This window comes from Dipodomys spectabilis, unplaced genomic scaffold (genome assembly GCF_019054845.1).
Source record: "Dipodomys spectabilis isolate Male_0828 unplaced genomic scaffold, ASM1905484v1 ptg000174l, whole genome shotgun sequence".
Taxonomy (NCBI): Eukaryota; Metazoa; Chordata; class Mammalia; order Rodentia; family Heteromyidae; genus Dipodomys; species Dipodomys spectabilis.
The window spans coordinates 3,962,435-4,204,805 of record NW_024870851.1 but is presented as its reverse complement, the minus strand read 5'-3'; the positions used below and the strand labels follow the sequence as shown (position 1 = coordinate 4,204,805).

At 42.6% G+C, this 242,371-nt stretch overlaps 3 protein-coding genes and 1 pseudogene across 5 annotated transcripts; 2 read left to right on the top strand and 2 right to left on the bottom strand.

The window, feature by feature from the left end:
- The first annotated feature begins 19,231 nt into the window (after positions 1-19,231).
- On the top strand, positions 19,232-118,435 carry Metap1d (methionyl aminopeptidase type 1D, mitochondrial). Of its 2 annotated transcripts, XM_042694168.1 has the most exons (11): positions 19,232-19,291; positions 82,327-82,484; positions 84,676-84,825; positions 86,318-86,466; positions 87,129-87,171; positions 91,387-91,550; positions 98,227-98,324; positions 99,716-99,763; positions 100,671-100,749; positions 100,863-100,958; positions 118,420-118,435. In XM_042694168.1, the coding sequence occupies exons 1-10, from the start codon at positions 19,252-19,254 to the stop codon at positions 100,939-100,941; spliced, it is 1,008 nt and encodes a 335-aa protein (XP_042550102.1). In that variant the 5' UTR covers positions 19,232-19,251; the 3' UTR covers positions 100,942-100,958; positions 118,420-118,435. The 2 variants fall into 2 exon arrangements, with proteins under 2 accessions (XP_042550102.1, XP_042550100.1); XM_042694166.1 differs by lacking the exon at positions 118,420-118,435 and having other exon boundaries at positions 100,863-101,278.
- Dlx1 (distal-less homeobox 1) lies at positions 105,673-108,958 on the top strand. Of its 2 annotated transcripts, XM_042694169.1 has the most exons (3): positions 105,673-106,533; positions 107,191-107,390; positions 108,581-108,958. In XM_042694169.1, the coding sequence occupies exons 1-3, from the start codon at positions 106,221-106,223 to the stop codon at positions 108,833-108,835; spliced, it is 768 nt and encodes a 255-aa protein (XP_042550103.1). In that variant the 5' UTR covers positions 105,673-106,220; the 3' UTR covers positions 108,836-108,958. The 2 variants fall into 2 exon arrangements, with proteins under 2 accessions (XP_042550103.1, XP_042550104.1); XM_042694170.1 differs by lacking the exon at positions 107,191-107,390 and having other exon boundaries at positions 106,221-106,533; positions 108,581-108,657.
- Positions 118,436-121,447: 3,012 nt separating the features above from the next.
- Dlx2 (distal-less homeobox 2) lies at positions 121,448-123,702 on the bottom strand. The gene is made up of 3 exons (XM_042694238.1): positions 123,297-123,702; positions 122,687-122,871; positions 121,448-121,852 (listed from the first exon to the last, which is right to left on the bottom strand). Exons 1-3 carry the CDS (start codon positions 123,700-123,702, stop codon positions 121,448-121,450), a joined length of 996 nt encoding a protein of 331 aa, XP_042550172.1.
- A 99,143-nt stretch (positions 123,703-222,845) lies between these two features.
- On the bottom strand, positions 222,846-223,648 carry LOC122120113 (annotated as a pseudogene).
- Between the last annotated feature and the right edge of the window lie 18,723 nt (positions 223,649-242,371).

Below are 242,371 nucleotides of genomic sequence, written 5' to 3'. Positions count from 1 at the left end.
CACACTGGCAGAATGCCTGCTTTGCAAGTGCAAAGCCTGAATTCAAACCCCAGTACTATTTCCTGTTTCCCCAACCACCTCAATAAAAAATGAGCCAGGTACCATGTCTATAATCCTACCTACACAGGAGGCTGAGATCTGAAAATTGAGGTTTGAAGCCAACCAGAACAAATAAATCTGAGAAACTATCTCCAGTTAACTGGCAAAAATCCAAGAGTGGAGTGGTAGAGTGCTAGCCATGAATAAAAAAAAAAAAACCTCTTCAAGTGGCCTGGAATTCAAGCTTTAGTACTTTTAAGAGGTTTTTTTTTGGGGGGGGGGGGGGTGAGATGGGGGTGGGTTTCACTTGCTAGGCAAACACTCTTTTTTTTTTTTTATAGTTTTTTTCTTTTTTTTTTATTGTAAAGATACTATACAGAGGGTTACAGTTACATGAGTGAGGTAATGAGTACACTTCCTCTTGAACATTGTTACCCCCTCCATTGTTTTCCCCCTACCATCCCCTCCCTCCCTACCTTCCCCGAGGTTCTTTTTTTTTTTTTTTTTTTGATTGTGATTAAGTGATTACATAATTTCCCGAATTTCACAGTATCGTGGAATAATGATGCTCATTTAAAGTCACAAGTTCATTCTAACTTTCCTGAAGCAAATTGTCTATCACAGTCTATAACATATAACGGTGTTCACATGTTATACACCATACATGTGATCAGCAGTATGGGGATATTTAGTAGTAGTTCGACCAGATGAGTGCGAGTTCTTTGTTTCTTACGTTAGTTTTGTCATATCACCTAACATTTTGGATTTAGCATCCACTTACCAGGGAGACCATGTACCGTTTGTCTCTTCGCTCTTGGCTTACCTCGCTCAACATGATTCCTTTTAGCTCCATCCATTTCCCTGCAAATGCCATTATTTTGTCATTTCTAATGGCTGCATAATATTCCATTGTGTATAGATACCACACTTTTTGGATCCATTCATCTGTGGTGGGGCATCTAGGTTGTTTCCATATCCTAGCTATTGTGAACAGTGCTGCAATAAACATGGAGGTGCACGTGTCCTTGTATATTGGTTCCTGTTGTTCAGGGTAGATGCCTAGAAGTGGTATGACTGGGTCGTAAGGGAGGTCAATCTTTAGCTTTCTAAGGACCCTCCAGACTGCTTTCCAAAGTGGTTGTATAAGTGTACATTCCCACCAGCAGTGTAATAGGGTTCCTCTTTCTCCACATCCCCTCCAGCATTTGTCGTTGGCTGATTTGTGGATGTGGGACATTCTGACTGGGGTGAGGTAGTATCTCAGGGTTGTCTTTATTTGCATTTCCTTCACCACCAAGGATGATGAACATTTCCTCATGTGTTTCTTTGCCATTTTTATTTCTTCATTTGAGAAGTCCCTCTTTAGTTCCCTTGCCCATTTAGTAATTGGTTTGTTAGGTTTGGGAGGGATTGGTTTCTTGAGTTCCCTGTATATACAGGATGTTAACCCCTTGTCTGATATATTGCTGGTAAATATTTTTTCCCAATTAGTTGGTTGTCTTTCTAGCTTGGTTGCGATAGATTTAGCTGTGCAGAAGCTTTTTATTTTAAGGTAGTCCCATTTGTCGAGTCTCTCTCCAACTTGTTGTGACCCTGGGACTCTGTTCAGGAAGTTCCTTCCTGTGCCTATTAGTTCAAGTGTTTCTCCTACTCTGTCCTGCAGTAGTTGCAGAGATTCCGGTTTAATGTTAAGGTCTTTAATCCATTTTGAGTTGATGTTGGTGAATGGTGATAGGCTGGGGTCCACTTTTAGTTTTCTGCATGTGGCCTAGGCAAGCACTCTTAACTCAGGCTATGCCTCCAGACCTTTTTGCTATAGGTAATTTTTCTAATTAGGTCTTTTTACCCAGGGCCTGCTTGGGACTGGGATAACTGCAGCCTGAAGGAAAAATGATAAAAGCCTTAAAATCTAGCCAGGCACAGTGGCCCTCCTGTGTAATTCCACCTCCTCACGAGGTAGAGATTTGGAGGATCTCAATTCAAGGCCAACCTGGGCAAAAAGGTAGAGCCCATCTTAAGGTGGGTATGGTGTACTTACATAGGATACTGAAGCACCTTTCAGAATTTATCACAAAACAAAAAATTTTTACACAGTATTATAAATATATATACCTGTCAATTTGCTAAGATGAAGTAACTAAGATGTTAAAGATCAAGAAGTCAAGTAATTGTTTAATATAAGAAAGAGTACAAATATATAAGAATCTTTATAAAAGTAAATGCTTGAGTTGGGCACCAGTGGCTCATGCTTGTAATTGTAGCTACTCAGGAGGCTAAGATCTGAGGATCACAGTTGGGAGCTGGCCCACGCAGAAAAGTCCCTGGGAGACTTTTATCTCCAAAACTGGAAAAAACTCAAAAACTGGAAGTGATGCTGGGGCTCAATTGGTAGATTGCTAGCCTTGAGCACAAAGAAGCTCAGGGACAGTTTCCTGGCTCTGTGTTTTAAGTCCCACAACCAACCACAACAACAAAAAAGTAAATATTTGAGATGTTATAATGTGTGCTGGTAAACCAGGTATTGGTAACATTTGAACAGGATCTGAGTTGCACTTTACTTGTTTGATGCTTGGGCCAAATATCAACCTGAACAAGCACTGTCTTGTCCGTGGATCAACTTCCCATGAGTAAAACCTCTCAAAGACTGGAGATGAAAAGGTAATCCATAGCCTTTGGACAAAATAGTTGTGGCCAACAGCACTTAAGCTGTCTCCTTAAAATTAAAGTGTAGGGCTGGGAAGGTGGCTCAGTGATAGAGTGCCTGCCTTGCATGCATGAGGCCCTGGGTTCTATTCCTCAGCACCACATAAGCAGAAAAAGGCGGAAGTGGCGCTGTGGCTCAAGTGCTAGAGCACTAGCCTTGAGCTGAAGAGCTGAGGGACAGTGCCCAGGCGTACAGTTCAAGCCCCACAACTGGCAAAAAAAAAAAAAGGTGTAAAACTTCAAATTACCTGATTTCAGAAGCCTGTCTGTAGATAAAACTTCTCTGAGGTTATTTGTATGTATACTGTTTTCTATACTTTAGCATGAATTAGTTCAGCTAAAGTCTTATCTAATATTGTGAAAGCAACTTGTCTTCCCGTCTGAATTGGCTAATAATTTTGAAATTTGTCATTAATAATTTATATTGATACTTTGAAGAGAAAAAAATGCAATCTAAAAGTTTTCTTTCAAGGTAATTTTTGGGTAAAAACCAATAGAACAATTTCCCTAGCCTATATGTATGTGTTTGTTGTGTGTGTAAACTTGTCAGTACTAGGGTTTGAACTTGGGTCCTGGGTGCTGTCCCTGAGCTTTTTGCTCTTACACTTGAGGTACACTTCCAGCTTTTTGGTAGTTAATTGGGCATAAGTTTCAATTTCCTGCCTGGGCTGGCTTTGAATCGAAATCCTCAGATCTCTGTCTCCAGAGTAGTTAGGATTCCAAGCATGAGCTACCTACCCATGCCTAGCAGCATAGCCTATTTTTTAAAAAGCAGTTATTGGATTTAAGACCTGGTTTAGCACCAATCTTCGGGACTCTAAAGGCTGGAGCTTCATTTGGAGTCAGAATGATAGTGAATTTGTTGTTGTTGGTGGTGGTGGTGGTGGTGGTGGTGGTGGTGGTGGTGGTGGTGGTGGTGTGTGTGTGTGTGTGTGTGTGTGTGTCCTGTGGTGGTGGTGGTGGTGGTGGTGGTGGTGGTGGTGGTGGTGGTGTGTGTGTGTGTGTGTGTGTGTGTCCTGCCCCTTACCTTTTGCTCAAGGCTAACACTTTGTCACTTGAGCCACAGTTATACTTCTGGCTTCTTTTGGGTATTTTATTGAGGATAAGAGTCTCAGACTTTTCTGCACAAGCTGTCTTTCCATCTGTGGCTCTCAGATCTCAGCCTTCTGAATAATTACAGGCATGAGCCACCAGTACCCAGCTTCTGTTTTGGTTTTGAAACTTGTTATATAGCCCAGGCTGACTTTGAACTCAGGATCTTTCTGCCTCCACCTCAGGAGTAGTGAGATTATAGGTGTGTAACATCACAACCAGTAAAAATCTGGTATTTAGATCTCTACCTTGAAGAGTAGTTAAATATCAGGATCCAAGTATAGAATGGTGTATGAACACTGAAATAACCAGTCACTGGTCACTTACAACCCCCTAGACTTAGTCTTCATACACAAACATACCGTATTTGTGTTCTTCCCTTCTGCCACTCTTAATTTACTTTTTCCATATCCTCTACAAGCCACATTTCCTTCCAAGTATCAGTTCTTATCTCTAAAAAAGATATTTTTCTAGAATGAGTTTTCACCTCCTTTGTTCTGAGATCTGTCTTATCCGTTTCAGATCTTTTCTTCTTACCTGGCTATATAATCAGATGTGATATATATCATGTGGTGTGGATGTGTGTGTACATGCATATATATACACATAAACTATAATATAGATAGAAATTATACTCAGATATGGTTTATTATACTCAGATGTGGTTTATCTAGAAAATAATTTTTTTTTGTCTAGGACTCAAACTCAGTACCTGATACTTTTGCTCACTGGCTGGTACTCTACCACCTGAGCCATGCCTCCAACCCCAATAAAGAATTTTTCTAAAGCCAAGCACCGGTGGCTCACACCTGTAATCCTAACTACTCAGGAGGCTGATATCTGAGGATCACGGTTCAAAGCCAGCCAGGGCAGGAAAGTCTGTGAGACTCTTACTTCAACCACCAGAAAACCGGAAGTGGTGCTGTAGCTCAAGTGGTAGAGTGCTAGCCTTGAGCTAAAGAGCTCAGGTCAGGGACAGTGACCAGGCCCAGAGTTTAAGCCCCACGCCTGACAAAAAAATTCTAAATTTCACATGAAAATCCATAGTTTATATATGACATAGTTTATGAAGAGAAAATACCGTATGTCCCCAGTTATCTCCAAATTTTAGGAGCCTTGGTTTTCTAGCCTAGTCTGAAGACTTTGTCTGGTCCTTTGATCCAACACTAGCCTTGCCTTGAGGTAGTGTTGCCTACAGTTATCCTTGTCAGAAAAGAACTATCAGCAGGGCTGGGAAGGTGGCTCAGTGGAAGAGCGCTTGCCTTGCATGCATGAGGCCCTGGGTTCGAATCATCAGCACCACGTAAGCAAAAAGAAAAAAAGCTGTAAGTGGCGCTGTGGCTCAAGTGGCAGCGCGCTAGCCTTAAGCGGAAGAGCTGAGGGACAGCACCCAGGCCCAGAGTTCAGGCCCCACGACCGGACCCCCCAAAAAAAAAAGAACTATCAGCAAAGCTCCCAAATCTACCTGAGAATGATTAGAACTAGAGATCTGTGATGTCACCTGACTTAATTGCTTATATGGATCCTTGCTGAATTTAATAGTTAACAATATTAATACTGATATTAGAAAATACCTGTAATTATTTTTGCATTTGTACAATATATACATGGAATGTAGAAATATTTTTTTTTTGCAATTTCTTTATTCTTTTTATTTTTTCTTTCTGGTGGGTCATGGGGCTTGAACTCTGGGTCTGGGTCCTGTTCCTCAGCTCTTCAGCTCAACGCTAGCGTTCTACCACTTGAGCCTTATAGGCATGAGGCCCTGGGTTCCATTCCTCAGCACCACATAAGCAGAAAAAAGCTGGAAGTGTCACTGTGGCTCACGTGCTAGAGTGCTAGCCTTGAGCTGAAGAGCTGAGGACACAACCCAGGCCCAGAGTTCAGGCCCCAAGACCAACAACAACAACAAAAAATAAGTTTATTTACTTTATTGTTGTTATAAAAGTGATGCACAGAGGGATTACAATTACATGAGTCAGGTAATGAGTACATTTCCTCATTCTTTACCAGTCCCTCCCTCGCATCTCTACCCATGAGTTATATAGTTCACTGTCATCATTGTCCAGTGAACTCCACTGCTGGACATTTTCACCCTTTTTCACTTTGAGTTCTTCTATGCCCTCCTCCCAACACTCCTGAAGATATACACTTAAATATAGCATACACAAAAAATACAGAATCATCAAAAAAAATTGAAAAAAAATCTCGTTTCCATGTCTTGGATATGCATATATATGTCTGTCTATCTATCTGTCTGTCTGTCTGTCTGTCTATCTATCTGAAGAGGCACATAGGCATTGTGCTTTTTGTGTTTCTCTCCTAAGAGTATCCTCTTAGTCTTACTGTGATACCTTTTTTTTTTTTTTTGGTCGATCATAGGGCTTGAACTCTAGGCTTGGGTACTATCCCTCAGCTCTTCAGCTCAAGGCAAATGCTCTACTACATGAGCCACAGTGCTGCTTCTGGTTTTCTGAGTGGTTTATTGGAGATAAGAGTCTCACGGAGTTTCTGCCCAGGATGGCTTTGAACTGTGATCCTCAGATCTCAGCCTTCTGAGTAGCTAGGATTACAGGCATGAGCCATGGATACCTGGCCTGTGATACCCCTTTTTTTTTGGGGGGGGGTACGGTCATGGGGCCTGAACTCTGGGCCTGGGCACTGTCCCTCGCTCTTCAGCTCAAGGCTAGCACTCTACCACTTAAGCCACAGTGCCACTTCCGGCTTTTTTCTTTTTGTTATGTGGTGCTGAGGAATTGAACCCAGGGCCTCAGGCATGCAAGGCAAGTGCTCTACCACTGAGCCACCTTCCTAGCCCTGTGATACCTTTTTGAAAAATGATTTTAGACAACACTCAGATCATCTTTTAATGTTCTCTTGTCTTTTTCACTATATATATATATATATATGATACATTTATATATATATATATATATATACATATATATATATATATATATATATATATATAAATGTATCATCCAAAATGTTAACTGACCATTTGTTTCCACTCAAAAGTAGATTATTAGGGACTGGGAATGTGAGTTAATGGTAGAGTGCTTGCCTAGCATGCATGAAGCCCTTGGGTTCCATTCCTCAGTATCACATAAACAGAAAAAGCCAGAAGTGGCACTGTGACTCAAGTGGTAGAGTGCTAGCCTTGAGTACAGAGAGCCTCAGGGACAGTGTCCAGGTCCTGAGTTCACGCCCCAGGACTGGCAAAAACAAAAAACAAACAAACAAAAAACGTAAAACAGCAAACAAAAGTAGGCTGTTAGTAGTTTCAGAGGAGTTAGAAGTTACATGTAGGGCTGGGACATGGCTCAAGTAGTAAAACACTTGCCTCAAGAACATGTTCTAAGTGCAAACCTTTGTACATACTAGTTAATGATAAAATAGACTCCATATACTTAATGCATTATTATTTTTATTTTTGTTTTTATTTTTTTTGCTGGTCCTGTGGCGTGAACTCAGGACCTGGACACAGTCCCTGAGGTAGAGCGCTTGCCTTGCATGCCTGAGGCCCTGGGTTCGATTCCTCAGCACCACATAAGCAAAAAAGAAAAAAGCCGGAAGTGGTGCTGTGGCTCAAGTGGTAGAGCGCTAGCCTTGAGCTGAAGAGCTGAGGGACAGCGCCCAGGCCCAGAGTTCAGGCCCTACAACCGGACCCAAAAAAAACAAAAAAAAAGTTCATCTATGAATAGATGCTCTAAATTCAGTCATATTCAAGGGTCAACTTTACACCCTTCTCATGTAACATTTTACTTACCAACTATACTGTAAAGATCGAAAAATCTCATTCAGATGCAAAGTTGTTTTGAGTCTAGAATCAAGTGTGAAGGTAAAATAGAGTTAATTTTTTTAGCAATATAAGAAAGCAGAGGGCTGGGAAGGTGGCTCAGTGGTAGAGCACCTGCCTTGCATGCCTGAGGCCCTGGGTTCGATTCCTCAGCACCACATAAGCAGAAAAAAAAAGCCGGAAATGACACTGTGGCTCAAGTGGTAGAGTTCTAGCCTTGAGCTGAAGAGCTGAGGGACAGCGCCCAGGCCCAGAGTTCAGGCCCCACGATCAGACCAAAAAAAAAGACCAGAAAACATTTTTTTAACTTACCAGTTTCTGTAGCAGAGCTGATATAAGATGAGCAGTAGAAGCAATATAAAGTGCGGTGTAAGGACGTAGGTAGCTAGTGGTAAAGCACCTCTATCATGCATATCACTCGGTTTACTGTTTAGCACTTAAAAAATAAAAGTAAAATCAGATTCTAATACAAAGAAATCTCAGTATGACAACTGAATAACATGTCTAAGAAAGCAATCGATCCAAATTGGAATAAGAAATAGTGAACTCCAGGGGAGAAAAGTCTACAAGATAGTCAGTGTCCAGCTATAATTAGGTGTAGTTGGCATAACTTTGAGCAGTAATTCAAAACAAAATAAAGTTGTTGAGTCTGGAGTCAGGCTGAGAGAAGCTTTAGGATGGGGGTGGCTACTGCTTTCCATTTTAAATCTTGTTATAGTTACACAGGTTTGAGAGTTTTCTCTAAACTACATATGATGCCTTAATATGAATTTTATGTAAATAATATTATAGCCAGGCACTGGTAGCTCACACCTGTAATCCTAGCTACTCAGGAGGCTAAGATCTGAGGATCAAGGTTCAGAGCCAGCCTGGGCAGCCAAGTCCGTGAGACTCTTACCTCCAATTACCCACCAGAAAACTGGAAGTGGAGCTATGGTTCAAAGTGATAAAGTATTAGCCTTGAGTGAAAGAGCCCAGGGACAGCACTCAGACCCTGAATTCAAGCCCTACAACCAACAAAAATTAATAATATTATTATTATAGTATTGTTGAGCAACTGATCTCCAAGATAGGAAGCCATAGAAAAAAAATTTGCAGTATTACAGTTTGAACTCAGGACCTTGTGCTTGATAGATCAGTTATTTTTATAGGATTTCACTAACTTTTTGCCCAGTCTGGCCTCAAACAATAATCCCCCCATCTCTGACTCCCTTGTAGCTTGGATTAGAGGTGTGCTCCACCACACCTGGCCTACTATTGAGATTTTTCAAATAAAACTTTTTTTCTGAAGAAAACAAGTGGAGACTTCCAATGAGATTGTGCCATATTGAGATTGTGTTTCATCTGCCTTTTACAAACAAGGTGGAATTTACCAAAACAGTGAAGTTTTTTTTAAAGGAAAAAAATATCTACTTCTTTTATTTGGAAACTGATTCGCAAAGGAATCCATTTACTATGCATTTTATTTTGCAAAGAACTAATGGAAAAACTGCTATCAAAAACTAATCATCTCCATCTTTGACACCCAGATACTATGAGTCAATAAACACTAGATATGAAAGTTAACATAATTTGTGGGCTTTCCATTAAGCTTGTGAAAAAATATGACCCAATAAAAGTATAGTTCTATCAGTTATGAATATCTGATATAATATGAGTATCTGATAAATATATTGTTTTGTAGTACTGAGATTTGAGCTCAGAGCCTTGCACTTGCAAGGCAGATATTCTACCACTTGAACCACACCTCAGCTTGATATTCCTTTAGGTTTTTTTTTTCTTTTTTCTTTAGTTGGTCGTGGGGCTTGAATTGGGGGTCTGGGAGCTGTCCCTGAGCTCTTCAGCTCAAGGTTAGCACTCTACCACTTGAGCCACAGCTCAAAAACTTGTAATTTTCTGGTTGTTAATTGAAGATAGAGTCTCAGGACTTTCCTGCCTGGGCTGGCTTTGAACCGAGATCCTCAGATTTCAGCCTCCTGAGTAGCTAGTATTACAGGTGTGAGCCACCAGCACCTGGCCTTTTTTATTTTTTATGTATTGTTTCAAGCTTTCGCCTAGATAGGCTTGGACCACAATCCTCCTACATATACCTCCCTTATAGCTAGGGTCACAGACATGGGCCACCACAGCTGGCTTATTTGTTGAGGTGGTGGTTTCACTAGCATTTTGCCCAACCTGGTCTTGAATTGAGATCCTCCCAATCTCTGCCTCACAAGCAGATGGGATTATAGACATGAACCACTATACCAGGCCATAGAAAGCATAAAAACAAACAAACAATCAAAAAAACACTCTAGTTTTTGGGCTGGGAATGTGGCTTAGTGGTAGAGTGCTTGCCTTGCATGCATGAGGCCCTGGGTTCAATTCCTCAGCACCACATAAGCAGAAAAAGCTGGAAGTGGGGCTGGGAAAGTGGCTCAGTGGTAGAGTGCTTGCCTTGCATGCATGAGGCCCTGGGTTCAATTCCTCAGCACCACATAAGCAGAAAAAGCTGGAAGTGGCGCTGTGGCTCAAAGTGGTAGAGCACTAGCCTTGAGCTGAAGAGCTGAGAGACAGCGCCCAGGCCAGAGTTCAGGCCCCACGATCGGCAAAAAAAAAAAAAAAGAAGAAAGAAAGAAAGAAAAAGAAAAGGCTGGAAGTGATGCTATGACTCAAGTAGTAGAGTACTAGTTTTGAGCAAAAGAAGGTCAGGGACAGTACTCAGGCCCTGAGTTCAAGCCCCAGGACTGGCAAGAAAAAGAAAAAAGAAAAATCTCTAGTTTTATTGTACTATACACAGGCATTAAAAAGGATCAGTCTTCTTTCCTAAAACCTTCCTGGAATTCAGTGTATTTATTTTAGGATTTGAAGAGTAGGGTTAAAGTTGAAATAGTCTTTTAGTTCTTGAACTAAATTATTTTTAATTATCTTTTAATTATTTTAATTTTAACTTTTTAAAATTTATTTATTTTTTTGGTCCTGGGGCTTGAATGCTAGGCTGGACACTGTCCCTGAGCTTTTGTGCTCAAGGCTAGTGCTCTACTACTTGAGCATAGCTCCACTTCTGGCTTTTTGGTGGTTTATTGGAGATAAGAATCTCATGGACTTTCCTTCCAGGGCTGACTTTGAACCTCGATCCTTAGATCTCAGCCTTCTGAGTAGTTAGGATTACAGGCATGAACCACCAGTGCCTGGCTATCTTTTTATTTTTGATTAAAATTTTTTTTGCCAGTATTAGGATTTGAACTCAAGGCCTCACACCAGTTCAGCTTTCTTGCTCAGTTGGTACTCTACTACTTGTGTCACACCTCCAGCCCAGTTTGTTGCTTGTTAGTTTGGAGATGGAGTCTCCAAACAGCTCCTTCGGAACTTAGTTTTCTGTGTTACTATGATTACAGGAGTGAACTGCTATCCCCTAGCTTCTCACTTCTATCTTAATAAAAGACTCATCAGAAATGTGCTTTGGTTAGATTCTCATGTCACCTAGAAGGGGAAAGGGGCTGGGGGGAGGAAAAAGGAGAGGAGATCATGTTTGTGTGTTACTGGTGTTTGAACTCAGGATCTTATGCATACTGGGCAGGAGCTTCACTGCTTAAGCCATGTTTCGCAGTATCACCTAGACAGTTCTATAAATGTTTTAATTAATCATTTTGGCAGGTGAATCTGTGTAGAAATCTTCAGCTGTGTTTATCCAGCTTTTTGAATCCCCCTTTATAGGGGCCTCACAGAAAGGCTTATCTGTTGTCAGCTCCAAGAGCAGCTGCTAAGTCTCCAGTCTCCTCCTTTATCCTTTATCATTTGAAAGAAAGTGCAATGATATTTGTGCATGCTTCAGATGTGGACAATGCACTGCAAAACAGGTTATTCTCTGGGCTAAAAGTGGAGGGGTGATCACACACAGAGACTCAGCTTAATAGGAAGAATGGTCATAACAACATCTGCCCTCTTTTTGTTTCAACAACTTTAGTCTTGAGTATACAATTTGTTGAGTGAGAAGTGAGTACCAGTTAACAAATGCACTATGCTTAGTTTCTTAGCCAGTTTGGGACACAGGGGAGCACAGCTAGTTTTGTCTTTCTGTTAATAATCTACTTTGAAGATACTTGCAGACTCTTGTTGGTGTTTTTGGCACCCCTGAGATCGGATCTCAAGTGGCCCATGCTGGCCTTTAATTTACGATCCTCCTACTCCAACCCCCTAAGTGCTGTTTACTTCTTTTTGCATAACTGCAAACTGACCAGAGAATAGTGTCATGGTTTTTAAGTAGGAAATATAAAAAAATCTCAAAAATGTTTCAACCTCTACTACATATGAAGTGACCTCCAACTGTCCTATAGAACTATATTTTTTATTTATTTGTTGGCTCATTGGCTGGTGTTTGTGTGTATGTGTGTATGCATGTGTGTGTGTGTGTGCACATGTGTGGTGCACATGTGTACCAGGGTTTGAATTCAGGGTTTGGTTGCTGTCCTTTAGTTTTTTCACTCAAGGTGCTCTACCACTTGAGCCACAGCTCCACTTCCAGCTTTTTTGGTAGCTAATTGGAGATAAGAGATTCACATACTTTCCTGCCCAGATCTCAGCTTCCTGAGTAGCTAGGATTACAGGTGTGAGACACAAGCACCTGGTTGTATATATTTTAAACACCCTAAAGATTTATCAGCATAAATCTAGCACACGAATAAGCCAAGATGGGGGAAAATGGGAGAACAATAACGGAAGAGCTATCTTAATTTTTTTTGTCAGTCATGGGGCTTGAACTCTGGGCTTGGGCGTGGTCCCTGTGCTCTTCAGCTCAAGGCGAGCACTCTACCGCTTGAGCCACAGCATCACTTCCAGTTTTTTAGTGGTTTATTGGAGATAAGAGTCTCATGGACTTTCCTGTCCGGGCTGGCTTTGAACCGCGATCCTCAGGTCTCAGCTTCCTGAGTAGCTAGGATTACAGGTGTGAGCAGCCAGCACCCAGCAGTAGAGCCATCTTATAGAGTGAAAATAATGAAAGAAAAAAAAAAAATGAAGGCAAAGGGAGAGAAGGTCCTAAGAGACTGCAATAAAGACCCAGGAAATATTGCATATTGAATATTGTACTTTTGAATGTGATTTGCCATGTCTGCCATCACTTATTCTATAAAGATGTGTGACTGATTATGATAAAAAAAAAAATGGGCACCTTACCAGCAAGTGATGTATAGGAAACTGTAAGAAAAGAAAAAGAGGGGTCTGGGAAGGTGGCTCAGTGGTAGAGTGCTTGCCTTGCATGTATGAGGCCCTGCATTCGATTCCTCAGCACCACATAAGCAGAAAAAACCAGAAGTAGCACTGTGGTTCAAGGGGTAGAGTGCTAGCCTTGAGCTAAGGGACAGCGCCCAGGCCCAGAGTTCAGGCCTCACGACTGACAAAAAAAAGAAAGAAAGAAAGAAAGAAAGAAAAAGAACAGAAAGGGTGAAACTCAAGAGACCATAGGCTTTATTCTGTCCAAAAGCCTGGAAAAAGAGTGATTAAGTCACCTTCAGCCCTACTGAAGGGGAAGTGGTGCCCCCCATTACAACTGGGGTCTCTTTAAATATTAGGCAGAAAGAGTGAAGCCAGGCAGAGCAGATGGAAGTACAGTGAGATGGAGGCCAGGTGAGTAAGCCATATACTTTTTTCTTTTTTTTTCTTTTGCCAGTCTGGGGCTTGAACTCAGGGCCTGGGTGCTGTCCCTGAGCTTACTTTTGCTCAAGACTAGCACTCTACCACTTGAGCCACAGCACCACTTTTGACTTTTTCTGAGTATGTGGTACTGAGGAATCAAACCCAGGGTTTCATACATGCTAAGTAAGCACTCTACCACTAAGCCGCATTCCCAGCCCAAGCCAGGTTATTTTTACTGAGGAATTTCAAGGTCTCAACAGCATCTGTGTCTGTCAGGGGTGTCAGCGACAGATATAACCTTGGTCTCATGCTCTCTTCTCCAAAACCACTGTGTTCATTTTTTCAGGGGAAAGGAGAGGAGAGATGATTCAGAGGGGGTGGCACCAGACAGTTCTAAGATAGGTCTATTGGGGAAAGGCGAATGCCTTCAGTTCAAGTCATTTTCCATCGATGTTAGTCTCAGATTTCCAATTAGGTTCTTAAGAACAAAGTATTTCCTTGTAGGCCAGAGTACCCACTTACATATTTATTGATCAGCTGTTTTTCCCTTTCTTCTATATTCTGAATGGAATTCTTTATTCTGCAGCAGGGTACAAGCTTATTTTGCTTTCATAGGGCAAATTCATAATTCTGCTTATCTACACCTTCCTCCCAAGAGAGGAGGTCAGGAAAGCTATGTGTTTTGTTGTCCCTGTTTAGTTTCAGCACCAACTATGACCCAAGCACCATGCTCAAGCTCTTCCCTGTAGCCTTCTTTCCATTTCTTCCCTCAACCCCTGACACCATTCTAAGCCAGCTACAGTTCCAGCATTGGATAAACTATTACACTGAAGCATTTTCACTGCTTGCTTGCAATCTCCCATACTAGTTTCTCAGAGTTGAATGACTCCCTAGGGCAGTGTTTCAGTCTTATTCCATAACTGAATTAGCCTTTTCTGGTTCTATTCTCCCTTTCCCCTGATAGACTACTGAAGAAGCAGCAGCAGGCTATTTGCTGACCTTGTGCCTATAAATGTACATAGATCATGGAAATGTCAGAATTACAGTATAGTAAAGGCTCAGGTAGGCCACTCTCATTTGAAGGAGATGTGATTTAAAAGAGCTGTTTGCTTAGGAATTACAGGACTGAGACAATATCAGAGAAATAAAAAGGAGCATGGACAGGAGGTTCACCTACAATTATAGTTCCCCTCTTGGCCTGGCCCCCTCCTGGCACTGCTCAAAAGGACAAGCACAAACAGCAAAGAGGAACTCATTGACCTTCACAACTGCTCACACATGGCTTTACTTTCTCTCATAAAACATTTCTCTGAGTACCCCTGGATTCCTCTATAACAACCATATCCATGATTATCTCAAATGGCTGATAAAGAAAACATGACATTCTTCCAGCAAGTTGGCTAAAACAGTATGCCCTAGAAATGATCTATCTGAACATATAATTATTCAAAGTTAGTCCCAAACTTTAGAGGGGTCTAACCAGCCTATTTAGACAGGTCTCTGTTATATGTACAGATTATGTTTATTCAGGTCTCCTGGTTTCTGGAAAGAATGTTCATTTGGCTTAAAATATGGAAATAAATAAAAGCACTTCTCATCCTAAAACTAGACAAATTAGAGGGAAGGGTTGGAAATATTCTTCTCAAGCCATCGAGTAAAATGCTAAGAAATCAAATCAGAAGGGTAATTTTTCCAATTCACATGGCAAAAAAGCATCAGGGTCAGAGATAGTGAAGGCATGTATAGGTGGAGATACCAAGCTTAGAGAAGCTGTGCAGGGCTCTGGTTATCAGTTCCTCAGCAGACCAATGGAACCTGCTTTGTACTCGTAAGTACCATATCAGTTCATTTAGTTACACAGTGTGTTAATATGTAATGTTTATAGCTATTTAAATACCTTTGTCCCTTTCTACCCTATGGTTTATCTTGCATTATAGGTCATCCCAGTAAGTATATAAAGTCTTGTGAGACAAGTTACAAGATGATATATTACAAAACAAAATTTTTGTTGAAAGAATTTGCTTTATGTCTCATAATCCCTTAGAGGATTTAAAGTTCAACATATGTACAGGAACTGAAATACTTTAAATTTGATCACAAACTATATACAACTTTGGGGTTTTTTTTTGCTTTTTCTGACATGTTTTATAAGCAATTTATTAAAAGATTCTCAAAAGTGCTAGTGATGCCTGATATTTTCAAAACCAAGTAAAAGACCTATAGAACAATAAAAATTAATCACAATAAAAGTATTTTAACATATAGGACACAGAAATTATCCTTTAGGTTTTTGAATCATAGTTCTGAAAAACTATTCAACTTTTTATTCAAGAATCTCAATTATAAAATCTGAATATGGGCATGGTAATGGATGCCTGTAAATCCCAGTACTCAGGAGTCAGGAAGATCTCGAGCTGAAGGCCAGCCTGGGACACATAAGGAATTCAAGGCCAACCACACTGCATAAAAGACTATCACAAAAAACTAAGGGCTTTTTTTGTAATATTTTCAGTAAATACCCAAGATCCAATGTATATCCTACAAAATTAAGAAGAGTGAGGGAAGGGTGGGAGGGGATGAGTGAGTGAGAATATTGAAAGAGGTGACACTGATCAAGGTATATTTTATTCATAAACTGCTTTGTTAAAGGGCAATACCTTTGTACAGCTACTTAAAGATAGCAATAATATTTTTTTAAAAAACTAAGGGCTGGAATGAGAAAAGGTATGGGAGGAAAAAACAGTCAAAAATTCAGTGTTCATATGTGATGAAGGAAGTGGAAACATGAAATGAATCTGGGGAAAGAGGTAGATAGGATGAGGAGAATGATGGCTAAGGTGCTTCTGATCAAGAAGCAGTAGGCATATAAATGGGCATGGTAAGTTGTAATTCCCACATACAACTATCTGAAATTAAACAAAAAGAATAACTAAGGGAAGTGGATATAGCTCAGTAGTAAAGACTTTCCCTAGCATATGCAAGGCCCTAGTCCTTCAGTTCACAGTAAGAACATATAGGCAGAAATGGAATGAGAAGAGGCGACTTACTTGTAGGGGCTGAGATCAAGGGGAATTGGGGGGTAGAGAATGGAGAGAGAAAGGATGGGCAAATGCAGTTATAATGGTCAATGTATATATTTGAAAATAGAACTAGGAAAATTGAGGAGATGGATAAGTGGGTTGAGAAAGATGGGAGAGAAGAAGTGGCGCTGTGGCTTAAGTGGTAGAGCGCTTGCCTTGAGCTTAAGAGCTGAGGAACAGAGTTCAAGCCCCACTACCAGAAAAAAAAAAAAATTCCGCCAAGTTTTTTGGGGCTGGGAAGGTGGCCCAGTGGTAGAGTGTGCCTTGCATGCATGAGGCCCTGGGTTCGATTCCTCAGCACCACATAAGCAAAAAGAAAGAAAAGCCAGAAGTGGCGCTGTGGCTCAAGTGGTAGAGAGCTAGCCTTGAGCTGAAGAGCTGAGGGACAGCGCCCAGGCCCAGAGTTCAGGCCCCACGACCAGACCCCTCCCCCCCCCCCAAAAAAAAGAAAGAAAGATGGGAGAGAGTTATGAAAGGGGTAACATGGATGAAGATGCATTATAGCCACGCACCGGTGGCCCATGCCTGTGATACTAGCTACTCAAGAAGCTGAAGATCATGGTTCACAGCCAGCCCAGTCAGGAAGGTCCATGAGACTGCAGCTCAAGTGGTAGAAGGCTAGCCTTGAGCAAAGAAGTCAAGGACAGAGCCCAGTCCCTGAGCTCAAGTTCTAGGAATGGCACTTGTGTGAATGTGCGCCGTCCCCCCCGCCAACACACATGATGCTACGAAGTTATTCATAAACTGGTATGTTGAATGGAAACCCCTTTGTAAAGATAATCTTTATAAAAAATTGTAAGTAAATACTCTGAATGTCCTGAATCATCAGAAGTTTAAATTGCAAGGGATCAGTGCTCTAACTCTCTATTTTGGTCATATGCATTCAGCATATATATGATGGGAGTGCATATACTAACTACTCTTAATGTTAGAAGGATGTGTCATGAGAAAAGCAAGATCAAGGATGAGTGAAAAAGCAAGTTCATTTAGGAAAGTTTACATCTGTTCCATTTCTAGCTAATCCTAGATGTCTACATTTTGTACTGAATTTATGAGGGATTTCCTCAATGGAATTCCATTATGCTGGTGCCACATGGTTCCTTCAAGTTGCAGAAGAGTAGATTGTGCATTTGTTCTCCCAGGTATGGATGAACTAAATAACAAGAATGTGTATTCTATTTCAGATGTGTGTGAAAGTGGATTTTGTGACTTTTGACATTTCACTAGCAGCTTCTACATATCTTTGTTCTGCACACTTCCTGAGACTCAGTACCCAGCTAAAACTCAGGCTCCTTTGCTGCTCTTATGTTTGCTGGCTTCTGTTATACAGAAGACAAATACACCACATTTAGTAACCTAGAACTGATCTGAGTCTGTAGAACTTAGTAACCTGTAGGAGTACATTGCCTCTCATCTTTGTACATCTTATTTACCTTACTGAAAAATGTTATTTCTTTTTATTGTTCAAGGTGATCTAGGTTTATAGGTTATTATGGTTATTGAGCTGAGTGCTAGTGGTTCATGCCTACAATCCTAGCTACTTAAGAGGCTGATATCTGGGGGATATAGGTTCAAAACCAGCCTGGGAAGAAATCTAGAGACTTTATTTCCAAAACAGCTATCAAAAAGCTGGTCCAGAGGCGTGGCTGCAATAGTAGAGTGCCAGCTGGGTAGGCAACCCCAGTAAGCATGAGGATCTGAGTCCAAACCCCAGTATTGGTAAAAATAGCAGTAATAATAACAATAACAATAATAGTAGATAAGTTTGAGTTAAGTATTCTAAGAATTGATGTTTATGATGAGTTGAAAAGGCAAGTCTTAATAAGAATATGTAAAGGGCCAAGGTTTGTAATCATGCACATGGTGGCAGGCTGGGCAATAAGATTGTGGTATGAAAACAGAGTGAAGAAGGGACTCTTTTTTTTAACTCATTTCTAAATTGTCAAGGTTTTGACTGATTATGGAAATAAATTCCGTCCTCTGCTTTTTTGAGACAACATTAAAAGACAATGTGCACATTCACAAAGAATTCTTATCACTTGCTTGCATATAAAGTCCAGAAACTGCTACAGTCTCAGTTTGGTCAGTTCCTTTACCAGACATTGCTTGGGTTCTCTGCTGAGCACAAAGTCTACCAAGATGAGTAATACCTGGTGCATGACAGGATGGGATCTACCCCAGAGCAATGGATTTGGCAAAAATGGGAACCATCATCAATAGGGATACCCAGCTCTCACTTGACTCTTAATTGGCCTTCTGTAGACTCCATTTTTTTTTTCTTGGCTAATGCAGTTTGACATGCATCATCCTTTTAAACATCAAATTTAGGGTTAAGACTCAAGTTACTATTGCCACCTTTACCCCCAATAAGTCCTTAGGAGGAAAAAGAAGTCCCCTGAACATACTTAGCTTTGGCAGTGGCAGTGGCACACAGATACTGTTTTATCTGGAGCCTCTGCAGAGGAATGTGGAGACTAGGACAGCAAACGGGGCAGCTGATGACTTCGAATCCAATTTTACTTTTTCAGCTGAACGCAGGGAAATAGTTTAAACAGAGTGGCAGAGACGCGAATGGCTATGTTGAACACTAGATTGTGCTTTATTTTTTTCCTTTCTGCTTAACTTCGGGTTTCCATGCACCAAAATGTTGATGCTATAAATATGGGAGGCCGCGCTTACCTGACAGGCTTCTTCCAACCCCCCTGGGCCCCAGGGGCTCAAAGGCAGCTTAGGAACTGCGGCTGCTGGCCCGGGTGCTGGAGCCACTGCCCTGTGCTGTTCTTCGCAGCTAGCCTCTCCGGGGCAAGCGCATGCGCTCTCACCTCCCGCGGCTCAGCGCCCTGGGTCTTCAGAAGGGCAGTGGCTGGACCGCTCCAGGGGGCGGAGCTTGCGAGGGGCGCCTGAGACCACGTGAGCGGCACCAAGATGGCGGCGCCCAGCGCTGTCCACCTGCTCGCCCGCCGAGGTAAGTACCTGCGGGAACAACCCCGCGAGGGTTCGAACCCGCGCTCGCCGCGCGCCCGGGCCCCAAGCGGCACTGGGTGCTTCTCACACCCGGTGACACGCCGTAGGAATGCGGACGCACACTTGTTCAACCTACTTTCTCCGGGTTCGCTTTACCTCAGGGTTACACAGCGGCCCACGGCGGACGTTTCCCGGGGCCGCGCCGGGTCTCGCTCGGGAGCTCGGCTTCCCGGGCGCGGCTCTGTGGGCGTGTCCTTTGAGGAACCGTCAGGTCCCGTTCCCTCCCGGCGACCGGAGAGAACGAGTGCCGCCCGCGGACTGGCCGACGGCCGTGGCTCGGAGGGAGGGCCGAGGTTTTAGTTAGGTCCGCCGGCGCGCCGGCGGCTGACCGGCGGAAAGGAGCTGGTTCCGAGTCTCTGTGGGAAGGAACTCGAAGGTTGTTCCGGGTCCGAGGGAGAAGAACCCGCCGTTTGAGAAGGAGCGGCTTGCTACTTAGAAGTCGGGCGCGTCGGCGGTGGGGTTGTTGTGAGGTAACTGTTGTTGTCGCAGCAGCGTCCGCCGTCTGCTCAGGGCCTTCGCGTACGTTGACTCCGTGGCACGCCCTTTACGTAGAACAGCGGTGATTCCTGTACCGTGCCGATGCGGGGGCCTCGGTGCCGTCCCCGAGTTCTGTGTTTTGGGGTCGTTTTGCTCGAGGCTAGCCAGCGCTCTACCACTTGAGCCGTAGAGTAGCATGCACTTTGCTGCTCCCACTTGAGAAACTTGACCCCCCAGATCTCAGCCCTTCCTCTCCCCCCCCCCCCCCCCCCCGCCCTTTCTTGGCAGTCGTGGGGCCTGAAGTCGGCCTGGGTTGCTGTCCCTGAGCTCTTTTGCTCAAGGCTAGCCCTCTACCACTTTGAACCACAGCTCTACTTCTGGTTAGTTGGATCTAAGAGTCTCACAGACTTTCTTGCCCAGGCTGGCTTTGAACTACAGTCCTCACATCTTAGCCTCCTGAGTAGCTGGTATTATAGGTGTGAGCCACTGGCTCCCAGCCCTCCCCCCCCCCCCCCCCCCCCCAGGCGCAGTCCTCTATACTGCATGCATTCCATTAAAACTAGTGTAGAAAGTTCAGGTGAGACTGGATAAGTATAAATGTATGTAAGAAGAAAAGCGGAAGGTACTTTCAGACAGGAACGAGGTTGCTGTGTGTATAGACCTCACTTATTTGTGTTAGTGGAGATGCGTAAGGACTCACTGGAAAATGTGGTGATGGATGCATAAGGACAAGCTGATGTAGGTACTTTGGACATGGAAGAATGGGGTCAACATGACAGTGCAGTCAGTTTACAGCTCTTAAAGTCTAGGCTCCAGTCTAAACAATATTTATAAATTTAATTACTCTTCCTTTTTTTTTTTATAAGAAGTAATGTTGAATAGTTTTCATTTTTGTGCACTGCAGATAATGGTAAGGAATCTGATGATATAATCAAGGCAGAGGAACCTCCAAGCCACACACACACACCACACACACACACACACACACACACACACACACATACACACACATAAACATATAGACATATAAATGTATGTAATTTACATGTGTCATAAATAAACTTTTTGTAGATTACAGAAATCATTTACTTTCCTTCCTTCTCTCTCTCCCTCCCTCCTCAGGCCTTCCCTCCCTTCCTCAGCTCTATTCTCTGTCACTTACATTCTGACAAATGGTGGTTTAGAAAACTCTGTGTGACAATTATTGTAGGGAAGTTAGAACAAGTTATTGGTTCCTATAACCCATTTCTCCATGTCCCACAGTGCTGCCACAACTGTGAGGGAGATCTTCTGACTATAAAATGGGGAGGTTTTAGTGAAGAAAGCATTCCTCTCTGTTCTGTCCAATAGTTTTAAATTATAGACGAATGTTTTTGCCACATATTCCCTGATCCCTCAGAGTAGAAAATGAAGAGTAAATTGATGAAGATTCTTCTCTATACTCTCTTCCCCTTTTTATCCATCTACTGTGTTGAAAATTCCTCCTAGGTCTTTACATACCCTGGTTAATCTCTTGGAGTCAAAGAGCCTTTTAGGCCATGACTGAAATGTTCCCAGGAACATTCTAGACTCAGTGCAGAGTTCTCATCCCCAGCCCTAGGAACTCTGTGCTCCTTAGTTTTTTTGTGCCCAACTCTCTCTTTACTAGATTTCTGTTGAGCTCCTGAAACTACTATGCAAGCTCTTTTGCTTAATGAGTCTGGGAAGTAATAGGGAAGGCAAGTAAGTGAACTATAGTTCTGTTGATAGCCAGAAAATGAAAGTAGAATTTTTCATTAGTTATATGTGTATAAATACTGAAAAAAGGTGTCGTTTTAATTAATTAATTATGTGTTAGCAATGGGGTTTAAACTCAAGACCAGGGCACTGTCCCTTAGCTTTTTGCTTCAAGGTTGTGTTGAACCACGTGAGTCATAGCTCCACTTTCAAAATTTTGGTAGTTAATTGGAGGTAAGGATGTTTCTGACTGTGATCTTCAGATCTCAGTCTCCAGAATAGCTAGGATTACAGGTGTAAGCCATCAGTACCCAGTTCCAGTATGGGCTGTCTTTCTCCCTTCCTTCTTTCTTTCCTTCCTTCCTTCCTTCCTTCCTTCCTTCCTTCCTTCCTTTTCCTTCCTTTGTTTTTTCTTCCATCCTTTCTCTCTCTTTCTTCTTTTCTTCCTTTCCTTCTTTCCCTTTTCTTTTTCTTTCTCTTCCTCCCTTCTTTCTTTCTTTCCTTTCCTTCTTTCTTTCCTCTTTTTCCTCTTCCCCCTCCCTCCCTCCTTTTCTTCCTCCATCCTTTTCTTTTCCTTTCTTTCCTTTCTTACCAATCCTGGGGTGTTAATTCAGGATAGTCATAGTCATTAACTATGGCTACTCTTATTTCTTCTATACCTCCACCCACTTTGTCTCCCCAAAGCTGGATTGTTTTGAAGAATATACCAGATATACAATTACATTTGTATATTATTTTTCACATTGTACAGCTAAAAGATGAGAAGTCTAAGATTGAGGGTGTGCCTCAGTAATAGAACACTTGCCTAGCATGTATGGGGCTCTGGGTTTGTTACCTAGCACTATAAGGAAGAAAAAAATAAAATCTTTTCCCCCTTCTTATATTGTGCTTATCATTTCCAGAATTTCCATTTGACTTCTTTATAAATTATAATTTCCATTTTGCTATTAAAATTTCCCAGCTGTTCAGTCATTATATCCTTCTTTTCCTTTAAGTTCTTGAACAGCTGTTGTAAAGTCCTTGTCCATTAATTCTGTAATCTGGATTATTTTGGGTTCTGCTTCTGTTTGGCTGCTTTATTTTTTTATTTTTTGGTTGTGGGGCTTGAACTCTGGGTCTGGGTGCTGTCCTTCAGCTCTTCAGCTCAAGGCAAGTGCTCTGCCACTTGAGCCACAGAACCACTCCTGGTTTTCTAGTGGTTTATTGGAGATAAGAGTCTCACAGGGGGCTGGGAAGGTGGCTCAGTGGTAGAGCGCTTGCCTTGCACGCCTGAGGCCCTGGGTTCGATTCCCAGCACCACATAAGCAAAAAGAAAAAAGCCGGAAGTGACGCTGTGGCTCAAGTGGTAGAGTGCTAGCCTTGAGCTGAAGAGCTGAGGGACAGCGCCCAGGCCCAGAGTTCAGGCCCTACGACCGGACCCAAAAAAAAAAAAAGAGTCTCACAGACTTTCCTGCCCGGGCTGGCTTTGAACTGTGATCCTCAGATCTCAGCCTCCTGAGTAGCTAGGATTACAAGAATGAGTCAGGGGTGCCCGGCTTTTTTTTTAATGATGGTTTACAATGTGATTGTAGGTTATAAAAATTTTCTGCTTCTTCACATGTAATATTTAATTATACATGTGACACAGTGAATAATATGGTGATTATGTTGTTTTTCTTTTTTTTTTTTTTTTTTGGGGGGGGGTGTCCAGTCGTGGGGCTGAACTCTGGGCCTGGGCGCTGTCCCTCAGCTCTTCAGCTCAAGGCTAGCGCTCTTATGTTGTTTTTCTTTAAGACACATTGACTATTGTTAAATTACTGGTAATGTTTGATTCTGTCAGGCTTGGCTTTATTCTTTGGTAGAGCAGATCTGTTTATGTTTGGTCTTTAATCCTGGTGATGCCTTATTCTATGTAGAAGTCAGCAGTTTTCTGTAAAGAACCAGATTGCAAATATCTTTGGCTTTGTAAATGGCACAGTCTCTGTTACAACTCTGCCAAAGTAGTGCAAAAGCAGTGTAGACATAACATAAATGAGCATAGCTATGTTCTAATAAAGTCTTATTTACAAAAGCAAATTGGTATTCAGACCTTGTTTTGAAGTGTAACCTGGATATATCATTTCAGTTTTCCCACTCTTGCTGTAAGGACATGATTTGTACTCTTCAGGTGTGGTCTTTCTAAAATCTAAGTTGAATACCTGAAGTATTCTGTGAGGTGTCCCAGTGTCTTGACTGAGCTGGGACTGGGATTCCCACTTCTTCCAGCACTGCAGCCTCTGGAATGTCTGTTCAGCTCTCAGGGTGCTGCACCTTAGTCTGACAGACCTTGTATGTCTTCCCACACTTTGATGCTGCTTTCCCAATATCTTTACCCACAAAGCCCAATTGCCAGACTTTTTTTTTTTTTTTTTTTGGTCAGTCTTGGGGCTTGAACTTGGCATGGGCACTGTCCCTGAGCTCTTTCTGCTCAAGACTAGCACACTACTCCTTTGAGCCACAGCACTACTTCCTGTTTGCTGGTGGTTAATTGGAGATGATTCATGGACTTTCCTGTCCAGGCTGGCTTTGAACCATGATCCTCAGATCTCTGCCTCCTGACTAGGATTGCAGGTATGAGCTGCCAACACCAGGCTGCAACTGCCAGACTCTTTAGCTATTTAACTAGGTAGCAAAGTGCTGTGCTCTGTTTGAGCATCTCAATACTACCCAATATCACAGCTGGGAAGTTTGCCAAAGCAGAACTCTATGGTCAAAGTGGGCTCACCTTGTGTGTTTTCTGTAAGGTTCGCTGTCCTGCATTGCCCAATATTCAATGCCAAAACTAGTTGTTGAACATATTTTATATAATTACTTAAGACACGAGAGAATTTCTGTAGCCCTGACCAATATGGATAGAAGAGGATGTAAATTTTTACTTTCCTTCTTTTTTTTCCTTCAGATTTACTTATTTAATCTGACAGAGGCCTAATATCCAAAATATACAAGGAGCTCTAGAAATTAACCCTCCTCTAAAAAACTAATAAGCCAATCAATAAATGAGCAAAAGAGCTAAAGAGAGACTTCTAAAAAGAAGAAGAATGGAAAATAAACATATGAGGAAATGCTCAACATTCCTGGCCATAGATGCAAATCAAAACAACATTGAGATTTCACCTCATCCCAGTTAGATTAGCCAACATCAAGAATTTGAACAATTCCAATGCTGGTGGGGATGTGGGGAAAAAATAAACCTTTTTGCACTGTTGGTGGGAATGTAAACTAGTACAACTCTGGATGGTGATTTGGAGGTTTCTCAAAAAACTAAACATAAGGCTGGGAAGGTGGCTCAGTGGTAGAGCACTTGCCTTACATGCATAAGGCCCTGGGTTCGATTCCTCAGCACCACATAAGCAAAAAGAAAAAAGTCGGAAGTGGCACTGTGTGGCTCAAGTGGTAGAGTGCTAGCTTTGAGCTGAAGAGCTGAGGGACAGTGCCTAGACCCAGAGTTCAGGCCCCACCACTGGATCCAAAAAAAAAAAAACAAACCTAAACGTAGATCTTCCCTATGATCCAGTCATACCACTCTTGGACATCTACCCAGAACATTAAAAGCCAGGATACTCTAAAGAAACATGTACATCCATGTTTGTTGATGCACTATTCACAATAGCCAAGTTATTGAAACAGCCCAGAGGCCCTATAATAAATGAACGGATCAAAAAAAATGTGGTACCTATACATAATAGAATTTTACTCATCCCTTAGAAAGAATAAGATTATGTTATTTGAAGGGAAATGGATGGACCTATAACAAATCATGTTAAGTGAGGTAAGCCAAGCTCAGAGAGACAAATGACATTTTTTCTCTCATATATGGAAACTAGATCTAAAGCACAACTGGACATGGCAATTTATGCAGGGCAATATGCATTTACACACAAAAGAGACTAAAGGAGGATACATTTAGGAGAGGAACTCAAAGGTGTTAACTTTGCAAGGTTCTGGTGGCTTACATCTGTAATCCTAATTAATCAAAAGGCTGAGGTCTGAGAGTCATGATTCAAAGCCAGTCCAGGCAGAAAAGTCCTTGAGACTTACCTCCAATTAACCACCAGAAAAATGGAAATAGCACTGTGGTTAAAAATGGTAGAGCATTAGCCTTGAGTGAAAAAGCTCAGGGACAGTGCCCAGATCCTGAGGTCAAGCCCCACAACTGATGAAAGAGAGTGGGAGGGGAGGAGGGAGAGATGGAAGGAAGGAAGGAAGAAAGGAAGGCAGGCAGGCAGGCAAAGAACAGGTATAATACTCCTCTGAACATCTAAAATACCACTTACTGAAACAAATTTCAGGAAATGGAAACATAGTTTGGAGGTGTGATGGTGGTTTGGTGGTGGTGTTTTATTTTTCTTTTTCTTTTTTATCTATTTTGGGGTGGCAAGGGGAAGGCACAGTAATGGAGGGAGAATGAGTGAACAAATGCATGGTATTCAATATACACTATATGAAAAATTAACTATGCGACTTCGGGCAGGGATGGAAGTGGGGAATTGGGGAAAGTGAAGGAAGAGGTGCCATTGTCCAAGAAGCATTGTACTGAATTGTTCTTGGAATTATAATCCCTTTGTACAACTCCTTAATACTAACAATAAAAAAAATTATTTGTTGAACCAACTGGTTAGTTTGTGTGACCTTTGGAGCTTTTCACTTCTCGAATTTTATAGGTTGTATTATATTCCACTGGAGTTGTTTAACATGTTCCTCTGTAAACTAACAGTTAGATCCAGAGCCTGATTTTAATTAAGTGAGACTTTTTTTTTTTTTTGGCAAGAACACTTCGTAGGCAATTATTGATTGGTGTTGTTATTGTTGTGGTTGTGTTTTGTGGGATTTTGTGTGTGGGGGGGGTATTAGTTGCCATTAGTGATCTTAATCTAGTTCCATTAACTAAATAGTTTACAAAATGGTAACATTTTAGTTTGATTATTTTTCAACATTTAGGAAAGTACGTTTATTCTTGTCAACAAGTATTCACTTTGATTTTAGTCTCTTAAGTTTTATTTTATTTTATTTTGACAATGTAATTGTCTTTATTTTGATAGTGGTAGAAATTACAGCACAGCCAAATTTCAGGTAGTGGAGACATTGGTAGAAAGTGCAGAATTTGATCCTGTATGATTATTCATCAAAACCAAGCCAGCACAAGGATTCAATGAGATATGCCAGGAAATCAGCATAAATTCAATATTAGCTAGGATGATGAAACAAGTTGAGATGCATAGAAATTTGGAATTTGTATATTATCCCTCTCCTCCCTAAACCCAAAGATCATTCAGATGAGATACATAAAATCCAGACACTTTTAATGCATTGGCAATTAGAAGTCCTATAGTGTGGACATCTTAAGAAATCAAAACTAGGGGCTGGGAAGGTGGCTCAGTGGTAGGGTGTTTGCCTTGCATGCCTGAGGCCCTGGGTGCGATTCCTCAGCATCACATAAGCAAAAAAAAAAAGCCGAAAGTGGCACTGTGGCGCCAGTGGTAGAGTGCTAGCCTTGACCTGAAGAGCTGAGGAACAATGCCCAGGCCCAGAGTTCAGGCCCCACAACTGACATTAAAAAAAAGAAAAAGAAAAAAAAAGGAAATAAAAACTAGACACTGAGGAGTTTCCAAACTGCTCATTGCTGTATAACCAGACATAACCTAGATGAATGGTTGTTAAATGAATCCAGGTGCTCACTGCTTTGTAGTTCCACCAAGTTAATAATCATTTTCATAGTTTCACATGATTCAAAAACATAAAAATAATCATAATAATTAGTGACCCATGAAAAATCACCCAAAATTAAGTTTTGGAAAAAAATCCAAAATTAAGTTTTCAGCATCCATAAGTAGATTGTAATTGGAACACAGACAGACTCATTCTTTTGTGCATTTTCTACAACAGCTTCCTCTTCATAGTGGCAGAGTTGAGTGGCAATAATGACTATATAACCAGACAAATCTAATCTATTTGCTCTCTAGACCTCTATTTAAAAATATTAAAGGTTTAGACAAGTACATGTCGTTAGAGTAACTTGAGGAGAATCTTCTAGATTTAATAGTAATTGACCAGATTTTCAAATCCAGTGCATATCAACATATACCAAATTTGGCCTCCTTTATTTAAACTAACAATTCAGTTAAATACAATAATATTATTTCAAATACAAATTAACTTTCTTCAACATTGGCCCCTGTGTTTATTTTTTGGCATTTATCAAGATCTGCCCTTAACTTCTCACATTCAGGCAATTATCTGTGCACAATGGACTGACTAGAATGGGAAAAAAAATCACTTGACAGAGATTCAGTGCCTACCCATTTATTTTCTACCCTCCTGACAATGCATAAATGTTGGATCTGATAGTAAAATGGGGATCACTTCTGATTATCTTGATACCTGTATTTCTTTTTTTTTAAATGAGTCGGGCGCCAGTGGCTCACAGCTGTAATCCTAGCTACTCAGGAGGCTGAGATCTGAGGATCGCAGTTCAAGGCCAGCCCGGGCAGGAAAGTCTTTGAGACTCTTATCTCCAATAAAACCACCAGAAAACTGGAAGTGGCGCTGTAGCTCTAGTGGTAGAACGCTAGCCTTGAGCTGAAGAGCTGAGGGTCAGCACTCAGGCCCAGAGTTAAAGCCCCACGACCAACAACAACAACAAAAAAATTTACTTGATTGTTGTTGTTTAGAGGTGATATACAGTGGGGTTACCTTTACATACATCAGATAATAATAAGTATATTTCCTTTCTTTTGCATAGTATCATCTGTTCCCTCATTCTCTCCCATTTGCTCCCTCTCATCTCCACCCATGAGTTGTGTAGTTCACTTTCATCAGTGTCCAGTGCAGCCAGTGAGCCCTGCTGCTGCACTTTTTCACCTGTTTTCCACTGATTCTGTGCCTTCCCCACACCTTCCCTCAAATGGGCACATGAATACACAGTATGGGGTAAAGAATAGTCATCAGAAAGTGAAAAAACAAATTAAGGAAAAGGTCCTTTGCTTCCATATCTTTGGAGTTCATTTTAATATGTGCATTATTTTATATACATGTCTTGACGAGTATTTACAACAATGAGTTTATCCTCCAAAACTAACCAGTGAGTTTGTGTAATACCATCATAGAAATTAGTTGATTGTGCATCAACTTTAATTTTCTGAAAGCATATGAAAGCATGGAGCATTGAAACAAAATTCTGAGGTAGGATTGCAATATTCAGGAAGGACAGCAAAAGCTATTCATAAAAGTAATTTTCTTATGTGTGTGTCAATCCTGGGGCTTGAACTCAGGGCCCTCATGCTGAGCTATTGTGTTCAAGGCTAGCACTCTACTACTTGAGCCACAGCTCTACTTCTGGCCTTTTGGTGGTTAATTGGAGATAAGCGTCTCACAAACTTCCCTGACTGCACTGGCTTTGAACCACAATTCTCAGATCTCTGCTTCCTGAGTAGCAAGGATTACAGGTTATGTCACCAGTGCCTGGTCCCAGAAGTAATTTTTTCAATTTTAAATCAGTTATGGGGCTCTTTTGCTCAAGGCTAGCACTCTACCACTTTGAGTCACAGCTCCACTTTTGATTTTCTGGTGGTTAATTGGAAATAAGAGTCTCATGCCCAGAGCTGGCTTTGAACTGCAATCCTCAGAAACTTAGCCTCCTGAGTAGCTAGGATTATAGCTGTGAACTACCAGCACCCAGCAGAAGTAACATTTTCAATAAATGGAATTTAGTATAACTTGGGTTACAGTAGTAGAAATTTCTAGAGTAAAAATGAGTCTTCCGGGGGCTGAGAAGATGGCTCAGTGGTAGAGCGCTTGCCTTGCATGCCTGAGGCTCTGTGTTCGATTCCTCAGCACCACATAAGCAAAAAGAAAAAAACCGGAAGTGGCTCTGTGGCTCAAGTGGTAGAGTGCTAGCCTTGAGCTGAAGAGCTGAGGGACAGCTCCCAGGCCCAGAGTTCGAGCCCCATGACTGGACCCAAAAAAAAAAAAAAAAAGAATCTTCCCCAAAGCTTATTGTAGGTTGAGCACTTATAACAGAATCAGAAATCTGCATATAGTAAAATGTCAAGCCTTAAGTTTCTACCTTAAGAAAACCTATATTCAATTCCAGCCCTGCTAAATAAAAAATAAATGTTGAAGAATCTTGACATCTGAAGGTTATTACCTTCAGTAGGAAGTAAGCTCCCCAAATATATACAAATGTTGTGAATATAGTATTTTCCTGAGGAAAATTATGCCTGGTTTTCATTAATTTCTCATGATCTGTACTATAGTGGAAAAAAATAGCATTTCCCATGCAGTATCAAAATTGATATTCTTCCCATGAAATGTGGGGTGGGGGGGTCTGTGCGTCTTGGAATTGTTTTGGGACAACTTCCACACAGAATATGGAGAAATAATGCTGTGTGACTTGGGAGGCTGTCATAAAAGTGTTGAAAGCCCGTGCCTGTGGTTCACGCCTTGTAATCCTAGCTACTCAGGAGGCTGAGATCTGAGGATTGAGGTTCACAGCCAACAGGAAAGTCTGTGAGACTCATCTCCAATTAAGCACCAGAAAACTAGAAGTGGCTCTGTGGCTCAAGTGGTGGAGTGCATGCCTTGAGCTGAATTGCTGAGGGACAGTGTCCAGGCTCAGAGTTCAAGCCCCACGACCAACCAAAAAAAAATAAAATAAAAATAGAAGGGTTGAAGCTTCTGTCTTATTCTGGAAACTTATGCTCATGGCATGAAATATCTTATAGAAAACCCATCTACCTTGTGGTTGCTGTTATGAGAAAGCCATGTCATCTGGAGAAATTGTGTGAAGGGGCTCTGTTCAGGACCCCTTACTTCAAGTCATCCCATCCAGCCTTTCAGCCACAGTTAGTCTTCATGTCTTTTTGACTGAAGAAGGCCTTGGGCATTAGGCAACCTCAAACATTGATTTCTGAATTCCCACAGCATCCATGGGTATTTTTCCACAGTGTTAAGTTCTAGTAGTTTGTTGTACAGTAAGAGTAACTGTGGCAGTGTATTTTATCTAATCATGAACAACAAGTATTCAGTAGAAAACCTAAAAAAAAAAAATCCTGTTGTAAGGCATCACTACACATGACAGATATTTACCATTTATTTATTCATAATCTAGATTATCTTTACCAGACAGCAATTATTTACCAAGGTAAATAAAGCAGATATTCCATATTTACCATGGTTTATGTTGGAATTGATAGAATTCTTAGGGGAAAGAACCATGTATCCTAAGCCGAGGACAGTAGTACTAGCATGTCCCCCATATTATATGTTCCACAGCACATGGGGCCAAACCTTTTCTTTCTTCCCATTAATTCCTGTATTGCTCCTTTATGGTCAGAGAATATAGTTTACAGTTCTTCTTTCTACAACTATTAATGCTTTTAGTGGTATAATTTATCAGGTTTAATCCTATTTCATATGTTTATATAAATATTTAATTCAGGTATAAAATTTTATATTAAGTCAAATTTACTGACTATAACCTTCTGAACTTAGAGGCTGAGGTAGCTGCTGTTAGAGAATCACATGAGTATAAAAAAAACCAAACTGGAGCAGTTCCTTGTCTCTATTGACTTGTTGCTGTTCATAGATGAAATGATGAAATAGGGTTTGGGAAATAGTAGAAGAAACTACTGTAAGATAAGGGGTAAGGAGAAAAATTACCCAACAGAACTGAGACCCAAACTAACGTTACTGTATATTTGTTGAGGCCCCTCATTGACACTGTGATTTTTCCCAGTGTGCACCTCCCCTGAGTATAAGACTGAAAGTGGAGCTATATCGATGGGAGTTTTCTAGGTGGATTGTTCTAGAAACAACAGGGGATAAGAAGGGCAGGAGGACTGAACTAATGAATCACAGAAACTAGCTGAGGCTAGAGGTTTGATGAGGACAGAGACTCATTTCATTTCTATCCACACCCATTATTATAGAAATGAATAGCCTGGAAGTATAAGTTAAAGAGAAGAGGCTGATGGTTTGGGGAAAAATTGTTATCCAAGATGAAATTTCAAAGAACAGGTATAGTGCATAGGGAGAACAGAGGTAGGGGCTTGGAGTTTCATGATGGAGGTGACTGCCCAGCCGAACCAAACAGTTACTTAATTGATGAAAGAAGCCTCATGTATATGACAGTATACATGAAATAGTGCTCTGGGAATAAGAGAAGGGAAGATAATTTGGAGCTGGCATGACTTGTGTCATTTGCTGTTGATCACACAGTACAATGGGACAGGGAACTGGAACAGGGTATTAATACCAGGAAGCTGGGCCTTGGGGAACCATCTTGGAGATAGGCCACTAAAGAATCACTTGGCTAAGTTCATGACACATAGCAAGTCCATAATAGCTAATCATAGTTGCCGTCATAAGAGCTGAGATTAGTGTTACACGACTATAATCCAAGACTTGGGACGATCAAGCCAGAATCTAGGTTAGCCTAGTCTACACAGTGGGATCCTGTCTCAGAAAAAGAACAAGATGTTATAGAAATGCCTGATGAATAAATATCACCCATGTTCCCACCATTAAGTAGAAAGATTTCTAAAATGATTTTGGAGTTCTGAAGTGATTTTTAGAACTCTAAAGTAGTTTTCTCCCCCAAAGGAGAGCTACTAGTAATATAACTGTAATTTTTTTGGGGGTGGGCCCAGTCGTGGGGCCTGAACTCTGGGCCTGGGCTCTGTCCCTCAACTCTTCAGCTCAAGGCTAGCGCTCTACCACTTGAGCCACAGCACCACTTCCAGCTTTTTTCTTTTTGCTTATGTGGTGCAGAGGAATCGAACCCAGGGCCTCATGCATGCAAGTCAAGCGCTCTACTACTGAGCCACCTTCCCAGCCCCACTATAATTTTTAAAAGTTATTAAAATTTTTTTACCACATTCACAAGAGAAAGTTTATTAATTACTGAAATATTTGGAAAATTATATCTAATATTTATATATCACATCCTTGTTTTTCCTTCAGTCTGTGTTAACTGCATTTAAGGCCTTATGTATCCTGTTACTGTCAGTAAGATTATGATTTTCCTATAAATTTATTTTTTTCCTATAAATTTAAACAACTAGGTTAGCAGTGGAAAGAACATATTCTCCACAAACCCACTGATGTTGTACAATACCTGTCTCTCTAATAATTGAGATTTCAAAAGCTAATTCCTCTCTTACCTTTGTCATTTTCCCCACCCACTGCTTTCTGCTGTGTGCATAACAGCTGTTCAGGGCATTGCTAGCTGCTCACAGGGCTCAGGGTGCTACAATCAGAAAAGAGGGTAACAAAACACAGCAGGAGGAATCTATGAGGGAGCCTATGAGCACGAGGCAGGACAGACAGCTAGATGGCAGCAGGGCAGCTTCAGCATGGGAAGATTATCAATTCACAAGGTTAAAAAGAATGCATGTCCTCTAGTGTCTATCACCAGTCACTTTCAGTAGAGCCTTCCAACTCAGGGAGCAAAGAGATGGTGCATGTTAGACTAGAATCCCAGCTGCCCACCCAACTCAGTTTGGTTGGTTAGTACTTTGCGGTAGCTTCTTTTATAAGGGTCAGATTAATTTTCTTGTACTGTTTTCTACTTTAATGTTATTGCTTTAATCATTAGAATACCACCAATTCCTTCAGGCAATAGGAAGCTATTGAAGATTTAATGAGATTCATATTGCTTATGCTTCAATGTTGATGACTTCCTGCATGCATATTAATCATTCCTGACCTTGATCTTAAATTCCTTCCCATTACAGATTCTCATCAAGCATACCTACTAGATCCCTCTGTGTTTACCCAGATATCTGGTTCACTTCCAAAAGTAAAAAAGAGCCTAAGTTAAAGAACATTAAGTTTAATGTTCAATGTGTGTCAGATTTTCAGTACTTCTGTCTGATCCCTACCATGACTGTAAATCTGGAAAATTGAAGGGGAGTAAAATCAGCAACTCTTAACAAGGGATTTAGCCTTGTTTAAAAAACTGTATGTTCTGTGCAGCAGACCTTGAACATGCCCTAATTGGTTGTCTAGGTCAGTATGTCCAACTGGCAACTCTCAGAGTCCATCCAGGCCACAGAGCATTTCCGGGTGGCCTGTGAGCACTCCGGCTGTCTGCTGTCAGGCAGCAGGACTGAGCCTCTGGCTGCTGCTTCACTAGCTTCATCCTATAGTTCAGGCCCACCCCTCCTGCTATATAGGCCTGGGAAACCTGGGCTGGCCACCTGGTCTCCTCATGGCCCACATCTATGCATCTGCCCCAATTGTTCCCTCAGCCATCTTGGCAGATTTCCTGAGCAACAGTCTTTCTTCAAATTAGGACTGAATTAGGCAGAGGTTGGAGAGCATGAGAGAAGTACAGGTCTCTGGAGTCTTGGGAAAGATGAAAGGGCAGGAGAGGCAGGTGGAGGGGATCACATCAGTGGGAGAGAAAAAATACGTGTGTAAGCAATAGCAGATAAGAAGGTACATATACAAAGAATCAGATATGAGGGGAATATGTAAGAAAGAAGTGAGAAGAGAGTACCTGTTATTGAGTATATAGCATGTTTATTAGTTGAAATGGGGTCTTGTTAACTTTTTTTTTTCCTGTTTATGTGGTGCTGAGGAATTGAACCCAGGGCCTCATGCATGCAAGGCAAGCGCTCTATCACTGAGCCACCTTCCCAGCCCTCTTGTTAACTTTTTGACTTGCTTGACCTCAAACTTTGATCCTCTGGTCTCTCTACCTTTCAAGTTATTGGGATTTCAGTTGTGTATAGTCTTGCCTGCCCAGGATTTCCTGGCCCTTTCTATTTCAAGATGGGACCCCTATACATTCCCTCATTTCATACTGTTTCTCCTTCATAACATATACTGTACTTTAAAGTCGCATGTTCATTTGTGTGGCTGATTGATTAATGTCCATTTACCCTCTGGACTTTGTCTTTTTTTTCTCATGGTCTTTCTATGTGTGATATGATGAAAGCTAAAAGGCTTCAAGACTTTCATCAAATCTTTTTACTTTTATTTTTCTGGCAAATCATGACAATACTGTTTATCTCTGAAGACTATCCATGAATCACATTTTCTCCATCTTATTAATTCTTTTTTCCTTTAATTTACTTACTTTTGTACTACTACTTCTGGTAGTAGTATAGTATCTGGTAATTATATTAGGAATCTATCACTTACCACACATCAGTCTTCATTGATAACACATAGCACAATCCTTACCCCCCAAAGACCTCACAGTCTAATGAAATATGTAGAGACACAGGAAGGACCACCATAGAGCACCTAGTCTAGCCTTAAGGATCAAAGACTTCCCTGGGGAAGTGACATGTAAGAAAAACCTAAAGTCTGAATAGTAGTGAAGCAAAAGAGTAAGGTAGAGGAACAATACACACAAAGGCCTAAAACAGATAACATGTCTTTCTTGAAGCAGATATACCATTAGAGTCCCAGGCCACTTTGAAGTGATAAAGCATAAGAGATACTCAGGATGGAGATTATAAGAAGTTTGTAAAGTATATTAATGTAGTAGATTGCATAAGGGCTATAAACCTTTCTCTTTATATATTTGTTTTCCTTTGAAATATGACTGAAGCCTCTTCCATCAAAAGGTGGTCAGCCCAGGTTTCCCAAGCCTTTCCATCCTTTGAATCTGATACTAGCCAGTAGCTTCTTTACTCAATGGGCTGATACATGCACAGTTTTGAAAAGCAGTTGCATGTTGGAGCCTATTTTCTGCTGTTTTAGAGACTGTCATGACCTTCACCACAATGAGAAACACATGGCTAAATTTTACTATTCCCCCCCCCCCCCCCCCCAGCTAACTCTGACCCAACCTTCAGACATATGATTAAGGTCATTTTAGATCCCATCCCCTCACTTCCAACCAAGCTTCCAGCTGAGCTGACCAAACCAGTAAGACAAACCATAAACCATTCAATCATGAAAGTCAAAACATTTGTTGTTTCAAGACAGTAAATTTTGAGGAACTTATGCTACAGCCAAAGTGGGAAGGAGTATATGCAAGAATGTGACATGTTTAAATCAGAATGTCTCCATCAGGGTTAGAGGTGTGGTTCAGGTGTGGTAGAGTACCAGCTAGTGATTGAAAATATAAGATACCAAGTTTCCCCCATCCCCCCCAAAAAAGACATGTAAAGAATGTCTGAATGGCTTCAAGGAGGAAGATTAATTTTGATCTGGAAACTAAGAGACCTGTGAAGAAGCCAGTGCAGTGTGTTGGGTGAGAGGTGATAACAGCCTGACCCAGGAAGTGAGAATAGCAAGGAGAGAATCATTTTAGGAGACATTTACAAGGTAGATTCAGATTGTTTGGATGTAGAGATAGTCATGGTAGAAAGGGTTTAGTGGTGGGTGTTTCTGGCTTGGGTGGTTGAGTGGACTGTGGTGCCATTCCTTAAGAACACTACAGGGAAGACTAAGTTTCAAGTGTCAATTTAACTTGCATCATGTTAAGTGTGAAGTGCCTGGAGACAGAGAAGATTTCCAGTAAACTGAGGAGACTAACAGGTCTGACGAGTTCTGCAAAGGGACCTGGGCTGGAGATATAAATTTGGAAGTAATGAGATAAGATGGCAGTAGAGCCGGGTGCTGGTGGCTCACGCCTGTAATCCTAGCTACTCAGGAGGCTGAGATCTGAGGATCGCGGTTCAAAGCCAGCCCAGGCAGGAGAGACCGTGAGACTCCTATCTCCAATAAACCACCAGAAAACCGGAAGTGGCGCTGTAGCTCAAGTGGTAGAGCGCTCACCTTGAGCTGAAGAGCTGAGGGACAGCGCCCAGGCCCAGAGTTCAAGCCCCACGACCGACAAAAAAAAAAAAAAAGATGGCAGTAGAAGCTCCCTAAGGGGAGGTTGGTAACAGAAGAAAACTGATATACAAGAGATGATCATGGGAGGGAAATGTACAAAAGAAGATGAAGAGTATTTAGACCAATAGGAAATGGCTTTTTCATAGTTATTTTTTTTTTCATAGTTATTTTTTTGTTAGCTGAGGATCAAACCCAGAGACTGTGTATTCTAGACATGTGCTCTCCCACTGAGTGATATCCCCAGTCTTCGTTGTTTTTTTTGTTTGTTTGTTTTCTTTTGTTTTTGAGACAGGATCTCACTGTGTATCCCTAGATGGCCTCAAACTCTGAATCTAGCCTCTTGGGTACTGAGATTATAGATCTGCACCCCCTCATACATGATCGATTAATTACTTTTTAGTTAATTGTTATAAGATATTGAGGCAAGTTTCCAGGTATAGTATGGTAATCCTTTCTCCTCATTACCAGCCCTGCATTTTCAAATGCTTTCACATGACCTGCTACAACTGCATAGTCTGTAAATCCAGAGTCCACACTCTAAAATCTCTTGCAGAATCAGCACATCCTCGCATGTTCTCTCTTTGTAGTAATGGAACCACTGTCCTCATAGCCAGACTTAGTTCCTTTCTCCTAGCTTGTATGTAGTCAATCATCAAGTGATATAAATTATACCTTTGGAGTCTCTTGTATACATCCCTTTTTTTTTATATTTTCTAAAATCACTTTTGAGGTTTAATCCCTCTTTGCTTCTCATTTTTTCTGTTGTAATAGCTTCCTAAAATTATATCATGTCTTAATTCTCTAAGTATCCTACCCTTTTAATTTCCCTAAGGAGTCATTTCTAATATTTCCACTCCCCTCTTCAAAAACTTAAATATTTTTCTGAATTAAACTCTTAAGAACTTTATGGTACAACATTTGTTGTTTATTGAAATTGGTCAGTTGTAAAATGCTACGTGCAATATAAATATTTATTAGTTTTTAAAAGACCCAAAACATAATCTTTTTGCATATTACTATGTCTTAAGTATTTCAAAACCTTTAGAATATGGTCAAGGTTTACTATTCCAAATAAGCACACCAGGAGGTGTGGCTCAACTAGTAGAGTGTCAGCCTTGAGGGAAAAGGCCAAGCAAGGCAAGGGACCCCAAATACAAGTCCTAGTATGGCAAAACAACAACAAAAAACTGACTAAAAACAAGTAAGCTACTCAATATTTCAGCAAAAACTACTTCAGTCAACCCTTGACTGAAGTCACAGGCTTTCATAACTACTATACCTTTTAATTCATACTTTACCATTAACCTGAAATGCTATTTCCTAATTTTTGTGAAAATCCTATTTGTAAAGCAAGGACTATTTCAAATATATCCTCTCTCTAGAGCCTCGCATAGTCTTTCCTGATCATTATGATCTTGCCTAGAAGTCTGCTTTCTTTCACTGTTGTCCCTTACCTCCACCAATATTGGAGCCCACTAGTTAAGGCTTAGTTGCAGGAAACAAATCACTCTAGCTCTTTCAAACAGAAATGCTTTTTATGTAAGAATTGAATGTTTAGCCTTTAGTAACAACTTCCAGAACAGCTTTTCTGCCTACTAGAAAGGCTATGCTGACACCACCTCCAACTGCATCCCATACTCACAAAGCTATTGTAGGTCAATGGAATACTTCTGCAGAAAAACATCTCCAGAACTTAGTTTATCAGTTAAAAAAAAATGGTGAAACCAACAGGAATGAACCCTGTTCAGTGGATAAATTCATGCAAATTCAGGTATAGTACTCTGTGTAAGGAAAATCTTTTTTGCACAGGGCAGTCCTGGGGCTTGAACTCAGGACCTGGGCACCCCTTCTTTGAGCTTTCATCCTCAAGTCTAATGTATTACCACTTAACACAGCTCCACTTCCAGCTTTTTTTTTTTTTTGAGGGGGGTGGTATTAATTGGAGATAGGCATCTCATAGACTTTCCTGAGTGGGCTAGGTTTGAACTGTGATCCTCGATCATAGCCTCCTGAGTAGCTAGGATTACAGGAGTAAGCCACTGGCATCCAGCCGGAAATGTAGTTTTTTATTGTCTGATGTCTACAGTACTAAGACATCTTAAGAAGAGTTTGGAATGGATACATTTCTTTCACTATCATTTTTATGCTACTGGATTATTAGTAGATATCATAGAGATTTCCTGCCTTAGACAGGAGATATCTATGTAATCCCAACACTCCCTAGTACTATAAATGCAAAAGGTTCTGTAGAATGTAAGAGCTAAATAACTATTTGCTAAAAAAAAAAAAAAAAAAGTGAAATTTAGTCATCTTGCCAAGAATTGCACCATGGGAAAACCTTTTAATATTTACCCAAGATAAGAAAAGGTATGGGCTGGGAAGGTGGCTCAGTGGAGGAGTGCTTCCTTGCATGTATAAAGCCCCGGGTTTGATTCCCCAACATGACATAAGCAGAAAAAGCCGGAAGTGGAGCTGTGGCTCAAGTGGCAGAGTGCTTAGCCTTCAGTTAAAATGCTGAGGGACAGTACCCAGGCCCAGAGTTCAGGCCCCATGACCGACCCAAAAAAAGAAGAAGAAGAAGAAGAAGAAGAAGAAGAAGAAGAAGAAGAAGAAGAAGAAGAAGAAAAGGTAATAATTAGAAGAAAATATAGAATGCTCCAGGGAATTTTTCAGTTTATGTAAAAAAAATAGAAATTGTATGGAGCTTCAATGGGTCATGCCTGTAGCTACTCAAGGAAGCTGAGATCAGAAGATCTTGGCTCAAGACCAGCAGAGACAGAAAAGTTTACAAGGTTCTGTCTCTAGTTTACTAGGAAAATGCCAAATTGGAAGGACTTGACCAGACTCAAATAGTGGAACACCCCGGTCATGAACAAACAAGCTGAGAAAAAATTAAGGGCCCTGAGTTCAAGCCATGGTACTAGCACCAAAATAAATATATAAATGAATAAAAATTAAATAAAATTAAAACTGAGATCCTAGCCACAAATAACTTTCCTTCCTAATGTTAAATAAAAGAGAGGCTGTGGATGATCCTAAATCACTGAATAAGAGGGAGTAGCCTGTAGAACTGCCCTGGTGAACTGTCACTGCAGTTATTGCACATGATTTCTGGACTGAGAAGATTGAGCATAATAGGTGGTACTAAGTGTTATAAACCAACATCTGTTTATTAAGGGCCCTAGGCCAGAAATGTGAGGGAGAAAAGGGTCAGTATTTCCTTATTACTCATCCCAACACATAGCCCTGTAGATTTTGCCTCCCAGACCCACATCATGTGTCTCTTTCCATACAGCCATAGCCTTTTTACTTGCCTCCTTGCCTCCAGTCAGCCTCCAACCCCTAGTTTTATTTCTTTTATTTTATTGTGAGCTGTGGGGTTTGAACTTAGGGCCTGGACACTGTCTCTGAGCTCTTTTGCTCAAGGCTAGTACTATACCACTTTGAGCCACAGCTCCACTTCCAATTTTTGAATGGTTAATTGGATCTAAGAGTTTCACGGGGACTTTTCTGCCCAGGCTGGCTTTGAACCACAATCTCAGATCTCAGCCTCATGAGGAGCTAGGGTTACAGGCATGAGCCACCAGTGCCCAGCCCCTAGTTTTATTTTTCTATGTCTTAAAATTATTTTTTGTTGTTTTTTTTTCCTCCCACCTCCACAACTATCCCCCTCCCCCTGCCAAAGTTGTAAAGTTCATTTTCAACATAGTGTTTTGTACATCTCATTGTTAAAATGAGTCAACATGTATCCTTATTTAATAACATTTTGTTTTTTCCCTTCCCCTCCCCGAATTAGAGAAGTGTATATACAAGATGCAATGCACTGACATCAAATACAGTGAAAACAGGGTTATACCGTGGAGGAGGAACATACAAAGCAACAAAAAAAATCACATGGTACATTATAAACACATTAGAAACAATAACAAGAAAGAAAAAAGATATTTGTGTCCCTATTTAGGTTTCATTTCACTTAACATCATCTTATATGGTCATATGTACATAGCTTTTGGCCTTTGCAGCATTATTTACCATAGCTAAAATATGGAACCAACCCAGATGCCCCTCAGCAGATGAATGGATCAAGAAAATGTTCTATATATAATGGAATTCTATGCCTCCATCAGAAAGAATGACATTGCCTCATTTGTTAGGAAATGGAAAGACTTAGAAAAAATTATATTAAGTGAGGTAAGCCAGGCCCAAAGAAACATAGGTCCCATGGTTTCCCTTTTTCCCTTATTTGCAATAACTAGTACATGTGTGTAGGACAAGCAGAAACGGTCTTTTTTTTTTTTTTGTCAGTCATGGGGTTTGAACTCTGGGCCTGGGCGCTGCCCCTCAGCTCTTCAGCTCAAGGCGAGCGCTCTACCACTTGAGCTACAGCGCCACTTCCAGTTTTCTAGTGGTTTTTTGGAGATAGGAGTCTCACGGTCTTTCCTGCCTGGGCTGGCTTTGAACAGTGATCCTCAGATCTCAGCCTCCTGAGTAGCTAGGATTACAGGCGTGAGCCACCGGCACCCGGCAGAAAAGTTCTTTAAAAATTTTTAATGTGCATCTTTTTTTTTTCCAATCCTGGGGCCTGAAATCAGGGCCTGGGCACTGTCCCTGAGCTAGCACTCTACCAATTGAGCCACAGCAATACTTCTGGCTTTTTCTGTTTATATGGTACTGAGGAACTCATGCATGCTAGGCAAGCACTCTACCACTAAGCCACATTCCAGCCCAATGTGTATCTTAAGGTAGAACTTATATTTAATAAAATGCAGCATTTGGAATTGCATAAGAGGTGAATTTTGAAAAGCATACTCATCCATATATTAATCTAGTCTATTTTAACCCTAGTTTAAACATAACATTTAACTCCATGTTTTAGAGCACAAACTCTTCTGTATTAACCTTTCATCACTGTACCAAATACCTGAGATAAATAAACTGAAAAGGAGATAAAGGTTACTTTGACTCATAATTTCAGAGATTTCAGGCTATAGTTGCATGGTTCTGTTGCCTTTAAGCCTGTAGCAAAGTAGAACATTGTATCAGGGAGTATATGGTAAAGCAAAGTTCACCTCATAGCAATGGGACAACAAAGAGAAACAAGAAAGGGTCAAATCCCTGTGAATCTCTTTCAAGGGCCAGTAACCCTTAGCCTATATCTGTAATCTTAGGATGGAAGCTGTTTTCTCAAGCCATAGTACCTATAGGCTTTGCAAAAGCTACTCTGTGTGGCATATATGTATCACTTCTTAGCTTCATCTGGCAGCACATTTCTGTTCATTAAAATTTGCCTCAAGTACCATTTGCTCCATCTGTTGGTTCTATTGGCGTATTGATTAAAGTTCTTGTGTCATATTGTAACTATCAGTTAATGGATTTATCATGTTTCCCTTCTAGACTATAATAAATACTAGAAAATGGGTATTCTAAGTCAATAGGTATGGGGTGGGACCTGAGTATCTGCATGTTCAGCATGCCCCTTAGTGGGATCCTGAAGGTTTGGGCCTCCATTTTAATTCATTTCCAAGACCCACTTTGATTCTGAGATGTAAGACTTTTCTTCCTTACAATTTAAACTGTTTAGGGGAAGGAAAGAAAAAGTTTGGAGTAGTTAATTAAAACACAAAGGCATGGGCAGTCTTTTTTCATGCCCACAAAAAGATAATTATAGGGCTGGGAAGGTGGCTTAGTGGTAGAGCGCTTGCCTTGCATGCATGAGGCCCTGGGTTCGATTCCTCAGCACCACATAAGCAAAAAGAAAAAAAGCCGGAAGTGGCGCTGTGGCTCAAGTGGTAGAGCGCTAGCCTTGAGCTGAAAAGCTGAGGGACAGTGCCCAAGCCCAGAGTTCAGGCCCCACGACCTGACCCAAAAAAAAAAAAAAAAAGATAATTATAGGCTAAGGTAGATAATGAAATATAGGATAAGATGCAATAGAAATAAGATAAGTAGCTTTTTTTGCCTGAGTATTTAATGTGTTCAATTTTTATTCATTAATTTTAAAACTGTTTATTGAGCACTTACTATATGCCAGATACTGGTCTAGTCATTTCAAGATGCATCAACATAGATCTACTCTCAAGGAGCTTGCATTGATAGGCAATCAACAAATATAATAAATATTTTTAAAAGCAATACTGTGGAGAAAATAGAATAGCAAAGGGGCCCTTCTTTTGTCAGTGTTTCTAAATTACTAGAGCTAGTAATTTATTAGTGAAGATAGTGATTTATTTAATTTGCAGAATTTAACTAAGTGTTATTAAAGGCAGAATTTAACCTACACCCAATCAGAAGAGAACCTGGGATTTTTGAAGTTCACATATGATTTCCTTTTATAAAATTGACAATAAATGACTTTCCCATTATGTCATAGAAAAGTGATAATTTAATGACTTGGGAAATTGTTTTCAGGTAGTCAGCATTAACTACATTATTAGAAATTTTTGCTATTAGAAAAAGAAAGAAAAAAAGAAATCTGCACACCAGGGGCAAGTATTTTGTTCTTGTCTGTAAAGTTGAATAATTTTATTATTTAAAAACAAAATAAACTATATTCTTAGCTCTCCATTTTAATTTTTTGCTTATTTCCATTTTCATACTTAGGTAAGAAGATATAAATTCTGAGCTGAATGCAACTCTTAAGTGAGGATCTTGGGTTTAATCCTCAGTACCATCCCCCAAAAACAAACCAACAAACAAAAACAAGGACATGCGTTCTTTTACAACTTACAGGGAAGCCGCATGGAACGGAATCAAGCACAGAACTTTCACTTCACCTCTCTGGGGTGCTTAGAAGGAAAATTACCTGTTTCTGTGGGGAAAATAATATCTCCATCTTCAATCTCAAATAACTTAATCAAAAGATTTAATGTTTCATTATAAACAGTCTAAAAAGTCAAAATTAATGTCACCTGCAGAGTAAGCCAAAAGAGTGATGAGTATTGTTTTGCACAGCAGTTGAAATTGTTTTTCAGAGTCCTACCATAATGAAAGGCTTGCTTTGCACTTCTTAAAAACTAGAACTATGTGGTAATTCTGATGACTGTCAGTTCCTGTGGGGTGTTTACCCAAAGGTACTTTTAAATGAAGAGTCATTTGTAGAGCAGTTAGAGAAGAGGCTAGACTGAGAAGAGACAGCTCAGGGGCCTGTGGGCAGGGTTGAGGGTTACTGACAGGACAAGGTCAAGCATCTGTTCCTCTACCATCAGCCTCCTCATACCTGCCCTCCAGATACACCCAAGACCTCCTGGGCCTCAGCTTCCTGCTGCAGGCTGAATCTGGGGGCAGAATGTACGGAGGAGAAAGGAAGAGGAGGGCAATTCTGCTGACACAGTACAGTTCCGTATTCAAAAGCAAATTTGAAAATATTTGTGTCTATTTTTCTGACCCAGATGTTGTGCCACATTCGGAAAAAGAAACTTTAAAACACACAAAGCATTGTCTGTTCTTTCTACTTTGTAGCTTGCAGTTATTGCATCCCGAAGAAAGAAATTGCCTGGCTAAGTAGTCTTTTAATTTCATTTTTTAGTTTTGAGTTACAGGTTTCTGGCAAGCTCCCTGACCACTACTGTTACCTGGTGGCGCCTATATTTCATCAAATTTAGACATGCAGACTACCTGGATCCAGGCCCAGATGAACTGTTGTGACTGATAAACATGATCCCACCCTGCCCCCACGAGTACTCCTGATTTTCCCTTTAAGGGAATCTAAGACTGAGTCTCTGGATCCCCAAAGGAGCTAAAGAAAAATGTGTTCCAGCATTCATATTTGCTCTGTGGTTTTCTCACTGTATCTCTGCTTGCCCAGAGGCTGCTGAACATCCCAGCAGTGCCCCCACTCCTCCAAGGATGGTAATTAATGGAAGGAACTTTTTTTTTTCTTTTTAATAAAAACAAGGAGAAGCATCTATCAGTACCCACTGACAAGGCAGAATTTGTTTGACATCTTGTGATTGCTGCTTAGAAAAAGAATGACAGCAGTTATTAAACAAATAAGAAAAAAGACGCCATTTATTGGTAGCTTTTAGATGTCCTAGATATTCTTACTGCCTTTTTTTGCATGCCTAAGAAATCATTGAACCATTAATTTTGAAACCTGGGTTGTATTAGATTTGGAGTCACATTAAAAATTCAGATATTAAGCAAATGTTTGCATTTTAGCTGTATAATATTTTAAGGCTTTTCCTTTCATAGAATACGTTTCAAACACTTGCTTTTAAGATTGTAAGGGAGTATTAACAGTCAATTTAATTAAATGTAATTGTATTTCCTATGTGAATTATTTTTTTCTCTTTTTAAATGCATTTATGTCATTCTTCTCTACTCTAGCTTTTTTTTTTTTTTTCTTTTTTTGTCAGTTGTGGGCCTTGAACTCTGGGCCTGGATGCTGTCCCTCAGCTCTTCAGCTCAAAGCTAGCGCTCTACCACTTGAACCACAGTGCCACTTCCAGTTTTCTGGTGGTTTATTGGAGGTAAGAGTCTCATGGACTTTCCTGCTCGGGCTGGCTTTGAACCACAATCCTCAGATCTCAGCCTCTTGAGTTGCTAGGATTACAGGAGTGAGTGACCAGTGCCTGGCAACCAGCTATTCTTACAGGCTTACTTTGATAAAAGACAGAAACACTGTTTGCTTGGAAACAAATTGTGAATTTGCTTTTGGCTTAACTTATAAGTTTTGACATGAAAATTTGATACATAATCAAGTGAGGAAAATATTAAACTTTATGGACTGAAGTTTTTTGTTCTCATATTAATAATGATACTAATGTTATTAATATGATTCAAGAACAAAAATCCCTTTTTGGCCTAAGTTATCTTACTTGGAAAATGTTACAGTGATTTCAGTCCCTTATCTACCTATATCAGGTTACAAGTTCCATAGATGGGTACTTGCTAAGGAAAGAGAGAGAACCACTTGAGATTTTGGTAGCAGTTTGTATCTATTAAGGCATTTAGATGAAAAGGTACATGCAATTGTCAAAACTCACTGAGCAATGTATGGACATAAATTTTACCTCTCTCACTGAAGAACAGAAGGAACTTTTAAGTATATATTGAAGTCATAATAAGGATATGCACGTTGAAGTCTGGTGAAGGGGGTCTGATCTTGAGCTTTGAAAAACACTTTGAAATGTATTTATAAAAGTGGATGGGTGCTGGAAATGTGGCTCAGTGGTAGAATGCTTGCCCAGCAGGCATAAAGCCCTGGGTTCGATTCCACAGTACCACATACACAGAAAAGGCTGAAAGTGGTGCTGTGGCTCAAGTGGTAGAGTGCTAGCCTTGAGTAAAAGGAGCTCAGGAACAGAACCCAGGACCAGAGTTAAAGCCCCAGGACTGGCAAAAAAAAAAAGTGGATGGATGGGTGACTGGGAAGGTGGCACAGTGGTAGAGTGCTTGCCTTGCATGCATGAGGCCCTGGGTTCTATTCCTCAGCACCACATAAACAGAAAAAGCTGTGGCTCAAGTGGTAGAGCATTAGCCTTGAGCTGAAAAGCTAGAAAGCGCCCAGGCCTAGAGTTCAGGCTCCACGATCAACAACAAAATGGATGGATGGCTTGGGTGTCAGTGACTCACACCTGTAATCCTAACTACTTAGTAGGCTGAAATCTGATGATCATGGTTCAAAGCCAGCCTAGGTAGGAAAGTCTGAGACTCTTATCTCCAATTAAGCACCAAAAAAGCTGGAAATGGAGGTGTGGCTCAAATGGTGGCGCACTAACCGTGAATGAAAAAGCTCAGGGACAGTGCCTAGGCCCTGAGTTCAAGCCCCAAACTGACACACACACACACACACAAAGAATGGATGGGATAGTAGAACATTTAAAAATGTGCTAAAGAGCAAGTATAGTAAAATATTCATTATAGAATCTAGATATAATTGTGAGCATTATTTGTACACTTCTTTGAATTTGTGTACATTTGGAATTTTTATGATAAAACTAAGCTAGCTATAGATTAGTGCAGGTGCAAGGCCACCACTGGGGTGTCCTATCCAGATACCAGTGGATCACACCTTAATCCTAGCTACTCAGGCCCTGAATTCAAGCTCTAGGACTGCCATGCGTGTACACACACACACACACACACACACTCTGTGTACTTCTAATCAGACTATTTGGACTAATACCAAAAAAGGGTGGTGTATGAAGCTAGTCATTTGAATAAATAGTAAAGTTTCCACCTAATGCTTTCATTAGTGAATAGCCAAGAGACAAGTATGGAAGCCAAGGGTGTCTTTCCAAACATAAAAATCTCTAAGAAATCTACACCATCAAGTCCAACCAGATAAAAATTGGCCTCCAGAACCATTAAAAAGACATGTCCCCCTGAGACATAATATTCACCACAGCAAGGGGGTGACTCTCTAGCCCCAGTGTGTGTATGTGTGTACCTTATCCTAAGGCCCTATCAAATGAAAATGGTCTTTCAGTTTTCAGCCAAATCCCAGAGATTTGGCCATAGACCCCTCTACTTTTATCAGAATGCCAAGCTATCTCTTACCTCCTAAGAGAGCTGTTTTCAAAGCTATCTTATACTGAACCCTTAAAAACTTACATTTGTATGTATGTCTGTTTTAACCTCTAGAGGTCAAAAGGGTAAATTGGTTTTCCTGGAACTTGAACCTTTTTTTTTTTTTTGGCCAGTCCTGGGCTATGAAGTCAGGCCCTAGGCACTGTCCCTGAGTATCACTTCTTACTTTTTTTGTTTATGTGATACTGAAGAATCAAACCCAGGGCTTCATGCATGCTAGGCAAGTACTCTACCACTAAGCCATATTCCCAATCCGAACTAAACTTTTTAAAGCAAATGATACCATACATATTTTAAATGAGGCCATTTTGCTCAGTTGGTACTTGAACAGTAAACTGGCAAGTAAAGATTGAGAAACTCAGAGATCTCAAGTCCTTCTGGGTCCACCCTTTGACTTTCTCACTTAGAAAGTAAGAAACAAAACTTGTACCAGGCACTGGTGGCTCATGCCTATAATCCTAGCTACTCAGGAGGGTGTGATTTGAGGATCTCGGTTCAAAGCCAGCCCAGGGAGAAAAGTCCATGAGACTCTTATCTCCAATTAACCACCAGGAAACCAGAAGTGGTGCTGTGGCTCAAGTGGTATAGCGCTTGTCTTAAGCTGAAGAGCTGAGGAATAGCACCCAGGTCCAGAGTTCAAGCCCACTACCGACAAAAAAAAAAGAAAGAAAGAGGAAGAAAGAAAGAAAGAAAGAAGGAAAGAAAAAGAAAAGGCAGCTGGAGCTGGCAATGGTAGCTCACACCTGTAATCCTAGCTACTCAGGAGGCCAGGAGATCTGAGGATTGTGGTTTAAAGCTAGCCTCAGCAGGAAAGTCCATGAGACTCTCATCTCTAATTAACCACCAGAAAACCAGAAGTGGAGCTGTGGTCAAAGTGGTAGAGTGTTAGCCTTGAGCAAAAGAACTCAAGGACAGCACTGAGACCCTGAGTTCAAGACCCACGACCAAAAAGAAAAAAGAATTCAAAACATTAAAAATTTGTTCTGAAGCCTGGTGCTATTGGCTCATACCTAAAATACTAACTACTGAGGAAGCTCAGAGCCGAGGTTTGAGGTTCAAAGCCAGCCTGGACAGGAAAGTCCATGAGACCCTTATGTCTAGCCAGCAACAAAAACAGAAACAAAAAAAACTGGAAGTAGAGCTGTGGCTCAAGTGGTAGAGCTCCAGTCTTTTTTTTTTTTCTATTCACTAAGTAGATATTTATTATATGATCTTACAACACATCCTAAAACTTTTAAGTGTTCAGAAAAAAGAACTAATTAGTACAGAACAATGTTGTTTATGTTGTTTAACTTAGTTTGCTTAGTTCATGAATTAAACCTTAACAAATCCCATTGCAGTCATCTTTTTGATCCATTCATTTGAGCTCCAGTCTTGAGCAAAAAAAGCTAAAGGACAGTGCCCAGGCCTTGAGTTCAAGGGCTAGTACTTGCAAACAAAAAATAAAGTGATATATTCTGGGATGGGCATGTAGTCCAGTGGCAAAGCACTTGTCCAACATTTATAAGGTCCTGGTTTGATCCTAGTACCATTAAAAGTAAATTCTAAATTTCTCATAATTTTATCATGATTAGAATGTAACTTTAATCATATATTTATTGTAATTTTGCAGACCAGTTTTAGTGGTCAAACTAACAATTCAGGAGAATCTTAAATTCTGTAGAGAATGTGCCACCTTTCAGAGGACAGTTTACTATTGCCAACAATCCTAAATGTACATATGTGTTTATTTTTAAAATATATTTTTGTATTTTTAAGTTTTTTGGGGGGAAATATACCTAAAAACTCTTCAGAATTTTCGAGTTATTCATCTATAAAATCTGGGTGAAAACAGAAAAAATTATCTTAAGGTGAAATAGAGTTTTAGGGACAATGTTTTCTAGTCTCAGAGTTTCCCGTGGTCTGAGAATTTGTGACAGATAAAATAGCGAGAGAAAGAAAGAAAGAAGGAAGGAAGGAAGGAAGGAAAGAAGGAAAGAGGAAGAAAGGAAGAAAGAAAGTGGAAGAAAGGAAGAAATAAAGAGGAAGAAAGGAAGAAAGAGGAAGAAAGGAAGAAAGAAAAAGAAGCCCACAAAAACAACAGCTTTAGCCAGGCGCCTGTGGCTCATGCCTATAATCCTAGCTGCTCAGGAGGCTGAGATCTAAGGATCAGGGTTCAAAGCCATCAAGAAAGCCAGGCAAGAAAGTCCAGAAACCTTTATCTCCAGTTAATCAGAGAAAAAGCCAGAAGTAACAGAGTGCTAGTAGCCTTGAGCAAAAAGTTGGGGGGGTGGGGGGAGAGTGGAGTAGAGGGTGGGGCTAGAGGAAGGGGACCTATTTCAATCTTTTTTTTTTTTTGTCAACCGTGGGGCTTGAACTCTGGGCCTGGGCGCTGTCCCTCAGCTCTTCAGCTCAAGGCAAGCTCTCTACCGCTTGAGCCACAGCACCACTTCTGGTTTTCTAGTGGTTTATTGGAGATAAGAGTCTCACGAACTTTCCTGCACAGGCTGGCTTTGAACTGCGATCTCAGACCTCAGCCTCCTGAGTAGCTAGGATTACAGGAGTGAGCCACCTGTGCCCGGCTGACACAGTTCATCTTTAAGCTTATGATAAAACATACATATGCACATGCACACACCACAATCAATGTTTTGCTGAAGTTGAAATGAACTAAAGCATACATGAAGCCAGGGAGTCCAAGGATAGGTGATATAACATGGCTGCTGTGTCATAGAAAGAACATCTATCCCCAAACCCCTGTTTGCATCCTTCACCCTGAACCCTAGCTTCAACCTTCACTATTTGGAAGTATGATACTGCACTCAAATCCTTGGTATGCTTCTGGTTTTGTTTTAAAGTCATGAGCAATAGTAAAGCAGTCAGCAATTATCTTTCTGCCTTTTATCTCAAATTAGAGAAGCTAGCAACATCAGTTAGCAGGAAATAATTGTTTCTTTATTTTCTTTATTTTTTTCTTTATTTTTTTATTTTTTTGTCGGTCGTGGGGCTTGAACTCTGGGCCTGGGCGCTGTCCCTCAACTCTTCAGCTCAAGGCAAGCGCTCTACCACTTGAGCTACAGCGCCACTTCCGGTTTTCTGGTGGTTTATTGGCGATAAAAGTCTCACGGTCTCTCCTGCCCGGGCTGGCTTTGAACCGCGATCCTCAGATCTCAGCCTCCTGAATAGCTAGGATTACAGGTGTGAGCCACCAGCGCCCGGCGAAATAATTGTTTCTTAAGAAATTCTTCCATTTAATTTTCTTTTATACTTAAAAGTGAATATATATATATAAAGCTTCTGCAAATATTTAATTGTATGTGATCCACTTGATGAAAGATACCATAACTCTACAGTTAAACATACATGTATGTATGTATGTATGTATATTTATGTGTGTGTTTCAGACATAAAAACATGTTCTTCCTGTTGAATAGTTTGAAAAAAATCATTTCAAGCCAGAGGCAGTGGCTTATGACTATAATCCTAGCTACTCAGGAGGCTGAGATTTGAGGGTCAGATTTCGAAGCCAGCCTAGGCAAGACAGTTTGTGAGACTCTTATGTCCAATAAACTACTCAGAAAAAGAAGTGGTAGAGTACTAACCTTGGGCAAAGGAAGATCAGGGACAGAACCTAGGCATTGAGTTTAAGCCCCAACACAGGAAAAAAAATGATTCCAAAGAATAAAGACAATGATAATTTAAATGCTCACCATTTTCAAAAATTTATAATTTCAAAAATATTAGTTTCCCCTCAGAGCTTCCCATTCAAAAATCAAATGACTAAATGGCATTGAAATTGAAATATTTGCAAAAGCCTAGTGGCCTGAAACTTTCCCCTAAAGCCTGGTTAAACACTAAATTTCCAACTATGTGAATGATTTCTTTGGATAAAGACAGTATCTTCATAAAGTCTTGGTTTAGGGGCTGGAAAGGTGGCTCAGTGGTAGAGCGCTTGCCTTGCATGCCTGAGGCCCTGGGTTCAATTCCTCAGCACCACATAAGCCAAAAGAAAAAAAGCCAGAAGTGGCGCTGTGGCTCAAGTGGTAGAGCACTAGCCTTGAGCTGAAGAACTGAGGGACAGTGCCCAGGCCGAGTTCAGGCCCTACGACCAGACCCCCCCAAAAAAATTAATAAATAAAGTCTTGGTTTAATAGGAGTGATTACTCTTGTGTCTTGCAAAGGTTGGTTGCACTAGAAGAAATGAGTCCAGTATGTTTGTAATAGTCTTAGAGAACAGTCCAGAAGAAAAAGGCAGAATGGAGATTCTTCATGGGGAAAAAGGAGCCAACTCTCCATATGGGGCTCCAAAAGCAGGCATTAGGCTGAGGGAAAGGCAAGCAAGTTCATGATTGTAATTACAAAATGTTCACTTAGATAAGAGCCATATTGACAGTGTATAATACTATACTCATCTGAGTTATAAAATGGATAGTATAAATAAGATAGATGATGCCATTCATGAATTTTTTTTTAGCAAGATATTCTTTTTAGTAAAGTATCAAAATGTTTGCAGAATAATTTGGCACCTTCAATTCTTCTACAGTCCGGAAAATAGTCAAGTTGAATTCGTGGATGGGTTCTTGGCAAGAATACAAGGTGGCTTTATGCAGTTCATCTCAGATGTTTTTCACTGAGTAGCTGAAAGAAAGAAGAGGATTCGTGGTCCTGATTAAACAAGGAAGTTACCCAGTGACTTAAACAGACATGTTGTAGAATTTGGCTCATAAAGCCCTCCATCCTTGACTTTTTCAATCATGGGAATAACCAGTTGCTTTATTTTGTGTTTTGTCAAAGTACCTCTGCCATTTGGTACCTCAGCCTGATGGTTACCTGCTGCCTCTTCTTATAGACTCCATGTCCTTTGTTGTTGCCCGGCTGGTCAAACATGTGTAGCAGTGCCCTAGGGCACCAAGTATGCCCCGAGGGGGGAGTTAAGTGCTGCCAGATGTAGAGAGCCAGAGTTGATTCACATCGCCATAATTTCCATAGCTAACTTTACCTGTTTTCTTTTGGTTTTGAATTTCATTCTTCAAGAAAAATCCATTTGGAGTTGGGTTCCCCCCATCCCAAATTGCAGTCCTGTCTTGTTACTTCTAATCTGCCAGCCCCATCCCACCCGCAAAGTGAAAATGTGAGAATTTAAAACTTAACCAGAATGGAGAAGATGTGATTTTATTAAGTTTGGGTGATTAATGTTTTTACTTTATGGATAAAATTTAAAATATAGCTATTAAACTCAAGAACATGGGAAAAGCTAGGGACAAATAGATTTCCTCGATCAAGTAAGGTAAAAAAGAGAAGAATTTTTAAAAATGGATGTATCATACAAATCAATCAGATGCAATAGAGTTTATTTAGATCACATTTTCGTAAATCATTTGTTTAATTTAGAAAAGGCAAAAGGAGATTAAAGGTAGACCAAATAATTATAGTAAGGAATTATTGTAGGTTTTTATTAGGTATGATGATGTTATATTGTTAAATCATTAAAGAATCTTCATCTTTGAGATATGCATACTGAAATATTTATTTGTAAATAAAATTAAAATAATTCAATATGAAGGAAAGAAGGATTTGGTGAAACAACATTGGCTAGAGTGAGTCATTATAGCTAGATGTTTGTACATGGGAGTTTATATTACTAATCTTTGTACTCTTGTATGTTTACAATTTCTACAATAAAGAGGTCTGTTGCGTTTTTTTTCTTTTTCAAAAGTATACTTGGAGGAGTGGAATATGGCTTAGTGGTAGAATGAGTGCTTACCTAGCATGCATGAAGCCCTGGGTTTAATTCCTCAGTACCACATAAACAAAAAAAGCTGGAAGTGGCGCTGTGGCTCTAGTGGTAGAGTGTTAGCCTTGAGCACAGAGAGGCTAAGGGGGAGAGCCCAGGCCCAGGACTGGAAAAATAGATAAATATATTTTTTATTATACTTTCAAGCTTTGTGCTTTTTGACAGATTCCTTAATCTTCTTGAGTTTCAGCCTTTTATTTGGGGAAGTTTTTTTTTTCTTCCTAATTTACCTTGCCCAAGTTGTTGAACCAGATTAAATAATATGTATGTGAGTTACTTGTACATTGTTATAAACATGTCAGTTATTGTTATTACAAGTTCTCAAAAAGACAATTTTCCTGCTAAAGAAAATAAACAGCTTTTCCTGCGTCAACAAGCAGTAGAGTTGTCCCAGATACCAACTAAATATCCATTGAAGCCAGGTGCTGGTGTCTCACACTTGTAAGCCTAGCTACTCAGGAGGGTAAGATCTGAGGATTGAGGTTGGGAGCTAGCCATGGAAGACAAATGCAAGACTTATCTCCAATCAAATAGCAAAAAGCCAGAAGTGGAGGTATGACTCAAGTGGTAGAGCCCCAGCCTTGAGCAAAAAAGCTAAGCAAAAGCTTATAGCCCTTAGTTCTAGTCTCACTACTGGAACAAAAACTTAATTAATTGATTAATTTAAAATATCTATTGAAAATCTCTGGAATAAGATTATAATTACTAGTCATTAACAGTTTTTAATAACAGTATTTCCAATCACTCGTGTGTGTGCATACCAGCCAGTCTTGGGGGCTTGAACTCAGAACATGGGTGCTATCTCTTGAGTTTTTTGCTGCAGGCTAGCACTCTACCACTTGAGCTACAGCTCCACTTCTGACTTTTTGGTGGTTAGTTAGAAATAAGAGTTTCAAGGACTTTTCTGCCCAGGGTGGCTTCAAACCACAATCCTCAGATCTCAACTTCCTGAGTAGCTAGAATTACAGGTGTGAGCCACTGGTGCCTGGCTTTTTTTTTTTTTTTTTTCAAATTTGCAAATAAAAATTTCTCATGGCCTAGCTGATTAAATACAGTAAAGACAGCTATTCTATTAGTGTTTTCACTGTATAGTAAGACTTCTCAGCTGGGTATAGTGATTCACACCTGTAATCCCACCACTCAGGGGGCTGATGCAAAAGGGTTGTGAATTTGAGACCAGCCCAAAGTACCTAGAGACTGTATTAGAAAAAATTGTGAATTCTTTCATATTTCTTATTTTCCTTGATTTCAGAATGGTACTTGAATTTAATATGTTAATGACTATTTAAACTTTCTTGCACCATGATATACAGAAACTTGATTATTAGAATATTTTCTATCCTATTTGCTTTGTTTTCTAGTTGTAGCCTTGTTCCTCTCTACCTCCTTCTTCTCTGCCTCCCTTTCCTCCCTACTTTCTAGCATCTTATCATGAAATAAGCATGTGTTAAAAGTATACAATTTAATGAGTGACAAGACAAAAATAGAACAATATACTACATTTTAAAAATCAGACATTGTCAAGACCTCCATCTACCTGTGCATGCCCTTTATTAATCTAAATTTCTTATATCCCCTAGGTAACCATGATCCTGACTTAAATGGTATTTTCTTGCTTTCCTTTATTTATACTTTTACCCCATACATATAGATTCCTAAACAGTATAATTTTATATCTTAAAAGTTCTCTCCATATTGTTAACTATATTTGAAATTTGTTCATTTTGGTTGCTTTATAATCCTCATAATCTGTCTATCCTCCTACTGGTGTACATTTGCTTGGACAAGTGGTTGTTCCCACTTTTTTCTAGTATAAACATTCTTTTGTATGTCTTTAGGTGTACCTTTATCACTTTTATCATTAAGTACCTGGGACTATATTATCAACTTCATATTTACAAAGTTTTCCAAAGTGATCATCCCAGTTGACACTCCTCAGAAGTGTTTGAGTTCTTGTTACCCTATATCTTCACTTGTACTTGGTATTCTCAGACTTTAAAAATGTTATTGCCAAAAGAACATCGATAAAACAGTTTTCTGTTATCTACTACTTAATAGTATTTCTAAGTGTGTATATTTGAGATACCAAATTACATCTTCCTATTAACTACTATTCATAGACCAGAAAAAGACAGCACAGCTTAAAAAAAAAAGCAGAGGACATTTTTGAACATTTTCATTCATTATTCTACTATAGTGAGTGATACCTCAGATTACTGCAATGTGCCAGGTCTATGCTATTGACCACTTACCATAAAAACTCATAACCTGTTTTATTCTCTAAATTCTTGGTAGAAGAAACTGAGCAGTGAATTAGTTTGCTGAGAGTAGAGAGCTGTAAGTCACAGAGCCAGAGCTGAACTTAGTCCAGTGTTGCTGTTGTCCATCTGAGTTACAAACACTTAACATCTACATCCTCCATCTCTCCCCCCGCCCCCTTTGCTGAGGGGAAGAGGGAACTCTGGATAGAGTTTTGTTTTTTTTTTTTTTTTGGGGGGGGGGGGAGGAGGTCCGGTCATGGGGCCTGAACTCTGGGCCTGGGTGCTGTCCCTCAGCTCTTCAGCTCAAGGCTAGCGCTCTACCACTTGAGCCACAGCGCCACTTCCGGCTTTTTTTCTTTTTTGCATATATGGTGCTGGGGAATCGAACCCAGGGCCTCAGGCATGCAAGGCAAGCGCTCTACCACTGAGCCACCTTCCCAGCCCTGGATAGAGTATTTTATGTGGTACTAAGAGTTAGGCTGCTTGAAATTCAAGACAGACTTGTTTCCTTTTACCTACCAGATAGAAGTTGGAGGAAACTGAGGCAATGTGAGAATTTGGGCTCTAGTATTATAGGAAGGGACATAATGTAGCCCTCTCTTTTCTCTGATGTCCCAAGGACACTCAGTCCTCATCCTCTTTTCACTTGGGTTTGGCAGGAAGAGACTGAGTAGATTTCCCCAGTCCCTAAATGTCCATCAGTGTGGAGCATATTTTTTTTTCCTTTAGAAACTCCATGTTGTAAGTAGCAGCAATATTCCCCATGAAATTCTTTTTTTTTTTTTTGGTTAGTCATGGGGCTTGAACTCTGGGCTTGGGCGCTGTCCCTCAACTCTTTAGCTCAAGGCAAGGACTCTGTTACTTGAGCCACAGTGCCCCTTCCGGTTTTCTGGCCTTTAATTGGAGATGAGTCTCATGGGCTTTCCTGCCCCAGCTGGCTTTGAACCACGATCCTCAGATCTCAGCCTCTTGAGTAGCTAGGGTTACAGGCCTGAGCCACTGGTGCCCAGCACCCATGCAAATTTTTTTTGGGGGGGGTTGGTTTGGATTTTTGCAAACATGTAGAATTTCAGCTATCTTATGGGTGAATGGGCTAGCCTGAGAACTTAAGCATACTGTTTCTGTATTGAAATGTGTTTAAACAGCTAAAACCACATATTTATCTTGTTGTAGAACAGATTTTTCTGTAATTGTTGACTGCCTGAATACTCTGCTGTAAGCAAACTGAACAATACCATCACTTTTTTATGGTGAAGTGAAAAACATCTACAATAAGACAGAAAATCAATGTCTATGTACACACTGTGACTAGGACTAAATATTTATTAGCCAACATAGTTTCTACAATATATAGCAGTACATTTTCACTTGTTATATTTGTCAGGTAAGGTGTATATTTCTTTTTGGACAATGTCTCCCCTTCCCTCACTCTCGCCTAGTTTTTCCCTCCTGTCTCCACCAACAAATTGTGTAGTTCATTTTCAACATAATGTCCAGTGAGTACCACTGCTGCATTCATTCACCCTCTGTGCCTTCCCCTTCCCCTCAAAAAGACAGATAAATGCACAAACAAAACAAAAAGAAAAGAGAGGGGCTGGGAAGGTGGCTCAGTGGTAGAGCGCTTGCCTTGCATACATGAGGCCCTGGGTTCGATTCCTCAGTACCACATAAGCAGAAAAAAGCTGGAAGTGGTGCTGTGGCTCAAATGGTAGAGCACTAGCCTTGAGCTGAAGAGCTGAGGGACAGTGCCCAGGCCCAGAGTTCGGGCCCCACGACTGGCAAAAAAAAAAAAGAGAGAACAAAAACAGCAATAAAGAAAAAAACCTCTTGTTTCCATGTCCTGGAATTCATTTTGATAAATATTATTTTATATGACCAGATGCACATAAGCATATTGCCTTTGTGTTTCTCTCCTAACAGTATCTTCCTTTGGTCTTACACATTTGGGTTTTTATCAACCCTTCTAAAACACTGAAGCACATTAATGTAGCTACCTAAACCACATGTAGATCTTTGAACTTGTGTGGCAAAAGGAATGTTAATTATAATTAGCTTCAGGCTATAGGCTAGACAAATTCAAAAGGACCTTTTGCATGAATGTATACAGAGAGCTCATAAAAGCTCAGTGTCAGTTTGCCATTTGTGCAGTCAGGCTGGTTAGCTAGTGGCAAAAGGGTAGGATTACATAATATTCATGAAGTCTGAAGTTAGTCATCACTAAATCCAAATATTGCTAATTTTTAAATGACTCAAAAATAAAGAAAAGCCAGCAGCAGCATCTAGTCAAATCCAACAGATTGGATTTGATAATGATGAGACATTAGTTATAAGTATAAATTCTCCATTGCTACCTCCTTTGCAGGATTTGTCACCTTTCTATTTTATATATTCTCCCTGAACTACTACCTGAGCAACCCTGAACCATTCTGTCAAAGTTTTGCTTGTCCTTTAAGGTTTTAAAACACAGAAGTAGAAATGGAACTCTGCAGTATTTTCTAGCTCTTGTAGTGTTGGAACTTTGTGGAGTTTTCCTGCCTTTCTGTAAACAGTGCATCACAGTGGCCAGGCCCAAAACACTTCCACATTGGAGCCAGTACCTTATATGCCATATTGCACTGTGAAATCAATACTTAGGTGTCCAGTCATAGTCTCTGTCTAAAGGAGAAGGGAAGGAAGGAGGTGGGGAGGGAGGGTTAGTAAGAAAAGGGGTAGGGGAGGGAAGAAATTTGACTAGTTAATGTAATGAGCTACAAACTTGAACCCATGGGTTCCCTTTTGGCTATAATAAAGAGGCAAGGGGGAAAGGAGGGGAAGAGAAAGAGAAGAGAAGAAATCTGATTTGTTAGTATAATGAGCTTGGACCCCAGAACTGGTCCCAAGAGGCACATATGGCTGCGAACTGCAAATTAGAAACATGGTAATTCTGTAGTAGCAGAATTGCTAACAACTGTACAGTTTCTACCATCGGGAGGCACTAGTCCTGGGCTGTGCTAATTTATAGCTTACTACTATTCTACAAGCCAAATGCATTTTTTTATTTTTTTGCCAGACCTCATGCTTGAACCCAGCACCTGAACGCTGTCCTAGCACTCTACCACTTGAGCCATAGCTCTGCTTCTGGCTTTTTGTGATTAACTGGACATAAGAATCTCATGGACTTCTCTGCTGGCAGGCTTCAAGTCACTCTCCTCAGATCTCAGCCTGCCTGCCTGCCTGCCTGCCTGCCTGCCTGCCTGCCTCCTTCCTTCCTTCCTTCCATCCATCCTTCCTTCCTTCCTTCCTTCCTTCCTTTTTTTTTTTTTTGGCTGTGGGACTTGTACTCTGGGCCTGGGCACTGAATTCTTCAGCTAAAGGCTAACACTCTACCACTTGAGCCACAGCACCACTTCTGATTTTCTAATGGTTAATTGGAGATAAGAGTCTCATGGACTTTCCTGCCCAGGCTGGTTTTGAACCACAATTCTCAGATCTCAGCCTCCTGAGTAGCTAAGATTACAGGAGTGAGCCACTGGCGCCTGGCTTCTCAGCCTCTCTTGAGTAGCTAAGATTACAGGCATGAGCCACTAGTGCCTAGCTTTCCTAGAATTCTTTATGAAAGATAATTTGGGGCAGTACTAAATCAAATACCTTATAAATTTCATCTTATTGAATATAAATATAAATATAACTAAAAGCAACAATGAAAAGATATACTGAACTACTCTGTGCTTTTCCTGTGGAAATACTTTAAATGAAAAAATTATCGTTTTTTTCCCCCAGCTATCCTATTAGGTATAGTTGGATGTAGTATTCCAAAAACAGTGAGGAAAATGCATCTGGGAAATATGTCTGGGAGTATAAGCTGAAGTATAAGTCAGCAGTATAAGCTGAAGCTTGCCTGCAACTCCCCTATCACCACCCTGAAGTGGTATTGCTGTTACCAGGGGAAATAAAACTGAATGCAAAAGCATTCTAGGAACTGGAGCCATATAGAACTTATCCTGCAGGCTGGCAGACTAGTTTTAAACTATTTCTGTTTAAAGATCTTGGTGCTAGGGCATGGTAGCAACATTCCTATAATCCCAGCACTCAGAGGCTGAGATAGGGGATTGTGAAGTTCCAGGCCAACCTGGGCTGCATAGAGAAACTTTGTGTCAAACACAAACAACAAACAAATAAGTTCCTAGTTCCTTTTACTGTTCTAAAGTGGAAGAAATTTTATAATTGGTTTGCTGTTTGTGCAGTACAGTCAAGTTTTCCTCTGCTGATAAGGACCAAATCAGCATAAGTCCTTTAAGTCACCAGGCCAGAACTCAAACAGAACCCACCTAATTGCTCATTGTTTTTTTTGTTTGTTTTTGTTTTTTGGGTCTGGTTGTGAGGCCTGAACTCTGGGCCTGGGTACTGTCCCTCAGCTCAAGGCTAGCACTCTACCACTTTAGCCACAGCGCCACTTCCGGCTTTTTTCTTTCTGCTTATGTGGTGCTGAGGAATCGAACCCAGGGCCTCAGGCATGCAAGGCAAGTGCTCTACCACTGAGCCATCTTCCCAGCCCCCTAATTGCTCATTGTTGATAAAAATGAGGTGCATGTGACCCACTACAAGAGATCAGATCACATGGCTCCATTATTTTTCATAATTTCTCCATCTAATTTTTATTTTTTCATTAGAAAGTTTACAGGAATTAGCTCTGTGGCTCAAGTGGTAGAATGCTCACCTTGAGCTGAAGAGTTGAGGGACAGCGCCCAGGCCCAGAGTTCAAGACCCACAACCAACAACAACAACAAAAAAAGAATTCCGAAACATTAAGTTTAGATATATGCAAAAAGAATTTTGAGTTTCTGGAGCTTTCATGTCATATTATTAGCATTTTCTCACCAGTTTTAGGAAGCACTGTGATATCTCATTTTCTTCTGCTTGCACATTTAGGACTTTCACTAACATTTTATTAGTGCAAATATGGTGAACTTTTTGCGAACAACCTTGTTTATATATTTCAGATTGTGTTCTAAATAGAGAGCTGTGAAGATCCAGTTGCCCTATAAGGAGTATTTGCTTCAATCATCAAGTTGCTTTCTTTGCAAAAAGGTTGTAACAATTTTTCTACCCAGTTTAGTCCCTGAGAATGTCTTCTTTATAGCAACTTTTTAATTAACATTTAAAACTTTCTTCTAATAGGCTAAGCAAAAAATAGAATATCATTTCAATTTAAATTTTAGTATTTCTAGTAAGTTTACACACTTTCCTTACATTATAAAAATATATAGGGACTGGGAAAGTGGCTCAGTTATAGAGTGCTTGCCTTGTATGCATGAGGTCCTGGGTCATATAAGTAGAAAAGGCTGGAAGTGATGCTGTGGCTCAAGTGGTAGAGCACTAGCCTTGAGCTGAAGAGCTGAGGGACAGTGCCCAGGCTCCTCAACTGACTCCCCCCCCCCAATTTTTTAAAATATAGAAGTGATATACAGAGAGGTTACAGTTATATAAGTCATGTAAAGAATACATTTCTGGGGCTGGGAAGATGGCTCAGTGGTAGAGTGTTTCCCTTGCATGCATGAGGTCCTGGGTTTGATTCCTCAACACTACATAAGCAGAAAAAGCTGGAGTAGCACTGTGGCTCAAGTAGTAGAGCACTAGCCTTGAGCTGAAGAACTGAGGGACAGTGCCCAGGCCTAGAGTCCAGGCTCCACAGTTGACAAAAAAAAATAAGTACATTTGTTTTTGGACAATGTCACCCTTGGCACTACATATATATATGTGTATATATATTTATTTATTTGAGACAGAAGCCCTAGCACTGAAAAGATTATGTTTGTTCCTATCCAACCCAGATACACAATTCATAGCACAAACAAGGCAAGCTATAACATTATAAGTGAAGAATAAGAACAGTATGTCTAAAAATGTTCTAATTTCCTCCTATTAAGCTCTTTCTTGTTGGTAGAAATGTTTTAAATATTTTCTTTATCACTGTATGATGGATGAGGAGATCTCTCAGCTTTTCAAAATGAATAACAAGTGTATTAGTGGACTCAAAGAAATGTTCTGATAATTTGAAGAAGCTTCTTACTGTTTATGCTTGTTCAGGCTCTTTTTGTTGTTGTGCTGGTCCTACCTAGGGCCTTAACTCAGGACCTGGGCACTCTTCCTTAGCTTTTTTGCTCAAAGCTGGCACACTACCACTTGAGCACACTTCCACTTATGGCTTTTTACTCTTAATTAGAGATTTTCCTGCCCCCAGCTGGCTTCAACCCACAGTCCTTAGATCTCAACCTCCTGAGGAGCTAGTATTACAGTTGTGAGCTACTAGCGCTGCTGCTGCTCCTGCTGCTCCTGCTCCTACTCCTGCTACTCCTGTTCCTCCTCCTCCTTCCTCCCTCCCTCCCCCTCCCCCTCCCTCTCCCCCTCCCCCTCCCCTCCCCCTCTTCCTCCTCCTCTTTTCTTTTTTGTCAATACTAGGGCTTGAACTCAGGAACTTGAGCTCTCTTTTAGCTTTTTCCATTCACTACTCTGTTTCTGAGCCTTTTCTGTCCAGGCTGGCTTCAGACTTCAATCTAGCTCTCAGTCTCCTTAGTAGCCACTGGTGCTGGCTGTTTTTAGTTTTCAGTTTTTTGGTGTTTTTTTGTTTTGTTTTGGTTTTGGTCGGTTGTGGGGCTTGAACTGTGGGCCTGAGTGCTGTCCCTCAGCTCTTCAGCTCAAGGCTAGCACTCTACCACTTGAGCTACAGCACAACTTCCAGTTTTCTGGTGGTTTATTAGAGATAAGAGTTTCACGGACTTTCCTGCCCTGGCTGGCTTTGACCTGTGATCCTCAGATCTCAGCCTCCTGAGTAGCTAGGATTACAGGCATGAGCCACCGGTGCCCAGCTTGTTTTTAGTATTTTTATAAAAATGATACTACACATTATGTTTTCCTAATCAGAAAAAGCAAAACCCAATAAAGCAAATCATGTGTTTCCTATAGACTCTGAGACTCATTCTGTACAATTTCAGCCAAGGGCAGAACACACCCTCTCAGGAAGATGACCTTGTTCAGAATTACAAAGTTGGCATGGGCATAGTGGCACATACCTACAGTCCTTGTACTTGGGAGGCTTAGTCAGAAGGATCCTAAGTTTGAGGCCAGCCTGAGACTCTTGTCTAAAAGAGAGGGGGGGAAGGAAAGAAAAAGAAAGAAAGGGAGAGAGAAATGGAAGGAGGGAGGGAGGAAGAGAAAGAAGAAAGAGAAGAAAGAAAAGGAAGGAAAGAAGAAAGAAAACAAAGCCAGGCACCAATGGTTCACACTTGTAATTGCTCAGGAAGCTGAGATTTGAGGATCGAGGTTTGAAGCTAGCTCAGGCAGGAAAGTCCAGAAGACTTTTATCTCCTATTAATCACAAATAAAACCAGAAGTGGAGCTGTGGCTCAAGAGGTAGAGTGCTAACCTTGAGCATAAAAGGTCAGAGACAGTGCCCAAGCCCTGAATGCAAGCCCCGGGAGTGGCACACAAAAAAGAACAAATGTCACCCCCTCCATTATTCTCTTCTATCTTTCCTAAGCCCATCCATACCCTCAAGTTATATAGTTCATTCTTACATATCATACATTGAATGTAATGACTGTGTTTACCCATCCCTCCTTCCTCCATTCATCTGCCCACCTTCCCTTGCCTACCTCCCTCCTCAACAAAACATGTTTCAACCTCCTGATACTGATTTTGTTAAACTGGTCTTTAATTGTTCAGAGGAGTAATACCATTGGAATACTTCCTTGAGTGTGCCATCCTTTAGTCAATTTGTTTGTGTGTATATTGTGGCTACTTCTAAAGGCCACTTCTGCATCCTTCACCCCACTTCCTAGGGCCTCTCGGCAGATAAGGGCAGAATTGTTGTCCAGTTGTCAGTGTGGCCTGACCTGAAACTCCCAGCTTATCCTCATTTGGAGCTGGGTTCCCCAAATTATATGCTTCTTGAGTTAAAAAGTTTGGGGGAACCAAGAGCTGGTGGCTCATGCCCATAATCCTAGCTACTGAGGAGGCTGAGCTCTGAGGATCACGGTTCAAAGCCAGCCTGGGCAGAAAAGTCCGTGAGACTCTTACCTCCAATAAACCACTAGAAAACTGGAAGTGGTTTTCTGTGGTTTGTGGTTTGTGGCTCAAGCAGTAGAGCGCTTGCCTTGAGCTGAAGAGCTCAGGGATAGCGCCCAGGCCCAGAGTTCAAGCCCCATGACAGACAAAAAAAAAAAGTTTGGGGGGGCTGGGAAGGTGGTTCAGTGGTAGAGTACTTGCCTCACATGCATGAGCCCCTAGGTTCGATTCCTCAGCACCACATAAGCAGAAAAAGCCGGAAGTGGCTCTGTGGTTCAAGTGGTAGAACACTAGCCTTGAGATGAAGAGCTCAGGGAGAGTGCCAGGCCCAGCGTTGAAGGCCCATGACTGACAAAAAAAAAAACCTCCCCCCCCCCCCCAAAAAAAAACAAAAAACCAAAAAACCTTTCTTTCTTTTTTTTTTTTTTTTGTCAGTCATGGGGCTTCAACACTGGGCCTGGCACTCTCCCTGAGCTCTTCAGCTCAAGGCTAGCACTCTACCACTTTGAGCCACAGCACCACTTCTGGTTTTCTGGTGGTTAATTGGAGATAAGAGGCTCATGGACTTTCCTGCCAGAACTGGCTTTGAACCTCAGATCTCAGCTTCCTGAGTAGCTAGGATTATAGGCATGAACCACCGATACCTAGCCAAAAGTCTTTATAAATTAGTTTGGCATCCCAGAAATATGTCTCTACTCACTGATTCTGAAATACAGCTGGGGTCTTGGAGTGCTTTCTGAATAAATAATGAAACATATGTTTGAAGTCTGTAACTCTTCCTTCCTCCTAACCACAACTTAGATAAGCTGCCAATGGTGAGTGTCACTTGTGTGAATGGATTCTCTAGTTTTAGTTTTCAAGGCTTTTTTTTTTTATTCTAGCTGTCGGGATGATTAATGTGACTAGGAAAATACTGTTGACCCATTTAAATCATGTCACACAACATCCATTGCCCATGTACATAATGAAATACACACTGAACATTACCTTAAATGTGGAATCCCATCAAATAAAATATAAGACACTAGGAATAATTATAACATTAAATATTAAATGATTCAAAATAGTAATTGTCACTGAAAATCAATTATGAGCAAAACAACTAGGAACATTTCTTCTATAGAGCTAATTAGAGGTAAAGGAGGTAGTTGTCTGCAACAGTGTGAGTTTAAGAAGTCTTTCTTTCAAAGTGTGTTTTAGTATTACTTGACTATTATGAGATTTGTTGCAAATAGTTGACATGTTTTCAATTGCTAATCAGTGGTTTTAAAAATAACAGTTCCCTAGAAAAATTAGAAAAAAAAACAAGCTGACATTTTTATCATAGTTTCATCAAACTAGTATTTGAATAATTTTAAAGACAACTAATTCATAGTTAAAACTATTTTGATCAATTATCTGATAACAAAGATAAGCTTTGACAACTTTTGAAATATTTAAATTTTGTAAGGACATCCTTAGCACAGCATTTAAGTAAATGCCCAATTTAAAGGCACTGAATTTAGGCTATCGAGTTTCCATGGTTACACCTTTCCAAGTTATTTGTGGATTGTGTAAATAGGTCTGTGAGTCACTGGTAATTATTTGTTTTTTTGTTTGTTCTGCTGGTAATTCTGTGTTTAGCTGAATTTAATACAGTTCGCACAGTGTGCTTTGGTTTATGTATATTTTAGTGTTGATGATTGACAGTGATTGAGCATTTCTTATGGAGTGCTTGCCTTTTTTGTCATAAATGATGTATGTTGGTAGTGCTTGAAATGTAAATAAGTTCTTCCTGTATCAGTGTTTAATAAACAGGATTTTTATGCAAAGAAGACTTCTTAGTACATTTAAACAATGATGTTTAGTGAGTTCTAGAATATTTCTCATAAACAGATTGCACACCAAGTTACCAAGGACAACAGTAATGCTTTGTGGCCAAGCCACTACATTGAGTGGATACTATTTAATAACACATTACAAACAGCAGCATTCCAATCTGGGGCTTTAGCTCAGTAGTAGAGTGCTTCATAGCATGCTCAAAGCTCAGAATTCAATCCCCAGTGTTGCAAAAATAAATGAGTAAGTAAATAAGTAAATTTAGATAACAGCATTTGGACTTTAATCTTAAAATTGTGATAGTGTACTTTACTTCTCTGCAAGGTGAAATATTTCTATAATATGGACTCTCCTATCCCATCCTCTGCACAATTTAAGAACTACTCTTATCCTATATAGTATTGTATTTAAAAGAATATGCAGCCAGTGGATTCTGACTGTAATCCTAGGTACTTAGGATGCTGAAATCTGAGGATCGTGGTTAGAAGTCAGCCTGGGCAGGAAAGTCTCTATGACTCTTATCTCTAATAAACTACCAAAAAGCCAGAAGTGACTCAAGTGGTAGAGTGCTAACCTTGGGCAAAAGCTCAGGGAAATTTCTGAGGCTGAGTTTAAGCCCCAGGAAGGAAGGAAAAAAAATTTTGTAAGGATATGATTCTTGAAAAAATAGAAAAGCCGAGATCTTTTGCATTTATAAATTAGAGATTTTCTAGCCAGGCACTGGTGGCTCACACCTGTAATCATAGCTACTCAGAAGGCTGGAATGTGAGGATCATGGTCTGAAGCCAGCCCAGGCAAAAAACGTCCCCACGAGACTCTTATCTCCAATTAACCACTCAAAAACTGGAAGTGGCACTGTGGCCTAAGTGGTAGAGCACAAGCCTTAAGCACAAAGAAGCTCAGGGACAGCATGCAGGCCCAGAGTTCAAGCCCCACAAAAGAGAGAGACAGATAGACAGACAGACAGACAAAGATTTTTTTTCCTTTCTTTTTTTATTCGTCGGCCATGGGGCTTGAACTCTGGGTCTGGGTGCTGTCCCTCAGCTCTTCAGCTCAAGGGTAGTGCTCTACCGCTTGAGCCACAGCACCACTTCTGGTTTTGTGAGTGGTTTATTGGAGATAAGAGTTTCATGGCCTTTCCTGCTCAGGCTGGCTTTGAACTGTGATCCTCAGATCTCAGCCTTCTGAGTAGCTAGGATTACAAACGTGAGTCACCAGCACCCGGCTGAAAGAGATTTTCTTTAGATTTCACAATTAAGCATCTCCATACTAACAAGAGACCACCAGGAATTCTAAAAAAAAAAAAAAAAAAAAGCTTGTATTTTCTCAGTACACTACAGTCATAAGATGCTGCCTAATTTATAAAGTGTTTGTACATCTAAAGTCTCATTTGATGATCAGAATGGCTCTGATAAAGTCTGAAGAGGCACCGTGCTTTTAATAGTATGGCTTTTAATTAGCAGCTCTAGGACCCAACCTAGGAACTCATGATTACTTTGTGAATTTCTTATTTGTGTATTATCTAGAAGCATGTTTTTAAATTCAGGCTGATTTCTACCTACTGATTAGTACATTTTAGAGTGACTTCTTCCCACAGTCAGATAACCAGTGGTAGCAATTACCATTTTTTGAGTTTTCTTGTACTGCTTTCTATCTATTCTATCATGCAATTATTATAGCAACCTGCTTACTTCCTATTAACAAACAAGGAAACTAAGGCTTAGATACTTCAACTAGCCTATTCAAGTAAACCAGTTAGTATTTAGAGAACACCCAAATTAAACAAGAAATCAAGTAAATATAATTAGGAAGGCACATTTTTAAGAAGAAAATACCAAGATGCATTTATGAGCCCCCCCCCAAAAAAAGTGTTTTTTAAATTCCACACTATTTCTTCCTTTTCCCCCACAAACTGGCCATGTTCCACTAGGCATTTGGGCATGGTTTATTTTGTAATGTTCTGGTATAGTTCAGTAAGTGCTTTCATGCACATCACATTTGACAGTTTTAAATATTTTATACATCAGATATTTTAGTGTTGTGGCAATATTGAAAACATTAATCTAAGAAAGGCACTGTGAATCTGTCATTTCTCTAAGTGTGAATAGTGTTGAGCTGCAAAGGTTTTCAAGTGTTGCTGTGGTTTCAGATATGACAAGCAGTTTTCTAGATACAGATGAAGAAGATACACATTGTGTTGGTGGTGGTAGTAATAGTTTTAATTTTTAATCCTGAGAACAAAAATTCATATCTTTAAAATATACATAGGGAGCTGGGAATGTGGCTTAGTGGTAGAATGCTTGCCTACCATGCATGAAGCCCTGGGTTCGATTCCTTAGTACCACATTAACAGAAAAAGCCGGAGGTGATGCTGTGGCTCAAGTGATAGAGTACTAGCCTTGAGCAAAAGAAGCTCAGGGATAGTGCCCAGGCCCTGAGTTCAAGCCTCAGGACTGGCAATAATAATAATAATAAATTATATGCGTATATAATTTATATACATATATTTGATTAGAGAAAAGCAGGCAGCATTGACATTTTTACATTATTGCCTAAACTGTGGGGTGATAGTTATTCATATGATTAACAGAGTCTACACAGTTGAACTGAATACAGGATTTTAAGTGACAACATAAGGATTGCCTTGTGAAAATCTGAATTTTTCTTGTTTACTAAAAAAGGCTTCTATGTCCTTTCTCTTTATTTTTCTGGTTGAAAATAACTGCTTGATGAATAATCTTGGCTTCTGTTGTTCTGAATCTGTGTAATCTCAACTTCCCAATGTAGGAGATACATTGTTTCCTGAAGCTTTGGCTTTCTTTTAGGTTGTTAGTGACCACCATACAAGGTTATGCTACCAACAAAAATCCTCCACATTGTCCAAATTATACCATAAGATTTGTATTCAAATGTTTTCTACCTGTTATTTGTAATTGTACAGTAAAGACATCAGGAATGTAGTATGATGTAAGATTTGGGTTTTTGGGGGGTTTTTTTGCATTTGGCATTGCTACTACAGTTTTTTTTCCTTGTTATTGTTGTTGCTTTGTTTGTGCTTTAAAAAGAAAGCAACGTTGTAGCTGGGTACTGGTGGCTCACACCTCTAATCCTAACTACTCAGGAGGCTGAGATCTGAGGATCATGGTTCAAAGACAGCCTGGGCAGGAAAGTTCATGAGACTCTTCAGTTAACTTCCAGAAAACCAGAAGTGACTCTGTGGCTCAAGTGGTAGAGCACTCACCTTAAGCTGAAGAGCTGAGGGACAGCACCCAGGCCTAGAGTTCAAGCCCCACAACAAGCAAAAAAAAAAAAAAGGTTGTTACTGTTTTTTGGAGCTTGAACTTAGGCCCATTCTTGCTATGCAGGTGCTCTAGCTGGTGCCACACTGTAAGTCCTGTTTTTTGCTGATTTTTAAAAAAAAAGTTTTTCGAGCTTAGTGGCTTAGTGGTAGAGTGCTTGCCTAGCATGCATGAAGCCCTAGGTTCTATTCCTCAATACAATATAAACAGAATAGTGGTGCTGTGACTCAACTGGTAGAGTGCTCACCTTGAGCTGAAGAGCTCAGGACAGCACCCAGGCTTCAAGTTCAAGCCCCAGGACTGCGGGAAAAAAGTTTTTGAAATGATTCATTTTAGTATAAGAGGGTTAAAGTAGAAAGAATAGAGGAGAAAAAAATATTTCTTGCTCCACCTGCAGGAATTGGGAGTTAAGGACTTTCTGTTGTGCCAAGAGCTAGTGGCTCACACTATCTAAAAGACTGCAATCTGAGGATTGCTGTTTGCAGCCAGCCTGGATAGGAAACTCCATGAATTTCTTATCTCCAAATAACCACCAAAAAGCCAGAAATGGAGTTATTGCTCAGTCATGGTAGAGTGCCAACCTTGAGCAAAAAAGCTAAGGGACCATGCCTAGGCCCTGAGTTCAAAATCCAGTACCAGCAAGATAAAACATTAACAGCAACAAAAACTTTTCTGAAGTTTTTGTTTGCTTGATTTTCTTTCTTTCTTCCTTTCTTTCTTTCTTTCTTTTTCTTTCTTTTTTGTCGGTCGTGGGGCTTGAACTCTGGGCCTGGGAGCTGTCTCTCAACTCTTCACCTCAAGGCCAGCGCTCTAACGCTTGAGCTACAGTGCCACTTCCGGTTTTCTGTGGTTTATTAGAGGTAAGAGTTTCATGGACTTTCCTGCCCGGGCTGGCTTTGAACCGTGATCCTCAGATCTCAGCCTCCTGAGTAGCTAGGATTACAGGTTTGAACCACCTGCGCTCCGCTTGCTTGTTTTTCTTATACTAGGATTACAGGCATGAGTCACTGGCACTTGGCTTGCTACTGAACTATTGACAATTGTTTGCTTAGGCAGCAATAACTTTATATAAAGTAAAGGAAGCAAGTGTGATGGTGCACACCTGTAATCTCAGCACCCAGGAGACTAAGACAGGAGGATCTCAAGTTTGAGGCCAACCTGAATTACGTGCTTTGATCTAGACACTGACATTTTTACATTATTAAAAAAGAGAAGGGGCAGCTGGGAGCCAGTGCCTGTAATCCTCGCTACTCAGGAGGCTGAGATCTGAGAATCACAATTCAATGCCAGCCCGGGCAGGGAAGTCTATGAGACTCTTATCTCCAATTAACCACCAGAAAACCGGAAGTAGTGCTGTGGCTCAAGTGGTAGAGCACTCCCAGGCCCAGAGTTATAGCTAAAAAAAAAAACAAGCAAGAGGCTGGGAAGGTGGCTCAGTGGTAGAGCACTTGCCTTGCATGCATGAGGCCCTGGCTTCGATTCCTCAGCACCACATAAGCAAAAAGAAAAAAGCCAAAAGTGGCGCTGTGACTGTTCGCAATAGCTAGGATATGGAAACAACCTAGATGCCCCACCACAGATGAATGGATCCAAAAATTGTGGTATCTATACACAATGGAATATTATGCAGCCATTAGAAATGACAAAATAATGGCATTTGCAGGGAAATGGATGGAGCTAGAAGGAATCATGTTGAGTGAGGTAAGCCAAGAACGAAGAGACAAACGGTACATGGTCTCCCTGATAAGTGGATGCTAAATCCAAAAGGTTAGGTGATACGACAAAACTAACAGGACTTAAGAAACAAAGAACTCCCGCTCATCTGGTTGAACCACTACTAAATATCCCCATGCTGCTGATCACAAACATGGTATATAACATGTGAACACTGTTATATATTACAGACTGGGGTAGACAATTTGCTCCAGGGAAGTTAGAATGAACTTGTGACTTTGAAATTATGTAATCATTTAATCACAATCAAAAAAAAAAGAACCTCGGGGAAGGGAGGGAGGGAGGGGATGGTAGGGGGAAAACAATGGAGGGGGTAACAATGTTCAAGAGGAAGTGTACTCATTACCTCACTCATGTAACTGTAACCCTCTGTATAGTAGCTTTACAATAAAATAAAATTAAAAAAAAAAAAAAAAAAAGAATTTCAGACAGACAAAAAAAAAAAAAAAAGTGGCGCTGTGGCTCAAGTGGTAGAGTGCTAGCCTTGAGCTGAAAAGCTGAGGAACAGCGCCCAGGCCCAGAGTTCAGGCCTCACAACTGACCTCCCCCCCCCCCCCCAAAAAAAAAACAAGAGAAGGGACTAGGCGCCAGTTGTTCACTCTGTAATCTGAAAATTGCTAGCCCAGGCACAAAAGTCCATGAGACTCCTATCTCCAAAACTACCAAAAAGAAAAAGAAAAGCTGCAAGTAGAGCTATGGCTCAAGTGGTAGAGTACTAGTCTTGAGCACAAAAGCTCAGGGACAGAGAGAGAAAGAGGGGGGGGGGGAAGGAAGGAGGAAGATGTCTAACAGTATTCCATATAGAATTCAACTGATATTGTTATAAAATTAAGAGTAAAATAACGCTCTTTTCAAATGCTCTACTGCAACTTTAAAGTGTTCATATTAAAACTATGCCTTGGTTGGGAATGTAGCTTAGTGGTAAAGTGCTTGCCTAGCATTCATGAAGTCCTGGGTTCAATTCCTCAGTATCACATAAACAGAAAAATCCAGAAGTAGCACTCTGGCACAAGTGGTAGAGTGCTATGCTAGCCTTGAGCAAGAGAAGCCCAGGGACAGTGCCCAGGCTCTGAGGTCAAGTCCCACAACTGGCTAAAATTTAAAAAAACAAAAACAAAAACAAAAACAAAAAAACTGTGCCTTTAGCTAGGAGTATGACTCAAGTGGTGGAGTCCCTGTCTTGCAAATGCAAAGTCCTGAGTTCAAATTCAAAAACCACCAAAAAGCTAGAGATAAAAATAAGATTTGTCAGGCACGTGTGGCGCACACCTATAATCCTAGCTACTTAGGAGGCTGAGATCTTAGGGTTATGGTTTGAAGCCAGCCCGGGCAGGAGAGTCCATGAGACTCTTATCTCCAATTAATCACCAAAAAGCTGGAAGTGGTAGCATGCTAGCTTTGAACAAAAAAGCTCATTGGACTGGTACACACACAAAAAAAATCTGTGCCTTTGATCATAAATTGTAAATTCCGGGCTGGAAGTTGGCTCAGTGGTAGAGCGCTTGCCTTGCATGCCTGAGGCCCTGGGTTCGATTCCTCAGCACCACATAAGCAAAAAGAAAAAAGCCGGAAGTGGTGCTGTGGCTCAAGTGGTAGAGCACTAGCCTTGAGCTGAAGAGCTGAGGGACAGTGCTCAGGCCCAGAGTTCAGGCCCCACGACTGGACCCAAAAAATAAATAAATAAATAAATAAATAAATTGTAAATTCCCACATCTTCTGCTATTGGGTATTTTAATCCAAACTAACATTTTGAGAAGTATTTTACATGACTAGTATTTGTGAATAGTTGATTTTTTAAGAATTAAAAAAGTGAAAGGAGCGGGTAACAATGTTCGACAAGAAATGTACTCATTACCTTACTCATGTAACTATAACCTCTATGTACAGTATCTTCACAATAAAAATTTTAAAAAGAATTAAAAAGCACCTTCTTACTATATAATATTTTAACTCATGGTGTTTTTATATGGACATTCTCTAAAATTGAACTCTATGTGTGATTTCTATGAAATTGCCCTTTCTGGTTCCTATTTGAGTGCCTTAATATAAAATTGTTCTATTTTCCTTAAGGAAGTGTGTGAAGTAACAGGAATGTTTCTTTTAAGAGACTTTGGAAAGCTGAAATTTGCCAGATGTTCTGTGCTAACCGAGAAGCGAGAAGCATGCATTCCCTAGGTATAAGACTGGGTGAAACTCTTTCCGATTACTTTGACAAGGCGTTTGGTTTTGGTTCATTTTGATATTGTACTTCTACTCTGATCAGAGCTTGTCTTCTCTTCTGTATTTAAATGATATTATGGCATCCAGAAAATCTGGCAAAGAAAATGATATTTTGATGACATTTTTCACAAGCTCAACTGGAATGAATTATTACATTTTAACCAGACTCTAATAAACAGCCTCTTTATTTCTCCTGGAAGGATACAGTATTTCTTTGTCTAAGAAGTTGCCTGAGTGTATGTATTGTTAAAGTGCTAAAAAATTGCTTTTCTCTAAACTTTAGCTGAGAGACAATGGAACTTGTTAAGTATATACTATTTCAATGTGATGCAATATTTTATTATTTGTGAAGACGAATTTTGAAGTAAATATTTTTATCTTAAGTGAAAAAAATCATAATAATCTTATTAATCATTTGTGTATAATTTCCACTGACCATCAAATGATCCGCTTTTAGTTTTGTACTTTGAGATCTTACTACCTTTGGCTTCCTTCCCTTAACACAGTGGGCCAGCTTAAAAGAATTGTTTTTCCTCTAGGCTCATAAACATTAATCCATGTTATTAAGCAGAAATATTTATTGATCTTGGTAATGTATTGAAACAAATATATATTAACATTTATTGCCTGAATTTAACATTTATTGCCTGAATATATATTTATATTTAATGCACACTTAACTTTAAATTTCTTTAAATATAAGTCCTTAGGTTCTGGTGGCATAAATTAATGAATAATTACAAATGAACAGATTCAGCTTTTCTAAAGAATCAAAAATGAAGTCTCTTCTCTAGCCATTTTGTAAGTTCACTAATGTTACTATGCTTTATACATTGCTATTAATGAATTTTGTTTAAAGGCAGAGCGATACAGCATATAGCCAATTTCCTGATTGAGCCTTGAGGAAGGTCATGTTTTGCTCTGACCTAGGCACCATTCTTGAATGTTGTTATTATTGGTAGAGAGTACCCCCAGGCCAGCACTCTTCCTTTCCTCAAAAATGCTCTAAGTATGACTGACTTTCCAGTCATCATTGCTGGAATCAGAACTCCAGGCTTTGTGATGGCTCTGATATCCACAGAGTAGTATCTTCCTCACCTTTGTTTGACTACTTTTATTACTAGTGGTGACCAGCCCTGTTTGAAATGGCTAACTTAGAGCATTAAATGACTGTGATAAACATTTCAGCATCAAATGTCTTTTTATCACTTAAAATATTTTTGCACATTGCCTCTTTATATCTGTGGAATCTTTGTGACTATTGTATCTGCCTTAGATATAAATAACTATAAGGACAACACTGTTGGCTGCCAAGTAGAATCTGTTTCAGACAAGTATTTGTGCCAGTGTATGTTACACTCAACTATGTGCTCTATATTGAGTTTTAAGGAAAATGAACTGTTTTCTAACACCTGCATACCAACTACGTCTGCATCCTTTTTAGGCATGTTTGATAAACACTTTGTCATCCAGAGTCAGTTTCCAAATGCTGCTCATTAGGCCTCCCAAAGTTGTTCATACAAGGTTTGTGAAACAGATCCATTCTTCTCTCTGTAATGGCATCTTAGTTTGAAATCCAGGAAGCAGTGGTGGATGGTGTCCATATCCACCATTTCCTGAATTGAAGAAAAAGTGTGGAAAGCATCTGGGGAAAAGGAGGCTCTTTACCAGCTTGTTTCCTGTAAGTTCAATTGGAAGACCTTGTCTGTGCAAATAGATTTCAAAATAGAGCCTGCCCTTTGACTGTCTCCATAATTACATGGCTTGCTCTGTATTTTATTTGGCAGCCAGAGCAGTTAACCCCTGTAAGGAAGGGGTCTATGACATGCCCAGCTTGGCTTCCCAGACATGTCCATAGGAATGAATAAACCACTGTTTAGAGAAGCCCCCAGCTAAGAACACACTAGAATTGTCTTTAACTGAACTGAAACTCTTTGGAAACATTTAATAATGTTTATTATGATTGGTCAAAAACTTAAGTTTGTCTTTAGTGTGTGAATAGTAGCCTGATATTAATTGCTTTTTGTTTTGTTTTAATTGGGAGTTAGGGGAGCTTGTTGATGCATTGATGTAATCAACATCTGTCAACAGAATGAATTTGCTTTTGTTTACTTTCAAGGGCTCTTATCCTTTAGTTTTGCCCAAATCAGTATCTGCTTCAGACTGAGGCGGTTCCTGGGGTGGGGGCGAGGGGCGGGGGAGGAGAAGGGGTGCTTCTCTTCTGTTTTCTAGTTGCCTTGAAATGGGAAGGAACCTGTGATTTTTCTCATTTACTTTTGAAACTTATACCTCTTAATATTCTGTTACAAAAGAATAAAAGAGTTTTTAAATGATTCAAACTATTTAATTCTTCTTTTGCAACATTTGTGCAAACTCTGAAACCTTTCAAGCATACTGTCAGTGTTTTAGGTCAAGAAATCTAAGGATGAGATGCATTTGCAGTATTCTTTTAGACCTGAAGTACACAGCACTCTTAAGAACTAGTGCTCTTACTCTGGGTAATTGTTTGGAGTTCATGAAGTGTGATCTTTTTCTGGTTCTAAATCAGCACTTTAAAAATATATCCCTGTGGCAAGTCCTCTGTGAGTGTTCTGTAGGAAGCAACATTTTTGAACAGTAAAAGAATATAATAGATTGCTATCACAAAGTAAGCTGCTTTTTTTGTTATTGAAGTTAATATATTATTTCAGTAAATCAATTGACTTAAAATTAAAATCATCAATGAGTGTAAGAGCCACAGTTGAAAATGAATTAGCAAAACATTGTTGTTTTCTCTTCTGGTAATCATAAATCATTTAAATCTGGCAGGCATTCCTCGCTTCATCCAAAATAATTGCCTCCATTTGTAAAATCAATTAGATGTTAATATACTATAAATAATAGTTTTGTTACTAGACTTTGGCATTTGCCGATCATTATGAAAAAATATATTCAGCAAGACATTTTACAGGGTGTCTTTTAAATTACATATTATCTCTGGTTGACATTATTAGCTAATGTAAAGTAGTTCCAGGCTACTTTATTGTGTTGTTTTCTACCGGATATTTGATCCCTCTGAAATGCAGTGTAACTGAGGATTGATGGCATGCTGCAGGGTGAAAGTGCTTCTTGGGCAGAGTGCAATGAAAAATATGGTGTTGGTAGCCCACACTTCAGCACAAATGTACTTTGTTCTGTTTTACAACTGCTTAAAATAACGAGTATGTTATAATGTCCCTTTGAAAATTGATTCAGACCTCTCCCATAAAAAAATACTTGTTGACCAAAAGAAAACTCACATTTTCAAGGGTAAAATTGGCTTAACTAAGGGTCATTAGTAAAGGTGCACATGAAAACCCAGGTCTCAGTGGGTGAAATGGAAGCATTTCATTATGTAGTGTAGAATGCATGAGCAGATAACAATTAAAATGGACCCTGAGTAAGAGGCCAATAAATGCAGGGCAGGTTGTGGGCAACAAACATTAGTTATTTAAAATGCATTCCTCCTTCCAGCATACTTGAATTCTGTAGTCTCCCCTTTTAGACTTAATCTGTTAAGGTAAATAAAAGGCAGCTTTTAGAAATTGATGTTATTACTGAATACGAAAATATTTAAACCCATAACCTAGATTTACACTCCAGTTACAAATTTAAAGTATGAAAATGTACGACAGGATCCCGAGGACATATAGCAATTTCAGTAGACATTCAGGCTTCACAGTATGCTCTTCCATGGGGTGAAAGAAACAGTTGACTATAATTTTCAGTATTCAGCTCAACTAGGCTTTGATAGCATTTTTGTGACACAGATAATAATTCTTATTATTACCATTGATAACAGTAAATATTCTCATATACATAACAAAATGACATGTAGATTTACTGTCTACTAAACCCTATGTCAAGTTTCTGTGAGGTAATCAACAGTATCAACTCTCTCCATGATGATCTCTTTTAAGATCAATACATGCAGCCCCTTGCTGCTCTATGTTCCCCTACTCTGCTGAAGTTTCAGGTGATTTTCTGCTGACATTCCCTATACTTCACATTAATCCACTACTTACTATATACTTGCAACTTGTTTTCCCATTTTATTCTCAGAAGAGCGTGTGCTGTAGTACCTGGGTGGATGACAGTGCAAAGAAGCTTCTGTTGCTATCTCAGGATGGACATCCATCACTGAATTCATTGTAATGTTGAAAGTAGTGGCAATTTGCAAGTTAAATGTAGGTTTAAGGTATCCGCTATGCTTTTTACAAAACAAAGTAATATAATAAAAACTCAAGATCCAGGTGCCAGTGGTTCATGTCTGTAATCGTAGCTACTTGAGAGGCTGAGATCTGAGAATTACAGTTTGAAATCAGCCCGGGGAAGGAAAGTCTATGAGACTCTTATGTCCACTAAATTACAAAAAAAAAAAGCTGAAAGTGCAGTTGTGTCTTGAAGTGGTAGAGTGCTAGCCTTGAGCAAAAGAAGCTCAGGGTGCCAGGCACTGGTGGTTCATGCCTGTAATCCTAGCTGCTCAGGAGGCTGAGATTTTAGGATTCTGGTTTTAAGCCAGTCCAGGCAGGAAAGTCTGAAACTCTCATCTCCAATTAACCACCAGAAAACTGGAAGTGGAGCTGTGGCTTAAAGTGGTAGAGCACTGTACTTGAGTTCAAGCCCTAGAACTGGTGTGTACACGTGTGTATGCATGCACATGTGCACGTGTGCACACACATGCACACACACACACACCTCAATAAATAGGCTGGAAGTATAGCTGAAGTGGTTGAGCACCTGCCTGGTAAGAACAAGGACCTGAGTTCAAACCTTATGATGGCCAAAAAGAAAGAAAGGGAAAACGCAACACACCTTTTATCAGATAAGGTAGTTTGAGTAGTATTTCAGTGCTTCTGAATATAGTGACTAGGATTTTAATTTTACTCTGTATTTGGGAAATGTAATTACTACTTATTAATTACAATATAAGGGCTGGGAAGGTAGCTCAGTGGTAGAGTGTTTGCCTTGCATGCCTGAGGCCCTGGGTTCAATTCCTCAGCACCACATAAGCAAAAAAGAAAAAAGCCGGAAGTGGCACTGTGGCTCAAGTGGTAGAGCGCTAGCCTTGAGCTGAAGAGCTGAGGGACAGCGCCCAGGCCCAGAGTTCAGGCCCCACTACCGGACCCAAAAAATAATAATAATTACAATATAATAAACAAAGCAGAGGACTCCCTATTCCCCAGTTCTTCTCTATATCAGGTTATTTGGAGACTTGTTGTCTTCTAAAAGTACCATAACTTAAATACATTTCTTCATTTTTGTCTATGAAAACACTGGACTTTTTTTCTTTATGAAATAAATACAATATGGTACCCTATCCTACTATTTACGGCAATATGCATAAGGTGACTTTTATCAGATTGTAAGAAAACATTTCACTTCAAGTACAAAGGTATATTATGAAAGCAGAATTGTTAACCAGGAGCTGGTAGTTTTGGCCTATAATCTTAGCTACTTAGGAGGCTGAGATCTAAGGATCATGGAAAGTCTGTGAAACTTTCATCTCCAATTAGCTACAGAACAAAACAGAAACAACAACAAAACTGGAAGTAGAGCTGTGACTCAAGTGGTAGAGCACCAGCCTTGGGCAAAAAAACTCAGGAACAGCACCTAAGCTCTGAGTTCAAGTCCCAGCACAAAAAAAAAAGGAGGAAGAGGAAAGAAGGAGGAGCAGGAAGAAGAAAAGGAAAAAAAGGAGGAGCAGGAAGAAAAAGGGAGAGGGAAGAAGAAGGAGGAAGAAGAAGAAAGAAGTTGTTAATAACTCACAAGGTTCTTAGGAAGATTAATGAGCTAACATGTGAAGTGCCTTGTACAGTAATCGACACATAGTGTTCAGAATTAAAAGCAAGTGTAGAGCTGTGTTCATAGCATTTTAAGTGTGTGTGTGTGTGTGTGTGTGTGTGTGGACTCTGAGCTTCTTTTTTGCTCAAACCTAGCAGTCTACTACTTGAGCCACAGTGCCACTTCCAGCTTTTTCTTTTTTTCTTTTTTTGGTCAGTTGTGGGGCTTGAACTCTGGGCCTGGGTGCTATCCCTGAGCTCTTCAGCTCAAGGCTAGTGCTCTACTTCTTGAGCCACAACACCACTTCTGGTTTTCCGGTGATTAATTGGAGATAAGAGTCTCGAGGACTTTGCTACCCGGGCTGGCTTTGAACCACAATCCTCAGATCTCAGCCTCTTGAGTAGCTAGGATTACAGGCATGAGCCACCAGTGCCTGGCTTCATTTTACTTTTTAAATATTCTTGAAGGAACTGTTGTTTATTGGACATGGCACTGTCATATTCCTTATTCCAGGTAATTCTGAAACTAAATTCTTTGAGATTAAATTCTCTGAGACTAAATTCTCTGAGACTAAATGAAGAAACTTGTTCCAGGCCACACAGATAGTAAGGAGGAGTAGAGTGAAGACAAAGTGCTGGCTTCTGATTTCCTACTCTGTGCTCTTTCTAGGATACCATGCCATCCCTTATTCATCAGTTGACAGTCCTAGGGCTAGAGAAACATTATTCTTTACAACTTGTAAAGAATATGGCCGAGCGCTGGTGCTCCATGCCTGTAATCCTAACTACTCAGAAGGCTGAGATCTGAGGATTGCAGTTTGAAGCCAGCTTGGACAGGAAGATACATGAGACTCATCTCCAATTAACCACCAGAAAACTGTAAGTGGCACTGTGTCTTAAAGTGGTAGAGCACTAGCCTTCAGCACAAAAGCTCAGAGACAGGGCCCAGGCCCTGAGTTCAAGCCCCACAACAGACGAGAGGGGGGAGGGGGGAGAAAAGGGGTGGGGAGGGAGAGGGAAAGGCGGAGAGGGAGAGAGAGAGAGAGAAAATATGTACTTCTATCAGACAACTTTTGAAGCTGAGTGTGATAGTATGTACTTATAGACCCATCACTTGAGCCCATGAGTTCAAGAGCAGTCTGGGCAACATAATAAGATCCTCTCCTCAAAAGAAAAAAACAGGCTGGGAAGGTGGCTCAGCAGTAGAGTGCTTGCCTTGCATGCATGAGGCCCTAGGTTCGATTCCTTAGCACTGCATAAGCAGAAAAAGCCAGATGTGGTGCTGTGGTTCAGTAGTAGAGTGCTAGTCTTGAGCTGAAGAGCCGAGGGACAGTGTCTAGGCCCAGAATTCAGGCCCCATGACTGACCAAAAAACAAAAAAGGCTGGGAAGGTGGCTCAGTGGTAGAGCGCTTGCCTTGCATGCATGAGGCCCTGGGTTCGATTCCTCAGCAACACATAAGCAAAAAGAAAAAAGCCAGAAGTGGCTCTGTGGCTCAAGTGGTAGAGCGCTAGCCTTGAGCTGAAGAGCTGAGGGACAGCGCCCAGGCCCAGAGTTCAGGGCCCACGACTGGACCCCACCCCAAAAAAATGAAGTTTTAAAAACAGAGATGTTCTGGCCTTTTGTCTGATATTTGGAGTTGTTTAAAATGCTTACTGAGGCTGGGAATGTAGCTCAGTGATAGAGTACTGCTGGGCATGTGCAAGACCCTTTACATTTGGTTCAACAGTATCATAGCTTTACATAATAGAATTGAGTAAAACTTTTGACACTGAATCACTGACCATGGGGTTTGTTTGCATCAGTGCATTTTGCCATTATGAATAGAGTTGGGTTTCAGGACAAATACTCATCTGAAGTTCAAGTTTGCTCTGGGTTCCAGTAGAAACAGAAATGTTACTCAAGACCTGTAGTTTTTTTTGTTGTTGTTGTTGTTTGTTTGTTTTTTGTTTGTCATGGGAGCTGAACTCTGGGCCTGGGCGCCGTCCCTCAGCTCTTCAGCTCAAGGCTAGTGCTCTACTACTAGAGCCACAGTGCCACTTCCAGCTTTTTTCTGTTTATGTAGTGCTGAGGAATCCAACCCAGGGCCTCATGCATATGAGGCAAGCACTCTACCACTGAGCCACCTCCCCAGCCCCCAAACCTGTAGTTTTTAGGCTTTCTACACATTCTCAAGAATGGTGAAGGCCCAGGTTTCTGGCCACATGCCCAGATCTTTAATTGGTAGATAGAATGTGTCTCCTTCCACAAGTGACACTGGCACTGAGTTAGCCTCGGAGCCTCCTCGTCAGAACCAATGCACCAGACTGAGGTGGCAAAGTTCTCTCAAGATCTTGGTGGTAAATATTCTAGGCTTATGCCTATATTCTTTGTCACACCAGACAACTCCATCTACTTTTTTTTCTTTTTCTTTTTGTTGGTCATGGAACTTGAACTCGGCCTGGGCACTGTCCCTGAGCTCTTCAGCTCAAAGCTAGCACTCTACCACTTGAGCCACAGCACCACTTCTGACCTTTTCTGCTTATGTGTTGCTGAGGAATCGAACCCAGGGCCTCATGCATGCAAGGCAAGCACTCCACCATTAAGCCACCTTCCTAGCCCAACTCCATCTACTTCAACAGCCGTGAACCAGCCATAAACAGTTTTTAGTGAGGATTGGTATAAGCCAAGATATTTGAATTTTATACAATTTCATGTGTTACAAAGTATTCTCTCTCTTTCAATTATTTTTAAGCATTTATACATGTAAAGAGTTTGGCAGAGTTTTGTTTTTGATAGTACTGGGGAATGCACTCAGGGCTTTGTGCTTGCTAGGTAAGTACTCCACCACTTGAGCCAATCCCTTTTTGATTTAGTTACTTTTCAGAGAGGGTCTCACATTTTTTGCCAGGGCTGGTGTCAGACCATAGTCCTCCTAAATGTTCTTCCTCCTAGCTAGAATTACAGGTGTGAACTACAACACTTAGTTTGTTAATTGTGGTAGGATCTCTAACTTTCTGCTGAAACTAGCCTCCAGCCACAGACCTCCTTATCTCTGCCTCCTGGCATGGACCAGATCACCATACTTGGCCTGGTTATTTTTTTAACTATTGTTTTTGTTGCAATAATAATGTAAGTGAATGGATTTTAAAACCTAACAATATAGAAGAAAATAAAATGAACCAAAAAGGCTCCCACCTCCTGCTGAAATCACACGCTCCAGGCATAACCACTATTGATGAGTCTTAATTTCCAGAGATTTTTTTAGGCAAGTATAAACTTAGACAAATAAGAATGTAAGCTCTTTTTCTACTATTGCATATTGTTCAGCATTTTCTTTTAATGATGTATTCTGACCTCTTTCCCCATCAATACATGGAGATATCTTAGCTTATTCTTTTCAATGACCCTAGAGTTTTCTATTGTATAGATGTACTTTAATATAACAGCAACCGGGCTGCTGGTGGTGTTTCCAACTCAAAAACATTTAGATGGTTTCCAACTTTTTCTACCTAGTGTTGCAATGGGAATACATTTTTTATCCCTCTTTCATTGTGTAACATCACAGGATAAAGTCTGAGGTGATATATTGCTGAGTCAAAAGACATTCATTTAATATTTTGATAGCTATTTCTAAATTTCTATTTTGGTATTTTAGAACCCTATATTTGTTTTCTTTTGTGTTATACCTACATTGTTGCTATTAGGTCTTTATCCATTTGAGCATTCATGATATGAATTTTCGTACAGTGCTTTGATACACAAGAATTTAATACACAGCAGTAATCCTAAGGAGGACAGAAGGGCAGCTGGCAATTTGTGATTCTCCTTCTCCCCCTTCCTTTCTCTCTCTCTCCCCCTCTTCCCCCCCCCCCCCCCCCTCTCTCTCCAGTCCTGAATTTAGTGCCTGGGTACTGAGCTTTTTTATTCAGGGCTAATACTCTATGACTTGAGAGTCACAGCTCTACTTCTGGCTTTTTTGGTAGTTAATTGGAGATAAGAGTCTCATGGGCTTTCTTGCCCAAGCAGGCTTTGAACATCCATTCTCAGATCTTAGCCTCCTGAGTAGCTAGGATTACTAGCGTGAGCCACCAGTGCTCAGCTTGTCTATGATTCTCAAACAAAAAACAACTTTACAGAGTAGAAAACCATCAAAACAATGTTCTAATTTCTAGGGTTATCCTGGACATTGTTGCATAAATTTCCAACAGAAGAATAGTTATTTTTATAGACCTGATGCTTCGCAGATGTTTCTATATGTTTGCTTCCCATTCAGGTAGAGCCTTCCATTGTCTGACGTTTATGTAAACATAGTATTAGCTAATAAATACGCTGTGCTACTATTGTACTAGAACTCAGAATTCTACTCCTTTCCTTCCTGCTTAGGGCTTCTTTTATTTTTATTTTTTAGTCAATAAAAGATTAGGCTAGTGATTTAATTGATAACACTTTTGAGAACAGCACTGTTAGTTTTTCTTTACTATCAAACTTAAAATACATCTATTTCTCATATAGGTTGCCACAGAATTTTCCCTTCACCACTCAGTCGTATCTACTTACACAAGCAATCAAGCAGCCAACAAAGAAGAAATTTCTTTTCCCGGAGACAAAGAGGTATTTCGCACAGTGTAGTTTTGCCAGCTGCAGTTTCTTCAGCACATCCAGTCCCTAAGGTACTGCATTACTTATTACCTGCCTAAGGAACTGTATTCATATTACCAGCTGTTTTTTCCATCAAGATAAAGGCTAACTGTGGAGATGATAAGATTTTGTTTTGTTTTTCTTGAGCTTGAACTTAGGGTCTGAGTGCTGTTCCAGAGCTTTTATTCTCAAGGGTAGCACTCTAACACTTGAGTCACAGCTCTACTTCTGGTGTTTTTGGTGATTAATTGGAGATAAGAGTATCACAGACTCTCCTGCCTGCGCTGGTTTTGAACCATGATCCTCAGATCTCACCTGTGTAGTTAGGATTACAACTAACTAATTACTAACACCTAGTTAACCAGATGATTTTTGCACCTTTTATTCCTTGGCCATTTAAAATCATAATTTTAAAACTTAATTTGTGATTTAAAATTGTGATTTCACAAGTTTTAATATTCTGTAGTTCTAGAACATTAATTTTATAAAATAAAGTTCTGAGCATACAACTGATTGAAACTTTAAAGTTCTATCATGAAATTTGCTATTAAACGTTTACCATTTAATAGACATTTATAGTTTCTGACTTTTTTAGGGGAAATTTGACTATAAAATTGGGCTCAAAAGAGATTATTTGAAACTAATACACTGGATTGTTTTTAGACCTGATGTTATACTTTCTGTGTTATTAATGCTCCATGTCATTAATACTCCTTTAGAGTAAATTAAACACCTTGATTTTTTTTCAGTGATTGAACTCTGAGAGAGAAATAAAAAGTCTCCATTTTCCAAAATGCAATATAAAAGAGATGTGTGGGTCATTTTGGAAGAAAGAGAATAGCATATGTGTGTGTTTGTGTGTGTGTTACAAAAAGAATTCTACCTGATTTCTACTAATATGTCTTCTTTATAGTGAATCAAGATTAACTATGTTATATCTCCTAAAAGTGAGTGGTCCATTTTTGTAATGAGGACTTGTGAGGCAGAAGGGTGACTAGAACTCAGAGTATATTCCTGGCTTGGCTAAGGCCTGATTAATCATAAATTGTCATTATTGTTCCTTAGTATAAAAGAAAAAAAAGACATCTCTGCCTAGGTAAAGTGAGTTTTAGACATTTTAATGGCATATCAGTAGTCCCTCTGGCTGCATTGTAACCTTACCAGATCATGGAGCAGAATGAAGATAAGAACGTAGGCTGTTTGGGAGAGACCAAGTGATGTGTAGACATTGGTGGGGTAGCTGTTCTTCCAGTGCTAGGCAGGTCCATTACCTGAATGAGAAAAGCCTCTCTGAACAAAAGTAAAATCATAAAATCCAGCATGAAACTTTGTATGATGTTTTCATCTAATAGTGTGGTCCTCATCCTCATCCTGTCCCAAACTGCTGTGTAGCCTTACTGTTTCGTATTTTGTTCAACAATACTTAGGTATAGTTATTATAAACAACTTATTAAGGGCTGTGTGAAACCTTGGGGCTGAAAGAAGCTCTGTATGTAAGACAGTATTTTCTAAATACTGCCAGTGGGTGTAAGGAAGTGGATGGTCTACAAGAGTGATCTGGATCGAATGTTTTGAGGGTTCTTTCTTTTTTTTCTATTTAGGGCTCTATTTGTTTGTTGCTGAAGCATCCTGGGTAATTTTTTTTATGTATTTGAGGGAAGAAAAAAAGAATAGAAGGCTTTTTTGTTTTATCATCTAGAACTCAGTTGAAGTCGGGTTGCCAAGTATAAGGAACGTGTCTGTGTGAAATGCTTTGATGGAAACAGTCTACTTTTCACATATATTCATGGGAGAGGGTATTGGGAGACATATCTTGCACAAATTTTATCTTTGTGTTGAGAAAGTGCCTCCTAATTAACCATTTGGCAGATTGGAAACTCGGTGGTCTTTTCCATTCGTGATGATATGCTTCCAACAGGGTTGGGTGGAAGAAGAAAAGAAAACTACTATTTGTTTTGACCAGAAGTCTACTTCAGTCAAATTTGACTCAAAGCATGGTGAGGTTAATAGACCATCCAGAAGCAGCACGAACAGGCAATGTTAAGTTCAAAAGGGCAAGGGAAGGAACTGGGGGCAGCCTGGAGGGTCTGTTGTACTGGCTTTGGAGGTCGGTGCTCCGGCAGGAAGGGCAGAGCTCCATGAAGCAGGAGGCTGTGTCCGAAAAAATGATCCCATTGTCATGCCCTGGGTTCTGATCTTCATTTTCAATCCTTTTTCCACAAGCACATAAAGAAGCCAGACTATGTGACGACAGGCATTGTACCCGACTGGGGAGACAGCATAGAAGTTAAGAATGAAGATCAGATTCAAGGGCTTCATCAGGCTTGTCAGCTGGCCCGTCATGTCCTCCTCCTGGCTGGGAAGAGTTTAAAGGTGGCGTCTTACCAACCTTCAGTGGGACTTTCATAAGAGACCACTAACATTGTTCTTTTTCTCTCTTTCTCTTAAAACTTCTTTGGGACACATCTAATTTGTTTTTTATTTTAAAAATTAAGGATTCTTGGAGTGGGAGAAAAAGTTTTTTTTTTAATTATAAGTTATATGTTCATTCAAGAGGTAACTTCAAATCCAAATTTAGTTTTAACTAGCAGAATTCTAGGATAGAATTCTAGGTTAAATCAACCAATACAAGTTGATCAATGGCAGACAGCTTTGACTTTTGTCCTTTGCCTATAGCTTCTGTTTTTTTTCCTGAACTATTTCTGTGTGTCTGAGGAATTGGTCTAACTTGTATTTACCTCTTATTTTATAACAAGAGATCACACCAGATGCACAAATCTATAGGTAATATGGCAATATTATTTACAACCATCCTATACACGATTTAGTTCTTTCATAATAATCTAAAACAAAGTACTATCATAAAAGAAAATATAGATATACTTTTCAATAAGTGGACAGAATTTAGGAAGATGAAAATCATTACAATGTAATCTATATAATAAGTTTGTTATAGCAGCATAACTAAATATAATGTGAATGTAAAATGACAGAAATTATTGAGTAAATATGTTAAATAAGAGATTAGATTTTTGTTTTAGAATTTTTATAATTTATGATGTATTTCATGGATATATTTTTCATTTACTTGTAAAACAATTTCAGAGACTGGGGTTAGCTCAATAGTAGAATACTTACCTAGCATGTGTGGGGCTCTGAGTTTGATCCCAGCAACACACAACACACACACACGCGCGCGCACGCGCGCATGCACGCACGCACACACGCACACATATTTAATTTTCCCTGTTTAGAAGTAATTAATTACCCTATAGTAAGGGGGACCTTTTTTAAAAAACACACACACATTTAGTTAGCAAAAAAGAAATCAAAAATAGGGAAAATCAAATCTTTATGAAATATAGCAGAATCAGTTTTCTAAATGATGACCCATAATCTCCATGTCATTGCTACAAACCCATGTAATGTTTCACTGAGAGAAAAAGATGTGAGTTGACCTATTTTTCAAGCCTTATCTAAACTGAAATTTCCTTTGAGCATTGATTTATTTGTTTCCATTAGCCAGAACACTAACCAGGAAGAGACAGGAGTTGCTGAAGAACATATTGCTGAAATCTTCATGCTACAAATGAGTCATTTAATGACTCACAAAAGATTTAGAGGAGCCTAGAGTTTAAAAAAAAAGTTCTAATTCCTAATAGTGTGTTTACCACCATATACCTAAATGATCATCAGAAAACACAATTGAGGATGGTAACACTGGTCATAATTAATTACAGTGTTATGCCATAAGCTCATCATAATTAATTTATACAATCTCACATGGAAGTGTCATTATAAGCATAGTCAAAAAAATACAGGGATTGTCTTCAACTGTCACTACACAATTTCTTTTATATTTTAGGTTGATATGACAACCGAAGAGATAGATGCTCTTGTTCATCAGGAAATCATCAGTCATAATGCCTATCCCTCACCTCTAGGCTACGGAGGCTTTCCAAAATCTGTTTGTACCTCTGTAAACAACGTGCTTTGTCATGGTATTCCTGACAGGTATCCATTTTTAGTAACATACTGTTCCTTTTGGAAATAAAACATAAAACTAAGATCTATAGCATATGTTGAAATGTACTATAGTTCAGTGAAACCCACCTGCAACTTTTGAAGTCAATTATGATAAAGAATGTTTTGCTTTGAAATAAATGTAATATGACTATTTAATGTTTGTTAACCCACAGTGTGATCTACAAAAGTAGTAGTTCTGCATTATCTCCTTTACTTTCAGTTTTTGCAACTTAAGAGATAAAATTCAGTGTAGGCAAATTGTTGTTATCAACTGTCATTGTTCCTTTTTATAAATTTAACGTAACTAGTAAGTATTTTTTTTCCTAGCACTAGGAATCAAACCCAAGGCCTTGCAGATGCTAAGGAGGTACTCTACACTGAGTTTAGTCTTAAATACATACTTTGAAAGAACGGTCACTTCTTAAACAATGGCAATATGTTCTTTTCATATCCTACTTCTAAAATGTGGTGTAAGTTATATAAGATAAAGGTCAGATACACTTTCTCATTTATTCCTCCTTCACTCCAGATTATTGCAACTCATTGAGCTTGTTATAGTAATCATTAGTTATTTATCTTTATATTCCTTTTATTGAGATCTGCCTATCACCATATTTGTTTATCACAATTTTTTTCTGTTTATGTTTTAGTCGACCTCTTCAGGATGGAGATATTATCAACATTGATGTCACAGTGAGTAAATCATATAAAAAATAGTCTTTGATCACCTTCAGAATTGCTAGTAGCAACAGGAAGAAGTGGATTGAAAATGTGAACTGCACTGGTAGAAATGCTGTTTACTTCTAGCCCCAGACGCAAGCAGCTGGTTTCCTTTTTTGTCTTTAACTCTGTGTTTATTCCAAGTAAACTCAGGCCTGACTTGAATTTAGGGCTGGAATCAGATGCACTGAGATCAATGTTGGCCTAAGTGAAATGTCAACCCAATCCTGCTATGTGTCATGTTTTTGAGAAGGTGTAATTGTTATTGATCCACTGTGTAGTTAATGCAGAGCGCCATAGCACTGGGCAGCTGGTGAAGCTAGATATGTATGAGATGAGCTAACACGAAGAAAGCCAGCATTTCTCCTTCACTCTGCCAAGATTGATCTTCCTCTTCCTGCTGATTTTGAGTGGGGCCTGTCATTATCTTACTCTGTCATTAGGGGCTACATTGGCCTGTGTGTCAGTCTATTTGGACAGCAACTCTTTTGCTAGCAGTGTTCCCTAGATTTATTAAAATCCCTGAAGGTAACATTGTGTACCATTTATGGTATAGAAAGCCTTGAGCTCAAAACATACAAGCAGAGTTGTTTTCTCTCTAAACTGAAGTTTTCACTGAATAATTAGTGTTTTTTCTTTGAAATAACAAGCCTCAGTAGTTTAACATAGGGACTTCCAATTATATAAGCTACACTCTTTTCTAATTTTTGTAGTATTTCACTATTCTCGGACTTGGATCACTTGTGTTCATTTGATTATAATTTTTAATAGTACCTTTGGATTCTGGAGATTATAAATAAAATCTGTACAGTTAAGATTAAAAGACTTTAAATAAACAAAATGTAAACATTAATAAGAACTGTTTGTGATCAGTGCCATTCAAGGAATAAAGTTTTTATGAATGAGGAATTTTTTAGTATTTTAATATCCATCTATGTAACTTAGGTAAGAATGAGGAGATGGAAATAGCCATCCAGTAGTTGAATTCAGTCAAAATTTTAGTTGTTTAAATTAATTCAACCTTTTTTTCTCATATCAATTTGTACAGGATATAGGTAAAGATTCTTTTATTGCTGATATTATTTCCTGTGTCATTTTGTCCTATTTAGAATAAATGAACATTTGTTCTACTTATCCTATTGATATCTTCCCAATCAGAATCACTTAAGGCTTTTCACTGAAGTGTGTCAGAAATAAAAATTTTCCTAATATATTTTTAGTTTATACTGAATCTGATTTTAAGGTTTTACATTTATCATCTCCCATAGTCATCTTCTAATAAAATATTGAAGCTTGAATGAAATGGACACAATCTTCAAAAAATGTATAAACAATTTCATATTTCTTTCTCTTGGGGGAGGCAGTACTGGTGCTTGAATTCAGGGCCTAGCTGCTGTTCCCTAGCTTTATCTATCACTCAGGGCCAGTACTCTTCCTCTTTTTTTGGGGGGGGGGGTGGGGGGTCCGGTCCTGGGGCCTGAACTCTGGGCCTGGGCTCTGCCCCTCAGCTCTTCAGCTCAAGGCTAGCGCTCTACCACTTGAGCCACAGCGCCACTTCCAGCTTGTTTCTTTTTGCTTATGTGATGCTGAGGAATCGAACCCAGGGCCTAAGGCATAGCAAGGCTAGCACTGTACCACTGAGCCACCTGCCCAGCCCAGTACTCTTCCTCTTGAGCCACATCCCCACTTCCAAATTTTGGTGATTAATTATGGACTTTACTGCCTGGGATGACTTTGAACTTTGATCCACAGATCTCAACCTCCTGAGTAGCTAGGATTACAGGCACAAGCCACTGCTAACAAACTAAATTTCTTATGAATTTTTGTTGTTGCTGTTATTGATCATGGGGCTTGAACTCAGGGCCTAGATGCTGTCTCTGAGCTTTTGTGCTCAAGGCTAGCACTCTACCACTTTGAGCCACATCTCCACTTCAAGTTTCGGAGTAATTTATTGGTGATAAAATTCTCATAGATTTTTCTGCCTGAGGTAGCTTTCAGCTATAAGCCTTAAATCTCAGCCTCCTGAGTAGCTAGGATTACAAGTGTGAGCCACTGGTGCCCAACTGAAATATTTTTTAAACCAAAGATTTCTGTTACCAAGTCCTAACTTCTTGCAGAAAAAACTCATTACATTTTACTGATATTTATGTCTAGTATGTATCATAAGAAAATGGATTTTCTTCAAGGTTAATTTTTTTTAAAAAAGACAATGTGGGTCATAGTAGTTGTTCAATAAATACTTATTTACATTTTTTTTCGGGTGATCCAGTCGTGGGGCCTGAACTCTGGGCCTGAGCGCTGTCCCTCAGCTCTTCAGCTCAAGGCTAGCATTCTACCCCTGAGGCCCTGGGTTCGATTCCTCAGCACCACATAAGCAAAAATGAAAAAGCCGGAAGTGACGCTGTGGCTCAAGTGGTAGAGCACTGGCCTTGAGCTGAAGAGCTGAGGGACAGCGCCCAGGCCCAGAGTTCAGGCCCCACAACCAACAAAAAAAATAAAATTAAATAAATAAATACTTATTAAATGAAAGACAAACAAGAATACTTTGTGGAAACAAACAGTAGTTACAAATGACTACCTCAGACTTTAAAAAATATTGTATTCCATATGTATTGATTAAAGTAGTCAGTTTGAAAGGTACCAAAAAGGAATATGAGATAGCAAATTTTAAAAAATTATAGTGATATATTTTTACTTCAAATAAACAGGTTTTGGTTTGCAGGCATGTCTTAGGTGGTAGAGTACCAGCCAATATGCAAAAGCAAGCATCAGATACTAAGTTTGAGTCTCAGTCTTAGACAAAAAACGTCTCATAGGTCTAGAGGCATGGTTCAATTGGTAGAGCACCTGCCTAGCAAGTACAAGGCCCTAAACCAGTACCATGAAAGAAGGAAGGAAAGGACCCCCTCAAAATGGTTGCATAAACATTCAGTTAACATTTTTTCTGTAATACTCTTAAATTAGCAAACTTTATATTCTTGTATATAAAATCAAAACTTATACTTTCCTGTATTGTAAAGGACTATAAGTGGAAAATTGTATATAAAAATTACCTCTATTGGAAGGAAACTAAGACAGTTCGATATAGTAGTGAAAATACTTGAATAAAAGCAACAATATGTTACTTTAATTTGAATCTACCTCCATATTCTTTCACCAAACAAGTTTCTTATCTGAGCCTGTTACCTAACAACCTGAAAATCATTTAATTTAGTATTAAAATAGTTGGAAAACTCAGATAATTATATTTTTAATTAATAGTTTCTGAATTCTACTTTATGAGAAAACTGTAAAAATAATTAGGACAAATTTATGCAAAATGTAAATACCATGCTACATCCAAAGACTAATATATTGTTCATCAGTCCCTCTGCCTTTCGTATTTATTATAGTGTTTCAGAATCATTGATTTTTTTAAAATAATGAATCTGATGTCTTTCAAGATACTGTAGGAATTATGAATCATTGAAGACCAATAAAATTATACCTTATGTAATGTTACATTTAAGCCTGTTTTGTTATGTATTGATTCTTTTTAAAAAATCCATCTACAGTGGGTTTTTTTGTTAACATTCTGCTCTCTGGAATACCTGGAACACTTGATTAAGATTTCATCTCTCTAGACGTAGAATTTTTCTGTAACATTGCTCATTCCTACACTTCAAATGTTGCAACTAAATTATCCTAACATCCATTATAATGCTGACATGTCATTTTATTTCTTCTTGTCATTATGTATCACTTCCAAATATAGAACTGGTAAATGAAAGATCATGTAAATCTTCATGGTACTGAAGAAACTTTTAATATGTTAAATACTTAGTTTTCTAGATCTATTGTAATTGTAGGTCAAGATACTGTGATCACTAATTTTTGTATGTATAGTTTTGACTTCCTCAAAAACAAAATGAAGAATCAAGATGTTACAATAGTATTGCTAGTCATAATGATGAAATAGCAATGCTAATCATGTTTTTGCTTTTATTAGCAACAACATATTCTTCAGTATTGTTGAATAACTTCATCTTTTACATTGCACTGAGGTCTCACTATACAGTATGTAGACAAATGAACAACAATTCTGGAAATGTAAACACATGAATTTATTAAATACATACATGAACACTATATATACTTAGACTAGATTTTTAAGCATAAATGTATTTTAAATTTTCTGCCTGTATTCAGGTCTATTATAATGGCTACCATGGAGACACCTCGGAGACATTTTTGGTGGGCAATGTGGATGAATGTGGTAAAAAGTTAGTGGAGGTTGCCAGGAGGTGTAGAGATGAAGCAATTGCTGCTTGCAGAGCTGGGGCCCCCTTCTCTGTAATTGGAAACACAATCAGGTAAGCCTTATACTGACAAGTAAAGGGAGGGTTGGCAAATGGTACAAAGGTTATTGGTGGCTTGGTATAAAGTTGATGACATGTTTTATGATTCAGAACCATCATTTCAGTCTGATATCAGTAGGTGAACTGCCAGACTGCAATATTGTTCTGTGGGCTGAAGGAAAAAAAAAGAAAAAGATTTTTAAAAAGTGAATTATACAGGGTCAGCAGAGAAACTTATTGAAGCAGCAAGCAAAACTTATGCTGCTCTTGTTTTAGCTTGACATGTTTGGTCTGTGATATTCTTTACTCAAAAACACACCAAATATGAAATACAGTACCTAAGAAGGGGCTGAAGCATCCCGACCCATTGGAGAGTAAATACGAAAAGCTAAGTTTTACAAGAAAATGAAGTAAAGTATGAAACAGTTTTTATCTATGATACAAAGATAAAAAGTATTAACTCAGGCAATCCTTACCTTTCAAATTAGATTAGCAAATAGCCTAAAAGAGTGGTCTTCTGTCTTTTGGAGGGGGTGGGAGGGGTGGGGAGGCATTGTTTATTTTCTACACAGTATCCTATGTTTGTTTTTTGAGTGTATGTATGCCTATTTTCTGAATTCAAGACTTTTCTTTATAATCTGTTACTTTTATTCAGGCTTTTCTTTCCCTAAATGTTGTGAAGTTGCCATGTAAAATATGTGTTTTCATTTAAAAGTAACACATTTTGTTAAAAGATGATCACATCAGTACCCTTTCAAGTACTGTTCTCATTAATTTGAACCTTTGAACACTTCCCATTTGTCCAAAGGATGGAGAGCTTAGTCACCTTGAAAAGATGCTGCCTCTTTCTGCATACGCCTTCAAATACTTTAAGAAAAAAGGCAGTAAAATATCAGTTAAATGTATTTATGGCTTTAAAAATATTGTAACAGTGTCTGAATCAAACTTTAGTAAAATCTCTTTGGGTTTTATCCGAGAAGCTTTTATTGAAGACTTTGAACAAAATTGTGTTTTTGACAGTTTTAAATTATAGGCTAACTAGCCTGGGAAAAAAGGATAGTGTCTCTCTGTTCTTTCATAGGAAATGTTGAATCAGACCCCTACTGGGAAAAGAAATTTAATGCATATCTCACTATCTTACTGTCCATGAATATAATAGAAATGAATTCAAAATGCAGTTTTATTTTTGCAAATGGGATGAGTCGATAGATGCACCTCATATTTTTGAACACCTAGGGTTCAACAAATTTACTGGTGGTGCTCTTGCATTTTAACAAAATTTATTCTTCAGTAGAAGGGGGCAGAGAACACTAGATTCTTATTCAAGCATTCTATCGAGCTCTGCATTCATGGCTGTGTCTAAAGGGCATGTCAGCCTTTGATTCTCTCTGAGAGGTAATTATCCTTTTCCTGTCACGGAACAACAAATGATAGCTAACTACAGAGGCACATTTGCAGTAGTCACATTCATCAACTGCAGAAAAAAAATTCAATTTAATTGTGCAACACAGCTGCACATGGGCTTTTGAGCATTTCTGTTGTTCTCCCTGTCTCGCTATTCCTCCCTCCAGATCTATTTTTTAAACTTTTTTTCTGGTTATTTTTTCCCCTTTTTGTCTCTTCTTCCATTTTTACTCTCTGTACTTTCTTGTTAAAGTAATTTTCCTTTGTGGCTCTCATTCTTTTTTCCCCATTGAAGGCTATGAATGTAGAAAATTATCACAATTACTCATATAATTGAGCCTCTTTGTAGCAAGTGCAACTCCAGTAGCCTTTCTCCATCATGAAAATGGTTTCATTATAGGGTTTTTCATATTCTCTGACACCATCTACACAGAGGAACAGGCGTGCAGATGAGATGTACTAGGAACAGGCTAGATCAGTAAGGTCACAGTAGGAATAATTAGCTCTGCTATGGAAAGAGCATCTAGGCCTTTTACTGCTACATAAATGTACTGTCCGTGGCTTTTAGTCACAAAAAAAACTTACTAACAAATGGAGCTCCCGCCTACTACTTTGAAAAAAAGATTTGTATCAACACTACAATTTTCCATCATTAAGACTAATAACACAGAGCCTAGTATACATCAAGGGGAATAAAAAGAAAAATCTCACATTCAAGTGGTGGCTGGGTGCTGACCTTTGTTCCCTTTTTTTGTGTACGACTTAACTCTTTACAAAAAAGAGCCACACGCCACACCAACATGCAGGTGAACTCCAGCTAGTACTAGCAAAGCATAGCATTCAGTTGGAAAATCTGATAAATCTCCATGCAGGATAATGCATTTCATTACATATTCACTACATTAATTCTAGCTACATAAAAAAAAAAAAAAGAAGAAGAAGAAGAAGAGTAGAATTGACAGTGACATTGGATTTTAGCTATCTGGATTCAAAGGTCAGTTTTTGCAGAATATGAATTTGCATGAACAAGCTCCTTTGAAAACCAGATCAGTCCCAACAACTGCACATAGAAAACTACGTGGAAAATAATAGACAATGAACTTTTTTCTTTTACCCTAATGCATTTCATTATTTAGATGGTTTATGTCTGCCGCTGATGAGGAAGCTGGCCTCAATTCTAACAAATGTTTCTTCTGATATGTTAAAGCAGTGTTTCTGGGCATCTATTGTTTTTGCTTTTTCTGATGCAGGCAAGATCTTAAGGGTGTAAATAAACAAGTGATATACACCTTTGAGCCAAACAGTACTTCAAATATTTACAGACCAAAGGTTTACAAACATCTTTCAACTTGTTCTTGTTTGTTTTAAGTTATTCACCATCTTTGCATACTCTCCATCTACACTCTGAAATGGACATTCAAGCTTCTTGTTTACTCAAAACCTTGAGATTTCTGCAGGAAAATTGAAATTCTCCTCTAAAACCTAAAGAATAAGGCATTGTCTCTGAAGAAATATCCGCTAAAATAATTTTGTGCAGAGAGTTTTCTCTGTTCCCTTTTGTCTTGTGAGTGATACCTGGTGATCTTTAGGCCATAGTGTTACCATACTCACCATGACTCCACTTATTTTATAATATTTATAATTCTCTGTTTTTAAACTTTACATTATATTATCAGTAGGTGTGAGAATATCATGAATGTGTAGATCCATGCCTCACAAATATATGACAGTTTAATGAAAAATAATTCAAACTTATAGTTGTAAATGTCATGATGAAAGTATCAATAAATGGTTTTTAATGTTTAATTCATAAGTATATGTTTTGATATTAATTTAGAACAATATATAAGGCAGATTTTTAAAAATAATCTCTATTAGATTATGCACATTTAAACAATAAGTGGCTCAGGCAAAATAAGTCATTTTAATGTCATCTGTGATGGATTTTTCTTGACAGCTACTGTAAATTACAATTACACTGCTTCTCTCTGCACATGAAAGTAAGCATTGCAATAAATTATCTTTTATTTCAATCCATCATGTCTGCTTTTCAAAAACAGAAAACCACAAATAAAAGTTCAGCACCATTGTAAGAAAAACACAGTAATTTGTGATCCAGTTTGAAACAAAAAAAATGTAATACTCTTTGGAAAACAGTTGTTGGCTTTCAAAAATATTACTAATTATATGTAAACATTCCTGTCATTACAGGGAATCCTTGGTTTTATGCATTCCTTTATTCAGAAGCTACTAGTTAAGTGAAAAATACATGAAATTAAAGTAAAATTCTATAACTTATTAAGTGCCATTTAAGATCCTTGATTAGAGATGTGACCCTTTGGAGATTAGTGTTGCTTATAGAATTCATGTAAAAATGGCAACAAAGCTATTTCCACATGCATTTTCATATCTTTATGAGAACATGTACTTAAACATAGTACTCCTCTGCCCTCTTGGGGAATATATTTTTAGTCCACATGTTGCTAAAATTATTAAGAAATTGTACTTACTAGACAATACTTTAAATGAGTCCAATTACATCATAAACTGAAGAAAATGATCACAAGAAATTCCTTAAAATAAATTCCTTTTCAAATATAAACTGTAAGTAAAACATGAACTTAATAATACAGTGTAATTGAAAAGTAAGTTAATAAACTACCTTTATATACCTTCTTTCTCTTCTCTTTCCCCCAGCATTCCAAATGAAAGGCTTCAAATCATAAATGAATAGATAGATGCCTTAAAGGATTTGTAGTTACAGGAAATCAGAACCAAAAAGGTAATGTCAGGGGAGTTCATTTCAGTAGATTCCAGCAAAGAGAAGGAAGATTTCATCCATGAAATGTTCAAGGCAAGAAAACCCCATGCTCAGAAATGGGTTGTGGTCCTGTAGTAGGCTGATATTGAGGAACAAATGTGGCTCTTCTTGGAAATTCCTGCCTATTCTACTATTTCTACTCTCCCAACAGAGCATGCCATAATTAAGGTGACCAGCCTTTGCTTTCCTGTTAGAAGAGTAGAAGTTGCTGCTACAAGTCACTTGGATAATCAATATGAAGTCCAGTTGAAACCCTACAGTCAGGCAAATAATCTTGTGCTCCCTATGTATCCCAAAATAGTTGAAGGAACATGCTTTTAAATGGTAATTACACATATTAATAAGAGTTGATCTCATTTAGTCCCAGTATGTGTATATTAAAAACGAACTCCCAATCCAAAGGGAATATACTCTGAAAATCGAACAGAGTATATTTTTAGCTTTAGGGAATCAGCATTGAACTGAGAACTCAACCAAGGAACTAAGGAAATTGTTCCTGTTCTTTTTCTCTTTTTACATGGCTGTGAAATCCCCTAACCTTTGAATCCATGACACATAGATTCTATGATACTCCTGTAACCAGAAGTTCCAGCAGGACCCCAGGAGTAAATTGTTGTAGGAGAATGCACTCAGATATCTTTAGCCACCTAGTAATTGCACAGCTTCTTTTATAAAGAGGAATAAGAGGTATGATGGGGGGAGGGACTCCAAAGGTTTTCAGAGTGGGCTTTCTTCCTCTCCTCTCATCGGAAATTAAAATGAAGATTGCCATTGTAACACACATATAAGATGTAGCTGTGATGCCTGCCAATCAGTTAGGTCCTTGGGGGGAGAAAAAAACCCTAGATTTTTTTTCTTCAGAAAAGAAAATAGAATAGTTTTTATTGAATGCTTTTTGAAACACTGAGGTTTGTTGAGCCTGAACTAACACAATTTATAGGTTTAGGGAGCAGTTATTCTTTTAAGAAAAAAAAAAAGCAATCTAGACTATAATGGCTTACTTAATCATCTCTCTTCCACCCTGCATCCACTCTCCATCCTCAGTTTCAATTCAGAACTTGTGTGGAACAAATAAAAACACCTTAGAAAAGATTTTGTACCTCTTGCCCAAAGTGTAGCTACCCACAGAAATAATAGTAAGTTAAAATACAACTTAAGGAATAAAAACATGGATTTATTCCTGTCCTCGATGTATGCATAACATACCTATTTCGGCACTATCAGCGACATCAAAAGTAAATCTCAATGAGAAATTGCTATCTGCTGGTTATAGTGACATCCTTGTCTAAGTGAAGATATCTTACAAATCTTAGTATTGTTAAAAAATGTTTTTAAAAATTAATCCAGGCATGGTGATACATGACTGTGATCCCAGCAGGAGGATCACAAGTTCAAATTTGGGTTACACCCTGAGATTGTCTCAGTAACAAAAGTTTTAAAAAGTGCATATGGCAATGAATGTCCACAAAGCTGCTGGCTAAAAGGGTTCATGTTAAACCTAGAATCTGCTGGCAACTACTTCATCCATATGGAAATATAAATCATTAGTGATTTATAATGTGTAAATCTAGTGTTCTCAGGAATCAATATATTACCCCAATTTCAACACACACTTTTCAGCCTTGTAGATGTTTTTAGGTGGAATTCTATATGCTAGATTTTATTGAAAACATTTATATCCTAAATAACTAATGAAGCATTTAGAACCTGGAATCAGCATTAGCATCTCATAAACATAGTGATTAAAAAAACATTCTTTATGAATTTTGTTAATGGGGTAGGTCTTGAGTAAAACTCCAAAGCAATCAAAAGTTTTGGAATGTTTCAAGAATATTAAGGAGTAACACTGATCAAGGTACATTGCACTCATAAATTAACACATTGAATTAAAACCCTTTTGTACAACTAAAGATTTAAAAAGTCATATTAACAAAGCAGACTTGATCTTTTCTGTTTTGTGTCTATAAAATGTAAAATATTTTGAAATAGATCAGAAGAATCCATAGTAGAAAGTCATATTTGTACATTGTAATTTTCTTCTGTTTAGTTCCCAAATTAGTAGTAATTGCACAGTAATTTACCTATAAAGCTGTAAAATAGCAGGTAGGTTTTATTGTCTGCATTATCCACATATATCTTAAATATATAAAGATATGTCTGTATAATCTATGCTTTTATGTATACATATTCATTTCTTATCTAAAAATGACCAAAGCTGTACTAAGTGACTCAAACTACATGGCTAGTTATTTACATGGCTACTTAATTCATATATCCAAAGGGAGTTGCTAATAATAAGTATTGGCAAAATTAAAATTGTTCCAGAATAAAGAAAATGTTAATGTTATCTGACTCTAAATAGAATTTGTTTTTCTTTTTCAGAGAATATTTTAAAGTGACTTTCTTTTTATCTTAGTATGCATTACAAACATTTAATTTAGGTAAATATCTGTGGTTACTTCAAAGCCATATAACTCATCAGAATGGTTTACAAGTCTGTCCTTATTTCGTGGGACATGGAATAGGATCTTATTTTCATGGACATCCAGAAATTTGGCATCATGGTAAGAAACTCACTTTGGAAGCTCTTTTGATAAGATAGCTTTCTTTGCTCCTAAAGTTCTTCCTCTCACTCAGAATCCACACTCTCATGTATGTACAGTTGTCTGTTTGCAAGTGTGAGCTATCTACAAAATTTAGCAATATATTACTATGCTACCAGATTAGAGCCCAGCAGTTTCAATCCCCAAATAAGGTTTATTTTTGCATTTTTGTTTTCTCCTGAAAGGTGCATGACTGCGAGACACAGGGAATATTTGTCTAGAAAAAGTTACTGAAAACCACACGTCACTTCCAGCAGCATGCACATATGACTGTTTCAATCTTCTTTTTCTTTTTTTTTCTGGGGTGTGTGTGTGTGTGTGTGTGTGTGTGTGTTTGCAAAGCTGAGGACTGGGCTCAGGGCCTTGTACTTGCTAGGCAAGTGCTTTTCCACTGAGCTAAATCCCCAAACCATGCACATATGACTGTTTTCTGTTTTCCTATCCTCTTTTCTAATACTGACTGTTGTGGTTAAATTTCATTGCATCCTACACTGCGTTGACAGCTGGTATATTTAGCAGCATGTACTTTTCAGTGATTTCTACATTATGCCCACCCTTGTATTCCTTCCTAAGAATCTCCTGTTTTTCACTGCTTGGGTGTGCACCTACAATGAGAAGGCAGGAGTGGCCCCTAAGGAGTGATAGGATATGGGTTAAAGTAGGAACCACCTACATGGAGGAGTCCCAAATGGGGTGTACATTCAGACAAGGACCAAACACCAGGAAAGATGGCAAATGGCCATCTTTCTAGGCCAGGTACTGCCTAGAACCCTCTCTAGAGATCCAGTAGGATAAAATCTCTTTAGGCCAAAGAGCTCCACCTGAGGCAGCTCAAAAGCAGTAGAGATGAGATATTGCAAAGGCCTGAAGAGCCATGTACCCCCACCCACTGCCAGTGCCTTGAGTTATTTGAGGATGGAGACCCTGCCTTCCGCTCCAACCTGACTTTTCTTTGCATCTTTCCCCAAGACATTACTTTTTGAGGCAGAGGTGAGGCAAGGCCCAGGACCAACTGGGACCAGGGAGCTAGTAGCAGCTATCCTGGGGAACATCAGAGGCAGAGGAGAGGAATATCTACAGGCACATGACATCCCCAGACTGCTCTTACCAGGCCTTGGCATGCTGCTAGGGAGTGGAAGACTTGACTCAGAGCACTGGTACTACAAAGGCAGAAGATTGGGAGTCTTTTTCTAACCCTTAGGGATTAGCCAGTAGTCTAGAAGCCTAAAAGAAAATAAATGACAAATCTTAAGGCAGTCCATCTTCCCTGATTGTTGCCGTCTTTCCTTCTTTGGTTCGTATCACAGCCCCCTATATATATATATATATATATTTTTTTTTTTTTTTTGCAGCGAATAACAATGATCTACCCATGGAGGAGGGCATGGTATTCACTATAGGTAAATACAGGGGCTCCTCTTCAGGGTGCTGGGGCTCCTGGGTGGAAACTTGTACTGGCCTAAGCCTTCAATACTGCAAAGGACTAATACAGCCAATCAGCATAATGAAATAATTTGGATGCATAGTAAATCTGATTAAATAATATCCTCAAGCCCTATCTTCCTAAATCAGATACTTACTGACACATTTAGAAGACGGCAGCCATCCAACATCTAATTCTGTTACCAGAGTAATGTGTTTGTTTTTTTGTTTTGTTTTGGTTTTTTTTTTTTTTTTCATTAACACCCAGTAACTAGAGGCGATTATGTCCCTTGCTCCCTGTCAGCAAGTGGCATGTGCTCTCTGGGAGACAATTCCTGGCTGATCTGGTGATTGGTATCACCACCAAGTTCCAATCACTTAGGGCCACAGAGGCCTCCATATTTCTGACTGTGGGACTTAATGGAGAAGCAATTAGAGTGAAATAAGAAAATTGTTATTTGCTGATTAATGAACATTTTAAGCATGTTTTTAAAATTCAAATATTTTTTAAAACTGACTAGTATTTATAAGAGGGACTGATGTTTGGGTGGTTATTATCCACAGGGTCCTAATTAAGGCTTGATTAAAATGCCCTTCTGTCTCTAAAAAATTATGAACTAGGCAACTTCATACATTTTTTTTAATGCCGTAGCATTTCCTCTTCCTACTGTTTAGCTTGTAGTATTCTATGTAAGCGGCATCAATTATCAGCCCTTGCAAGATGACAACAAGAACCCGTGGGTGAGACACTTGAGAGGAGGAGGGGAAACCTCATTCCTCCCCTCTCTCCCCGCCCCCTTCTCTTTTTGGTACTCAACCGAAACAATGCTTGGCATTGACAAGAATCGGATGGGGTCACTGCAGTAAACATTTTCCTTCTTACAGAGCCAATCATCACCGAGGGATCCACTGAATTTAAAGTCCTGGAAGATGCATGGACTGTGATCTCCCTAGACAACCAAAGGTGTTTGCTCTCTGCTTTGCTGGTTTGGAAAGGGAAGGTGGGTCGGACACCAGGCCGGGCGCAGAGAGCTCCTCTCTGCTCGCTTGCGTCCTGACTGCTGCCTTGTGTTTCAGGGCCGCCCAGTTCGAGCACACAGTTCTCATTACGTCGCATGGCGCGAAGATCCTGACCAAACTGTCCCACGAGGCCTGAAAAGCCTCTCGAAGGCTGCAGAGGCTCCCCTCCTCGCCCCCCTCCCCTCCACCAATTGCCAAAATCTTCTAGAAACGAAGGAGCAGCAGGTCGTTCTGTGACCTCCGTAGTATCCGGTAGTGTCTTGGGGAAAACCGGGTGGGCATGAGGAGTAGAGCCATGGGAACTAAGCAACTTGGGAAAGATGGGTCGTGGCGCCGGTTATGGAAACCCGTCTGGAGAGGCATGATGGTGCCTTCCTCTGGGAGCGCGGGAGCTCCAGGGTAGCAGTTTTCCTTTTCCCTTGTTAGTGAAAGGTGAATGAATTAATAATAATAAAAATAACCTCTTAAACTCACTGCGCCTGCTTTCCTTGCGTCTGACACTCCTGAGGGGAACTCGGGGCTTGCCGTCAGGTGGGCTTAGTTTTGGAGTCCCTGAACTTTTACCCACGCGCGCTCCCGCACCGAACAACCCGAACTTGTTAGCTGAATTTTTTAAGTCTTCATTCCTCCTTGTAGATGCCACGTCGGCCGGCCCCGAGGGCGCTTCCGAAGGCCAGCACTTGCTCTCAGGACAGCCCCTGGGTTCATTTCCCCCTTCATCACGGTTTTCCCATGAAAGATGAGCCCGACAACAGAAACAGTGATTACATTTTCCTGACATGCATACCGGGCCTGGCCCTTCCGCAAGGTTGTATTACTTTAGAAGCTTAGACTTTCTCGGTTCCCCCCGGACCCCCCCCCACCGCCCCCCCCCCCCATTAACTTTAAGACCTTCCTTCTAGTCCCCACCCCCTCCAACACGCACGCAGGCTCGCACCCCGAATTCCAGCTGCAACCCTCCACTGGCCCAGATGTGAATATCAGACAGATTAGCGAGGTCCTCTAGTCCCTAAACTGACCTCTCCTGGACTAAGTCTCTTGGGGCCGGCGCCTAGCCCTCTGCACCGGCAGCAAAGATCAACGCAGTTCAGAAACACAAAGGATCCCAGACAGAAGACCAGGGCCAAGCTGGCCAAGCCAGCTCCAACTTGCTTGAGAAGCAGAAATCCACCTCCACCCCGCTTTCCCAAGGCTTATTTCTGCCCAGAGTACCCCTTCCTTCCCTGGCGCTTCTCTCCTGCACCTGTTCACACCTGGCTCAAGGGCGGGGCGGGGCAGGGCGGGGCGGGGCGGGCCCTCAGGCGGTCTCTCAGGAAGCTCTTCACGGGGTATGGTTTGTGGAACAAGTTCAATAAGAGTGTCCCCGAAGTCAGCAAATGAGTGTTAACCCTTGTTTATACTAAAGTGAGGCCATCAGCTAAATAGATTTCAGGCTCATGAGTCAAGGACATGTGGGCACCTGTAGTTGCCAGGACACATGAGGTCTGTGGATCTCCAGCAGGAGTTAGCTCATCTTTGTGACTCCGAAGTGAAGGGCCTGAGAAACCAAGGACAATGAGCAGACTCAGAAAGACAATGAGTTTGAACTCAGGACTCTGCGCAGCCATTCCCCAACCCTCCAACTCATTTCTCCAGTACAGGAATGTAGAGTTTGGGACAGAGGTGATTCTGCTTCTAGTAAATCTGAGAGCTGGAAAAGATAAAGGAGAGATTGAGGTTTTACAAGACCCATGGATAAACTTTTAGGCTTTCTGGAGTTAGCTGAGTGAAGTCTGCTGCCAAGTAACAAGTCCTATTCCCTGGAGGGAAACAGGGCCCAGCTGGCCCTGGAAGATGTTTGCCAGAGAATGACTTCACTTGTCTCCTAGAACAATCAAATTGCAGCGATTAGTGCAGTATCTTTATCTGCAGATCCCTTTACTCCCAGCTTCCCTAAGGATAGCTTTCTGAGGACCACAGGATTTTACAAGCTACTGGGGTAACACGCTCAATTATTGTGAGGTAGAAGTGTTTGGGAAAGGTATATAATCCTATTCAACTGACTGACATACATGTGTATATATTTGTGTGTGTGCATATATGCATATATATGTGTATATATATGTTCATTACTGTCAATACTCAGCAGCTCTGTAGGAAACAAACTTGAATTGGAATGAACTTTGTTTAACATTCTTTGAAGTTGAGATTAGGAAATAAAACCTCCTTTAGTCTATGCCTCCTTTCCATCTGGCAGCTGAACTGACCTAAAAAACTTAACCCAGAACCACAGGGATTCTAACTAAGCAGGGGTATGTTAATACCACCAAAGCCACCACTTGGTCCTAAGAAGATTCTAGTAAGCGCTACCTAGAATCGCAAACCGCAAACCTTCAGGACCAATGGGAGAATTGCTTCCTCTCATAGTTGGAACAGGTAACCCTCTAAGCAAACGGGCATTTTAGAATAGATGTCGCCTCGTAGGGTAGGGTGATGGGAGGAATCCACTCAGGCCTCACAGAGCGAAGAATGCACATTGAGAAGCTAATGCCAGGTTGCACTGGTTGAGCCCAGGGCCTCGGCTCAGCCATGTCCTTACACCTGCTTCTTTCTCTGCGTTAAGACATCTTGGTGGTGCTCCCTCACCAACGCGCAATTCAATTCTACATTAAGCCAAGACTGAAACCTGATCGGGACGAATCTCGTGCGGGACACTTTTTCCCCAAGACCCAACCAGGTCCCCTGCACCGCGAAAGTAATAACCCTCCCCTTTTAAGACGTGGAAGGACGAGCACCTAGGACACTGTGGTGACTCGGGTCCCTCTCTCTCTCTCTCTTTCTTCTTTCCCTATCCTGCGCTTGTCTGGGATAAAGCGGCCCCACGCGGCCTGGCCGTCGGGTTTCCTCGCGCCTGGTCCTGAGCTCCAGGAGACACTAGTCCCGCTTTCCCGGCCCCAACCTCTACCCTACACCCGCCGCAGCGATCACTTACGTAGGCAGGGCCCGAAAGGCGCTGGCGAGAGACCCCAGGCTCTGACCGCATCCGAGCGGCTGTGCTGGGCGCGCAGGTCAGCACTCCACTCCACACCCAAAACAGGCTCTAGGAAGGAGCAATTAAAGCCACAAGTGCAACAGGGAAGATGAGCCTAGCGGCTCGGAGAGTTGTCTAGCCGCGGAGTCATTAGTTGGTTGTTGCTACAAAGCCTCATCGTGTGGCACGGTGATTAAGAAGAAGGAAAAAAAAAAAACTCACTTAAGTGTTGGCAAACCCGTTATTGGCCTGAAGGATTTGGGTTGTTGGTGTTTTTTTTTTTTCCTTTTGTTTTTCTCTTTTGCTCCAACCACGCTGCCTGAAGTATTTCTACCCCCAGCATCATGCCCTTAAACCAAAGAAGGGGAATTCTGCAGGCAGGAGCTGTTGCTACAGAAGTTTAAAAAAGAGAACTCCCCCCCTCCCCGCTACTAATATCTGTAACGACAGCACCGATGTAATTTGTTTTGAATGCTCATTTTTTATTGGTGTTCCCTCTGCCAAAATGTGCTTGATTACAGAGGTTTGTCCTGTGATCATTGCACACTCCAGACGGGAGAAGGTGCAGCGGCGAAGGTTCAGCTCAGGCCAGATCAAATCCCGGGCTGTTTAACGCTGAAAGGCTGCATGTTGCTATTAGTGTTAAATATATGGCTAATTATGCGTATGAAAATTAAACATCAGTGTTATGCTAATGGGGCGCCTTCAGCTGCGGATCTGAGCACTTGAGACTACCATTTAATCAAATGAATCAGTAACTAATACATCTGCACGTGTGAACTTTCACAAGATCATTTCCCCGTTCCCGTCACACCGCTAAATTATGAAAGAAATAATTATCAACACTTTCTAATTACCTAACAAAGTAATTTGGGATTCACCGTGGGGCTGGAGAGATAGGGGAACCAACAGCCCCTAGCAGCCAGCGTGGTTTGCGCCCCGGCGCGAGGGGACGGCCGTGTAGCAGTACTGGCATGGGGGGGATGGGGGCCCTCGCGGCTTTTTTGTGAGCTTTTTGCTATATCTAGCACCCCAGAAGACAGAAGGCTGGCTCTTGCCTCTTCCAGCCCTTTCCTCCAGGCCCAGAGGCGCCTGCTTTGACCACTGGAGGTGAGGAAAATCTTGGGCGACAAAGAGAGACCTGTCTAAGCAGAAATACTCTTGCCTCCCACAGGTCTGGTTTTGCTGCGGGTTTCGGTGTCTCCCGGGGACTCCGAAACCCTGGCTACTCTCGCCAGATCCTAGGAGAGCCAGAAAATGAACCACTGAAGTCTACGGCTCAAACTGCGCTGAGCCCGTGCGCCCCGGGGCTCTACGCTGCGCCGCGCGCTCCGGGCGAGTGAGCCTGGGGCGCTGCGCTCGCGGGGAGTAGAAAGGGGAGGGGGAGGCGCTGGAAGGTTGGGAGGGAAAGAGGGGTGTGTGTTGGGGGAGGGAGGCGGTGCGGCCGCCTCTCCTGGGAGGAGAAGCGCGGGTTCCTGACTCTCCTCCACGCGCACTGTTCTGATCAGACCCGTTCAGCCCGGAGCTGGAGTGGCCAGCTGGGCCAAGAGCAATGCCAGCGGGCCCCTGGGAGCGGCGGCGGCGGCGGGGCGGCGGCCGAGTGAGTGAGTTGGTCCGGAGGGTCCCTAAGTCCCAGCCCCGGGAAGGTGGCCGCCCGGCGGACGGGGCCTGGGAGGAGGCGCGGCTTGGAGGGCGCTGAGCTAGGCACAAAACGCTCTGGAGGATCGCTGTCAGTCGCCTGCCTTGGGCGCCCCCCAGCGCGCTACTCCGAGGTCGAAAGGCAGTGATCGGCGTCTGTCACGGTCCTAGCTCAGCATGGGACTTGGTTGGTGGCGACCCGAAGTCGTCCCAAGTCCTAGGTGTTGGGGGCGGGCGAAGGGTGGGTACAGTAGTGGGGAGGGCCACCGCGCGGAGCGGCTGGTTGGTTTCCGGAAAGGAAAGCGTACAAGGGAGGCGGGGAGGCTGAAGATCTGGGCCTCGGAGGTCCCAGCGCGGATGCTCAACCCGTTGTGCGTCTCGCACCGCGCGCTCTCTCGCAGAGGAGCCCCGGCCGGGAAGTGTGGACCCGTCTCTCCCCAGGCCCGGTCGAGTTGCCCGCTCTAGTCCAGCGGAGCCGGAGCGTCTCGGACCAATCCCCGGTGATTATGCAAGACAGCCGACCAATCAGCTCCTCCAGCTCATGAATATTTATGACCTTGGCTAAGTCAAAGCTTTGAACCGAGTTTGGGGAGCTCGGCAGCATCATGCTTAGACTTTTCAAAGAGACAAACTCCATTTTCTTATGAATGGAAAGTGAAAACCCCTGTTCCGCTTAAATTGGGTTCCTTCCTGTCCTGAGAAACATAGAGACCCCCAAAAGGGAAGCAGAGGAGAGAAAGACCCACACCCAGACCCCGCGAGAAGAGATGACCATGACCACCATGCCAGAAAGTCTCAACAGCCCCGTGTCGGGCAAGGCGGTGTTTATGGAGTTTGGGCCGCCCAACCAGCAAATGTCTCCTTCTCCCATGTCCCACGGGCACTACTCCATGCACTGTTTACACTCGGCGGGCCATTCGCAGCCCGACGGTGCCTACAGCTCGGCCTCTTCCTTCTCCCGACCGCTGGGCTACCCCTACGTCAACTCGGTCAGCAGCCACGCGTCCAGCCCCTACATCAGTTCGGTGCAGTCCTACCCCGGCAGCGCCAGCCTCGCCCAGAGCCGCCTGGAGGACCCAGGTATGTGCGCTTGCCAGGGAGAGAAGGAAAAGAGGAGACGAGGGAGAGGGAAGGAAGGGGTAGGGGCCGAGAGCGAAGGCTGGAGAGAGGGGCCGAGAGAGGTAGGGTGGAGGGGGGGAGGGAGGGCGCGGGAGCGGTGGAGGTTTCAGATATCAATCTATGGATCCTTGTCATAGCAAAGAAAAAAAAATAAAAATAAATCCACCCAATTTACAACTATCCAGCAAAGGATAAACCGGAGAGCGTCTCCTGGCACCGTCTGGGCCTCTGGGCGGCTCAGTGTGCCGAGCACACAATGCCCTGCTGGAAAACAGAAACCCACACGTGCACGTATTAGTCGCGGTAATTATTTATTGCGTAGCGCTATAAACAATGTATGCAATTAAGGGTAATTAAACCTCAACTACCGCCTGCAAAAAATAGCAAACTTTCTCTGCAGAGGCAATGGCTGCGTTCTTGGGAATGGCCCCATCCCGGCTGCAGCCGCTAGGAACAAGTGTCCTCGGACTTTGGGGGCGGTGGAACCCTTCCTAGGCTTTCAGAGTTTCTTGAACCTTCTCTCCCTGGTCCTGCGTCGGCCATCCCGCTTTCGTCTCTCCGCGCTAAAGGCAACCCCCCCGCATTAACGACAGCTCCCCGCTTCTGCCGTCCCTCCAGGGGCGGACTCCGAGAAGAGCACCGTGGTGGAAGGCGGCGAAGTACGCTTCAATGGCAAGGGAAAAAAGATCCGCAAACCCAGGACAATATATTCCAGTTTGCAGTTGCAGGCTTTGAACCGAAGGTTCCAGCAAACTCAGTACCTAGCTCTGCCTGAGAGGGCGGAGCTCGCGGCCTCGCTGGGACTCACACAGACTCAGGTACCTCGCCGCCGCCCAGCAGGCGCCCCGGCGCCCGGCCTGAACTCGGGGTGCTTTTCTTGAAACTCCCCGAATCCCCTGGAAGCATTTCGTAGGTGTTGGGCCTCACAGGCGGGGTGTCGCTCGGCGTGTGTGTGTGTGTGTGTGTGTGTGTGTGTGTGTAAGGGACGGGGGAGGTGGTGTGGGTGTCCACTCTGGCCTCCAGCATCTCCCCGTCCTCCCTCATTCTCTCTGCCCTCGCTCGGTCCCTGCTTCTCGGTCCACCGACGGGTCGGCGGCCTGGTTCTCCCTCCATCTCTGGACAATCTGATTAGGGCGCCGGAGGGATGTCCCCGGAGGTTTTGTTTGGGGGATTCTAAGGTCGCACGTGCCCACACAACCGGAACAATAGAAGCAGGACTTAATCCCTCCTTCTTCTCAAAGTGTGTGGCTAATCACACCGGGCCTGGGCCCGCGCCCGCGCCTCTCTCTCTCTCCTCCTCCTCCTCCTCTTCCTCATTCCTGTGCCGCGGCTTGGGAGATCCTTCTCCCCAGACCCTAAATTTAAAAAAGGGGACTTTCTTCCTCAGATTTCTCTAGAGCTCATAGGCATTGTGACCGGCTGGCGCGGGTTTCCAACGTCCAGCCCGGGATTTGGAATGGAACTGGGGGCAGCAAATAAACCCTAGGGGAAAGGTTGGTTTGATTTCAAGGAAAAGTTCAGCAGAAATATTGGGCCTCCACAGTGGGTCTCCAACTGGCTGAAAGGCAGGAAGACAACCGCAAAGAGAAGGCTGTGGATTTGCCAATACATTTCCTCCTCTCCTATCTAGGGGTTTTTCGAAAATATCTTTATTAAGATTGCTACTGGAATTGGGTAGTGTCTGCACCATGGGCAGACCTGAGCCGAGGTCTCCCTGAGCTACTAACTGGCAAAGACCTGTAACCTCTGCGGCCTTTATCCCCGGACCTCCATGATCCTCCTCCACCCCCACCTTTCTCTCTGGGAACCGCTCCTGTGGGCCACCATCAGCCTGGGGTGGGAGATGTCTAGCTATCTGGTCTGTGGTTCTCGTGGAGAGGAAGTGCCTGTCTCTGCTCCTCTAGCTGGAGCTACCAGCTAGCCCAGACCCTAGGTCTGTTTTCTCCTACAGTCCCTTCTTTCCTCCCAGGTAGGTTCAGCATAATGACGTTGTTGTCCGATCTTGCAGGTCAAGATCTGGTTCCAGAACAAGCGCTCCAAGTTCAAGAAGCTGATGAAGCAAGGCGGGGCCACTCTGGAGGGTAGCGCCCTGGCCAACGGCCGGGCGCTGTCTGCAGGATCTCCACCGGTGCCGCCAGGCTGGAACCCTAACTCTTCATCCGCAAAGGGCTCAGGCAGCAGCGCGGGTTCCTACATCCCCAGCTATACGTCGTGGTACCCTTCAGCGCACCAAGAAGCTATGCAGCAGCCGCAGCTCATGTGAGGTTGCCAGCCTGCACCTACCCATCTCCTACCCGTCTCCTTTGCTCCAGGCCCCTCCTGCCTCCAGGTCCATCTACCCTGTCCGCGTGCCCTGGCCTGGGAGAGGAAGGGCTCAGAGGGAACAAAAGGAACAGTGAAGCCCCGGAGGCCTGCCTGCCTCCCTGCAGCCCCTCGAATTCTGACCCAGCAACTTTCCAGCGCCCATCTCTAGGCCCCAACCTGTCCTGGCCCACGCGGTGACAGCCGTGTGAGACCTTGAATCACAGGCACAGCCATCCTAGACAGCCTAAGCCACGAGACAAACCCGCTGCACCGGACACGCCGACTCTCAGCTTTGTGGGACTATCAGGAAAAAAAAACATAAACAAAAACAATGTAGAAAAAAAAAGCAAAAGCTTTGTTCTGTCCGTCTCTTGAGTCTCCTTTTTGCTCTGTTTGTGCGCTGAGTCAAGGTCCTCCTACGTCTGCTGTCCTCATTCTTCGGCCTCAGCAAAAAGTCACCAGGTCTGAGCCACACACGGTCTGCTGGGCCGCCCATTTCCGTATCCTGGGACGTTTTTGTCCTTTCTGGCCTTTCTCGGGGCCCTGCCTGACCATCAATGTCATTTGTTTGGGAACTGGGGGAAATTGGAGGGAGGGGTTTTATTTATTGAAAAAAAATAGACTTGGTCTGAGGTTGAGTATTGGCCAATTTGAAGTTCTGTAGGGTGTGGAAAGGGCATTGTCCAAATGCACTGTTTACCTTAAACCCACCCGGAAAAAAAAACCAATAAATAAGGAAGACATAATGATTTTTAACTTATACAATAACTTTTGTACTTCACTGGTCTAGAGTGGTTGAAGCAGAATGATTTGCATTTTTTACATGTCTCATATTTTCAAAATAATAAATAAAAGAATGAAAACGATAAATACCAAAATGAAGAGATAAAGTCAACATGGTTTTGTCATTTCCAGGGAATGTTTGGATGCTTTGCCTGGACAACATGGAAAGTCCTAATTTGAGTAGAAAGAAAGGACCCATGGGCAGCGGAAGAAAACAGACAGGTGTGAGCAAGTGGTCTAATGCCAGTGAGCTTTAAAGCCAGACAAAAGCAGCTTTACACCAACCCCCAGCAGCTTGACCACAGAGTAATGCCAGTCACCACCCTCAACCGTACAGTCTACAGTGCAGGATCAAATCGCTGTATATATTATTATTGTTATTATTATTATTGTTCTGTAAACATGTTGCACAAGTTTAGCCTCTTTCCGTTCTGTTGTGTGTGGCTGTAAAACCCAATGCTTTGTGAAATGAGAATCTTGACATTTTACTTGTGAAATTGGAAAATGTGACCAATTGAAAACGGTGTTTTGTGTTCTCTATGTCAAAGTTTAGTTTTATATTGAGAATGTTAACTTATTGCTTTGTATCTTGGGGGGGGGGGAAAGAACTTTGTAAATAAGTTATAAAGTTTCTTTGAGACAGTAAAATTATGGTTTCAAGAAAGTATGGCTGTCTCCTCTACTGGGAAGGGGAAGACGGGGTTGGTCAGTCTCCTACCTCTGGATACAGGTAGCCTGGGTACAACTTCTTGTTTAGGACAGATTGGAGGCTTCTGGCTCCATAAACATATTATAGCAAGACCTGTAGGATGACCCAATGGGCATCTTCTTGCCTTGTTCCCTTGGCCTTCAAGGAGTCTGATGCCACCAGAGTTGCAGGAATGGGGAGAATGTCTCGAAAACATTGAGGGAGAGGATTCAAACAGGTGTGGCAAGCAGAGAAGGGGCTCTGAAAACCAAAGAACAGGTGAAGACCCTCAGAGATGAGAGGAGAGGATCAGCCCCTCAGACTGGCCTTCCTTCCCCGCCCGGAAGGAAAGTGCTCCTTTTGAAAGCCTGGAAGCAGAGACTCTGGGCTTTCCTCCTAGCCTCCACCCGGATCTGGCCTCTCCACTTTTGCTTGCCTGGAGGCACTAGAACTCGACTCAAAGACACAACCAGACTTCCAGACAGGGGCCGGAAGGACTGGTCTGTCAGGCGGGTCCCCCCACCCTCTCCCATCAATCAGTGAGCTCTAGGGGGGTGAGGCGCAGTCACGGGGAGATACCAGGGCCCCTCCACGGGGAGAAAAAAAACCAGCTCTTAGGGAATGATTAGGAATTTAGGTGACTGGCTGGAACTAGAGTTAACCAGAGAGACCAGCACAGCACCCCAACTCCCGCCATGAAGTCCCAAAACCAGGCCATTAATGGGGGCACTTCTACTAGAGCGCTGGGGCTAAGTTCGCTCCAGAAAAACGCAGGTTCCAAAATACTAGAGACCCGGTGGACTCCTCTGGTCTGGTAGCCCGCACCATAACTCAGCCTCAACCCCAACCCCAGCCCCCAGGCCCCACAGGAGAGGCGGCAACCTCCTCAAGTTCTGGGTTCGACAAGCAGTTTTGCACCACTCCCGCTATCCTGGCACCCGCCTTCCCGGTAGGCTGCCGGCGGGGGCTGGCCCTTCGCCTTTGGGGGGCCCCCTTCCCGCGCGCGGTGGGGAGCAGAGCCGGGAAGGCAGTGATCTGTGTTGTGACAAGCACCCATTTTTCAATTGGTGCTGGTGAGAGATCAGATGCGCCGGGCTCTTCCGACGCCCTTTGGGAAGGGGAGGAGGAAGTGGCAGGGCTGGTGGGGGGCGGTGTAATGGAAGGAGCAGGGGAGGTGGTGCGGGATAAAGCCTGGGACCTCACACCACTTCTGGACCTGAAATTGTGACCTGTCCTCGCTAAGCGGTAGTCGGAACCGAGATCAGACCTGGGTTACTAGGGTTCGGACTGCCGGTGAAGGACCGGCCTCAAAGCACAGAGGGAATCAATTTCTCTGGCTAGGCTCTGAGTGTGGGCAAGGCTTCCCCTGAGATAAGCGACTTTAGTGGCAGGGGGTTTCTCATGCATGTGACTCTTGTCCCCTGGACGGCAGTTAGGGCCTAATGGTCCAAGCCTTAGGCAAAATTCGTTTGGTCAAGCCAGTTTTAATACTTGGAGATATTAGCTTATACTAATTTAATAATCTCTTGCAAACAGTTCAAATAGAGAAATTATTAGTTTTAGCTCAAGGAAGGCGGTCTTTAGTTAGGCGCTATTATAATTATAAGCGGTTGTATTTTTAAAAAATGTTAATCTGAATATAGGCCTAATTAATGCTGCCTTGTTACTGACAAGTAGTTCATCAAATATCTGATTCAAAGATTTTCATAATGAGTATATTAATTAAACTATGAATAATCTAAAGGTGGTTATATTTAAACAATACCTCATTATAATGATTAAATACTGATTTCGAATATTATGTCTTAACAATTGTCACTTAGAAAACACAACCTTTCCTTATGTATGAGTCTGTAATGGCAAAATGCAATTTTGGGATTTTTTTCCCCTTGTTCAAAAAATGTGAACCTCATTTTAAAACACTTCTGAAATAGGTTACACACAGCTTAATGATTATCAAAATGACTCTTTTCTGCAAAAAAAGACCCCAAAGTGCGCGTACAGCTGCAAACCCAAGAGGGTCAGCATCATTTCACTGTATTCTCTTCTTGATTACAAGCCGGGCCCATCAAACACAACATAATTACAGTAATTTCAGGTTTATTTATTCTAATGCAGTTTCCCCATCTCTCTGGTAATTATGAGCAATTTTTTCGCCCAGGGAATCTTTTTGCATTAACAAAAGAGATAACGCACTGAAAGCCAAATTTGCTGTGCATTGAGAAAAGGAAAAAAAAAATCAAATAGGTGCGAGCTGCCATCTCTGCAATTCTCCGGTACCGGAGCCGGCAAATTGCTTGCAGGTGTATGGAGCAAGCTTGTCAATGGCCGGGCCTCCAAATTAGCAAATGCACATCGGCAAAGTAATGAAGACAGACTTAGCAAAATTGCCAAACAACAGATACCTCTTTAATATCTTTGCTCACACACACTAGCTCTAAAATGGGGTAGAGCCTGGGGGTGGGGGAATAAGCAACCGTCCCCAGCTCCCTCCTAACTGATCTTGGCTTTCATAAGCCTGGATGGGCTGGGTAGTCCTGTGAGTGGTGAAATCTATTCATGGAAGAACTTGGATCCTAAATTTAGGCAATATCTTATAAATATAACACTGGAAACATTCACTAGAATTCACAGCTTCTCCTCATTGATTATTATATTTTATTTCTATTTCTTTCTTCTGGGAACTTACACCAGGACTGAGTTAGGTGCCTCTTCAGACTTTTTGGTCCTGTAGTAGGACCAAATGCCAAAAAGTTTAAAAGAATCCTTCCTACCTGTATGTCCCAAAGTGTGATTTTTTTTTTAATTCAGAATCATTTGATGAAGAAATTAACTAAAAATCTCTTCCCTTGAAGAAACTGTGCGTTTCTATTACTCAGAGAAACAGAGGTCTGGGTGCTGGATATAGAACCTGAGATAATAGATCCAGAGAAATAATTGGTTGGAAAGGAGCAAGGTACCCCTCCCCCTTACATTTTGATCCTGGCATCCATCTCTTTCTTCCTGCATCTTTTATAAACCCATTTCACAATCCTCTGGTTCTTGTCATCCTACCACCTGGGTTAAACACCCCGGAAATCATAGGCTTAAAGCAAACTTTGCTGCTCTCATCCCACATGGCCACAGGAGCCGCCATCAAATGTAGAACAGAGGGTAAGTAAGGGTCTCTTTTTCTCATGCCTCAAAGAATCCTGTTCTCAACTCCATAACAAACCCCATTTCCAGTGTAGACAGGCAAAAGACTCTAAAGGGTGCCTTCCTCAGCCTCAAGACACATATTACCCCCACCTACCATTTCCCTATCCCCTCCCTCATCCCCCAATCTTCAGGGATTAACACTTCCTGAAACATCAAGTGTTTTTATAAAAAGAGAAAAAAAATAATCCTGACATCGCTGACAAGAAGTTTTGATGGAAGAATTAGCTGGTGCATACATAATCATTCCCCACCCTCCTGCTCCCGGAGCGGGAGCCGTGCGGCAGGCACAATGCAGCCTTCCAACCCTCTGAAAAATGAAACCGGTTTCCACCCTTACCTTCTTCAGTGTCAATTTCAGATAATCTGGACACACACTCTTTGCTACATCAAATCAAAAGGGTCGAGGCGGCTTTTAGCTGAGTGAATGACGGGAAAGAAAAGGCAAAAAGAAAAAGAAAAAAAAGAAAAAGAAAAAAAGGGGAAAATAGAAAAAAATAGAAAAACACAAAACCGACCAAACCAGAGCAAAACAAAACCAGAAAACCAAAAAGAATTCCCTGGCCCCATCCTCCTATCTTGAGAGTAAAGAGTGGAAAGAGGTCCCCAGGACCAGGCGCTTCCGAGCGCCGCAGGCTTTTTGCAGCGAGCTCTTGCAGAATAGGACTGAAATTTTCGGCTATATAGCCTCTGTCTTTATAGCTGATGAAAAAAATTGCAGATTATTAGCATAAATGTTTACTCTTCATTACGCTGATGACATTGTGCACTCGAGATCTTGGTAATCTTTGGGAAAATTATGAGTAATTTTTAAAAATTTTAAAGCAGCAGCAGTTACCATGCAATTCAGGCTAATTCTGCGTAGGCTCCGAACGGATATAATTATCGAGGAGTCAAGATGTTATGCTAAAAACTATGCATTGATATTCCCATTTATTATGTACATACAACTTTGACAATGTTGATGCTTGAAATAGCAGGAAATTGTCTTGCGCAAAAATTACAGTCCATATTAGGACATCTGAAATTGCGAAGAATTATATAGTAATTGCAGGCTTTCAGATGGGAGAGCCAGAATACTCAAACTAGTGCAAATGTGGATAAAATTACAGATCAGAGCAAAAATTAGGGGAAAAGGGGGTCTGGGATTTTTCAGGTTGGCTATAGGATTCCGGAAGTGTCTAATGCCACATGATTGCTGCAGCTTTAGGGGAGACATTCATGCCTCAAATAGCGCCTGGGCCAGGGTGGCTTTAATTTAATTTCTTGGGCTTTTTTGTTTTAATAGAGGTAAATGAGGAAATTGGCTTCCCAAGACAAATTCTCACCGTCCTCCCTGTGAACGCGCTTGATCCCCCTAGTTTGGACGCCGGGAGGTCTCAGGTCCCCCACCCGAAATTCAACAACTGAGAAAGAAAAGTGACTGGACATAATCCCCCCCCCCCACACACCTCTCCGCCATTTCTTCCCTTTTTTACTTCTGTTCTCCTTCCTTCAGCCCCTTTCTCGGATTCCCTGTAACCCCCCCCCCCACACACACACACACTGCAGCTGCACAGGGCCCCGGGAGAGGCCGGCGGGGCCCGGGAGAGGGGGTGGGGGTAGGTGGCTGATGATGGTTTTGGTGCGGGGCGCTGGTCAAGGCACAGAGCCGTGCCCGTGGTCGCCCACAGACCAGTGAGCCGAGAGCCTGATCTTTGGAGGCTTTATGGAGGCGGGAGGGCAGACAGGACTAGGAAGATGGAAGCTGAGGGTCCCCTGGGCGGGCCCGCGACCGCCTAGGCTCTTCTTTTGTCTGTATTGCCAGGAGATTACGTCCTGTCGCACTTGCTACCCCCCCCCCCTCCGCCCGCACTCGGCCCTGGGGCGGCGCTTCTCTCCCGCCCGCAGACACCCTAGGACTTTAAGAGGCCGAGGCCCGGCCCGCAGAGGGAGGGGTCGGGCAGGGAGTGTCCCGGAGAAGACGAGAGAAAACGCGGGTGGAGAGCAGCCTGCAAAGGTGGATCACCTTTAGGGGATCCATCCGATCCCCCCCCCCCCCATTGTTCCCGGAGCTCTGGTTTCACCTCTGGAGTGTCCGGGACTTCCGGACGGCGCCGCTGAGCCGGGAGGCGGGCGGGGGGGGGGGGATCAAGTGTGCCCCGGGGACCCCTCTCCCTCTCCCAAGCTGCCACCCTCGCCCCCACAGCCCGCGCCCGCCACGTGGATCCCCGCCCCGCATCCCGGGCCGGGTGGAGGTGCAGACTCCTGGGGATCCCCACACAGGCCCGGGGAGGATCTCGGAAACGTTAAGACCCTGCAGTGTGTGTGTGTGCATCCTGGCCGGGGAGGGAGAGTGGGAAGCCCCCGCCAGAGCGACCCGAAGAAGGAGAGAGGTGGGTCGGGGGACTCAGTCGGCGTTCTTCCTTCGAGGCGCCGAGTAGCTGTGGCTTCTCGAGACCCGTCGGCTCTCTCTCTTTCTGGCTCTCCTTTTTCCTCCAGAAACACTTTGTCTTCCCTGCCCCACCCCGCGCCAGGCCCGGGGCGGAATGTAACATCTTGTAATGTGGCAATCACTGCCAACCAAACTCGTCCCCCTCGAGGGGAACTCCCGCGGGAGGGGGTGTTGTGCAAGGGTGACGGGGACTCCACACCCGTCTGAACTGGTGTGGGTGTGTGCGCGCGCGTGTGTGCGCGCGCGTGCGGCGCTCCAGGCGGCTGGCCGCTTAGTCCCGGGGTGGATTTGGAAGACCCAGGCAGGGCGAGCGTTCGGGCTGTCTTGGGAGCGGAGACCCGGCGTGCCTCCCGGGACGGAGCCCGCGTGGCTGCTTCTGGGACCCCAGATAGACAAAAGTGGGATTTCCAAGGGGCTGCTGCGTTGATGGGAGGAAGAGATCAGTACCTGCCTTCTCAATGGAGGCTTTCAGGTGAAGGCCACTGGTGGTCGCTGTTCCCTGGTGGAAAGGGAGCTAGCTGGAATGTCACCAGCCAGAGCGGGGTGCCCGCCGTGCGGCAGCTGCACCCGGGCTTTTCCACTGCCCACAAGGACTTCCTGAGAGGCAGGGGAGCCTTTTGCTCCCGGCTCTCGTTCTCCTGGGGCGGCCAGGGAGGAGGGTGGGAGTAGGGGGCTCCCAACAGAGAAAAGAACCACTGGACCACTCTGGCGCTTCTTTCCCTACACACCCCCTTCCATCCTGCATCTTAAGCCCCCAGAATTGTTTGTAAATAAAACTCCAGTCTGGCCTCTCTGTCTCCGTGTTTCTGTCTCTGTCTCTCTGTCTGTCTCTGTCTCTCTCTCCCCGCCCCCACTAAACCCGACACTTCCTCAAACTCGCCCCACCAGTTTCGGAGCTCCTGACACTGGGAGGATATTCACGATTTACTCGGGAGATCCTGAGGGAAGGCCGAGGGGAAGCCTCCCTACACAGTCCCGCCGGGCAGCCGGACTGATCAGGCCCGGGATCTGCTCGTTTCTCCCTTCTGCCCTCCGCATGCCCAGAGTTGTGAGGCGGACGGCGGAAAATCTAGGCAATGAAAGGGGGTTCTGGGCCAGCGCAACCCCAAGGAGAGATCAGCGGGAAGGTGCGCCCCGCAGCCCTGGCGGGGCTGGGGGGGGGCGGGGGAGGGCGAGGCCGAGGTGGAAGGGGAGGGGGCGGCGGAAGCGCGGAGTCGCCGGGCTCCAACTCGGCTCCTGCTTTTCACTCCAGTGCCGAGGCTTGGCCCAGCGCGGAGCGGAGCGGAGGGAACCGGGCAGCCCTCCCTCTGCGGGCCGCCCTCCCTTCTCTTCTCTTCCAGAGCTTGTCATATCTTGTCTCTGGCCTGATATTTTACTGGCGCAAATGGAAGGGGATTACAATGAAGATTTATGTGTGCTCGGAACGCGGCTGTTTTCCCAGTGCAGGGGAGTCGGGATCGCTGCTTCCCATTTCCATTTTTCATCCGTGCTTTCGGGAGCTCAGTTTAACCCGGGGGGTGGGGGTGGGGTGGGGGTGGGGAGAGCGTGTCTGCGCGGCGGCGGGCTGATCACAGGGCTCCGCGTCTCCGGGCGGCCCGGGAGACTGTGAGAAAGGCTTGCCAGAGTCGCCCCCGGCGGGGCTGGAGCCGGCCCCCGCCTCCGGGAGCCGGGCTTTGTCCCCCCGCCCCAGCCCACCCCTCCGCGTGCCCTCCCCCTGCTTCTGGGACGTGGGCGCGTCCTGGCGATCCCTTCCCTGCGCCCGGCTCCCGGTCTGCGGAAACGCCCCTCGCTCCGGGCCCCAGCACACTCCCGCCCTCTGTTTTGCGGGTTCCCGCGGTCGGGGGGGGACGGGGGGGAGGCACGTCGTGGCCCGGTCCGACCCCGCCGCCGCCAAGTGCCAGGTTCGGCGACTCCGGCGAGTCTGTGGGGCCTCAGCCCACCCCGGAGAGGGGCCGCCCGCCCTCCCGGCTCCCAGGCTCGGCTCATGCCAAGGCCTGTTGCGTGATTCCAACTTGGGCTGACATTCTCTGCCCCGGGCGCTCCGGCGTAGGCCTCTTAATCATCTTGTCTGCTGCAGATCCTCGACACCAGCCAATTTACTGCCCCGTTTCTCCCCGCTGGTTTCGGGAGGGGGGGGGGGAGAGAGGGCGGGCAAAAGAGGGGAGGGTACAGTCAATCTCAGGGAGGGGGCTGGCACCAGGCTTGGAACTCAAAATACCCCCACGGAATTTGGAACTGGGAGAGATGGGACACTGGGATGCGTGTCTGATGGGCAGGGGTTGCTTAGGGAAGTCTAGAATCGCAGGTCCACGGGTTTCATTCAGCCTTGGATGGGAAAACTACAGAAATGCAAAGAAGTCTGGCGCCGGTGGCTCAAGCCTGTAATCCTAGCCACTCAGGAGGCTGAGATCTGAGGATCGCGGTTCGAAACCAGCCAGAGCAGGAAGGTCCGTGAGGCTCCTATATCCACTAAACTAAAAACAAACAAACAAAAAAGCTGATAGTGGCGCTATGGCTCAACTAGTAGAGCACTAGCCTTGAGTGAAAGTGCTTAGGGACAGTGGCCAGGCCCTGAGTTCAAGACCCATGATCTACAACAGGAAAAAAGAAAAGAAAAAAATAAATATAAAGAGATCCTGGATTGTGCAGTTGCCTAGTTTTAATCAGACACCCCAATTCCCTGACCCATACAGTTGTCAATCTGACTTGAATCAGCAAGCCCCAAAACAATTTGGCCGGAAAAGTCAGGATTCCTCTCGGGAGGATGTTACTCAACCCACAAAGTAACTTGTCTTGCCTTATCTCTATTCTGGCAGGGATGAGTTTAAGACAAACGACATACATGTCCTAAATAATTAGTAGAAGAGGCCTGAATCCAGCAAAGGGATCCCTAACTTGTGCCCAATGTCATCTCAAACCGAGGCCATTCCATTGGAAGAAAGCTCCTAAGCTCTCCCGGCTCCAGGATGTTGATCTTCCACTCAAGGTGAAGTTGGAGAAGCCTCTGGTAACTCTGGACTTCATAATCCATCAGAAAGCAAAGTGATTTGGTCCATTGGGATAGTACAGGGAAGGTAAATAGGAAGCAGCTAATTTATCTAGTTTTTATTATGAGCCAGGCACTCACTGTGTGGCATCATTGCCTCATTAAGGGTTCATTAAGTTGGTGCTCACAACTCTGAGCAACAATTGTTATTATTTCTCCTATTTTATACATCTGCAAACTGTAACAGAGAGAAGGTAAGAGGGTTTCCCAAGGTCACATAGCCAAGTGATTGAAGCCAGGAAGCTTCCAACCAGTGGATCCAGTGCTTTTAGGGAAAGGTACTTTTAGCTCAAACTCACACACCTACCCTGATTTTCACAGGGACTGCCAGAAAACAGGGTTACTTCCAAAGCTGGAAATCAGGTGTGTAGAGGCCATGGTGGAAAGCAGAGCTGAAAGGTGTGTGCGTCTTTCCCTTCCAAGGGTATGAGGTACAAGAATGCCATTCCCAAGACGTAGTGCCTCAGTCTCTGCACGTGTATATGTGTGGCTGCATGTGTATCTCTGTGAGTCAATATATGGGCCTGTATGTGGTTGTGTGAGTATGCATGAATTTGTCCCTTATGTGTAAGAGTGTGATTGTGACTTAGTGAGTGGAAGCGTGTCATGGTGTGCGCTCCTGCATGCGGCACTGTTCTCGCGCATGAGTTATGATCCTGAGGGTGTATGTCAGTGTGTGGTTGTGTGTGTGTGCGCTCCTGGAACGCAGTGCACAGGGTTGCCCGGCATCCCCGAGCAGTCAACCGTGCCTCCCGAGGGGGAACCCAGAGTTCTTGGCTCAGCCAGCTTCCAAAGGACAAGCTCTGGGGAAGGACCAACGCAGGGGGTGAGGGGGGTTCTTATCCCAGAATGCGGCGGAGCACAGGCTCCTGACACTAGATCCCGGGCGGCGGCTGGAAGGCACAGCTTGGCCAGCACGGCGGACGCGGGGGCGGCCGAGGCCGCCTAGGAGGGGGACGGTGGCGCCGGCGCCAGAGGGGGCCTGACCGGAGGAGGCTGGAGCCGCCCGGCGCAGAATGAGTCACCGAGCGGCGGGCTGGAGAACTTCAGGCGGGGGCGGAGCTGAGCCTTCGCCGCCGCTTTGAGCGGAGCGCGTCGGTTCTCGACCCCGGCGCACCTTAAGATGCTTGCGGCTGGGGTAAGGTGCAGATCTCAGCTAGTGCAGCGGCTCGATCGAGCTCCGAGCGCCTGACCGACGGATGGAACCCTGGCACCAAGGAAAAAGTACACACTCCAATGAAAACAATAATTTATTTAAATAATCTCTTCATAGTGTAAAATCAACATTAAGAGCATGTTGCTTTCATAATAAATAGCCCCAAAGTGCCTTGCATTTCAAGAACTTGAAAGGCTTTAGGGGAAGATAAAACAAATTCAAATCAGTAGCTTCATTTAACTGAGGTTTTTTTTTTTTAAGAAAAAAAATAAAACGAAGGGGTTTGCCGAGGTCACTGCGAAACCGCAGTGTTCACAACTAGGGGGTTACAAAAAAGTCTGAAAAGATGAGTTTATACAAATAAATCAGTGGGAAAATCTGCACAGACAACTTTATTTACAAACTCTGTGTCAAAGCCCAGGCTAATAATCCTGAATAAATTTTAAAAAAGATAATTTAAACGCATTTTTGCAGTGTCCACATATTAAAAAATCATTTTTTTTCCAACATCAAAATGAGGTCATCCGCAAAGGCACCTAAACTTTTAAAAAAATAAAAATAAAAGAAACTCCACTGGTGATGGATGAGAGAGAGAGCGCGAGAGAGCTCAAGCTAAGGGGCGTTTGGGGGGCGGGTAGCGAGGCCCGCGAGCGACGAGGGCTCCGAAGGCTGGGAACCGCCGGGCAGAAAGAAAGCGGCGGGGTCGCCGGGGTCACGGGGCGGGAGGGGGGGGTCGGGCGAGCAGGACCCCGGGAGGTCAATAACCAAAGCGGGCCGGGGCTGAGCCCCGAGGCGGGCGAGGAGAAAGGAGCCTCAGAGGGCTGGGGAAGCCTCGCGGGCGGGGCAGGCGTCCTTCTCCGAGACCCGGCGCGGAGCCCCCGGGCGAAGACGGCGCCGGACGGCCTGGGCAGGCGGAGAGAGGAGGGGAGGCAAGGCCGAGGCGGGCTCAAAATGGCCGAGGCTCGGGGCTCAGATCCGAATGCGGCTCGGGGGGGTGGGGGTGGGGACGGCCTTCACCGTGCAGCTGTCCAGCTGCCCCAGGACGAACCCGGGGCGAAGAGACTCCCTTTCCCCAGTTCCGGGCTGCTGGGTGGCGGTGCGTGCGGCCGCGGGGCCTGGGGCCGGCCACCTCTGCAGGCTGCAACCTCCGGGAGGGCCGGGCGGCGGCGGCTGCCGGCCGCGAGGACAGACCCTGGGGCGGGCGGCGGGTGCGAACATCGAGGATCACCGGTCTCTGTCTGAGTCTCTGGCGCGGTCGCCCGGGAAAGGTTAGAAAATCGTCCCCGCGCTCACCGGGGCGCCCCCGCCGCCGTGATGGTGGTGGTGGTGATGGTGCGGCTGCGGGGTCTGCGTGGGGTGCAGCAGTGGCGCCGTCGCCTGCAGGTGTGGGGTGGAGCCCGAAGCCTGGTGATACCACGGGTAGTTGCCCAGAAAAGCCGAGGCCGCGCTGCTGGGGCTGGAGCCGGAGCTCCCGGCGCCGCTGCCTCCGCTGCCCGGGCCGCCGCCGCCCCCCATCCGCGGCGGCGCGCCGAAGTCCCAGGAGGCCGGCGCCGAGACCGGCGGGGAGGCACAGGGTGGCGAAGCGCTGGCCCCAGGGTGCTGCTCCGAGGGGATCTCGCCGCTTTTCCACATCTTCTTGAACTTGGACCGACGATTCTGGAACCAGATTTTGACCTTTGTGGAAAAAGGACCCGAGCGTTAGTGGAGGAACTTGTTACTGGAGTCGGGAGGGCGAGAGCAGAGGAAAGGCCGCCGGCCGGAGGTGGACGTGCGGCGCCCGGGGGCGCGCGAGCGGATCGCGCGCGGAGGCTCCGCTGCTTCCCAGCTCCCTTCGGAGGGGATCGTCTCCAAACAGCTGCTGTGGGTGCTCTGTTTGCGACTGCGTGTGCTACCGAGCTTTGGTCACAGCCGGAGCCGGCCCGGAAGCCCAGTATTTCACCTGCTTTATCTCCACCGAGTTCAGGGACCACATGATACCGGATTTCTGCCCACCTCCCTACCCTTTTCCTTCCCTCCCACGCGGTGGCCGCTTGGGGATTTTCAACTTTGGGCCTAGAGAAGTTTAGGCTGCATAGATGCGGGCTTAGGAAGCCATTAAACTGCGTTAAAAATATACATAAATAATTTTGTGCCAGTCCTGGGGCTTGAACTCAGGGCCTGAGCTTCCTTTTGCTCAAGGCTAGCGCTCTACCGCTTGAGCCACAGCTCCACTTTCGGCTTTTTGCACGCGCTTGCGTGTGTGTGTGTGTGTGTGTGAGAGAGAGAGAGAGAGAGAGAAAGAGAGAGAGAGAGAGAGAGGTTAATTAGAGATAAAAGTCTTTCGAATGTTTCTGCCCCAGCTGGTTTCAAACCGCAATCCTTGGATCTCAGCCTCCCGAGATTACAGGCGTGAGCCACCGGCGCTCGGCTTAAAAAGCTATCTATAAGAACCTGTCTCGAACGCGTCTACTTCCCGAGTAACCCAGACTAGCTAGCCCGGCCGTCGGCCCCTCGGGGAGCGAGCCGCACCTGAGTCTGGGTGAGGCCGAGAGACGCCGCCAGCTCGGCCCGCTCGGGCAGGGCCAGGTACTGAGTCTTTTGGAAACGCCGCTGCAGAGCGGCCAGCTGGAAACTGGAGTAGATGGTGCGGGGTTTTCGGACTTTCTTTGGCTTCCCGTTCACGATTCGGATTTCGGGCTCGAGGTCTTCCTTCTCTGCAATGAAACGGAACTGTGAGTGGCCCAACGCCCGGGCCCTGGAGTTCCCGCCGAGACCAGGGGTGGGTGGAGGAACTTGGCCGGAGCCGGGAGGGAGGCGGGTTTCTCGCAGACATCGCCCGCCTCACGGGCGCAACTTCAGCACGCACAGACGGTCGCGACCGCCCTCGGGGAAGTGGGGACAGGCACAGGCCGAAGAGAGAGGAGAAGCAGGGAGAACCCCCCCCCAAAAAAAAACCAGTTTCCGGGGAGCACGCACCGGGGTTACCAGGTTGATCACAGAAGAACAAAAACGCGACTCGAGGGAGATCGGAAATTGGGGAGCCAGACAAGGGCTCCGGACCGCACCCCCTTTCACCCCATTCCTGTTAACCCCATCCATCCCAGTGACTGACCGACTTGATGCCAGCATTTATACACACCCGGCTCGTTGTTGGCGGGGGATGAACTGGTCCCGTAGGGAGCGTAGGAGGTGTAGGCGGCGGTGTAGCCCAGGTCGTAGCTGCTCTTGGCGGAGTACGGGACGTTGTTGAGGCCGCTGGTGTGGTACTGGTAGGAACCCATGTGCGCGTAGGGCGAGCCCCCGCCGCCGCCTCCCGCCGGGTGCTGCTGGTTGGTGTAGTAGCTGCTGTCGGTAGCTGTGGACACCGGCAGGGTCGGCGACTCCTGGGGCTTGTGAAGGCTGCTGCCGCCGCCGCCGCCGCCGCTGCTGCCGCCCGGGCCGGCGCCGCCACCGCTCGGGGGCTGCTGGTGCTGGTGGTACGTGCTGGAGGCCGTGATCTGGGTCGAGTGCATATCAGCCACCAGACTGTCAAAGACTCCAGTCATCCTGGCCCGGGACAGGGAAAGAGCACGGGTGGCGGGCGCGAGGGGGACGCGAGGCGCCTCCTCAGTCTCTCTTGCTCCCTTCCAGCAGCCAATGTAATTACGAGGAGGTGGGGTTGGGGGGAAGGAAAACAAGAAACGAGGCTACGGTCTTGGCGCCTCCTCCTCCAGGGGAGGTGATCACCACGCGCCTCTCGGGACAGCTGCCGCCGGCCGCATCCTCCTCTCCAGGCCTCTCGGCCTTCTCGGCTCCTCGCCCAGCGCGGGCTCAGGCTGGGGGCGGGCAGTGGAGGGGGCAGGGGTGACAGGGCCGGGTCGGGGCTCCAGGAGGCGGGAGCAGGTGAGCAGCCCTAAGCGGCTTTACGATTGTCTGCCAGGCCGGCTCCTGCAGGGTGGGCATTTAACACTTGTCACGTGAGCGCCGGCGACGTCACCTAGCAACAGCCAATCAGAAGCAGTGGGCCGCGGGGCTCCTGGCGGCCGGGACCGCAGGGCCGGGGGGGGGGGGGGGGCGGGTGTCACTTGGCGGGCCGTGGGGCTGCGGCGGCGGCGGCAGCGGCGGGTGTACACGGGCCATCGAGGAAAGAGAGCCAGAGGCAAGAGACTGGTTTGGGGAGACAGTGCTGTCAGGCACTCAGCAGTACAGCAGGTGTGAAGGCAGAGGAAAGGTAGCTGTTTCCACCCAGAGGCAGAAGTGGGGTCTTCTGTCCTGTTCTGTGTGCAAGCGCCAACTCCAGTGATTTGTGCCTTGATGTCCCATGTCACTTTTCGAACACATAAATCAAATAAAGCGGTCCCGCGAGCGGAACCAGCTTTATCTCCACGTTTCCTCGAAGTGTCTGGCACTTGACAGTCAATTGATTCAAATTATCCGTAAACCATGTATAATAATACCTGCTTCCTAACCAACCCACAGGGATATTAGGACAATTAATTGGATAATATTTAAACGTTTTTCCTTGCTACTTGAGAGAAAAGCTATATAAATCTAAAGGCATTATTACTAATAATATATTTGAAATCACTTTTCCTTGTACTTGCCTTGACACACCAAGGCCCCGAGTAATTATGTACATTTGATGGGCAATTGACACTAGAAAAGTGATCCTGGAGCTTCCTGGGAGTGGAAAGGAAGACCAGGCAGAGCAAATAGCTTCCAGAGTTCATTCTAACACTACTTAAATTCGACGTTTTTACAGAAAAGGAAATGAAATAATAGGTGAAATTATAGATTTATCTCTCCATGTCTTCTTGGCAAAAACAATAAATAGGCAGTTTCATTTTGTGCACTTAGTTCTTATTTACATTTAGTACTTTAGGTCTCTGATCCACTCTGTCTTTGCTATTTCTGTGACGACTTTCTTTTTACATTTTGGTGATTGAGACCCTTGTCCTACAGTGATGGACACTAGCCTTGCTGGACTTCTAAGTCAAAAGATACTGCGGCACCGCCAGCTTTGTGGTGCCACCTGGTGGATGGTGTGCAAAGTTGCGGAGCCGGGCAGACGGTCTAATCATGCCCAGGCGCCAGTCTCTGAAACCCCCTAAAAGAACAAAATAGTAATTAAAAGCCACAAAATTGTGTTAGTGCCCACCATCTGAAGTATCCCTTCCTAAAGTCATAACATGTTCCTGAAAGAACTTGTTACAACAAATGCCTAATGGAAAACAAGTTGCTACTTTGAAAAAAAAAAGATCTTTGGTCTTCTTCCCCAGAAAATTCAAGTGTGTAATTAAAACTCCAGTGTTCACACTGGGGAATAATGAGGCTCCTAATGCACCTTCAAGTCTGCCTGGGTTTAGTGCCCAGCCATCTTTTTGGCTAAGGAAAGCTTGAGAGATGGGGTAGAGGAGCTTGTGAGAAATGCTTCCCCTATGGGGCTCACCACCACCAGACTCCTGCTTTGTGGGCCCAGTTAACCTCTTCATATTTAATCTAGAGTGCCCTTTGGTGTCTTGCCTCAAACTGCAGCTCTCTGTCACCACTGTGGTAGCTGTTTTGACATAATCAGGGAAAAATTTCTCTTGGAAAAAAAGTAAGTGTAACTGCCCATAGCCTTGCCTTTTCTCTGCTCTTAGTTCTCATCCCAAGCATGTCCACCATACTTCCTCAGGGTGGCAAGTTTGATGTGTTTTGTTTTTTTTTTTGTTGGTCGTGGGACTTGAACTCTGGGCCTGGGCGCTGTCCCTCAGCTCTTCAGCTCAAGGCAAGCGCTCTACCACTTGAGCTACAGCGCCACTTCCGGTTTTCTGGTGGTTTATTGGAGATAGGAGTCTCACGGTCTCTCCTGCCCGGGCTGGCTTTGAACCGTGATCCTCAGATCTCAGCCTCCTGAGTAGCTAGGATTACAGGCGTGAGCCACCAGCGCCTGGCAAGTTTGATGTGTTTTATGTCTTGAAATAAAACCCTACACACAGCCTGAAGTCCAGGTTAGCAGAGATTTAGAAAATGACATGTGTGAGATATGGTCTCCTTTTATCTAGGAAGTAAATGTGTGCTTGTAGGAGAGGCAGCTGGAGATGAGGGATGGAGGGAAGGAAAAAGAGAAGGAGGAGGAAGAACGAGAAAAAAAAGGAGGAGGAGGAGAAGGAGACTTTTGTCCACAGTTAGAGCCTAGGAGTATCCCTTTCCATAGAGATCTACAAGGAGTGAAGATGGAATTTTGATGGAATTTGGGAGAAAAGTGGTGTGCAGCCAGCTTCCTCCTCTGTTTCAGGGCAGCCTGGGTTTTACTCTTAATCTCTGTCGTCTTTTACTCCACAGGGATCTAGAGAAAGGGTGAGTGAATAAGAAGAGTTAGGGGATCTCTGCCCTGGTCTTGTGTGTTCCAACTCCATCACCCAGACTTTCCAAGTTTAGACCTAGCAGTCCCTCCCTCCCCCATAGCAACCAAATTATCATGGACCAAACCATCATATCCATTTTATACATGAACATTGAGGCTGAAGGAAGAAAAGCATTGAGTTAGATGCTCTTCACCCTCCTTGACATCTAGATGCCTTCTCCTCTGCTTTTGTGAAAATCGCTGGGATAATTAGTGTAAAGTCTTCCTTGAACATCCAGGACTTCCCAAAAGATCTAAAACTGGAGTGGAGTTAGGCACTGGTGGCTCAAGCTATAATCCTAGCCACTCAGGAGCCTGAGATCTGCGGATGCGATTTGAAACTATCCTAGGCAGGAAAGGTCAAGAGATTTATCTCTTATCTCCAATTAGCTTTAAAAAAAAAAAGCCAGAAGTGGAACTGTTACTCAAGTACTGTAGAGTCCTAGTCTTGGGCCAAGAAGCTCAAGGATAGCACCTGGGCCACGAGTTCAACCCAGGACTGGCACAAAGAAACCAAACCAAACCAAACCAAAAATAAATGAAACTGGAGTGGACAAGTCTGGCCATGGTCAGGAGTCCAGAGCTTCTCCTGCTCAGTGTTTGCCTCTGCTTGGCTGCTGAGTATCCACTGATTGGAAAGCTCCTCAGGGGGGTGGGGGAAGGGGTACTGTGAGGGAGAAGATGTCCCTCCTTGGCAGGAAGAATGAGGTGGCAATTCTGGTGACCTACATGTCTATTCTCACTTACCTATTCCACTCCTAGGCCACAAATGTAGCTACTGGATTACTGGCTGCCCCCACTGTACTCTGTCATCCAGGGTTCCAGGGACATGAGTACCTAGGCTGATGGCTAAGGTACCATGGCTTTGTGTTTGCATCCCTAGAGTTACAAGGGCTCCCATATCCTACACTTTCAAATCCCTTTGAGGTTCACCCTAGAAATAAAGATGTCTAGAAAGGGCAGGGATCTGATTTCTGAGTCTCTCACACCTGCCTTTCTGCAAACAAACTGCTAGTGTTTTTCTCTTACTAGCCGGCAGCTTTTTGAGACAACTTTCACCTGATCTTTACATGTATGGTATGTGGCTGATGTCATTAACACTGGTTTTCCTTGCTATCCCCTAAGGAGTCCTCAAACTTGGGGAGCCATTAAGTTCTCCTAGCTCCATAGGCCCTTGGATGAACAGCGTCCTGACTCCTAGGTTCTTGTCCTTGGAGTTCACTACTCTCCCAATAAACTCCTCCTTCACAAAAAAAGGGGGTACAAATAGAATCAGAATCATCTCGTGGATGCTGATGTGGTCCACCCAGAATAGGTGTGTGGATTCCTTTGATCTCTGTATCTAGGGGCATCCTCACCTCTTCTTTAATATTCAGATCAAGGATTGGAGGGATTTTTGTACCTTTCCAGGGTCCCTCACCCTCCTCTATGACCTTGACTGTCAGATGGTCACCGCTGGCACTGCCTTGTACCAGGTGCTGGCAGTTGCTGACCCCTAGGGGCTTTTCCAATGGAAAGTGATGGCCAGCAGTTCCTTTCTGAGCTGGCCCTCTGTGGGGCTCTGAACATCCTAGGAATCTGCCTAAAGGGTGTGTGCCCCAGAATCATCTCCAATGAGGAAACCAAGGTGAAGGCTGAATCTCTTGCTTAAGACTGCAGTATCAGATGTGGGCCTAGTGGAGGGAGGGAGAAGGGTTGGGCAGTGGCTCCAGATTGGCCTGGGGAGGAGACACCACGACCCACCCGGGAGTCCCAGCCCACCTGGGGGCAGACAGGAAGGGGTTTGTCATCCTCAGGGGCTGGGGGGGGGGAGGGAGCGCCCCCCCCCCCCACCGAGGAGCTAGTGGTTAGCTGAGGAGACAGGAGAATCTCACACTGACCCCAGGAAGATTCCAGAACAGATGTCACCAACAGGGGAAAGGCAGGCTGTCTGTCTGGAGCTTCAGGAGTTCAGGAGGCTTTCAGATGATCCTTTCCCTCCCTCTCCACCCCCCCCCCCCCCAAACAACCTGGGAGTCATATCGAAAGTTCCTGAAGCATGTTGCTGTGATACTGAGATAACCTCTTTTTTATTTTCATTTTTTATTGTATTATAAAGATGATGTATGGAGGGGTTACAGTTACACACGTCAGATAAAAAGTGCATTTCTGTTTGGACAGCGTCCCTCGGAGAGCCTTTTTGAGATGTTTCCCGCCATCCGCCTTCCAGGTCATCCTGATCGCAGGCCGGCCTATTTTGCTTCCATGTCTGACTGCAGTGATCAAAGTGAAGAGATTGGAGAACTGGGGCTCCTGACCCGCCAGGGCGCTCTCGGGGTGTGGTGGGTGGGCCGGCGGGGCGCCTGCCTGCGAGCCTGCGGGAACCACCTTCTCCTTTGAGGGCTGAAAACTGCCGGACCTCGGGGCGCAGGTGATGAGGCCCTGGGGGTGGGAACCCCGAAGGGGCGGCCGGGAGACAAGCTGGAGGACGTAGCACTCACACCGTGAACGCCAGAAGGAAAACCCTGGCTGCTCGTCCCTGGGCTCTGACCTCGGCTCTGGGCCGCGGGCTCCCGGCTCTCGGGGCCCCAGCAGCGAACGTCTGTGCTGCCAGGGGCCTGGGACCCGGAGCCGGCCGTTTCCCCTGCTCTACCCTCGGCTAAGCTGCCTAGCCTCGGTCCAGGGCTGCGGGGCGCCGCTGTGCAGACGCAGGGCTTGGATCCGAATCACAACACCAGGCCCCGGGAACTCCAGCCAGCCCTCCAGGTGGTTTTGTGGTGTGGCAACTCAGGACCTCCAACTCTCCTTTGGCTTTTTGGCTCAAGACTGGAACTCTACCACTTGATCACACCTCAACTTCTGCTGCCCTTTTTTTCAGGCCATTTGGAAATAAGTGTCTCCATGGACTTTGCTTCCCCAGGCTGGCTTCGAACTGTGGTCCTCAGGTTGACTCAGCCTCCCATGTAGCTAGGGTTACCGGTGTGACTACCAGCGCCTAGCCTTTTCTTTCAGGTCTTACACGCTAGTCAGGCCTATTTTTCTTTAATCAAGTGATTAAAGTACATTTGTACACATGCACCCAGCACTAATCCAGATTTGGGACTCAAAGCAGTGTTTGGGGCACACAGATCCTTTTCTCCCTGATAATCTTACCCTCCACTTACATTTTTTTTTTTTTTTTACACATGGCGCACCTAGAGACCTCCATGGACGCAAGAAAGCAAATAGAGCCAGAGGAGCTGTGGGGCCAGGACACCTGCCTCTTTGAACCACCACAGTAACCAAATGAGCTTCCGTGTGGGACGCTAGCCACGCCCTCCTGCGAGGGCGGGGGGAGGTGGGTGTTTCCTTGGAGCACACCATTCCTAAGTCTCTTGTCAGCTGGACATTCATAGCAAGGGCTTCAGCAGAGGAGGCTCAAGCAGGTGAGTGCATCGCCCCCCTTTCGTCACTGGTGAAGGCCGTCCTGCTACCCGTGGTGAGTGAGGCCTGGGCTGCAGGCGTCAGAGGACCAGAGCTCTTGGAGGGCGGATTTGGGGTGGAGTAGGGTGGCTTCTGTGGTACAAGTGGAAAGATGAGGCGCAGGAGATGGGAAGCATAGAGCCACTGCTGCAGGTGTTTTACATTATGGACCTTTGGAATTTTAGGGGTTTTTTTTTTTTTTTGGGTCCGGTCGTGGGGCCTGAACTCTGGGCCTGGAGCTGTCCCTCAGCTCTTCAGCTCAAGGCTAGCGCTCTACCACTTGAGCCACAGCGCCACTTCCAGCTTTTTTCTTTTTGCTTATGTGGTGCTGAGGAATCGAACCCAGGGCCTCAGGCATGCAAGGCAAGCGCTCTACCACTGAGCCACCTTCCCAGCCCTTGTTTTATTTTTTTAATGCTGAAGATTTAACTTAGGGCCTGCAGCATGCCAGGCAAGTACTTTACTACAGAGCCATGGTCTCGGCCCCAAGGATTAAACAAATGTGTGTGTGTGTGTATACATATATATATATATATATATATATCATATAGCTAATACACTGACCTTGGAATGCAGGCACAATGACTTTGTCAATAAATCGCAGGGGAAGATAATTCTAGAACATATTTTATTTGTGAAAACCAGAAATCGAATTGGGAAGCAAGCATAGAATTGAAGCTATTTGCTTCATGAATAGAAATAGGTTAGCTTAGCTGATTGTTATGATGAGAAACAGGTCTTAAAATAATCTTTAGGGAGTTCCACAGGTCTAAGTCCCAATCATAAATGTTTCCTTTTAAAGGTGGTGGCTTTCAGACGTTTTGTCACCCTGTCACACAGAGCCCTCCTCTCACAGACACTGTCACTCTTGCCTTGGGCACATGCTTATTATGCTCAGAAGTTGTCATGGAGAGATAAGCCCACTTCTTACTACAGCCATTTTTGGGTCTGTAGTACCCAGGCCAACAGGATGAACCAGGGCAAAGGCAAGAAGGACTAGTAATGAAGTAAGCTCAAATAGAAATACAACAAACCAGAAAAGTTCCCACTAACAGGGCCCATGTGGTTTTCACTGAGAAAGAAGATTCAAATTTAAGGAATCAAAGTTGAAATGGAGCCATTTCAAGGCATTGTTTTGTTTAATACCTAGCCCTCAGCTGTGTGCTTTGTACAGGTGTTTGGTTGTAGGTAATTTCTAAATCCACGTGTTTTGCTTCCATTTAGAATGGAGCATAACTTATTGTCACTACACAGAAAATTTGAACACAAAGAAGCCACAGGTCTTATATAAGACTGCAATGACCCCCAGTGGTCAGTTTGGGTCTTCATCAATATCAATAAAGTGCACACGCTTGTGTGAAGCAACTGTTTGAGGTGTGATTTTTTTCTTTTTCTTTTTTTGTTGGTTATGGGGCTTGAACTCTGGGCCTAGGCACTGTCCCTCAGCATTTCAGCTCAAGGCTAATGCGCTACCACTTGAGTCACAGCGCCACTTCCGGTTTTGTGAGTGGTTTATTGGAGATAAGAGTATCACAGCCTTTCCTTCCTTGGGCTGGCTTTGAACCACAATCCTCAGATCTCAGCCTCCTGAGTATCTAGAGTATCTAGGATTACAGGCGTGAGCCACCGGCGTCTGGCTTGATTTTTTTTTTTTAAACAAGACAAACTTCACTAGAAAATAGCAAAACCCTCAGTCCTGTGAAGAGCCGGGCGCTGGTGGCTCACGCCTGTAATCCTAGCTACTCAGGAGGCTGAGATCTGAGGATCACGGTTCAAAGCCAGCCCAGGCTGGAGAGACCGTGAGACTCCTATCTCCAATAAACCACCAGAAAACTGGAAATGGCGCTGTAGCTCAAGTGGTAGAGCGCTTGCCTTGAGCTGAAGAGCTGAGGGACAGCGCCCAGGCCCAGAGTTCAAACCCCACGACAGACAAAAAAAAAAAAAAAAAAAAGAATCAGTCTGTGAAGAAAGGGCATCTGGGGTGGTAGGTCTGACTGTAGTCCCTTTTAACATTTCTCACTGTGATCACCTATGCAGGGTGAACTCAGAAAAGCCTTCCATTATACTTTTCCTTCTTCACTTTTCATATTCTGACTGTCTGGTTGTCTTAATTATTGTAATCCACAGGACAGTGTGGGGGGATCCTGAGATTTTTGTTGTTGTTGCTGCTGCTGTTGTTGTTAGTCCTAGGGCTTGAATTAAGGGCCTAGGTGCTGTCCCTGAGCTTTTGTGCTCAAGACTTGTGCTCTACCACTTGAGCCACAGTGCCACTTCCAGTTTTCTGGTGGTTAATTGGAGATAAGAATCTCGTGGATTTTTCTGCCAGGAGGGTTTTGAACTACAATCCTCAGATCTTAGCCTCCTGAGTAGCTAAGCATGAACCATTGGCACCCAGCTTCTGCGATGTTTAAACAAGATTTTTACTAAGTCTTGGGATAATAAAAGAGAAACAAACATCATCCTAGACCCAGATGGCTGTACTGTATGTAACCCATGTATAACTTCTGTGTTCTATCTTCATCTCTAGAGAGTGACATGTAAACAACTTGAAGGATAAGCAAGTTAGCTAGGTAAACAGTTGAGAAAAAGCATCATCTGAAAAGGCACAGCAGGTAAGAAGGAATTTGAAGGAAGACTGAGAAGGAATTTGAGAACCTGGAAGAAGGTGGCTGGTTGGACTGGATCCCAGTGAGGAAGAAAGTAGGCAAAAAGGTAGGCAGAAATCAATTAGGACCTATTAGGTTTGTAGCCCAAAAATAATGGGAAAAAACTTACCTTGATACTGGCAATTTAGTCCAAGGTATTGTGGATGCTAAGCACTTGTTACATCACTAAACAACACTCCAAGCAATAAAAATTGTGAAGACTCTGTGTGTGTGCGCGCGCGCCAGTACTGGGGCTTGATCTCAAGGCATGGATACTGTACTTTAGCTTTTTCATTCAAGGCTGATGCTCTCCTACTTGAGCCATAGCTTCATTTTCATCTCTGGTGGTTAATTGGAGATAAGAGCCTCAGGGACATTTCTGTCCAGGCTGGCTTCAATCCACCATCCTCCAGTAGCCCCTGAGTAGCTAGGATTGTAGGCATGAGCCACCTAGCAAGATTAAGCATTTTAATTACTCTTTTATTTTGAGATAATTATAGTTCATATGTGTTTCTAAGCAATAATAGTGATTCTTTGTACCTTTTTCAGTTCCACCGGTGGTAGTGTCTTGTGAAGTTGCAGTTCAAATTGCTCATCAGAATATTCATATTAACCAGAGCATTTCTTTTCCTTCCTTCCTTCCTTCCTTCTTTCCTTTCTTCTCCCTCCCTCCCTCCCTCCCTCCTTCCCTCTCTCTCTTTCTTTCTTTCCTTCCTTCCTTCCTTCTTTCTTTCTTTCCTTTTTTCTTTCTTCTTTCTTTCCTTCCTTCCTTCCTCTGGCCCCATAGCTTGAACTTTGGGCCTGAGTGCTGTTCTTGAGCTTTTGTGCTTTAGGCTAGTGCTCTACCACTTGAGCCACAGCTCCATGTCTGGCTTTTTGTGGTTAATTAGGGATAAGCCAGCTTGTTTGGGCTAGCTTTTAGCCTCCTGAGTCTAGGATGACAGATGTGAGACTTTGGCAACTGGCCTGATCAGAACATGTCTCTGTAATGTTTCTCTCACTGCAAGGATCTTTCATGCTGGCTTTTATTCACTTACTTTCTACTTCTACCTTTTCCTCAATCTCAGGAAACCACTAATTTATTCTCCATTCCTATAATTTATTTTTAATAGGGTTTTTATAAATAGAGTTAGATGATATGAAACTTTGGAGGATTTTCTTTTTCATCTAGCATAATTCTTTGGAAATTCATCCATACTGTAAAGTATACCGGTAATAACCTAATTTTGTTGCTCAATAGTATTCCACAGTATATATACACCAGTTTAATTGCTCATCCTGATCACTCTAGATTTTAGCTATTATTAATAATGTTACTATAAACATTTGTGTATATGTTAGGGATTTTTTTGATATAGGGTCTTGGTGTATAACTCAAGCTGGCCTTGAAATTAAAATCCTCTTGCCTTAGCCTCCTCATTGTTAGGATTCCAGATGATAAATTTTGTCATAGTTTAATTTTTAAATTAAATATTTATTTATGTATTTGTAGTACTAGGGTTTGAAGTTAGGTCCTTATGATTGCTCACCTGGCCTTGTTCGTGGTACTAGGTTTTGAGCTCAGGGTCTTGAGCCTGTTAGGCAAGCACTGTGCTTGAGCTGTGTTCTCTTTTGCTTTAGCTATGTTTCCAATGGGGTCTTGCAGTTTTGCTTTGGCAAGCATGAACCATGTTCCTTCTAGCTCAGCTTCCTATGTAGCTGGGATGATAGAAATGTAGCATTACACCAAGTTATTGGTTGATGGATATTAGGTTAATTCCCAAGCTGGACGTTCATCTCAACGTTCTGATCACTGCTTCCCTAGTAACAGGGATTATAAGAGAGAGAGCCACATACCTGACAAGATGCATTTCTTATTGTAGTTAAGAAGGAAAACATTTGAAAGCTATCAGCTAAAAACAGATGTGAAATAGGATATGTTTTAGAAGAAAGAGTTCAAGTTCTTAGAGCCAGAGTTTTCCTATAAAAAAGCCAATGTAGGGACATGTGTAGTGTTCCCTCACCCACTTCTTTTTGAAGGAGGAAAAGTAAAGGAGAGAAGCACTTGATTGTTATTTCCCAAAGCTTGGCTCTCTGCACAACAATGTCCAGGACTCATCAAAACATTCCAGGGCTGGGCCGGGCGCTGGTGGCTCATGCCTGTAATCCTAGCTACTCAGGAGGCTGAGAGCTGAGGATCACGGTTCAAAGCCAGCCGGGGCAGGAGAGACCATGAGACTCCTATCTCCAATAAACCACCAGAAAACCGGAAGTGGCGCTGTAGCTCAAGTGGTAGAGCGCTCGCCTTGAGCTGAAGAGCTGAGGGACAGCACCAGGCCCAGAGTTCAAGCCCCACGACCGACAAAAAAAAAAAAAAAAAAAGTTCCAGGGCTGGGAAGGTGGCTCAGTGGTAGAGCGCTTCCGTGCATGCTTGAGGCCCTGGGTTCGATTCCTCAGTACCACATAAGCAAAAAGAAAAAAGCCGGAAGTGGCATTGTGGCTCAAGTGGTAGAGTGCTAGCCTTGAGCTGAAGAGCTGAGGGACAGCACCCAAGCCCAGAGTTCAGGCCCCACGATTGGACCCAAAAAAACCCCCCAAAACAAAACAAAAAAACCCATTCCAATAGTGCTTCTCAGAGGTCCTGGGAAAGAGCAGGGAAAATGTACATTTAACATTTAACAGGAAAGTCTGTGAGACTCTCATCTGCAATTTACCAGCAAAAGCCAGAAGTAGAGCTGCAGTGCAAGTGGTAGAATGTCAGCATTGAGCAAAAGAGCTAAAGACAGTGCCCAGGCCATGAATTCAAGCCCCAGGATTTGCATTTAGAAAAAAAACTCCCTCTTTACCATGGTATTTGTAAATAATCTTTAAGAATAACAAAAGGACCATGTGACCATGTGACTACATAAAAAACAAGCGAAAAAACATCTGAGAAAGAAATAATAGCTACCATTCGCTGAGTTATTGAATTATGATTTAGATTATTGCAGTGAGAAAAACTGTTTTTGTTTTAGTTTTTTTTATCCATCATGGGGCTTGAACTCAGGGCCTGGGAGCTGTCCCTAAGCTCTTTGCTCAAGGCTAGCACTCTCTTACTTTGAGTCACAGCACCACTTCTGGTTTAGTGATGGTTAATTGGAGATAAGAATCTCACGGACTTTCCTGCCCCAGCTGGCTTTGAACTGTGATCCTCAGATTTCAGCCTCCTGAGTAGCTAGGATTACAACTATGAGCCACCATTGCTGGGCTTGCAGCTAGAAATTAAGTAAGCTGAGGTGACAAATTTTGAGGCTGATGAGCCTAAGACTGGTTAGGACTATCTGACCTGGAAGCCTAACTTAGAACCACTGAATGAATGCAGCAGAGTATAAGACACTGGGGCTGTGGAAAGATCAGAAGTCCGTTGTACCAAACAATGGCTGTAGGTGACCTTAACTTTGTGATCTCAAGTAGATTTCACAAGTTCTCTGGTTTGGATTTTTTTTTTCTTCTATCTTTCCCTTGCAGGGATTTAACTCAGGGCCTTGCTTAGATGTTAGGCAAGGACTCTACGCTGAACTATCTCCTCAGCCTCAGTAAAATGAAGTTCTCCTGGTTCTCCCCTCATATGTACAGGGGTAGGGTGTCTGAGGTAGGGTGTGTATACATGGGATGGTGGTGCTACTGGCTCTGAACTCTGTAATGTTATTACTTGGCCCTTTCTCAAACTCAAGCAGTAGGAATGAAGGCCCTTTTGAAGGCAGATATGGAGGAGGATCTGAAAAGGTGGCCTACATTTGAGAATGTAGGCCAAACTCTCACTGAGGCCAGAGGAGAATACAGAACTTAGGGTGGAGCCGTCCAGGACTGTGCATTCCTCAAAGAGGTTTGCCAGCACCAGTGGCTCACCTAGCTTCTCAAGAGGCTGAGATCTGAGGATCACAGTTCAAAGCCCACCTGTGCAGGAAAGTCTATGAGACTCTCATCTCCAATTAACCACCAGAGAACCAGAAGTGGTGCTGTGGCCCAAGCTGTAGAGTGCTCACCTTGAACTGAAGAACTCAGGGACAGTGTCCAGGCCCAGAGTTCAAGTAATTGAGGGACTGTTTCCTTCCTGGGATATTTTCAGGACTTGTATTTTGAAGAACGTTGATAATTTCAAGTGAAAAGTGTTGTAGAAGGAGGGCAAAGAATCATTTGATTACTTAATTTTCATGTTTACATAGTATTTGTTTGAAAGTAGTAAGAATTTAAATTCCAAATGTGGTGACAAAATCAGCCTCCACTTAAACTGGTAAGTGCATTTTAATGAAGCTTAATTTTAAAGCATACATTTGCATATTGAAATGTGCCAGAGCCAACTTTTAGAATACAGTCTCCAGAGCACTGGTTGCAAAGTGCTCTGAGAATGTGGCAATCCTTCTCAGTTGCTTTTCATGGCCTGGAAGTGTTACCTTAATTGGTATAGGCCTAGCAAAATGGAGAATCCAACAGTAATTTTGACACAAGGCTGTTCACTTCCTTTTTAGAATGGCCCTGGGATCCTTTGGAACCCAAGGGTTAATATTTTGACATAGAGTATTAAGCATGTCTATTCAGCAGTTGATTTATATTAAATCAATAGATGTGAGAACCTTAAAATAACACAAGAATTTGCCACATCTTCAATAGATGACTTCCATTTCCTATTGGTACCTGCAAGCAAAAGTCAATTTGCATATATTTATCACAAGTCTAGTGATTTTAGAAGTCCTTTAGTAGTCATCTAAATCTGAAGCTGATTTGTTTATTTCAGACCTCTTTGAATTGTAAAAGATAACACATGAAGGGTCAGAAAACAAAAAAAAACTTTTTTTTTTCCAAAGAGAAAGGAAATGACTAAGAAAAATGCTATTATTTGAATCTGTGATTTTCTTCAGAATCTTTCTTGATAGATGACAACTGGATTCAACTGGTGGTGCATACCTGTAATATAGCATTCAGAGTCTGAGGCAGTAGGATAGAAAGTTGAAGGCCATAGAAAAAAGAAGAGGAAGAAGAAAGAGAAGGAGAAGGAGGAAGAGGAGGAGGAGGAAGACAACTGGATTCTTGTATTTAGTCTGCTCTACTTCTATATCATATAGCCTTTGGGAAACTTTTTCATATGCTATGGAGAGATTGAGAATGACAAAAGCAGACAAAGTCTTCAAATTATCGTAAAAATGGTTTTGGCCTTGTGGAACATGTGAAAGGGGCTTGGACTAGGCTTGGAGAACTATCACTGTAGAACACTGGCTTATTATTGCTGGTGTACAGACAATACTTAGTGAGGCAGTGTTTTATTAAAGTTCGCTGGTACTTGCCACATACTGTCAACCCCTTCTTCCCTTGAAATCCATGATTCTTTTCCTTTTACCCCAAGTTTGTAACTGGCAGTACAAAAATATTCTGTAAATACAAAAATGGCATTTAAGTTTTGTTATTGTGTGTGTGTGTTGGGGGGGGGTTGCCGGTGTATGCATGCTGACAGGGCTTGGGGCTTGAACACCGGTCTGGGTACTGTCCCTGAGCATTTTTGCTCAAGGCTAGTGTTCAATCACTTTGAGCCACAGCGCATTTTCATAAGACTCCATAAGAGTCTCATGGACTTTCCTGCCGGGGCTGGCTTTGAACCACAATCCTCAGATCTTAACCTTCTGAGTAGCTAGAATTATAGGTGTGTATTACCAATGTCTGGCTTCTGTGTTCCTTTTTTTTTTTTTTTTTAAGTATTCAATTCTTCATGGCACCTTATTCTTCCCCAGTTCCATAGCAGACTCCATGACTGTCTCTTGAGTGAAAGGAAAGGTAGTGAGGGTAATGGGAGAAGTGGGGAACATGGAGAGCTGGTGACCTGGAGAGAGTCATTTGCCCTCTCTCTGGCTCTATTTCTTTAGCTGTAAAAATAGAGAAGGTGAAAAAAACACATAGAAGGTGAGTCTGATAGTTTTAGGGTGTTTTCCCAATCCCCAATGTAAAAATATTCTTAAGTCTCATTAATTAATCTCCAGCCTGGTTTCCATTGGCTCAGGGATGTCAGATCAGCTCCAGTCTCAATGCACTGAGGAATGAGGATTAGGAGCCATTTGGTGAGTCAGAGGGAGGCCAAAGGTTAAAGATAGCACAGAAGGCTGAACTAAAGAGAAATTAAGTGCTGGACTACCTCAAGAGCTCACAAGATTTCTCACACCAAGAACTAAAGCTCAACATTTCTATTTCTCCTAAGATCATCACGATCTTCTAAATTCCACTCCCTAGCTGGGGTTGGCAAGTGATAGCCTAGGAGATAAAATAATATTTTACAAAATGAAAAGTATAGGATATTCAATTTTCAGGGTTTTATTGGACCCTAGGCATCAATAAAAGTAGAGGAACCTGGCACTGGTGGCTCACATCTATAATCCTAGCTACTTAGGAGGCTGAGATCTGAAGATCCTAGTTCGCAGCCAACTGAGGCAGGGAAATCTACAGATACACAGATGAGTCATTTCTTTTAGTCAACTGCACAGAACATCTATTTAACCATTTGTTTATGATCATCAGGATGTTGAGAATTTTATAGATTCCTACAACAAGGAAACAAATATAGTCAGTCCTGATTTGAAGGATAAAACTCGTTCCAGAACTGAAAGACTTTCTGTAGTTCATATTCCTCTGATTTTGGCTAGTCAGCCATGTGTTTCTACAACGGGACCATCACATGTATCTACAATGGTTCTCTATGTAGTCAGTTACCAGGGGAGTCCTCTGCACAAGCAGGCTATAGCTATAGATGTATGGTGAGGAGGATGTATCAATTTCCTTTGACCCAAATCGCTCCATTGACCTGCACCTGGCCTTATTCACCCTGTACTGACTATTCTATTTATCCATGTGCTTTGAAATTAATACCTGAAACACTATGTGCTGACCACTTTTCTTAGTAATCATGTCTTTCCTTCTACTTTCTATCCATTTAAATTCCACAGTCTTCTCTTTTTTAGCCTACTTGTGTGATCTCTTTCTCCTCTCTCTCTCTCTCTCTCTCTTTCTCTTTCCCCTCTCCCCACTCTCTCTCCCTCCCTCCCTCCTTCCTTCTTTCACTCCCTCATTGGAATCTGCCCTGGGTTCTGAAATCTTCTATACAAAAGTTCAACTCTCATCTCTCAATGATGCTTGATGATATGGCCTTTATCTTGCCTTTCATTTCCTCCCTGGCCCTGGACCAGTCCATCTGTTCCTTTCCAGCATCTCTGTCGCTTTAATCTGTTGCCCTGCCTCTGATCTGTGCTCCTTACACCTGCGAGCCCTGCCCATGTAATAGGCTCTTCCTCTCAAGTCTTCAGAAGCCCCATCTGCTTCCCTGAGTGATTCCAGCCCTCCAGCCTTCCCTGAACAATTTCTCAGGCTACCTGAGCTGGGTTCTCTTGTGGACTGAATATTTATTTTTTTCATGTGCATCCCTTTCAGCTCTGCTGAATGCTTCCAGTTTGTCTTCACTAGAGTGCTACGGGATCATACTTGGCCGTATATAGCACCAGGTAAGCACAGGAAGAGCTGGAACTACCATGTGAGCTTCCAGGCCAGATGTTGTTTATCCCTCTGGCTCCTTTAGTGGGCTGGTAGGGAGGGTCTTTATGTGCAGATTGGGTTTGAGGAGGTACTGTTTGATTAGAGAAGATATTTATTTGTACTATAACTTAGTGGTTATTATTATTTTTTCTTCTTCAGATGGTGGTCCTCTTAATATCTAGCTATAGGATCTTTATCCCAGAAAAGTGCACTAACACATAAAAATTGGAATGAACTCCATTAAATTCCCTAAATATTCCAAAGCCTCATATTAGAATTCACTTCCATAGAGCATGTTTTATATTTTTCTTTGAGTTTTTTTCCTCCCTACCTGCCCACTGGCTGGTGGAAAGTACTGTCTTAATGACGTAGTGAAACAGACATGAAGCTTTCCTTATTTTATTTTATTGTGGCAGTCCTGGGGCTTGAACTCTGAGCCTGGGCACTGTCTCTGAGCATTTTTGCTCAAGGCTAGTACTGCTACCACTTGAGTATTAGCTTCACTTCCAGTTTTCTGTGGTTAATTAGAGATAAGTTTCACAGACTTTCTTGCCTGGGCTGGCTTTGAACCATGATCCTCAGATCTCAACCTCTTGGATAGCTAAGATTACAGTTGTGAACCACCAGTGCCTGGTTCTTTTCTTATTTATTTATTTTTGCTCCAGTACTGGGGCATGAACTCTGGGCCTTGAATTCTTGGTTCTTGCTTGACTTTTTCACTCAAGACTGGTGCTCTATCACTTGAGCTACACTGCCAGTTCTGACTTTCTGCTGGTTAATTGGAGATAAAGGTCTCATGGAGATTTCTGCCTGCGCTGGCTTTGGACTACAATTCTTAGATCTCATCTTCCTAATTAGCTAAGATTACAGGAGTGAATCATTGGCATGTGGCCTTCCTTCTTTCTTTCTTTCTTTTTTTTTTTTTTGGTCCTGAGGCTTGAACGCAGGGCCTGGGCTCTGTCCCTGAGCTCTTTAGTTCAATGATAGTACTCTACCACTTGAGCCACAGCTCCATTTCTGGCTTTTTTTTTTGGCAGTTTACTGGAGATAGCAGTGTCATGGACTTTCCTGCCCAGGCTGGCTTCAAACTGCAATCTTCAGATCTCAGCTTCCTGAGTAGCTAGGATTACAGGCATGAGCCACTAGTGTCCAGCCCCTTCGTTATTTTTAAAGCAATATATACTTCTCTTTGGAAACATTCTATGTGGGACTTACAGAGTTAGGTAGGTAAGATTCTTCTCCCAACATCATGCATAAATTTAGGACTATGACACACTGTTCTTTTACCTGAGTGATTTGTATGGTGGTGGAGATGGTGGGGATTCTTCCAGACTAGTTCTTTCTTTCCTACACAGATCACTTGAGGTCTGGTAGACTGTCTAGGAACAAAGGAAGTGACAGAGAAGGGGAAGAGGCTAAGAGTTCAGAGAATGAGTCTGATAGTCATTTTGAACTGATTTATGTAATTCAGGAATCTTGATCTGGGGACTCAAAGGCCAGAGAAACTAGTGGATATGTTTTGTTTCACCTGTCCAGCAAATTATCTTGATCTCAATACGAGCAATATGTAACTGTTCTATTGTAGCCTCTTAATGTACTATGTCCATTGCTTGTAATTGGGTTTAGGATTTCACCTCTGATAGCATTCTACCTATCTCAAATGATGAAATGAGCTTATGAATGTAAGAGCCAAATGAGTTAACTTGATTCCTATAGTTTTTGAGTAAATTCTACATTTGTTTCTGTTTTTTTTTTTGTTGTTGTTGTTGTTTAATTTTGTTGTTTTTTCTGTACTGGTTCTGGGTTGAGTCTGGGCACTATCCCTGAGTATTTTTGCTCCTGGATAGCACTTCTGGTTTTTGGTGATTAATTGGAGATAAGTAAGAATTTCACTGACTTTCCTGCCTGGGCAGGCTTCAAACATGGATCCTCAGTCTTCTGAGTAGCTAGGATTTCAGGCATGAGCCACTGCCACCCAGTTGTACAGTTGGTTTTGAATAAATAATAATTTACGTTGATGAACACCTTAGGAAGTACTGAGGAAAGGAGCCAGAAGCATGAAGTTAGAGGGTGGGGTGGGGACACTAGAGGCAGAGAGAACTGGGACAGTTGGAGAATAAATCTAGGCCTGTTTGCTAGAAAAGCCACACAGTGTGGGAGGTTAGAGTTTGGTCCAGAGAGTTGTGGACCAGCTGTGTGGAGTTGCAGGCACACAGCTCAGGGAAGTCCATCCTTTGAGCCCAATGGGAATGTGTGTTTCTCCCCACTGTTTCACTCACCGGGAGTCTCTGCCCGGCCTCTTCCTATGGGCTCTCCCTCCCTGCTGTGCCTCCCACCATTCTCTTCTTCCACTGCCCACTCCTTGGCCTCATAGACATTTCCAGACACCAAAATGCTTTGATGAGGCAACATCCTTCATAGTCCTGGGTGGTGGGCCTGCGGGCCATGGCCCAGTCCTGGTTGTCTGGGGCTTATTTTAATCAGCAGCTGGGATGCTTTGATGCTGGGGTTCCCTAAGGCTTCTGGAAGCTGACCACATCAGACTGGCTTGGTGTTGACCTCCTGTTGACTTGTGTTTTGTCATCGTCCTGTGGGAGGGGAAAGGGAGTGTTGGAGGAGGGCAAGGGGTAGTGGATCTGTTGTTGCCTTTTGTCTTGGTGACAGGGCATCTCAGGCTGCCATCAGAGCTGGAGGGTCTGGGGTTGGAGTTAAAGCAGGCTAGAGAATGAGAAGCTAGGATTTTTTAGAGTTGGTACAAGGGCAGAGTTTAGGAGTGCAGTGCTTGGGTTCAGAATTTCCTGGGTGGTTTACAGGTTTTGTGACCTTGGGCAGGCCACTTAATCACAGAGTCCCTGTTTTCTCATCTGTAAAATGGGACTGACAATAGTACCTACCTTAGAGGATTCCTATATAGATCATATAAAATAAATGAATTGTACTTATTATAACTAAGTATGGTGATAATGATTATTAGTATAAGGCAGAGTTCAGGTTGCAGAACTGGGCAGTAGGGTAGGCAGTCAGACAGGGCAGTGTTGCAATGAATAAATCAAGTTTGGAGGAACAATTAAGGTTGTTGCTTGGTTATTATATATATTATTATATTTCTTGTTCTAGGTTTTTTTTTTGAGGAGTGACAGGATAGGTAGAGAATGGGGGACAAACAAAGGCAGCCTCTGATCTAACCCCAATCCTTACGTAAGCATATGGGAGCACACACTGCCCAGGTCTCATCCCCCAGGGAGCCTGAAGTCACAGGTGGAAGCTAAGGAAGGTAGGAGATTCTGCAATGTCTGAACATGAGTCAGGGTGGCTGGCGAGCAAGAGGAAGGCTGAGTGGCAGGGAAGAATAATTGCTGTTGTTATGGGCTTGCGACTCTCTTCCCCCAGTGGCTGTCTTGATACTATAGTTAGGAAAACCCAAAATAAGTTGTGAGTCCTCTTGGGGCCCCAGGACAGTGGAAATGACACAGTTGTCTTCCCAGGCGGCTCTGACAGTGCCTAAGGTGGATGGGAGGTGGAGAGGATGTGGCTCTCGGGAGAAGACCTGGCACTGAGGCCTGGGTGCTGCTCTGCCTGATGATGCAGTGCCCTGTGTTGGTGGCTATGGCCTTTGTGCCTGGAGGTAGCTCACAGAAACGCTTAATTCCAAAGGAAGAGTATGTGAAGGAGGTGGAGAAGGATTGAGGCCCCAGAAAGATGCTCCAATCTATTTCCAGTTAAGTCCAATTTGTTCAGTTGGAGGTGGGAGAGTGGACCGAGGGGAAGAGTCAGAACTCACCAGACTCAATGTCAGGGGCAGGAACAGAAGTCACTAAAAAAAAGTCATCTCAATACCCTGTCCATTTTGGCTGCTTAGGATAATCACAGGGTTGTCCTCCATTTATTTCTTCATACTGCCTTGCCAGGACTCATAAAAGGATCGTGATGTTCATACCAAAGCTGTCCTCCATGGGTTCAGAGGTACGGGCTGCCCTGCCAGAATCTGCAAGCACTGGAGCCCCAGAGCACCAGCCAGGCTCCACCACCTTTCACAGCTCCAGATCAGAAGGCCTGGTGGAAAGGTCCTGTGCTTTGCTCTGCTCTGTGTGTGTGTGTGTGTGTGTGTGTGTGTGTGTGTGTGTGTGTGTGTGTGTGTGTAATGGAGAGGCTAAAGTGTTACTCTTACATTATGGTTTAGGGACAGAAAGGAAACTTCTTTGAGAGCTAACCAGCATGGCGTTATTAAGACTTACATTATGATATGAAGATGATTTGAAGTGGGCTGTAATAGGAGTGAAGTGAAAGGAAGTGAGGGCAGAAGGGCTCTAGTTGTATAAATCCAAATGAAGAAACACCAGAGGCCTTCTCCTTAGAATCACAAATGGATGGATGCTAGAACACCCACTGTTATCATTTGATGTTTTTCTCTTTCGAGCCAGTGCAATTAAAGATGAAACAGAAGTAAGATTTAGAACATTGGAAAGGAGAAGACAAACTTTATCATTTGCAGATGGTATGATTTTATACCTAGCCTACTAAGAGAGTGGAGCAAAATAAACCCTCAGCTAGAGGATGTAAATAATTAGTGTGTTGGCTGCAAGTAGGAAAGATCGGTTCAAATCAAAAGCTTTCCCACATGCCAACACTGAAGGATTTTACAGTATAAGAGAATGGGAAGGAGGAAAAGAGAGGGAAAGACAGAGAGACAGAGAGAAATTACCTTCTTTAAATTCAAGTTACAAATTACCTAGGAATAACCTTAATGAGAAATGTGCTATGAAGTTTAAATAAAGACAATATTTCATGACAATTACAAAAATTAATAAATGCATCTGCCATGTTTCTACTTTTTGTTTCTGAGTACACACATATAAAATGTTTGCGCTGGGAATGTGGCTTAGTAGTAGAGTGCTTGCCTAGCATGCATGAAGCCCTGGGTTCCCTTATTAACTAATTTGTAGTTAATTTGTACTATGAGCAGTGAGCTGGTTGGTAATTCAGTAATAAAAAAAGAGGAATGTGCTCCCCACACTTATGGAATTTACACTTAAGAGAATCTCATGGACAGCAAAAAGATAAATTGCTTACATAAATGCTGCTCACAGTTTGTACCTGGGAGAGATAGCTTTTCCCTTTCACTTCTGTAACAGATCTCCCTGGATGACCCTATTTAGCTCTCTGAAGTATCCAAGCTTCTTTTTACACTACAAATGTGCAGTACTGACTATTGTGTATTTATGGCATAAGTCATGAATCGTCAATTTAATTTTTTTGGGGGGGTCCTGTTGTGGGGCCTGAACTCTGGGCCTGGGCACTGTCCCTCAGCTCTTCAGCTCAAGGCTAGTGCTCTACCACTTGAGCCAGAGTGCCACTTCCGGCTTTTTTCTTTTTGTTTATGTGGTGCTGAGGAATTGAACCCAGGGCCTCAGGCATGCAAGGCAAGCACTCTACCACTGAGCCACCTTCCCAGCCCCTGGTCAATTTAATTTAATTATAAAAATTGCAGACAAGGGTACTGTAAACCACCTTAGCTCTCAGTTATGAAGGTTAGAACCCCCAGTTACTGGATTCTTTTCTTTAAAGAGATTTTGCGCCCACCCCCCACTCTTGCCAGTACTGGGGCTTGAACTCATAGCCTCTGGTATTCAGCTTTCTGGGATTCTACTACTTGAGCTATATACTTCTAGTCCAGAATTTGCTAATTAATTGGAGATGGAGTTATATGGACTTTTCTGCCAGGACTGGCTTCAAACTGTGCTCCTCTTTAGGTCTTTGCCAATTCAGTAATTAAGATTTAAATGTGAGCCACTGCCACCCACCTGGCTTGTTTTGTGTGTGTGTGTGTGTGTGTATCACATTTATTTATCATTACATTTTATTATTTATTTATTACATTAAAAAAAAAACCTGTTCTTGCCCGGCACTGGTAGCTTACACCTGTAATCCTCGCTACTCAGGAGGCTGAGATCAGAGGATCACAGTTCAAAGTCAGCCCAGGCAGGAAAGTCTGTGAGACTCTTACCTCCAATTAACCACCAAAAAACTGGAAGTGGCGCTGTGGCTCAAGTGGTAGAGAGCTCGCCTTGAGCTGAAGAGCTGAGGAACAGTACCCAGGTCCAGAGTTCAAGCCCCACAACTGACAAAAAACAAACAAATAAAAAAAAATCTTTTCTTACGTATATCATGGAAAAACAAGATGGCTTGCTTTGGCTTATGTTGCCAAGGCAGGGCAGGCTCACATAAAGGTTCATGTTGGCCCAATATGTAAACTTTATTAGCTGATTCTAAGAATCCTTTTTTTTTTTTTTTTTTGAGATAGGATGTTGGCTAAGCAGCCCAGGCTGCATTATCTTATTTCCTGTCTCAACCTCTCACGTGCTGGGATTACAGATGTGTACCATCATATATCAATGTATGTAGTTCTTGACTCTAAAGACTATCATGGTTTTGTGGATCCTTGCTTTGTTTCGTGATTAGCCAGGTCAGGACGGCATTTGAATTTTTGTCATCATGATGCATTATAAAAGTGAGCAGGCAAGAAAATGCATTTATAGCTAAGAGTATTAAACTTAACATGGAAGAGAAGCTTGACTCCAGAGTGTTAGTTTCTGGGCTGCTTTCTCTTCTGCATTTATTGCTGACCTCTAACGCTTGTCATTTTCTTCCACCCACATCACACTGTAGTTAAAGGTTACAGATTTCACCTACAATGTCTGTCTCTTCCCTGCTGCCTTACCAGAGTTTTCCAGTGGCCCTACAGCCAATGGATGATGTTTAGCTTGAGAGAATGCACGAATGGAAGGCCTTGTTCTGCGTGGGGTGTCCTTCTTTGATAGTCTCTGTGCAGAGTGAGCTTAGGACGGATGGCATTAATTTTGCTTTCAAGTTGCCAACAGACACACTTTTTTCCAGAAAAAGGTGAGCATAAGCTGGGTGTAGTGGCAAGCTATGTCTTAGCAAATCTTCCTATTTCACTGTAGGAGGAAGAGCTGAGGTATTTGGGGGTTGTTACACAGTCCCAACATCCAAGAATTTGAGGACTGATCTCAAAAAAGCCTTACCCATAGTTTTGTCTTCTTCTTCTTTTTTTTCCTGTTGGTCATGGGGCTTGAACTCTGGGCCTGGGTGCTGTCTCTAAGCATTTCAGCTCAAGGCTAGCACTCTACCACATGAGCCACAGCGCCACTTCTGGTTTTCCGGTGGTTAATTGGAGATAAGAATCTCATGGGGAATTTCCTGCCTAGGCTGGCTTTGAACCAAGATCCTCAGATCTCAGACTGCAGAGTAGCTAGGATTACAAGCTTGAGCCATGAGAACCTGGCTTAGTTTTGTCTTCAGAGCTTTAGTGGTAGATATGTCTAGGGAGGCAGAGACATCAGTGACAGACTGGGCTTAAAAGGAAGTTTATTTTTATTATTTTATTTTCTGCTGGTCCTGGGGCTTGAACTCTGGTCGTGGGTGCTATCCCTGAGCCTTTTGGCTCAAGGCTAGTCTGCTGCCACTTGAGCCACCACTCCACTTCTGACTTTTTTGGTAGTTAATTGGAGATAAGAGGCTGAGATCTGAGGATTGAGGTTCAATGTCAGCCCCAGCAGGAAAGTCCATGAGACTATTATTGCCGATTAACCACCAGAAAACTGGAAGTGGTACTGTGGTTCAAGTGATAGAGTGCTTGCCTTGAGCTGAAGAGCTGAGGGACAGTGCACAGACCCAGAGTTTAAGATCCACAACTGGCAAAAAGAAAAAAAAAAAAAGAGTCTCACAGACTTTTCCTGCCAGGACTGGCTTCAATCCAGATCTCAGACTCCTGAGTAGTTAGGATGATAGGCATGAGCTACTGGCACCAGTTTAAAAGGAAGTTTAAAACATTCATTCCAATCATTTCCTTGAACAAATCAAGAATCTTAAGCCCTCGGAGGTCAAATGAGTTCCTTAGGAAGAATTCCCAATTTTCAGGCCAGCAGTCTTCCCAACATACCCTGACATGAACTATAAGCTTTAGCAGCAACTACTGGAATCTGCTGCCGATCTAAGCAGAGAATGGTGGGTGTGGCCCCCTTTAGCTAAAACATCAAGGAGAGTCACCTGACTATGTTTTCTGTAGAGATTGGGAGGATGATTCGTCTTGAAGTTACAAAGAGACATGACAGATTTCTCAAGCTGTGCACATCCATGAGATAATGACAAACGGGTGAGGTGCCAAAGCAGAAAAATATGTCCAGAGATGCAGCTGCCCACTTCCAAGAACAGGTGTGTGTGTGTGTGTGTGTGTGTGTGTGTGTGTGTGTGTGTGTGTGTGTGTGTGTGTGTGTGTGTGTGTGTGTGTGTGTGTGTGTGTGTGTGTGTGTGTGTGTGTGTGTGTGTGTGTGTGTGTGTGTGTGTGTGTGAGATGCAGCTGCCCACTTCCAGCAGTGGAAACCATACTTTTCTCAGAACAGGTGTGTGTGTGTATGTGTGTGTGTGTGTGTGTAGGTGCTTCAGGAGAGTCCAAGTAGGAATCATTTGGAAGAAAAGATAAACTGAAAAGATACGAGGAATTCGTTAGCATCCAAGAGCATGAAAGAAAAGAAATATTGAGGTCACCTTCAAGTCTTCCCTAATGATGCTTAGTTGAACAATTTCAAACCTTCAGGAACACTGAAAGAATAAATATAATTAACACCTGTGTTAGTCAACTTTCCATCACTGAAACAAATACCTGAGATTACCAGCTTGTATAGAGGAAAAGCTTAACTTGGTCTCCATTTTGGAGGTTCCAGTCCATGAGTGACTGACCCTGTTGCTTTTGGCTTGTGGTAGAGCAGCACATCATGGTGGGAGCCCTGGAGCACCATTTGTCCTATATGACAAGTGTGCACAGTGTGCTGTGTGGACCGTCACTTCTGTAAATTGGATTCCATTTGAGAATGTAGATCATTCTTGGAGAACCATAGTGTGTGCTTAGCAAGTTGAAGCCTCTGCAAAATTGTGCAGCATATATATATATATATATATATATGTATACACACACACATATATATACATATATATATGGATGTTATTTTACGGGGAGGAGACTGTGTAAATGTAATGGTTAAGGATCTTGACATGAGATCCCCTTGGATTATCTGAATGGGAACTAAATCCAAGTGCAAGTGTCCTTATAACAGAATGGCAGAGCCCGAAAAGGAGAGATAAGAGATAGACCCAAAGACAGATAACAAGGGCACAAAGCAGGAATCAATGTGATATGGCCACAGAAATTGATGTGATCTGGCCACAAGCCAAGGAATACTGAAAGCAGCCAGAAACAGGGAGGCCTGGAAGGATTCCACTAGGTCATTTGGAGGGAAATGAGTGCTGCTGACATCTTGTGTTCAGAGTCTGGCCAATAGAATAAGGAGGGAATGTATTGCTGCTGTTTTTATTTTATTTTATTTCATTATAAAGATTTTGTACATTACAGTTGCATGAGTAAGGTAATGAATACATTTCTTTTTTTCTTTTTTTTTTTTTTTTGGGGTCCAGTCGTGGGGCCTGAACTCTGGACCTGGGCGCTGTCCCTCAGCTCTTCAGCTCGAGGCTAGCGCTCTACCACTTGAGCCACAGCGCCACTTCCGGCTTTTTTCTTTTTGCTTATGTGGTGCTGAGGAATCGAACCTAGGGCCTCAGGCATGCAAGGCAAGCGCTCTACCACTGAGCCACCTTCCCAGCCCCATGAATACATTTCTTGTTGAACATTGTTACCCCCTCCTTTGTTTTTTTTTTCTACTATCCCTTCTCTCCCCATCTCCCCCACTCGCCCCCTGCCCTGCAGAAGTTATAAAGGTAAAGATCATGGCCAACATAGTGTCTTGTGAGTATCATTGTTGCAATGGGTCATCCTGTGTCCTTTTTTCAGCATTTTGTTATTCCCCTTCCCCTCCCCAAATTAGATAAATGTAGTATATACAAGATGCAGGGTACCAAAATCAAATACAGTGACAACAGGGAATATACCACAGGAGGAAGAACATACCTGACCCAAAGAAATATAGGTCCTATGGTTTCCCTTATTTGCAATAACTAGTATACATTTAGGATAATCTTATCAGATGAGCAGAAAAGCTGAAAAGCTATGAACATATGACCATATAAGATGGTGTTAAGTGAAATGAACCCCAAGATATGGATATAAGAGGTCTTTCTTTGCTGTTGTTGCCGCTATTTTTTTTGGTCGGTTGTGGGGCTTGAACTCTGGGCCTGGGCGCTGTCCCTCAGCTCTTCAGCTCAAGGCTAGTGCTCTACCACTTGAGCCACAGCACCACTTCCAGTTTTCTGGCGCTTTATTGGAGACAGAGTCTCACGGACTTTCCTGCCTGGGCTGGCTTTGAACCGCAATCCTCAGATCTTAGCCTCCTGAGTAGGTAGAATTACAGCCACCGGTGCACAGCTTGTTGCTGCTGTTTTAAGCCATCCAATTGGGGATAGTTTAAGTAGTCCTTGGAAATGGATATACTTTTCTAAACAACTTTTTTTTTTAAAGTATCAGTACTGGAGCTTGAATTCAAGGCCTGAGTACTATCCCTGAAATGTTTTGTTCAAGGCTCATGCTCTACCACTTGCTTCACTGGAGATAAGAGTCTCATGGACTTTCCTGCCTGGGCTAGTTTTGAACCATGATCTTCAGATCTCAGCCTCCTGAGTAATTAGGATTACAGGCATAAGCCACTAGTGCCTGACAATTACTTACTTTTGAGTAATAAGAAAAAAAAATTGATCCTAAAATCACTTCAACAGATTGTAGTTTTGCTTGTTGATAAAGCTTATTTGCTAGAATTGGAAAAAAGTTAAGGGGAGTGGATAAATTTAATACAAAGCAATTACTCGTGGGGTTGTGAGGCAGAGAGTAGTTCCTCATCCATTCTAATTTTCTTTGACTCTGTTATGCTGAAGAAGGAGGAAAGCAAGAAGCTCATGCCCAGCTTTCTTATACAAGATGCAGTGGGAATTTGGGATGCCCTTTACATGCCAACACTCAGTGCACTGGCATAAGCCTTGCCTTTGCTTGTGGCTGGGGGAGAGACGATGAGCAGCTGCAGCCTTGGATTCCACAGGCAGCCTCCCAACTCAAGCAGATGACAACATTTTACATGGGACAGCTGTGGTGGCAGACTCAGATTTGTCTTGTTGTCTGGCTGGTCTTCTGGCAGTGTTTTGGAATTATTCCTAAAAGCTCTGCCTAGAGTCTGTTTCTTGACAAATGCTTCCCAGTTTAGCAATTTCGCATTGAAAATACCTCACTTAAACTAATCAGAGCCAGACCCTTGTTCTCTGCAGCAAGACTTCATCACTGATCTCCCCATCCTACTACCCGGTGTGAGTAGAAATCAGCCATGGTAAAAAAGTAATTTAATCAGATGCTAGTAGCTATAATTCTAACTGGTCAAGGAGGCTGAGATCTGAGAATTGAGGTTTAGAAGTGTTGCTTAAGTGGTACTGTGCAGCTTTTAAAACATTTTTGTGGGGCTGGGAAGGTGGCTCAGTGGTTGAGTGCTTGCCTTGCATGCCTGAGGCCCTGGGTTCGATTCCTCAGCACCACATAAGCAAAAAAGCTGGAAGTGGCGCTGTGGCTCAAGTGGTAGAGCGCTAGCCTTGAGCTGAAGAGCTGAGGGACAGCGCCCAGGCCCAGAGTTCAGGCCACACGACTGGACCCCAAAAAAAAAAAATTTTTTTTTTTGTTAGTCATGGTGCTTGAACTCAGCGCCTGGATGCTGTCCCTGAGCTCTTTTGCTCAAGGCTAGTGTTCTACCACTTTGAGCCACTGTTCTACTTCTGGCTTTTTTTTGTAATTTAGTGGATATAAGAATCTCACAGATTTTTCCTGCCCCAGCTGGCTTTGAATTCAATCCTGAGATCTCAGCCTCCTAAGTAGCTAGGATTATAGGCATGAGGTATCAATGCCCAGCCTTGAGTGCCAGCTTTGAGAAAAAGTGATAAGCAAGAACTTGAGGCCCTGAGATCAAGCCCCAGTATGGGGCAATGGTAATGGCAATTCAGTTAGTGACTATGTCAAAGAGACCCCAAATCTAAACCAATAGGATACTGAATTTGTACAAGTATAGTTAGGATTAAACATCTAGTTATGGCCTCATTACATAGATCAGAAAAAAAAAACCTCAGGCAGTATATGAATGAAGGTGAAGTATTAGATACCTTAAGTAGTACTTCTTTTTTGGGGGTGGGAGGCAATCCTGGGGCTTGAACACAGCTTGGGTGCTGTCCTTGAGTTTCTTTTGTTCAAGGCTAGTGCTCTACCATTTGAGCAACAGCGACACTTCCAGCTTTTTTCTGAGTAGTTTATTGGAGATAAGAGTCTCATGGACTTTCTTGCCTGGGCTGGCTTCAAATTACAATCCTCAGATCTCAGCCTCCTGAATAGTTAGGATTATAGGTGTGAGCCATGGGTACTCAGCAAGAAGTTGTTGTTGTTGTTCCTCCTCCTCCTCCTCCTCCTCCTCCTCCTCTTCCTCCTCTTCCTCCTCTTCCTCCTCTTCTTCTTCTTCTTCTTTCTTCCTCTTCCTCCTGCTCCTCCTCTTCCTTCTTCTTCCTCTTCCTCTTCATTCTTCTTCCTCTTCCTCCTCCTCTTCCTCCCCCGCCCCTCTTTCTCTTCCTTCTTCTCTGAAGGTCCTGGGGTTTGAACTCTGGGCCTGAGCTTCTTTGGTTCAAGGCTATTGAGAGCCACAGTGCCACTTCTGCTGTTTCTGAATAGTTTATTGGAGCTAAGAGTCTCTCGGTCTTTCTTGTTCCTGCTGGCTTCCAACTGCAATCCTCAGGTCTCAGCCTCCTGAGCAGCTAGGATTACAAAAATGCAAGGTAAGAGTTTAAATTGCATTACAAAAATAAGAAAAAGCAATATTTAAAAAATCATGCCGGGCTGGGAAGGTGGCTCAGTGGTAGAGTATTTGCCTTGCATGCATGAGGCCCTGGGTTCGATTCCTCAGCATCACATAAGCAAAAAGAAAAAAGCCGGAAGTGGCGCTGTGGCTCAAAGCCGGGCGCTGGTGGCTCATGCCTGTAATCCTAGCTACTCAGGAGGCTGAGATCTGAGTATCATGGTTTAAAGCCAGCCCGGGCAGGAGAGACCGTGAGACTCCTATCTCCAATAAACCACCAGAAAACCCGAAGTGGCGCTGTAGCTCAAGTGGTAGAGCGCTCGCCTTGAGCTGAAGAGCTGAGGGACAGCGCCCAGGCCCAGAGTTCAAGCCCCACGACCGACACACAAAAAAAAAAAAAAAAAAAAAGAAAAAGCAATATTTAAAAAATCATGCCGGCCTGGGAAGGTGGCTCAGTGGTAGAGTGCTTGCCTTGAATGCATGAGGCCCTGGGTTTGGTTCCTCAGCACCACATAAACAGAAAAGGCCAGAAGTGGTGCTGTGGCTCAAGTGGTAGAGCACTAGCCTTGAGCTGAAGAGCTGAGGGACAGTGCCCAAACCCAGAGTCCAAGGCCCATGACAGACAATAAATAAATAAATAAACAAAGCCTTATCTCACACATCTAATGTAAATTTTTATGTGTAACTAAATGTATATATTCAATTATCTGCACATTGATTTGTTTGTTCATTATTTTTGTGCTGGTCCTGGGCTTAAACTCAGGGCCTAGGCACTGTCCCTGAGCTTATTTTACTTGAGGCTAACACTCTACCGCTTGAGCTACAGCCCCACTTCTGGCTATTTTGGTGGTTTATTAGAGATAAGAGTCTCAGGGGCTTCCCTGCCAGGTTGGATTTAAATCCTGACCCTCAGATCTCAGCCTCTGGAGTAGCTAGGATTGCAGGTGTGAGCCAGTGACACCCAGCCCCAACTTTGATTTTCAAGGAATTTCTTTTTCTTTGCAAAATGTCAGGTCCGTGCATCTAACTTGAACGTCAGGCTATCTGACATTCAAGTTAAATGGTAGTGTAGGATGACATTCATGGAAAAATGCTGGCTTCTGGGGTCCAGAGTCAGCATTATATATGGCAGTATGAGGCTCAATAAACTACTTAAATGACATGAAATTGGCAAGTAGGTGTCGCTGCTTTGACATTGTTCTTTTCTTTCTTGTGCCTACCTTCTGCAGGGCATTTCTGTCTTTCCACACATTGCTAACACAGTGGGGAAGATTGCCTCTGCACCGGGAGCTGGGGGGGGGGGGGGGGGGGGGGCTCACTAGGGCGTGATGACCATCGGGCTCTGGCACAGTTGACAGTCAAAAGGCCACGGGAACAAGCAGAGGACAGTCTAGGGAGTCTGTGGCGTCTTGGTAGAGGCGGCTACAATCCTATTTCTAACAGATTTTACCACGTTATTGGAATCATCCTAGAGCCAGACATGGACAGTCTTAAAGGGACAGTTCCTACCTTCCTATGTGTGTGAAATGCTCAGTTACAAATCCCAGAACTTTCTAGCACATCCATTTGCACCGTCAGTGTATTTTAGAAGTGAGAGGAAAGCAAGCCCTGTTGTCTTGGCAAACCGATGAATGGATGGACCGCCCCGCTCTACTTAGAAAGCCCAGGGATCCCATGTGAGCATTTGCATTTCCCACTGGGCAGCTTCTGTGTGTGGCGGCTTGCAGGGCTGCCTGGCGGGAGGCGGGGCGGGGCTGGGGCAGCAGTGTCCAGCGCAGTTTCCCTGGTGGCCCGCTGGGTCGCACTGTGGCCTTAAGAATGCGCTGGGGAGGGGCGGGAGCCGGAGGTGGCGAGGGTGGCAGGGCACAGGCCCTGCGGGCAGCCGCTACAGGCCCTTGTTGGTCGCACCTCCCCCAAGAGCTCTTCCAAATCACAGTAAAGTTTGTGCATGAGCCCGCAGATCCCAGAGTCTGGGCCTTGTTGCTTATGCTGTATGACTCACCCAGGTTCGGTGGAACGTGCCTCGACAGATAGATGTCTTTGTTGTTTGTATTATTTTCTTATCTACATGATGTACATTGCTCTCAATCTGTGTGTGTGTGTGTGTGTGTGTGTGTGTGTGATGCTTCTCTTGGGGCTTGAACTCAGTGTGTGGGCTCTGTCTTTGAGCTCTTTTTGCATAAGGCTGGTGCTCTGCCCACTTGAGCCACAGTGCCACTTCCGGCTGTTTCTGAATAGTTTATTGGAGATACGAGTCTCACTGTCTTTTCTGCCCCTCCTGGTTTTAAACTGCAATTCTCAGATCTGAGTAGCTAGGATTACAGGCATGAGCCACCAGTGCTTTTTGTTCCTGACTTTACTCCTTCTCCAGCGCTTGACTTTCCATGAATGCTCCTTGCTTAGGTGAGATGGAGAATCTCTACCACAACTTACTTAAATGTTCATTTACAGGTTGTTTGTTTTTTTTTTTGTCAGTGATGGGCTTGAACTCTGGGCCTGGGCGCTGTCCCTCAGCTCTTCAGCTCAAGGCTAGCGCTCTACCACTTGAGCCACAGTGACACTTCCTTGTTTCTGGTGGTTTATTGGAGATAAGAGTCTCATGGACTTTCCTGCCTGGGCTGGCTTTCAACTGTGATCCTCAGATCTCAGCCTCCTGAGTAGTGAGGATTATAGGCTGCACCTGGCTACAGGTTTTTTTTTTTTTAAAGAGAAAAAACCAAGTTTCGCATGGTAGAAAATTAAGACAGTACAGAATCTCCCCCAGGTTAGTCCAGGCTGCCACACTGTTCAGGCATTCTTTCCTTTGATTTCTTACAGAACAGCAGTGTTTAGTGCTGTTCTCCCAACCCCAAATGGTATCATCTCTGCCACCCCCTCCCCATCACCTCTCTTAGAGATGGCATGGCATGTGGTTCAGCATTCTTTAGGACTAGCTGCCTGCTGTTCTTTTATGCCAGGACCCTATAATTATTCAATCAATCCCTGATTGAAGAGTATTGAGTTCTCGCCAGCCTTTTGCTGTTCTGCACAATTCTGCCGTGAACATCTGTGTGTGTCTTTAATGATGTGTGCAACTGTGTCTATAGGATAAATTCCTAGAAGTATAATTGTCTTCTTGAAGAGTATTTGTAGACATTATAGACTTTAACTAATTACCCTCCAAAGGTAGTACCCATTCATACTCTCATTAATGACTGCTTCCTATTTCCCAACTCCTTAACACAAAGCTGTTGAGCGTTTATAATATTTGCCAATGTACAGGTTAAAAAGCAGGAATCTCTACCAGCTGCTCAGGAGGCAGAGATTGGGAGGATCAAGGTTCAAGGCCAGCTCAGGCAAAAGTTACTGACAATCTAAACAAACAAGTTAGGTGGTGTGATGTATGACAGTAATCCTAGCTACTAGGGAGGAATAAGTAGGGTGATTATGATTCTATGTCAGCCTTGGCAAAAAAAAAAAAAGGAGAAATCAATCTGAAAAATAACTAAAAGCAAAAAGGGCTGAGGGCATGCTTAAGTGGTAGAGCACCAGCCTGGTAAATACAAGGCCTGAGTTTAAATCCCAGTACTGCTCTTCTTCTAAAGTAGGAATCTCACTGTTCTATTTTGCATCCTTTAAATCTTGAGTGATCTCTACTCTTTTCTATGTGAGTCAAAGCTTTTAAAACCCCATGGTTTATGTCCTTTGCCTGTTTCTATTGGATTTTTGGTTTTTTTCTTGTGGGTTATAAATGATTTTGTGCTAGACTGAAAAGCAGGCTAGATGTTAGATATGGTCTTGGAGGCAGGTGCGAGGTATGGTGAGGGCTGCCACCACCTGGGCAGTGCCATTTCAGGATGGAGGACAATGGTTGGTTCACAACTGGGACAAAGAAATCAATTGCTAAATGGTAAGCCAGAGGAAGGACTAGTATGATACCTGTCATTCAAAGATAAACAATTATGTGTATGTATAAGTATCTATACACACAAATGTACAGATATGTACACTTATATGTCATTGAAACGCGTGTGGCATAATGACTCTGGGTAAACAAGAAACTCTAATATGTAGTTCCATAAGATTATAGGGTAGCCTAGGTGTGTCATAGGTTATATTTAGGTTTGGGTAAGTACACAAACCTATTTTTGTACACTGTATAAAACTGCCTAATAATGCCTTCTCAGGACATATTTTTGTGGTCAATAAATAGTCTTGAACTGTGTAGCCCAGGCTGACCCTGAACTTAGGATCCTTCTGTCTTATTTATTTATTTATTATTGTGAAAATACTGTACAGAGGGGTTACAATTACATGGGCAAGATAATGAGTATATTTCTTATCAAGCATTGTAGCCTCCTCCTTTGTTCCCCCTTCCCATCCTTTCCCATCCTCCCCCTACCCCTCTACCCAATCCTTCCCCCACTCTACCAAAGTTGTAAAGTTTGTTTTCGACATAACGACTTGTACTTCTCATTGTTGCAATGGGTCCACTTGTATCCCTATTTAAACGATTTGTTTTTCCCCTTCCCCAGGATCCTTCTGTCTTAAGCTCCCAAGTGCTGGTTACAGGTGTATACTACTATGCCTAGCTGAATATGATTTTTTAATTGTTGATTAAAATAGTGTATGAATAACATAATGTATCTAACCAACCCTACTTGTGGAAAGTTTACAGAGGCCCTAATTTTTATTTAAATAACAAGAGCCATTAACATATACTACTCTATTTTTTTTTTGCTGGTTGTGGAGCTTGAACTCTGGGCCTGGGCACTGTTCTGAGCTCTTCAGCTCAAAGCTAGCACTCTACCACTTGAGCCATAGCACCTACTTCCAGCTTTTTCTGTGTATGTGGTGCTGAGGAATCGAACCCAGGGCCTCATGCATGCAAGGCAAGCACTCTACCACTGAGTCACCTTCCCAGCCCTACTCTATTTTTTTTTTTTAATAATCTAATTTAGCCAATTTGGGGAATACACTATGCAGTGTAAAGACAGGAAGGGTATATGAATTTAGCTTCAAAATAGAAATTTTGGTCTCTACAATCTATAAACCTCATGCTTTTTACACACAAACAAGCAGTCAATGGCCCAGTTCCTTAGAGTTTTCATACTTTGGTACTTGCCTACCATACTAAAAACCACATCCCTTCTTTCCCCATCTCCCCTTTTTTCCTTGCCAGTCCTGGCCTTCAGCTCATGGCCTGTGCTCTGTCCTTGAGCTTATTTGCTCAAGGCTAAAACTCTAGCCTTGAGCCACAGGCGTGCTACTTCTGCTTTTTGTGAGTGGTTTATAGGACATAAGCCTCTCACAGAGTTTCCGGCCCTAACTTGATTGGAACGGAGATCCTCAGCTCTCAGCCTCCTGAGAAACTAAGATTACAGGTGTGAGCCACCAGCACCTGCCCCCCTTCTCCCTTTTAATGTATAAAATTTCGAGTGAGAAACTTTAAGCTGCATTCCTTGTATATCCAGAAAGGATCTCAATGCCCACCTATACTTTGAGATTTTTTGTGATTTGGTGTCAAACTCCAGTACGGCCCAAAATAGATGGAAATTCTCAAAGGCCATCTAATCCAATTCTTCACTTACAGGTGAGGACATTAAGGCTCAGTGATCTCAGTGCTCTGCCCAGACTCATGCCTCTTCTGTGCCAGCTGGTGCTGAATTAATTTTGGATTTTTTTTTTTTTTGCCAGTTCTAGGGCTTGAACTCAGGGCTGGGCACTGTCCCTGACTGCTCTTGCTCAAGGCTAGCACTCTACCACTTGAACCACAGCACCGCTTCCAGCTTTTTCTGTTTATATGGTACTGAGGAATTGAACTCAGGGCTTCATGTATGCTAGGCAAGCACTCTACCACTAAGCCAGGTCCCCAGCTCCAATTTTGGATATTGTTGCTTATTTCACAGCACATTCTTTAAAGGACCCCACCCTTGTTTTTTAGTACTAAGAATTGATTTCAGGGCTTCAAGCTTGCAAGCAGGTGCTCTACCACATATGCTTCTAGTCCTTTTTTGCACTGGTTATCTTTGATGTAGAGTTTTGCTTGATGTCCAGGCCAGCCTGGGCTGCCTACTTGAATTTTTTCACATTGCTAGGGATGACAGAATCATGCCAATGTGCCAAGCCATCGTGCTTCTCCCCTAGCAGGAATTACAGGGACATAGGATTGTACCTAGTCATTGATTGAGACAAGTCTCGTGATGATTAATGACACCACTTTTTCACAAGTAGGTTAGCCAGTTTGTCTTTGTTCAGTTCTTTGGGCTACTTTTTCATTGGGTTGTTTGCATTTAGCTTTTGGGTTGGAAGATTGTAGCTTAGATTATAAAATCCTTATAAGGACTTTTGTTTATATATAAAATCATGCTTTAGATAAACAGGGTAGCGAGAGAGTCTTATCTAATTGACTTGAAGATAAGATGGGTTAAAGACTACTTTCTGCAGACACCAAGTTGCTGAGAATATTTTTAGACAAGAAGTCAGCAGTGATAGTTTGATATAATCAGTTGGTTGGGAATTTGAAGAATTTGTGACTGGTTTGTTTTGGCTCCACTGTACCTTGGATTAAGAATCCTGAAGACAGAGTACATCTCCTTTTTCCTTTTCTTAATTGGTTTCGCAGATAAATTTCAACTTGTTTTTGATGTAGAATAAAGCATTTTTTTTGAAGTAAGAAGAGGAATTAGTTTTTCTGCTAGCTTTATTTCAGGTAACTCCTATAACCTTGAGGGAAATTCCATATTCTTGAACCTCTTTTTCTTTTTCCTTTTCTTTCTTTCTTTTTTCTTTCTGTCAGGGCCTGGGTACTGTCCTTGCTCATGACTAGTGCTCTACCACTTTGAACCATAGCACCACTTCCAGTTTCGAGTGATTAGTTTGAGGCAAGAGTCTCATTGGGACTTTTCTGTCCAGGCTGGCTTTAAACTGCGATCCTCAGATCTCATCCTCCTGAGTAGCTAGGATTACAGGCATGAGCCACCATTGCCTGGCTTGACCCTCTTTTCTTAAACAATAAATGTCTTTCCTGATCATGGTTTTCAGAATATTGGATATTTAAAATTTGGATCTTCAGCGTGACTGGTATTTGTAATGCTGAAATGGGTTGCTAAATGTTCAATGAGAAAAATGGTAAAAAATTAGCTAAGATCTCTTAGGTTACAAAGGAAACAAAAACAAGAAAATCTGTTTTGGATATGTCACTAATCCCTACCAAAATGCATATTGAAGCTTGGGAGATGATTATGCATTACTGCCCTTAGGAAAAGATTAATGCTGATGTTAATGAGTAAATTCATACTTATGAGAGCTGATTGTCATAGAAGGGTAGTTCCTTAGTGGCTTCTTGTCTGATCCCTCACTAGTTTCTTGCTTTCTCTCTCCCTTCATGCCCTTATTCTTTTCATTCTCTCCCTCCCTCCCCCGCTTCTCTAATGACATCTGTCATGCAATACCACAGAAAGCCTTCACTGACCGTATAGACCTACCTGATCTTAGACTTTGCTTTCAAAACTGTAAGCTAAATAGACACTTTTTCTTTATTAAAAAGAACAATCAGCCTTGTGTTATTTTGTTAGCAGCATGGAAGAAGCATGCTGCTAACCACTAGAGCGAATTTGTTGATTCATTATGAAAGGGAATTCCAAGAGGTTTCAGACTTAGTACAGTTCAGGAATTCAGATGATGTCAGTTCTCAGCTCTGTCCTTCACCCTCCATTTTCCGACTCGCCTGGTTTTATTTGAACCTTCATTGTCTATACAATTAAGGATCTTAGAGAACTTTCCCTTTCAGTGTCCCCAGGTCAGATCTTAAGGAAAGTTCAGATTGATCTGTCTTAGGACATTTGCCTATCTTTCAACTAATAGCTGTGGCTAAGAGCATAGGGTGCTTTGATGGGTTAGGTAGGGTGTGGACACATTTTTGGCAGGTGGAAAGTGGGAGTACCATAATAGATACTCACCGGGACCCCATGTGGCCAGATGAAGGCAGTTCTGTTGTTTCCAGACAGAGGATAAGGATGCTAGATAGACTGAACCAACAGGTTATACCACAAAGGCAGTTGGGTGATATGCAAGTAATAAGCTGTATATGAGCTCTGTATTTTTCAGTGTTTATACATGTCTTAATGTCCAGGGTTCATAGATGTCTCTCTCCTTAACTGTAACTTGTGCATATGTTCACCAGTCATTTGTTTCCACAACAGAGCTTAACAGACACAGCAGCCCAATCAGCTAAGTACAGATATAGTATTAATGTAGATAGGTATGTTAGCCTAGAGAGATCCAAGTAGGAGGATGATTTTTATTTAATGATTATTTCTTTAATTTTGGTTAGCATAGAAATGTATATATATATTTTGGGTCCGGTCGTGGGGCCTGAACTCTGGGCCTGGGCGCTGTCCCTCAGCTCTTCAGCTCAAGGCTAGCGCTCTACCACTTGAGCCACAGCGCCACTTCTGGCTTTTTTCTTTTTTGCTTATGTGGTGCTGAGGAATCGAACCCAGGGCCTTAAGCATGCAAGGCAAGCACTCTACCACTGAGCCACCTTCCCAGCCCCAAGCATAGAAATATTGTATTTGCAGTAGTTTTCCTTGGCTTTGTTATTTAACTTAGATGAGTTTTAAGCTTTTTGCTCAAAAGTACATAAGGTGGAAACGAAACTCCTCTATCCCTAGAAATAGCAGAGCTTCTTCTGTATATCACTTTGAAACTTCCCATGGATTTGCAAGCACAGATTTAAACACATGGGTACATTATTTTCTGCAAATTGCCTTTTATTGTGGAGGTCTTTCGTCATTAGTGCAGAGAGAATGCTCTATCTCTTTATCTCTCTCTCTCCTTCCTTCCCTCCTTCCTTCCCTTCCTCCCTCCCTCCCTCCTTCCTTCCTTCCTTCCTTCCTTCCTTCCTTCCTTCCTTCCTTCCTTCCTTCCTTCCTTCCTTCCTTCCTTCCTTCCTTCCTTCCTTCCTTTGTGCTGGGCCTGAGTCTGAGTACTTTGTGCTTAAAGCACTATCACTTGAGCCACAACTCCACTTCTGGCTTTTTTTTTTTTTTTTGGTCATGGGGCTCGAACTTTGGTCCTGGGCACTGTCTCTCAGCTCTTCAGCTCAAGGCTAGCACTCGAGCCACAGTGCTACTTCCACTTCTGGCTTTTTAGTAGTTAATTGGAGATAAGAGTTTCATGGACTTTGCTGCCCAAGCTGGTTTAGGGTTGAAAGCTTCAAATCTCAGTCTCCTGAGCAGCTAGGATTATTATCTTGAACCACCAGCATCTAGTCGCTTTCATTTTTTGTAATGACTGCACAATGATCTGTAATGTGGATATGACCCAATTAATATAACTTATCCTTCATTTTTAGAGCACTTGAAGGTATGTTACAAAGCATTGCTCTCATCTTGCCCCTCCCCCCTCCTCTTTCCCTTCAACCCTCTTCCTTCTTCCCTGTCCTTCTTCCTTTTCCCCTTCCCCTTCTTCCCTTCTATCCCCCTTTTCTTTCTTCCTATTCATTCCCCTTCCTTTCCTTTCTCTCTTCCCTTTCTCTTGGCAAACAACCTGGCATAGCTAGAGCACCTGTGTGTGACGTTGTGGTGGTTGGGCACAGCAGGAGTGATACCACTGGGGGTTTCTCAGAGGAGGAAAATCTCCCCCAGGGTTGAGTCAGAGCCAGAATCTGGTCCTTCTACTTTCCCATTGCCCTCCCTGTGGTTAACCAGGGAGGTGGCTCTTTGTTAAGGGTTTGGCAAGTGTCTGAGAAAGTTGCAAGCGTTTAATGGCCTCCTCTCTGGCGTGTAGCCACACATAAGAGCACCTGTTATGGTCTCATGGGATGACAGTAGCAGCCTCTGTCTCAAGCTCCCAATAGGCTCCCTGGTATCCTTCATTTGTTCACAAACAACAGCATGGATTTCTGGGCTCTGACCAGATGACAGATAATTCATTCGCATTTAGTTATTGCCTCAAATGTCTATTTGTTGACACTTAGAACACAAAACTTTCCAAAAAGGCAGCCTGGGTTCTAGGGACAGTGACTGGGACAGGCTGAGGGCAGTGCTCGGCCAAGGATCAAAGGAGCCATTCTCAACCCTTCTGTTCTCCAGCCTCTTATTGGTCTTTCCTTGTCTCTTTCCCTATCTCTCCTGCCACTGGATGACCAGAGAGACTGCTATGTGACATCAGAACTGTATTTAGGACAGTAGTTTCAATAGGTTACGCTATAACAGTGATGTAAGAAGAGAGGAACCTGAGGAAAATGGGAGCAATAGTCTGAAGAGTTCAGTACCCTAGTGATTACTGTTGTACCTCCCAAGTCGGATATGTACATGTACTTAAGGAAAAAAAATCTATTCAAGACTTTTTGCTAATTTCTGAGCTGGTTTGGTTTTGCTGTTTGTTTTCTTACTTTCATTTTTGTCATTGTTGCCAGTCTTAGGACTTGAGTTCAGGGCCTAGACATCGTCTCTGAGCTTTTCTGCTCAAGGTTAGTGCTCTATCACTTGAGCCACAGCTCCACTTCCAGCTTTTTGTGGTTAATTAGAGATGAGTCTTACACATTGTCTTGCACAAGCTGGTTTTGAACTACAATTTTCAGATCTCAGCCTTCTGAGTAGGATTACAGGTATAAGCCACCATGCTGGTGTGTGTGTGTGTGTGTGTGTGTGTGTGTGTGTGTGTGTGTGTGTGTGTATTCTAGTTGTTAACCCTTCATCAGATACATGATTTGCAAATACATTCAACATTCCATAGGTTGCTTTTTTACTCCATTGAGAGACCTATAATTCATGAAAGGTTTAATTAGTTCAAATCCAATTTATTTTTCTTTTGTTGTCTGAAGTGTGTGTGTGTGTGTGTGTGTGTGTGTGTGTGTGTGTGTGTGTTATATCCAAGAAATCATCAGAAAATCTAATGTCATGAAATTAGTCTGTGCTTTCTTTTTCAGTGTGTGTAATCTCATATGACCTTACTCATTTTTTTTTTGCCTATCCAAATCTGACTTTTGGCTTCTAGTGAGTTTTTCATTTTTCAATTACTATATTTTTCCCTCTAGAACTTCTATTTCATTTTATATGTTCTCTTTGTTGACATTATCTATTTGATAAAACATCATTCTACTCTTTAATGTTCTTTTGTTGTTGTTGTTAGTTGTGGAGCTTGAACTCAGGGCTTGGGCACTGTCCTGAGCCTCTTTGTGTGTAAGGCTAGTGCTCTATCACTTGAGTCACAGTACCACTTCCAGTTTTTGAGTGGTTAATTGGAGACAAGAGTCTTATGGAGACTTTTCGGCCCAGGCTGGCTTCAAACCAAGATCCTCAGATCTCTCCCTTTCCCTCCCTCTCTCTCTGAATGTTTTCAATGCTCAAACAGATAATTCACATCTCTGCCTAAGCAGAACTGCATAGTCAGCACAAAGCAAGAACATGGAATTATTCTGGTCTTTCCATGCAGTACACAGCCCTATTCCTGCAAATGGCCTTCTGGATTCCTATGATTATGTGGATCTTTGTGAAGCCACTTATGCATTTCTCGTTATTTACACTTTTTTTTTTTTTTGTCATTGATTGTGGGGCTTGAATTCAGGGCCTGGATGCTGTCCCTGAGCTTTTTTGCTAAAGGCTAGTGCTTTACCACTTTGAGCCTCAGTGTCACTTGTGGTTTGCTGATGGATAATTGGAGATAAGAGTCTCATGGACTTTCCTTCCTTGGGCTGACTTTGAACTGCGATCCTCAAATCTCAGCCTCCTGAATTGCTAGGATTACATACATGAACCATCAGTGCTCTGCTAAAACTGAAATTTTCTTTATCCATAATTAAGGGCTACCATGTCTCCAAGTCTTCTCTTTGGAGTCCTGACAGCCTTTTTGCTGCGGAACTTGAATGGCCCAACCGGAGAACACACCCCTTGGGTTGGCCAGGGACACTGTTTTAAAGCTTTGAAATTGTAGGGAGTAGTCTGGGTGGGGTCATGTTCCAACTGCACCCCATAACACTTCCCACGTTCTGGCTATGCTGATGGCACTGTCTGCGGTGGCAGCCATCCTGGCCAATGAGGACCAGAGAATGGCTGTGCTGAGAACCCTGAGTCACCTGCAGCCTCTGGCTGTGGTTTCCTCCCATGCCTCTAGACCTCCGGGGCTGGTATTTCTGTGAAGTCTTTCAAGTTCATTCCTGTTCCCTGGGCTCACCCTTTCACAAGTGCTTGCTTGCCCTGCATGCCTAACATGGAAGAAGGACATTGGATCGACATGATAACTTGTCTATGTGATTGTGTTTTTAGGACTTTCCTGCACCAAATGGCTCATCATTTCCATGTCTTTACAACATAATAGTAAAGCTACTTTGTACTTCTCTGGACCCTTTGCCCTGAGGAACTTCTGAACATCTAAAGACAGTAGTTTTTTTTAATCCCTATGATTTTCAGTCTGAGGTAAATATTCCTTTGTTAATTTTTAAGGCACTGAATTTGACTTTGATGATAGCACCCCGGGCTTTAAGTTTTACTACAGAAGAACTCTGTATCCCCAGCCTGTGTAGAAATGTGACAATTCCTACTTACTAGGGGTGTGGTTCTATATACAGGCATCTTTCATTAATGTATTTCATTCAAGTTGACTACAGACTCTTGTCATACAACTTCTTTTATTTCACCAAGATCTTTTGATGAGAAATTAGAGTTATATGTAAAAATATTTTTACATAGGAAAAAGTTCTCAGAAAACATCCAAGGTTTCAAGGTAGAATTAATGAATTTTGTATCTGGTGTCTAGAATGGTTCTTAGCTATGCCCACACACTAGAAAGAAGACTCCTGTCTATTGCTATTGCTGCTCATGTTCCTGTGAGTTGCTAGAGGATCTGTCTTCCTTCTTGTTGGATGAGAAAGGCTCCAGGGACCCTTGAGATCTTAAAATACTATGAGTGTGTAGCCATCAATTTTGTTGTAAACAAAAAGATATCTTCCTTTTTTATGCATCAGCTCTCTTTCTCCCTTTCCCTCTCCCTCTCTTTCTCCTTCTCCTTCACCCTCTTTGGTTCCAGTTCTGGGACTTGAACTTGGGTCTGGGTGATGTCCTTTAGCTTTTTCATTCAAGGCTTGCATACTACCACTTGAGCCACAACTCCACTTCCAGCTTTTCATTGGCTAACAGGATCTAAGAGTCTCATAGATTTACCTGCCCAGTCTAGCTTCCAACTGTGGTCCTTAGACCTCAGGCTCCTATGTCTCTAGGATTATAGGCATGAGCTACACATACTTGGTTACATCTACCATCTTTGTATCTAAGTCTTAGAGCTTTTATTACTTTAAGTCTCATTATCCCTGTTTGGACAAGTGAGAACTAACTCTTTATTCCCTGGAACATAGAAGAGTAAGCCCCAAAGATAGTTTATGCTTTTATAAATCCCTATTTTAAAGGTCTGATCTCTATGAAAAGACCCTGGCTTGACCTGCAAAGTTGGGGCTAGATGTTAAATCTCTGATCTGATAGATACATGATTTCATCCAGGGAAGCATTCAGATTTTGTAGAGTCTGAAGTGTATCTGATTTGGGGGGAGGAGAGTTCGCTTAGAAAATTTACATATGTATTTATAAGTGTGATATTTAGGAGTTTGGATATTTAGGAGTTTGTCCTTAAGTGAAAGTAATTAAAACTTGATTAGCCTTGTGGTACACTTGTGTTCAATTTCACCTTGGTATCTAATTTTCCACATGCCTTTGCAAGATTTCACTCTGTGGTTTATCAGCTATATCTGCCATAGACTTTAGGACTATATCAAATCTTTTTTTTTTTTTTTTTTTTTGCGGGGTGGGGAGAGCCTAGTGCTCTACTACTTGAGCTACAGGTCTACTGTGGACATTTTGGTGGTTAAATAGAGAAAAGGGTCTTCCGGACTTACCTACCTAGGCTGGCTTTGAACTTTGATCATCTGAAATGAGTTTCTTGAATAGCTAGAATAATTTGTGAGAGCTACTGGTGCACATCTCCATATCAAGTCTTTACTTCCAATTTCATACTAGAATCAAATGACTGATTTTGTATTCTGGCTCTGTCAAACTCTTGGTGTGACTTTTGGCTGGTCTCTTTGCTTCCTAGCATTTTGCTGGGAGGACTATGTGTGTTTAGCATGATGCTTACTTCATAGAGGGCCTTCATAAATGTTAGTGTGGGGGCTGGGAAGGTGGCTCAGTGGTAGAGCGCTTGCCTTGCATGCTCAAGGCCCTGAGTTCGATTCCTCAGCACCACATAAGCAAAAAGAAAAAAGCCGGAAATGGCGCTGTGGCTCAAGTGGTAGAGCGCTAGCCTTGAGCTGAAGAGCCGAAGGACAGTGCCCAGGCCCAGAGTTCAGGCCCCACGACCGGACCCAAAAAAACCAACAAAAACATAAATGTTAGTGTGTCAGCCATGATTCTTGGTTCTAAGCAACAGAAACAAATCTGTTCACCTTTGATGGAAACAGTTTGTTGGAAGAATGTTGGATATTGTAAAGTATTTACAGTGTGTATGGAAAGGCAGATGTGAAAGTAGGCAGGAACTAAGAGAGGCCACATAGAAGAAAATCTGATCAGGACATTTTGTTACTGCCTCGCCCAGATACCACTGCTGACTCTGCCATTGTGGCTCTCTAGCCTACCTATTCTTTCTTCTTGGTGTCTCTACCTTAGATTTGAGATCACTGATGATCCCATCTAAACAGCTGAGTCCAAGGTTAGAAAGAGGACAGTCTGTCTGCTTTCGGTTCTGTAGTAGAAGCTTGAGCCTTTTATAATATAGTCCATCCAAACAGGAAAAAGGATTGGATATTGGGGGAATGGAATTCTTTCAGACTAACACTATTTCCATTGTGATTCCTTTGACATATGCACTTAATGTCTAATAGAACTGAGCTGCAGTTTAATATCCTGCCAGTAGGTGCCACCTTTTCACAAGAGTATCTTAACCTCTAATTTGAATCTCCTAAAAATAACCTGCTCTGTGTGGATGTAGCTCAATGGTAGAGGGATTGCCTAGTATGTGTAAGGCCCTGGGTTTGATCCCTACCATGAAAAGAAAAGAAACTGTAATCTGTTATGCATAGAGTCTTGTAGTGTCCCACTGAAATCAAACTGTGATGATCAACTCTTGAGTAACAGAAAATTGATTCAATCCTCTTGTGCTCATGTGAGTGTTAATTCTTGGTACCTATTGCCAGTTACCTGGCAATAAATATAAATATCTGGTACAGCAAGCCCACCTTATTCCAGGATGTGTTACATGTGATGTTTACTAAGCCCGGTCTAGAAAGAACCTTTCCATGCATGCATTCAGCAGTGCAGTTGATGTGGAAAAGCTCCTAGTCAGCCCTGCATTAGAGTAATGGACTGTATGCATCATGGGAATTGATGAGTTTTCCTCAGTGTTGTCATCATTGGAACCAACCTGTGAGTACTCAAGTTTGGGAAGTTTCAGTTCATGATCAGTTTTCCCTGTTACTTTGGACCTGTGATTAGGCAGGGAGCACATGGGAGAGCACATGGCAGAGCAAAACTGCTACCCTCATGGGCAGGAAGGAAAGAGAGAAAGAAAAGGCAGTGATCTGACAGTCCCCTCAGAGAGCATACCCGCCACCCCTACCCAATAACCTAAGGAGCTCCCACTAGGTCCCACCTCCTAAAGACCTATTACTATCTTGTAGTAACCCATTCTGGGGGTAAACCTTTAACATAGAACTTTGGGGGACATCTAATATCCAAATTCTAGCAGCTGGTTAGTTATACCTATAAGAAAAGCCCCTAGGACTTAAAATTGAACTTGATTCCCAAACAGCAGCAGTGGAATGGCAATGGCTCACTGCACACCCATCCTCAGTACCAGGAAAAATGGGGAAAGCCATACTCTGCAGCAGGTATGGCCTGGTCACTTTCAGGTTTCCATTAGGGTAAGCATTAGTCTGGAAGATGCTCTTTATTTTGAAGATTAAAAATGCACCAATATTTGCACAGAAACAATCAATTAGAAAATTAATTACCTGGGAGCTGAAAGCTCACAACTGTAATTGTAACTACTTTGAAGGCTGAGATCTGAGGACCACAGTTTAAAGTTAGAAGCCAACCCAGGCAGGAAGGTCTGTGAGACATTTACCTTCACTTCACTGCCCAAAACCCAGAAATGGAGCTGTCGTTCAAGTGGTAGAGTGCTAGCTTCATGCAAAAAAGCCAAGGGAGAGAGCAAGGTTCTGAGTTCAAGCCCCAGTAGCAGCGCATGCAAGCGCGCGCGCGCACACACACACACACACAAATTAATTAGATTGAGCTTAAGTTTCTGTATCCTACAATGAGTCCTTAGATCTATATTTCATAGACTCTCAAGAAATCATGAAAAATCTGTGAGCTCATGAAATACATTCACTGGGCTACAAAGGGAAAAATTGTTTCAACATTTTTTTTCTTTTGAAATTGAAATGTAACTTTAAAATTTAGAACATTTCTATCTGATTTTCAACTTTACTTATCTAAAATGTGACAGAATCTTGATTCAGGTCACAGTTCCTGGTTTGATTTAAATTGTGAGTCATAGCTGGGAGATGGGTCTGGAAGTGGCCCAGGTCCTAACAGGAAAGGGCTATAATTCAGATGTGGTGATTTATAACAAAGACACAGCATTTTGTGAAGATTATCCTGGCCCTGCCTTGGGTAATCAACCTTCTTGAGAGTCAAATCTTAGCTCTGACTTTTCGGAATTTTGAGCAGAAAATTTGCTCATGCAATAAATAGTGAAGACCTGCCTTAAATCTACAGAGGTTGCCACTGTAACTAAACAAAGTTTACAACCTAATTAACATGATCTATGTTCAATGGTAAAAATGTTTTTTGTGTACCACTGAGACAATTTGTGTACCACCTGAGCACTAGCCAGGCTCAAGTGGCTTATGCCTGTAATTTTAGCTACTCAGAAGGCTGTGATCCTAGGATTGTGCCTCAAAGCCAGCTTGGACAGGAAAAGTCCAAGAGACACTTATCTCGAATTAACTACAAACAGCCTGAAGTAGAGCAGTGGCTAAAGTAGTGGAGTACTAGCCTTGAGCAAAAGAGCACAGGGACAGTGCCTAGTGCGTGAGCACATGAAAGCACTGTCTGTAAATGAAGATCTTTTTAATAGTCAAATCAATGTTTTATATGTTATATTTCACTCTTTCCAGGACTTGTAACTATTGTACTGCTGGTGTTTCCTCTGACATTTGCACGTTTTAATGAAAACCATCTCTCACTCATGTACCTAGAGGGTCTATGTCTCATATAGAATGAGCTGGAGATCTCTGGTCTCCAGCCCAATTCTCCTCCTTCAACTTGGTTCTTGGAGACTCTTTCTACATTTCAAGTACAACTCCTCAGGAATTGGAGTGCTTGCTGCCAGTCCCCATAACAAACAAAATCCTTCCTTTAAGGTCTTTCCAGGTGTGGTTGTACATGCCTACAATCCCAGCACTTGGGAGGTAGACATAGGAGGATCAAGAGTTTAAGGTCAACTTGGGAAAAGCTTGTTTAAAAAAATATAAACAAAAATAAGTCTTTATTTACCACTTGCTTAGAGAGGCAGTATGATGGGTCATGGAGTGCTAACGGCCGCGTGGCTGTGGGACTCAATGAACTTGGGTGAAAGATTCAGCTTCTCTTATTTTCTTATCTTTAAAATGGGAATAATAAAAAGCTGAGGATTTGGCTTAAGTTCACACAAGGTCTTGATTTCAATCCTCAGGACTGTAAACAAACAAACTCAAACAAAACAAAAAATGATTCGCCTAAAATGGGCACAGGGCCTGGCTTAATGATGAAGGTTTATAAACCCAGCACTCAGCACTCAGGTGCTGAGGCAGAAGGACCTAGAGTTTGAGGCAAGCCTCAGCTTCAAGAAAAGTAAAAAATAAAAATAAAACAAAACAAAAATAAAATAAACATCCTGTCTCAATAAAATAGAGTAAAACGGGATAGTGATACCTTATCTCAAATATAAATAAATAAAATGAAATAGTAGTAAGGTTCTCTTGCACAAGGTTGTGGCAGCTGGTTGCATTTATATGGAAAATGCTTTGAACAGTTCTTCCCACAGAATTCTGCATAACCATTCCATACTGATCGAATAAGAATAGTTCCCAATGATAATTGGGAAAAAACCAATTATCTGTGGAATATAATGTGGTCTTATGATTGTATTTCTAATTGAATGCAATGATTATCTTCTGTGTGTGTTTATTTTTGGTTAGAGAGAATTGTTAAAAACCAGAGTCCTCCTTCTCCCAATGTATGGTATGTTTCTTGGCTTGAAATTTCTCTGTCTCCATTCTGATGACTCCTGAATTTATTTTTCTTTCTCTCTCTCTTTTTAAAAATTAGCTTACAAGAAGTGGTGCTGTGGCTCAAGTGGTAGAGCACTCGCCTTGAGCTGAAGAGCTGAGGGACAGCGCCCAGGCCCAGAGTTCAAGCCCCACAACCGACCAAAAAAATCCTTCCTTAAAAATTAGCTTACATTAGTTATACAGGAGGGGGGAATTTCATTGCTATGTTTCCACATGTTTACAATGTATTCCGTCCACCTCTCTCCATCGTAACAATATATCCCCCCTCCCAGGACGATTACAACGGGTTTCATTGTTCTAGTTTCATAGTTGTAAATACTCTATTTCAACTATATCCATCCTCTTTCACCTTCCCTGTTAGTCTAGCACCCTCCTGCTAGAACCCACCCCTCACAGAATCTATTTATTTCCCTGCTCCCTACTGTTCAACAGATCTAATTTAGGATCCTCATGCTGTCTTCATAGATGCTTGGAATGTATTCCAAAATTATTCACCTTTCTTCTTCACTCCTCCCTTTCCCTTCATCTCCTATGTAGTCTCTCAGTTAAATTTATGTTCACTCTGTGTGTGTGGTGTGTCTATAATTCATACATATATATATTTTTTTTTGGGGGGGTCCAGTCATGGGTCCTGAACTCTGGGCCTGGGCACTGTCCCTCAGCTCTTCAGCTCAAGGCTAGTGCTCTATCACTTGAGCCACAGCGCCACTTCTGGCTTTTTTTTTTTTCTTTTTGCTTATGTGGTGCTGGGGAATCAAACCCAGGGCCTCATGCATGCAAGGCAAATGCTCTACCACTGAGCCACCTTCCTAGCCCCTATAATTCATATTTTAAACGCAGATCTCTTTCACTGACTCTGGACACCTCAACTCTTCTAAGTCCTCAGTCCAGCATTCCATGTAGATGCCTAGTTTCAAACTTCACACAGCCATACCTTTCTCTAACTAGAGAAAGTCATATTTCACCTACAGTCTTCCTCATTACAAGTGCTAGAAATTCTAATCTTTCCATTGCATTGGAAAGATTTTCATCATTTTATTCCACATGTAATAACAAGAATTCCTGCTGCCTCTCCCTTCTACTGTCTGCTTTTCGCTTCTCTTTTGTCACTTGCTGTAGTTCAAGTTGACATTATCTTTTTACAGCCTGGCTGACTTGTCTCCCTGCTTTTTGGCCTCTAAGTATATTCCTAACATAATTTCGATCACTGATACATTATTTTCTGCTCAGGATCTTTGCCTGAAAAATTCCTTTGCTCACCTCTCCATGTATTTCCTCACACATTCCAAGCTTTTTCTCAGTCAGGATTTCTCACCAGTGCTGGCTTGCTTTGCCTCCTTGCCTCCACTTCATTCTGGCTTCTGACTAAAAGCTGGCTGTTGTCTGATTAAGAGCTGGCTTGTGGGTGTGAGGTGCCAAATGTAGGAGAGAACAATCTCGCTGTGCTCCCTTAGCCTGGCTGTCCACGTTGTCCGTCTTCACTCTGGCTTGCCTGAAGCTCATGCGTTCACTTACTTCAAGCTTTCTTTGAAATCATATTTCAAGGAGATCTAGTTAAATGGGGCTGAGAAAGCCAGACAGTTATCAGGAGCTACAGTGCAGTAGCTTGTAAATCACTGAACTTTTCTAGCCCCAATCCATACACTCTTTTGGCATATGTAGTAGTTGCCCAAATAGAATTCTCTGAGAAGAGCTTGCTGGTTGGGGCTTCTGTGAGTTCCGGCCATCTGTTTCACCACAACTCAAGGGGGAAAAGTCTAGACAACCATATTAATTGCCATGCACTTTCCTGGCAGCTGCTGGGGTCATCATAACACCCCTGTCCCTGAGCTGCCCACCTTGGTAAACAATGTGTGAGTGGGTCTGGGCATGGAAGTTAATGGACAAGGAGAGTATGACCTTGTCAATCTGCCCTGAAACTGAGCTCTGATGCACATTTTTCCTGTGCTGGTACAGGGGCTTAAACTCAGGGCATTATGTCTTTTTCCACTTATGGCTGGTGCTCTATCAGGTAAGCTACTTCTAGCTTTATGCTGATTAATTGGAAGTAAGAGTCTCTTGGATATGTCTGCCTAGGCTGGCCTTAAACTGTGAGGCTCAGATCTCAGCCTCCTGAGTATTTAGGACTATAGATATGAGCTATTGATACCTGGCTCTGATTTACATTTCCAGAGAAGTATTTTTACCTCAAAGGTCTGTGACCCCTGGTCATCCCTCATCTACAGTGGCAGGAGGGACTCAGATTGTCAAAGTCATGACTTAGAATCACAGGTCCTGCTCATGTGCATTGGGAGCTCTCTGGAGACTTTTCTTCATAGTGGTAGGTTGCAAGTGACATCTATGAGGGGTGGATTAGTGTAGGAGGGACCAGGTGTATCTTTCACAGTATTCACAGCTGGAATGGTATTCATGATGGACATATTCAGGGGCCCCCTTATTTAGGGACTTCCTTATTTCTTTACCTAATTCTTTTTCCAGGGACAACATCTGCCTTTCTCATTCACGGAATCAGGCAATCTCCACGTACGTTATGTTCCACTCCGCCAGACAATGGCAATCGGCTCATGTTCTATTTTCTCTGCCAGGTACTTGGGTAAAGTCATGCAGGGATCACAGCACTTTCCTTAATGATGCTCATGAAGGGTTTGCCTGTCTGTCCTAGACCTACCAGAAGAGATGTGGGCTACAAGGGGAGTTATAGTTTTCATCAGGGTATTAATCCTGAGGAGACTGTGAACTTGTTTTTCTCCTGATTTTGACAACTAAAATGGCTTCTTATTCATTAGGAATGGACTCCCACCTGAACGCTGGAAGGGGCCTGGAGGAATGCCATGTGGAGGCGGATCCCTTGAGTACTAAGTTTTGTTTTTGTTATTTGACTTAAGGGAGTCAGTGTTGGCCCAAGGCTGAGAGAGCAGAATGACCCACTTATGATGCTCATGTTGTAAAAAAGCATCAGGGAAAGAGCAGACTTTTGTCTCTGGGATGGCAGTTTTCAAAGAAAAAAATAATTTGTGAAGCAGCCTACGGAAGGAAATGACCTTGTTCTGATGATAGCTGACCTTCTTTCTTTTTCCAAAGATGATCTTAGATAATGGTGACCCCAGCACCAGGGCTCAGGATGACTTTTGAATTGAGGCCCCAGTTACCAAACACTTTGTACAGGTTGAGGGTGTGTCTGGTGAAGCTGTCAGAGGCGCCTGACATACCCAATTCCATTCCTAACAGTCCTACAGAAAGCACTGGATAACAAGATGCTAAATCAGAAGGAGATAGGTACTGCCCAGCAGTGGGACATTAAGGTAGGTAGAGTTGTAAGCTTGTATTGTTTACAGAGGTCTTTATGTATTGCCAGAGTAAACTATTTTTGCTGTTTGATATTTGAGATTATTCTAGGCTTTCTAATGAATTTCTAGTAGCCCTTGATTATTTTTCATAAAACTAATAATAATCATCATCATCATCATCACCATCATCATCATTATTGCAATGCCAGAGATTAGACCCAGGGCCTTGTACATGCCAGGCAATCTCTCTATCACTGAAGTATATTCTCAGCTGCAAGCATTTGCTGTAAAAAGTTAAAGCAAGAGCATAAGCAGCAAAGGCTTGCCCTACCTTGTCCATTTTCTCTCCTGGCACCAGGCTCTCTGCTGGTTGGTTATCAATATGAAGGGGATTGCTCTATGGCAAAAACCTCATTGGTCATATGGAGAGTTTGTAGAGGTTCACAATCATCTGGGCCTGGGGTAGTCAGGTCTGTGCAGTGGGGAAGAGAGCTGAGAGCTGAGCCTGGCATGAAGGCTGGGAAGAAGTGCGTGAGGAGAGCTGTTGCAGTAAAGGGAGTCAAAAATGAAATCACAGGGAAAATAAGTTTCATTTAGGCAAGAATGGGGAGCCAAGAATAGGGGAAAGTGAGCCTGTAATAGTAAATTGGAATCTTCATTTTTGTGCAAGGAACAAGGTTCTGAGCAGTTCCAGACATACAGAGAGGACAGGTGTGTTTGTGTTCAGGCTGACAGCTCTAGCTGGGCTTCTCCATAGTGTCAGAACAGAAGGAAGGACAGAGCTAGTAGTGGAGCTCAGTGTTGAGCACTTGGCTAGCATGTTTAAGGTCCTGCCTTCCACATCCAGCACCAAAAGAAAAAAAATGGGATCCTGATGACACACACACTTGCTGTATGAACTCTGACTTGAGTATTGGGGCCAATTAGCCAGTTGGAGTTTATTTTTCTGTGTCTGGTAACTAAATGCATTCCAAACATACACAGAAGTACTGGATGATAACTAGCGCCAATTCTTACCTCTGAATTATGTGAGCAGGACAACCTCTCTTAACTGGCTTTCTTATCTCTCTGCCTTTAAGGAATGGTTTAAGTTGCCTTAGAAGGTCCTCATTCATTTTGCTCCAGATAGAAGTATTTCTTTGCCCCAGGGTGTGTCCCATACATATCAAGAAGTTCCTCTCCTTCAACTGTCAACTGCCAGTGTAGTTGTTTTGTTTTTTGTTTTTGTTTTTTTTTGTAGTGTGGCTTGAACACTGGGCCTGGGAGCTGTCCCTGAGCTCTTCAGCTCAAGGCAAGCACTCTACACTCTACCACTTGAGCCACAGCACCACTTCCAGTTTTCGGGTGGTTAATTGGAAATAAGAGTCTCACAGACTTTCCTGCCCAGGCAGGCTTTGAACTGTGATCCTCAGATCTCCTGAGTAGTTAGGATTACAGGCATGAGCCACTGATGCTTGGCTCAGTATATAGAGTTTTATAACCATTTCATTTCATTTATTTTATATATGAAATCCACTCCACCCTTCCTTTCAAGTATACTACTTGTGATAACATTATGAAAAACCTACCTTTTCTCAAGAATGCTGCTTCTACAAAAAACAAAAACAGCTCCATACAGAAAACTTCTTTCAGACTGGGTCATGGCTCTAGTAGTAGAACACTTGCCTAGCAAATGGGAAGTCCCAAGTTCAATTTTGAGTACCCAACAAAGAAACAAAAAATTAAAAACCCTTCCAAATAAAAGGAGAACGTCCTGACTGGAAAATAAGAATATGTAGTCATAGGAAAGATGGAAACCAATAAACTAGCTCTGAGTTAAAAATCAGTGTGGACAGAGTTTGAATTTTTTTGGGCCTAATCACCTGTGATTAAGTTGGCTTATGAGGCTGTGAACTTACAAGTCTGGAATTAGCCCTGGGACCGGTGATACCAGACCTGATAGTAGCCAGTGAACCCCAGAGGCTGAGCTTCTTCTTGACTTACTGAATTTCCTGTCTCCAGAGACTGTGAAGGAGACATCTGGGAACTTTCTTAAATCTGGAATGTAATAATTCAAAAGATATGTGGGTCTTTTGGACAAATCTCATGTCCAAAACAGATGGAATCACTATCCTAGAATAAATAGTCTTGGGGGCTCTGAGAGGTCCTGCAATTGTCATCCTTTTTTTTAAAATCATACTTGGAGAACAGAAACCCTCAGTATCTCATTCTCCTGGCACTGTGAAGGAGTAGGGAGTCGCCAATGCCTTAGTTAGGAAGCTCTAATTTATTTATTTATTTTTAAATTTTTGGTGCTAGGAATTTAATTCATGGCCTAGCTTATGTTAGGCAACCATTCTACTACTAAGCTACATCTCCAGCTTTTGCTTTTTTGTGTGTGTGTACCTGTGCTGGGCTTGATCTCAGGGCCAGGGTGCTCTCCCTTAGCTCTCCACTCAAGTCTGGTACTTTACTACTTGAGCCACATCTTCACTTCCAGCCTTTTGTTGGTTAATTGGAGGTAAGAGTCTCATGGACCTTTCCTCTGGTTTGAAACTGCAATCCTTAGATCTCGGTCTCCCGAGTAGCTAGGATTACAGGTATAAGCCACCACTGCCTGGCTGCTCTTGGGTCTTGAAACAGGATCTTGCTAGGTAGCCCAGGCTAATCTTGAACTTGCTATGTAGCCCAAGCTGCTCTTGAACTCATGATCTTTCTGCCTCTGTTTCTCAAGTGCCGGGATTACAAATGTACACTACAATACCCATCCAAGAAGCTCTACTTTAGAGATATTAACTTAGCAAATACAAGGACTAAGCCCAAATACCTCTTGTCTATTCACATGCTGCCTCAGGGGTGCTTCTGTATTCTACCCCCAGGTTATGGGGATAGGAGCAGCACTATCCTTGGTCCCTGACTTCTATAAATACAGTCCAGTTTAGTCTCAGAGAATTTGAGAACAGGAGACCTGAGTTCTAAGGAATACTTTGACTCTTAGGCTTTTGACCTGGAAAAGCCACTTGAAGTCACATTTTTCACATATGTAAAATATTCTCCAGGGCTAGGAAGGTGGCTCAGTAGTAGAGTGCTTGCCTTACATGCATGAGGCCCTGGGTTCGATTCCTCAGCACCACATAATCAGAAAAAGCCGGAAGTGGTGCTGTGGCTCAAGTGGTAGAGTGCTAGCCTTGAGCTGAAGAGCTGAGGGACAGCGCCCAGGCCCAGAGTTCAGGCCTCTGACTGACCAAAAAAAAAAAAAAAAGTCTCCACTTATGGGGCTATGGCATGAAACAAATCAGATTATGAAAGAGCACTTTGACAACTGTGAAATTCCAGGTATGTGTGTCTCAGCCTTCTTTTAGTCTCTAGACTTTTTCAAAGATGAGCATTCTGGGTAGAATGCTTGGAGCCATAAGGTGAACACTAGTTAAAAGAAAGCCAAGTTTGGAAAAGTCCAAATAGATCTTTTCCGATTGTAAGTCCAGGGGGCTTATCTTTTTTGACTAGCTGTTGAAAGGGAAAAAAATGAAAACATAAACAGGCATAAATGGATGAGGAGAAGGAGCAACAGGAAGTAGAGTTTTCTGTGGCTTCTTTGCTTTTTGTCTGCCTAGTGTGCTGGCCACTCAGCAATGATTTGGTTAATTTGATGGTTGTAGACAGATAATTACAAAGAGAAACCTTATCTTTGAGACATGATTTGAGATTGGCTATATAGAATGATCTAAATATCAAGCTAACCAGTCAACCTTCATTTCACTTGAGGTTATAGGGCTATGACTGGGAACAATGTTTAGAGATTCATAGTGTATCTCTGATTTGGTGCTAGAAATCAATCTTTCCTCCCCATTTCCTCCCCCCCCCTTTTTTTTGTCTTTTTGTTCTCAGAATTTTGCTTGGAGAGAATGCTGCATAAGAGGATGTACATTCTTGATGTTGTTCTTACATTTTATTATGGGATTATTTAATACTACCACATATTTTAAACTCTCTCTTCATGTTTCCTTCCTTAAGGATGGGAGGAAGGTTATGACCTACAATCATAGACTTCCTATAAAAGAGAAAGGAAATTGGTCAGTTCCTCTCTTATTTGTTAGCTTTTTTGACTTCCTAAATTTTCCAAATTGCCTTCTGGGTTGTGTGTGCCCACCAGGGCAGTCGACAGTCTATTGATGTGGGAGTCCATTTCCTGCTCAGTGGGGCTGGTGACTGGAGCGCCACATTACTTTCTTTAAATTGAACCTCTCAGAGCAGCCCAGCTATAAGAGCAGCAGTACTTACAGGCCAACTTACATTCAATAGAGATTCACGGCTACTACCTGTTCTCTGGTGTTAAAATGGTGCCCTATTATCCTAAGGGTTGGTGAGAGTGCAGGAGAAAGCAAAAAAAATAACTGCAATGTATTGTTCTCAGAGCAAAAGGGTTTCAAATCTAAAACACAACAAAAGAGTGAAGAGAAAGTGCTTTTTCTCACTCTGGAGGAAAAAAAAAAAAACCTCCTTCTTTGCCAAAACTCACCTATTCTTAGAAAGGATGAAGGGCTTTTACAAGGTTGGAAAAAAAAAAAAGAGCAAGGAAATAGGGTTCTGTTCCTGAGTCAGGGCCTGCTATTTCTTAGTGAACACAGAAGGGTACTCGGGCCTGCTCAGTTAATTAGAGGAAAGGAGCATTTACTAGCAGAGTGCTAGGAACAGGTACATAGCCTCTTTTCTCCTCCAAATACAAAATGACAGTTTGGTAGAGGTGAATTTGTTCACTCTGACAGGACAATAGTAGGAGTGTTCCAATTTCCATTGTATTCTTGCTTTAAATAACCCTGTCTTCATGATCAAAGCCTTTTCAGTACAACGGTACTTAATAAGTTGGTATTAGAAAGACTGTACATTTCAGATTGAAAGAAGATCTGGGATTTAAATTCAATTTTAGGTTCCTTAGGAAACAAAAGAAGGCCAATGAAAATATGAGTGACTGAATCATGCCTGGCTTTTCCCAGCACAGTGCTCCTCAAACCTAACCTATAGCAGAGCCACCTGGCAGACTTGCTAAGACCCAAATGGAGAGGAAATTACTGACTCCTTCACAGGTCTGTAGTTAATCACACTTTGGGATGCATCAGAAACACTGGATATCTTATTCAATTACCCATTGCTGAGACTCACTACCCATAGTTTCTGTTTTGGTAAAGGGCAGGGGAGGCTGGCCTGAGAGTCTGCATTTTCAGCAAGTCTCAGGCTGTGCCAATGGCTTCTGAACCACCCTTTAAGATCCACTGGTACGGCTGGTGTGGTTACAGTGTCTACAGCCCTGCCCTGACTTGTATTAAGTCTGCAATGAAATAAAAGGTGGAATGTTTAGCCAACGGCTTGCCAGTTAGCTTTAACAAAGATGATTGGTATGTGCTGACCAAGCCGATGGGTTCAGTTCACATCTGGCTTCTAATTGTTACAGACAATGTCAGAGGAGTCTTCTCTACACCCTAGGGAGGTGCTCGGAAGGAAAATGACATAGAAGTTTTGGGGAAAGGTAAAGACACAAGTAGGCAGTATATTTTTGTATAGGTCTTGTGCAATAGGATACTTTGTCTTTCCCAAGTCTTTCCTATATAAATCTGAATTACTTGATTCTATAGATAATGTATTTATAAAAGAAGATTGGATGTGAGAATGTATTATAGTCTGAGCTGCTCCTAAGGTAAGCCTTGGGGGGTCTTTTGTTCTTAAAATGCCCCTTTTCTGTTAAGAAAATCACTTCAAATTAGGTGTCACACAGTTTGAGAGTTAAAAATCAAAAATTTCTGGCCATAGGTAACCCAGACAGGCAGAGATCTAGCCCTCCGTAAATGCAAATGATAGAGATATCACAGAACGCTGGAGGAGGAAGAGGCTTGGGGTGGTCTCTCAATCTGCTGCTCCTACAGATTAGTAGACTGAAACCCAAGTATTAGAAGAGCTGAATCTAGTACACTTTACAGTTCTCTTCTCTCTCTCTCTCTCTCTCCTTCTCTCTCTCTCTCTCTCTCTCTTTCCTTCCCTCCCTCCCTCCCTCCACGTGTGTGTGGCTTGAACTCAGGATCTGGGTGGCATTTCTGGTTTTTTTCTTTTTTCCTTTGTGCGTAATTGGAAATAAGAGTCTCTGGGACTTCGCTGTTCCAGCTAGCTTCAAACTGAGATCCTTAGATCTTCCAGCCTTCTGGGTAGCTAGGATTACAGGCGTGAGCCTCCTGCACCTGGCGCTTCACCGTTCCTATGTGGGTCTGGGCAAAGGACACTTGCACTCTGAACCTCTCTGGTGTGTCCTCTGTTCCCTGGCTGGGCTGGGGCCGCAGCGCGCAGCCGTGCGCCTGCGTGAGCAGGCCTGGGCGTACTCAGCGGATGGAGGAGGACATGCTGCGACCCGGCCGCTGAGCCCCTCGGGTTTCACCGAGTCTGGCTGTGGGAGGCTCACGGACTGGGAGGCCAGCCAATTTGCTGTCTGCTGCGGAGCCTGGGCGAGGAAGTGGGAGGAAAGAACTGGGTGACGAGAGAGTAGGAGGACAAAGAGAACCGGTGGAGAGTGGAAGATTGGTGGGGGGGGAGGGGCTGAGGGAAGGGCGAGCAGCCCTAATTTAGGGGAGCATCTCCCGCAGGCCAGGACTTCCTCGTGCCCGTCACTCCCTCCTCGTGGTCCTGGGCTGGCTCTGGCCCCGCGGACCCTCCTGTGTAACCCCCGTTCCGCGCCATAAGATGTGGCCAGGGTATGGCACGTGCGCCAGGCTGGGTCTGCACGGTGTGCGCGCGCGGTGGACGCGTTGGTAGGGGGGAAGGTGGGGGAGGCGAGAGCCAGAGAATCTCATCTCATGATTTTCTCCAGGCCAGAGACCCAGCTTCCTGAGGTCACCCCGGATCCCGTAATTCCATCTCATCCAGGGATCACTGTCTTCTTCAACTGTGGAAAGCAGCCGTCCTTTAAGTTCTTTCTGTGGTACATGCTTCCCAGCAGTTTCTTCTTATTGGTGAGATCTTGGCTGATAGAGACTGAAAATTATTTCTCGTGAAATGATGAGTAAACTGAGGCTTACCCAGGATAAGCCGCTCCTGTGAGCTCATCCTCACTAGTGAACCATGGAGTCACTGGGCAACATGTGACCACAGAACTTGTATTGTCCAGTACTGTGGAGCCTCTTAGAACCAGTAAAAGGCAATCAAAAGTGGAGGGGAGGGAGGAGGAGGAGGGAGGGAGGGTGGGAGGAAGGAGGAGGAGGGAGGGAGGGAGGAGCAGGAGGGGGGGCAAGCATACTGGTCCTGGGGCTTGAACTCAGGACCTGGGCTTTTTTTGCTCAAGGCTACCATTTTACCACTTGAACTGCAGCTCCACTCCCAGCTTTTTGGTGGGTTAACTGGAGATAAGAGTCTCATAAACTTTCCTGCCTGGCCTGGCTTCAAACTTTGCTCCTCAGATCTCAGCCTCCTTACAAGCATGAGCCACAAGTACCTGGAGGAAAAAAAAATATACACAGTGGTAATGAAAATAGCTGTGTGAAAATGTTGCTTTGAGTTGCTTTGATTTCAAGTAATCTTTGCTAGCGTACTTGGTGTGCTGAGGTCTTAATCTTGGAGAATTAATTCATGTCAGGTAGCAGTGCTAGTCTTTTATTCTTTCTCATTTTCTTGGTTGATCACAAGGGGTTACTTAATTTCCACTCATCCAGCTGCAGTTTGTAAAACTGTGGCCTAAGCCTTGTGTTGGAACTCAGGTTGCTATAGAAACCTTTGACTGGAGGCAAATGGATCAGGAAGGTTTATTAATGAGAATTTCTTATACTACCTCTGGGTTCAGTGTGCAGAGAGAATCCAAGAAAGGCTCATTAGTTTTTGTATTAGTCCATTTTTCAGAGTATTATATATATGTATATATATATTAGCCAGACTCTACTGATATATACACATATATTACCAGAATATATATTAATATAGAATATATATTAATATCTGAAAGATAGAGGGCAGTAGTTCTTAAGGAGTGACCCCTGGAGCAGCAGCAGCAGCAATAACTGTTGGGGAATTGTTAGACATGCAGATGTATTTATTTTTCTCTTTTCTTTCTTTTCTTCTTCTGGACTGGGACTTGAACACAGGGTCTTACTACTTGAGCCCCATTCCCAGTCCTTTTGCTTTTTTGGTTTGCTTTTAGATAAGGTTTCCTTGTTACTTTTGCCAAGACAGGCAACGATGATTCCTGCCTGTGTCCCCTGAGCAGATGGGACCCATAGGCATGCACTACCATAGCTGAATAGAAATGCTAATTCTTGGACCTCATTTTGGAGCTACTGAGTCAGAAATTCTGGAGGTGAGGCCCAGAACTCTGCTTTAACAAGCCATCTCAGCTGGTTGTGATACAGGCTTGCACGTGAAAACCAGTGCTCTAGGCTGTGGCTCTAGTTCTCAAACTGGGATCTGTGGAGACTCTAGGACTCAGCAAATGTGTTCTTAGAGACATAGGCTTTCAGTAGAGTTTTAAAAAGGCTTCATGTTGACAAAAACATTTAAAGACAATTTAGAGTTATATAGTAGGTAGTGTAATTGATCAGTTTCAAAAATAAGTATTTCTGCATTTTCTTTGTCCATAATTTGCGTATTTGTTTGGGTATTAATACAGCATGGTGGATTGGCTGGTGGAGCATGAGGTCAGTCAGCAGGGACCCGTGCCGCAGCTGGCTGCTTTCAGCAAAGCACAGCACAGTGTAGGGCTGATAATTTGATTTTTATGGACTTTGTAGCTTTGAATGTTTAGGATTTAGCTTATTTTCATTTTTAATCACATGTACATAAAAGCCCAAGGACCTTAAGATAAAATTAAAATTTGCATATGTTTAGGTAGCATAATGATGAAAATAATTGAAGTCAACTTCTGGGTCCATATGAATTTGTTGCTTTTAAAAGGAATTTTTTTTGTATGAGTAAGAATAGGCCAATGTATGCAGCAATTAAGAAAAATAACAACTAGTTACTTGTAGAAGTTGGGGGGTGCTGCTAATTGAGGTCACTTGGATACTAAGCATAAGATTTCATTTGATTTGTGGATTCTTTTAAAAAATATTTTATTGAGATACAACTTATATACTATTACAATTTTATCATATTACATGCCATTTTAAGGCACACAATTAAGTAGTATTTAGTATAGTGAGATAATTGTGCAATCTAGCCTATCATTACCATGTAATTCTAGAGCATTTTTTTTTATCTGTTCCCCAAAAGGAACCATTAGCAAGTCATTCTCCATTGCCTGTGGCCTAGTGTCTCACAGTCATGAACCTGCTTTGTCTTTATTGATTACCTGTTTTGGATACTTCATATGCTTCATATCTGGAATTATACAAGGGGCATCTGTGTCCATCTTCCTTCACCTAGCTGAATGTATTCAAGGATCGTATATGTTATAGCATATAGCAGAACTTCATTCCTTTTTTTATTATTATTATTATTGCTGAGTAGTATACCATTGTGTGAACACAGAAAATTTTATTTGTCCAAGTATTAATTGAGGGACATTTGGGTTGTTTCTACCTCTTGAGCACTGTAAATAAAACTATGATGAACATTTACATATAAATCTTGTGTGAATTTATGTTTTTAATTTTCTTGTGTATATATCTAGGAATGAAATTACCAAGTCATAACTCTATGTTTAACTTTTTAAAGTCTTATCAGAATGTTAGTACTGCCAGACACAGTGGCTCACACCTGTAATCCTAGTTACTCAGGAGGCTGAGATCTGAGGATTGCAATTTGGAGCCAGCCCAGGCAGGAAAGGCAGTAAGACTCTTTATCTCCAATTAACCATCAAAAAGCTAGAGGTAGAGCTGTTGCCTTGAAAAGCTTAAGAAACAGCACCCAGGCCCTGAGTTTAAGCCCTAGGATTGGCACATGTACAGAAAAATGATACATGGAGGTTCTAGTTCCTCCCCAACCTCCCCCATCTTTGTCTCTCTTTTTAAAAATTATTATTATAGCCATCTTAGTGAGTCTGGCTTTGGCTTATATTTCCAATGCTGGATATCTTTTTTTTTTTTTTTTTTGTCAGTTGAGGGGCCTGAACTTTGGGCTTGAACACTGTTCCTGAGCTCTTTAGCTCAAGGCTAGGGCTCTACCACTTGAGCCTCATTGCCACTTCCAGCCTTTTCTGCTTATGTGGTGTTGAGGAATTGAACCCAGGGCCTCATGCATGCAAGGCAAGCACTCTACCACCGAGCCACCTTCCCAGCCCGGCTGGATATCTTTTTTTGTGATAATTGGCCATTTGTATATCTTCCTTGGAAAAGTGTCTATTCATATCCTCTTGTTTATTTTCATGTTTTTATGATGCTGGGGATCAAACCCAGGGCTTTGTGTATGTTCTGCTTATATTCTAGCACTTGTTTTATTTATTTATTTTGGTGCTGGTCCTGCAGCTTGAACTCAGGGCCTGAGGATTGTCCCTATGCTTTTGTGGTCAAGGTTAGCGCTCTATCGCTTGAGCCACAACTCTACTTCTGGCTTTTTGGTGGTTAATTGGAAATAAGAGTTTCATGGACTTTCCTGCCCAGGCTAGCTTTGAACCATAATCCTCAGATCTTAGCCTCCTGAGTAGCTAGCATTACAGATGTGAGCTATTGACACTGGCTTGTTTTATTTTATTTTATTTTTTTATTATCTTCAAATACTTGTAGAAAGGAGTTTCAATTTAACACGTCCATTTATGTGTTCAATGAATCTTGATCAGTGCTGCCCCTTCCATCCTTCTCCTTGTCCCTTCTATCTCTTTTTAGTGTTGAATTATAACGACATATATTTTAGATATGAGACCCTTATCAGGTGCGTAATTTGAAAATATTCTCTCCCATTTTGTAGGTAGTCTTTTCATTTTGTTGATAATATCCTTTGATGTAGAAAACTTTAGTTTTTAGAAATCTACTTTTATTCATAATTTGGTTGCTTATGATTATAGGATTTGGAGCTAAGCAAATTATTGAATATCCTTGGTAACCACAGCAAGGTAGTAATGTGGAAAAAATGTGACCTGACCTTAACACTTTTACCTGGTACTTCTAGATATTTCTGCATAATCAAATGTAGCGGTTGCATTTCATTGGCCACTGAATGCCACGTGGACTCATCTAATTGAAGGGTCAGAGAAGGGCTAATCATACTTTGCACCCAGAAGTGTGGAAAAACTGGGAAGATTTGGTAAACAGTACTAAATGATTACCATAATTTAACTTTCATCTAAGAAATACCACTCTTGGGATCCAAACAATGTATTTGGTTTTTTGTTTGTTTTGTGTATATGTGTATGCACATGCACACACGCACATTAGTACCAGGGCTTGAATTTAGAGCCTTATGCTTTTAGTGTTTTCTCTGAGTTGACACTTGAACATTTGAGTGTCCTCTAGCCCAGTATTTTGCTGGTGAATTGAGAAAGAATGAATCTCCAGGGCTTTTCTGCCTGAGTTGGTTTCAAACCACAATCTTCAGATTGCAACCTCCTGAGTAGCTAGGATTATAGAAACGTGAGTCCCTGGGGGTCTAGTAACATACTGGTTTTTGTTAGATTCACAGTATCTGTCTTCACTGATACACAACCAGATACATGTCATTGTCATTTCTCAGAGGTCTATCGGAGACATGGTTTTGTGAGGAGTTTGACATCTTCACACTGTTTCTAACATTCCTGGTGCTCTTTACATAAGGAAATGCATGGTCATGCTTAGAACATAAGGAAATGCATGATCATTCTTAGAACTTAGTTTATTTCTAGATAAACGATGTGCTTCCTCTTAATTCAGACTAGGAAATGTTTCTAATTTTAATTTTGTTGCTAGGAAGCTCAGAGCTGAAGTTAAATTACCATCTCATATCTTTCCAGTAAAGCAAACATTCTCTTCTTCAAGTATGATGATTTGTTTTTAAATGTTTATTATTAAACTATCATTATTATCATTGGCTATTATTCTGAGCTACACTTCTTTTCAAATAAATGATGTATCTTATTCTTTTTCTAAATATATTACCTGGGTGCATATGCCTAATTTTAAACTATTATAGAGAACTTCACTGTGTTCATATATCAAAACCTTAGTAATAAATTTAAGATGAAAATTGGTGAAAGACTTGTAAAAGTTTGGGAACCTTTCTATAGTTAGATACTTTGGTAATTGTATGATATTCTTAATTTATATTTTTGTATATATCATAAGCCTCAAAATTGAGCTTCTAGGAATTTGTCCTAAGAAAATAGATGTGAAGCCAGGCGCTGGTGGCTTATGCCTGTAATCCTAGCTACACAGGAGGCTGAGATCTGAGGATTGCAGTTCAAAGCCAGTCCCAGCAGGAAATTCGGTGAAACTCTTATTTCCAATAAACTACCAGAAAACCGGAAGTGGCACTGTAGCTCAAGTGGTAGAGCGCTAGCCTTGAGCTGAAGAGCTGAGGGACAGCACTCAGGCCCAGAGTTCAAGCCCCAAGTCCGACAAAAAAAAAAGAAGAGGAAGAAAGAAAATAGATGTGAATAAAGTTTAGTAGTAATTTAGTAACTGATGTTTTGAAGTAATTAAATTTGAGCTAATTTAGTAACTAATATTTTTGCAGTAATATTGGCTAGTTAATGCTTTATGTGTATTAACTTATTTAAAAGCGAGGCACCACTGTAACCCCATTGAACAGATGGAAAACTCAAGGCTCAGAGTTTTCTGGACAGGCACTCTTTGAGAATAAGAATGGTGAATAATTATGTGTAAAATGCGTTAAAAAAAGAAATATTTCTTTATTTAACAAGGGGCCTAGTCCTGTTTCAGGGCGTTACTTGCTTCCATTGCCTAAGAGGCTTAACATGGTGCTTCTGTCTATTCAGTTTCCATGTTTAGCCTGGTTGGTGCTGGTCTGGGGCTTAAACTCAGGGCTTGGGCACTGTCCTTGAGCACAAGGCTAGCACTCTACCACTTGAGCCACAGCTTTATTTCCAGATTTTTGGTGGTTAATGGGGATAAGAGTCCCCTGGACTTTCCTGCCTGGGCTGGCTTCAAACTATGATCCTCAGATCTCAGCTTTCTAAGTAGCTAGGATTACAGGCATGAGCTACCAGTGCTTGGCCTGGAGATGAGATTTTTTTTTCCAAACTCTTTATTGTGATTAAGTGATTACATAATTTCACAGTATTGTGGCATAGTGATACTTAGCTAAAGTCACAAACACATTCTAATCTTCATGAGGCAAATTGTCATTATCATGGTCTATAAAGTTTGTGAATTCTATGAGCTTTAACAATGCAGCTATTTCTCCCACGTCAGGTGGTATGTACATTTCTTTCCCTTTGCTTAGTGTTAGCTGTTCCCTCTATCCCTCTCATTCCCTCCCTCCCATCGCTGCCATTGAGTTGCTTAGTTCATTTTGATCAATGTCCAGTGCAGTTGACGGGTCCCACTGCTGTATGTTTTCTCCTGTTTCCCTCTAGTTCTGTGTCCTCCTCTTAGTTTCCCTTCGATGTGCACATATATACCATATATGTGGTCAGCAGCATGGGGTCATTTAGTAATGATTCGACCAGATGAGTGGAGGTCCTTGGTTTCTGGAGTCTTGTTTACTTTGTTGTATCACCTTATGTTTTGGATTTAACATCTACTTATCAGAAAGACCATGTGCTGTTTGTCTCTTTGCTCTTGGCTTACCTCACTCAACATGATCTCTTCTAATTCCATCCATTTCCCTGCGAATGCCATTATTTTGTCCTTTCTAATGGCTGCATAATAATGTGTTGTATATAGATACCACAATTTTTGGATCCATTCATCTGTAGTGGAGCTTCTGGGTTGTTTCCATATGGAGATAAGCTTTTAAACTTTGTTCAAAGTCATCTTTACTCAGAGACTACCCTTGTCAGTCTTAAAAGGGCTCTGGGCCTTCCATGCAAGGTTTTGGTTCTTCGTGTGTCATTTAATATTGTGTTTCTTAGTGTGGGTTCTTTGAGCAATTTGTTCTTCCTGGACTACTCTAGGATAGTAGATATTCTTCCTCACGGCCCAATGGTGCCCAAGGAGAAAAAAGGAACACTGCCAACAATGCTTAGAAGACACTATTTTCCCATGAATATTAAAAAATGTGTCAGGCAGAGTTCTAAGATGACCTCCAGTGGCCCAGACCTTTATAGTTTCTCCTGTCTCACGTATGGGCAAAAACTGTGATGATATTGGGATTGTATTGTATGAAAGATTAAAGGGAGAGAGTCTTGGTGGGCTTGACCTAATCAGGAAAGAGTCTTTGAAAAAAAGAGTTTTCTCTGGCTTGTTTTCAAGAAGAAAATCAGAGATTTTCATAAGGCTTGAAGGTAGAGACATGAAGTGGAATGTAGATGGTCTTTAGGATATAACAGCAGTTCAACTGACAGCCAGCAAGTGAATGGAGACCTCAGCTCTACAACTGCAAGGAAGTGGCTTCTATCAACCACCAGTGAATCTGTAGGAAGACCTTAGACCCCACATGAGATCTAGAGGGTTCAGAACCCAGTTCTGTGCCTGAATTCTAATCTGCAGAACTGTGAGACAATAGATCTGTGGTAATCTGCTGATTTCTCTAATAGATTGTGTTGTTCCAGATTTCAGATTGACATTTGCCTCATTTTGGGTTTCCTACCATGCCTAGAGGATACCTTGTTGCTGGATTCCATTCATGCCTATCAGGTGAGTGAGTGACTTTTTCAACTTCACCTGCTGCATTAGTCTATTTTCTGTCACCACCAACAATATACCATATACTGCATACATTTTTTGATAGGAAAGCGATTTGTTTTGCTTGTGATTCTGAAGGTTCAAGGTTAAGTAGCTTACAAATGGTCATGACCTTCTTGCTTGGAGAGTCTTGAGGGGATGGAGGGATTGCATTCAGGAGACAGAGTGTATGTGTGTCCCTTCTGGTCTTTCTCCCTCTCCTTATAAAGCCATCAGGATTCAATCATAGAGGTCCATATTCAATCATTATCAGCACTCTGTCTCTAACCACTATAGCTAGATCAAGAAAATTAATCCTGAAAATTCTTTTCCTTTTCCTTTTGTGCTGGTACTGGGACTTGAATGCAAATTCTTGCTTGGCTTTTCCTCTCAAAGCTGGTGTTCTTCCACTTGAACCCACTCCTCCACTGCCAGATTTTTGCTGGCTAATTAGAACTAAGAATCTCATGGACTTTCTGTCTGAGCTGGCTTTGAACCTTGATCCTCAGATCTCAGCCTCCTAAATAGCAGGCATAAACCACAAGCACTTGGCTACCTTGGAATTTCTACCCCTCACAATGGGGATTAAACATCAATAGGTAACGCCTTGGGGAACACACTTGAACCTTACTGAAACCTCACTACTGGGGTCGAGGTTATGGAGAGAGTCAAAATCATTCATCAGAGTTACTTCAATCCAAGAGAAAAGCATTTATTTAACATCTAATACTGTCATGTATACTGATTTCTTCCAGTGGCTGCATACTTTTTTTCTGTCAAACTTCATCTTTCCTGCAAGTTCCCTGGTAGATTTTTTTTGGTTGACAAAGATCTAACAAGAAAGAGCCATCTCATCATGTAATATTAGTAGTGTTGGTCTATCAAGCCCTATATCATATGCAGAAGCTACCAGATCATTGGAAATAGCAAGGTAATGGCTTTGATTTTGTAATTAATTTTCCTGATTCCAAGCATAGTCTTAGATCCCTGTGACAGGAAAGCCAGGGGTGTCTAAGGTGATGATTAGCTATGAGCTGGGCCACCCCAATGCTTTAATTGGAGTGGAGTAATTTAGGGTTTGATCCAGGAGTTGGAGTACTTGGATCAAAGTTGAAGCCCTGCTTTCTACTTGGACAGTGTGTGGCATTGTTCGCTTTCTACAATTAGTGACTATTGTTGCTATAACTTGTAAAAGACTGAATCCTGTCTAAGACTTTTCTTTTTCTGTAATGCAAAAACAATAGGCAGTTAGTCTTCCAAATATAAAATGGTTCACTATTAAATATGCTTTTCAGAGTCAACATTGCCCTGGGTCTTGTCATTCTGGTTTCCTTTATGGGGGAGGGTGGGTTCTCCCCTGCAAGAAATCACTGCTCCTGGGCTGGGAAGGTGGCTCAGTGGTAGAGTGCTTGCATTGCATGCATGAGGCCATGGGTTCAATTCCTCAGCACCCCATAAGCAGAAAAAACCAGAAGTGGCACTGTGGCTCAAGTGGTAGAGTGCTAGCCTTGAGCTGAAGAGCTGAGGGACAGCGCCCAGGCCCAGAGTACAGGCCCCATGACCGGCAAAAAAAAAAAAAAAAGAAAAGAAAAGAGAAAAAAAGAAATCACTGCTCCTGGACACAGAAGTGGACAATTGCATCTGCTCTAGGGGTTATCCAAGGTCCCAGACACCCAGGCCCTTCCCACAGCCCTGGAGCTCAGACTAACTAAGCCAAACTGTTAGGAAACCGGAGGGGGCTGCCTTGTACAGATGTGGGTAGCCTGGGGTTTGGGGCTTGTCCAGAGGAAATGTTATGTCCTTAAGTTCTTGCAAAACTAGGTGTCTCATTTTGTGAGCATGTGGTATGGATGACTTAGAGGTAGGAGCCAGGTAGGAGAGGTCATAGAGAACTACATGAAGAACGTGGAGCAAGGGTTGCTGATCTGGCAGGATGGCAACCCCAGATATCTCGGGCGAGTAGAGCAGCTTTCCGTAGGAGGTGATATGAACACATTGTGAGGTTGTTTCTGGGTAGAGCAGAAAGGGGAAAGAATTCAGTTTCAGGAAAGCTATCTGTGGTGCTCTCTCGGAATCGTGATTGGAAATGGCCTCTAAATTTCAGCAACATGCTTGCACTTGAAGAACGAAAATATTGGCTGGAGCTGGTGTTTACGAGTGTGAACTTGTTCTGGCATCCAGGGTAATTTTCTTTGGCTATGTAACTGCCATTCTTCCCAACTGCTTCCCCAAGCAAATTGCTGGGAATGAGGAGTTTCAGCGAGGGAGATTCTTAGTTGCTTTGTTCCAAATCAGCTGGCAGTGGGAGGCAGAAGGGGTTTCTCTAGCAGAGGAAGATGTTATAGGAGATTTAGCATGTGAACAGGAAACAAGAGAGAAAACTGCATTAACGATCACAGAAATCAACGTGACATGGGCATAGCTGACAGTATTCAGGCATATACAATTGGAGTTGCTTAGTTCCTGCCCCTCCTCGTGGGAAGTTTCCAGGTCCAACTGAGGCCTTCAGAGATGCTTCCAATTATTACCTACTTGTAGTTTCTGAACTTTGCTAGCCTTTTTTTTTTTGAGATGAGGTCTCAATATATAACCCAGCTTGGCCTTGAGCTGAAGAGCCTCCTTCCTCAGCTTGCTTAATGCTAGGATTGTAAGTGTGTATCACCATGCCCAGCTTACCCTGCTTGGTTAAGGTGGGTGGTTACTCCACTGAGAGCCTTTGGCTGGTTTCCAGATAAATGATGAGACCCAGGATAAATCTGAATTTCAGATTAAAAACAGAACAAAACTAGGTAGGCACTGGTGGCTTACGCCTGTCAGGCTTATGCCTGAGAGCTTGGGGTCATGGTTCAAAGCCAGCCTGGGCAGGAAAATCTGTGAGATTCTTATCTCCAACTAAGCACCAAAAAGGCCAGAAGTGGAGCTGTGACTCAAGTGGTAGAGTTCTCACCTTGAACAAAAGAAGCTGAGGGACAGTGCCTGGGCTCAGAGTTCAAGTTTTGGGATTGGCAGAACATTAAAAAAAATAAGTATTAATGAATATTATATGGGACATATTTAACAGTTATCCATTGTTAGTATGCATGGGCTGGCTTTGAACCACATTCCTCACTCTCAGCCTCTAGAGTAGCTAGGATTACAGGCATGAGCCACCAGCACCCAGTTAGTGTCTCACTTTTCAACCAGGCCTATGCCTGGACTGTACTTTACCTATTCTAGGCTGCTCCTCATAATTGAGATGACATGCATGTACCCACCCCATTGAATTGGAGTCTTGTGGTCTTCTTTGCCAGGGTCAGCCTGAAATCATGATCCTGCTGATGTCAGCCTTCCATGTAGCTGGGATGATAGATGTGACCTACCACACCCAGCTACTGGTTGAGAAGGGGTCTTGTGTGTATGCCTAAGCTGACCTCAAACTATGGCCCTCTTGGTCATGGAACCTTTCAAATAGCTAAGATTATTGGTGCCCAGCCTACATGCTTTCTTTTTGACAATGAGTTGGCTTCTGAGGCTCATTCTGGAAAGCTCTGGATTTGGGGGCACAATAATCAATGGTGATATTTGAACCAATTAGCTGCAGTGCCAAGATGGCAACCGGATTTTGGGCTTCTCACACAATCACACAAACATCTACTTCTGTATGTCAAACTGACATCTCAGAAAACACAATGTGCTTGCTCTGTGAAGCTAGCTGTAGATAAATCCCTGCACTCCAGTCAGGCTGTCGCCTCTAGCCCCAGTGTAAAGACCTGGGGAAGGGCCTGATGATGAAAGAAAGGCTCAGTGTGATTAGCCACTCTGCAGAGGCCACCAAAGTTCTCCACGCAGTGTCTCTGCAAGAACACAGAGCAAATAACACATTCCGAGGATATTCCAAAAGTGTCAGCACTTGTAGGAGAGACTTGCATTCTATCAATAGCTTTGTGCCTCGTGGGATATGCTGATGTCTATATTATAAGAGAGGACATGGGGTAGATTATAGGGCAGCTTTAGTGGGACCAATGGGCTTTTAGCAAAGACATTAAGAGTGTTCCAATGGCATTTCAGTGTGATCAACTACACAAAAGGATGAGGAGGGCTTATTTTAGGGGCTCTAGAATAAACTATGGGCCATAGAAGCTGCTTGGGAATTTGAGCTGCAGGAGAGGGCGGAGCCAATGCTGGGCCTTCAGCATCACTGGCCCTGTTCCTTGAGGTAGCAGCTGGAGTCAGCCTTGCTGCTGCCCCCAGAGAGTTAGCTGACTGGTGGGTTGGCTGACAGGGATGTTGTGTGCTGAATTCCTTTCCAAGGAGGTGGAGAAGATGCCAGCTATTCTATACATCACCCTCTGCCACCTGCCAAGGAGGCGAGATACTGCTGTGGAGAAAACAGCTTTTACTCATTCTTTTGTATTGGGATCTGAATGTAAGCCAGAAGCAGTGGAGTTTGGTTAACAAGCTGGTTGCAAATCGTGCTAATGGAAGTGCTCTTGTCTGGAGCTTCAGGGTCAGGAACAGTAGCTTATGATTGAATATTGAGACTGCCAAGTGTTATCCTCCTTAATGGGTCTATTTCCAGAGCTGTTCTAGCACTGTTATCCTTCCTAATGGGCTCATATTCACAGCTGTTCTAGATCTCCCATCTTCAGGGCTGGATGTGAGCAGCCAGCTGTTGGCAGGCCAGGGTTAGGGTAGGAAACACTTTGAGGCCTTTCCATAATATGGCTATTGTAGGGCTAGTAGGGGATGAGCTGTTGCTGTGAAATCTGAATAATGAAGATGAAGAGTAGAGACATTACACCTCAGGCCCAGAGACCAAACAGTCCCAGTGCCACCTGTAAACTCCATCTCATGGGGCTGGATTGGGTTTTCCTTGGACCTATACCATATTTCAGCATGAACAAAATAGATAATGCATGCAGAGAAATACATGCCATGTTTAGGGAGATTGAGTCTTTTGGAGACATTGGGGTTTGGCATTGTCTACCCTCTGCCTGATCTGGATGCTCCCTGGAATTCAGCTCTGTTGATTTCCTGCTATTCCTTGCTGTCCTTTTCTTCTACAGATCTTAAACTGTACCTTGTTGCTGATGGCCTCCTTTAGTGTACCTGCTGGTAGTGTGTGTGGAGCCCAAGGAGCTGGGTCTCCCCAGGGATGTGGGGTTTCCTGGAGGCACACAGAAGAAGGCCTGAATGGGTTTGTGGGGGAGGAACATACAGAGGACATCATAGTGATTTCTTTCTGGTTGATGTGAGCTGTCTTCAGGAATAGAGGCTGTCCTTTCCCCACTAACTAGCTCCCAATGCCTCTCCTCATATTGCCACAAACACATACCTATATCCCTCTTCGGTTCTTTTCTTTCTTCAGGTGATTAGTAAGTTTATGATTTAAATATACTTGAAAGTTCATTGGTGCGTGTGTGCATGCGTGTGTGTGTGCGTGTGTGTGTGTGTGTGTGTGTGTGTGTGTGTGTGTGTGGTATCGTGTGGTGTGCCAGAACTGGGGCTTAAACTCAGAGCCTGGGCGTTATTCCTTAGCTTTTTTTTTTTTTTTCTTAAGGTTTATCCTCTACCACTTGAGCCACAGCTCTACTTCTGGCTTTTTGGTGGTTAATTGGAGATAAGAGACTCATGGATTTTCCTGCATGGGTTGGCTTTGAACTGTGATCCTCAGATCTCAGCCTCCTGAGTAGCTAGGATTATAGGTGTGAGCTACTGGTGCCTGGCTTATTGGTGCTTTTTTTGAGCTATGATAGTAAAGTGGCCTTTCCCTACTTTCTGCTTTTTTTTTTTTTTTTTTTTTGTCAGTCATAGGGTTTGAACTCTGAGCCTGAGTGCTGTCCCTCAGTTCTTCAGTTCAAGGCAAGTGCTCTACCACTTGAGCCACATGCTACTTCCAGTTTTCTGGTGGTTTTTTATTGGAGATAAGAGTCTCACAGACTTTAGTGCTGGGGCTGGCTTTGAACCGTGATCCTCCGATCTCAACCTCATGAGTAGCTAGAATTACAGGTGTGAGCCTCAGGCACCTGGCTTACTTTCTGCTTTCTGATTCATTGCCCTGCCCAGCTGCCACTAAGAGTTGGGAGGAAGAAAGACAGAAGAGAAATGACAGGGAGTCTTTAACCTAGAGAATAATTTGTGTGTGTGTGTGTGTGTGTGTGTGTGTGTGTGTGTGTACGTGTGTGTGCGCGCGTGCATGCGTGCACGTGTATGTGTATGCTGAGGTCTTCTCCAAAGCAAATGTATTCTCAGCAGTGCAGAGGCCTGGCTAGGAGGTTGAGGATGCCCTGAGTTCATGCTCTTCCATCTCAGGGTCTGACTCAGAGCCCCACAGTAGCTTTGTTGTTTGAGATGAGGAAACAGATCCTTTGGAAGACATTTATCAGATTCATTAAATGTCTTTGTGTGATTAATCTACCTTCTTAGGTTGATCAAAGGCCAGTGTGCAAACTTCTGTTTTCCAAAACTATAAAAACGAGCAGATATATCTTCAAAGTGAAAGTTCTTCTTGTAAAGACTCTATTGGGGAACAACAGAATGGTAAGCAAAGGACAAGGGAGGAGCCAATGCAGCAGTGACATATACAAGACAATGTTGGAAATCAGCTGTACAACTTGGGGGGGGAGTTGAGGGGGAGGGAAAGGAGGAGAAAAATGAGAGAAGGGGTAACAAGTTTGACAAGAAATATAGTTACTACCTTACTTATGTAACTATAACCCCTCTATACATCACCTTGACAATTAAAAAGAAAAAGACTCTATTGGGAAGGTTCTCCTGCAAATGCTTTCATTCTGTATTTTTGGAATGTGAAGGAACCTGGGGGAGTGGAGGGGGGAACAAGGATTATGTACTCAAACACCATACCACCATCCAGCGGGAAAAGAGGATCCATGTCTTTATTTATAATGTATTTACACAGCTTGGTGGCCATTGAAGAAGTCTATTCAGTGAAACATTGGGCTTGTATTTAGATGAGGCTGTTGGAAATCATTATGAGTAAACACGTGTAGAGATTTATTTTCCTTCCTCCAGAGGTCTCTTAGAGGTCCCTAAAGATAAATATTTGTATGCTTTCCAGTTTGTATTTTGCCAGTGTCATGTGGTGCTGCGGGAAATAGATTGCTCCTTCTACTCAGCTCATTAGCATGCACAGGGCCACTCTCTTTCCAGGGCTGGTGTGACATTCTAACCATGCCTCAGAGATGGTTCCTGGGCAGCAGCCCCTTATCCAGCTCAGCACAGGCCTGGGCTTGTGGCCATTCCAAGCAGTGGCATGCCTCCACAAAGCGCATGAGTTATGCTCAGGTTCACTATGTCCAGTTCTGTAAGAATCCACTCTGCTGTCCTGGAATAGTGCAGTCATGCCAGGGTGGTAGATAAAATTCTCAAGAATCCTGAGAATATCCTATGGAAAGTTTAGAACTTTCCTTTACATTGTTTTTCCTTCAGACACTTAACAATGTTAAAAAAAAACAACACACACACACAAAAGAAACAAAACAGGAGGGGCTTAGACGAGGATTAAAATTTTAAAACGTTGTTGTTATTGGTTGTGGTTTCTTTTTGCAGTTAAAAGTGGAGACAAAGGAATTGTAGAATGCTTTATGCTTTTAGTATATGTATTTTTTATATAACAAAATATTAGAAGATTCACTCTGTAGAAGACATGGTATTGGGGATGGAATTCAGGTCCTTCTGGAAGGCAAGCATTCCACCACCGAGTTACATCCCTAGCTTAGGACTGGACATTTTAGAGTATATATTATCATAAGTATAAAATATGGTTAAGAAGACGTCTAAGACTGTGTGCTCTATGGCACCATACTTGAGCATGCAGAGAGCTTAGAAATTGGTGGAACATTTCCAGCTCAGGTAGGACAATGATGCTACATGCTCATATCTGAAATCTTGAATTGGGCACACAAATCCATGGAGAGGCTTGAGGAACACTGTCACCACCTGTTGGGCACTTAGGAAGGTTATGATACTTTGCATTTGACCTGCTAAGTATATACTGCCAGCATGGCTGCTGCAGCCTGCAAGATTCAGCAGCCGAGGCTTTCGGGGCTTGCTGTTGGAAAGGTAGGCTGAAAGGGCTGAAACTCTGCTGCTTGGGCAAGCTCACCGACCACTGCAATGAGAAAATGGAGAGGGGAAGGCCCGTGAACACTGAGAAACTGGCAGCCCAGCAGACATTCTGGCGCCACAGGACACCAACGGGAACTGAAGCCCTTTGTACCAGGAATAAAACGGTGCTTCTTCGGTGAAGGAGAGGGAGCCCTGGCACTTGGAAGACCCTTGGTAGGGACTGGGGAGTGAAGTTTGGGGGAGGTGGGGGAAGGGCTCCCAAACTGTTGTGTGTGTAGTGAGGGGGCAGGGAGAGGAGATCAGAGCCCTCCAGGCAGAACCACGAGGGATGTGTCGCTGGGAAAGGTCAGGGAGGGGAGTTGAAAGGTTGGTGGAGATGCCTCCCTTCGGGTGGAAATTCCTCGGGAATTTCTAGGGAATCTCTTGGGAGCTGCTTTCTGCCAGCAGTTTTAACCAGTGAAAGGACCGAATTTTGCATTAGGTTTTTGTTTTGGAGGGGGGTGCGGTAAGATGAAAAAATAAAGGATGAACCTTCGGGTTCCTGGGTGGGAGATCTCCAGGCATTCCCAGACTACAGAATCAAGACAATCCCACCAAGTTCTTACAGACAGGCACCTGACAGCCGGGCTGTGCATTGAACACGGTGTCCAGGCACATCTCTGTCCTTTACCCTCGCCCCTAGCTAGATACACCAAGCAACTTCATCCTGTTTTCTCGTCCTGAGGAAGGTGGAGTGCGAAGGGAGGTGTGTCCCCAAGAACAGAGCGCTTTCCCAAGGCTCAGAGCCAGCCCGCGTGAAGTAGGCCCCGGGTGGTGGTGGGTGTCCCCCGGGCGGCCCGAGGGGCTCTGGGTGCCCGGGGAGGGGCTGCCAGCGGGGGGCCGCGCCCGCTGTCAGGGGTGGGCGGCGCCGGGGACAGCTGGCGGCTCGGCGGCGGCGGCGCCGAGCACCGTGACAGGTTCTGCAAATAACAGCTGCGGAGCAAATCCTGCTGTTTGGACAACGTGGGAAGGGCCATTGTTCGCAAATTGGTCTCTTCAATAACACCTGCGTGCGCAGATAATAATGCATTGTCGATCTCCGGGCTTTCAAAGACAAAAGACAGCCGCAGAGGGCGGAGCCGGGCAGTTGCTGGAGACGGCAGAGCCGCCGGGAGCTGCGGAGAGTGCAATCGAGGACTCCAGGTTCCGCTCCCGGACGCCTCCCGACGGCTCGCCGAGGGGCGCTCGCTGCCTTCCCCGGCGACCTCTTTGATCTTCGTGGCCACCAACATCGCGGTGGCAAACATCGTTTCCGAAGCAGTTAGTTGCCAAGCATGCAGGCTTGCAAATCAGCGGTCAACCCGGTGCCGTGGCACCCGGATAGAAAAGGTCGGACTTGTGCATGTAAATCAAAAAGGTTTATGGGGAGCAGGTGGTCCCCGCTCTGCTGAGACTGCCATATTAGCATGTCAAAGCCCAAACGGAGCAGGGGTCTCCTCCAGTGCTTGGGAGGGCCCAAGCACCCTCTCTTCACCCTAATGTTTGAAAATCTTAGTGTGAGGTCCAAAGTGCTAACGCCAGGGCTCTGCGGTTTATAGGGTTGGTCCTCCTCTCTCCAGCGAACACAATCCCTCATTTGAATAGGAAAATCAAGACACTGAGCCTTAAATCTCAGTCTGCACTCCACATCTGATGTCTGTTTCTGCCATCACCTGGTGGGTTTACTTACATTTTATTTTATTTTTTATTTTTGGCTTAAAAAAATTTTTTTTGGTCAGTCATGGTACTTGAACTCAGGGCCTGGCACTGTCCTTGAGCCCTTTTGCTCAAGACTAGCGCGCTACCACTTTGGCACAGTACCACTTCTGGTTTTCTGGTGGTTAATTGGAATTAAGAGGGATTGTTTCTGTTTAGGCTGGCTTCAAACTATGATTCCCAGATCTCAGCCTCTTGAGTAGCTAGGATTACAGGTGTGAACCACTGGTACCTGGCCATTTTTGGCTTTTCAACTTTTACTGAGCAGCTGCTAGCAGGCCCAAGACTAGATAATAGGCATAAAGACACACATAGCACATGCAATCCCTATCCTTGTAGTACTGCCCAACAGGGTGTCACACAAGGCAATTTAAATTTCAATTAAAATTAAATGAAATTGACAGTCTACATTTTACCTGGGTCTGTAAAACATTCAATTGTATACCAGCCACATGTAAAGTGTGCACTAGTCTCTCTGCTTTAGGGCCTAAGTATTGGATGGGGCCGAAAGTTCTATATACAGCACTGTATCTACAGGCTCACAATTAAATGCAGATTAAGAGAGTCTTTCTTCTCTGTTCTATTTACTGTGTTCCTGGAGTTCAGTTGTTTATTGGTTCATAAATGCCTTACTTTCTAAAAGGAGGCCAGAGCAGTTTTCAGATTTGTTGAGGTAAAATGTACATGCAATGAATGCATCCATTTTGATGCAGAATTCAATGAATTCCACCAATGTAAATAACCTTGTAACCACCCCCATCAGCTAGACACAAAATATTTATATCATATCACAATGCTTTCTTGTGTTTTTTTTCCCCCCACTCCTCCCTCTAACTCTTTTCCTGGGCAAACACTTAGCTACTTTGTACTTTGTATATATTAAATTGGAAGGTTTTAGAGTGTTATATAAATGGAATCATACAATATTCACTCTTTGGCTCCTTTCTCTCAGTAAAATTTATCCATGTCCTTGTGAATATCAAGAGTTACTTCCTTTTTATTGATGAGTGTTGATTCTTTTTTTTTTTTTTGGGTCCGGTCATGGGGCCTGAACTCTGGGCCTGGGTGCTGTCCCTCAGCTCTTCAGCTCAAGGCTAGTGCTATACCACTTGAGCCACAGCGCCACTTCCGGCTTTTTTCTTTTTTGCTTATGTGGTGCTGAGGAATCGAACCCAGGGCCTCATGCATGCAAGGCAAGCGCTCTACCACTGAGCCACCTACCCAGCCCCAAGTGTTGATTCTTTTGTATGCATATATTTCAATTTGTTTTTCCATTCTTCTGTTAATGGACATTTGGGTTCTTTCCAGTTTTGGCAATAACGAACAAAGCTAGTATGAACTTTACATATAGGCCTCTGGAGGACATTTTTCCATTTCCTAAAAGTAACATTGCTGGATCATATGGTATGTAAATATTTCACTGGATTAAAAACTTGCATAATTTGCTTCCAAAGGATGATGATATCTTGCAACCTGTTTATTAGTAAGGTGTAGGATACAAAGTCAATGTGTAAAAATCAATTTTATTTCTAGATGATAGCTATGACCAATCAGAAATGGAAATATAAAATGAACCATTTATAACAGGATAAAAATATGAAACATTCAAGATTTTTTCATAAAGTTATGATAAGATGGTGTGATTCTAGTATAAAGAGACTAGACAGAAGATACTGGATACAGACTACTGCAGGAAAAGATTTGAAGTTGTATTATAAAAAGCCAAAGAAACTGGGTGCTGGTCACTTAGACCTGTAATCCCAGCTATTCAGGAGGCTGAGATCTGAGGATCATGATTTGAAGCCAGCTGGGGCAGAAAAGTCCCTATGAGACTCTTATCTCTGATTAACCACTCAAAAACTGGAAGTGGAGCTGTGGTTCAAAATGGTAGACTGCTAGCCTTAAGGAAAATTGCCAGGAAGAGTGCCCAGGTCCTGAGTTCAAGCCCTATAACCTACCAAAAAAAAAAAAAAAGTCAAAGAAGTAGCTTTTGGGCTGGGTATGGTCGTTCATACCTGTAATTCCAGCTACAGGGAGATAATTGTGTCAGAGGCCAACCTCTGGCAACATTTAACATCCAATCTAAAAAATAAAAGCAAAACTGGCTGGGAGTTTGGCTCAGGTGGTTGAGCATCTGCCTAGGAAGTTTGAAGCCTTGAATACAAAACTGTAGCTGGGCTGTTAAAGGATATTTCTGGGAAGAACAAAAGGATCTCATGGATGCTTTTGGTCATTAATTTGCTGTCTCTGGTATGTGATGTATGTGATGAGATTCTTCCCTAGGTGATAATCCTAAATCTTCGGTAAAGTTCTTAGGCCAGGGGACACCTGGTTTCTGTAAAATGTTAATAGAAATCTACAGAGAATAGAACTAACATGGCAGGCTCAGATGTATTAAGGGGTGGGGAGTAGCAAGAGGACATTGTAAGGTCCGCAAGTAGTAAGTGTAGTATAGGGGTCAGTACCTGAAGTAAGATTAGGTGTTTTATAAAAGCACAGGAAGGCTTTTGGATGTTTTAAGCTGGGGCAGTGAGGGGTTCAGAGCTGAATAGATTTTCTCTGTCTAGGTATGGATTTGTTCTTCTGTGAAGGAGAATTTCTGAATCTACATCTGATATGTCAGACAGTTCTAAGGGGCCCTGTTTTCATGTCCTCTGAATTCTTGCTGAGAGCTGGTCTCTGGATAACTGCAACCCAGCTTGGTACTATGAAGTTTGTAATAGACTCCAAAAGTGTGTATTATCGCTTTTGTGGTCTTCATCTGTGTCTCTAAAATGTATTTCTTATTTTCAAACTTCTCTGATAAAAACCCACTAGAAAGGACAGAAAAGAAACCATGCAAAAGTTACATATGAAATGGGACCCCCAAAAGATCTTCACTAATTTGTGAAGTCAGAAAAAAGTAGATGTCTTATTTCCATAGCCAGTTAAACTGTGTGTTTATTCTGTCTTACCTAGGTTTCAGTTCTGTTTCAAACCATTTACAGAAGTCTTTCCAAATAATTAGGCATGTCCTACATAGTAAGTAAAGTCCTTCTACTGCTCTTCAAGATCCATTTCCCCTGCTTTGGGAGAGGTACTATCATTTTTTCAAGGGAATCATTCTCTCTCTGTCTCTTCATCTCTCACACATACTCTCTCTTCTCCCAGGACTGGAATAGAGCAAGGAGACTGGCCCAGAGACAACCAGGGGTCCTGTACTCCCTAGCTTTTCTGATTAGCTCCCAGGTGAACACCATTTTGAACAAATCTCATAACTGTGGAGAAGTCTTCCTTCTAAGCCATACTAAAACCAGACTCTTAGTCAGTAACTTCCCTAATTCCTTCAAGTGAGTTTAGGCCCGGTTTTATAATACTACAAAACTTCAACAACGAATCCTGAATGCTGAGGGTATAGCTCAAGTTGTAGAGGCTTGCTCTGAAGCCATAAGTTCAAACTTCAGTGTGGGGGAACAAAAAGCCTGAGATGAAGTATTCAACCTTTTATCTTCTGATCCATCCTAAATCCTGTATTTGTTGTTAAAGTGGGATAACTGTCATTTTAGTCTTAAGGTAAGTTAATTGGCATAAAGAATGGGCCTCACCGGGTGCTGGTGGCTCATGCCTATAATCCTAGCTACTCAGGAGGCTGAGATCTGAGGATCCTGGTTCAAAGCCAGCTTGGGCAGGAATGTCCATGAGACTCTTATCTCCAGTTAACCACTAGAAAACCAGAAGTGGCGCTGTGACTCCAGTGGTAGAGCACTAGCCTTGAGCTGAAGAACTGAGGGACAGCTCCCATGCCTAGAGTTCAAGCCCCACAACCACCACCACCAACAACAAAAAGAATGGCCTCTGTTGGCTTACCACAGTAAGCCAGTAAAGCCTGAGTGGTGTTCATACTAGCTTTCTGTGCAGTCATTTGGGGACCCAGGCTGTTGAGTCTTGTGGATGTGGTCACTTCTTTGAGAGTTTGCTTCATTCATCAGAGGGAGTATGAGGAAGGAGAGGAGAGCAGCATGTGAAGGAAGTTTTCATGGACCAGGCCTGAATGGGAAGCATATTTCTTCTGTTTACAACCTTTTCTCAGAACTGAATGTGTGGTGTATATAGCTGCAGGAGAGACTAGGAAAGGTGTCTGAGCTATATCCAAGAGGAAGAAGCTACACTCAAGCTTCTTGATATAAAGTTAGTTATTGGGGCTGGGAAGGTAGTTCAGTGGTAGAGTGCTTGCCTTGCATCCATGAGGCCCTGGGTTCGATTCCTCAGCACCACATAAATAGAAAAGGCTGGAAGTGGCACTGTGGTAGAGCACTAGCCTTGAGCTGAAGAGCTGAGGGCCAACGCCCAGGCTCAGAGTTCAGGCCCCACGACTGACAAAATAAAATTAGTTATTAAATTATTATGTATTTCCATCCATGAGTGACTTTCTTCAGCCAACCACCAAGTCCTGCTCGATTTATTTTGCAGTATATCTCTCATCTCTTCTTCCTTCATTTCCTCCACCACTTCCGTATCTGGCCCCAGCTCTCTCCCCTCTGTGGACGCATCAAGGGCATCGTCTGCCTTTTCCAGCTTTGTATTCCTGGTTGCCTGCAGGTACCTCATAAGCATCAAGAGAGGTTTGCTTTGTGAAAACCTGACAGGCTAATCTTCCTTATGCACCAATTTCAACATGTCACTCCCTTGCTCAGAAGTCTTCCGGAGATCTTGTGATTTTTTTACCTGTCAACCCCACAGCTGTCTGCCTTCTTTCCATCTGACTCACAAACCTTCTCCTGTTTCCCTTGCCTAGCTCCAGCCAACGTGGGTCCTGTCTGCTGTGGCCCTCCATGTATCCTGAAAATGCTTCCCTGTTTCCCCCTACTCCTTCCCCCGCACCTCACCTCCATGCCACTTTCCCCTTTTCTCCTGCCCTCCCTGACTGCCCCTTCTTGACTCTGACAGCCTGTTTGAGGATAACCAGGGTTCCCTAGCTTTGGGCCTCTCTGAGACAGCCTTGAATACAAATGATGTGCCCCTTTGCAGGACACATTGGACCCAGTACCTGAAGTGACTGCAGGATGTGGGCCAAGCCCAGTCCTTAAGCACTGCACCTGCCACAGGCCTTACAGGAACAGAGTGTCCAATCTCTTCTTTATGTATGTCAGTACTGGAGTTCAAACTCACTTAGGGCCTGGCCACTGTCCCTTAGCTTTTTTTATTTTTGCTCAAGGCTGATGCTCTGCCACTTGAGCCGCACCTCCATTTCGAGCTTTGTTGTTGATTAATTGGAGATAAACATTTCACAAACTTTCTTGCCCAGCCTAGCTTAGAATTATGATTCTCAGATCTCAGCCACCTGAAGAGGTACAGGTGTGAACCATCGATGCCTAGCCAATCTTTCTAAAAGGAAGAAATGGAAGCACCCAGACAGGCAGACTTGCCTAGGAGCATAGCTGGTTACTGACAGATAATCAGAGCTCCTGACTCTGGGAAGATGCTTTTTCCTACCATCACCCCGCTCTAGCCCTTTTGCTTTGCTGTCTAGTAACCTGGATAAGGTATTAATTCTGTAAGACAAAACTGGCTGGTAGCCTTCTCAGTGGCTCAGTTATATGATAGTAAATGCTCCACTCATATTTCCTGACTTGAATTCCATTTTGTATCAGAAGATTTGAAATCTAGTGAAATTAGGCAGGATCTGTAACTGAAACTATGAACTCATTAAAAGTACAAATAGAAAAGGATAAGAAAGGAACACGGAAAAATGAAAGTAATTTCACTTGATAGCTGGAAGGACTCTGGTGACTTTCAAAAAAATCTGTGCTAGATGTGAGGCTGACTATATAATGAAATTAACTGAGTCCAAAGATCTTCTGTGCTACTTTTCATGCAATTGAGGACAGCCTTTTTCTCTCTTGCTCTCATTTTAAAATGTACTAACTCCAGTGTTCCATCTTCTTTGAAGCCCCTCTAATCTTTTCTTTTTTCCATCCCAAACCATCTCAAGTATTTCAGAGTTGAATTTGCACCAGAAATTTATCATTAGTTATATATCAGGCAGATGAAACCTGTAATTATTTTCACCGTGATTTTAAACATGGTAGAACATTTGCAGGAGGATGGACTTAGCCTGAAAGGTTAAGACACACACATATACACTGCATGTCGATATGCAGCATGAATAAATCCCTTTAGATAAGGTGACTGATGAACCTCAAAGGTTCGGAGCTCTTCAATTATGTTAAAAAATGGCATGAATCAATTTTTTTTTAAAGAGACCATCCCCAAAGGACAGAGAACAAAGGCAAGAAAGAGGCTGTTTTGGAGAAAGGCTGGAATGAGATTTGTGGTAGTTACTGCACATGGCTAGGAGAGGCTGCACTAAGGCCATGGAATCAGAAGATACTGGCATCTTGGAACTGGCATCTTTTTTCTTTTTCTTTTTCCTTTTCTTGTGCTGGTCCTAGGGCTTAAACTCAGTGCCTGGGCACTGTCCCTGCGCTTCTTTTGTTCAGGCTTTACCATTTGAGTCACAGCTCCACTTTTTTTTTTTCTTGGAGTTAATTGTCAATAACACTTTCGTGCCTGGGCTGGTTTTGAATCTCAGTCCTTATATTTCAACCTCCTGAGTATCTAGGATTAAAGGCATGAGCACCAGTGCCTGACCAACCTACCTTCCCTCCTCTTCTTCCTCCTTTTCCTCCTCCTCCTTCTTTTCTTTTTTCTTTTTCTTTTTTGTCGGTCATGGGGCTTGAACTCTGGGCCTGGGTGCTGTCCCTCAGCTCTTCAGCTCAAGGCAAGCGCTCTACCACTTGAGCCACTGCACCAGTTCCAGTTTTCGGAGTGGTTTATTAGAGATAAGAGTCTCACAGATTTTCCTGGCTGGACTGGCTTTGAACTGCCATCCTCAGATTTCAGCCTCCTGAGTAGCTAGGATTACAGGTGTGAGCCACCGGCGCCTGGCTCTTCTTTTTTTGTACTGGGGTTTGAACTCAGAACCTTGAGCTTGCTAAGCAGGCTCTCTACTACTTGAGCCATACCTTCACTTCAGAGGTACCATCTCATGACAGTGAGAGAGGATCCTGTGGCTATTCTGTAATAGGATGAGAGAGTGGGGCCAGGGAAGAGGGGAGAGAGATGAAGTGGTAGAGGTTGATCTGGTATTTTTGCCTCTCAACCCTTTTAGGGGGCAAGTTTGAAGAGTCCTCATCAGGACAACCTGTTAGATCACAATCTGGTACGAAGAATGGAAATAAAATGCTATGTCCAAAAATTTAAAATCATAAGGAAGCTGAGAAGTTATGTACAAGTATTTCTTAGGGGCTTTGTTTGCTAGACCTGGTTGGGTGGAGGTTGAGCGAGGTTGAGCAGGTTGTACCCTGCACAGAGCCCCAGGCTGAGGTGGTAACACAGAGTGGAACCCAGTCTGGCTCTAGTTCCTGGGCTTTGCCCTAGCAGGAGACATTTTCAGCCCAAAGGAAGGGCACTTTCTCCTACTTTATCCAAAGTTGGCTTGCCAACACAAATGTCCACAGGGCATGTGTTTCTAGCTTACATCTAGGCGCTGAGTGGCCTGGAAAGGGGAAAAAAACGGTCCCAAAATAATAACAAATAAAAAAGGCCCCCAAATTAGTGATGGGCCAAGAGTGACCATGTGACCCAAGCTTAACCAAACCACTGGCTAAAACTGAGATGGCTTGTCAAAAACATTTAACTGCCAGTGTTCCTCCTTGGGAATTGACATCCACAGGCTGAAATAAATTCAGTTGAACAGGGGAAAATGGTGTAAGGATGTAAGTGGTAGATTCAGGACCTGAACAAGCCATATCATAGATAAATCCCTGCAGGTAGAAGCTAGAAAAACTATGAAAGAGCAGGGAGGAGGCCAGCCCACAGTGTGAATACCATAGGGGTTTAAAAAATGATGTAAGCCAGGTGCTCGTGGCTCATATTTATAATTATAGGTACTTAGTTAGAAGGTACTTAGTTGGGCAGTAAAGTCTATGAGACTCTTTGTCTCCAATTAACCAGCGAAACAAAACAAAACAAACAAAAAAACCTGACCTGGGGCTGGAAAGGTGGCTCAGTGGTAGAGTGCTTGCCTGAGGCCCTGGGTTCAATTCCTCAGCACCACATAAGCAAAAAGAAAAAAGCCAGAGTGGTGCTGTGGCTCAAGTGGTAGAGTGCTAGCCTTGAGCTGAAGAGCTGAGGGACAGTGCCCAGGCCCAGAGTTCAGGCCCCACGACCGGACCCAACAAACAAACAAACAAAAACACCTGACCTGGGTGATGGTGGCTCACAACTGTCATCCTGGCTACTCAGGAGGCTGAGATCTGAGGACTTAGGTTCAAAGTCAGCTGGGGCAGGAAAAATCTATGAGACTTTTATCTCTAACCACCAGAAAATGGCAAGTAAAGCTGTGGCTCAAAGAGGTAGAGGGCTAGCTTTGAACAAAAGAGTTCAGAGACAGTGCCCAAGCCAATAGAAACAAAAGAAAAAACCCAAGCCAAAAAGCCACAAAACACTGTTAGAGGAGCTGTGGTTCAAGTGGCAGAGTGCTAGCTTTGAGCCAAAAAAGGTAAAGGACAGTGTCCAGGCCCTGAGTTCAAGGCCTTGTGCTGGAATCAAAACAAAACAAAACAAAAAAAACAATCTGGAAGGTGCAATATAGATTGCTGTGGTCAAGCAAGTCTTCATGCAAAGAGCTTGCTCTTTAAGGTAGGAGACAGATTGAAGGAGAGATAGTTCAGACCAGAAATTGAGCACAATAAACTGCACTAGGTCATGCCAAGGAAAAGGCTGGTTGAGAGCCCTAATATGGACTATGTAAGGGCACTGAGGGCGGGAGGGTGGTCTTGTGATGCTTCTAGCTGCCAACACCTCACCCTCCCACAACTCCCCAAGTCATCATTTGGATTAATCTTAACCCAAATTTTGGGAAAGACAAAGAATGACTACGAAGAAAATCATGCTATGCCAGGGAAGATGGAAAGGTAAAATTGTGCTGTAATAATCTTGCAGACAGAATAAATGTTGTAGTGGATTATTATGTTGTCTAAAAACAGTCTTTGTGAATAGTGAGTGACACTTGTGAAATTTTCAGCTATTTACTTTACAGTGCTTCCATTTCCATTCTATTTGGAGTGATAGTTTCTCTTCTCCAACGCCTCCCCTCTTCCTTAAGCTTGGCAGTGGGAAATAACCTGACAGGGAGCTGTGAGGAACTCTCTCAAGGTACAGCCACTCAAAAAGTTCTCAGGGTTCTGAAAAATTCCACTTCTTCAATTGCATTTGACTCTGTGTGTGTGTGTGTGTGTGTGTGTGTGTATAGAAAGAGACAGAGAGGAAGAAAGAAAGAATAGAGAGAGAGAGAAGAAAAGGAGAAAAGGGAGGAGGAAGGGAGGAAAGGAAGGAAGAAAACTGAGAGAGAAAGAAGGGAGGGGGGAGGCAGGCAGGTACCAGGAATAGAAGTCACAGAGGGAGAGCTGCAATACTGCCATGGAGTTAGACATTTGTCAGAAAGCATTTGTGAAGTAACAGTTCAAGGGTGGAGGAAATACTTGAAGAAAAAGCAAACTCTTTACTGTACCCAAGTTTTTCAGAACAAACCTGAATGCTCCTGTATTCTTTTAAAACCTAAACTTTTGTAGCATTTTCAATTCAGCTTTTCATATTTCCCATTAAAATAGATGATATAACATTTAATATTTGTGTCAGTGTATATAGCAAAAATTAAATCATTTTTTCCCTTGGGATTTTTTTATTGTGAAAATACTGTACAGAGGGGTTACAATTACATGGGCAAGATAATGAGTACATTTCTTGTCAAGCATTGTAGCCTCCTCCTTTGTTTCCCCTTCCCATCCTTTCCCATCCTCCCCCACCCCTCCACCCAATCCTCCTCCCCCCACCCCCGCACCACCAAAGTTGTAAAGTTCGTTTTTGACATAACGACTTGTACATCTCATTGTTGCAATGGGTCCACCTGTATCCCTATTTAAACTATTTGTTTTTTCCCTTCCCCTCCACAAATTATACCGACATCAAATACAGTGAAAGCAGGGGTTATACCGTGGGGGAGGGACATACAAAGCAACAAAGAAGGGATTTTTCTTGAGATTTTTTTTCCACTTCCAAAGAGGATATATATATATATATATATATATAGAACTGCATATTATGCAGTTCTATAACTAAATTTTACATTACTTAATGTATATCTTGGAGAGAATTGTGGAATTTATACTGCTTTATTTTTCACAGCTGCATGGTATTCCATTGGATGAATGGCTAATCATTGGCGAACAGGTCTGCTGTTAGTTTCGGGCCTGAATTATGTACCCTCCAAAATTCGTATGTTGAAGTCTACCTCTCCCCCAGTTCTCAGATGTGTGTGCACGCGTGCACATGCGCACGCATGTACATGAGTGCTTGTGTGCTAGTTCTGGAGGTTGAACTCAGGGCCTAATGCTCTGGCTCTTGTTTGACGTTTTTGCTCAAAGATGGTTCTTTACCACTTGAGACACATCTCCATTTCTGATTTTTGGCTAAGTTAATTGGATAAGAGTCTTAGACTTTTCTGCCCTGCATAGCTTCACATGGTGATCCTCAGATATGAGCCTCCAGAGTAACTAGGATTATAAGAATGAGTTTTTGAGAAAACATCTCACTGTGTAGCTCTGGCTGCCTTTGAACTCAAAATCCTCCTGCCTCCACCTCTTAGGTACTGGGATTACAGATGCATACTACTACATCCAATTAGAGATAGGTCTTTAAGGTTGTGAATCAGGTTAAATGAGGTTGGTGGAATAAGCCTAATCCAATAAATTGGACACCTTATAAGAAGAGATTGAGGCACAGGCAGGAACAGACAAAAGGCCAAATAAAACAACCAAAAAATGCCTAGCTTTAGGTCAAGAAGAGAAAGAATCTTATTAAACACCAGTGGAAGACTGTCCTTAAACTCACAAGATTAATAACTTCAGACGATTGTTTTTCATTGAAGCTTAATGCAGAAATTGTGTGAGTGTGTGCGTGCATGTGTGCATGTGTGTGTGTGTGCTGGTCCTGGGTACTATCCCTAAGCTTCTTTTGCCTAAGGCTAGCACTTTATCACTTGAGCCACAGCTCTACTGGCTTTTTCTTTTTCTTTTTTGATAGTTTATTGGAAATAAAGGTCTCAACGAACTTTCTTGCCCTAGCTCACTGTTGATCTCAGATCTCAGCCTCCGGAGTAGCTAGAATTACAGGCATGAGCCACCAGCACCTTGCTTCAAGTAAGAAATCTTGAAGTTGAACCTAGAAACATCATCCACTTTTACACAAGCTGTCAGACTACTTACATCTAACTTGCCAAGAATGACAGTGTGTCTGTCTCAGAGTTGTTTTTGAGACATAACACTGAGTGGCAGGTTATCAAGGGTAGGGATGGAGGCTTCCACTCACCTGTGAGAACAGCATACACAGAGTGCCTGATGAATGGAATTCGAACCTTGGACTGCTTGACTACAAAACGCATTTTCTCAGCCACTTCATTGTATTGCCTAATGATAGAAAATGACCAAGGATACTTTAGACTTTTCAGTGAATGCTGCTGTCATGCAAAATGGCTGAAATTAAAAAAAAAAAGTAAAGGATTGCTAGCTTTCTCAAGGCAGGAACTTCTGTGCTTGAGCCTCATGGATTTTCCAGGGACACGATGAGCCTCAGGCTTCCAGGAACCATTCAAAATATGCAGCATTTTGATTTATGTTAATAGGTGGAGTTTTGTGGGTGTGTTTATGATCAGAGTTCCACAATTTTCCAGTCTCAAAATGTGACCCTACTGTCCAGAAACATTTAGAGCTGTTTTGTTTTTTTTTTAAAGTCAGTTATAGGCATTTCTTCTACCCTTCAAGGACATACACCGCCCTGCCATACTGGCACATTAATGAAAAATGCACCGTTAGAGGTAAATGGAAATTGTCATTGTTCTCCTTTCACTTTATAAGGAACGGAAGTGCACAGAGGTTAAGATGCTTTGGTGCCAGGAATCTTGCTATGTACCCCTGGCTCTGAAGCTGCTGTGGCCCAGGTCTGCTGGTTCCACATGCTGGTCAAGTTTTAAACCCTGACTAACTGTGTCTCCCACTTCTGTGCCTTTACTTCCTCCTCAGACCATTTTCTCTCCCTGGAAGCTTTCATCCACGCTGCAAGCTCAGGCAGGGCTGATGTCCTCTGAGCAGTTTCCCTAACTTCCCCAAATGGACAGTACTCTTCCCTTACTCCAGATCTGCATGGTACTTAAAGCTATGTAATTGGCAAATCAATAATGTCATATTGGTTTTCATATTGTCATCTTCACCATCACCAGTATTTTTGTGTTTGCTGCCAGGCACATCTACTTGGGAATTTCATGGAAAACTAACAATAAGTATAATGTTTCTCTAGCTTCACCTACTGAAACAAATCTTTCTGCTTCTCTTGGGGTCACCGTCATTTTTTTTTTTTTTGTTGGTCGTGGGGCTTGAACTCTGGGCTTGGGTGCTGTCCTTGCTCTCTTCAGCTCAAGGCAAGCCCTCTACCACTTGAGCTACAGGGCCACTTCCGGTTTTCTGGTGGTTTATTGGAGATAAGAGTCTCACGGACTTTCCTGCCCAGGCTGGCTTTGAACTGCGATCCTCAGATCTCAGCCTCCTGAGTAGCTAGGATTATGGGCGTGAGCCACTGGCATACGGCTACCCTCATTGTTTTGGAGAATCCTCTGGGTGACCTGGACACTGACACTGGCTGCTGACCCTGGCCAATGGGGACAGCAAGGTTGATGATGCTCTGTCTGCTCTTCTTCTCAGGTGGCTCACTCCAGCTGCCATCTCCCTTGATTTGGGGATCCCTTACCTCTAGACTATTTGTCTTGTGGGTTCAGAGCACAAGGACTTTGCTTCCAGTGGCTCACAGCATTTCTAGCTCAACAGCTCTTCCCCTTTCATTTGCTGTTCTTTCTTCCTAGCATATAGCTTAAGCCCTTCAGGTTGTCCCATCTGATTTCACAGTGCCACCCTTGGTTCAAGCTTTGTTTGCTTAATTCTATTTCTCTGAAGGAAGCGTGGGTGGGGCTCTTTACTAGCAGACTTCTCAGTAATAACATGCTGCAGGCAGTCCCTGGTTATGAGCTTTGCCCTGTTGCCCTGTTACCCCCTAGAAACCCTACTATAACCTCAGGCAGTCAACAGATGGAAGAAACAACAGACTAGGAAAATGGGAAGCCTCCACTAGCTTTCCAGATTAGTTTTGTTTGTAAAGTTCCATATATTCCTTTCTTCAAATGAAATCATTCAAGAAGCCCATCCTGTAAAACAAATATGGCTGGAGCAGCTTTGGATGGAAATGGGGTGAATTTAAGTCTTTACACCTCAGCCCCTTTTTCCTAACACTGCTGGGCCCAGAGTTTTGATTCTCAAGTCATTTTTTCTGAATACCCAGTCTTACTTTGCTTCTTTTGGTACCAGTCAAAAGTGACATTCCTACTCAGGGACAGAAGTTCTCCCCACCCTTTTTTTGTTAATCATGGGGCTTAAACTCAGGGCCTGGGTACTGTCCCTGAGCTCTTTGCTCAAGGATAGCACTCTACCATTTTGAACCACAGCAGCACTTCTGGTTTGTTGATGGTTAATTAGAGACAAGAATCTCACAGACCTTCCTGCCCAGCCTGGCTTTGAATAGCAATCCTCAGATCTCAGCCTTTGAGTAGCTAGGATTACAGGTATGAGCTACCAGTGCCTGGCTCTCAGAAGTTCATTTTTGCATAGACCAGCGAGAAACCCTACTTTATCCAGTGGCAGTCAATTCCTTCTCTTTCCTTCTACCACTTCTCTGAGCCACATCTTCTGGCTGTGTGCTTTATCCCATTTAGACCTTTCTTCTAGCCAGATCCTTTAGTTGAAACTCTTTCATCCTGGCATGTGATCTCCACAGGCCTTTAAGGAGTGGTTAAATGAGTGGAGTGAAGGGTGTGGAATCAAAAGCCCAAAGCTGCCGTAGGTGATGTTGGTTCATTCTCATCCATCCTTCCTTTGAGCTTCAGGTTTTCCATTAAAACACAAGAATGCCACACCCGGATATTCCAGCTGAGCTCTCTGTAGCTGAGCCAGAGTCTGTAGACAGCTGAGGGGGAAAAATGTGCTGAGGAAGCAAGACCTCTACACTGTCCTCTTGTTGGACTCACCCTTATAGCCTCACCTCGGCTGGGGCTAGCATTCCCTGGTGTTGGCATAATCTATCCTGGGCTGGGACAAGCATAAACTATAATCCAAGCCTGCCTCTGTTCTCTGCCTTCTGCTTGTACTTGGAATGACTGCAGAATGAGCCATCATCAAGGACACAGGATACATACTTCAACAATGACAGAGGTATGTTTAGGCCTTTTCTGAATGACTCAGAGATTTCCACCTGATTAAGAAATGCCTTAGCCCTTCCTGCTGTGAGTTAAGAGATGTTCAACTCTAGAGAACCCTCTGCAAATGCTACGAACAGCATTTGTTTATGTTTCCCAGGTAAGGAAAAGCAAGGTTGTAGAAGGGCTACAAAATGGATCTTGGAGTTATTTCCATGTTACAAGTACAGATTCTAGAAGTTAAGTTAAATAAGCAGGAGACCATTGGCCTGAGGCTGGTTCTATACTTAGAATCTGTGTGCAATGAACTTCAACTTAACTTACAACTGAACAGAAGTACAACAAACATCTAAGTCTCAGCTAGTTACAAGAAGCTGAGTGTTAGCCAGTCACAGGTAGCCAAATGATGAGATTGTACCCTAACAATGGCTACCTGTAACCCTCTTACAGTTCTGAATGCTGCCCTTAGCTACTCAGGAATTACCCTTTGCTTAAATAAACCCTTTAATTTGTCAAAAACTTTTCTTTTAAGAAATTGCTATTGGATTTAGGGAGATGGTTCTGAATGTGACTACTTGTCTGCACTTCCTAAAACTGTATCCTATGACAATGACTCTTTTTAGACCTCTAGGTGACAACTCTGGGGCTTTACTGAGTACCACAGGTCACATTTCCATAGGAGTTTTCTAGTTCCAGAAGCACTTGCTCATATGTATTAGGGTTGCATGCAAATAGCAGAAAACACTTGAGGCTTTTAAATGGAAAGAGTTTTAATATAGGGAATTGGTTGCTTACAATAAGAACTATAGAGGCGGGGCTGGGAAGGTGGCTCAGTGGTAGAGTGCTTGCCTTGCATGCATGAGGCCCTAGGTTCAATTCCTCAGCACCACATAAGCAGAAAAAGCCAGAAGTGGCGCTGTGGCTCAAGTGGTAGAGTGTTAGCCTTGAGCTGAAATGCTGAGGGAAGGCGCCCAGGCCCAGAGTTCAGGCCCCACAACTGACCATAAAAACAAACAAACAAAAAAAAAACACCAAAAAAAAAAAAAAAAAAAAGAATTGTAGAGGCATCCAATCAGGCTGGCTTTCCAGGATGACTTCCACAGCTATGTCACAGAAATAGCCTGCTAAGGCAGCGTTCACCTCTTCCACAGTTGGTTACAAGAATATATTGCCTTTTTTTGAAGATGGAGATTAGAGCTGTTGGCTCTGGAGTCATGTGACTCCAATTCTGTCTCTACTAGCAGGATGTATAGCTTATGCCCCTCCTATCCTGTCTCAGTTTTCTATATTTAATCCATATATAAGAATAGCTGACTGGTAGAACCCACCAAACATCTAGAAACATAGCTTCAAGGGAGTCTAGGAATTGTAGCACCAGTTCTATAGTCTCTGTATTACAGGAAGGAACACTAACAAGTTGAAATAGACATCTGCTCTCTATCTTCTGTTGTGTAGAATGTCTCTGTGATAATCACAGGAAATCTGGAAAGTGATAGGAGAGATGTTCACCTCATTTAGCACAGAAGGAAAGTGGGAATGATGATAATACTAGAGGAAATTCATGAGGAGAAAGGGGGACTGGGGACAATTTCCTTGAACTAGTGGCATTTGTGTGAGGAGCTGAAGAGTCCTAGGGTTTAAATAGATGCAAAGCTGAGCAGGGACTGTTTTCTAGGAATAAAGAATAGCATATGTAAAGGTCTTAAGAGAGCAAGAAAAGTGATATAACCACAGAAATGAAAAAGAGAACATAACTGTGGGCTAGGGCAGGTGAATGCAAAATGAAGCTGAAGGGGTACCAGGGAGAGAAAGCAAGCCCTGTAGGCCCTGATAAGAATTTGATCTTTGTACTAAGAAAGGAAGCCATTTGATGATTTAGGAAAAGTGTGCATACACTTGATTGTAGTTGCATTTTGAAATGGTCTCTGGTTGTACTGTTTCCTGACTCCATACCAGCCATCATTTACTTCACAATTTGCCAAGACACTTTCCTTCTCCTGGGGTTTTATTTTTGCTCTATTTTCATTCTCTCACTGGAAGCATCAGGATTAAAAAAATATTCCAGCAGCAGCAAGAGGAGGTCTATAAATCTGGGAAGGTGTTAATAGAGGTTTTTGAATTTGTATAAATAAAAGCTTCTGAGGGAAACCATTAATTTCTTTGAAGCTGTGATGGTATGTTTAGCAGGGCATTTGGTGGAAGCTATTTGAAATGCTTCAGCATATTGTTCTGTGGGTGGAGAGCAACAAGGCGTGGAAATGAATCAGCAGACGAGGCCTCTGATGGGGCTTTGGGTCCAGAAGTTGGCTGGCTGCCAGGCTGCTCTTCTGTCAGTCAGGAGAGGAGACATTTCAACTTGGTGGTGGGTGGGTCTACTCTTATGGATCAGCAGCTCTGGGAACACATGGTTGAGGCCTATTACATAGGGATCGCAAATTGGAATGTTACAAAGCCTTTAGATGTACAACTTCACTCCTCAAATGCCACATATTTTAAAGAGGAGCAGCCCTCTGAGAATATCAGGAGTCAAATTCCTCTCAAAGAAGCCAGATCTGCCGGCACCTCCTTTTACCGAGTGTGACCACAATGTTTAGCAGGCAACTTCATCTGACTAGCATCTCCATCTCTTTCTAATACTCCAGCTGTCTACATGGGTTGCCCATGCTGGCCACGAGATTAGGGTCAGGAACAGAAAGTGTTTTGCTTTTCAGTCCTTCTGGGCGTATGACCTCCCTCTCCTGCAGAAGCATGCAGAGTTGGAGCAGGGCTGCAGATACATCATGTGGCATAGTAAAAGCAGCCACTGAAATGTGTGACCAAAGATACTGCAGCTCTCTGGGTAGCTTAGCTTGCCCTACTTCTCCTATAGAAGTTGTTAAGACAGGGAGCCTCACACAAATAATTTGGCTTATATGTTAACTGCCTTTCAAAGCCTCCTTTATCATCCCCCTGGGGAAAGCAATGGATTTTGGCAAACTGGTTCCTCTTTGTTATTGGATTTGGTGCCCTAAAGTGATCTTTTTTGTAGAATTGCAACAACCTTTGGCTATTTCTGTGTTTCTGTCTACAGCTACTCATTGGGAATAGGAATTTCAGAAAATTGTTTCTATTGATATTTAGGAGATTCAGAAAGAAATTCATATCAAGAAATCAAAGCAAAAAACTTTTTTTTTTGTTTAAAGATGGTAAGAATTGGGAGGTGGGGAAGGGAAGGGATAATAGGGGGGAAAAAGGAAGGGGTAACAATGCTCAACAAGAAATGTATTCATTATCTTATTCATGTAGATGTAATCCCTCTGTACAGCATCTTTACAAAAAAACAAAAAACAAAAAAATGGTAAGAATTGCCAAGTTCCAGTTCATATCTGTAATCCTAGCTACTTGGGTGGCTAAGACCTGAGGATTGAAGTTTGAAGCTAGCCCAGGCAGACAAATCCTTGAGACTATCTCCAATTAATCAGCCAGAACTGGAAGTGTGGCTTAAGCAGTAGAGTGCCAGCCATGAGAGGAAAAGCTAGAGAATGAGGCCCTGAGTTCAAACTCCAGTACCAATGTATGCATGTGTGTGAGCACGCACACACACACACACACACACACACAAATACAGTGTAAAAACAAATGATTTAGAAAGTGAAACATAGAAAAGTGATAGTCAAATTTAGGGAGATACAATGTCAGGTGGTTAGGGGCAGGGGTAGCTAGGTCAGTGGGAACAGAATTTCCACATGGGAAAGGACAAAAGCTCTGCATATGGATTGTGGCGGTGTTTCACATTGATGTGACTGTACTTACTGTTACTGACTACATGCTTAAAAATGATAAATATGGTAAATTTGATGCTATCCTCTTTTTCCACAATAAATTTAAAAAAGAGTCCCTGTGAACAGAGAAATACCTTGATGAAAAGCTGTTAAACTTATTGACTTCTAGTTCAGTGTAATGTGCGTGTACTTACATTAAAAATAACCATTTCCTGAAAACATGCAACCCACTGTAACGGGTTCTTTTCCTGTGCTTTTGTGCATCCTGAGGTTGTCTCCATAATGTGTTGGTCAGGAAGTGAGTGACTCATTGGGTCTTTATGACAGACCCCTGAGTCATGCACACACACACACACACACACACACACACACACACACACACACACACACACACACACACACACACACACACACACACACCCTGCTCCTACAGGGTTCTAAGACAGAGAATGATTTTATGCCAGAGATACATGCCTGGGTGTCAAAGAAGCAGCCACCAGGCACATTCCTAGGGAGTCTCTCCCATGGCTTAGTAATAAGCTGAAGCTGTAGCCTCAGGGCCCAGTCCAGCCCAGCAGTGACATTCTCCCTGGTTCTCTTTAAAGAAAACTTGTCTGGCAGCTGCAGGGGAGATCAGTGGGAACTGGGAGCACCTTGCATCTACTTGGCCTCTATGGGTAGCCCCTATTTTAGGAACTCTTCCTCGTAGGCTATGAAGGGTGCTGGATATAGGCATATGAAAAGGCTACTGTCAGTCCCGGCACTGTTCTTTCATCCTCCTGGGGATGTGAATCATGTTGGGAGTCACTTGGTAAATATGAATTAGTCAGGCTGATGACTTAGAGGTGAGGAGACCTGGGTTGAGAGTTAGTTTTTGCTGCTAGCTCATTTTTGTTACCATGGTAAATCATATAGTCTTTGGCCCCCAGTTTCCTCAGCTTTCAAATGAAGGTGTTGTACTAAATTAGGATGGACACCATCCCCCACTCCCTTTCTCTGAGACGGAGATTACTGCCCATAGTAATCTGAATAGCTCTCTGCCTCTGAGCCCAGAGCACAGCCCATAGGTTGACTTCCACAATTATTAGTCAATTAGGATTAGCATTTGAAATGATGCCTACCTCTGTCTCATAATAGCTGGATTGTATGATCTCAACTGTGGTTATACATTAGAATTATGGAGAGATCCTACAAAATACAGATGTCTGAATCCTACTTACATAGATTCTGAATCCACTGATCTGAGATGAGATCAGGGCTACAGTAAATAATAAAAGCTTTCCTGGTGATTCTAATCACTGATGGGATTGAGAACCTCTGGATAAGGTGATCATGAAAGCCCCCTTCAGAACTGGCCACTCTATCACCTTCTGTGAGCATTAAGATAGCAGATATGGTTCGGCCAGTTGAACCAAGCTCTGGGTAAGAACAGTAGATTGAAGGTCAAGAGACTTGGTTCTTGTTTCTAGTTTCCACTTTGAATCCACATGTGGCCTTTAGTATTTGTTCAGTTATTTTTTTTGAGCTTTAGTTCCCACATGAATAAACTGGGGCTGATAATCTCTGAGGATAATAATCTCTAATAATCATTTGAGCTGCTAACTTCACCTTATTCTTAGGAGGAGGAAATGGTAATAGATGCATAAGAGTAAAGTACTAAAAGTATAGTATTAAAGTACTATATAATCATAAATTCTCTTTTATTTTAGTTTTTGATGTTACTGGAGATTGAACTCAGGGCCTCATGCTTGCTAGGCAAGTCCCTACCACTTGAGCCACAACTCCAGCTCTTTTGCTTTTCTAGTTTTGTTTCCAGATAGGGTCTCTTGCTTTTGCCTGGGCTGGCCTTGAATCATGATCCATCTTTGCCTCCAAGTAACTGGGATGACAGACATATATATGCCACTACATATGACAAATTTATTCCATTTTCATAACCTACATACCTCCAAATACACTTTTAACATTTGAAATAAAAGTTTTACTTTATCCCTTATGGAGATTTTGTGGACTAAATGAGACAGTACATACAACAGCACTTACCACAATGCCTGTAGGTGTGTAAAAAATGCCTATATGAATGTTTTTATGGTGATTACTGAAAATAACTCAGAATTCTGTGTTTCTGCAAAGGAAGGGTCAATTCATCTCTACTCTTGTTTTGTTAGATTAGTGTTTATTTGAGTTTCCCAAAGTAAGAAAACATGCGTGTCTCATTAGAAAATATTCAAAAGCCAGCAATTACAGTTCTGGGGATTGAACCTGGGACCTCATGAATGCCAGGCAATTGCTCTCCTGATGAGCCACTCTTCCAGCCCTTTTCCAGTCTTTTTTTTTTTTTTTTTTTTGGTTGGTCATGGGGGCTTGAACTCTGGGCTTGGGCGCTGTCCCTCAGCGCTCTACCACTTAAGCCACAGTACCACTTCCGGTTTTTTGGTGGTTTATTGGAGATAAGAGTCTCATGGACTTTCCTGCCCAGGCTGGCTTTGAACCATGATCCTCAGATCTCAGCCTCCTGAGTAGCTAGGATTACAGGTGTGAGCTGGGCTACACTGGTCATTTTTGAGATATGGTCTCACTTCCTGCCCAGGTGTGTGACTAGACTGCAGTCCTCCTATTTTAGCCTTTCCACTGTATGTGGGATGACAGGCACACCACCATGCCCAGCTTCTTCCATGGATTAAATAGAATCTCAATTTTCTCAACCTTACCCTCTCAAGTAGCTAGAATTATAAGCATGAGCTATCAGTGCCCACTCACAAGAACGCCTACAGATTTTTTTCCCTACTAGAAAAATGTTTACTAGAGTTATTTTTTAAATTTAACTTCATAATCACTTCACTCAGAGGCCCTCAATCCCATCAGAGTATTAGAATCACCAGGAGAGCTTTTATTATTTACCCTTGTCCTGGTCTCATCTCAGATCAATGGACTCAATTTGTACAAGTATTCTGTAAACACACACACACACACACACACACACACACACACACACACAGAGCAACAACAAAAATCCTCCCCTCCCCTCAAGTTGAAACTCTGCAGGGAGTATTTGGAAAGTTTGTCAAGGCATACTTCATATCACACATCATCAATGGTGTGTTCTAGGGCCCAGGTCTGGAGACCTTCCATTCATTCCTGCACATGAGTTGATTTCCCTGAAAACTAGGTCAGATACTAGCCTTCAGACAAGATGTGCCAAGAGGAGTTGGACAGGAAGTGTTACCAGCTTATGGGCAGACAGTAGATGTCACCTCAGTGTTGGCCTGTGCTCCTGATCGGCAGTAGGTCATGACCTTGTCTCCAACCTCTCCCCGATTTCTGAGGGAAGGTAGAGAGAGGTGAAAGAGTTGGCATTTTGCCTCTAGAAGAATTTTGATTGAGGATAAACATATTCCAAGATGCCACGAAGTTGAAGTCACATGAATGCTAAGTGATTTCTTGGCATCAAAAAATCAATCTCTTTTATGTCAGTCCTAAAAAAATAAACACTTTTACCTTCTTCAGTACCAGAAATAGCCAGAGAAGTTTCAGCTATTACAGCAAAAGCTTTTAAAATAATTACTTCTAGAATAACATAATATTAATGATTAGCTTTGTGTGAAAATTGAAAAGATAAGTAGTTAAATACTAGGGATAATAAACCTTGGAAGTGTCATTGTGTAATAAGTTTGCCCTTTAAAAGTATCATTTTTCAATGATTTTGCTCATAGTGAATCATTCAGGAAAAATTAAATCCTTCACTAAATAATTCTTTTTCTACCATTAAGGTGACTCCTTTTTTTTTTTTTTTTTGCCAGACCTGAGGCTTGAACTCAGGGCCTGGGCACTGTCCCTGAGCTTCTTTTGCTTAAGGCCAGCATTCTACCACTTGAGCCACAGCACCACTTCCAGCTTTTTCTGTTTATGTAGTACTGAGTAATCAAACTCAGGGCTTCATGCATGCTAGGCAAGCACTCTACCTCTATGTCACATTCCCAGCCCTCAGGTGACTTCTTAAAGCAATCTTGATTTTCCTATATTGCATTCAGATCCCTTCAAAACAAAGACGTTTGAAAAAGCAACTACACTATTTATGGTTTGCTTTCTCAGTACTTAACAATTCTGCAAATAGTTGTAAGGGGAAAAATGATTGCCACCCCATTTTAGAGATGAAGAAACGAGGCTCAAAGGCTATAACCTGAGATTCAAAACCTGGTCTATGTGGGAAGTAAAGTTTCTAACAGGCTGTTTCATTAGCTGGAGAAGTATGTTATAATGAGGGGGTAGGATTTGCCATAGGGCAAACCACCCCTTTGAGGTATATGGAGTAAAAGGTGTGTGTGTGTGTGTGTGTGTGTGTGTGTGTGTGTGCGTGTGTGTGTGTGTGTGTGTGTGTGTGTGTGAAATCAAAGATATATGAGGTGGGAGGAATGGGAACTTGGTAGACCTTATATGATACAACTTTCCTGGACAATGCTGTTTCTTCAAGTTACTTGCCTTTGCCCAGACTGGCTGGCAGAGTAGAAGCACCTGGCAGCTACTCTAGGTAGACAGATAGGACTGGCTTTGGAGAAGTCTCTGGGAAGAGCACATCATTGTTTGGTATGTGGATTTGGTAAATTAAATTAAGGATAAAGGAAGCTATATAGAAACTTGAGCTTCATGGCTCAGAACTGAAACTTCACACTATGGCTTCTGCTCTTTGTTACTATAACTACTAAAATAAAAATAGATTTTTCCCTTTTTTCTTTTCCTTTTAAGGAAAGTTATTAGGTAAAAATTGAAACCTTGTATTTGTGCTCTCTCTTTCTCCATACAAACATGCATGCATGCACATACACATGAGTTGTAGGCATGCTAAGATACAGTTCACATTGAAGTTTCCCAGTTGTTCCAAAAACTTTTTCCCCCTTTTTTCTTTTTTGAGACAGAATCTCACTATATAGCACTAGCTGGCCATGAACTTGTGATCTTCCTGACTCAGTATCACAAATGGTGGGGTTACATGCAAGCACTACCACACCTGACCCAATGATATCCTCTACAAAATTAAAAACTTAATACCAAGTTGGACACTGGTGGCTCACATCAGTAATTCTAACTACTCAGGAGGCTGAGATCTAAAGATCACCATTCAAAGCTAGTCTGGGCATGAAAGTTTGTAAGACTCTGATCTCCAATTAACTACCAAAAACGCTGAGAGTGTAGTGGTAGCTCAAGTAGTAGAGCACCAGCCTTGAGCAAAAAAGCTTAAGGACAGTGCCCAGGCTCTGAGTTCAAGCCCCAGGAGTGGTATCAAACAACAAAAATCAATTTCAGATCCAGGATCCAGTGAAAGTCATACACTGAAGTTTTTGTTAGGTCTCTTTAGCTTCATTTATCTTGGCACAGTTCCTGAGAATTGGTTATTCTGTTATTTGTTTGTTTGGTTTTGTTCTGTTTTGTTTATTTGTTTGAGACAGGATCTTGTGAGCCAGTCTGGTCTCTAACTGGAAATCCTCCTGCCTCAGCCTCCTGAATGCTGGGATTATGGGGCTGAGCCACCATGCTAGGCTTCTTATTGTTCTTTATGACACTGAAATGTTTGAAGTATCCAAGTAAGAGTTGCTTTGTAGAATATCTCTCAATTTAAATGCAACTGATTTTTCTTATTTTAAATTTATCTTTCAAACTTTTATTTTAATGCAGTGGTCTGGGGTGGTTTTAGATCTTGTTGAAAGCAGTCATGTCCATGGACTGCACATAGTCCTCAAAAGCAGTCGTCTGGCATTATCCTGACCATGTAATTGTAACCCCTCTGTACAGTATGTTCTCAAATAAAATAAAATAAAATTTAAAAAATAAATAAATAAAATAAAATAAAATGAAAAAAAAAAAAAAAAGGCAGTCGTCTGTTCCTGCAGCATGTCTGTTCCGACTTTATCATCTCCCACTATACACTGTATTTGAATTTGCTTAATTCCATATCCCACTGGAACCAGTTTAGAGGGCCCCAGACCAAGCCATCTGCTCGAATGCTTCAGTTGCACTCCTCTAACTTTGCCATATCTGTTTCGTCATCCCAAGGCTTCCCGTCTAGTAAGATGGAAGACTTGGCAACAAGTGCAGGATTTTGGTTTGCTTTTGACTCATACAGTATAAACTGTTCTTCCTTCGCTTCTTTGCTTCTTCACTTTCCTTCTCCTCATCACATCCAAAGAGGTCAATGTCATCATCATCTTTACTATCACAGCTCTGCTTCCAGTGGTGCCTTCCACATTGGCAGGGCCACACTTGCCCAAAGATGTCTTTACTCCTGGCAGGCTGCCCTTTTCCTTTTCATAGGATCTGATATGATTATACCAACACAGAGTATGGCATAAGTCAGCAGGTGGTGGGCTGGAGACTGCTTCAAATACTTCCACATCTGCTCGCGATGGCACATACCCCTCGATGGGACTCTTGTCCACCAGGCAGTCACTGAGCACCTGGAGACGCATGGGACTCTTGAGGTGTCTAAAACCCATGGCCTCCCTCGGCTGTATCTGGGAGCTAGGTAGCAGCGAAAGGAAAGCTCAACTGATTTTTCTAGTGAGACTCAGTTGAGAGAATTAAATGACCTAGTAGGTACTTTTTAAATTGATATACTATCTATACTTATATGCACATAGAAATATAGCAATATGTTTTATAAATTATAAAAGTCATAAAAAGCTGGGCACTGGTGGCTCATACTTTTAATTCCAGCTACTCAGGAGGCTAAGAACTGGAGGATCAAGGTCCAGAGCCAGCCCAGAAAGAAAAGTCTATAAGATTTTATCTCCAGGGCTGGGAAGGTGGCTCAGTGGTAGAGCGCTTGCTTTGCATGCCTGAGGCCCTGGGTTCGATTCCTCAGCACCACATAAGCAAAAATAAAAAAGCTGGAAGTGGCACTGTGGCTCAAGTGGTAGAGCGCTAGCCTTGAGCTGAAGAGCTGAGGGACAGCACCCAGGCCCAGAGTTCAGGCCCCACGACCGGACCCAAAAAAAAAAAAAAAAGATTTTATCTCCAGTTAACTAGCAAAATGGCATGGCTTAAGTGGTAGAGTGCCAGCTGGGTGAGTTCAAGGCCTCGAGTTCAAATCCCCACACTACTTCCCCCAGCAAAGGTCACAAATGCACATAATTACAAAACTAAAATGGTTTTTAAAAAGCACAAAATATACTCATTACCTGACTCATGTGACCCCTGTACATCTGTAACCCCACTGTACATCTCCTTTATAATAACAATAAAAAATAAAATAAACAATAAAATAACAACTACAGTTCCCCTGTTCCTGTCCATTTTTCCAAGGTGACAGCGTTGACAGGTTTTTGTGTTTCTATTCTGGAAAACATTTATGCAAATAGCAGCATATCTGCCTCCAAGTTTAACAAAAGAACCATGCAATGAAAAGCAGTTTGTGGTTCAGTGAAGGGAAATTTCCAGGATGGAATGATTCTTACAGTTCCCTGATTTTGAAAAAAAAAATCTCTGCTCACTTGCTCCGTGGTTGCTATGAGAATCCTTCATGGACTTGCATGGAAGTAGCAGCCTTTCTGAGGTTTATACCCACTGAGGTTAGCTAGTGAACATGAGAGCTGTCTGGCACTGGATTAGCTAATCAGGTATTTCCCATATAAGATTGATTGGGAGAAAATTGGTGGTGGTTTAACTTGGGATGCTCTTAACAAGCACAAAATTTAAATCTGAAGTCAGGAATGAAGGCTTCTGCAAAAGATGGTTTAAGATGTCCCTCTCCTTTAAATTTAACCTTAAAAAAATCACATAATAGAAAACCTGTCATTAATGATGTTTAGCTGTGATTCTCTATGTCGTACAACTATCACTTGTTTATACATTCCAAAATGTTTTCATCACTGTAAGAGGAAACTCTTTACCTTTTAGCAGTCATTCATTACTTCTCACTTAGCTATACTACTTTCTATCTCCTACTGATCTGCCATTTAGACATTTCATAAATTAGACAATATGTGTTTGTTACACTTCATCTTGGTGTTGCAAATATCTGTGCTTCCTTTACTTCTTATGGTGGAATAATGCTCACTGTATGAATAATTACGTTTAAGAATCCACTTATCAGTAGATGGCTCCTTTTTGAAAATCATTGCAAACCTTGGATGAAGGGAGCCTCCTGCATGGAACTTGTAAAAATTACACCAACCACAAACTATATTAGCAGTCTTTTTAGATCCACAATTTAAACTATTTAGATTATTTAAATATTATCAAATCTCTGGTTGCTAACAGCTGCTTTGTAAGGTAAATGACTGACTTTGTAGGTGGGTATGCATCTATGTGTGCATGCATGCTAGACCTGGGGCTTGTACTCAGGGCCTGGTTGCTGTTCCTGAGCTTTTTTTTCCCCCCTCAATTGGATATGAGAGTCTCATGTACTTACCTGCCTGGGCTGCCTTTGATTTGCAATCCTCAGATCTCAGCCTCTTGAGTAGCTAGGATTATAGGCATGAGCCATTGACACATCTGGCTGGTAGACTGGTTTTTTTGACCAGAAAAACTCTGGGGTTTGTTAGTGGTTCTTTTTTCTTTGGTACTCATCTATGCAGCTGTCCTGAGTGATGAGACCACCAAGGTATTAAAATGACCTTGAATCTCTCAAGAGACTCCTTGAAAAACCTTTAGTTTCTCAAGACAGAGGAAGCAGAACCTCTGGTCCTCACAGGAAGGCTTAGGGATGAGCAGGGACAACCAGGCTCTGGCTTAATACAGAGAAGAGCTTTCCTTGGCACTTTGTCTGCTTATTTCTGGAAAAATGCCAGGAAATTCCTCCTCTTTGAACAGAATATTTCAGAATTGCTACTGTTCATAAAGCACTGCTTACATGAATCTGTACTGTGGTTCCTGTGGTTGTGTGTGTGTGTGTGTGTGTTTCTAGAATCACCTACACAGGGGATTAGCAAGAAATTGTTTAAGAATGCATTTGATGGCTAATGATGGAAAATCCCAGGACTTAAAAGGAGCAGGAAAAAAAGAGAAATGCCTGGCTTGTTTTCCAGACAGATGCAAAATTCTTTGCCTTCTCTATAATTAACGTCTTGAGCCCCACAGTGGGGCAGGGAGGGAGTGAAGGAAGTACAGGCCCCTAATGCAGGAAGCTAATGTCAAATTGTGATCTCTCAGTGCCACCAAGCATTGTTTAAGAAACCTGGTGTAGAACAACTGATTTCCCTTTCTCTCTCCACAGCTTATCTTGGGCTTTTCCATACTTGATATTTTGTAGACTTCAACAAGAAAGGGTAGTGCACACAAGGAGCTGAAATTAGTACAGGTGATGATGAGAAAGGCAGCATCCTGAAGGAGTCTCCAAGGTCTGCTTCCCATAGTCTCCTCCTTACAATCCTGATGTTTGTCCCAAGAGATTGTTTCTTTCTTCCCAACCAGCCGAGTCCTCTCACCCATTCTCCTGTCACACGTTTTCTGATCCTTCTCAAAAGCCTTTAACTTCTATCTCTCCCTGGCTGAGACATGGACCCTGATTTTCTACATGGATCCTGGCTGCTCAAAGCCTTGGTCAAGGCCAGCCAGTGATCTTGCTGACCACCTGAAAAGCCTTTCTTTTTGAGTCCGTCTGATGCACACTTGAGAATCTGGGTGGAGTTGGAAGAAACCAAATGCTTGACTTATCCCAGGGGATATTAGTCACCCAAATTATGTTTCAGGAATATATATATATTTGACAAGTTCATACATGGGATTTTCTGTCAGGCAGGCCACTCCTTGTTAAAGCCTGAAGTTCTGGAATTCAAGGTTCTGGAGTTCTGATTGGTCTTCTCAAAGAGATTTTCTTTTCTCCAAATCAAAAAGACCATCAAGAGAGATTCTAGGAACTTCAGGGGCCAAAACAATGATTAAGAGAAAGGAAGGGGGCATGTAAAAAGGCATCATTCGAATAGATATAAACTAACTCCCCCTTGCCCCAATGTCTACACTCACCTTGAACATCTACAGTTGATGTGCTATGGGGGACCTTGGTCTTCGTATATTCTGGAGATAAGAAGAAAAATTGCAGAGACAAACAAACACAGAGACCTAATGGATATGAATTCTGAGTTATGGCAAGTTTGAGCCTTTATGGGACAGGTCAGTGGACTCACTAGAAGTTATGGAGAAAAAGCAGAGACCCAAGGGACCAGGAAAGGTTGACAGATTCTTCACCAAATTCCAGAAACTTAATCAAGAAAGTTCCAGAACCTTGACAGGACTAGATTCAGTCAATTACAAATCCATATCAATGTCTATCTATCTATCTATCTATCTATCTATCTATCTATCTATCTATCTATCTATCTATCTATCTATCTCTAGCTATCTATTCATCTATTTAACTAGCTAGCTAGATATATCTGCATATAGAAACTACTAGAAAATTCAACAGTAATTGTGCAAGTTAAAAAAGAAGATATTATATAAAGAAAAGTTGTTTTTATTTGAAAACAAAAAAAAAGCCAGGCCCTGGTGTCTCATGCCTGTCATCCCAGCTACTCGGGATACTGAGATCTGAGGAGGCAGCCCCTGAAATGAGTTTTCTCAGACTAGTATATGGTTCAAATGGTAGAATGCTTATCTAATAAGCTCAAGGTCCTGAGTTCAATTCCCAGTAAAAAAAAAAAAACAACAAATAAAATAATTAATTTAAAAAGTGGATTTCCTTAATACTAATATCATTGGGTTAAGTGGATTATTATTATTACTGTTGTTGTTGCTGGAGACCTGAGGCATGCTCAAAACATGCTGTACCACTGAGTTATACTCCCAGCCCTTTCTGAAGTGTTTTATTACAACTTTTTAGCATGTGTGTATGGGGTACCAGCTCCTGCTTTGCCTATTTGCCTGTCACTGATTATTCTGCCCCAGCTAGCAGTTGAGCCAACAGTGGAATATGGGCTGTCTTCCCTGTGAGCAAGGTTTGGATGTGTTTGACAGTTTGCCAAGCACCTTCTGTGTGTCTCGGAGGGAGCTTATTTCTGCAGCATCTTTTTGAGTACTTCACTGTTTCCTCCCTGTGTCCTGCCAGGAATTCTCCATTTTTGCTTTGGACATCTTGGCCATAGTGTCTGTCAGGGTTTGGATCCCTTTTTAGCTGAAAGTTTCCCAGACAGTATCCTACACTCAACAAGTATGGCCACATTTAATACAATAAAGAAAAAAATTAAGCTGGCTATGAATGACTAGTAATATGAATCTCAGCTCTTCAGTTATCATTAAGATCATCTGGATTAGTGGCTCTGAACAAGGGGAAAGCTTCACAATGATCCAGTGTCTTTACAAAGGACACATTCTCGGGGCCTGTTCTTAGAAACTCTGATTTTGTGGATCTGGAGTACTTCTCTGCTGTCTATGCTATAAAAGGCTCTGGATGTACGTTAGGTAAATGAATATATCAATTGTCACAAGCTACACAATAATGGAAATAAGTATTTTTCTACTATGCTTTTAGATGTTAACCAATTAATTTATTTGATGTCAAGATTAAGTGGCTAATATTCTAGCTTGGACTTCACAGCACCCCCCCCCATTTGTATGGATATGTATATTTGCATGTATGGTCTGCATATATGTATAACATGTGTCTGAGAACATGTATGAATATACCTAATTTGTAATACATGTATAAATATATCAAATTCTCTCTCTATATATCTCAAATACATACACACATTATATATATATACATATATATTGCAAACATCTATACATACATATATAACTAGATTATTACAGTGTCTGGCATATAGCAAGTAGTAAGTAAACAACTGTTGACTGATAATCACCTTAGTACATTTGCAATGCTCTAACAACAACTGTTGAGTGATAATCACCTTAGTACATTTGCAATGCTCTAACAACTGTTGAGTGATAATCACCTTAGTACATTTGCAATGCTCTAACAAAATACCCAAGGCTAAGTAATTTATAAAGAATAAAAGTTTAGAAGCTAGGAATGTAGCTTATGGTATAGTACTTGCCTTGCATGCATGAAGCCTTGCATTTGATTCCTCAGTACCACATAAACAGAAAAAGCCGGAAGTGGAGCTGTGGCTCAAAGTGATAGAGTGCCAGCCTTGAGCAAAAATGCTCAAGGACAGTGATCAGGCCCTGAGTTCAAGCCCCACGATTGACAAAAAAAAAAAAAAAAAAATCAATAAAAGTCTATTTTCATAGTGATGAAGGCAGTATAAGTCCAAGATCAAGGCATTGGCAGGTTGTCTGATAAGACTTGCTCTCTGCTTCCTTCTTGTTTTTCACATGGCAGAAAGCAAAAGGGAACAAATTTTAAAGGCCTAAGCTAGTTCTCTCCTGTTCTTTTATAAGGCCATAATCCTTCCACAAAGGGCTCATGCCTTAATCAAAACTCTTATATCTTAAAACCACCACAATGGATATGAGACTTTAACATAGGAATTGAGGTAGGGTGGGGGTGGGGAGAGCAAGACACACAGACCATAGCAATGATTATGCATAATCACTACATATTTGCTGAGGAAAACCTTTTTGAATGTGTTTTAGGAAATGTTTTTCAAGGTGTTTTTCAAATACCTTTAAAAATATGCTGGCAAGTATAGTTATAATAATCAATGGAATGTCCATTTCAAAATTACTAAGAAGGCAGAGTTTAAATATTCCCACCACACATATACAAAGAAAATGCTAATGGATATGTTAATGACCTTGATCCAATCATCCCATAATATGTATATGTATTTTTAAAAATCACATTGTACCCCAACATACACACAATTATTACTTATCAATTAAGAAAAAAATGTAGTCAGGGTGCTGATAGATCCCACCTATAATCCCAGCTACTCAGGAGGCTGAGATCTGAGGCTCCTGGTTCAAAGCCAGCTTCATCAGGAGAGTCCATAAGACTTTATATCCAACTAATGTTTAAAAAGCCAGGAGGGGAGCTGTGGATCAAGTGGTAGAGTACCAGCCGTAAGAGAAAAATCTCAGAGACAGTGCCCAACTCCTGAGTTCAAGCCCAGTATTGGCCTGTACATGTGTCTGTCTGTCTGTCTGTGTGTGCACGTGCCTGCACGCACATGTGCACGTGCATACACACTCACAAAGTGAAAATGTATTGATGGTTTTCATGTGTTTTAAACAAGTGAGACTGTCTGGGAAGTAGCTCATCGTTTTTCCAATACAGGAGTGTGGTTCCAGGCAGCACCAAGCCTCTCTCCTTTGTAAACCAAGGCATTGCGATTGTCTTGGTTTGTGGCTCCTCCTGCCCTTAACTCCCCCACCCCCTTACTGGCCTTGTTTAAGGCAGGGAGGTCTGAGAAGCAATACTGTTGGGCAGTGGCCATTGGGAGCCAGCTCTGTGGGCTGCAATTAGGCTTAGCGGTTTGCAGAAGTCAGGCTGACCCTGTGGCCTGGTGGCCAAGGGTCACTCATGTGCCTGTGTTAGCCATTGCACAGTCCTCTTGAGGCTTCCCTCAAGGACCTGGGGACCCCCAGCCCTTCAAGCTTTCTGTGGTTAAGCTTGATATTTTCACAGGCTGTTCTGTGCTGACCCTGTGTCCCACCTGATTTCCTTCCATTTAGATTTTAAAAGAAGCAGCTTACAAAGTTGTCTAAAAACAGTCCAACTGATGTTTATGGCATCAGAGCAGTGTCCAAAGCAGCACTTCCAAGGGCTTTCAAACTGTGAGCTATATCGTTTATCATATAGGATGGTGACGTGAATTTTTTTTCTTGTACTGGGGTTTGAACTCAGGACCTCCAGTTTGATAGGCAGGAGTTCTTCAGCCAAGTCACCCCTTCAGTTCAGTGTTTCCAACCTTGTAAGAATTTGTTGGCTCACTTTCTCCATCCTTATTAGAGAAGAAGGAGGCCCTGCAAGCTGTCTCCATGTTCTCAGATGGTCAGTTTCTTTCACTGACTGACTAACTCCTGCGGTCCCCTTTCTTTTCCTTCCAGCTCAGGCATGCCCTGCCCCCCACCCCAAAGCTTTGGAAGGTCTTTGTATCTGCAGAGAAAAGGAGGGGCTGGAATTAGTTTGAGTGGGAGGTCAGCAGACATAGAGAGAGGAGGCTGACTGTGCATGTCTCTGACTGCCCCTTGCCCCACCCATCCCCCATCTTTGCTTTATTGCTAGGGAGGGCAGATCAGCCTAAAAGAATCCACGAAATCACAGGCTTGCTTAGCTTGTACAAGGCCCAGAATCTGGTCCCCAGCACAGAGGAGAGAGATGGGGAGTGGATAATCTATAAGCCTGAGTGAAAGCATCTTGTCTCGGATTCAGAATGTGAGAAGCAAGGAGGTCTTCATAGACATGAAAATATTGGACACCTGAACTGGTATTAGGAGCTTTCTCTTGTTATGGCTGCCATTGTCACTGTAAAGACACCTTGCTGGCTGCTGGGGTGAGAATTCTGCTTTCACAGAGTTATGCCAGCCACTGCACAATCCTATGGGAGAAAAATGAGCCTCCTTATCTTCTGTTTATTGATAACTTATATAATGATTTGTTAAACTATGCACATCAAATGAAATGACTTATATTCACCATGCAATGAACGGACAACATAAATACAACCAGAAAAGCTAGTAGAAAGAATTGACAAGTACCCTCTTCACAGATGGGATGAAGACTGATCTACTGTCAGATTTCCTGGGTTCAGTCCTTGGCTCCAGCATATACTTTTTGTATAATCTAGAATTTGTTGACTTCTCTAAGCTTTGGTTTCTCCCTTTGTAAAATTGGTTTTATGATAATACTTTCTTTAGAGTTGTAGTGAAGATCAAATGTTCTAGATGCTGTAGCTCACACCTGTAACCCTAGCTACTTGTGAGGTTGAGAGTGGAGGAAAGCAATTCCAGGCTAGCCCAGGCAAAAAAGTTCAAGATCTTATCTCAGGTTAGGAATGGTGGGCTGTATCAGTCTTCCCTGATATGGCAAGAAGCATTTTATTTAAACAGAGGATCAAGGTCCAGGCTGATTTGGACAAAAAATAAAACCCAGTCGCAAAAATAACTAGACTAAAAAGGGCTGGATAGCTCAAGTGGTAGAATGCTTGCCTAGAAAGCTCCAGGCCCTGAGTTCAAACCCCAGTACTGCCCAAAAAAAGGAAGGAAAGAAAGAAGGAAGGAAGGGAAGGAAGGAAGGAAGGGAAGAAAGGAAGGAAGGAAGGAAGGAAAGAAGGAAGGAAGGAATAATTCATATAAAGTGATTAGAAATCTAGTATTTTGGAAAGAACAAATGTTAGTTGTTAGTATTATAATTAGCACAGCCTCTTTGGGGAATGTGGTCATTAATTAACCAACTAAGTATTTAATCTGAACTTTGATGTGTATCATGAGGGAAGTATTGGATGCCAGGGAGGTGCGTCCTAACTAGGAATAACCCCACTAATTCTGAGCAGTTTCAGTTTAGGAGGGAACCGCAGAGCATCCCAACTGAGGAGCAGCATGTGCAAGGACCTGAGGCAGGAAAGAGCTTGCTTTCTGCAGAAAGGGACCAAGACTCAGCAAAAAAAGGGAGACCATTGCTAAGTACAAGGGAAGGAGCTTGGTGGGCACTGTGCCTGCTGGGGATCTTAGTTATAAACAACCAAGCCCACTTACTGGACTTCAGTAGAAAAGGAACTTCATTAATGGATTTTAGCACTCCTAGTAGATACTAGGAGTGCCAGATAGTCAGTCCAGAATAAGGCTAAACTACCCACTTTGGAAGGGACCACTTTGAGCCTGGCTGCTGTATCCAGGTCTAGATCCCAGGGCACAGATAATGTGCTTGCTCCTGAGAGACCCCATAGCCACCCTTTCCATGAAAGTCAGCTCCACCCAGTTGACTTCCTCATAGGCTCACTGTCCAATGAAGTCACCTGGAAGAACTAGTTGGGGTCCTGCAAGCTGAGGACACATAGACCTAACTGCAAGGGAAGATCAGCATTGTGGCTTGTACCAGCAAGAAGGAAAATATTTCTAAGGTAGGAAATTCTCCAAATAGAGGAAAAATGCCAAGAACTTGAGAAATAAGTAGTCTCACCCTATCAGATGGCCTATGGTGTTAGTAGTATTGGAGAGGGGCAGAGAGCTTCAGAGATCTTCTTTGTAGAAATGAAAGATAAAAAACAAGCACCAATAGGCTGAGAGTAGAGCTTAGTAGAGGAGGGCTTATTTAGTGTGGGCAAGGTGCTGGGCTTAATCCCCAGCATGGGGGGGGGGGGAGGGGGGGGGAGAAAGTAAAAGTAAAAGCAAAGACAAAACAAAAGGAATAAAAAAGAAGCCTCACCATATAGAAAATTATGAAAGTGCTACCTTGTGCAGTAAAGTATAGGGAATTGCTCTGACTGGAAGCACTGAAGGGAGGCTTGCAGTGAACTTGAATGTGTGTGAGACCAATGCTGAACAAACATTCCACCTAAAGGTATGTCATTCCCATCCGTAGCTAAGGATAGCTCTCTACTTGAAATGTCACAAGCTGGAAATGTCTAGCTCAGGTGCTAAACTAGGTTCATCCTGGTGGTGGAGAGCCAAGGACAGGCAGGACCTGAAGGGAGAGAAATGGGAGCTGGGAATGACTTCCCACCTCAGAGGAAGATGGCTGGAGGAGACCGGATGAAGGGTAGACAGATAGTAGGGATTAAGAGAAAAATATCTGGTTTTTTAAAAGGTAACTTCTAATGATATCAGAATTTTTGTTGATTCAGGAAGCTGCTTGAGTTTGAGGAGCTTTCCTGTACTAACAGAAACAAATCACTCTTTTGGGCACATAATAAATAATGTACTTCTATGCAAGAGAAAAATATATTTTAAAAATAGCTGCAGAATGGAAGGTCAACATGAAACTGAGGTAAGATGATTTCTATATAGCTCAATATTTTTTTGTTGATTAAGCCTGACTTAGGGCCAAAAATAGGATCTTCGTGCAATTCAATTCTTGTTTTTCAAAATAAAAATGATTCAGCATTTACAATGAAAGCCTGCTGAATCTTTTGATATTATTTAAATAATTTAAGCCATTTTAAAAAGTAGATTTTTTTAAATTAGCTGATCTTGGTTACCGGGGGTGTTTTATTGTCACATTTCCACATGTTTACACTGTAGTTCAACCAATCTCACCCCTCTATAACACTCCTTGTATCCTAGGTTTCCTTGTTCCATTTTCATAGTTGCAAATAATCTATTTCAACAGTATTCATCCTCCTTTGTCCTCCTGGCCAGCCCAAACCCCTCCAGTCCCCTGCTGGTCAACATATCTCCTCTGTTTCTTGTCTTTTTCTTTTTCTTTTTATTAATAAGTTTTTTTTATTGTGAAAATACCATACAGAGAGGTTACAATTACATGAGCAAGGTAATGAGTACATTTCTTATCAAGCATTGTTGCCTCCTCCTTTGTTTCCCCTTCCCATCCCTGCCCTCCCATCCCCCCCCCTTTGTGTTTCTTTATGCTGCTCTAACACTTGCAATGTGTTACAAAGCTATTCACCCTCCTTGCTTCCTTTTCCACTCTCTTCTCCTAAGTAGTCTCTTAGTTTGACTCATGTTTTATATTTAACAATATAATTATGTATACATGTGTATATGGATATATACACTCATTAATATATATTAACTTCTAACTTCCACTTATAAGTGAGCACATACGATATCTTGTTTTCTTGAACTTGGTTTGCCTCAGTGTGATGTCTTCTATTTGCATCCATTTTCCCTCAAATGACATGATTTCATTTTTCTTTATTTCTGTATAATATTTCAAAGAATATGAATATCTATCTCACAACTTCTTTTTCTATTCATCTGTTGTTGGGATAATCATTGATTCCATCATTTGTCTATTGTGCAATAAACATGGTTATACAGGTTTCTTTCTGGGGGCTAGGAATGTGGATTAGTGGTAGAGTGCTTGCCTAGCATGCATGAAGCCCTGGGTTCAATTCCACAGCACCACATAAACAGAAAAGGCCAGAAGTGGTGCTGTGGCTCAGATGGCAGAGTGCTGGCCCTGAGCAAAGGAAGCTCAGGGGCAGTGACCAGGCCCTGAGTTCAAGCCCCAGGACTTGCAAAAACAAAACAACAACAGGTGTCTTTACGGTGTATTGATTTACTCTTTGGATATATGCCAAATAGTAATATGGTGGGGTTACAATGAAGATTTAGTCTTTTGAGGAACCTCCATACTGATTTCTACAGAGACTATACTAGCTTATATTTTTACCAACAGTGTATGAGAGATCCTCTCTCCCCACATCCTCTCCAGGATTTGTAGTTTGTTTTCTTGCTGGCTGCCACTTGGACTGGAGTGAAATGGAATCTTAGTGTAGTTTTGATTTACATTTCTCTTTTGACCAAGGATATTGAACATTTCTTCATGTAATGATTAACCATTTGTAGTTCTTCTTGTAAGAAATGTCTGTCTAGTTTACTTGCCCATTTATTGATCATATTACTTGTTCTCTTGCTGTTTGGAGTTTTCTGTAGCTGAATGGTTAGTGAAGACTTTTTCCCACTCTGCGAACTCACTGAGTGGTTCTGGTGATTGTTTTGCTGTGTAGAAAAGCTCCCATATGTCAATTCTTGCTCCTATCCTCTGAACATCTGGAATCCTACTCACGAAAAGCTCACCTGTGCCTATATCTTCCAGAGTTTCTCTTTCATTTTCCTGTAGTATATTTAAGGTTTCAGGTCTCACATTGAGCTTCTTGATCTAATTGGAGTTGGTGAGAGATAAAGGTCAAGTTTCAGTATTTGGCAGGTTGAAAAGGCTGTCTTCTGTCTGTCGTATGTTCTTGGCTCTCTAGGAATAAATCTTAAATGACTATTTTATGATTTCATAAAAATCAGAAATTCTTAGCAAGTCAAAGACATTACAAAGCAGGTCAATGTAAAAAACCTTTCCTTACACACATGCACATTATCTGATACTATTTGCCTGTGATAACAGCATCCCTCTGAGACTTGATCTGATTTTGTCCCATGCTTTTGTTCTGAAATAGAGGCCTGTAACCTTCTAGCTGGCTCCTTTATTCTCTGATCCTCTTTGTTTAAAAATGCCATTTCATTTTACTCTGGCAACAAAAGTGGTGTGTAATTTCAAGGAGATACAAAGACTTCTACCTTAAACCTTGGCTTCCTCTCTGCAATCATGGTTAAGGGAGACAGGAAGCTCCAGCTGGTGGCTGGTGATGGATAGTGGCAGTAAGGTACTTGTGTCTAGTCCTCTGAAATGCTGGCTTTAGTGGTACAGGTTGAAAAACCAAGAGACATTTAGCATCAGCTTCCCCCTTTCTTTCCCCTCCCCAGGTAGTAGGGCTTAAACTCAGGAATTAGGCACTATCTCCTAGCTTTTATGCTCAAGGATGGTGCTCTACCATGTGAGCCACAACTCCACTTCCAGCTTTTTGCTAGTTAATTGGAGATAAAATTCTCACAGTCTTTAATACCTTGCTGGCTTTGAATCAGCATCCTCAGATCTCAGCCTCTTGAGTAGCTGGGATTATGAGCACGAACCACTGGTGCCTGGAAACCAATGCATTTGTTTATTTTTAAGTTTTTATTGTAAAGGTGATGTACAGAGGGGTTAAAGTTACATAAGTCAGGTAGTGAGTACACTTCTTTTTGAACTGTGTCACACCCTCCCTCATTTTCTCCCAGTTTTTTTCCCTCTTGAACCCCCTCCCAATTTGATTTTAATAGCTCTCTTGTGCTGGATAATACAGATGTTGGATGACCACAACACTAATTACCAAAAATTTCTACTTCTGTACATGTCCCTCCCTCAAAAACCCAGCTAGGACCAATACTCTTGACTTTTCCTCAGGAATCCTGTGGTGTTAGCTCTTCTGAATTAGACGCTCTTGTTTCTTCTTTTGTTGGTTGTGGGGCTTGAACTTAGGGCCTAGGCACTGTTCCTGAGCTCTTTTGCTCGAGGCTAGTGCTCTACCACTTTAAGCCACAATGCCACTTCTGGTTTTCTGATGGTTAATTGGATATAAGAGTCTCACAAACCTTTCTGACTGGGCTAGCTTTGAACTGCAATCCTCAGATGTCAGTTTCTTGAATAGCTAGGATTAGAGGTGTAAGCAACCATAGAGCCTGGCTTATTAAGTTTTCAGTGAGCAAAAAATAGCTTACTTATTGAGTTTTTCTTTCTTGAGGACATGTGCATTTTGAAAAGAAGGGGAGATCTTATGTCTTAAAGGAGTATCTACTTGCAGAGTCCTCGAGGACCCATCTGGTGGTTGGTACATGAGGACTAGGAACAGTTTGAATGGGTCACTTGTCAAACTCCAGAAATTCCTAAACAGAAGATGTCTTAATATTTCAATATTACACATAATGAAATACCCTTTTGGGGGGTTAACAGGAAATATAAATTTCTACAAGGAGGAAGTGCCCGATAGTAGTTCTTTTCAAAGGGGTTCTGGTAGGAGCAGGGCTTAGAGAAGAAAATCTGGTTCTGACTCTTCATTTTCCTAGCTCACTGGGGATAGGGGAACTTGAGGGTCCCTCAAACCCAGCCCAGACCTCTTTGTGGCACCAAGTTTTGAACAATATAGGCGAAATCCAGAGAATATTCATCAGTTTTGAGGAAACTTCTCACTTTTTGAGTCCAATTTCCTCACCCATAAAATGATAATGCCTACCTAGTGTTGTTATGTGCAATTATGTGAAATTACGTATGCTGTGTATTTTATCAGTTCTAAGATACATGTATCTGCCCCATAAATTAAAAATTTCTGTGAAATTGGGATAGAATCCAGGGGTGGGTCTGTTTTTTTTTTAAAGGAATATGAAATATGAATTCATGGTTAGGTAAGAACATGGATGGATATTTATTTAGATGAAGAATCACAAAAGGGGTGACATTGATTAAGATGCATTGTACTCATAAACTGACATGCTGAATTTGTACAACTAAAGATAATAATTAAAAAATTTTAAATCACAAAAGGCATGTACAAATACAACATAAATAATTTAAAATACCCCCAAATCCCATAATATTCATAGAATCAACTGATATAGTTCTGTAATATGTCTTTGCTTGCTTTATTTTGGTTGGCATGGCCTAGATGATGATGAATTTGTTCTGTCTTTCTTTTTTTTTTTGCCAGTCCTGGGGCTTGAAATCTGGGCCTGGGCACTGTCCCTGAGTTCCTTTCGTTCAAGGTTAGTGCTCTCCCGCTTGAGCCACAGTGCTACTTCCAGCTTTTTCTGAGTAGTGTAACAGACTGGGCTGGCTTCAAACTGTGGTCCTCAGATCTCAGCCTCCTGAGTAACTAGGAGTAGACGCATAGTAACCAGCACCCAGCTGCTCTGTCATTGTTCTCTATAGAGGGAATAATCAGACAACCGATCTGTCTCTACTGATGGGGATTTGTTACTCTTGATAATCCAAAAAAAGTGCATTTAGCTTCATAAATTTTTTGTTATATAAAATTTTAAGATTGTTGCCAAATTTGGGAATCACTGGACATAACCTCTGGTCTCACATCCAACTGTGGCCACTGGGTAGCTAGCATGGTAGTGGGTAGAAAGGATGAACCATTTCTACACCAGCATGATCAGCACAGACATGACAGTGACCACGGTAAAAACACCCCACTAAACCCGACTGTGTCACCCACTCCCTCTTCAGTAGCATCCCCACACTGCCCATGCTCACTTCAGTGCCACCAAACACAAAGGAAAGTATGACAGAGGGGAAATCCAAGTGGAAAGAGACAGTGGTCTAATGGATGGTAGTTAAAATATCTTACTTTTGCACATTTCATAAAAGCATGGCTACATAATCATGTTTGTGGGGCCTTCCCGGAATCCTGGAAGAGGCCAGGCAAATGAGGGGCCTCAAGGCTTCTGCTCTTTCCAGCTCCACAGGAAATATGCTGTAGAGGGCATCCTCCAATTAATTAGTGGCACACTTGTTTTTCCCGGTGGCTCATAAAATAAATGGCTATGTCACAGTTGGTGCCAACTTAGATTTGATGAAATTTGTGGAAAGTACTCTGCACAGTGTTTGGCATATACCAGAGGCTTAGTAGGTTCACCTCCTATTTTCCTTACTGTAAAATCAAAAAACAAAGAGCCTTCAAAGTCAGGGGACTATACCCTTCCCATGCATTATTGAGGAATCAGCTTTCTCTGGCTTTATATTCCACTAGCTTGCCTATAAATGTTTTAAATTGCAGTTTTTAAATTCTTGGATCTTTGTTCAAGGTCAATAGAAAGTGATTCATAGGAAAACAGCAGGAACAGAAGATGTCCTGTTGCTCTATGCTTGGTCAATGACTGCGTACTTATTTCTAGCCAGTTGTTAATGAAGCGAGCCCATTGCTAGGAAACAGGAAGAAGAAAAACCGAACAACCACAAAAGGGACTGCATTGTATTGAGGATACCTGAGCTGTGCAGGGCAAAGGAGTTATTTTCCCAAATCAGTGCTGACACTTTCCCATTGCCTTCCTGAAGGGAATGTGCAAGGCCCTGAGCTCACACCCTGAGTCAGGACACTGTGCAAGTCATTTCCTTTTCCATTTATTTCTTTCCTTTCACTCTTCCTTTCTCCATCATGCCTACATTCTCTTCATTGCTTACTTAATGTCTCTTTCTGAAAACAAAACAACAATGAAAAGAAGATCCCACTTTTCATTACTGGTTAATGCTGTGTGCTCTCTACCTTCAAAGCTGTTACTATATGCAAGGGATTGGGTCATGAAGAGTTGAAATACAATGGGTCTGGAAAGCTGGTTTTCAATTGCCTAAAAGGGCTAGGAATTTACTTCTTCTGGCCACAACTTAACTTTGTTATAATCCTAAGATTACTTGCTTCACTTGAGACTGTGCATAAATTCTTCTGGCAGATTTGATAGTTCCTTTGTCCTAGACCATAGCTCAAGCTGCATTTTGGAGTAGGTAGAAGCATGCTGATGTTTTTTGGATGACTGTAGGGATTGTGAGTAGTTAAGGTACAGTTTAGAATGAGTAGAGAATTTACCTGAATGATGAAGTATACTAGAAAAGGAAGACTGTTTCAATATCTGATGAGGACTATGATGTGTCTATAATCTATTTTTTTTTTTAACATTATGGGGTCTGAATTTCAGGCCTCATGCTTGCTAGACAGGTACTCTACCACTTGAGTCATGCTCTCAGCCTTTTTTTGTCGGTCATGGGGCCTGAACTCTGGGCCTGGGCACTGTCCCTTAGCTCTTCAGCTCAAGGCTAGCGCTCTACCACTTGAGCCATAGTGCCACTTCCGGCTTTTTCTGCTTATGTGTTCCTGAGGAATTGAACCCAGGGCCTCATGCATGCAAGGCAAACATTCTACCACTGAGCTACCTTCCCAGCCTCAAAGAGTCTCACAGACTTTTTGAACAACAGTCCTCAGATCTCAGCCTCCTAAGTAGCTAGGATTGCAGGCATGAGTCACAATGTCTGATTTTTGTTGTTGTTGTTCAGTTGTGGGGCTTGAACTCTGGGCCTGGGAGCTGTCCCTCAGCTCTTCAGCTTAAGGCAAGCGCTCCACCACTTTGAGCCACAGTACCACTTCCTCAGCCTTTTTTTTTTTTTTAAGTTATTTTTCAGGTAAGGTTTCACGTTTTTGTCCAGAATTGTACCACAATTCTCTAGTGTAGTCTGCCAGATATCTTGGATCACAGGCGTGATTTGCCATACCCACTATTTGTGTGCACGCATACATGTGTGTGTGTGTGTGTGTATGTGTCTGCGTGTTTCTCCTTTTTCCCTCTCAAATGGAATTTAGTGGCCTACCTGGCAGCTGGGCATTGGAAAGTGAATGGTAATGATAGAAACTGAAAACAGGAGTCTCTTGCAGTGCCTTGTTCCCTAGATACACTGAAGAATAAACCTAAGGCAAGTTCAGCCCACAGAGTGCAGACCCACAGGGAACAAGATACTCAGAAAACAAAGACATCTCAGACTTCATTTGGCAAAACCAATTCTTTAGTTATGCCCTGTCCCCAGAGGTAGGACAAAACACTGAAAAAGAGATATTATTTACAAGAAAGACAATAGACCAATAGACAATAGACAGGCCAGTTTCATTTCCCCTCAAGGCTGTAAGAACATGTAACTTGAAACCATTTGAATGAAATAACTCTCAGATTTCAAAAGCTGATTGTTCTGAGCTAGATTGCACAAAATCACTAAGATTCCTCAGGATGTAGTAGACCGAGGCCTGACAGGGTACTGCAGTACCCTGTTGCCCTCTTCTTCTTTTCCTCAGTAAGTTCTAAATGACTTCTTTCCTCCTGCTCCTCCTTCTCTTCCCTTTCTTCTTCATCTTTGTCTTTCTTTGTCTGCTTCCTCTACTGGGGTTTGGACTTCAGGCTTGTTCAGCTTCCTTGCTTAGCTGGTGCTCTACCACTTGAGCCATACCTCCAGCCCAGTGTTTTTCTAGATTTTTTGTTGTGGTTGTTGTTCCCTAGTCTGGCTTGGAACCAAGATACTTTGATCTCAGCCTTCTGAATAGCTAGGATCATGAGCCAGCCACAGTAGCTAGGAACATGAGTCACTTCATTCTTTCAAAAGGATCATCTCTTCAACTGAAACACAGAGGTAACAGTACCGATGTTGAAGTCTTGCTGAGAAGAGTGGGTGAAATAAGGTGGGCAATAAGTCTATCCCATAACTGGCCAAAAATAGGCATTGAATCATTTTGGCCATGGAGAAAGATTATCTACTAAGTGAGCTGACATTTGCCAGAAGAGCTTGATACATTGAACTTTGGAAGGGAATACCAAGGGGCCAAGTGCCAATCTCAAATTTTTTACCACTTCAGTTTATCTGATATGTATCAGGTATCTTCTTATATGCCAAGAACTAAGGATTCCAAATGAATAATACAGATCCTTACTCTTAGCACAAGAACTTAAATGGGTGTTAAACCTTTTGACTGTGCCCTACAATGCAGCACACACACACACACACACACACACACACACACACACACACACACACACACACACACACACACACACACACACACACACACACACACCTTACATAAAATCTAGAACTAAGGTTTCATGAACTCATATTTGCTGTTATAAAGCCTTCTATTATTTCCTATCCTATTTCATTGGAAAGATGCTGATGGAGACTGTAATGATTAATCTTGATTGTCAACTTGTCTAGATTGAGAGATACCTGGGAGATTACTGAAACAAACTTCTAGGCATGCCTATAAAGATGTTTCCAGAGACTGTGGGCATATAAG

What these genes read in the sequence shown, in the direction of transcription:
- Dlx2 (XM_042694238.1), bottom strand. Translation starts at nt 123,702, where the DNA reads ATGACTGGAGTCTTTGACAGTCTGGTGGCTGATATGCACTCGACCCAG. An exon ending in CCCCGCCAACAACGAGCCGG is followed by an intron (nt 122,872 to 123,296) that starts GTGTGTATAAAT and finishes GTTTCATTGCAG; the next exon opens with AGAAGGAAGACCTCGAGCCC. An exon ending in TCGGCCTCACCCAGACTCAG is followed by an intron (nt 121,853 to 122,686) that starts GTGCGGCTCGCT and finishes TTTTCCACAAAG; the next exon opens with GTCAAAATCTGGTTCCAGAA.
- Dlx1 (XM_042694169.1), top strand. Translation starts at nt 106,221, where the DNA reads ATGACCATGACCACCATGCCAGAAAGTCTCAACAGCCCCGTGTCGGGC. An exon ending in GAGCCGCCTGGAGGACCCAG is followed by an intron (nt 106,534 to 107,190) that starts GTATGTGCGCTT and finishes CCGTCCCTCCAG; the next exon opens with GGGCGGACTCCGAGAAGAGC. An exon ending in TGGGACTCACACAGACTCAG is followed by an intron (nt 107,391 to 108,580) that starts GTACCTCGCCGC and finishes CCGATCTTGCAG; the next exon opens with GTCAAGATCTGGTTCCAGAA.
- Metap1d (XM_042694168.1), top strand. Translation starts at nt 19,252, where the DNA reads ATGGCGGCGCCCAGCGCTGTCCACCTGCTCGCCCGCCGAG. An exon ending in CAGCACATCCAGTCCCTAAG is followed by an intron (nt 82,485 to 84,675) that starts GTACTGCATTAC and finishes TTTTTCCACAAG; the next exon opens with CACATAAAGAAGCCAGACTA. An exon ending in GTAATTGGAAACACAATCAG is followed by an intron (nt 91,551 to 98,226) that starts GTAAGCCTTATA and finishes GTTACTTCAAAG; the next exon opens with CCATATAACTCATCAGAATG.